General features: G+C 40.9%; 6 protein-coding genes, 1 long non-coding RNA gene and 4 other non-coding genes across 14 annotated transcripts; 2 read left to right on the top strand and 9 right to left on the bottom strand.

The window, feature by feature from the left end:
* Positions 1–3,658: 3,658 nt before the first annotated feature.
* Positions 3,659–16,134, bottom strand: LOC148052318 (uncharacterized). The gene is made up of 4 exons (XR_015699295.1): positions 15,478–16,134; positions 13,116–13,277; positions 12,228–12,361; positions 3,659–4,122 (listed from the first exon to the last, which is right to left on the bottom strand). It is a non-coding gene; the product is annotated as an uncharacterized LOC148052318 (long non-coding RNA).
* A 9,905-nt stretch (positions 16,135–26,039) lies between these two features.
* Positions 26,040–56,264, bottom strand: FAM117B (family with sequence similarity 117 member B). 2 transcript variants are annotated; one of them, XM_087733969.1, is made up of 8 exons: positions 55,540–56,264; positions 47,657–47,808; positions 43,330–43,422; positions 42,705–42,818; positions 36,513–36,656; positions 35,223–35,448; positions 34,256–34,376; positions 26,040–31,957 (listed from the first exon to the last, which is right to left on the bottom strand). In XM_087733969.1, exons 1-8 carry the CDS (start codon positions 56,135–56,137, stop codon positions 31,639–31,641), a joined length of 1,767 nt encoding a protein of 588 aa, XP_087590095.1. In that variant the 5' UTR covers positions 56,138–56,264; the 3' UTR covers positions 26,040–31,638. The 2 variants fall into 2 exon arrangements, with proteins under 2 accessions (XP_087590095.1, XP_087590096.1); XM_087733970.1 differs by having other exon boundaries at positions 47,657–47,805.
* Positions 56,265–67,986: 11,722 nt separating this feature from the next.
* On the bottom strand, positions 67,987–180,187 carry BMPR2 (bone morphogenetic protein receptor type 2). The gene is made up of 13 exons (XM_087731873.1): positions 179,731–180,187; positions 124,401–124,574; positions 122,972–123,151; positions 95,786–95,896; positions 95,194–95,285; positions 92,952–93,182; positions 88,804–88,918; positions 86,510–86,670; positions 84,581–84,728; positions 83,484–83,620; positions 79,616–79,788; positions 77,241–78,520; positions 67,987–75,499 (listed from the first exon to the last, which is right to left on the bottom strand). Exons 1-13 carry the CDS (start codon positions 179,804–179,806, stop codon positions 75,249–75,251), a joined length of 3,129 nt encoding a protein of 1,042 aa, XP_087587999.1. The 5' UTR covers positions 179,807–180,187; the 3' UTR covers positions 67,987–75,248.
* Positions 180,188–180,199: 12 nt separating this feature from the next.
* LOC148052317 (uncharacterized) lies at positions 180,200–186,103 on the top strand. Its single transcript, XM_087731874.1, has 2 exons — positions 180,200–181,160; positions 183,843–186,103. Exon 1 carries the CDS (start codon positions 180,205–180,207, stop codon positions 181,144–181,146), a length of 942 nt encoding a protein of 313 aa, XP_087588000.1. The 5' UTR covers positions 180,200–180,204; the 3' UTR covers positions 181,147–181,160; positions 183,843–186,103.
* A 20,582-nt stretch (positions 186,104–206,685) lies between these two features.
* NOP58 (NOP58 ribonucleoprotein) lies at positions 206,686–233,024 on the bottom strand. Of its 2 annotated transcripts, XM_087733625.1 has the most exons (16): positions 232,858–232,920; positions 229,359–229,435; positions 229,078–229,145; positions 227,555–227,607; positions 225,504–225,628; positions 224,301–224,437; positions 223,029–223,093; positions 221,601–221,735; positions 220,544–220,689; positions 219,457–219,583; positions 218,624–218,787; positions 217,774–217,908; positions 216,491–216,552; positions 213,233–213,366; positions 207,763–207,878; positions 206,686–207,025 (listed from the first exon to the last, which is right to left on the bottom strand). In XM_087733625.1, the coding sequence occupies exons 3-16, from the start codon at positions 229,116–229,118 to the stop codon at positions 206,969–206,971; spliced, it is 1,497 nt and encodes a 498-aa protein (XP_087589751.1). In that variant the 5' UTR covers positions 229,119–229,145; positions 229,359–229,435; positions 232,858–232,920; the 3' UTR covers positions 206,686–206,968. The 2 variants fall into 2 exon arrangements, with proteins under 2 accessions (XP_087589751.1, XP_087589750.1); XM_087733624.1 differs by lacking the exon at positions 229,078–229,145 and having other exon boundaries at positions 232,858–233,024.
* On the bottom strand, positions 219,205–219,290 carry LOC148052316 (small nucleolar RNA SNORD11). The gene has a single exon (XR_015699381.1). It is a non-coding gene; the product is annotated as a small nucleolar RNA SNORD11 (small nucleolar RNA).
* LOC148052315 (small nucleolar RNA SNORD11B) lies at positions 220,355–220,438 on the bottom strand. Its single transcript, XR_015699379.1, has one exon. It is a non-coding gene; the product is annotated as a small nucleolar RNA SNORD11B (small nucleolar RNA).
* On the bottom strand, positions 222,364–222,451 carry LOC148052314 (small nucleolar RNA SNORD70). The gene has a single exon (XR_015699376.1). It is a non-coding gene; the product is annotated as a small nucleolar RNA SNORD70 (small nucleolar RNA).
* Positions 227,196–227,284, bottom strand: LOC148052313 (small nucleolar RNA SNORD70). The gene has a single exon (XR_015699375.1). It is a non-coding gene; the product is annotated as a small nucleolar RNA SNORD70 (small nucleolar RNA).
* A 3,895-nt stretch (positions 233,025–236,919) lies between the features above and the next one.
* Positions 236,920–247,465, top strand: SUMO1 (small ubiquitin like modifier 1). Of its 2 annotated transcripts, none has more exons than XM_087733628.1 (5): positions 236,920–237,102; positions 242,254–242,328; positions 243,607–243,684; positions 245,594–245,665; positions 246,947–247,465. In XM_087733628.1, the coding sequence occupies exons 1-5, from the start codon at positions 237,091–237,093 to the stop codon at positions 246,974–246,976; spliced, it is 267 nt and encodes an 88-aa protein (XP_087589754.1). In that variant the 5' UTR covers positions 236,920–237,090; the 3' UTR covers positions 246,977–247,465. The 2 variants fall into 2 exon arrangements, with proteins under 2 accessions (XP_087589754.1, XP_087589753.1); XM_087733627.1 differs by having other exon boundaries at positions 236,935–237,102; positions 246,600–247,465.
* Positions 247,466–252,571: 5,106 nt separating this feature from the next.
* On the bottom strand, positions 252,572–258,692 carry KIAA2012 (KIAA2012 ortholog). Its single transcript, XM_087733626.1, has 3 exons — positions 258,254–258,692; positions 254,563–254,767; positions 252,572–252,700 (listed from the first exon to the last, which is right to left on the bottom strand). Exons 1-3 carry the CDS (start codon positions 258,309–258,311, stop codon positions 252,610–252,612), a joined length of 354 nt encoding a protein of 117 aa, XP_087589752.1. The 5' UTR covers positions 258,312–258,692; the 3' UTR covers positions 252,572–252,609.
* Between the last annotated feature and the right edge of the window lie 23,575 nt (positions 258,693–282,267).

The following is a 282,267-nucleotide window of genomic DNA, read 5'->3' as shown; positions in this document are numbered from 1 at the left end:
CTCATAAGTTAGGGCTGTAAATTATGAGAACGTGCCTGCCTTGTGCCACAGCACATGTTATGTTGCAGTACAACTAATGTGGTATCTTACTCCTAAAAAGCAGCAGATGTATAGAAACAAGTGGAGGATCACACAGAGAAGGCGGAAGAAAAATTAATTTGTTCCTAGAAAAAATGGATACAAAAAGTTGCAATAGCTTTTAGGTTGGTAAGTACTATCCAAACATGCTCATTTTCTCTGCTGATGGTCTTGCTTTTAATTCAGCATTGAAATGAAAAAGCTATTGCTGCAGTTTGTTAGATGCCATATATGTGATGTTAAAACAGCAGTTTAACAATGTGGAAACCAAGCTTGAATATCCTCACTAATGTCTTAGCATTCAATAAATGTAAGACCCGTACAGCACAGTCAAGTCAAATGCTTAAATTGCAAGGTTAATTTTTCTTTGAAGAGTGAAAACTCTGACCTCCAGGTTTACAATACAGACAAGTTCTGAGTAAGCAGCTTAGGAAATACCAGACCAGCAAAACTATGGAGAAAACAGCAAGAGTACAGGGGAAGGATTTGTGATCCCTTGGCTCTGCAAGTAATGTACTGCAACTAATAGACTAACCTTTATTTACAAGGGCTGCTTACAAGGAATTAGTTGTCTTGCCATCATCTTATTATCCACGTGCACGTTCTTAGTACATGCTTCATTCTTTCTAAAGCAATATACACTATTCATACCTTAATAGAGCAACTAAGTATATTTTTTTCTTATTTAAACTTTACTCCTTTAAAACATTGCCTTCTATTTACTCCACAAACTGGAACTTGCAAATGTGGTGTGAGTAACGATTTTGTTTTGTAAACCTACCAAAAATACAAAGCATTTTTTGAGTAGGGATTTAGTATGTCCTGGAACATGCAGTATCCCTTCATCCCCACTACTACAGATTTGTATAATTTCACCTGCACATTTGTGCATATGCCAGTCTATTCTAGCCATCATTGGCCTAATATTCATAAAAGTTTAAAAAAAACTAATAATTTTTTAGTATGAAAATGGAAGAGAGTAATATCCTCTTTAGGTAATCCTTAATCCAATATACCTGACTTCTGGAGGTCTTAACCAAGTAAAGTTTGGAGATATTTTTAGTGGAAAGCAAGACAGTGAAGGAAGTTTGGAAACTAGTTTGCTTCATTTCTCTTCAAGACTCCCAGTCACCACTTAAAGTCTTGAGCTATTTTGTGTATTATAAGAAACATCCATTTTATTACTCTCTTTTCAGTTTTCCTTTCGGATAAATTATGCTTGAGCATAGCTTTTAGAATTACTGTGGTATTTTACAGTCAGCTAGCTGTGGAGCTCCTCCAGCCAATTAAGTAGTTGATAAAAATAAGTGGGTTCTCTTATATGCATATGTCTAAAGACTCATGAATGCAAGACAGGTAACATTAATATGGTTTTCTTGCCTTCCCAGAAAGATTTAAAAAACACTTTTTAAAAAGGTCATGTCAGTTGGACTGTCAGCTTAGCTTAGAAAGGTTAATATTATTTAGACTTAAGAAATCCCAGCTGGCATTAATTGTTCCAGCTTCAAACACTGAATCCATTAGATCTACTACACTTGTCACCTGTAGTAAATATACAGAGTGTAACTAGAAGGGTAGGTTTTAGTAGACCACAGTTCAGAAGGAGGAGGGGTTTTACACCCTCCTCTCACTTTGGGTTCTCTTATTTGGAAAAGTACTGTGTCAGACACAGAAAGAAGCAACTAAGTAAACCATATTAACGTTATGAAGTGGTATCAGCATAAGTACAACACCTTTTTGGAATGCATCTGTATTACCACTGTCTATAAATTATCCTAGAACCTGCAAAAATACTTTTTAGATTTGGCTGACTGACAGTTCTTTGGATAATCTGTAATCTTAATTAAAACATTTTAATAAGAATATTTGTTTTCCTCCAAACATGCAGTTCTTTCATTTAAAAATAATGATGTGAATGGCCAGCATGAGTTGATTTTGCAAAATTGCAAAAGAACCGAGTCAAAAACAAACTTAGTCTTCCAGAATCAAGGTGCTGATGGTGATTCTACTCTCAAAAATACTTTCCCCCCCAAAAAAAAAAAAACCCCAACATTTCTGCATATTGGTAGTGGCCTGGTAGCATAATATAGAAGAGTAAAGAACTTGTATGCACTAACAGTTTTCCTGAAACATCAAAGTGATACTGCAAGTGAGGAGAATAAAGGCAATAGTCAACTACTGCAAGCTTTACTCATTTTTTGTATCCATGGGGATGGGGGGTGGGTTTGGTTTTGAAAGGTTGTGCAAGAAATTATCCTCTTTCATCTTTGCATTCTGCACTGCCACCTGACGTAAACTTAACTTCACAAGCACACATACGCTGCCTCTAAACACAGTTCAAACAACGTAATGCGTTAAGACACAAGCATTAGTTTAAGACAAGGGCTCACCTGCTTGGTCCTTGGTTTAGGACCACTTCCATTTTCTGTTGATGTATTTGCTTTTCCCCAGCTGGTTCTTTCAGCTTTCTTCTTGCTTTGAGACTTTCATCTTTGCTTCTGGATGATTGCCATCGCTTTCCGACAGCCAGCCCTGGCAGAGCACTGGTTTTTCCTCTCTTCTTGGCATCTTGTTTAGTTTTTTAATCTTTAATTTCTCAGCCTTCTCTCAACTAGGAGATCGAATTAATAACAAGGGGAGGGGGAAGGAAACTGTAAATGTTCCAGTGAAAGTGACACACCTAAATCACCATGGGTGGATAATGCCATTCACCGTGGTGCCACCCGCCAGGTCAGCACCTTTTCCATAAACCATGCAGACCCCCACCAGGGAAGGGCACGTCAGCTCACCCACAGCACTGGGGACGGCAGCCTCAACCCACACGCCCGTCATGGCTTTAAGACCCCCGAACTCACCTCAGATACCTGCTCCCCAGTCAAATGCTTTGCTGCTGGACCCCCTGCTCTGGGTGTGAGCTGCTGAGGGGGTGCACCATGTGCTCTGGAGGCACAGGCGAGAGCAGGAGAGGACAGGCTGATAGGAGACTGTGGGTTGCTTAGGCTGCATTTTTTATGAGTTTGGGGCAAGGACACAGATCTCCAGCCAGCGCTGCTCTGCCTGTTCCTTTCAACATACAGCCCATAGCCTGGTGGTGAGGTTTTTCCTTCATGAAAATTAACTTACATGAAGTTTAAATGAGTTCTGTATAGGCTGATAAATTTCCAGTATAAACTCAACATACTTCCCTAGATTTCAGCACACATAGATTAGGAAATAGATCTAACTACATAGGCTTAAAGTGACTTCTACAATTTAAACAAAAATATTTCACAGAGCTTGGAAGGAAAAGACTTACATAGGAAAAGCAATACCCTTTTAATGAAAACTCCTGAGATACAAGGTTTTTTCCCATATTTTCTGTGACATTTCTGCAACAGAAAGTGCTAGATAGGCATACACAGAAATTCCCCAAAGGAAAAATACACACTTTTCTTACACTCTTAAGTTGATCTGTCTTAATTATCAACTTAAACATGGATATAAGTTTAAGAGTTTCAGAATTTTTACCGTTTTTCTCACCACTGAATTAACAGACGCTAGAAAAAAAAAGTGGTGATCAGATTTGGGCAGATCTGTTCCATGACCTCACTGAAATTTCAGCACACGCTCTTTTCCCCTGCTGTGGGAAAGGCGAAAAGTTTTGTCAGATTGAATACTTAACCTGAACTAGGCCAAAGCATGTGGGGGAAAAGAAGGTTATCAGGAGTAGTCAACATGGATTCACCAAGGGGAAATCATGCTTTGACCAATCTGATAGCCTTCTATGATGGCAAGACTGACTGGGTAGATGAGGGGAGAGCAGTAGATGTTGTCTACCTTGACTTCAGCAAGGCTGTTGACACTGTCTCCCATAACATGCTCATAGGTAAGCTCAGGAAATGCGGGTTAGATGAGTGGACAGTGAGATGGCCTGCAAACTGGTGGAATGGCAGCGCTCAGAGGGTTGTGATCGGTGGCGCAGAGTCTAGTCGGAGGCCTGTAGCTAGTGGCGTTCCCCAGGGGTCAGTACTGGATCCAGTCTTGTTCAACTTATTCATCGCTGACCTAGATGAAGGGACAGCAAGTTTGCTGATGATACAAAACTGGGAGGAGTGGCTGATACACCAGAAGGCTGTGCTGCCATTTAGCGAGACCTGGACAGGACAGAGTTGGGCAGAGAGGAACCTAATGAAGTTCAACAAAGGCAAGGGTAGGGTCCTGCACCTAGGGAGGAATAACCCCAGGTACCACTACAGGTCAGGGGTTGCCCTGCTGGAAAGCAGCTCTGCAGAGAAGGACCTGGGAATCCTGGTGGACAAGTTAACCACAAACCAGCAATGTGCCTTTGTGGCCAAGAAGGCCAATGGCATCCTGGGGTGCATTAGGAAGAGTGTGGCCAGCAAGTCGAGGGAGGTTATCCTCCCCTTCTACTTGGCCCTGGTGAGGCCACATCTGGAGTATTGTGTCCAGTTCTGGGCTCCCCAGTTCAAGAAAGACAAGGAACTACTGGAGAGAGTCCAGCAGAGTGCCGCGAAGATGATTAGGAGACTGGAGCATCTCTCTTATGAGGAAAAGCTGAGAGAGCTGGGTCTGTTTAGCCTGGATAAGAGGAGACAGAGAGGGGATCTTATCAATGCTTACAGATATCTTAAGGGCAGGTGTCAGGAGGATGAGGCCAGACTCTTTTCAGTGGTGCCCAGCGACAGGATAAGGGGCAACGGGCACAAACTGAAACACAGGGAGTTCCAGCTGAATAGGAGGAAAAACAACTTTACTTTGAGGGTGACAGAGCACTAGAACAGGCTGCCCAGAGAGGCTGTAGAGTTTACTTCTCTGGAGATATTCAAAACCTGCCTGGGTGTGATCCTGTGCAACCTGCTCCAGGTAAACCTGCTTTAGAAGGGGGGTTGGACTAGGTGATCTCCAGAGGCCCCTTCCAACTCCAACCATTCTGTGATTCTGTGGCTTGGATTTCTACTCTCTGTCAGAATGGGGCTGCCAAGCTGGCCCTCACACGCCCCAGTCCAGGGGTGAATACAGTTTATGGATTATCAACCTGCTTAATTTAACACTATTATTCGTTTTATTGCATCTTTTTGTTTCCTCGTTTGTTAAAAAAAAAAAGTATTCAGATTTAAAAAAAAAAAGTTATTCACATTTGGTAGGATTAGTTATTGTTTACCTGTAAGTTTTACTAAACGTGCTTTGGGGATGTGTAATTGTGGCAGGTTGTCTGTCACACTATCCCCGTTGGACCTCTGTATGATAGTTAAATGGCTGAGGAAGACAGCTTTTCAGAGAGCAAGGCTGAAGATCCCGTTCTGATGGGCAGAACTATGACTTACCTTTGATTTCTAGTCCAACATCCCAGCAAACAGAATGGCTATTTGGCTGGTTTAGCACCAATGCCAGCGTAAGCTTCAACTTTCCCTACAGCTGACTCCTGCTTGGCCAACGCAGGTGAGAGAAGCACACAGACACAATGAGCTGCACAGACTACTTTGTTGGATAGCAGCAAGCTACGGTAGCTTATGTTGCAATTCATATGCCAAAAAAGCCCAATTGAGTTAGAATCGCCAATTTTGGCTGATGTAAGCACGTTGGCAGAGATCTCAAATTAGGGGCAAAACCGGGGTTAAAATTAATTGTCATGAAAAGCAATTTAAATTGTCCTGTAAGCTGCATGAAATGAGTGGCTTTTCAGCTGCCAGTGAGAAGCTGGCTGAGTCTGGTCTAGGAAATGAGTCTGGATGAGTCTACCAAGCCGTCCAAATCAAGACATGTACTGTATGGAATGCTGAAAACATAACTCAGACCACAAAAATGTAAATTTCTGTAGCAGTTACAATATTCATATTCAAAACTTCAAAATGTCAAATTTGCATATCTTTGCAATTTATTCCATTGGGCAACTAGTAGCCTGTGGCCAACAGGGGATCTTAGTACGAGTTTAAACGTCTGTGAAACTAAACAAACATAGAAATAAATGCTCTGTGATTGCTGCTGAGACTTTCAGCTTATAATTTAAGCAAAGACATTTCTTTAAGTGTTTGAAACCATCTCTGAATGCAAAACAGAATTCACAAAAAGCTGTATGGAGAAATATGATATGCCAATTATAGCAAAACATCCCAATCATCTAGATTGCTTGTCCAAAAGGGTCCCCCTCAGCACACTTTCTATTGCCTATGGTCTATAAATTTAGAGTAGGGAAGTTCTTCTGATCTTCAGTCAGACCACAGCTGCTATAAACTGCACGTGAAAGACTGTTGAGATCACTTGGAAGAGCGTTCAGGAAATGCTCACCGACTTAATTGCTCTCCTTTAACTCTATCCCAGTTGTTGAAAAACATTCACGTTTGTTATACGCACATGCACACCCAGAGCTAGCTCATGGATTTCTGCACACAAGGCAGGTCAAAAGAGCAGCCAGTGGTCGACAATGCAGAAGAAATACTGGAAACTGAAACAAGCTCAAAGAATGAAGATGACTATGCGGTAACATCCGATGCAGAGCTGGATGCCAAATTAGCAATAAACCTAAGGGTCGTAAGCAGTGTCAGTACGAAATGATATGTAGAATATGAATACATGAAAACGGCATCGCTTTTCCTGCCGCTAACAAGTACCAGTTACTTTCAACAGGGCAGTCTTAGTCATTTGTATCATTTGAGAAGACCAAAAAATGGTACCTAGTGTTAGAATTGCATTATTGCTTTCTGAATCTGTTCAGCATCAAAGAGGAGGACTTTCTTAAATTATTCTCCACTCTAAATGGTGTCATTACCATGTCTGTGCACACATCCCTGCATATACTTAACATTTGGTGGAATAGCTTAGCAGACTTCAGTTTCCCGCATTAACCAAAGTGTTACCATAGTCCGCCAGCCAGATCGAGAATTCTTTCTGTCCTATAGGGCTTGTTTGGGGTTCGGGAGGATGACAACAACAAATAAGCTACACTCTCCCTTTTTAAAATACTTGCAGCATTGAAGGCTACTGGGTGACAGAAATCGCTCATTTGCGTGATTCTAAGCCTGAAGGCATGTTGCTGATCGCACAGTGGATGCGGACACCCGGAGGCGTCTGCTGAAAGCGTGTACTTTGAACTGAAGTCTGGAAGGCGTGGCATGGGTGTGCATTAGCGGGAAGAGTTGTTCATGCTATGATGTGGTTTGGATTCACAACAAACATCCGTTTTCTAATGTCCCCTGTTAAAGTAAATACAGTAATTTGTTTTCTAATTTAAAAAGCACAAATTTCCATCTCTTTCCCATCCTTTCCCTCTCAGGTTTTGCATCAGCTTTAGCCTGAATCTTGGAAGGTTCATACAAATTTGGGAACACTTCTTGATCTTAAAAAAAAAAAAGTAAAAATCTGACCGAATTCCACTGAGTTCCATCAGGGACCAGAATCTGTTTCTGTGCTTGTAAGATCACAGTGATCTTTGACTCTTCCACTCTCAATTTCAGATGAGAGATCTTATCTTTCAGCAGATCTTGGCTTGGTATTTCATTATTTTGGTGGACTTTGTCCATAGGATGAGGTGTTGGAATTTGCTGGCAGTAGGTTTTTAATACTTGGAGCAGGGATCAAGTATAGTTCTTGCTGTTACACAAAAAAAATCTTTCTTCCATCTTGCATCAACATGCAAGTGGTCCTCTTAATATATCCGTAGCATCTAAAAGAATAATAAATTAAATAATAATAAGGTTTTGCCTTTAGGTTTAACAGCATACAGAGACCCTCAACGGATAGTCTCTGTTGCTTCTCAGAAAACTGCACTATGGCCAGTAGTTATCTCCTGCAGTTAAAACACTAAACAAAATGTTTCCCATATCTAAACAGCACAGATTTGCAGCAGTGTAACTGAAACCAGAATCTGCTTTACTCCAGAGCATGTCAGTTAAGACAGCGAAGCCTATCAAAATCAATGGACTTAATAGAGATTTACTGAGGAGCTTACATGCAGCCTATCTGAATGTAATTGACAATAATTAGATCTTGTATCTTGATATAGCTGAAAACTGAGTCAGAACCAGTTTCCAAAAAATCAAATACTGCATGTCAGCGAAGCCTTTTCTGGAAGCAAACAAATAAGATTTGTCTTCATAGTAACTAAGCTTTGGAACAGAATGGTGAGGGGGAGGAGAGGATGGTTTTTCTCCCCTTCTAATCCAATCTATTTAAACAGAGGAATCAAACCAACACGTTTAGTATGAAAAATGCTGCCCGAGATACTGGTGCCACAGAATCCAGCATGAACTCACCAAAGATGAGAAGATGAAGAGGCTACAGTTTCCTTATTTCAGTTTTACCAGTCTCTAGTCTGCTGCGATTTAAATGTACAAGTCCGGAGTGTCGTGTTGAAAAGAAACCACCATTTTCGCAAAGAGAGCAGTTTACAACCCGTGCACCATCTGAAATCTCTGTAGTATCTACAGTATTGCTTGCCAGATGTAAACAGAGGATTACGAGATACAAAATTTTACCTGACCAGATCATTCTCAAGAATAATAATGTTAGACTATGTACCAGAGAAGTCTGTTGTAATGAAAGAAATCTCTATTGCTAATCTTTTTCTCAGGATGCTGCAGTATAGTGCAGCAACTGAAAAATATTTTCAGTTTTGGGATGTCTGAATTGTGTCTCTCATATCTTGGCAGACACATATGAAGCTAATCATTTTGCTTAGCTGGCTTGAGCATTGCTTTCACCATTTCCTACTGGCCTTCTCTAATTACTTTTTATAATTTATGACACAGCAGTTTGTAGGGCTGCTACTGTAAAAAGTTAGGGAGAAATATAAGCTTTTTTATTTCCCTCCGCACTAGTACCTTCTTGCCGTTTACTCTCCTTATTTTGCCACCTACTCTGTGTTTTACAAGGAAAGTATCTAGTTTCTTATTCCTCACAGGAGTATCAAGATCAAGGAGGTAAAAGTCTCCTTCCTTTTAAATATATCAGGTTTTGACCTTTAGGCTAACATGTCCCGATACAGCAGACACTCCGGGTGCCTAATGCATTGCCGCCGTATTCCTCTTCCCACATACATTGCTGACTGCACTATGACACTAGGGCCACTACAACAGGCAGTATTTGCCTTTGACGCACCTTTTTGCCATTTACATTTACTCTGCAAATGTCTCTGCTATTAGTTTTTCCCCACCTTTAGAAGAGCAGGGGGTAAATGGAAAAGAAGCAGAGCCGATGCTCAAGTGATAAGCAGCAGCCCTGGTTGCTAGCATCGCTCCTACAGTATCAGCAGGGCTCCGCGAAGAACCATCATCCGTGGCCTACAAGCACAGTCAGGTGTCTGCACCCCTGTAGCTTAAGCCGCCACCCATTCTCCAGAAGCTAATCCTCCCTCCGTGTCTGTGGTGCTAATTACTTCCGATGAAAGGCACAAATAGCTTGAACCACCACTCTTTTTGTGTGTGTGACTTTTGTCTTGGTTATGTTTCATAAATTATCTACAAGTATACACTCAGCCCTTGTCAGTAGTTAAGTTCGACTCTTGTTTCAAACAGAAATGTCATCTGCTTATGTCAAGTTGAAATCTGGTTTAGACTTTGAATGCGATTCTGCCTATATTGCACTGCTGCCCAGTGAAACACCGTATTGAAAGAAGACCTCCTCAATAGAAATACCCCGATGACCTCTAGAAAAAAAGAATTGTGTTCAACTTGACTTGCAGTTTCTTTTCTTTTTGTTGCTGGGAAGCTTGATTGCTCTGAGACAAAACAATGCTCTTATATATTAAATTTTAAAATTTTAAATTCATATTGCTTATTGATATGCTTATATAATTTAATGTTACAGTTTAACTTATTTTGTCCACAAAATAATGAATCAACATTTCTTTCTGAAGGGTTTTTTTTCTTCCAGTCAGATGGCCTGCACAGATACCTACTCCTGAGTAGGGGTATACTGAGCAATACTGATAGGGGCTTTATGGTACCATACGCAGTGAGAAGTTTATTCTAGTTTGAGGGTCTTCTTCCTTTTGTCCTTCTTTTTAGCATTCTCATTATTTAAATAAATACTGAATCTGTAACATTAGGGATCTATAATCTCTCTCTCTATATTTGTATTTATATATACTTACATAGTCTATAACATCAGGATACATTAAAACATTTACGGTCTCCTGACGCAATCACTACTTCAGATTGACCACTGAGAGATTAGGTTTGAGATTACATGAAAAAATACATTAATGCTTTTCACAAATACAAGAGAACAAAGTCCTTTGTTAAATATTCAACCTACCTAGACTTTGCAGGGCCTATTGCTGAATGTACTGTAATGAAGGAAGAACTTTATAATCCTTGAAAAAAAAGATTTTACGGGTCAAAAAGGATTTTATGTCTTTCCAATTACAAATCTAAATGCTGGCATAATAGTATGTAACTGCAAGTATGCTATTCATTATAAATCACACAGTGTAACAAGACTACTAAGGTGGAAAGTTTATGGAAAAGAAGTTTCCCCTCCCTTCACTTTTACCCCTTGATCCTTAAAAAAAAAAAAAAAACCAAACCAAACCAAAAACAAACAAACAAAAAACACCTTGGGATAGTAAAATCAGTATTTTACAGATATGTTAAGAACATTTATGGGAAGTGGCTTAGAAATTAATATTGAGAATTACATTACAACTGTATAGCCTTTCAAAATGCTGTCTGCTGTTCGTAATAAGCATTTCAAAAGTATTAAACATTCAGGATTCTTTCAAAATGTTCGTGATTGTATACATGAAAATGTACATGCACACCCTCCCTCATGTATTTTCAACTTTTAAACTTTTTTGTTATTTAGGGAATTATTAATATATATATATATATCACAGATTATTTTTAAGCTTCCATAAGTCTCAAGAAAAAGAACAGAGAAGTTTCCCTTTATAAAATTCCTGGAAAAGTTACATTGCTAGGAATGCCTTCTTAAGCCCCAGAGTTCAATTAAAGACATTTAAGTAGAAAACCAGCAAAAAATACCAGATTTAATAATACAGTAAAATATTCTTCCTTTGTAGCATGCCTACATATCCCTTAGCCATTTTTTCCTCCCGACGCCCATCATTTCACCACTGTTCCACATGAAGACTGACATGGACATTAGTGACTCGTTTTTTAATTAATTCCTCCCCTAACCCCACGTACACCACATCTAACTGCAAATGTTGTCCAAACCTGAAGATCTTTTTATGCATCTTATCAGTTTGAACAATGTGCTTGTTCTGCCACCTCCAGAGTACTCATGATAAAAATAGTCAATAATTTGGAATTGCCACACATTTTATTTTTCGGTTACTTCTTTTTATAGCCATATCTAAGGAAGAAAATAAGCTAGGGCTCTTATTAATGTTTCAGGCAGAGCAGAATGCAAGTGAAGCTGGAAAAAGGACAAATGTCAAGGGAAGGATTCTCCTTTCTTCTGCCCAGCAAAGGTTTTCAACTTTTATTTTTTAATAGTCCCAATTCACTCAGTTCAATGCACCGCTGTTAATTCGATTGAAGGTATGATTCAGAGAACGTGCATGTATGTGATGCAGAGGTATTTGGAGGGACATGTGTCAAAAGCAAAAGCCATTTTATACCTGAAGAGAAAACCACTTTCCTAAACTCTGATGTATGCAAAGTACAAGCTAGCAGGTGCTGATGATCTGGTGATAAAAGGGATCTCTACACACCTCTCTTTTCCCCATCACTCAAGACAGTTCAAGCTGTGTGCCTGCTCTATTTCTTTCCCACACATCCTTCTCCTATTCAGATTGCACTACACAACCACCTCAGACCAAATGTTAATATAAGCCCATCCACAGAGATATACCAAATCCAAAATTTCAGCCCGACTCGCTAACACTTGGCAAAGCCCCATGCAATTCTGTAGGAGGGATTTTACTGCTAAAATGCGCGGGCAACAATAAGCAATAGCTGTTGTTAGACACTCAAGCTATTATTGGATATCTTCAGTCAACAGATTGAAGGTGAGTTCAGTGCTACTGCTGAGTAGCTAGACACACACCTTGCTATCAAAACCAGATCCTTCACCCACTTGTCTACTGAGAGTTGGCAAGAGTGTCATACAGTAATAATGACTCATACATTTTAATTCTATTTATATTCAGAATGCTGGGAATTCCAATAAATACTGCATGCACTTACCCCTCATGATCCCAGAGGTTTGCTCTGCTTCTTGACATAGAAGATAGAGAGAAAACGGGCATCGCCTAAGTTGGGCATTTGCAGTGTTCGGATGCACTGTTGGCCACGAGCATGCAAACAGGTGCCTGTTATTGCTAAAAATACAGGGTTGCATTTATGGAACACGCATCTCTGGTATTTTTATGCTTTGGGGCACAGAATGGAAGAAAATCAACTTCATGTACCATCTTTTAGCTCAGCATTTATTATTGTTCTTGCAACGTGGTAAGAAGGCAATGAGGGGCAGCCTGTGTGTGAATGCTGATAAACATGAAGGCTAAAGTCTTAATTTTAACTGTGCTGTAGTTACAGTCAGTCCACTTCTCCCATGTTTCCCCCAAACATTCTGCTCAGTTGGGCTTTTGTGTATTTCACCATTTTTTGTTCTTTTACCCTCAGATTGGCCCTTGTCTCACCTTGAGACAATATCTGATACTCTCTGGAGCAAGCATGCATGGAATACAGAGGAGCATCGCTGTGGATGAAAGAGCTGCATCCTATCCTGACAACTGCAAGCAAAATGGGGTATTCCAAAAAGCAAATGTTCACTCATCCATACAAGTACTGTCTACACTAGACGAAGTACTGGTTGCCAACAAGGTCACCATGATTTAAGTGGAGGCAAAGACACGTCATCTTAGTACATTTTTTAGCTACTGATATCTATTGTATCTCATGAGTGGGCTCAGCAAACAAAACAAAACCAAGAAGAATCCCCTCCACACCTGGAGAACAAAACCCTATTGTTCCCTACATTTGTTATTAAAACAGAAGAACATGCTTATCACCACAAACAAGTCACCATAAGAGGAACTGTGCAACAACTTTCCTCCTCATGTCGATACTTGCCTTCCAAAAGTCTCTCCATCTCCTGTCTCTCCAGCAGTTGCTCTTTCAAGTGCTTTTTCTGAGCAAGCAAAAGGGTGAAGGAAAACTTTACTCCGTTTTCTGCGTGAAACGCTCTCCTCCAGGGTGACACTGTAGTTACGTGCAAAGTGCAGAGTTAAAATTCTGCAAAATAAAATGAATGAAAGTCAAAACTGGATGTCTACTGCCAGGTTACTGTACAAGATTACCTGCATATCTTCAGTATGTCTTTACTTTTAGGAAGTGAAGAGGTTGTAATTACTACTCAGTATTTCTACACTTTTCTCCAATAGATGGTCAGTGTCCCTGGGATAGACACAATCACCTTATTATATAAGCACGTAAAAAACCTCACAACAATAGAATATGTCCCAGTCCTACAGCTTTCTATGTTGGTTTGAATTTATAGATTTTCTAATCAGAAACTGTTGCAGGTAGTATACTATATAATAAGAGTCAAAGACTGATCTCCTTTTGCTCTTGCATCTTCCAGTTTTCATTGGTTTAGATACAGAGGGAAGTAAGGGTTACCAAGTCTGAGTTTGAGAAGCTGAAGGGGCGCCTGTCAGAAGGTTAACCTGCTTTAAGGCAATCGCTGTAAGCTGTTGTCACGTTCCCTGGCAGTCTATCAGGTATCTGCCGTAGCACCAGGTCACTCCTGCTCACCTACCTTCCCCAGTCTCTCATGACTGCGCATGCAATTAAGCATGGTAGGTATGGACCTGCCGCCTTGATTTGTTTGTCTTCTGGAATGACCACTCCTGAACAGCAGTCTTGCACAGTTTACTCATCTTTTTCAAGGAAAGAGAGCAAATGTAACTAAGTATTTAAGAATTTCTTTTCAACTTGAAAAATAAAATCTGAAGAATTCTACAAAACCTGCTGGAAAGCACCATAAGGAAAGGCTAAGCCTTAATCCCTTGTCTTCCTCCAAGCAAGTAAATGATTCTGTGCTCATTCACCCCTGAATCTTCCAATTATCCTTCTATCCAAATATCACATGCACAAGTATCTGAACATGAGAACCGCATGCTCAGCATGGAGGTTTCCAATTTTAGAATATATGAAGCTTTATGAAGAAATGGCTGTAAGATTGGATTATGTTTTTCAAGCTTGAGATATCTCATCTACTTTTTTTTTTTTAAGTGAATCAAATAGGAAGCCAATTGTTCGAGATCCACATGTTGTAGAACCAGACAGTTAAACAACAACACAAATAGCAGCCACCTTTAAATTTGTTCAATGACTTCTTTGCCTCCCTTAGTAAACTTTCCGCATTTCTGCAAAATAGCTCAGCTTGTGTCCAAAGTCCTTGAACAGCTGTGGACTTCCATCCATACCATTTTGTTGCATAGGAGGTAAATTTCTTTTGTACTAAGACAATGGCTTTCTTACAGATGCAAAGTTTCAGAACAGGAGACTGAGCATTTAATCTAGAATTAAACAGCTGAAATGCCTTCAGCACATTCAAGGTCATTCCCTGTGCTCATTTGCCAACCTCTGCTGAAGTATGAAACATTTATCCTCCTCCTCCCTCACTTTTTCCCCTTTTAAATCTCTTTGGCCATATTGTATATTAAAATTCAATCTATAAAAGGGTATTTTTATAGAATTAAAAAAAAATAATCTAATGAAATTAGTAAATGGCTGTACAGCCTTGTAACTCGGAAATGGAATCTTCTTGTTAAGTGTGACCAAAACTTTGGCATATCCTCATCTTCCTGAGGAAATATAAACAGTCCCAGGGTTATGAAGTACAACCAGAATTTCCGTAACCGTTTCTAAACACATTATTGAAACTATTTTTACAAGTAGATACTTGAGAGAACATTATCATTACACATCTTGCACTGTACAAATCAATAAATTGGAGAGATGGAACAATAGGTCAATGTGTCCTTTCTTTTTTAAGAAACATTTTTTTTTTCCTAGCCATCACAGAATTCTTCCTTAAACAACCCCACTGAAGAATGCAGAGAGAAGAAAGATGACATTTCCAGAAATATCAATAAGTAAGCACAAAAAATAAGCTGGAGTCCAGAAGAATCATAAACATTCTGTACATGTTTTATTAGGAAGGGAATAGCTGCTTCCCAGAATTCTTAAAAAAAAAAAACAACCCAAACCTAAAAAAAGACTATTTGCTAATTTCTAATCTTTTCCTTCAACTTGCAATCTTTCATTTTTCTTCTTTTTCACCTTAGTTATAATAGTATAAGTATCGTCTTCTTTCACATTACAACAGGTTTAAATTTCAGCGTTCCTGGTAGTATTATGTCATGTGTGTAAATGATGACACGTTCATTAATTTATATCTACCAAATTTTAAAAAACAGTTACATACCTTCATAGTAGTAATCTCCTTTCCCCGACGTCAGTACAAAGTCAGAGGTATTTCCACCGAAGCAGCTGGGGTTGGCCAAATACAAAATCAGCACGAGGGAGATGTAGGCTCTCCTTGTCTGTACAGCAGGTAGATCACTGAGATTTCAACACAACCTGCATCACGAGCACTCTCTGATTAACTCGTTCTTATGCTGTTCAGGTTAACCTCATTAAAGAAGCTTCTGTCACAACATAAGCTGGAATCGGTAGGACACATGAATGCATAGCAATTTTCTTTCAAGAAACTTGACACAATATCTCAGCAATTAACATAGTCACCTTAGCAGACGAAGGCATGCCAGAAGTACACCGAGCAGTGTCCATTCGTCCCTATCATGCACATCACTAGGTACCCTACCCGAACCCTCGTAGTTCCCTCATGCCTGGACCCATCCAACCGCATAGGAAGGAACTTGCTTTCAGAGTGAATTTCATCCTCATATAGTATAGCAGATTAGCAAAGAAAGAAATGCTATCATGTGTGATCATCTACATATCCACACAGGTCAGAGTTACAACTTCTTGATGCAGAGCACAGAGTTCCTCCATGGAGCAAGCGGTTTTCACACTAGTAAGGCAGAAAAGAGAGAGCAGCATCAGGCCCTCTATACTACAAAAGTCCTTCAGGCTACTGCGGGCCAAGCTGCTGAAGCAGGCAGAGGACAAAGAAGCTACAGTCAAGTGAGGTCTTTGCAGAAGGTGTGCCCAGACTGTTGTATCTGTTACAACGCAGACCAAATGAATGGAAATACCCATACAGGCAAAAGAGCAGCAGCTTTATTATCATGTATTTTCTTTAAAATTTTTTTTAGAGAACACAAATTTTACAGGGTGCTTAATCTTTTACCTGGTTAACTTAATCACCAGGAACAGGAAAGTTAAAAGTTAACTTATTAAACACTTGAAAGGCACCCAAGAGAGTTTTTCTATAGGCCTGAATACTACAGGTTAAGGTCCAGCACCATGGTGATGTGGTGTGACGGATGTGCTCAACCCCTTGACCAGGCTGGCGGTGGTTTGGTGCAGGCTCCAGAAGACGTAAAGGCCTGAGCCGTAGCCGGGCTGTGAACTCCTTTAGTTTCAATCTCTTCTCTGAAAACCCACAAAGGAGCAGAGCGACACAGTGAGCATCGATGCATATGAGCTTGGAACACCGATCATGTCATTAACACCCGAGTAGCGGGTGGCTTTTCCAAGACTCATTTATCAAGGAACAAAGAAAGCTGTGAGTACAAGGAGTCTCCTGCGTACCTTTTCCATCACATGTGATTTGACTACAAGCCAACCACTTTATCCTATAAATATGGCAGCCTCAGTGAGCCTTCTCTGAGGTCTCCCTGCTAGGCAGCGTGGCTGCATGGCAGTGATCTCCCCTTGAGCTGGGACACCTCTCAAGGTTGCTCCTCAAGGCAGAGAGACCTTTTACCAGCGACAGATCTTTGGTAAGCGACCGATATCGCACATAACCTTGTAGTATGGTAACTTTGATTTTGTCTTGGTAACTTTGCATGCTGAATAGATGCTAATGAAACAGTGTATAAACTTTGCATGTACAATGCCTTAGACATAAACCGTTGCCCAAGTCTCAGACTAAGATTGGACCTAGCCGCACCTAAGCTCCATCAGGAGTTTAGAAAGCAAGGGGGTCTACTCTGAACCTCATGACTTAACGGGAGGGTCTTCCTTACTCTTTGCATCTCCGACCTCTCTGTGAATCATTCTAACTCGAGTGTAACTCAATTTTCCTTTGTATGATTCTTCCATGCAGTAATTAATAGAGTGAACCTTGCCATCGAACTTTGTTAAGTCACACTTTTACAACACCATATTAAAACCACTTTTGCTAATACCTTTGTCGGTGATTCCTTAAGCGTTCTAAATCACCCATTCATGACAAATTGGTGTAGTGAGCAGGATCCTAAATCAGGATTCGTGACATGTGGTAAAGAGCGACTGCTGTGTATCTTGGACCACCTCACCAGAAATGCCAAGCAGTTCCCTCTATACGCAGAGGCTCACCTCTCCAGGCCTTAGCACTGCAAAGCCCACGACTTATCGTTCCTCCCCTCTCGAAGTGCAATTCCAACTCTCAGTCTTTGGTTGTCTTCTTAAGGGGACAGCTGCACATCAGAGGAGACCACCCCAACACCAGCGATGAAGCAGTAGGGTAGAGTTGGCACACACGAGAAACCGGCTCTGTTTTCACCTGATCCACACTTGAGAGGATCGCAGAGAAAACAGTTTTGTTTTTATTCTGATTTCAATGGCAGCTGTCGGAAAGCTGCTCGGCAGTTTGGAATGTCAGAAGTATTCCCTTTGGAGCTGGATTAGGAGATGGAAACAGCCAAGAGCACTAAGCAGATAGCTGTGTAACCATGGAGTAAAACTTACTGCATATTCACAAAGAACTATATTCTCTGTCGCATATAGCTCACTCTCAAATCTTGCAAGCAAGTCCTAAACTAAACCTCTTCTGTAGGCTCATCTAATTTGTTTTCACTAAATAACTGTGTAAGATATATATTAGTACAACATCTCTAAAAATAAATCTGCCAGTCTTACTAGACGGGAAGCTACGATGTCTGCAAGCCAACAAAAATAATGATTTTTCATCCTACTTAAAGTTCAGGAAAAATACTCATGTTTGCCAAATAAAAAAAAAACCAACAAAACTGATGGGAACGGAAAATATTTTCAAGCTGAAAGAGGATATTACAAACAATGGAGACTCAGAGTCAAATCTCTCGTTATCCTTTTTAAAGGAACTTTCCAAAATATAATGTCCAATTTTTGCAAGAATGATGTAACCTTTAAACAATACTACTGCAAATATTTTGTCATCTAACTTTTATATAGTTATTTCTTTAACAAATAACGATGGGACTGCCCCACCCCATGCATACACATTTGTTTGGGAATTTCTTCTGGCCTGCTGGCTTTAATTTTCAGCTCTTCTGGCAGTGCTTTTTCAGTTTGGGCCTATTTTTATTTCTGGAGTTATTCCAGAAGTTCAGAAGATAGAAGTTCAATGAAGAAACAATGTGCAGATAAGGAAGCCTGATGATTCTCAGCTTTTAAGCCCAGAAAAAGGTAAGAAAAGTCAAGAAACAAAAAATGTCTTTAACACCTGTACTCAAAATTACTTTTTGAGTATTTTGAGTATTTTTTACTATTCTTCAGAAGAGAGGGTAGATGGAGCAACTTTTCCATGAGATCAGCCTTAATAAATACCCTAGAGTTAATGTAGACAGCAACAAGAAGTATCATATAAATAATTTTTCCTCACCTGTAACCCAGATGGTTCAAAAAAAACAACTGTTGTGTCCTGAAACATGTTAACATCATTAACGTTTTCCACACAAAGTGCTGCAAGAGGAGCAGGAGGAGGAGGGAGTGTTTCAACCTGCCAGACCATGAGTTGCACAACGTGAGATGCTAGCGTACATTTTCAAACGCTTCCCAGTCAGAGGCACATGCGTGATAATCTTCTGCAAAAGAGAGGAACAGCTGGCTAATGCCTTACAGCCACACCCAATGTTAGGATGAATCAAACCAACTATGGCTTAAAATGTCCCAGTACAGCTACAGAGAGCAAAAACTTTGCTCTGTCCTCTGTACAGTGGCCAACAAGCTAGTTCTACACCACTTGCAGAACTAGTTACTCCAAAGCATGGCAAAATTTCTAAAGACCCTGGACTTTCAAACGAGAACATGCACTCATTTAAGAAATGCCATCTGAAATCCAGTAACAACCAAATGAAAAGTTCATTACTTATAGAAATTAATTTTTCTTCCTGAAAGTAGGTTATACTACAGTTATCTGGATAAGTTTACACATAAAGACGTTACATCCCACTGTCCTACTTTACTCATTGTTAAGTTTTGCAGTAGTGAAGACAAATAGAGAACTGAAGGAAGAGAAGTAAAATCCTGTTACGTATTAGCAACTAGAAAATTGAAAGAATAGGACAAGTAGTCAATTCTCAATATATCCTAATAATACTCCAGGAATCCAGATCCCTTAGTAAGTCTTGATTCTTTCAGCATGGGAGAGATCATCCAGCAAAGTGAAGATACATTTTTAAGTCTTCAAGGTAGGCAGCCATCTCAGGAGTCAATTACACGATCAGAAAGCATAGCCAGTTCCTCTGGCTGCTTATCTTTACAGTGCTGAAAATATCGGGATTAAGTATCTGCAAAATATCATAGGTCCACAACTATTTTCTGTAAGAAAGACTGGGTCTTACTTCCACTGAAAACAACAGCAAGATTCTCACAGCAAAACGATTTGATCTAAAATTACTATTAGGGACAAATCTACATTACCAAGCAATCACGATAAGGCACAGCAATGTTTGCGCCATTCAGACCATAAGTGCGTGCTGAGAGGAAGGTGAACATATTTAGAGGTAAATTCAGTTGCTGCAGACGGGGAAGCTACTCAGTCACCACATAAGCTGAGACACGGGCGTCGCATGGGACAGAGGCACAGACATCTCTGCACCCTCGGCATGTTCAGTGCCACTACTGACTAATGCAAACAGGAGATAATTATGTGTGGACCACCCTCTTCTCCAGGAACAGGACTGCATCTTTTCAAACACTTTTCAAAACTTTGTTGGACTCAGAATTTTGTAATTTGAATGCACACTCTTCAAACATACATTTTAAAATACTCTTCCAGGTTGCTTTTTCTAGACTGTTATTGTAAAAAAAGGTAAGAGTCAGAAATAGGCTTAGATTGAATAGATTAAACAGAATTCTTGTAGACTTTCCAGTAAATCCACTAAAAAAAAAATAAAATTAAAATTTAGGTCAGATTGTCTTGCATGCAACAAATACAGACCTAGTATTCCTTAAATCTATATCTTCACCCAAAGCCAAAAATAAAAAGAACCATCTCTAATTCTTACAATAATTGTAGGTCTTGTAGAGCATGTTTTTAAATGTGAAATATGTAGTGTCCAGCACTACACAAAAATCTGAAAAGGATAATATCTGGTACAGTTAATACTGTCTACTTGGGCATTGTTTCCTTAAGCTGCTCAAAGGAAAGACAAAATCCAAACAACTGGAATAAGTGTTAATTTATAACAACTGAGTCACCACAGTGTAGCCTGTGTCTTGTACTGGATCTAAGAGCTCATATTTTGCAGCATTTTAAGCTTGTAGTCGATCTCCAATTCATTACTTCTCAAAAGCTCATTATTTCTTAAAAAGTTATCAGCAGGAGTGATAACAACATCTGAATTTCCAATGGAAAAATAAACCAACATGTGACCTCCAGTCCTACTGTCCTTTTAGGCTCCCCCACTATACTTGAGACATTACCACAAATTCATTCTTCTCTCTCTGAGAGGTCAACCACATTTTGCACGTCCAAGTGAAAGCACTAGACGCTACAACGTTAGACAGCAGTGGGACACTCTTGGCACAGGGAGAGAACTTCTATACTTTGCATACTCTAAGTTCCACTGGTGCCAGAGAATGTGCCAGCAAGAGAAGAGAAAAAAACCTAACATAAACACTCTTATGACACAGTATTTGACACTGGCTGTACTCAGTCTGACATTATGGAACTCATGCGGAGGGAGGGAGAAAAGGTTTAATCAGATTTTGTTCTATATTGGATTATGAAATATTTTTTGGTTAAGAAACACCAACAGTTTCTACTTCAGTAAGTCCTTAATTCTAGATGATCTGTAACATACTTTAAGTTGCATTCAACTTGTGAAGCAACTCAATGTCCCACTTCATTGCACGTACCAATCAATTCAAGTTAGGCCAGCATTTCTGGTTTGTTGAGAGACAAGAAAATACTTCAGTTATTATTAGTTTGCCTACAGAAATATCCTGAGGTCCATTTAAATATTTTATTCTTCAAAAAGGTCTTATTAGATTTAACAAAAACATTACTTCACCTTATCTTTTTTCTAGCTGTTCAGAATATGACTGAAGCTGTATCAACATGGTTCAGTCTTTTTGCAGATCTGGATCTCCTTTCGAATCCAGACACCACTGGATGAACTGCTTAATGTTTATAGCGTTATCCAACGGGCAAACATTTACAGTATTTTGTTACAGTGGTCTTCCAAACAGACTAACTTCATTTTACCACTATAAAGAATGCTTAAAATCCTGCTCCAAACATACATCATCATCTGGCATGATGGTGGACATTTAAGTTCCAAGGAGAACAGCATTAAAGGATCCTACTATGAGCTTTAAGAGAAAAGCAGTCTCTAACACCTCGGGTTTGCGACATTTTGGAGCTGTCTGAAAGCCTATTAAGCTGGTATGGTTCAATGCAGAAAAGATTTGTTTTCTGATGCATCACAGAGGAAAAAAAAAAGGGGGGGGAACTAGATCTAGCTAATTGCTTTTTATCCCGTGGTCTTCTAAAAATAAAACCCCTGGAGTTACCAGGCAAATACTAGTTCCAGGAAAATACTCCAGGGCATACAATGGACTCTCTTTAATTGTTTTATCTTCAAAGAAATCACATGCTCAGGACTCACACCTCTGAGACAGCAAAACTGTATTTGGGACATAAGAGAGGATAGGATGACGGTATAATTTCCCAACCCTGAGGAAGCCATGGCTTTTCATTTCTAACTGCACTTTGAAAGCTTTAGAATCGTTCTGGTGGCTATCTGCAGTTTCACAGGACCTTTTTTGGCAACAAAGGTGAGATTGAGCACAGGTTCTGCACTGTTTCTACTACAGTTAGAAATATAGATCCAGTGTGCCAAAAATGAGGGCACTTGGGAATCTCACGGTTAAAATCTTGATATCGCCAAAGAAACACACAAAAATATCCTGATTAGGCCAGGATGTAGCCCTTCTATGAATTTGCCTAGTACAAGATGACGTTGGTCAAGCTCTGCCTTAACTTGTAATTAACTTCTTGCAGCACGAAAAATAGCATCAACCCTCTGTGGGTTCCAGTAAGCCTTAGGCCATGGAGAATTACACTGCAGGACAGTTTGAACATTTCTTTCAGTTTATGCAGACTCTAGCTGCTCCTGCATTTCAGATCCTGTCAGTTCAGACTGCACAGCAGTGGGTTTTTAAAGGCTATTTTAACTGGGGCTGGAGCTCTAAAAAGAGACGTATGGCACAACGGAAGGTTCTGTGGAAGAAAAGAACAGGCAGGTAGGCAATACTGCTTTAAACAAGCAATGAAACTGAAGACGCATTTGTGAAACTACGGTCTTTGAACAGCTGCATTTGATGCTGCCCGGAGGTTGCAGTTTAAGATCAGAATCACCCCATATTGTGACTCCTGAACCATGCGACCTGCCGTTCTCCACGTGTTTGGCTTACAGTGTGGATGGATATTGGTGGTTTGGGATGGCAGCTGTTACACACCTCCAGGAGAATGCTGCCATCCATCCTACTCTTGGGGCAAGGACATCCCCTTACAGTTTTATTTGAAGAAATTTGTCAGAACTTAGCAAACAGCTCCCAGAAACCCAAAGGTCAACATTATGGGCTGAAGACATGGCTTAGCACTTGCATCAAAAGTCATTACAAAAAGATCATTTTCTGTGTGGGGAAAGCGAATTGTTCCATACATACTGCAGGAACATGCTGTTAAGCAACCTTTTAACAAGGGATTAAATATCTACAACTTAAAAAAGGTTGAGAACAGTCTATTTTTTTCTTTTCCTTTTTTTTTTTTTTTAAACAAACTGCTCAATTTAAGCAGAAAATGGAAACAAAAACTTCATCTCAAGAGAGAAGTAACTCGTAATTATCTGACTGCTCAGCCTAGTTTGTAGTTTCCCAGCTGATGTTAACTGTATTCACTGCAGCAATTGCAGGTAATTTTACCTGCAAATTGGAAACCAAATTATGCTGTAGCTCTTTGTCTACACTACACAGCACCTGAACATGTCTTGCAGCTGAGCAATGCTTCTGTGAATTCTGTATACAGAAGAATATTTTTTAAGACACGATTAAAATCTTGAATTTGCAAAACTCACGCAAAAGATTTGGGCTAGGCCAGGATGTAGCCTTTTTGTTAATTTGTCCAGTACAAGATGTTATAGCTTAAGTTCCGCCCTAACTTGTAATTAACTTCAGAGATTTGGAAAGATGAAGAAGTGCAAACAGAACAGGCTCTCACCTCCTGCCTGCCTGACACACGCAGCCAGATGAATTCTGGCAGTGCTCACTGTTCACAAACTTGTAGTGGAGCACCCGCTGCTAGGAAACAGGGAAACCTCCCTAAGAGCCATTTACATCAACAGTGCAATGAGTGTTTACAGTGAAACAGTGTTTACACTGGTCAGCTACACATCTATAGTTAGAAAAGGCATCCACAATGTACTGTGTAACAAACAGTTTCTTAATCAACAGCTTAAACACAGCAGTTACATACCCATGCTCATAAGTGTGGAAATTAATGAACAGTGTTCTACTTCGCTTGCAGTAATTAGTTTTTAATCTACTGCTGAATTTTTTCTTTCCTGCAAGCAATGTCACCACAATGTGAAAGTGTTATTCATTACAGACATGTTCCTACGTCAATACAAGCATCAGTTACAGGGCCGTGGCTTCAGGTATGTGAAACAGGGTTCTGTAAACAGACAGTGCAGGAGGAGGCAAATAGGGCTTGCTTGGCAGGAGTAAGACTTGGAAAAAGGGTGCCATGCAGTGGTGACGAATCCAGCCTGTTTCAAGTGTGGGAGAACTTCACCTGAATTACTTCCTCCACCCTATTCTAACTTTAAGTCTACCCTACACAGCACTTAACCAGTACATGTCTGGCAGCTGAACAGCACTTCTGCAAATGCTGTACACAGAAGGAATATTTTAAGACAGTAGCATCTGAAAAGTTTCAAAGTCTGGGTGGGATGACCATCTTACACAACTTCCAAATGCTGAGCAGAGAGCCAAGGGGAGGTAAGACGACAACAAGGGGATAGGATGAAACACATGCAGCCTTGGCTTAAAACTTCTACACCAATTTGCTATGCAGTCAGACCTAACTCTAAATAAAAACTGAGATACCTGAGAAATTCTCCCAGCCAGTCTCCTGCCTGGTGGTCTCTCTCACAATCTGAAGAAACCAAACGAGCAGCTATTTAACTGAGGAACATAAAACTGTTCACAATGAAAACAGTGAATCAAGAATTGGAGGACCGTCATTGCTCACCACACAGAGTTACTCTTTCAGTTCTCTTCGTCTTCATAGATTATCTTCATTGGCTTCTTAATGTGTCTTGCAGTTTACCTATATGTAATACACGGTGTGAAAAGAATTTAAACACCAGATGTATTTATGGTAAAGTCATCCTTACATGCATGAAACCATAAATACTAGATTTGTAATTAGTGGTGAAGAAATAGTTTAATGGAGAACGTGGTCACAGCCTATTTAATAAAGAATCAATAAATAATTAATAAAGTCCTGTTCACCTGGAGACAGGCAAACATCCACAGACAACTGAACAGGTGAAAAAGAATAAAACGTGAGAAAACATCAAACACAGAAGAGAGTCCTGTATTCTACTCCAGACTTCAACAGCTGTGAATTCTTCTTATGTATTTCAACCAAGTAGCTTCCGAGTTCGGCGTACATTTACCCATGGGCTCTGGCTGTGAAACGCACACTCTTGGGAACTTGATGCCACTGTCACCTGCATTGGCCCACCCCTTTCCACCGATGGAAAAGCACAAGCCAGCCCTGCTTTGAGGGGTACGCACCGGAAATCCTTCAATTCCTCAAGATTCAGGGAAATCTTCTACCTCTCTCTTCATTTGGGAACGAAATATAGCTGACAATGATTTTCCAGAAGGGGAATTTCTCCAAGCCTTTTAGACAAATTAAACTTAAATTTAATACGAGAGCTAGCAAGAAACTCCAAAATACACAATTTATCTAGCTCACTATTTCTAGTGTGAAGGAGCCCTGGCTCCAAATTCTGCTCATGAAAAAAGCAGCTTGTTTTGAGTGAAGAGAAACATGCAGAATATGAGACTATTTCAACAAACAGCCTAAGTACTTTCCCAGGTAGGCTTCAGCAGTTGCATTCTACCGAACAGCAGTACGAACCTACCAGCAGGAATCCAGGTCTTTTTTCTCAGTCCTGTTCCCATACCTTCACTCCCAGGAGAACACATCCTGAATCCTTCCGATCCCAAAGTCCAGGACTTGTGGCATCTTCCTCTAATAGTGGAATTGTAAAGTGCTCGGGAACCGACCAAACCTACTGCAGATGAAGGTTTCTGCAGAAAGGCAGGTTTCTCAGGACTATTCTGAAGATGCATTGGAGGAATAAGGGTATTGATTAATCAGAGATTTCCACCCTGATTAATTTCCTCTAAAAAGGGTTAAAAGTGCATATTTTATTGGAAGTAAATGCCTGCTATCCTGAGGTAAATCCTCAGGCAAATCTTCAGGCTGTCAGAGCACACAAAACCCCTTGCTACTAAAAATAAATCCAAGACTAGTCCATAGCTCAAAGTGATGACTTTTTATTTTAGGCAAAAAAAAAAAATATCCCAAAAACATTCCGCTATTGCAGTTTGTAAAATTTTCACTGTTTTCAGTAAAAACAGTTCACAAGTCAGAACTCAAGATTCAAAATAACATTGTGCAAAATAGTACTGGCATAACTACACACAGCAAAGAGACTAGTGTAAATCAAGAATTCCATTGAAATTAGTTGAGCTGCTCCAGTTTTACACCAGTGTACATCACCTCAGAATAGGCCCTTTTTGCAGAACATCCCTGGAATTCCTCTGGCTTACAAAAATCGCCTTACATGCAACAAGTAACCTATCAATACAACATACGCAAGAACACCTCCACGAGTTATCACAGTGTAACAGAGGAAAACATATCAGCCAATTTCATACAAAGGCAAATCTAATGGCAGTTTTGGACACCCCTTGACTGCTACCCTCAAAAATTGCACATATCAATAAATGAAATAATTTAGAATAAAGCCAAGCAATATTCTTCTTTAACTATCAGTACATTGACAATTAGGGTGGATGAGGTGTCCAGAAAGGTTTTTCATTTTTTTAGCTTACTAGATTTTCCAGGAGAGAGTTGTTTCAGAAGGAATTTGTGTAAGAAATGTTAACTTGCAGTGTTATCAGGCCAGGTCCTCTTCTGCAATTCAGATAGACCTGTCAACACTGCAGAAGTCTCTGTAGTCAAATCCAAATCCCAATGAAGAACTATTAAGCAAAGACCATACCTTAAGTATTTACTGATGACATGCAATGAAATCAAGCAAGCAGTGACAGGACTCCATTTACATTTGGAGCATTCAGAAAGAGACTGTTGCAGTTCAGTTGGGGTACAGGACTGGCATTTCACAAAACACTTGTGAATAGTTAACATTCTCTCCCCACTTGACGACGCACAAAGTAACAGTTTCAAAACAATGCATCTAGGTCATTCTTTGTATAAACAAAATGCTAAGAGCAGAACTGATTTTCAGAGTTGCTGAACACTCACAAACCCATGTCAAGAAAACATACAGGTACATCTTGCAATAAGTGGTCATTTTGTTTTCCTGAATACCCAGGTTTAGAAAAACAATTCCATAAGAACTCTTTGATCATCATGAAACCAATCCTTCCACAGAGCTTTTCACCTCCCTAGGTTAGGAAAGGCCTACCTTCTATTACCTTTTCTAAGAGCTAACATTTTTGGTTTAACACATGCCAACCTGGTTTGGGTCTAAGCCGTAAGGACATCTTTAGGCTATGACATTTGATGAAAGGCACACACGTAAACTACAGAATTATATGGAGAAAGTACAGTCCTGACATACCTCAAGCGTTTGGATGCTTTTATATCAAGGGTCTTTTTTGCAGGTTATATTCATTTCATGAGAACAAGTAAGAATGACACACAAGCTTTGCTTTGGACATACATGTAAGTGCGCATCAGCTCTGGATGAGAACAGGTCTGCAAGTCTGTCCATAAAAAAAAAAATATCTTACAAATACCAGTCCAACCGTAAAGATAAAGCAGCAGACCTATGGAGACTGTACGTGTGCGTGCACACGATGAGTCAAATGGAAATCAAGATACCTAAGAAGTCACCTGCAGCACTGATCTTTGTAACTGCAAGTCTCTGGTGACTTTCTATGCATTCTCCTTCGCCCTTTCAGTGTCACAGAGAAGCTGTCAGGTACTTGGCAAGGAAACATTCAGCAAGGAAACATGAACGTCACTGGCAGTAAGTTACTGTGAACACATCAGTTAGCATTTCGGAGATGGCAGGGAGAGAACAGATAATACTTCAGCAAGGAATTATTGCTGTACCGCTGAATTCTATTCAACTCGGTAAGCGACAGGCAGTTAGGCCTGAGGCAGAAGAAAGGTTAATGGATGTAACTTTGTTTTTTTCTTCCCAAAAGGCTCAGCTTCAGTGTTTTCCAACAGTCTCAGATTCTGAATTCCATTAAATTGTATTTTAGAGCAAACCAAAAAATAGCCCTGAGACTAAACATACTTTTTAAGAGCTGCTATTGCTTCATGTAGATCAAATACAGCAATCATTTACTTACACAGTATACAATATTTAATTTTAATTCCCTTTTTTCCGCACTTGGGATATGTATGTGCAACCAAGAATTTCTTTCCATGATATACGTACTCAAGCATTATCTGTTACTTTCCCAAGTACTTAAATTTGTTGCTACAGGATTATGGCACCAAGCAAGGAAAGAATAGCTGAAGCAGGTCAAACTTTAACAAAGAAGTCCTCTTCCCTTGTGCCTTGAGTTTTTAAAAAAAGGATTCCAATAGTCATAGCTGCCACCACGGACCTTCATTACAACAATGACCTCCTTCTTTGTGACTTACGTAGAATTTACAACTGGAGGAACACCATTTAGTATATCTCAAAATCAACTGTCAGTGTTACCGAACACTGCCACCAGCCCTTAAGTGTAAAATACCAAGAAAACAAGAGTATCAAGTGTGTCAAGTTGTGCATAAAAATAGACCTTTAATTTTTCTTCAGCTACAAAGTAAGCAATCAAGGAACTCACTAGGTCTATGCATAGTTAGGATTTAAAGTATGCCAAAAGAACTTGAACTCTTTCAGTAAAACTGTGCTTAAGTAATGCATGGATCAACCACCCAAAAAATGGAATATCCCACTCTATACATAAAAGAATTTTTAAAAAGCTCCATGCACTCTCAAAGCTATTTTGAAATTGATTTAAATACTTTTTCTAACAGCTCTGCTATGGCACAAGACAGCACATTAAAAGTTTAAGGCTAATTTTTGTATGCACACATGTAAAAGCTGGTCTCGGAACAAGAGCTGTCATATTTTCTTAATTCTGAGTCTTTAGAGTGGATTCAGAATAAAGTAGAGCTGCCACGGCAATAGTAGAGTTGTCCTGCATATAAAAAAGACTGAATGTTGTCCTGAATGCAGTTTGTTTTTATAAAAAGCAAAAACGTCACACATTTACATTTGGTTTTTATCAGAGCAGCTCACTAATTTGTACAGTACATTGTCCAATAACATACAATGTAAACTACCAAAGAGATGCTCAGGTACTACAACAACAGGTGCAAAAGAAAGTCCTAGGGTAAGAAAGCCCACTGCTATTTGGGAGAGTCACTTTGCGATGAAAACAAACACCAGAATGTGGTTTTGGTGAAGTCAGTTAAGTCTCAAGGCTGTAATAACGGCTATTTGTTAACTTTAGCCCTTTGGTTCTTAACCATTCAGTTAAGATCTCCTGATAAAGCACTAGGCAGTTTGGCATTGATGAAGAAGCTCTTTACATGCTACTCTTACAGAAATAGAAAACAGACTTACAAGCACTTCCTTCACCTGAAGGACCTGATCTTCCACAAATCCAGTCATACCAGGTTTAAACAAACCTATCTAAAGCAGTAAATTTTAGACTTTGAATTGCACTGTAACTGTTTCAGAAGAAACTAATTAAAATCCACAAAACCTAGAAAAGAATTATCAACTGGCCAAATTACACAAATTTGATGCACAAAACCGCTTATTTTAAAACTCTGTCCCTCAACAACTTCTTCAGTGTAAATCAGAGCTGTTACTACAAAACAGAGTTCTTCAGTCCCATCTGCATAATCCTATCTATTTTGATGGGAAGAAAGATAGTAAACCAAATTCTGCTTGTTTGCTAATTTAACAGGTCTAATATTTTAATACTTCCTGGTACATTTTTCATTTGCTGAATTTTTGCATAGTGTTTTAAGAAGGGGTTCACTACACTATGAACACAGGACTTGCGCATGCTAGTGTGATTTACACCTACTTGCTGAGTAAAGTACATTGCTATCATATTTATTTAGGTAGGATTTAAAGGAATAGTAAATGTGCATCAAAACTATGACTATTATCTGCACAGGTATGCAGGGCTGGTTTTCTTCTCCCAAGCGAAATGTTTGCAACCAAATTTAGCATATTAAGCACTGAACAAAATTGTTATATTTGCAGTATCATCTTTAAATAGATGCAGTTATGAGGGGACCTGAGTATGTAACTGATCCATGGAAGCTATGTATATGCAAGCCAGTGAGAACCGCTCATGTGTAACAGACCAATATTCAGACCCAGAGACTGTTCATGATGACACTTACTTTGAAATTACTAAATCTAACTCTGTAAAAGAGGTACAAGGTTAACTTGCTTTATAAGTTGATATGACACTGGTATTCAGGTCACTGCAGTTTTTTGCATATCTATATTGTATTTACTCAAACCCAAGTAATGCACTCCAGGAACACATAAGAAACCTCACTGAAGTTCCTGAACAGTTTCCGTTTGCAATTGCCTTCCCCCCCCATTTTTACCTTTTATTATAATTTCAAAGGAACCATAAACTGCTGCATCTCAGGACAGACCAGGTATCAAAAAATCCTCTGTTTTACATGCCAGCCTAAGTTGCTAGTCAAAAAGGGAGAACGTATCTGCTGCTGTAAACTTCTGTGTAACAGATACCATGCCTGACAAACCATCACCTTCAACAGACACACAAAACACCACTATGACAAAAGGGAGGAAATCATGCACAGATATTTCAGTATTATGTGGCCAGGGTCTATAATACAGTGATGAGTCACATCAGAGCAAATTTGTGCCAAGAGTGATTAATGATTCAGGCTGACTAACTCCATAAGTAGCCAAGCAAGCCAGTAAGAGGCAAGTAGCGTATTTTCTGGAAGAAAGAATACCAAGTAAGAGGATAACATGTTTTTTTTCCACCCCTGCACAAAAATCCTATGGACAAATAGAACAATACTGGGGCAAGTGCTTTAAAATGCAGTTTTCCAGCCAATAAACCAACACTGGTGGGAATTCTGTGAAGGAAGGAGTTTTAAGAATGTGACTTACCTGAAGCACAAACTTCTGATATCAAAAAATTGTACACTATATACTAACACTGCTTTTGGATACTCTTCTGTTTTAAAAGTTTCAAATGTATTAACTTGTCTTATTTTGTTTAGGGCTGAGGCTGTTCAGCAAGGTCACATAATTTGAGACTGCTGAAATACTTCAGCAATCATTTGGTCCCAGCAGCTGTAAAACAGCCGAGTAAAAAAGAATCTTCCCTAAAAAAAAAAAGGGGGGGGGGGGGGATCATCACCGGGAAAGTATCTTCTAAACACCATCTGCTATGCACCAGAAAAGGCAAATTTTTGTTACAAAATACACATTTTCATACAAAAGACATCTTGCAAAACCATCCAATTGCCCCTCCCTCTGCAGATTACAATGGTAAATGGGATCAGCTGGTTGGTCTTGAGATTTTTGTTTTAATGGGAAAAAAGTCAAAGGACACACAGCATTACAACAACTGGTCCTTTAAATGGCAAAGGATTATGACAGTCTTTGTTTTCACCAGTGTTTAAAAAAGCAGGAGAGGAACAGAACCGGAGTCTTCATAAGCAGAAAGTGCAACAGAGTATCAGCTGCTGCATCCTCCTGAACTTCTCAATGTGCTACCAAACTGTCATTTACACAAACAGTTCAATTATGACAGTGCCGTAACTTGTTAAAACAATGCAAATAGTGTGATCAGAAAAGTCCAGTCAACTGGTTCCAATTTTTTCCCAGTAGTTGCCCAGAAAAAATGTCAAGACAATCTAAATCTATCCTTCTGCTTCCTCAATATGTCCCGATTGCTGGAGTATAGAGGTCTGTGGTATTACTGTACTTGTTCCACGAGAGATCCTGTCTTGATCTGTGTTTGTAGACAAGGAGGCCATAGAAATGGGCTGTAACAAACTGGGTGTCATGCCAGAGGAGACAGTCAGGCTGTGTGTAGTGCCCTTAAGTGTGAGATCCTGTGTGGGAAGAAGTGGTTTGAGGATGCTGACAAGACAGAAAGCAGAGCCACTTTTAGGAATGAAATTCACTTTGTTCTTGTCAGGGCAGTAGAAGGGTGGAATTTCATGCAATGGCTTTGGCCTAGAAATAAAATACACGCAATAGTTTTAAAATTACATGGAACAATCAAATTCTATCAATGGCAGGTATATATTGCTGAACACACCACTAGAGATAAGTTGAGGTTTAAACTTGAACTATTTCAGCTACTCAATAATGCCTTAATGACACTCGCACCACACAGCAAATGGCAAGATGGTTTTAAGGGCTTGTTGGCATATACTACAAGATAAACAGCATGTTCTTAGGACAGGCTGTCTCCAAATCCAAGGAAGATATTAACTTCATGTTGCAGATCACAAACCCTGTCCATGAATTGGCATATCCAATACGAGAGAATGTATTCTCAGTCATGTTCTCCAGAAACTTTCACAACCCAACAAGTTCTGCCCCACACACAGACACTCTTTATACAGCAAATCTTGTGAAAGAAAGCTGGCATAGCAATGTTCCTAATATTGCATATCTTAGAGATGTTCATGATCATAGGGGGACCCCCTTTTCTAGACTTTTGCCTCCTTCACATGTTCACCTGAGTGTGACCTGAATCTCTTATTGTCTCTTATTATTATTGAATCTCATCTTAACTAAGATGAGCACATCTTAGTTAAAAACTCAATGCAGAGAGTAAAATGTAGTATTCCCAAAGTGGCATTCATGATCAAGTACCTAGAACCTGGGAAGGAAGTGAGGAACATGCATTTAGATCCTGACTTCCAGTTTTGCCATCTCAGCATATAATTCAACCAACTCAGAGACATGCTTTATGAAAGACAGAGCTGGAAGGGAAATTGTGGATAGCACAGGAATGCCTTCTGTGTCTATCTCTAACCCTGCAATGTAAATCTACTAAGCTAGTCTAACTCTACTTTAAGACAAAACTATGGGAATCTGTTCCAAAGCCTCTCTTCCCTGCTGGAAAATAACCATCAGAAATTTATACTCTTTTTTTCTTGTTGCTAGCATTGTCCTTTAGCCTGTAACCTCCCCCCCTCTTCCATGTGTTTGCAAGACAGCCATATGCACTTCTGTCTTCATTCTACTAGGCCAAGCAAGCCAAACTTTCAGTATACTCTTCTAGGAGATACTCTACTCTGAAAAGTAATTCTGTTAATGAAATACGATATGTTTCCATGTTAGCTGATTCTCCAAGTGTCCAGAAAATTCAGCCCCATTTATAAATTTTTTCCCCAAATGAAAATCCTGTAAACTTCAACTAGAAATAACGTTAAACAAAGATTGAGCTTTAAATAATTACACTCATGAATTCCATGTACGTGTGGAATGCAAGTACCAGATGTGAGAAAGATTTTTGCATGAGACTGCAGTATCTAAGAACTATCATAGCTAGGTAAAAACTTCTGTAGAAGCCTGTTTCACCCTACAGCAGAACAGTCCTACAGCTATGCAGCAAGTACATCTGAAAAGAAATGCAAATACAAATCAGATCACAATAGAATATGTTCTTGGAGCAAGTGAAGACTATCTAATCTGTTGGCAACATAGCTTACACACTCTAAAATAGAGACAGGTAACTTAAGTTACTGTAACCCTTTCCACATTGCTATGGAGAGGCCATAGAGACCTCTCAAAATCCATTTGCAGAGATCAGAGATGGAAAATACACAAAGGCAGCTATGATTTTTTTTAATTACTACTTATACTAGATGGCATTGTTGAGATAATATAGGCATAAGAGAATTATAACCAAATTATACTCCTTGTGTGATGAAACTTCTAACTATAGGTTCACCCAGGTGACATAAGGGTGTAAAAACTCCACTGAAAATAATAGTAAAACATAAAACCCCCAGAATATTCCCAAATGACAAAAGTTGGCTTTTTCAGAATAACCAAAGCATCAGATACTCAGGGTCAAATTCACTCCTCTGTCACTGGAAGTTTCACAACTACGTAGATGTAGCTGAAAAGAATATGGTCTTCAGAGTCTAGATTACTGGATGTGCCTTTCAAGCTGTGACATATATTAGCTGATGCACCTGCACTACAGCTTCTTATTACATCTCTCTACCTGATTATTTGAGTTGCTCCCCCACTATCTGCTAGGTAAGGGACAGTCCTCTCAAGTTATGCTGGTTTTAAAAAAAAAGTCTCTCAAGATTTTGATTTTAACACAAAATTCCAGCAATAAAATATATACATATATACCAGTATATAGTCACACAAAACAAGAGAGATCAGGCTGTTAGCATGGTTTTAGCAACTGGACTAATAATGTTGATCTGACACAAAATCAGTAAATCAATTGGTAACCCTGAATGTTGAATGTTATTTCTTATATAGTAAAGATCAACTTACAAGCTTTCCTCAAAGACTTTCACCTTTTCACAGCCCTCTGGAGGTTCACGCTTGAACATGTAGCTGTTGTTGGGTTTTGGTGAGGTAGCATATTTTGGCAAGGGAGAATTATTCCCATTCTCTGCAGGAACAGAGTATCTCGTTACTTAAATGTGTCACGCTATTAAAAAAAACCAATAACTATCTTTAAATGCCCCCCAAATTGAAACCCACTTCATTACCAATGTTATAAAATTAAGAAACATTTTCATTCACCTCCTAGTCTTTATCTGCAAATAAGCTTTCTTATCTCCATCTCTTTCCTCCTTTCTATTTCTCCTTATATCATTTTCAGGCTCCTCTACAATCTCTGTTCATTCCTGGACACTTTCAGTTTGTAACTGCAAACCTGAATCTATGGTCCTGTGCTGTCACCACCTAGCCAAAAGAAGCGGCCAGAAGCCATATTCCTTAAAAACCAGAACAGGTTTATGTTGAAGTATAAAATTCTCCTTGTATATCTTAGAAGATTTCTGGTAAAAAAAGAATAATTAAAAAATCCCAAACAGTTAAACTTTTTCGTGTGCATGTATGAAATGCTAGAAGGTTGCCCATTTTGTCCGAGATCATAAAAAACACCTCACACAAGCAACAGGACTAGCCTACTTTGCTGTTCCACTTGTCGCTGTACGCTCGTTTTTTCAACTTCCTTAAAGTACTTGACGAATATATTATTTAAAAACAAAAACTTGTTTGGGAAGCACATTCCTCAGTCACATCTATCCAGCTTCAATTACAGAGCACTAGATATGTGTGCGCACACAGTATTTGGAGCAATTTGGAAAAAAACAGATCACTTACAAAGAAAAAAAGGTTCTACCATTTCTCCATGGATGTGGGAAACAAACCCCTCTCTTTTACTGCATGTTCATACACACAGCAACGAGTTAAAGTTTAGCATTGTTGAACTTTTAAAGCTACACAGTACCTTTATCTCTGGAATCAGCAAGAAGATCATCTGCAGAACATGGACTTTCTTCACTGCCTTCATTAGAGATGGTAAGAAATGAGGTTGGAGATACTGACTGGGAGCGGCTGCTGTTGTTACTACCCCTGTCTGCTCCACCAGGTGTCTGGGTATCAATGCTGCGAGTACTACTACTACGCTGAACCAATGGAGGTGGTGCACGGTGCCCGTCTGGAATATCTTGAGGCTGTTAAAAATAAAAGGTATCGGATGGCTGCTCTTGTCTGGTTAGCAATTTCTTTAAATCTAGTAATGCTGAGGGGTTTTTCGGGTTTCATAAAACTGTTTGAAGTAGAAAATTTTATTTATTACGCAAGACTCCAACAGAGAATAAAATAAGTCAGGTTCGGAAACCAAGGACAACATTTTCCAAGATTTCACAGAATCACAGAATTGCTGAGGTTGGAAGGGACCTCTTGAGATCAATTAGTCCAACACCCCTGCTCAAGCAGAGTCTGCTAGAGCAGTCTGTCCAGGACTGTGTCCAGCCAAGTTTTGAGTATCTCCACAGACAGTGATTCCACAGCCTCTCTGGACAACTTGCTCCAGTTTTGAGCACCCTCACACATTTGACAAAAGAAAGGTGTTTTTCTTGTGTTCAGATTGAATTTAATGTTTTTTAATTTATGCCCACTGCCTCTTGCCCTGTCATTGGGCACTACTGAGAAGAATCCGGGTCCCTCTTCTTCATTCCTGCACATCAGATATTTATACACATTGATAAGATCCCCCTGAGCTTTCTCTTCTCAAGGCTGAACAGTCCCAGCTCTCTCAGCCTCTCCTCACATGAAAGATGTCCCAGTCCCTTAATCATCTTTGTGGCCTGTATTTCTGACACTTTATTACTAAATTTACCTCTAAAAATACCTAAAAATAAAATGAAAGTTAAAAATGGGCAAGTTATGCTTCACCTGGGGTGGGGACAGTTCAGCATGGGCAGAGAAGAAAAAGTTACTATAGAAACTCTCAAAACAGACCTTTTGTCTTTTCCTCTGTTTTATGGAGATTTCTTATTTTATTGGTAAACTAACTACCTCACAGTAATCACAGAGGAAAAGGTTCAGATTCAAGCTTTAACTCTTTCCTTCTTTTGGCTTTCCAAGAGACTTTTCAACTACCTTTAATAAAGAAAGCAAAATTAATTCCAGACAAATTTAATTCAAAAACTGTGCAAAATAAGACTTATGACTTAAAAACCTCAAAGCAAAACCAAAACAATTACAGAAAACAATCATGGTTGCAGATACATACAACAAGCTGTTCCTCTTTGTCTCCCGTCTCCTTAATTATTATCTCAATCTCCTGATTCAGTCCTTCTACACTGTTTCGGAATCGTGATCCTGTTGATTTGGTAATAGGTATCACAGGAACAAGAGCACTCTTCGGGATGGGAGCCTGAAGAACCAGAGACAGTGAGAAACCAATGTAGATTTACTTACAAAACACAGTTACTATTTCTACTCAAAAGTGAACCTTTAAACAAAACACATCTACAGCTCAATATCAAGGATTTGCATGAATGTGCCATAGTGGCTGTGTTAAAATGGATGCCTTAAATGAATACACAGACATCCTGAATTTTGTTTCAAATCTGATTTCTAGCAGAAAAAGCTTTCAATAATCTAGTCTCAAAATTTCCCTTGATATGGTCTGCCTCCAGCTCAACACTGCTTTACAAGCAAAAATTTAACAGTAAATATTTAAACGTCAGTAATTTTGAAGCCTTTAAAATACATTCACGTTCCTTCTGAAGTGAGCTGTACCACAATTTCACTTCCTTCACTGTTGGATTTACCACTTGTAATTTCATTAAAATTGTATTTTAACGGAAGTCTGTTGTCACCGACAATAACATGACACATGCAGAAGGAAAATTATTCCACACGTGCAAGATTGCACCATGCTAGAAATGAAGACCAACACAGTAACTATATTAAGCCAGAATAAAAGGTAGACAAGACAATTTAGGAAGACTTCCACAGAAAGAATAAAATCCCAAACCCAAATGTTAATACATAGTTGCTTCAGAATGAAGATTAACATTTTAAAAATCCAGTGTTTCAGAGTATGCATGAAAACTCCATTCTGAGAAAACATGTTACTGAAGTTTTCCAAAGCCCCTTTTGGTACACCACAACTTTGAGATTTCCCATCCTCTCCATTAGCATCCTCCCCCCTGTTAAAAAATCATGCTACCAGAACATCAGAAGATTCTGCCCTAAACTTCAACACAGACTCTTGGTGATTATGCAGGGGACTACTACAGATATTGGAATGCTTCCTGCAAACATTTATTTCAACTCAAACAACAGCATGACACTTAAAGTCACAGTAGCATTCCTATGTAAAATTCCTAGACTTTGTGGCCTAGTGTGCTGTGATTGAGAACATCTCCTCTACTGACTGAAGGATGGTAGCATTCTCACCTGGTGTTCAGAGCGGCTCATTTGTGTTGGTTTTTGGGTTTTTTCTTTGTTTTTTTGTTTTTTTTTCTTTTTCTTCCAAGTAACAAGACTGCGCATAGAGAGACACTAAAGCATTGTGACTTTGCATGTAAATTCTCAAAAACCACACAAAATTTGTCTGGCAGAAAAACTACCTTAGTAACATTAATGTAAATAAGAGAATTCTAAGTGCAGATCATAATGCAGACTTAGTCTAACAATCACAAATCTCTAAGGTGGCAAAACTTATGAATTATATTGGTTTTGCTTTACGGAATGACACATTGGGATAGCTATAAAAAAAAAAAAAAGAGACTTGCACAAGGACTACAAAAGCTTCTGTTCAGGAAATGCTTGTGACTGTTTATGTCAACAAAACCTAAACATTCTCATAAAGGCCAAACTTGGAAAGACTTTCAAAAGTCTTGCCTGAAAATGAAAAAGAGAAGACAGAAACCCCTGGAAAAGAGCACAAAGAAGTCTGAGAAAGCAACCCTGATAATTTCGTTCCAAACAAGGCCTTGGATCAACAATCCAGTAAACTAATCCAGGTCAATATCCAGTCATAATACAGGTATACCAGCACAAGTGTAGGCACTAACAAAGACTGTTTATGCACCCAGTTATTAAATATATACATTCCTAGGACAAACTGTACGTGTTAAAAAGTAGAAAGCAGAATGCAAGTATGCTTGTCTAAGATTTCAGCAGCCATTAGAAAAACATGGGAATTCTCTATCTTTTAAATATGATAGCCTACCACAGAAATTCTTAGAATCATAGTAGAAAAGCACGAGTTGCTTCAATAGAGTTCGTTATGGTTCAGTACAGCATGCTTCACTTCCAAGAGAAGTAATATTCTGTACATGACTGAGGATGACTTGTTAACCCGGAGTGCCAGAGAGTGGAAAGGGAAGCAGGTACCGTTACAGGGGTGGAACAACTACCCCGAAAACAAGAAACTTCATATTAGAAATACTGCCTTCACAGACATCTGCATGGAGCTGGCCCCTGACATACAGGAATAAGCTACCAACCTTTGACTGCTCATCTGCATATTTGGGAACTCACAAAACAAAGGAAGGTGCCAAACATAGGATAATAATTACAGTGCCCGCATAATAACACACTGTCAGAGAGCTTTAGTGCTTAGTTAGTATCCTGAAATTTACAGGTATGGCATGAGATATGAAATATGGGTGATGACAAATCTAAATTGTTCATAGGCATTTTAGAAAAATGCTCTAAGCTCTTCCAATCTTTCAACAAGCCACAGAACTTTAAATAGAATCCAAGGTCTTTTGATGCTTTTGGATATTAACAGCAAACCGTCTCAAGGTTGAATGCACCACTCTAAAAATGAAATGTTCTACCTATATAAGGTAAGAGTGACACAAACATATGCTTCCCAGGAAAGTGAAAGGAGGGAGCTCGATGGTTCATAGTGACAAGTAGCAGCATAACATCAGCCAAGCACACTGAGGAAAAAAAGATTATTTTGAAAGACCTAATCCATTTATTCTTCCATCTGGCTTCAGTTCTGGCCTCAATTCTAGTTTCTCCACTACATTAACACTGAGAATAAAGGAAGATCCCATTGGTTCAACTCCTGTTTACAGATTTAGTACCATGCAATTAATTAAAAAATCCAACATTCTCAGAACCATCCTGAGATCACCTGAGGAGGCTATGATCTTTCTGCAAAGCCCTTTTCCTGTAAAGAGAGGCAGACTGGAACAATTCTGGCATCATGAAAAAACAACCAAAACCCATTCAATTGCTCTGGAAAAAAAATATGTAGTCAGCAGCAAGGACTTGATCAAGTTCCTCACCAACTATTTCCTGATTCTGAGTAGAGGGACAGAAATAGCTAAGAAGTTTATTCCACAGAGACTGTGTGGATTTCTTTCTTCAAACAAAAATCATAGAAGAAGCAAGCACAACTAAACAAGCAGTTGAAGGCTAAGGTGGTAAGACCCAGTGTAAAAATTCTGGTAAAACTCAAGAATTGTGGCAAAGCTTAAGTGCTTATTAGTAGGGAAGAAACGAGGAAATAAATCCACTGGAATTGCTTCTTTTAGTTTTAACTAGAAGAGTAAGCCATTTCCAAAATGTTAAACAGAGTTTACCTTACCCCTGTGACGGGACTACCGAGGCAATTTCCTAACATTTTCTCAGCCTTGTCAGTAATCCAACTCCTTGAGCTCAGAATCTTTGTACAACCCTCCAGAGTCAACAGCTGCAAGTTTCCTTCAAGTCAGGAATGTAAGAAAAGTTCTAAACATTCTAATCACTAACTGCAAGTGTTTCTACACAGTCCTCCCCACAAATCCTGAAGGAACTGAGCTGCCGCCAGAAATTCTAGTTTAGTAGTTCCCTAGACAGGAATGAGAAAGCCTAGGAACTTTGCCCTTGATGCCTACAGTTACAGATTTTCACTCTGACTTCGAAAGCAGCCTCTAAATGCCATTAATCTAAACCCTTCACTTACTCTTTTTGAAGCCTTCTGTAACTTCCCCCCTTCGCAAGTAGCTTGACACAGCTGGCACAAAATTTACCAAGAAAAACAATGGTTTGCTTTGTAACACAATGCTGGAAAAGCTGCCTTGCCTCAGTTTATATTTTATAGTCTGCTTCACAAGCCCAAAAACTAATTATCTCTTGTGCAATATTTTATTCACGTACTCTAAAATTTGGCAGAATACAAGAGACCTCCATACAAGAAGCAAAATTGCATGAGCATAATAATAAAGCAATTTTGATGCAAAAAAATTTATATATGTAATTGGGAGGCGTATCTTTCAGAGTAGTAGCATCACTGTTCATTTTAAAAATTAAAACCCACTAAGATTATCTATGTTAAAGTGACAATAGCTTAGCATCCAGAAACCTACAGGTTTGTAGAATACCAAGCCAAACCTGTTAGACTGCATGTAATTCTCCAGAGTACTGAAGGGCCTACACCAATAGTTCCTCCGTACACTTTTTTTGTTGAAACACCTCAGTTGCCCACAAGTACAGAACAAATCTTCAAACAAGTTCTACAAATTCAGATAAAATACCCGCATCAAGTATTTTGACCTGCCTTTTTTTTTTTTTTTTTTTTTTTTTTAAACATGTCTCACCAGTTTTCATAAACTTTCTCAAAAACCCCTAGAAAGGGATCGGGTCATTTATTTATCTTTCTTCTTTCATCATTTTAGACTGTTCTCACTTGAGCTATAGCAATCACTAAGATTAGCAGCATGCTACACTGCACCTGTACGTTAGTAAAGCAGATCAAAATGTAGAAATTTGTACTAGACAGCCTGCTTCAAATTCAAACTGTTCTTCTGCTATACAAAAGAGGAGGAGGAAACAGTTTCTGTTTCAAGATTTAAAGAGTTTGAAGTAGTAATTCCTATGTAGTTATTTCAAAAAATGTAATTTAAAAAAAAAAATCCTAAATACAATACTTCTAGTAGCACAGAATTCAAACTAAGAACAAACTGAATTCAAGAGGCACTTACGTCCTGAAAATTCATGACTCCTAATTAAATGAACTACAACAGGAATAAGTTATGGTCTGAGACAAAAAGATGCTACTGATTTTTATATAAAGTTGGAGTTAAGAACAACAGTACAGGACAAATTCAAAACACTGTTCTACTTTTTTATTTCTAGTCTTGAAGTGTAACAGATTCACTCAGACACCTGACTTCTATCTAACCTGGCTGCTAAGGACTGTATGTATGGATCTCCCTTCTATTTTGCATTTCATCCTTTATCAGAATTGCTAAGTATCTGTAGAGCAGGACACATGCTGATGTCACAACAGCTTCCCTCCCTGTCCTAAATTATTTCCGGAAGTATAGAATGACAGAAAGGAAATGGTTTTCATTAACTGGTATCAAAGTATGATATTCATTAGAACAATGCTAACTGCATTTCAGGAGTAATTGGGAATATGATTAGATTTGCAGAGAAGCTTCACAGCTGAAGTACTTTCTCAATTCACAACACTGACAGTTCCATAGTTTCTTTCAACTACACTGACTTGCAAGGCAATTCATTCTTTTTGTAACTGTTAAAAAAATTTCTGTGTATATCATAAATATACATTCATGAAATGAAGGGGGGGAGTTTTCTTCTGAAAAAATGACCAAACTTTTCTATTGGTTTTCTTAAAGTTATGCAAGCAAAACAGACTTGAAAAGGGATCTGTGTGTCTAAAAGCCTGTAATTTTTTTCCACCTGCTATCAATTGAGCTAAAAATATTACCTCTCTGTGAACCTGACCTCATTAACAGTCTTGAGATAGAACTAAAACTGCACACAGAACACGTGGTGGCCTAACCATCACAATGTTTGAAGTGATTACTACTTAAAGACTCAAGGCATGATAAATGACAGAAAAAAAAAAAAAAATCTTACAAAGGCTGAATGAAGCCATCAAGAGTATAAACACTTTTAACAGAGTACATAAAAATCCCATTGAATAGCCTTTTGTCAGGTAAGCTCTCTAAATCAGTTCATCATAGGATTAGACAAGTGCTATTGTCAAGACACAAAACGTGATCAGCAAAACTGACAATTTTATTTGAGTGTATCATTTTACCACCAGTTTGCTCCATGCCATATTCTACACGCAAATTCATAATTGTTACAGCAATGCGTAATGAAAAAGATAATCTATGGTTTCAGATTAAACTTATCTATCATCCTTTTGTAGAGTCTGTAGAATGCACTTTAAGAGTCTTGCTTTAAGGAAGGATCTAACTACCTGAAACTCTTTGAAAGTGGGAGTTCAAAGCCAACCCCAGCCAAGTAACAAAAAGATCCAGGACCCCATTCACTCGAAGTCAAAGGAAACTGCTCTATTTCATAGAATTCACTTATAGCTACAACATATGTAGCAGTACGTGGTATTTCTAAGTTCCCTTTAAGACAAATCACAGCCTTGAAAGGAGTTAAATATAGTATTAGCTACCCAATATGTCCAGAAAGCATACAGTCTCACCTGACTGTGGTTAATGGCTGCATGGTTACCATGAAATGGAGACTGTCTGTCTTTATCGCGATGATGCCTACTGCTATGTTTGCTTCTCTGCAGTTGTTGACGCAATTTTGCGATCTAACAAAGGAAAAAATTCACATTAGATTTCACCAGATATATTCAGGTACACACATAGTTTCATCAATTTATTCCATCACTTAATTGAAATTCTTTGCTACCACAACATTCATAGTTACTGCCAGCACTAAATTAGACTCAAGTTCTTGCAAACCTAACATGTTGGCTACCAGTGCAGCTAAAGCCCAGAAGATACCTCTGGAGGCTCAATAAAAGAACTTGAAATATGTAAAGTTTGAAAGTAGTTTGGTCACTGCTGTATTTCCTCCTTTGATGAAGGATGTCACCTACATTTGATGCTTTCTTTCCCACATATTCAGATTAAAAATTTTAATAGTCCTGCATTATTATATGAAATCTATACAGGTATTTCTTATTTTTTTACCAACCCCGCAATCTGTATAATAAAACAAAGCAGCACAATATTCATGCCTTCCTGAAAACTCACAGTAACAGTTCATACCAGTAAAAAATTTAATCCAAAGGTATCTCAAACAATAACATTTCTGACCTCCTTGAGTTGATCATTGCTGCCCCATGATGCTGAACGTTTATGTGAGCTTCTCTTCTTTTCTAAATATTCTTCAGCCCAGGCACTTTCTGTCTGCAGCAAGAAGATTACAGGATTAATCAAAAAAAGGTAATTCCTACTTTCTGGTAGAATATTTTGAGACAAATTAGAAGATAGAACAGTGTTAAGCTTTGCTAGATTCAGAACTGCGAGTGAAAAGCAGTCACTGACTAGAAGCCTTTCTGACAAGTAAAGTATGAAAAAGCAGAGTGAAACTATGTAATTTAAAAAACAACAAAAAAACCCACAAGAAAACAATTTTCAGACCTACTCCAATACAGGAATGTGCTAGTTTCCCTTCCAAATTATTGAGCATAAGGCAGTATTAACAGCCAGATGTACCACAAGCTGCTATAGCGCTCTGAAGAACCAGTACGACAGTGCTGAATTTGGGGGAGATGGTGTATTTTATTTCCTGCACAGATGCTGACCTTGTTATTTCTAACGCATTAGCAAGGGTAGCTTGGTGTAAGCATTGTGAAAGCCTGCACCAGTACAGCCTCAAAATCATGTTCTTGCTCAGAAGAACGAGAAAAAGGAAGGCAAGGTATATAAGCACCACTAGAGCTATTTCAAAGCAAGGAATTTATTAATGCCTCAAAGGGCTTCAGGTTCATAGTTGTCTCAGGCCAAGCAGAAAGCAACACAGATAATACTAAGCTAGTTTCACTAAAGCAACAAAGTCATTAACCTTTAATAAAGAAACTTGCAAACATACTGCGGTGAAAAAGTTCTGAGAAATTCTAAGTATCATTAAGATGAACTGTACTTATTTAAGGTAACAAAATGCACAGGCAAGCCTGTGATAATACTGCATGCTTTATGGACAGTTTGTGTTCCCACCTAACCATGTCCAGAACGGCCTTCAAAAGCAGCCAACTGTAAAGGCTCTAAGAAGAGGGATAATAACATCTATCAGGAATCTCCATGCAGTCACAAGAAATATACCTAATGAAGCAGAGGGAAGGATTTCTGGAAGCAGCTTACACACTAAAAGAGACAGCAAATTCCTTTAAATACACTGTTGCCACAGTGCAGTTCTTAGCATACAGCTGCGATCTAGCTAACTCATCCTTAGGAGTCACCGATACCTCACTTTCTCCTACAGACAGGAACTTTGCTTGCCTCAAAGCCGTCACATCTACCGTGCGCAACAGTTGTTCTTATATTTGAGACTAACAGCTTGCAAACCACAAGCTGACCGACCTTACCCCATCTGTACTCAGAACACAGAAACTCACAAGGCCTTGATGATGTGGTATTAATCCCCATTTTGCAGGGAAAATGGACACGTAACTCTGAACATACAGGTTGCAACTCCCATCGGCTTCAGTTACAGATATAAGCTTCATATAAATGAAACCTCACCAGTAGTTTTTCATCTTCATCATTCCAAATCAAAAACTAACTAGGACAAATCTGAATAATAAAGTTAGCAGGGTTGCTTTGAAATTCCTATTTCATAGCAAAATTAGAATCCATTAGAATCTATTTTTCCAGAAGAGCACTCACTTATCTTCATCATAAAATAGAATAATTGATAACCCCTATTCCCAAGTACCAATCTTTGTCTAGTCAATTATCAAATGTTAACCTGGAGTCTCATCCTATCCTCTAGTTCCTGGAACAATAAGTTTTAGTCACTAATTCTAACTTCCCAACTCAGCACAACCATTACACTTGCCTACAGGAATCTAATTAACGCTCTAATCAGTCTTTGCATTTAATTTATATTCAAGACTTTGACTTAAGATTCAAGACTTATTTCATAAATTAATATATGATCCATTTTAAAGGATTAAAGGTTGCTTTGATGCTCATCCTCAAAACAAATAGAAATCTTTTTAGAACAAGAGTACGTATAAGACATTAAATTATAGGAAACCTTTACATCAAGACAGAAAGGTAATACTATTTTAGCAAGTCTCCTTCTACTTATTCCCTGTATTTTGTTTACAATACTTATTTTCAAGAAACACAGACCCAATATCCAATAGACAAAGAGGGATTTCTGTTTCTCTAGGTTCTTATAGTACTACTACTTGCTTATTAGTTGTTACCATTCACAACATCCTTCTGCCTGTTCTAGAATTACAAAGAGAAATGAGTTTAAGGCTAAATTTATCACAGACAGTAGAACACTTAAGAAAAAAAAGTCTTAGAGGCAAAAACTTTGCAGTTGAAATGGATTATTCTTTAAGAATTAAAAAAGTACAAATCAATTGTCTCATTTTAACTTGTATTTTGACATAGCTCTATTTCAAACAACCTCAGGCAAAACCAAACAGGTTTGATTCAAAGATTACAAACACCTGTTTTAGCAGCACTTAAAACAATTATCTGCATGTATGAATTCTAGCCAGACCCTAGGATGCTCAATAATATACTTATTCATCATCCAACAAACACTCTGCATGTACATAATTCAGTCTGGTTTTATAGACAGGTTTCATCAAAATAATCAGTCAAAGCAAGGAGTCTGATACACAGGCAGTCTCTGCGTGACCTGGGATCTCTTACACCGTTCTCAGCTATGACCTATGGGCATCTCTATCAAGGCCTGCAGGCCAAAGTGTGTCACTAATTGCTGTCTCTTCCCAGTCTGCTGCCTGAATGACTCCACCCCATATGCCATAAACCTGCAGAATCAACCTACCCTGCTTACTCAACTTAAAAATTTTTGTATCTTAATAGATTCAATTCCTGTTCCCTAAACTTTTGAAATCTTTTGGCATACTTCAGCAGTAGTATAGAAATATAATTAATTTGAAAAAAGGATTATCCTAAGAAATCAAATATGAAAATAAATAGCTAAGGCACCCACACTAGTTTAGTTCTGCCCTTTAATGATGCCTTTAGTAGCTAAGCATGAACAGCAATTCCTTGTATATCATACACCTTCCTTCATCCTCCTCCTCTTACTATGATTTGCTTACCTTTTTCACCCCATCTTCTAACCATTTTTCCTGTTCATTTTGCTGCACAGAAAACTTGCTCCTCAGCTCTCCTTTCTTCACCAGTTTCTAATTCCACCTTATACATAGGGGCATATTCCCCTACAAAACACCTTACTTTTCTACTGATCTGCTCTTTGAATTGTGGTCTTTTCTGCAAAATGTTGTGGGTCTTGAGAAGGCCATACACTAACAATCAACGCTGCAAACATCATCTGCTCAACATCCTACACATTTGAGTAGACAGCACACTTAAACCTACATGGGCACATTTTTGTTATTATTACCAAACCTAAGGCAGGCTCAAACTCAAGTATGTCCCACATGCTGTCAGTTTCTCTTCCAACTGCATTTTCCTTATGTTCTTTGGAACTGGTGGAGACCTGCTGTTGAAACGACGCTCTAGGAACAGGGATTTAAAGTCTGATACGTTTGGCTCTTTCTTTCACTCTACAAGTTAGAGAAATTCACTGCCAGACTGCATCCACAGAAGGAGAAATGAAACACTGGGATATTTTATGGAAAAATCCATCTTGAATCACTTCTGCATACAATAGGATGCCATGTAACAACAGGTCCCTTCAAGGGGAAAGACAAAACAACTGTCATGATAAGCATATAACTCTTGTAACACCAGTTTCATTCAATTGTTTGTTGGTTCTGTCTTTACAGCTGAACCATTAAAAGCTTGTGAAATTTTGTCAAGTTCTTGAGGTTTATTGGCAAATCATGTACTTTTTTAATACTTTCCAGTTGAGCTAAATTTGAACATCATTCACGGTTCAGTGAGGCAGCTCTTCAACATATATAATTCTATACTTGGCGCATAGATCCCGGGTGAACATTAAAGGCCTTTTATAATCAGAGGATGAACAGCCTACCATAGAAAAGGCTACAATAACTTTTATACAGGCACTACAGAAACTTTTTTATTCAGTTTTCAGACAGACATACATATAAGGAGTCACTAAGTTCTCTTGTATAAATTTAAACTAAATAGTACTTAACAGCAGTGCAACCTAATGTACTGCACACTGTAAGAACAATGAGAAAACAGATGTGCAATATACTAATGTTTTTCTGAGGCAAAAAGAAAGTGGAAATCTTAGCAGGTATTACAGTTCACAGCCTTTTCTTAGAGAAGAATGCAAATAATTCATGTACATAATAGCAAAGGTAGGATTCCTGCAATTTGAAAGTGAATAGGAACTTGCAAGCAAGAAAGCTAAAGCGAATGTTTTCAAGGGAAAAGCTTCTTACATTTAAATCCCATCTTCACATTTATATACTCCAAAGACAAATATCTGTCCTACCTGTGTGGCTTTGTCTCTCATACATGGAGCAGCTTGTCCATGATTATCACGAGGCCACTGTCCAGCAAGGTATGGAGCAGCAAGCGTATCCAACGAAGAAGTCCGGCGAATAATACTGGAAGGGCTTGATGAAGGTGGTCTTGATTTGTCTGCTAGAATAAGAACACTTAGATTAGAAAGCAAGCAAGACAGAGAGCTTAATTATTTTAAATTGCCTACAAGAAATTATATAAAATGAGAACTACTATGGCATTAAGTATACAACAAGATATTTCAAATACAGGAATTAAGTTTGCTTTTCCAGGTTTTATTCAATTTTAATAAGCAATGAAATGTGGTTTTATGGTTTCCTTAAAAACATCCTTACGTCACAAGTGTTGCATTGGTACTCGCACACCATCATTTATTCCCTCAAAGGTGCAACAGTCATTGGATTCTTAAATGATGAAGGCTTGGAAGAAATAAAAATAGCTAAGTTTCCTCACACATAAAGGCTAACAAAGAAAATCTGTGCTGAACTTTTTCAATTTAATGCCGAGTTTAGAGTTTATCCCACTAGCCCTTTACCCTTCACCTACTTGAATTCAAGGGACACTATAAACGGACATGTTTTACTAACCACCCACTATGCGATATATGGCAGATTCATAAAGAGTTATTGTCCGACTCTTAGATCCAGAAGTCAACTTCGATAAGGTAACGATTTACATTTCACAAGATAATCAAGATGTCTCCCTTTACATGCTACTTGGTAACTACATTCATATTTGCCTGACACTACACCTTCTGCAACACCTTATTTTTAGTGTTTACATTGATATCACTTTTCAGAACAATTTAGATACCAACAGGAACCCTTATTGAAAAAGGTTAAATATAACAAGCACAGGAAGTAACATGAAAAGGAAGAATATGGTTAAAAACAAAAATTTGCATCTATCCCATCTGTCAGTGCTAAAGTGGCAGTAAAAGACTACGCTGCACGCTAATAAGTGTAAACACTGTGAAGAAAGGTTCCTCAAAATAGTAATTGAGGTTTGTTACAGTAAAGATAACGACAAGCAGGAAAGACCCAGGGTTTAGATATACATATATGCTCACACATTATTTGTTACTAGCTATTCTAGATGTAAAATGCAAATCCAGAGATCACAATGATTTAAGCTTACTATCAATTCATCTACTCCTCACAGAATTATACCTGAAAGAATCATGTATTAATCTTACCTACAATGAATACAAAGGCCTAAACAAATGACTAGAACACAGCAGAGAAGATACAGAGATCAGATGGAAGCTTTACAAGGGCACTGGAAAAACTCAGTCATATGTCCTTCCTGACTATGCCTTTGGATGAATTTTTCACTAAAAGTATAAATAACCTCGCAATTTTTATTCGACATGAACTCATTTATGGCCAAAGGAAGTTGTGCCTGATTAGTGTCTGACTGCTAGTCAGAAAATAAAAACATTGCCATCAGTAGTCCAGAATTCAATTTCTAAGCCGTTTCAATCTGCTACAGACACATAGATATTAATAAAACCTGTTAGGTATAGATTTCAGTGGTGTGGACATCTTAGTCTCATAGCACACCAGTCTTTCAAATGTTAAGTCTAGTGACATTCTAAACTAAATATCCTCATGCATATTTTGCATTAGAAACGTACACATTAGAAGTGTGGAAAATACTTCAACTGTAAGGAAATAATTATTAGCACTATAATCATCCACATTCACATAAAGCAGTCCAGAAACCTCATCTGGTTTATTATTTCTACTAGTACCAACAATGATAAAATCTTACTACTGAGCTCACAGCAGATCTGCTCTCAGGGAGCAGCAGCAAAGCTCAATTTTGGAGTTACCATGCACCCCTGTATCAAAGAAATTCTCTGACTACTACTACCACCATACAGCACACTGAAGGGTCTGTTTATATCAGAAGATTTCAAAACGATTCCTTTTGTCTATACCATGGGAGAATGTGGCATGCTGATGCAACATGTCATTCCTTAAAAGTGACGCTTGCTTCCAAAGTTATATCAAACATGTTATGTGTCTCACAAATAGCAAGGGGAAACAGAAAGGATGTTAAAAAAAAATAAATTAAAAATCAGGAAGTATATGTAGTCAGTCACATCATCTGCAAAGCCACTGCAGCAGAGAGCTTCAAAACTGAAGCAGCAGAAACTATTACCCCCTCCGCTCCCCCACAAAAAAAAGTGGAAAGAATATTTTGCTGGGCAGAGAGAATGAAAACTGAAGAGCCTGTTTATTATTTAAGTTCAAGGGAAGCTGCTCATTTCAAAGCATAAAGTCTGTAAGTACTCTCTTTTCCTCTGATTTAAAAATTCCTTCAAAGAATTCTGTTTTCAAATTACTGTTATTTACATGGGGCAAGGATGTTTGGATACGTTTTCACTTACTTTTCCATCTTCACAACATGTCTTAATACAAATTGCCAAAGCCTACTACACAACTCTTGCTGTTTCAAAACATTTCTATGTGAACATATACAGTGTTTTCCTTGCATTTTCCTCTACAATACTTGAAGCAAGTGTTCAGCTGCTATTTTTCCCTTGATGTGACCTACATAGAGATAACAGTTACAACAGCTGTGGCTGATGAAAAACAATAGAACTGTTTCATCAAATAGACGCTTCTTAAATATTAGATCTGGTTTAATTGGCTTTATTATCTCTTTAAACCAATATTTGTGATAAATATCAACCTTCCTATCCATCCACCACTACTCTAAATCTATTTAGAAACAAAGTCTTTCTGCAATCTGGCTTCAAAGCAGAATAATAGAACAAAACATAAACAGAACATACACAATACATATCAACAAAGTCCATAATGTGGGAAAATAACATGCAAGTTACGATGTCTTCACAAGTCATTGCAGTACAACTGACTGACAGAAGTTGCTACAGGTAAACTGGCATCACACACATCTATTGCAATTGTGAAGTTGGGCACCTCCGAAGGCAATTTATAGAATCATAGAATCACAGAATCCTTAAGGTTGGAAAAGACCCTTAAGATCATTGAGTCCAACCGTTAACCTATCACTGTTTTTTTAAGCTAAGGCAGTCTAACAATGTGACTGAAGAGCAAAACTGAGCAAATATAGATAGATGCTTACCAACAACTAACGGAAAGGTAGGAAAGAGAGCACTGACTGGGGGGGGGGGTGGGTGTCTTAACATACAAGTCCTACAGCTACAATTACACCTGGAAAAGGAAATTACAGTGTGAGGAGAATACATACTTTTGAATTGGATACCTCATGGGAAAAAATTGCTATACATAAAAGAAAGGAAGGGAAAAAAGCGGGAAGGTCTTGCACATAAGAAAGTCCCAAGAGACAAAACACTCTGAAAATTCATCTTCCAATTTTTCAGGAAAAGTTAAGAACCGTTGTTAGAACTGCAAAATAAGGATTACTGCTGAAGTGTAACTTGAAGATTGATCTTACAGTCCTATTGATATCTTTCTATGTATTTGAAATTAAAGTTTTGAGAAACAAAAATAAAAACTCCAAAGAAACATCTTCTAACAGACACCAAAAGAAAACAAAACAAAACTAGGAAGCAGCAGCAAGAGCCACTGGAAAAGCATAGGACACCATTAACCTCACAAAATTCCCTCACAGAGTTCTAATTCAAGCTTTTTATACAGGTAGGATATCCAAAAAAGTGAGAAGCAGCGAGACCCAACTAGCTTCTCTGGCATCTAGGCATACAGCTGACCTTTTTGTTGTGGTTTGGTCAGCCTTTTCCTCAGAAAGGACATTCATAGGATCTCTCCCATGCATAGCTGTCTTTTCCCAAAAAGTCATACAAACAGAACTCATCTCAGGGGCTTCACCTACTTTTTATGTGTCATTGAAAGTATTCAACAGGCTCAGACAGTATTAAGAGACACAGCACAACTGTGTCTATTCCCTTTGGAAGACAGTCTAGGCTACTATCTTCACATAAATGTAAAAGAACTACTCATACTTTTGCTTCTAGTAATTCAAGATGACCCCTCGGTGGGAAAATGACTGAATTAATGTTGTTTTACAAAACCAGACCTCAGAAAGCCCATGATGTTCAAGTTACTTAATTCTAGTGAATGAAAACAGTTTTAATTCAAATAAACTCCTCTGCACTGTTGGCCACAAGAAACCTAAAGTACGATGCTGCAAAAATGAATTCACTTTCTTTACACCTACCATTTGTTAAACAGCTAAGGTAAGCAAAGGTGGCATGTAATGGCACACAAAGCCTTCCATATTCTCTTAAGCTACAGTAATGTCTTTTATAACTACTGCAAACCCTGGGTAATTAACGTTGACAAGTCTGCAGCTATTATTGTGTCACTCAAATTCTTAAAATAAATAAATTCTACAGTGTAACTTAAGAGCGTAATGGAGTTCCATTCCTTCTCCCTACCCCAAGGAGGGGTTCACATCGGAACTCTTTAAGACTTTCCAATATACTGTTATAACAATTTTCAGCATTTCCTTTCACACGAGTAGGCTTTAATATTACTCTTCCATATACTATTGTAAATAATTAAAGGGTAATTCCAGATAAAACTAACCAATTTTTCTCCTTAATCTTCAGAGTGAATGTAAATGTCCAATACAGTCAATTGGAACATACCAGAAAGCTCAGTATCCAGTACAGAAATCTCTCACAACCTCAAGGCACCTCAAAGAGTCAGTAAACAACTGCTATGGCTCTGTCTTGACCTTCTTGTTTACACAGCCTGATGCATTATAACTGTTTTGGAGTCAAACAGTTGAACTCTTCTGAGAAGATGTGTTTTATATAAGAACACAAATAACAAGGTCACATTTGATCCTTACTCAGTAGATAAACCAAGATAAAAATAACAATAAAGGCAGAGCATACACATTTCTCTATTTCATTTTGCAACAGCCTATGAGTAGGTCAAAACAACTTCCTCTAACAGGGGTGGTTTGCAGGCAGGTAAAGAGGCATATGTGAAAACCGAACCAAAACTGGAGATTGCAGGACAGACCTCACAGTGTAGAAATGAGGCCACACCAGTGATGGGAAGGACAGAGCACGTTAACATGGAAGTAGAAGCTGAAGTCTGTGAAGTAAGTGCTAGAGACTGCAGGGAGGGAAAGTAAAAGATGAAAAGTAGGTAGTAGGAAAATCGAGGCTCTTGGTGATATTTAGGACGGAAGTGGAAAGAAAAGCACAGAAATTCAGAAATTGTGCCACGGAATCTTCAGTTTGTAATTATCCCACCATGAATATTCAGTTAAGTATTTCCAACATTTAGCTGCAATTCAGTTCAGAAAACAAACAAAAAACCCCACAACAACAAAACCACACCCAAAAAAATCCACCACCAAAAAAACCCCAAAAGAAGCTATTAAGTCACATTTCTAAATTCACAAGTTAGGGTTCTCAAGTGTTAAGCAGGTCGATGAAAACAATGCTTAAAACTATTCAACTGCTTCCCAGAAAAGAAAATCTGAAAAACATGAAGTTGAGTCTAAAGTATACAACTTACAGAACAAGTATTGAAGTTCAGAAGAAGCTATCATTTGTCTAACCTCAAGGTTCATTTTAATCTAAAAAAAACATGGCTGCAGCTGTAGGCATGAACAAAAGCCATCATCAACTGAAAACAAGAAACAGGAAAACCCAAGTTATTCTGCATTAGATTCTGACTGATACCCTGGCTTGCATGGCTTCACAACCATAGCCTCATTAGCAAAAATGAAGTTCCACTTCCATGTTCTCAGCTACCACTAAGTTTTCTCATATAGATGAAGAAAAAAAAATGGAAGTTAACTCAGTCTCTATCAAGCACTGAACTACAAAACACAGGTTTAACTTGCGTTTTGGGCCAATACAAGTACTGTTCAGAAATTTAAACACATGGAAGCAATTAAATGGATGCTGCTCTTCTATTTTCACAGACCTTGTCAAAAGCTAGTGGAGCTATCTTAACACAGTAGAGTGATCAAATGACTTGTTTCTTTCTATATGCTAATTCTTAGATCCAGTAAAGAAGTTAGCATGGTTTCAACAGGCTTCTATGCAATGATCTGAAGACGGTGCAATTCTTTCCACCCTAAGTGGTCTTACACATGCCTTTACAAACAGCTTTTGAACCTGGATCTCAAGGCTAGCCATTCTCTTCCTCATTTTCCAGGCCAGAAGATTGCATCTTGGGCAAGAGTTTCTATAAAGTTCACAAGAAGAAGACGGGATTTTGTGATGTGTATAAAATCTTTCAGATTACTGAGTAACAAGAATCTCAAATGAAGAAAACACACGTTCCTCAATCCAAAGCTTCAGAATATAACCTTAAAAAAAACCCCACATTACTCTTATCTGGAAAGCTGAAAATCTATTTCAGAACCTAAACGCCTTTGTGGCACTGCTCTCTTACACTGCAGACAAGCAGGCATATGGTAATCTTGAAGAGGTATGTCTGAATTAAAAAAAAAAAAAAAAAAAGAAAAGAAAAATGAAGTCACACAGACATTAAGTACTGTACCAGTTGGCTATGACTGTCTAATTTGGCAGCATCATTCCTCAAGAGCCAAGATAGAAAAAAAAAAAAAGGAAGAAAAAAAAAGAAAAAACCCAATATGGTAGTCTGGTTATAATCATCATTTTAGAAACAGGGAAAACAACATTAGGAGAAGTAGAAGCGTTAAAGGGAATTGTGTTGGTCCTAGATTTCTGCATATACACTTCTGCATGTTAGTCAACTTTATCGTGTAGATTACTACATGCAATTTCATGAAAAAGAGTAGCTGTAAGCTTTGGTATATCAAAAGTCACAGAGTTTTCCAGATTCGAGGCCATTAACACAAAACCTCACTCATGCATTTCCTGAGTAAACTTTTATCCCAAGAAGAAAAAGGACTCACATATGTAAGCCTCTATTATCCTCAACCAGATGCCACATATTGCTTAAATTTCAGCGATCCCAGTAAGTATGTTTTAATTATTCAAAAACATTAAAAAGCAGTGTGCTACAAAATGTATGCCATTCCCACACTATTTTGTATCTTTGCTGTAGCGCAAGCTTGTCATCACTCTCGAGTTCAGACAACCTTCTGCAGGGTTCACGCTAAAAGTAACTACTGAGAGATACTGAATACTTCTTTCCTATATCTACGTGCAATGCCTACAGTGCTAGCTAGTTTTCTAATCACGAGCTTGCGGACGCTGCTTGGATCAAAAACACATACCATCTGGCACGAGACACACAGAAAGCGGAGAAATCACAACAGCCCGCAAATTCACCTCAGGCTTGTACCGAAGTACATCTCTGACACCGCCGACTCCCTCTCATCAGGAAACCTTTGGCAGTACTTGCAGAAGTGCTACAGGAGCGGCTACAATTCCCCACATGGCATGCTTGGCTTTCTCTCTTCCTTTTCTACAAGCCAGGAAGCAACAGAGCAGCAACAAAAGCTACAAGCCCTTCAACACACAGACGCTCTGCAAGTGCTGCCGCCAGCCAGAGAAGGATCATAACGGGCACAAGCCTGGGCACAGCCCCTGTCCCTACCTCTCCCCCCGCCAGCGCGGCGCGCTCGGAGGCGCACCACCGGGCGGAGGGCACCGCCGCTCCCAGCCCTCCCATCCCGTAAGGCGCTGGCTGAAACTCGGCCGCACCGAGCCGCCTCGCCCAGCCGCCCGGGAAGTGCCCTTGGCCGCTGGGCCCGGCCGCTGACCCCCCGGCCCCCACCCCGACCCGTAACGGTCTGGCCGCGCACCTCCCCGCTCCCCTCAGGTAACGGCCGCGCGCGCGCTCCCCCCCGCCCCCGCCAGCAAGGGCCGGGCGGGCAGCAGGTGCGCGGCGGGGGGCGGCCGACGGGAGCGCTCACCTTTGCAGACGGGGGAGCTGGGGCTCTTCCTCTCCGGGGAGCTCCTGCCTTGCTCCGGCGAATGCCGCCGGTGCCGGACCCTGCCCGCCGCTGTAGCGCTGCCCTCCGGCAGCGGAGGCACCGGAGATGAGCAAGGTGAGGGCCCGCAGCCCGGCGGCGGCGGCGGAGGCGGCGGCAGGTGGTGGGGCCGAGGGGGGCTCCCCCGCGCCCCGCCGGCACGCGTGGGGCTGCCCCGCGAGGAGGCGGCGGCCGCTGAGGCGGCGGCGCCGCTTCCCCCTCCCCCCGGCGTCTGCGTGGCCATGGCGGGGCCGCCGCGCCCGCCGTTGCCGGTGGGCGCCGCGCGCGTGGGGCTGATGCTGCGCGAGGCGGGCGCCGCGCGTGGGAGACCCCCGCCCGGGGCGCTCGCGCCGCCGCCGCTCCTCGTGGGGCTGCCATGTTGCTGCTGCTGCTGCTGCTTGAGCTGGAAGGGCACCGTGGCCCGCATGGGCTGCAGGCGGCTGCTCGCTCCTGCTCCGCCACCCGCCGCCGCCGCGCCGCCTCCCCCCAGGGAGGTGGCGGGGGTCGGGGAGCCGTTGCGCCTCACGCGCTGGTGGGACATTGTCCGTTGGGAGCCGGGGCTCGCGGAAGACCGTCGGCGGCGGGGAAGCAAGGGAAGGGCGCGAGGCGCGCGCAGGTCCTCCCGGAGGTCCGGCACCTCAGGCGGCCGCGGCCGCCACCGCGTCCGCGTCCCCGTCCCCGTCCCCTCCTCGCCGCCGTCCCCAGCCCGGGGCGACCCGCGCTGCCTCCGCTGCCTCCGTGCGCCTCATCAACAATAGTGCCCCGGCCGCCCGCCCCGCCCCCCGCGCCGCCCCCCGCGCCCTCCCATTGGGCGCGCCGCCGCTCGGCTCGCGCAGCTACGGCGCGCCCATTGGCTGCGGGGCGCGCTCCTGAGTGGCCGAGCCTGCGCGGGGAGGGGGAGGGGCAGCGCTTAAAGCGACACGCGGCCGCCGGCGGAGCCCCGCGCTGCCCGCCGCACGTGCTGCGGGGCTGCAGGGCCGGGCAGGCGGCGGGCGAGCCAGCCCCGGGCTGCAGCCCCGGCCCCGGGAACCCTTGGCCGAGGGCGACCCCCAGTCTCCCCGGGGCCAGACAGGGCCGCGATCCTGCCCCCGAGCGGCGAGGCGAGGCGGGGGCTGGAGGTGCTCGGGGGTCCGTGGGACCGCGCCGCGCCTCGCCGCGTCCCGCTGCAGCGCCGGGCCTGGGCGAGGTGTTCACGGTCACGTGGAAAGCGTGGAGCCCGGCAGGGATGGCGGCTGCAGCTCACCCTTGTCTCGGAGCCTGTCCCAAGGAAGCGGCTGTGCGTTAGAAGTAGGGCTGCTCAATTATTTTTAGCTCCAAATGCACTGTAGGAGAGGACGAGGGCTCAGCAGCGGTTTATCCAATCACTTTGCCACCAGCTTAGCATTACCAATGGTGGCACTGGATACGTGGGTAATATCCAGGCAGACTTGACCCCTTTTTCCCTTAATTGCTGTGTTTACTCTTCTCCCTTAGATTAGTTGCATCTTCGCTGCAGTCTTTTAAAAATACTTTTTAACTGCCGGCATCCTCTTAACCTGATTTGTACATTAGAGAAGTGAACACATGCATGAAATAGGCATTAGTTCATGCGTTTGGATTATTTAGATGCAAGGTAAACACGCTTCAGCGCCTGCAAGACATGAAGGAATCAATAAATCCTCTCTCTGTCTTTATTGCAAATGCCAGTTCTGGGCTACCAGAACTTACCCAAATCCTTTTCAGTACCACTCTGCAAGTTGCATGGTGCAACTGGACACCATTGCTATGATACAAATGGCGTCTGAACAAATTACATACCGTTCTCTCTTCAGCTTGGTTGTGCTCGGGTTTGTTTTTTTCCCTCCTCCTTTCTCCTTTGCTGTTTCTGATTGAAGCCTCCTTCACTTAAAAAGCCCTAGCTTCCTCTTTGAAGAGCTCAGTCCTTGTGGCTGACAATTTTAACAAACCTGAAAAGCAAGACTATGTGCACAGGCCCTTCTTAAGGATGCCTGGACACTGGTCTACCTAAAGCCTTGAAGGTTAAAGATCTTGTCAGAGTCAAGAGCTTTTTATGAGAAATCAGACTGGCAAAAGAGAACAGGATGGATGTGTTTCTGGTGATGAGGTTGTTATGAAGTTAGCTCTTCCATTCTGGATTAATTAAATTTCTTTGAAGGACATTATGCTTGCTCACAGGTACTGTAAAGACTAGTAATATGGCCTGCAGGATAGCAGGATGGGTCAACCAAAACTGGCTACAAGAGGCTGTGTCCAGTCTTGAGAATTATCCTGGGCTACCCTTGAAAGTGGCTATGTCGAGAGAAGGCACCAGAAGCCTGGCAGATCACCATCAGTCCTGTTGTATCCCTTTCTTAAAGAGTGCAATTTGCTTAAGTCACCTTATACACATAAGGCCACTTCCCAGTCCTTTTCTTGTGGCCACTACAGGCCATGCTGGTGTAATGTGGCAAAGCATCATAATCCCAGATAACCCACTTAATTAGTGAAATATCCAGGAGACAGTGCTCTTATCACCAGGAAGGGCTGGGAGGCAAAGTATGGGCTGCATGCCACTGGCATTGGAGGTGAAGGGATCTGTAATTCTCTTCAGTGATTCCACGTATATATTGAAAAAGAGAACCTGAGCTTCACAGTGCTCCACAGGTAAATGCCCAGGAGGCAGAAAAACAGCACCCTGGCATGTCTAGAGAAATAAATGGAACCAGTCTGCTGCTTTGGTGGCAGCCCAGGACAGCACACGGTTATCCTAAAGCAGGTTAGCCTACACAGCATGTATTTCGCTTCTTTGCTGCCATTTTCAGTCAAGAGCAGAAGATGCAATCCTCTTTGCAGTTCTTCCTGCTGTGACAGCACCCACTGCCAGTGCCAGTAGAGTTGCTCAGCAGGCTTTTATCCCTTGGACAGTTTATCCTCCCCAGAAATACTGGGGTTGTTTGGAAGCAGTGTGCCATACAGATAATTTTAAGGCATAAAATATTCTGAACACATTCTAATTCCTGTTAGTCAGAGGCCAAAAATGAAAGGTATTGATTTATATTTATTTGCGTGATGCATGTTATGGAGCCAAGTCACGACTTTGAATGCAGAAGATATCTGTGGCAATTATAGTACTTCCCACATTATTGTCACACTGCAAAAATGGCACTGCTCCACACAGTTGTTATGAGAATATAAAGCAAAGCCTTTATGTATACTGCTCATCAGCAGTTGTGTTGCTTTACATGCATTAGACGGGAAAGTTGAACATGTAAAGTCATGTACTCAGACCTAATCAAACACCATGTACTTCATACATTAATTTGTTTAAACTGTAACAAATGTGTTATGACAGGATCTTACTCCTACACCTTATGGAAATAATGGAAAGAACTATAGCAGGATTATGAATTACTTGAAAATAGTTTTGAAACTTTTTTTTTAATTACACAAAAAAACCCAGAACAAAACCTCAGCCCCCAGTAGCTTGGATCCAGATCCCTCCAGACTCTCCTTCTAATTCACACCTCCCAAGATCTGGGTTTTGTTTCAGCTGTCATGCTCCTTGGTGCCTTCAGACTTTGCCAAACACTGTCCAGGCCAGCTTGGAACAACACATTTCTATGGTTTCACGTGGAACCTTTAGGCTGGGGTTTCTTCACATCCACAACGCCCTTACTCTGGCCGTAACACCTAATGTAATGGTGCAGTGATCCAAAAAAATAGGAACGAAACTCACTGTCGGCACAGAGGCTGTGAGCTTTCTACCAGTATCACTTGAACCAGCCTTTTAGTGACGTCAGTCACGTTTGTGACTCCAAACTCACTGGAGTCACGTGTGATCCCACATACGCAGGAGCCATCTCTGCGTCTTCAGCTCCTCTCTACCTCGTATTTCAATCAACTCATTGGCCCGCACGGGCTGAGCAGATATTGGTATGCTCACATACCATGCTGAAGTGCCACCCTTGGGAGGTGATGAGCACTCCCACTGGCTTGGGGGCACTCAGCACCTAACCAGAGGCCTTCCAAAATGTACTGCTTTGTAGTCATTGTTGGGAGATTAAATCTAGGTATTGCAGACATCCCCTTACGTGCAAGGTGTTGGTTCTTAAAATACGGTGCGTAGTAAAAGCTGCAGATAGAAACAAATCAATCCAAACGTTGGAAGCATATCAGGAGTGCCCTCAAAGGCAGACTGATAAAACACACAGAGCTGCATGAACACATTTGCAACCTGCTGAAAACAGGGTTGTAAACAAGTCAGAGAAGTGGTCAAAATAGTCACACAGAATTAAAAGCAGTGAAAGGTCAAAGAAGTTTAACTAAGTTCACAGGCCCAAATCCCACTGTACGGCTATCAAAACAAATAATACTTAGGGAGTTTTGTTGTACTAAGGACTGAAAGTTTCTAAGTAGAACTGCTCACTGCTCATAGTAATATATATATATATATATATATGAAAAATATACTGTTAAAAGTAATAGTAATAGCAAACCTCATAGAAAATGACTGTGCTCCAAGTAGCTTCAAATATGTCCTTGTCTTATTCCAAAATTAAATGAATGCAAAGCAGCACACATAAAAGAGCAATATACTGCCTGAAATTGTTTTACCTACAGTTGTTGCAAGTAATATTGAAGGTTGAAAGATTAAAGATTCTGGGAGTCTAATCTAAACATTAGATTATGCCCCAGGATATTTCACTGCATTTCTCATCTCTCCCCTGCAGAGTGAGTTTGTTTTGCTTGTTTATGTGGGTGTTCAACAACAACAGGAGAAAAAGCCATTTAAAAAAATAGGACAAATATAATCGAATTTGCTTCACACAAAACCTGTAAGATCCTAGTTAATATTCCAGGATATCTGGGGGGATTTGAGGAGGCAAGCAGATTGAAATAAGGTATTAAGATTAAAACAATAAAAAACAACAGATGGGACCTTGGACATAAATCAAACTACATACGAAAAGCAAAAGCAAAATGCGCTCTTGCCATATTTTATGAAGTACAATCTTTAAGAAAAGTTATCATATTAATAACATCCTGGGGCTTCAATGCCTCACTGGCATTAAGATAACACATTTTTGACGAACCTACCCTGTTTCTCAATACAACTCTTAACTGCAGGCTTGAGAGCAGTTTCCACTGCGTGTTCATGGCACGCATAATTACCTGGGAGAAGTATGAGGTTAATTTCTTTAGAAACCAGTGCTAAGTTCACCTACATGCTACATGTTTTTCCACACATACAGATCAATTTTCTGAACACATGTTAAAAGACAGCAGCAACACCAAGCAATAACCTCGTTGTGAGTGTCCCGCTGCTGAAGGAAGGGGGCAGTTGGAGTCAAACTTGGTTCACCAACATGAGCTCCTGCCAGCTGAGAGGGACTGCAGCTGTTCTTGGGTTCTGCTGAGGGAAGCGACTGAGCAGCAGGAAGGGCATGTTGCCCACCACATTTCTGAATCTTTGGTTTTGGTAACATTGAGAGAAGTGGCCTAGTTCGTTTAAACAAGACACAATTTAATCTCCCTCCCTGCAAGAAAGATGCCGAATGATAATTTGCACATAATTCTCCCCTCCAACAATAAAACTTTCCTTCCTTTTAGGAAGCAAGTAATTTTTCTTTAAAATTATCTTCCAAAACCTTAATATTTTTAGCATGTATTTACAGAGCTTGCAAATATAATACAGAGATTTGTCTGTATTTGTGTTGTGTATAGAGATGTAACGTGTTTCTGTATTTCTAGTCTCAGGGCAAAAGAATGTGTATGAACTACAGAAGGAAACCCTTGATTTATGAACATTAAACACTGATTGTACCTACAAGCCACCAGCACAAGTTCTGTACTGTGAGTATAATGGAACTATATGCTGTAAAATATTTGTTTCAATTGTTGACATTATTAATTAATTTGATAAATGACAGTATTTCAATAATGTAGATTTTACGGCATATTGTAGGATGAGAAACATCCTGTATATGTGATGAATAGGCGTATAACTATAGACATTTTTCACTTAAGAGAGCAGAGAAGAGAGATTGCTCCTTCTGATTCAGGCCTACAATCTTGTTTTGCTTCTGTTTGTTTTTATAACATTTAGAAAAGCTGAAGAGATTGTGAAAAGCATGTTAGCATGGCTTATTCATGCACTGAGAGGCCGTGACAAAATGATTTTGCTTCTCCCTCCACATTCATATACTAGCCCTGTAGTTAAACTAATTAACTTTAGCAGTGTGTGTGATGGAGAGGGAGCATAGGATTCTCTGATTTGGAAGAACATCTACTTAAAAATAATGGATCAAGCCATGTTCTGAATCCTCCTTGCATTCAGCCATGGGGTGCAGGGGAGCTTTTAACTAGTTTGGTTACGTCTCAACCAGACATCAGTTTGTCTCAGTTGTGCCATCCTGTCCTCATGCCTTGCACCTCACATTCAGCCTGAGTTGCCTCCAGGAGAACCAGAGAGCCATCACCGAGAGAGAGGATGTGATCTTCGAGAAGATGAAAAAAGCAAAGCTGGGCAAAGCCCCAAGCCCCACTGCTGTTAGCAGCCAAGGCCTCACCCAGTGCTCAGCCAGGGTGTCAGGCTCACTCTGCTCAGCAGGAGCATGCAGACATCTCCAGCAGTCATGGTTGGCATGGCTAGGCTGATGCTTCACAGTGGAGAGCCTGCAGGTTGTCTCTTATCCTTGGAGCAGAGACCAGTAAATCCTTGGACTAGGTCTACTTGGGGTCTTTCCAAAGAAGCCTCAACAGCCTGCCCAAAGCAGCAGGTTTGTGCAGTGATGGTGGAAGGAAGGTGTTGCGGACACCTGACCCTCACATGTTGCCTGGCTTCCCTGAACACGCTTGCAACCTGCCTGGCAGCTCACAGAAACCCTTTTGCTGCAGGAGAAACCACAGCATGACAGCCACCCTGAACTGCATGCTGGGCTATGCCCTTCTCCCCCCACAAGAGGGGAAACTGCCTAAGCACGCTTGCCTCATGGCTCCATGCTGAGGAAAAACTCAATGCGCAAGAGCGGCTGCTCAGCTCTGCCATACACCAGCACGGAGCCAGAGGTTTCCCAGCTGGCATCCCACCAGGGGCAGATCATGAACGAACCTGCCCTTCCTCCTGCTTCCCTCCCTCCCCTAGCAGAGTTCATTTCCTCTGCCTGCCTCCTGCACCTCAACCCAGAACAGGGGAAGGCTTCCCAAGTCTGCAGCTTGTTGGCCGCTGCTGGTTTGCAACAGGAGAACCTGTGAGTTCCTCCTGTGGCTGGCTGCTATGCTAGGGTTAACACAGTGCCCAAATCAAGCCTTTTTGATACTGCTCCTTGCTTCTGTTTGGCTGCAAATACCTCACGTTTCACTTACAGTCTCAGTTCATGGCTTATGTGAGCAGATGGGAACTTCTGCTTGCCTGTGCCTTAAAAGGACATTTCTGTCCCTCATGATCACAGGGTAAAGCTCAAACACATGATTTACTTGCATTCTGGTTTTCCAGAAGCAAATGATAAATAAAATTAGCCTCCTTAATAGTGATTTTAAGCCAGCTGTTTCTGAGGCTTGATTCGGAATTTTTAATGGTCCTGCAAGAAAATTCTTGGCATGGCAACAGAAATGCAGGTTCCCAATAACTACTTTCCACCTCAGCAGAGATCCAGCAAGGCCTCCCTCCTGCAGCAGATTCTCTGGCCACCCATACACACCTTGGCTGCACCAGTAAAACTGACGTGTGCATCACCTACCTCATAGGCTAGAGTCAGACCTACAACTTGCTACCATGATTTGTGTCAGATCTGATTTTTTATCTAATCTGGAGACCTGGAGGTGCTAGAAGTTACTCTTTACAACACATCTGCAGGGCTCCATTATTACCTTTCCAATAAGAGGAAAGAGGGAGGGGGAGAAAGAAGGAGAACGGAAGAAAGAGAGAGAGAAAACAGGCATAATTTCAGTATTACGGCAGACTGGTAAAATACCAGTCACTGCAAAAAATACAGACTAACCATCAGTAAAAAAAAACAGAGACAGAGCACAAACTAACCTCACTTCTTACACACACAGTTCCATGCACATAAAGGTACCTTATGAAAACCATATTTCTGGTCATTCTGATTAGGAAATCCGATAGCCCGTGGCATGAACTTCTCGCAAACAAAGGCTGCACTAAATGAGAGAGGGAAGCAAAAAAGCCTGTATCATTCCTAGGAGCTGCTTGCAGGCCTGTTGCAAACAGTGACACTAATAAAACGAGGTGTACAACCTCTGTACCCTCTTTATTACAATGCCCTACACTATCCTTTGCTATTAGCACTTGGCAGGGACAACAAAGAAATAGGGCCAAAGACAAATGCTGAGTCCTACCGTGTTGCTGATGCCTGAAACAAATATCTCTACCCACCCTCCATGCTCTTTCCCCTTCCTCAAATCCACCTCATGCACTTGAGACGCTGCCCACTGGCTTTTGCCCATCATCTGCCCAGACCATGCCTGCTCTGTACTTGGTGTATGTCCTCATTCCCAAAAGGTGCTTGGACTGTGATAGAGGGTCTTGGGAAGCTCCTGTCCTTCCCATCAGGAATTGAAATGCACCTGGATCGGGTGTTTCCAACCTTTCTCAATATTTGCATCCTTAACATTTTTGCACTGCCTGTGCGAGCTCCATTGAGAAATGCCATTTGCTCAGACGCTGCATAGTAAATACGGACTTGCTTTCCTTAATCGTCTTCTGCAGACCACTCCCAACAGACAGGGCTGCCCCAGGGTCTACCAGCTGTCCTCAGGCAGCGTTATCTGTTGTCTTTGTAAAAGAGGCATGAGTGATCCCCAAAGCACGGCTTCGGCTCAGATCACCATTTGTGGATTTCTCACAGACTTTCCCTCTGGTAGTGAGAGCTGAAGAGAGGAAGATCCCCTGGCATAAAAGCAGAAGACCCAAGTGCGCCATTTAAATTCTAGGAATCAAACCATTTCAACTCCTTGTTGGATGGAGAATGACAACCTTTCAGGCTAATGTGAAAAGCTGAATTTATACAGATACAAACATTTTGGTATAGTCGAGATTTCCTGCCTGTTGAAAATTAACCTTCTTATCCAATAAAACGTGCTTTGGGTCATGGCAGTGAGCAGATGTCTATAATCTCCTGCACGTGGAGAATTTCCATAACATCAGAATTAGCAAGAAGTAAATGGGGGAAAAAACCCTGAATGGAAACAAATGGAAGACTGACGTGGCTGCGTTCCACAAAGTACGTTCTGCAGCTGCATCACTGCTCTGGAACAAAGGGGAATATAATTATTGTTGTTTTACTTTCATTTCCCAGTAGCAAAGCAAAAGCCGAATAAAAGTGGTTGTTATTTCTGCAGGAGAGAGCTGGCAGAGGTGAGTATATGAGGTCACGCAGGGAAATGTACGAGGGGACTGTTTCTCAAGCCTGAGTAGCTCACACACCCAGTAAAAAATAGATCAGTAAAATTCACCAGTAGCACTTTGTTATTGCAGAGCTGAGGCAAGGCTTCTGAGATGCCCTGAGGCTAAGACTCAGCCACACCTGCCGGGGTAGGGCAGGACTTGGCTGCTGTTGCTGTGGGCAAGGAGTGATAATTGCTGGGGGGAGGCTCTACTTCTTTTGTCACGGCTGCCCCCCACACAGGCTCCCAGCCTCCCTTGGCAGCAGCAGCCCCTCCGCCCAGGGCACTAGCGAAGGTGGAACGGGCACGCAGAAGCTTGTGATATTTCTGTCTTGATCAGGTCAGCAACCCTCCCCGACTTGCTGCAGCGCTGCCACCAGCTTCTCTCCCCTGCTCCAGAGGCAGAGCTGCCACGCAGGGCAGGGCAGGGCAGGGCAGGGCAGCAGGGAACGGGCCTGTTGTGCCCCAGGGGAACGAGAGCTTCACGTGGTTCCCAGCACTCCTGGCGTCCCTGGCCCCCACTGGCGCTCCCTGGCTACAACCTCATGGGAAATCTGACTTCCTTGGAGCTGTTCCTGGGAGGACTTCAGAGGCCTCGGGCTCCCACCAAAGTCATCGAGATCTCTGTATACAAAGGGCTTCGCAGGACACTTAAAGCCCCACGCGCAGATAATAAGGCCTGGCTAGCCAGCCTCTCTTTCCTGTGAGCTAGTATTGCTCAGCCATCTTGAGCCAACAGCAAGCCACTGCACATAAGCACAGTGCTCTCTTTCAGGGAGGGACCTTCTCCTTGTCAGTAACTGTCCTAATCTCCTAACCCTTTTCTGAGGCAGAAACCCCCAAGGTAGCTGCAGATCCAGCCTGGAACATGGAGTCTGCCTCCGGCTCACAGAGGAAGCGAGGTTTGTAATGGTCCCTCCCTGTAGCCGGGAGTTTCTAGGTTCATTTGTGGGGACAAGGTGATTTGCCATAGAGGTAGGTGCTCAACCCATACACTACTTGCCTCAGTTTGTTCCTTCCTCCTTATTTATGACAGCAAGAAATGAAGCTCCTCATTCTGTCTCCTGTCTTTGCATTTTGGAGGTAGTTCCTTGGCCACAGAGGTGTGGGCCTTGCACCACTTTCTTACTGGCTTGCAAAAATCATCACTGTAGATAGAGAAAAGTAAATTAACAAGAATTAAGTAAGGGGGAGAGATACAAACAACGAAGTAACTGAGGTGCAGGATGGGTCCCACCAATTGGTGTATAACAAAGTGCTGGAAACAGTGAGGTCCCACAGTACAGTGCTTGGTGCTTTAAGGTACAAGATGTGTGTTGCAGCACTGTAGGGGCTGGGATGCTCATGCTAGGGCATTGGTGCTAATGTGGAACCCCTTCCCAAGGCCAAGGCAAACCCAGGAACACTGGGAGTGGAACCAAAAAGAGGAGTTCACCACTGGTGACATGGCATTAAGTTGAGTTTAGTTGCGCTTTGTGTAAGACTTTGCCTCAAAGCTGCGGTGACCATTGCCCACGGGAGCTTGCAGTGCAGTGGTAGCATCACCCTAGCCGGCACAGCTCAATTTGTGCTCCAGAAAGGGAACTGAGGAGAGGAGAACAGAGTTCCCTCCACGTGCACAGGCAGAATGGCTGCCTCAGAGCTCAGCTAGCATTTGGATGGCTAGAAAGGGAAAGAAAGATAGGGCTTGTTGCTTCTTTAAAGGAAAGATTTAGTACTTTCCTTCTGGTCAGGAAGGGAAGGTGACTTAGTGGTGGTGACACCCAGTTCTCGGGACCATTTTGCATTAATTTCCCTCTGTTCTCCACATGGACAAGCATCCATGGTCCTCAAGCCTCAGCGTCCTGCTGCCTGCCTTAGCAGCCATCAGGCCACGGAGCACTAACTCCCTCACCCTTCCTCGAATGTCTCAAGTGACTCAACAGTCACACAGGAGATGAGAAAGATGAGATCAAATGAACAGTGTCACCTGTGTACAGGTATAGTGTAGCTACCATTTGTATGGTGGTGATGCCAGTTAATGGCTCAGCTTGAAGTTCCCAAGATGACTGGAAGAAGGGAAACTAGAGGAAGAGCTCTTCATTGCAAAGTAAAAAATCCCAGACAACTCCTCCAAAATGAAGTTCTTGCATCAGGAGTTGAAAAACGCCAGGAAGCAAAACAAAGGAGACTGCTGTGGAGAAAAGACCAGTCTCTTCCCAGCACCTTACCTTCAGGAGGCATAGCAGGCCAACGCCTGGGTCAGGCCAGCCAGCGGGGAAATTTGCAGGGTCCTTCTACTGACTTAATCCATCTCTTCTAGTTCTGTGGGACAGGACAGCAGCTCTGGGCTGGGAAAGCTCCTGCTTGTAAGAATGCCGTGACATTGTCTCCTCATGGGGAGGGGAAAGAGTCCAATGGTTTCTGTGGGAAGGAAAGGGGGTTGCTATTTTAATTTTTGGCCCACCCACAAAGGTTGTTGCTTGCTGTGTTCCTCCCACAGGCCTGGTTGCCATCAATCCTGCGCTCTACCCAAGCGCAGCCCAACCAAAAGTGAAAGAAAAAAGTATTTAAACGCCTCTTTCTCCTGTTTTCTTTCCCCTTTTTTCTGTCCTTTTGTTTTTCTGCATTGAAACACTTAGCAGACAGATAAGGTGTGACAAGAGGCCATGTAAGGCCTACTGCTTTGAAACACCTACAAAACTATATTTAGCTGCCAATACAAGCATCTTAACTGGCTGACCGGCAAGCATGGGCAAAAAAAGCAAGCAGAGGCACTGCATTAATGTAGCAACAACGAGTCCTAATCATTTCACACAATTATCTGATAACAGAGCAGCGTGCAATCTGTCACATGCCTAAGGTGTCTGAAAGTCCTCTTCAGCCCTCAGTAATGAAGCAGTTCCTTATCCTTCAACCAACAAAACACAGCTGCAACGGGGGTTTTCCCTTCATTTCTGGGAGCATGTCTTATTATACTCATGGCCAATAATACCATGAAAAACCCACAAAAGACCATGCTTTTTGTCATTAATATGATCTTTAATAAATGGAATAATGCACCATTTTACAGCAAGCCTTTTCTTGTAGACCTAAAGAATAGCCTTTTAAATGTTCTTATCCAATGTCTCTGTATCAATACAATCTCTTTATTTAGGTTTATATATAACAAAGCAATTCTTACAAGTATTCATAGAAAACTCTGTAGTGGCTTTAACAATGTCAGCTTTCATAGTGGCATCCACAGATGATTAAAAAACAAAAATTAGCTTTTTATTTCATACTCACACTGTTCCATGAAACACAACTTATACAGCATAGCAAGGGTATTGGGCAGCTTATACGAAAGAAATAACTGAAAGCAATTATTTATAAATTCATACATGATATTTCCTCAGTCATTTGAGAGAAAAACCAAAAATACCCGTTAACAAAAGGGTTCTGATGAGACTCCATATTCTAGGGTTTCTCCCCCTCTTCCCCAGAAAAGCTCGCTCAGAAAGTAATGCTCTCTTTACAGTCTTTCATAAGGAAAATGGCAGTTTCACATCTCCTTATTTCAGCTTCTACAGAAGACCGAACCCTAGAAATCAGTCTTTGCCATGTTCATTTTCCTCTTATACTGCATTTGGGGGGAAAATAATCAACAGCGATTGTAAAATATGATTATAGCTTATATAAATGTGAATAGAGCACACTTTCCTCTAGAGACAAAAAGCAGACAAGAAACATTACATACAAACCTTTTTAAATACTTTTCAACAGTGTGAAAGAGAGAAGAGTCACAAATCAGGAAATTCAAAAGTGACAAATGAAAGTCAGCTATAACTTGGACTTGCCTGTTTCTTTGTTCTTGTGACTTTTTACAAACGACAGAAACATTAACTATTTTCTTTCCTTTTGAATAAATGAGATTGAAGTGTGATACTTCATGATACAGTTCTGAAGCACAAAAAAAGTGAATCAAGTGCTCTAGAAATAAACCTCACACATTTTTGCTCTGTCTTAAAAACAAGTGAATGGGCTACAAAAATTGACTTTTGGGAGACCTTGAAACTAGGAAGTTACAAAGGCAAATTATTTCTGCTTTAAAATAGTTACCAGGCAAGATGCTATGCCCCTGACGGATGTATGCTCCTGTAATGTATCTGCAGAAGCCTGCGAGAACTTTGAAGAAATCGTTCCTTACTGTGACAGGTACTGCGTCTGTTGAAGCATGACCTATGCATTGAAGTTAACCAACTGAATGACTTGCAAATTTACACAACTGCTGATCAACAGGCTTTGAAAAATATCTGACAATTACAATATAAATTAACGTAACTTTGACTAGTTCCTGGTTATTATGCACAAATGCAGATTAAACCACAGTGAAATAAATAGAAATGGGCACAAAAAGTAATTCATATTTGTAACGCACCACAGCAGCCACTAAATCAGACCTGCATGAAGCCCAGATCAACATTAAAGGGCTTTGGTGTAAATAAGGATTTATCTCGAAGCCTTCCACTCCCACTGCTGCAGTTCCACTTCTTGACAATAACCACAGCTGCACTGGTACTGACCCAGCCTGACAGCCTGAACCGAGGCACCGGCTAACACCCCTCAAGGCATCGGCAGCCAGGGTTCACCCATGTGGTCCCACTTCCACCTTAGCTTTCAGAGGGCTAATCCTCCAAGGAAATTTTTCAGATCACTGCCAGCAGAACCCAACCCTCCTTTGCTCATAATCAATGGCAGATTCCTCTCTGATTTCAACAGCATTCAGCTCAAGCGCTAGCCGATTAAATGTTGATTTCCTCAGATATGCCAAACAACTCCATTTTGATTCACAGGAGTGCCTAAATCTGTTATCTGCAGAAGTGGAAGTTCTGCTACCAATTTTAGTCATACGGAAGAAACCTCAAAATGAGAAAGCTGATTTGTTACTATTTCACATCAAAACTGAACCTACCCGTGTGTGTGTGTGTGTGTGTGTGTGTGTGCAAAAAGGGATGTATTTCTACAGCTACAGTTTTATATGACGATATAGAAGCCTAAAATGTACTTGGATTTAATGGACTAAAATACTATGTTTAAATGGCAATCACATATGTAACTATAGCTACTAGATAAAAAAGCCTTGTAAAAATTACCATGTACTAAGTATTTTGGGTTGTTCGTTGATCTTTAAGAGAGGTACCTTAAATTACTCAGCTTCAGATAAAGTTTGTGCATTCCCAGGTTTCAGTCTGTCATGGGAGATCTTGCACGACTGGACTATATGTCACAGTCTGATCCCAATTTTACTGTGATGCACTAAGACAACTTAAAATGGCATATGAAAAAGAACATTATACTTGCTACCAGTACTACCATCTGATGCTGTAACTCGCAGAATTTAATCCTGGAATTTATGCACAACATAAATATGCATCTAAATACATACAGAGTTTACATAAAAAATATGTATTTGGCTTCATTGCAATATGTATAGCTTTTTCACTGAAGAAAGGCTTAAAGTTGAACAAAAAATAATAAGCACATTAAAAAAAGGAGGTGGTTATAATTACCTGTTAAAATGGATAGTGGGAGACCAGACAGAAGAATTCAAATAATCCAAATTTATGCAAAATGCTAAGTTGTCCAGTCTATAATCCAACTTTCATAGACTAATCAATCTTATTTCCATTTTCTTTGAGAAGCTGCTCCAAATTTTCCAACTGACATCAAGGTCATGTATATGCTACTGTGCTTGGCAATTATTATTTTTATGACTTAAAACCAGCCTGTTTCAGCAATGGGAACTGCCATCATTTTTATACAAGTAAAAATTACAGCACAATTAATTTCTCCTGTATTGCCTAAATATGTGAATGTTAAAAATCTCCATAATTAGGCTGGAACTTTCCATAATGACATTTCAATGGCAGAATGGCTATGATCTTTTGAATATTTTTCATAAAAGAAAATTATAATCTGAACATAGACTTGGTAATGTTATATTAGTGGACTTTTTTAACATTTAAAAGAGGAGTATCATTAGAGCAAAATGCACCGAACACTGAAACTATGGCATATACAACGTATACATAGATAACTTTTAAGTAACAATTCATTATTATTAAATTTTCCCCAATAATCTATTCCACACAAATACCGAACTTCCTTATTCTCCTTTCTGAGGCAGGTAGGATTAAAGATTTCTTTTAGAGGAAGTTGACAGGTGGGAAAATATGTACTTTCTAAACATGTTTATAAGGTGGGTTTTTTTGTTGTTTGTTTGTTTGATTCCTGAAACATGCCAGCATCCATCTTGCATTGTTTTTTGTCCCCAGTGCACTGAAAAAAATGAAACTGTGTTGCCTTTGAAAATGAGGTAACATTCTATATGGAAACAAGACACAAATGAAGGGCGGTGAAAAAGCAAAACACAAACAGAAATGTTCTTTGTTTCTGAGAATATTCTAATGATGACAATATCAATTGGTTTTCTTTTAAATTAGGAATTCCTTTACCTTTAGCTGTGCAATTTAAGTGCATCTTGGAGTTTCAAGAAAGGCATTTTTAATACTAATTACTTAGCACATGAAGCTATAGAGCATTATAAGCAAATTCAGGGGAAGTGTTGCAGATAATGTGACTTGTAAATACCAATTTTAGAAGAAAATAAATCTGACTGTGAGGCATGTCTGTTCAAATGGTTAGAATTCACATTCTAAAAACCATGTTATGTTGGTGAGTATCTCTATTATAGGAAACACAAAAAGAGACAATGCATTAACCTAAACAACTCTTCTGGCTTCTACTAGCACGTCATTTTCTAAAACCAGTAAGATTTTGGATTTTGGCTTATATATACAAACATCACAAATTTTTGCGCTAACATTTTACTTGAATTATACATTATAAATTACCATAGCAAATATTCTACTTTTGCCTATTTGACAGTGGCACAATTCATAGGTATTTACACTATCATTCTGGTTTCGTTTTGCTATATTTATCTTGTCTGCAATATACATGACAAATTGATAGAAAATTATCAACTTTCATCATTATCCTTTTTTCTTAAAAAAAAAAAAACCTCACAAAGAAAACAAACACATTTGTCTCCCCTGATTATAGTACATTTATCAACTATCCATGTGTCTGATGTGTAGAGTTCTCTCTCTTACATGTATTTCATTTGGTTAAGGATGATTCCTCATCGTATAAGATACAATTCAGTATAATTTAATTTACAGAGAAAGTATTCTGTGGAGATTGGATTATGTGCTGTGAGCAAAGAAAGGGCATTACTAAATTAAGCATTAAAACCAAACTGCTATTCTGAGATCATCTAGCTGTGCAGAATTATAATATTTTAGTACCTACTTAAGAGTTTGTTTTGACTGACCTTTAGAAGTAAATAGTTTTTCTCTATTTAATCTATAGGGCATTTTGTGATAAAGTACATATTTCTATCATGTTACAAATTATATTTATCCATGGTAGATTACAAAGCCAATACTTTCTACTAATTATAATTCATCCCAAAGGCCTTCCAGCAAGTGACAGAAATAGATAAAGGAAAAGAAACTATTATGTTTGCTTTAAGAATGTTTAAGGAAAACTGCAGAAGAACATTTTCATCTGGTATTAAAATTATTTTGATTGCATTAAGCATAAAAAAGTTGGATTTCTTACAAGGATTGGCCTGAAAAGAAAGGCTAGAAGACTGCTGCAAATCTGTCTTAGCAGAAAGAAGCAGAAGTCAGAGCAAATAACTTTTCTCTCCCCAGAGTGTTTCAAGTTAGATAAGAGTGTCCTAAATACGCTTTTCAGCCCACATTCTGAAATGCTGATGGATGATACATGCAAGGCAAAGCAAGAAGTCATTGGGAAAGGAGTGAAGAATCTTCAATATGCATGATACAGCGATCATCACAAAACAACATACTGTACTTCAAATGGAGACTCAAAGAAGGCCAAAAGAGAAGAAATCTACAGCCAGCCTTATGAACAGAATGCCAAAAACTCTGATTCAGGTCTTGAAACCCAGCTGAGCAACTGGCAGGTTTTCAACATCTGGGATGTGAGGTTGCAGCAGATGGGAAGCCGGAGAGTGAATGAAAAGTAAAACCAGAGAAAAGCTGTATTTTTTAAGAGGGGAGATATAACTGTGTATTTATACAGGCAGATAACAGAATTACGCCTCAGAGACGAAAGGTACTACTTGAACTGGTGCTTAAAGAACACAGGGAGCCCAAAATGTGTCTCATGGCTTGTATTTCTACAACTACACTTAATCAAAGTCTGGATTTATAGAGTTCTCTCTTGGAGATATCTAGGAGAATCTAAGAAACAATAAGAAGCGTTACAAGAGAAAATCATAGCAATCAAGCATAAACAAGGGAGTTTGGGAAACAGGGAGAATCAGATGCAGCAAGGCATATATTATGCTAGTTGTATCATCAGATATAGAAGAACGGGGTTGGCAAAGTTTACCTCAGGGGGAAAAAAAAAAATATAACAGCAAGGACACAAATGAGCTTGAAAGCACAGAGCATCTGTTTCAGTCAGCTGAAAGGAGACAGGCTAGGGGAGGCAATTGTTTGCTGCCAGTATCCTGCCACAGGAGTTTGGCAGGCTGACTGAATAGATTTTCGTTCTTTGAACATCACCGGTTTTCAGATACAGTGAGATAAAACTTCACTCAGTACCGAAGACTGACATGTGTCATATCTTTTTTATCTAAATAATTTTTACTGAAGTGTTTTCAATCAGAAAGAATATTTCTCAGATGGAAGGGTATTTCTTAGGCAGAAGGAGGTCCTGAACAATAAGGAAATTAATTTTCTTTCAGTAGACAATAAAAACAATTATTCTAAAAAAAGGTAAGGTTTACTTGAGATGGTGAAAAAACAATTTATCTCAATAGATATTACATCCATGTTCACCAACACCTAAAATCAACGTGCATACAAACTCAAAGAAGGGTCTAAGCAGAGGGGAAAAAAACCCCAACCCTCCCCCACAAACACTCATACCTATGAATTTTAAAAGCATGCAATACATTTTAACAAGATGAATGAGGGGCTCTAAAAACTCTGAAGGGAGGAAGAGTTTCAATTCAGCGACAACAGTCAATTAGGATGCACCTACCTGCATAAGTAAGCGGGCTGATTTTACCCCAGACTGTCTATAAGGAGGTAAATCAGGAAAGATTTGACTCATCACAAAACTGTTTTGTGCCAAATAAGATTAATGATTTTTCCGCTGTGTAAACAAAATACGTTTGCAACCTATCTTCACTAGAGCTTTTAAGTATGACACTTATTAAGATTTCTGAATAAAATGTATTTTTCAAGGTACATCATTAGTGATCTAAATAAGGTTTTACATAAATACAGGGGATGAAACTGCACACAAAATAAAATGGAAAAAATGGCTGACATTGCTTCCTTACATTTGTTCAACATTTTGTTATTCAGAACTTCGCAGGCTGGCATCTACTGCTATAAAGGAAACACATTTTAATTTGGAAGGATCAAAGGCAAGGTACTGAGCTCAGATTTTTTTTTTTTTTTGTTCCTTTTTAAAAGCCCTTTCAAGTTGGGGAAAATTCATGCATTGTCACCTCAGAGCACAATGTGATATAGGCAGCTGCTTCAAGCTGGCTACGGTGTGCAAAGTTCACTGTCATGACTGGCTGACTGCTCAACTGTCAGGGAAAAATTAACAAATACAAAAAGGGGAACATGTGGCAGTTTTAGAAACACACTTTTCAATAAAGCATACTGTGAACTATAGACTATTGCACATTTCAACATGACACAAGAAAAATAGGGGGTTCAAAAGAGAATACACTTTGTAACATAGAAATATACAGACTAGCTTGTGCACAGAAATCAAAACATGGTTACAAGACACCACTGCAGTCAAACCTGTCTTATAGTCTGCTTATGATCTTAGTGACCTTAAGAAACTGGTCCAAACTGATTATCAGCAATACTTTTTTTTGTTACTTTTTTTAAAAAAATATTTTGAGACCACATTTTTGATACACATATATATATTCCGTGGTCAAAACAGACAGACTTAACTTTAGCGATACTAAATAAAAGTGCAAAAACGTTCAAAAAATAAAACAAAATAAAAAAATATGGAAGCATAAGCTAAAAATTTTCTGCATAGCTGAAATCTATTTAAAGCGAGTCCTTGGTAGGGGTTGCTGACAGGAGGAGAAAGCAGTTTTTTAAAATGTCTTCTGCATGTTTGTTTCAAATAATGCAAAAAAAAGGTCATTCGTCGGCTTTTAAAGTATTTCACAGGCAGTTCACTCCTGCGTCCTTAGATACCATTGTGGTGGCAGTGCCTCCTTCCGCAAGGTAAACAGCAGTGCTGGATTTGGAGTGGACTGCCCGGTCACTGCCGTTATTGTTGACCTCGCAGTGCAGCGGCTCAGTCGAGATGACCCATGTTGAAGGACGCCACCGCTTAAGGGAGTACGGAGTTTTCACACGTTTCTTGATCTTTTCTCCTGAGCCTGATTTGCCATCTTGTGAGGAGTCACCTACTGAAGACACACACAAAAAAAACCAAACAAAAAACAAAAACAGAGTAGAAAATAGTATTACGAGGAAGATAAGACTGGAGAGTCCAGGGTGGTTACTCATGCAAAACAGAACAAAAGAACAAAATCTTATCACACAAAAGCCTCAAAGCAACTGTGTGGCAGAGGCATGACAGGTCTATCAACTACAGTAGCTGCCACTAAAACAAGGGGTCAGATTCTGTTGTCTGTCAGAAATTACTTCAGTGAAGTAATTTGTGTTACCTTGAATGCGCATTGGCATCAAACAGCAGAATCAGCATTTGACATTTGAGGGGCTTTTGCAATCATAGTATCTTATATTACCTGTAATGGGAGGTACAAAAAATGTCGCTACTACAGGACAGCAAAGGCTAAACTTTTAATAGCATAATTAAATCATAGGTCCCCTAATCTTTTTTCACCTGGCAAAGCATTTCACCTGGAGACAAAATAGTCCATTCTCTGTTAAGATCCTAAGTCAGGCTTTGGGATGGTGGGTTGCAAAACGAACTTTAATCATGGTAAAATTTCAGCAGTAGAAATCTGATTGTTAAAAAAACTTTAACTTTACATAACCTTCAAACTCTTTCTTTTAACGTAACCTTCAATTAAAGAAAGTTACTGCAATAATCTTTTTTATTTACCTCACTAATGATTTCAACTCAAGTCAACACGGTAAAACAAAAGTTAAGGTTTCCTACTTAAAAGGAAGGCTTAAACATTTCACTGCTGAATATTCAACTACACTTCTTGAAAGATCTGTTCTGGTTTGTTTCTAAACCTTTTCTTTCCAAACATGCCTGGCACCCCAGATTATTTCACTAGCGTCACAGCATCTGTCTAAACATAGTCAGAGGTTTGCAAGCATCATTCAAAGACTACAGTGCATTCTGGAAATATATTGTCTTAAAAACGCACGCTAGGAAGCCTTTCCAACAGCTCCAAAAGGCCCCAAGACAAACTCAGAGGATGTACCTCATTTAACAACATGATTACATTCTTACGGTAAAAAGGAGAGCCCCATTGTAACCTCTTAAATCTTTGGCCGTAAAACTCTTAAGGCAGTTATTCTGAAGGAGACTATTAAAATCGATTCCTTCTCTAACTACTTTGATTAATTTTTAATATGTACGTGGTAAACTGACAAAGAATTGCTATAATTGTTGGAGCTCAGACAGCAAAGTAGAGAGTGCCTGGCCGTCTGTCTAGGCTGGGCTAATACAGTAAAATCAGTTGCTTTAAAAGTAATGAAGTGTATAAGTAATTATTATAATAAATTATTTTAATCAATGCATTTTAGAGCCAGCTACTCTTAATAGAATGAGGAAAAGTACGGAAAAGAAGGTATAATGTGCCCCTGAAGGAAGAAATAGGAAGCTTTTTCAATATGCTTTGCAGCTGCCAAAGTAGGTGCCAAAGTAGGAATAACGAAAGTTCGAAATTACTCCCTTCCTGGAGTCAGAGTAGATAGGTTGTAAAGGGACAGATTTATTCCATGTATGTGGAAGGAAGACAGTGACCTAACATGTGCTGGAGTTTATGGAGACAGAACCTTATCAAGAAGACTGAAATTGTGTTGAAAGAAATTAAATTTATATGGGATTGAGTAAGTATGCTTTGAGGAGGGAGAGGAGACACAGAAGTATTTTCTATTCAAGCAGATATACATAGTTATTAAGTAAAAAAGTGTCAGGGAAACTGTTCAAGTTCTGCAGGCACTTACACTGCATACTACTGCTATCCAAACTATTTGTGGCTGATAGATCCAGCGAATTAGGCCTCTGTGCTCTTCTAGTCTGGGTCTGCCCAGGATTTCTTGCTACATTCTGGATACTGACTGTAGCTGTGTCTTGCATTGGACACGGATTACTGTTGTTGTTATTGGCATTTGTTCGGCCATTATCTAGTGGTCGCTCTCTCCTGTCTACTAGGCGGTCCAGAACACCTTCATCATGGCCAACCTGCTGCTCCCGCCTCAACAAGGGTTCATGCTCATCAGGGCTTGAATTAATATTCAGCCGACTATCCTCTCCACTGAACTGGTTCTGAAGCATTTCCTGGGCCCTCTGCGCTACCGAACTGGTTGTCTGGCCAGACGGCACTGTCCCGTTGGAATACTGGGTTGTGCCAGCATGAGAGTTTATGCTGTGGCTTCTCCCAGCCACTCCGTTCATGGTAACTGTCACGACATGAGGTTCTGCAGCATTGATAGTGTTCATCTTGGCAACGCCTGTTTCCACTTGCTTCAAGTTTGATTTGTGCTTGCCACCAAATTTTAACCGTGGCTCCTTTGTTGAATTTTTGGTGTTTAGGGGGAGGCTAGTAGGCCTCTTCGGAAGGTTCTGTTGCTTGGGTAGAGGATAGACCTGAGCAGATGGGACATCCGGAATCAAACATGCTTGACCATTGCCAGCCTGTGTGAAGTCCTGTTGTCCTGTCACCTCTACTGCAAGTTTTATCAGCGGATACAGCAAGCTGGAACTAGTGCTGCTGAGTGGATCTGGCCCGCTAAACTGCTTAAGTGAATGTTCCATCAGATTCTCATCAGAGCTTTCTTTCAGGTTCTTATCAACTTCTTTTGGATCCAATTTATTTGTCTCTAAGTCCTCCTCTGTTAGCTGCAGACAAACAGGGGTGGGCCCACCTGGCTGCATGACATTTGTAGTATGTAAGTTTGTTTCATCCGAATAAGGCATTTCGGATATGGTGGTCATGCCAGTGCTAGGAGTGAGGCCAGTTGTATTGGTGGTGGTAGTATTGGTGGACAAACTGGTGACACTTGTCTCAGGACTAGGGATGCGAGCTTGCGCTTGTTGCCGCTCATAGTTAATGGAGTTTCTGTTCTTTTCCCCTGAAGTCAATGGTGTAGTGGACATTGAATGTTCAGAAGAAATGTTTTTCACTATGCTGTCAGTGTGGTGGATTGAATCTTCAATGTAGGAAGAGGAAGAGTAATCTGGATATGGCCTTATCTTTGATACACGCCTATGATGCGACAGATTCCTTTAAGAAAAAATAAGTGATATTAAGATCATATATGTAACAATCACCTCATATTATAAAGCCTGTCATTTAAGAGAGCCGAATGTCTTTCTGTTTCTTTTCATGCATAAACTAAGGACAGACACAGTACAAACTGAGATCTTTCAGTAACTTCCTTGAAAAATCCGGGGTAGCAGAAAATTAGTTTTACTAGGACAGCAATTTTGCCGTGGATGTTATTTATACAACTAAGTCAGATAACAGTGATTTTCTTCTAGTTGTCCAATATGCTGTTTGTCCAGTGCACTGCTAAGGTACTGCTTTAGTTGCAGAGAAGTAATGCTGAAGGAGGTAACAAAAACTCAACGCACAAGATGGAGAAAGCGATGCTGGGAAGAAGTCACAAGGTCCTAAACCATGAAAAATCTATTATTTTAACAATTTAGGTATTCTACGATTTGACATAGTTTTTTTCATTACAATAAACACTGCCACATACAGCAACATTACTCTTCTCTCAAACCCACATCTCTAGTGTATACTATTAAGCAGTAACGTCAGTTCTGCAAATTCTCACTCCCTCTGGATTATATATAAGCAGAGAATGCGCAGCACCTCTCTCACTGGGGTCAGAATAACAATGACTTAAATGACGGCCCTGCGGTTCTTTAACTGAAAAGCTATAGGTTTGAGACTCGGTCATTTCCTGAACTCATATTGCCTGCAAATTCACAATTTTTAGAAGAACATTTTAAACAGAAGCTTTATGCATCATTTAGCAAGAGTCCTTAAAGACAATTCATAGTCACTTCCTATCTTTGCAAGCCTGTTTGGACAGTTTGCCTAAGTTCAGTTTAAAAGGGCCCTCTGTGAGAAGTACAGCTGTTTACATAAAAGGCGCCTGAATTCTGGGGGGACATAGGAGATCTTAAGAACACAAGCAATCAGGATCATGTCATACAATACCCATATGCAGACTAGCTCATGTAACACACACCCACTTCACGGGTGCAGAAACGTTAAGCTAGCAGCGTGCTCTAGCTTCCTTCCTGGCGTGACCTGAGCATTGCATTGGGCATTTGCTGCTGACTAAAACCAAATGTTTTCTCCTCTTACCGCTCATTTTGCATGACAGTTGACATAGGGTTGACTGTTGGACTAACTGATTTATTTCTCTCCCAAATCATCATGAGTTCTGCCATCCTCTCCTCAGCACACTGCGCTGTTAGTCGAGCTTCAGCATCTTGATCCCAACAGTCTTCAATTGTTTCTTTAAGTGACCTCACAGCCTGCCAGGAGACAAACAAACAAAACCACTTTCTCTTAAATTATTTTCCCTTTCTATTGTGCTTCTAATTTACTGCTTTATGACAGCATTCTGTATGCATGAAAGCAGTCACACGCTGGTGAGAAAGAGAAACGGAAGATACACAATTTCATTCAAAGCTAGTTTACCCTAATAGCAGCAATATGCAGGACTAATATTATCATACCTCACACACACCCCAACTATGAAGACAACGATTTAGGAAAAGGTACATTCACCACTGTCCATACAACCTTCAGCCATCCCTCTCTGATGTATGCATGCTCAGCTCGCTCTCCCAGCTGTATGAAAGCTGGGTACTAAGGACTGATGATATTCTGGAAATGCTGTCATTGTTATCCTCACAACTGAGCTAATGGTCCCTGCCTTGCTTCCCTGCACTGTATGCAAATAACACAGCCTTGCTCATTTCGTCATGCTTTTCCTCCTCTGTTCACTACTGTAACATCCAAATGCCTCATAAATATCAGTGAATTTGTCTGCACTATGGGAGGAGATTATTGCTGCCCTTGTTTTACAGATGGAGAAACGGAAACAGACACACTTTCCTGGGATCACACTGTGGGGTGAATGGTACAGTCAGGATTAGAGCTCAAGACCTCCAAAATGCGCTGCCATATGGTCAGAGACGTGGAGAGGAGACAACTGAAATTACGAGCACTGAACAGTTCTGCTTCCACTGCATCCAAAGTACAAAACCCAGGCAGACGTTTATTGGCCCCTGCTGCCAGTCTATGGCCCATGGATAGGGTATGGTTTGCCAGAACATCTCACATCCACAGCCCAGCTTTAACCTCTCCAGCACCAATGACTGTGCGTAGTCCCAGCTGGGCACTAAGGCATTCAGTGGGTCCTGCTGACTGCCGCTGTGCCAGAACTGCCTTGTTCGCTTCTGGCAGTGAAAGCCAGGACTAGCTCTGCATGCTAGCCAAGAGCTCCTCGCCCACAGAGCGGGCTCCTGGCATCGCTTGCATCTGGCAAGTCACTGCTGCTTAGTGATGCAGCTATGGCTGCACAGGTGGGGATGAGCTCCCACACAAGCAAACCTTTAATCTCTCCCTTCCCACAGGAGATCGAAGAGGCGTTAAGCAACTACACCCCTCTTAGCTGAGGGACATGAGTCTAAAAGCACCCTCAGGAATAATGACATGATCACGTACTGATCTGTTTTCTCTCCCAGAATAAAAAGCCTTCATTTGGCTTTTAGGACTTGATTTAGTCACAATTCAGATGTAACTAAGTCAGTAGTCACCCTAATCTGTCTTGCCCCTTTCTAAGACTCTCCCCTACAGGTTTCACCAGCAGTAAATTTAAACGTTGTTTAATTTAACATTGTCTCTCTCCTAGTAGATCCTTTCCTTTTGATGTTTTAACGATCATGAATGCAGCACAGTGATGACTGTATAGATAGTTAGCAAAACTGAAGTTCTAGACCTTCACATTTACCACAGTAATGTGTTTTCTATTAATTTCAGGTTCAAAGAGATCTATACTAAAATGCACTATTTAGAAGTTCTAGCACTCATAAAAAAGATAGAAGGGACAGGAAATCTGCATTATTCTATTAATATCCTTCAGTCCTGACCTTTGAAGTCAAGCTTAGGCCCTGCTTTGGCTTTGGCAAATGAGACAAGAATGCTGCTAACATCTCAACTCAGTTTATAGGCCTTGAATCATTTTATGCACATCATCTGCTCAGATTGTTGATTTATACTGTGAAAACCAATACTGCTAATCAAGGCCTGTATCATAACACGTACGTTCAAGAAGCAGACTGAGACTGCATAGGTAATCATAAATTTAGGATTCCACATCTTTTGAGTGCCTTAATTGTGTGACCTAAAAAAATAAACCATGGCTTTTTATTTGTATTTCTCAAATGAAAAGGGCAAATACATTTCTCTAATAGATGAATTTGCATGAAAGTGTTATAACCCAACCTGTCAGCATAGCTTTAAATACGGGACAAAAGTCTTTTATCCCATGCATTCGATACAGGAGGTTAGGACCTGGGTCCAGGGTGAGGGTATCTGGGGCTTAGCTTTCTACAATATCTCCCCTAGAGTGCTTATTCAGATATTACCCTGGACTGGCATAGGGTGGAGTAGGTTGGTTGATACCCATGAGAGAACTACAGATTGTTTATTTCTTCTTCTTTTCTTTTAAAGCGATGGTGTAGATCCATCCTTAGAGCTGGACTTATCATCATCATCGTTATTATTATTTTGAATTTTTGTAAAAAAATTAGTGACAACACAAAGAATGTGTTAGGCAGTTTAAATATGGAGATCATTACTAGCTCAGTGTCTAATAATGCTGGAGTCTATCAGATTGTTAGAACATAATTAATGTGTAAAACGGTAGTCTGCAAAACAAAACAAACCTTCTTGAACTGTTCTAGTTATAACTGTCTTCAGAAACAGCTGTCAAGCTTGGTTCTTCCAACACCACATTTGTCAGCATGGCTATAGTTAAAACGGTTGCTGCTTGATTTCCTGTACAGTTTGGGTGCAGATTCCCGCCCCGGCTGGCTGGCCAAAACTGTGCAATCAAAGAACCTCTCTATGAAGCTCTCAACTCAGTTACAACATGTTTTACAACAGTGTTAATACTGGAGGCTATGCTCCTCTCTGAAAACGGTTTTATACATATTTACAAGTACCAGCATAGATGAGGCCTTAGGCTCCCCATCATCTGCACAGTAGCTACATACTTATCAACTGGCAAAGTCTCTGAAGATTGAAGGGCGTAATTTCAGTAAGAGAATAACTAGAAGTATCTTCTTAAATAAGAGTCAAATACGTAATTTTCATACTCGCAATCAAGCTATTTTAGCTTAAACAAGTTACCATGTATCAGGTGGAACCCAGTAGCTGCATTTCACTTTGCTTGTAATAAAAGACAAACAACCCCCCTAAGCTAAGGAGATTCGCGTTCCCTCACCTTTACTGCACATGAAAGCAAGCACACAGACTCTTAGCAGAGTTCAGCTGACTTGCTGTAACTTGTTGGCCTGCAGCAGCAAGTAAGGCTCTAAGCCATAGCTATACTAATTCAAAACAACAAACACTGTTACTATGTTTATAGACTTGAAAATAAAAATTGCAGATCAAATGAAGCCATATAAAATTCCTAATGTAGTTATAATGAAATGATTGCTAGAAGCTGTAGCCTCTGCAAATTCTGGGGACTATACAACTTCAGAAAAAGTTTATTACAATATTTATAGATTTTAGTTTTGGAAGAGTATATTTACATTTTTGCCAACTATTTTAGGGTGTTACTAGTTTGTAAGATGTCAAAAGGCAGAAAATGCCTTTATGTTTCTCATCCAACATACAGAGAACATATGGGCATTTCATGCATAATACCCCAGATACTGTCTAACAATTAATATAACAAGTTATCTTCTGTGTATCACACTTCAGCATCCGATAATAATCATAGTATTTTTCCTTAAAAGAAATCTAGCTTTCATGTCAATGGCTTTTTAAAAACTGAATTCAATATTTAAGAAGTCCAGACAGAAGCCGCTCCCAATCCTTAAATACTAACAAAACAAAACAAAAAAAGAACATATTAAAAAATTGCTTTTAAGAAGTGAGTACACCCTATAGCTGGTTAAATGATGGTTTCTTTGAAAATATTCTATCTCACCAGGCTGTTCTCCTTCCATGCTTCTGGGAATTTTGGTCTTTGCTTCTCTCTAGACACCAAGACTTGCATATCTTCAAAAGTGGGATGGTTTCCGACTTCTGTCTGGAAAGCCATCTGGTACTCTGGCACAGATTCCCCTGTTAGCAAAAGAAAGAAAGAAAAAAAATACAGATTAAAAGGCAGAGCAAGGGCTTTCAGGTGATGAAAGGCAGTATCAAAGTTGCTGTCTATTGAGATGTTCTCCACTTTCCCCCAAAGTCTAACTTCACAAAAAAAAAGCTGAATTAACTGCAAATGAATTAAGTGTTGTTCAGCAACCTCTCAAAGGATAGCATCTTCAAACTTTGCTGGTTGACTGGCACATTCAGAATGTCTTACAGCCTGAGGACGACACCTAATTTCTGTGAAATGTTGCTAACTGAATATATTCACGTACTTCATCTGGGAGGAAACCCAGCGAGATTACAAGTCTCTGCACATAAAGTGCAGCTGTTGGTCCATACAGAGAATGCTGCATGTCAGATTAACTCTATATGCTGTATCTTGGGACGAAGATGGTGGTTGTGACACAATCTCACGTGTTAAATTTTAAAAGTCTGCTTCCTCTTGTTTTATGTTACAGGTATGGAGGATTTCTCTGAATTTTCCATGTCACTAGCATAAATAAGAGTATGAGTGACTAAAGGCTACATTAAATCACAGCACTTTCCCATCCATTCTTTCATGAGGAAAGTCTGAAAGACGCTTCAGGCACTTTATCAGTTCTAAGAACTGAAAGTACTGCCTTTGCCATCAGCCCAGCTCTCAATGTTTGTCAACTCTGGACAATAATAATAATGCTCAAATTGCACTTACCATGAGGCCTACAAACTGCTTTAACAGGTAATTTAAAGTCTTTCAGCATGAACCATGCTTCACACTCAAATACACTGTATTTGACAACAATCGTCTTGAACGCTAGATGGCACCGACTTAATGGCAAAAACAACCGAGAAAATAATTTCCCTTCTTCACTTTAAAAAGGTAGGGCTAGGGAGTAGCTTTGGCTGCTGGTACCACTTTCTACTACTTACAGTTTTTCCAGTTCTTTTAGTTACCTGGGAAGAGGTCTGTACATCTCATAAATATCTCCCAGTAGATAAGGCCTAGCGCATACATATCTACTTGTTTCAAAGCAGATTCACAGTCCCTCAAGTTCACTGCTCCTTCAAGCACTTCTGGGGCCATATAGCGGATTGTACCAACCTGGAAAAACAAAATCAAAGCTTCGAATCAGGAAGCAATTTCCAAATTCAATTTATTATGGAGATTTATTTTTTTTTTTAATACCCTACTTTGCTTGATATTTTCTACAGTTAAGGAAAATGCAGTTCTCTTCTAATCAATGTCCTCAGCTTCTAGACTCATATCAGGAGCCTAGTCATAATAAAACCCTTCCCCTACTCTGTCACTTTTTTGCGTGTACCAAAACAAAATAATTTTGTCCCTTACTCAATGTTCTCGTATGCAGTATGGTATAGCAGAAATGTTTCTTCTTCCTGAAATTACTCTGTTAAACACCGAGATATGTATCGTAATGGAAGAGGATGCTGCTGAACAAGGAACTTGTTCTCTTTATTCCTGAACTGTCAGCACAGCTCTCCCCTACATCTTCCATAGTCAATGGTTATTAACAGCCTTGGAAGATATCTATTAATTTCAACTAGGAAATATGTTAGATTAGAGCAATCACTCATCAGTACTTGTAGAACAGTATTTTGTCACAGGACTATTCCATATCCCTGCATTTTAAACAGTGGTTTCCCTGTTTCTTTGTTCAGTAAGGAGAGATCTAAAAAGAGGACCTGTGCACTAAGTATTATTAATGTAGCACTTGCTCTCTAAGGGAAGGTGACTAGCACTGCAAAACACATTCTTTGAATGAAATGTAAAGGTTTTCTGTAAAAGCACAAAGACAACAAATATACTGAACCATTATGGATTTTCACTCTTTGTTTAAAATAGTCTCACCGTATTTCAGCAGCCTATATTCAGGTGTCAGTGTATTTATGCTTATACAAAAAGAAAACAACAAAAAAACCCCACTCTCTGAATCACAGCATCATAAAAAAGAAAGCTTAAGAAATCAGTTTCTTCTTTCTGCCCAGAATCCATTCTAACCCACTCCTAGCAGATGTTTTCCCAATCTGTTCCTTAAATTCCTAAAATGATGCAAATTCGACATAGCCTTCCTCAGCAGTCCATTCCAGACCTTGGCTGCCTTCTATAGATTAGAAAGGTTTCTTCGTAACTAACCTAAGTTTTCCCTCCTACAATGTAATCCAATTACCCCTTGTCCTATCCACACTGATTGCAAAGAGTTTATTCCTTTCTCTTTGTAGCAGCTGTTTACATATTTGAAGACCTGTCTCTGCCTTCACTTCCCTGAACAACGCTAATTCTTTCATCTTTTCCTACAAGGTACTCTTTCAAGCATCCCCTGTTATTTTGTCCCTGTTCTTTCTCAGTTGGTCCATGTTTTTCTACATGCACTTACTCTCCCAGATGCATCCATTTAAAGTCAAGAAAATGCAGATGACACACAAGAGAAATGGTTGTAGGATGTAGAATGCAGTACGTCACCAATTCGGAAAAATTAACACCAAAGCCACCAAAGAATGTTTGGTCTTCAGTTAATACTTGCACTACAAGACTGAAGGGACCTGTACCACATCATCGCAAAACAACATGGCAACCAAACCTACCTTGCATCTTCTCATATCTCACACAGAAAACTTCAGTCTCCAAGGCTGCCAAACTATCACCTTTCAAAATGCTAGGTTTGTTTTTGAGTGTTTTGAGAATAAAACCAGTTTCTTCCTATCAAGGTTTCAGCCACTTCTCACCCATATTGCAGCAATTCCCCCTTAGAGGAATTGTACCACCTTAACATTCACCTTGCAACAACAGAAATAATTATTTCTCAGTGTTACTTCCATACTAATTTGTCTTCCTTTATACACTGGTTTATCTTCATTTCTACTTACCTCACTAATGGCTGCGTTATCTTCCTCACCTGGGCGTACCAGTCTGTTTCCAGTTAACTTCATGGAGAGTCCAAAATCACTAATTACGCATGTTCCATCATTCTTTACCAGCACATTGCGGCTGTTCAAGTCACGATGGGATATTGCAGGTTTGTAATGGTCTGTTTGGACATATGGAAGTGCTTGTTATTATTTGAGCAGTTCTACTGTTTGGCAAAACGAGAGAACCTCATTATGTCTGCTCAGCTATTATAAACAGAAAATCAACTTACCTTTTAGAAAGCTAACATTTTTGCTTCTTTATAATGAGCTCCACAGTATGGTATCTATAGAAAACTGACTAGCATTCAGAGTTTGACTGTATCTATACAATATATTATATTATATATACTGCTATATACAGTTTTAGTGTTTGCCAATAAGCTTCTTTCCAAGGGATATTTCAGCATGATTTTGGCAGGGGAGACACCATGTACTTAAGCACAGACCTGCTGCCACAGCCCTGACAGCCATTCCAAATGCTCTCTCTCATATCCGCACTCCTGTGTCAAATACAGCCCCAACTATTTATGTCATGATTGGGATTGGCACCTATTCAGAAGATATGTAGACAATATTATTCCAGAGAGTCTGAACGTGTTCCTCTTGCAAGGGATCTGATCTTTTCCAAAGAATAATCTCAGTTGTTCCTAGTTCATATGCAATTTATTTTGTTAGTAAAGCAGCCAGCACTATAGAACTGGTTTTACTGTGGAATTTATTCGACTCCATGAGTTCCTTCCTAGCATTCACAGACCAGCCTATGGCTGTCTTTTCTTTATGATGGAAGGTTTACACATTTTCTGGCTGCTAGTGGACACACCTGTCTGCACATTTCGAAATGACAAAGTTAAGATGATAGCTGCAGTTTCAATGGCACATAGGAATACTGATTTAACTATTTTCAGTCTTGCACTTTTAACAGTATCTTCAGTTGTCATTCTTTGCTAGAGTTGATGCTTAACATTTGAGATATACCATGCGGAATTTTAATCCAAACATTAGCACCTTAACATAGAATTAATGATACCATCCTTTTATTTACTGCCAAAAAGCTAACGCTTCAGTGCCAAGCCATATTCTGCAGCCTGATACGTCACACATCTCAGAATATCTGCTTTATAATCATGATACTTCAGCTGCTGAAATGCTGGCTGAAGCACATAAGCAGAGATATAAAGATATAAATCAATATGTTGTCACATCCGGTGCTCTAATAAAACACTAAAGATCCAGCAGTATCGTTTATACACAGTGAAGACTGGGCCCACACCCTTAGACAAAAATCAAGAGATATGATAAATAAAACTACAGGGGAGCCAGAAGATTTAGTTATTTTTCTTTGTCTATACAGTTCACACACAAACTAAAAATTGCTTTGGTGAGTTGTGTCTGAACTGCAAAAACAAACAGAACACCCCAGCTCTGGAGTCCTCAGTACAAGACAGACAGGGACCTGCTGGAGCGGGTCCAGAGGAGGCCACAAAAATGATCAGAGGGATGGAACACCTCTCCTGTGAAGAAAGGCTGAGAGAGTTGGGGTTGTTCAGCCTGGAGAAGAGAAGGCTGTGGGGAGACCTTATTGCGGCCTTTCAATACTTAAAGGGCGCTTATAAGAAAGATGGGGACAGACTTTTTAGTAGGGCCTGTTGCGATAGGACAAGGGGTAATGGTTTTAAACTAAAAGAGGGTACATTCAGACTAGATAAAAGGGAGAAATTTTTTACAATGAGGGTGGTGAAACATGAACAGGTTGCTCAGAGAGGTGGTAGACGCCCCATCCCTGGAAACATTCAAGGTCAGGTTGGACGGGGCTCTGAGCAACCTGATCTAGTTGTAGATGTTCCTGCCCATTGCAGGGGGGATGGACTAGATGACCTTTAAAAGTCCCTTCCAATCCAAACCATTCTATGATTCTATCTGCTCGCTGCTAGACAGACATCCAGTGCTTCAGGTCTTCAGTAATCTGTTGCCATGATACAGCAGCACTGCACAACTCTGCCGCCTCCTCCTCTTGCCTTTCTCTGGGGCTCTGCTGGCTCTTACTCCATGTTTTCATACAAGTGTCACAGACACAGCCCACAACATGGGATTGTTCAGAAGGAAAGAACATATCAGAAGTTCTGAGTAATCTCTAATTGCATTCATCATTTCCCACTCACCGTACTGTCACAGAGGAAAAAGAAAGGCAGTAATCTACTACCCGATAGAAATAAGAGCATCTTGAACATCTTGGCATCCCTTCCTGGCCTTACCTCCTCGAGGTAGCTCCGTGTGGAGGTACGCCAAGCCCCTAGTTATAGAGTGTGCCAAACGACAGGAGCTCACCCAGTCACTTGTGTGAAGACTCAAATATTTGCACAAAGAACCCTAAAAAAAAAAATAGATAAATACTGGATTAAAACCATTGTCCAGTTGAATAACTCAAAATCTTTAGGAGAGTCAGTTTTACCCATTGCTCCTGACAGGTGTAATCCTGCAACTGCTTCTGTGTTTACCCGCATGTTCTAAAACACAAGATTAAAGCAAAGTTTCATTCATTTCTAGTGCTGCCATTTGGTTTACTAAAGAAGCGGAACAGAAAATCTATCACAAAATAACAGGGATTGCCTTTAGGAATAATGATATTAAATTATAAAACAAAAGCAAAGCATGCACTTGATTAATTCTTCTAAAAAGCCTTATTGAACAACAGAAGAAAGGTAACTGCAGATTTAATAGCCTGGGTTACTAAATAGTGTCCTTAAACCATTAGCACTTACAGAAGAACACTCAACATCTCTCACTGGCATCTCCCCTGCTATAAGCTACTTATGTATCAAAACAAACAAACAAACAAAACCCAAAGGCAATTCAGAATAGGGGTGAGTCCATACGCACTGGAGAAGCGGGAAAAAAGAATGTCACGTTCCCTTTTTCTTGAAAGAGAAGTTAAACGTGAAAAATGGGGGATTTTTTAGTAATTGGTGGTGGAATCTCCAAGAAAACCAGAAGGAAGGGTGTCAGTTATGATACTGAGGTACTCTAGAAACTGAGACTGCTACATGCAAAAAGAACCAGATCCTGCAAACTATGACACCTTTGAGCAGTTTTTGTGCACATAGTCCCCAATGACAATATACTCAGTTTAAACAAACTAAATCCCCATACATGAAGAACAAGTCGTCCAGCTGTCTCTGCATACATATTATAATACAATGTTTATTTATGACTACAGACTACCGTGGTTTTGCCTATTTAAATCTGTAATCTTAAAGATGCACCAATGTGTAACATCTTATCATAGCTGCAACTAAAAACACTTTATTGCAAAATTAGTTATGTAGTATTTGGTTCAAAAAAATCAGGTATGTGCCATTTGAGTCCATTTGCAATCGACATTCAGGTGTGTAACACACACACAGGAGGCACACAGACACCTGAATTTAAAATGACCGAAGCATTAGACTTTCTTTTAATCCAATGCTAAAACTAAAACCAAGTTCTTGACACTCCTTAACAGAATTACAAAAGTCTTACAGCTTTTCAGACTTAGCCTGTGCAGAACAAGGAACCCATAAATAGATAACTTCCTCGGTGGAAACACAGACCAAATGTCACTCATACAGGTTTACACAAGCATTTTTACTCATGGTTTAAAATGCTGTTATATGAACTTCAAACAGATTTTGGTAAGGAAAAAAAAAAAGCTGAGAATCCACCTAGAAATGAGTTAAAGAATTTTACTTTTTTTTCTTATTGTTTAAAGCTTTTCAAGAAATACAAATGCTCTTATTATCCTCCAAATGCCAGCAACTCGGGTGCAGTAATGGATTTTCTTGGCTTAGTGGGTTGAGATTCCAGCCCATTCTAACGGAGGCCACAGGACTGTTGTCACGGTGTGACTAGGAAACACTCACTGTATAAAGATCTCAAACCGACTTCAAGATCTTTCTGCTGCAGAGCTTGCTAGCTACCAGATATTTGTTAAGCTAGCCGAGGGCTGTGATTTTACGCTTTTAGTGAAGTTCAATATAAATGACAACCAGGGAAAGTTTTAGTAAAGATTTAGAGAGAGATGTATTTGTAATTAAGATTATTCTTGTCAGAGTCATGAGTTACATGTTAAATTGGGGACATTTGTTCCAATTATCACTTTTGATAAAATGGATGTTTTTGTTTTAACAATCATAAGATTCTACTGTGTATTTTACAACAGTTTTTCTATTGTTTTAAAGAGACATGAATGTCTGACTGCCAGGGTATGATTCTGTGGCTATTACGTATTTCCCACTATGTCATGCCTTGCAACTTACTGCCTATTCACTCGCCACACCTCAGAGTACCATCAGAACAGCATGTTGATTGATAAATACATGTATCTTTCCTTTTATTACTTGCTCACCTACTTTCTTTGGTCAGAAGGCATGTTTGGATAACAACACAATTTCAGTCAAACCCACCTGCCTTGCTTTCACCAAGGCAACACCAAGAACAAGTTTCTGTGTGACAGTGTTTTGGGTTGTGTGCTCCTATTACCAAGAAGGAAAGTATTTCAAGGGAGAATGATGTTTTGGCTGGGGAGTATTTCACCTGCACATCTTGTATGGGTTACTCCTTATTGAAATAAGACTTATGGCTCCAGTTTGAACGGTGCAATTCCCTTTCAGTAGGGCTCCCACAGCAAGGTTCCTTCTCTGCTGTTAGCTCCATGTACAGCAGAACATCTGCTCACTGAATTAAGGATCACACTGTGCATTAATTACACCTGCTGTGCACTTTTCCCAGTGACTTCCAAACCACCAGTGGATTGATTTTAGACTAATCTTGCTGTTCTTAATGCCATATTGAGAAAGAATCTGGTAATATGATGTCATAAGCCTCATCTGTGCATTTAATCAGATCGTTAACAGATCCTGTTTCTATAAGCAACAAGACACAATTTTCAATCAAATTATATTTCAGCTGAAAAATCCTTTCATTCAAGAAAACAGCAAAACCAGATCACCTGTTAAGACAGTTATGCTATGCCCTCCCAGGAGCAGAATACTCGCTTGATTTCACTTAACTCAATTAGCTGAAAATAAGTGTACTCTGCCAGAGCAGGCTACAGCTGACGTGCTTCGCCACTGTCCATCTGGTACGGGCACGACTGAGCTTTTTCTATGGTCATTTCTAGTCTCTGCAATCTCTTCTTAGATGCCCGTCTCTTATAAGCTGACATGATCATGTGTGTTCTCACTTAAAAGTTCCAGTTAAGATGCTCTTTATATATTTGTGAAGTGCTATGTTGCCTTAAATTTGCATATATATTTAGATATTTATACAGATGTACGCATTTAACTTTCAACACAAGCATATACGTAAAGTCTAAAACACCCTAGAAAGGCCGTCATGGCTGCTATTTATTACCATTCCGTTTCTTTTTGCTACTTGAATAAGCAGCTTTTGTCCTACTGTCCCCATAACAAATCAGGCTTCAGCCATCACCTTTGCACACTGGAGGAAACACAATACGAGTTTGCTTACTTGAGACCAGAAAGTTCATTAAAAAAATTATTTAACTGAACAATTAAAGTTCTTTCCCATAGACAAGCAAAAAAACCCCTAAGATAAATTGTGAAATGTAATTTTTTGCATTGTCATATACATAACCCCCATATACATTACATTTTACGATTTTTCATTAAAGCAATTCACATTTATGCTTTGTATTTTTAAAACACCTGTTTCTATGCCTGTGTACACACGCACACACAGCGTTAGGAACTCAAATCAATGAATTTGAGGGATGTAAGCGCATTCAGTTAGCTAAGGAGATTTGAAGATATGGGTCTGGAAAGTAAGGCTGCCTTCTTAAGACTTGTCCTACATCAATATATGGTACAGCAAAATAAATACGCTATGCCACAGAAAGCTTTAAAGAAGATAACAGGATAAAAAGCCAACATGATTTACAGTAACACAAACTAGTTTGACACTGGTATTGGATCTATTATGTTTCATTGCAAAAAACCCCATCATTTACAGCTACTGAGTGAGGTCATAACTACCATAACAGAGATACAATGTCTTAATACTAAGAAGTTTTAAATTTATTAAATTATTTTTAAGTGAAAAGAACTCTTCAAATTCTGTTCTTGAATATTGCACAGCTGACTAAAAAAACCTGCACCATAACCAAGAGCAAATACTACAGCTAAGAATCTGTAAGACTACAATTTGGTAGCACTAACTGGGAACTCTTAATGAGTATTACAGTAAATCACACTAAGGTTCATTAAAATTGTAATTTATATGGATTATTTTTACATTACTGTGCAAGAAGCAATGAAAAACACTGGCAAATACTAAAGTACATCCTTTATATGTGGCTATTCTTAGGAATCTACACCAATCCCATTGATTTCTTTGAAGCACTTACATTGGGGTAATATTCCATCACCAATAAATATTCCATACGGCCATCTGCAGTGAATCTCTCATCCCCCACGATGAAGCGGGCGATGTTGTCATGTTCCATCAGTGGAATCCTGTATATGTTCCTCTCATTGACAAAGTTCTGACGATTAGCAAAAGAAAATACTTTCACGGCAACTGGACGTTCATCTAGGGAGCCTTTATACACTGCTCCATATCGTCCCCGGCCAATCAACTGCAAAAAACCATAAGTAATTAGTTCATTAAATAATAAATGAAGATAAAATCCAAGTTTTCACTGTACACCAACTTTTTTACTGACTTACACTATAAAAAATAGTGAATATTTTGTATTGAAAACTGGTATTAGAATGCTGTCATAAAAGCTATTTTGGAGCTGGAAACCTCAGCATAGGCCAACTTCGATCTTACTAAATTGATCTATGGTCTGAATACCCAGTAAATAAATCACAAATAATCTATTCAGCAGTTTTATATACAGAATCAATAAAATCCATGTGTTTTGTGCTGCTAATTCTCTTATTAAACTTTTGCCTACTAAACATTTATAGCTTTTATGTGATCAATTTTAATTAACTCCAGAGACCACAGACATTAAGCTAAACATTTTACAGTTAGGATAGCTTTATAAGCTGTACTTTTTAGGTCAGTAATAACAATATATGCATTTGTAGTGCAAAATAGATACCAAAAGAGGTAAAGAGGTTTTAACAGAAAGGAATAATTAATTCCTTACTACCTGTGAATCTTTGTTCTAGCCCCCACTATGTTAGACAGTCTTCACAGAACAGCCTTCCCCATCTCCATGGCAACCGAAGAAAGATGCGATCTCTGCTCTAAATCAAAACGTAGGACCACCTTCAGGAAGAGTCCTAGTTTCTAAAGCTCAAACAATTCTAACTACATAGTAATGTAAGCATCTATTTAATTCAAATAATTTTCAGGAAGACCTGGACATGAAACTGTAAGGATTTCATGGACCTGTATCTTTTTACTTTTTAAATACTTACAAATGGAGAAGAAATGGAAAGCAGAAGGGATTACAAAAGTAATGCTTCTAAAGATGATAAAATTATCTAACAGGAAAGTTTTCAACAATAAAGTATCCTTTAACAGACTTCCCGTTTCTCAGTCCTTCCATGTCAGTGGATTGCAAAGCAGCAGCGAGACACTTCGAGGTACAAACCCAGAATGTATTCTACCCACAGAGACATGAAAAGGCAAGCGCAGGTTAAAACAATTTGTTCTGCAATGCCCTATAACTGGGAGTGAGGAGCCAGCTCCTTAGGATTTAAGAAAGAGGACAGAAGACCCTGTAGCAGATCTCTCCACCAACAAAGTCGCTGCTTTTTCCAAGACTGCATTATCAATATGAGTAATTTCATCTGGGGCTTTACACACTTCTGCAATACACATCCTTATACACTTGTAAACTCTGCCTCAAGTGCTTTTTTGTGGGCAGAAAGCACCCGAGCTTCTTTGCTGATTAGTCTGCTATCACCATTAGCCCAGACCACACTGCATATCTGCAGTCTGCATCTCTAGGTGTGATTTCTAATGGGCAAAAAGAAGAAATGTAGCACTCTGAATCTCTCTCAGTCATTCTACTGATTTATTTCTGGCTAAAAGCTTTTAAAAATTCCATAAGTTCCATCAAGCATACCAACTGAAAGCATAACATTTTGCAGTTTTCTGATGATACATCTAATACCAAGCTGAGTAGAAAGTTCTGGTTGGCCTCTAGTTGCCATGGAGATAGAGAGTACCCCACTGTGAAGAATGACTACACATAAATGCACCACTACTGAAATATACTGCCCTATCTGCAGTAAATTCTATATTTCAATAACATTACTAAAGCATTTCAAACGACTACAGTAGGATACTGTACTTGAAGTGACCAATGTCAAGCAAAAAGATGGATCTTTTGATGCAATGCTGAAATACAGCACATTCCAATTTCCCCCATTACCTCCCAGTGTTTAGTATTTTCTTCTCAAGGCAGAACATGTTCTAGCTAATACCAACAATATTACTAACAAAACCAGGGCACAATGTAACTGCGGTAACCTTTTTTTTTCTTTTTTTTCTTTTCATTTCTCCTTTTAACTGTGATTTGGAAGAAAACATTACAGGAGCACTGATACATTTATTTCTGTAACGATATGACCACAAGTGTTACATTGAATAAAAATGAAGATTAAGAAACCGAGTTGAACATTTACCTCCAACAACTTTAGATTATCCAGATCCAATGAGGGCTCTGATGCTGCTGCCTCCATCATGTTCATACTGTGCAAACCTTGTTTACGGTCTCCTGTGGAAGGGGGTGGGGAGGGAATCAGACAGTTTCCTTTTTTTGCCATGCTACAAGTGAAAACAATACAACTTACCCGGGACTTGGCAGAAATACATATTGTAGGCAAGGACGTAACAAATAAAAAGGAATCCTGTAAAATCTCGGAGTCAGTAAAATCAGCAGTGAAGGTGCTGATAGCTACAAACTTAAGGCTATCTGCTACACAACTATTTTGATAATTGAATGTCACTGGCAATAACTGTAAAGCACGTTCACAACCTCACTTAAGCTGTGCTGAGCAGAGGATTTGTTGAAGAAAAATGGGTCCCAAAACACCAGCTTGGAGAAATCATAACTCCCTCTGGACTATTATGAAAGGGATGCCACCATAAAGTGTCAGAGGGGAGAAAGGGGAGCATTATGTACAAACATATAATAGGGACTGGGGAGAACAAGATGACATAACTTTGAGAAAGCCAAAAGAACAATAAAAAAAAAAAAGGATCATCTAGCCCAACCTGCAAGCATCCTGTATCCAAAGAACAGAGCAGCAATCAAAACAGCCAGTACAGACACAGATGCGAGGGCAATAACTATAGTCTCATCTCGATGAAAAGAATGAGAAGAATCTGAAAGAAAACAAGATGAAGACTCTTTAGTTGTAAAGTTGAAAGAATCAGCACTATAAAACATGTAATTGTTATTAAAACAATGAGGAAAAAAAATTGTATTCTGGATTGTAAGACACTGCACTAAACTCTTCTTCCTCTTAAAATCTAGGGATGGCAAAAGAGCTGATCAGCTCAATCACAGCTGAGCGCACATCCATCGGCAGCTTTTCCCAGTCTTCTCTTCCCACTGTAGAGCCACCAACAGCAGAAAGTGCATCTTCTTTCTAGCTGGCAAAGTTCAGCCCAGCCATACAAGGCCAAGTTGATGCAGTCCTGCTCTGTTGTCTGTGCTTTAATCCAGTTTCCTGATATCAATCAGGTTTGTAACCTTTACAAGTTTTTTAAATTATTTTTCCCAGAATGAAAATCTCAAAAAAGTTTGCTAATAATGCTGCAAATGTGATGAATACTGAATGTTTTGTATTCAAGTATCTACAACATATATTAGATACAAGTCCATTTGTGCAAATATTTCAAAACACTTCGGGGTTTTGATTTGTTTCGTGCCAGTGCTCAGGTAATTTTTAGCATAATTCTCACTCCTTAATTCACAAAGAGAGAGAGACATCTCCACAGACTGCAGCAGAATATCAAGAAACCTGAAACAACAATAAAACACTAACCAAAACTAAATAACTACTGTTATTGAGCCTTTTTTAAAATAACATTTGATTTTTGTCAAAATGCAAGTATCTTGCTTTCTCTCCCCCCCCCGCCAGAGGGGGAAAAAGCTTTCATGAAAAAATTTGTTAGTGTCTTGAATGGTTAGCTTAATGCTTCTCCACCTCAGACCCCAGTCTTGCTTCTTGCACGTATATAAAAATTCAGCCACTTTAATATAAAAATTTATTACTGCAGATATTCCTCTGATGTCAGAATCACTGGAATGTGGCACTACAAGACCTCATTTACTTTGGCTTCAAAACCAAGTTTGGGAACTATGTTTAAACTTGTCTTATATATTGCTAAAAGTACTCCTTAAAATACTGTAATGAGACCTAACTATGCTAAAACCACAAAATATAAAATGCACACAAGGCTTAAACATTGGGTACGTTTTTAGGTGAGACTGAAATACAGTTTACCCCAGTCTATACTAGCTGAATAAACTGACAAATTCAGTTTGCTTGAACTGCATTTAAAAGAAATTAAACATGATTCACTTATTCCAATTGCCAGTGTGGACAGACACAAGAGAACCAGATAAGAAGAGAAAGCAAATTTAAACGACAACAGCTTCCATTTTTACATAACCATAATGGTAAGAGGAAATAATAAGAAGCTAGTAAAACAAAATACCAGAGAGAGTTTCAGCTGGTATAGAAGTATGTGAAAAATCACCCACCAAAAATAACATGCAGCTCATATCTGATAAACCCTTTAAATAAGAGGGAGCTTGTGATAATCACACCACCATGAAATTTCAATGTGTTTCGTCAAAAGAAATACCATCACTACTGGTTTTGGTAAAATAAGTTTCACTAAGAAAATAAGCTATTGCCACAGAGCACTGTACGATGGAATACAAGTTGTGACTTTCATTGCAAGGAGATTAAAAGACACAAGTTACAATTCTCATATAAATTATGAATTCAAAACATATACATACATACATATATATTAAAAACACAACATCATAAAGGAAACTAATATCATACAAATCTATATGAAATATTACACAAGTGTAAGAAGCTGAATAATTGCTGGCAGGGAAATCATAATTTTGACTTTCATATTTTTGTGAATGGAATTTATGTTTTATTGGCTTATCTTTTAAAATACATATTAAATGTGGTGGGGTTTGCATCAGTTCAAGATAGTGTCTAGCGTGTACTAAGAAAACTCAGGTTTTGAGCGGCTGGGCTTTTTGCTATAATCTCAGCTGCATTTTCTTTGACCACGCAACTATAGTGCAGCCATTTACAACCTTCCCATTGCTAAATATACAGTAATCGTTTCCACTACTGTTTGCCAAATGCTATCTAATGCCTCAGTTCGATTGCTCTATTTTAGTTCTTCTTACAATCAAAGGGTTAACAACATGCCTCCATCGTGAGGGCCCTCCTCTACCCTGGAACAGGATTTTGCTGTTCCTCCACTCCTAGCATGGCCCAGGTCGAGGGCATCCTGAGCAACAGGGGCTATTTTAGCAGCTCTGGCTGCAATAGCACACTTGCTCTTTCTCCTGTTAGAAGCTTGTGAATGGTGGCATTATGCAGGCTGGAGAGCTACTAGAAAATCTCCAAATAACAGTTTTGTGGCAATCAGCAGTAGAAAAGCATGCAGAGAAAAAGGATCGTTGCTTTCTTGTTCCTTGATGGACCATCCCCTCTGGAGGCTTTTTATCTTTAGTGGGTAGCTGTGCAGCCACCTCCTAACCTCAAAGAACTTCCCTGGCCTTCAACAGGAAAGAACGTTCTACTTTTTTTTTAAGCAGGGTTGTTTCTTAACAAATCTTAGATGGGCTTATCTTGAACCAATTTCTAATTCTTATAAACATTTTAAAATAATGTTGTCAACATTCCAACAGCCAGGTCAGTCCTATAGTGTGAGTTACTACTGTCAGGTTGTTGAGCAACATTTATAAATTTAAGAATAAATACAAATTTCTTAATAAGGGTAACTGAACATCTCGATGGAGTGGTAATGTGCAGCTCAAAACAATATGAGTGGGTAAAATCCTGCATATGATGGCCAGTCATTTCCAAGCAAGGACATTTTTACTATCTTTTACCTGCAAATCTACATAAAAGGAAAAGCACAAAACAAACACAATAACAAAAAGCCCAGATGGCCCCAAAAACCCCACAAAAAGTATTATTTCTATCTGCCCTCTATCTGCTTTGTATGACTAATAACTTTTGATGGTGTCAGATTATCAATCTTTCTTAAACAGAACAAAAAGGATATGTCACCTATCGACCCAGTTTTAAACCCTTCCAAAGCTTAACAAGACTCTTACTAACTAATTCATTTCTTCAATCCATCTCTTTCTTTGGATATATTTCATCTTTAGCCTTTTACACCAGCTGCTGGCTTGCCTTTAAATGCCTAGATGAGAAATGCTAGCAAAGCCAAAACCAGATAGGACCTCTCAACGCATTTGCAGAAGTTCACATTTCCTCTTTTACCTACTCTTAAGTAAAATAATACATATTTTATATATACATATACATATGCACACAAGCCGTATTTCTTTTGGTATTATTTGGAGATGCATTTCAACTAACTCACCAAAAGGCACATCAGTGTGGGTCAATAAAAGTAATTACTGACCTTTAAGCAAGCCACTTTTTAAATAAGAATGAAAATACACATGTATACAAATTTCTTTTCAGGTTTTCTTCCATGAATTTATAGTCCTGTCTGGAACAACCACGACTCCTTTAGATTAGGAAATTCAACATGAAAGTTTATTTGATATTACACTTCCTATCAGTAGCTCCAGATGCATCACAGAGCACAGACAAAATTTTCTGAAGTAAGACTTTGTTGGTCTCAAACTGTTAACAACCCCATCCCCAAATCAGTGGACTCCGCTTTTAAAGTTTATTTACAATGACAAGACACCTGCCCTACAGCTTCAGTATTTTTTCATCATGTCATAGTATGGCTGAGCTTAAACATGCATGACCAGTATTCAACAATCTCATTTGAGTTTTTGGGATCATTACCAATATTTGGGTATTTCTTTAGTGACAAATACAAACTGAACGAAAAACAAACTGTCCAATGCTGGCTTCAAATTTCAGACTGGGAACACTGGTATCTCAATATTATTCCCAAACCAACGTATAGCATAAAAAAAACCCCAATAGCGTATGCTGGGCAGAATTTGCTGCAGACTCTTGAAAATCCAATGATTAAGGAGTTGACTGCTGAACCAAATTCTACGCACTCTTGTACACAGGAGATATCAGCAAAGCTTCCTCAAGTTTATGTTACTGTAACTGAAAGCAGAGGTTAGCATAGTTGCTTGTTTCACTGCTATTTATATGCGGGGCTTTTATTTCCAATTTCCACTTAGGCTCCCCGATCAAAAACAAAATCTGCCAAAAGAAAAAATTAAAACCAATAGAAACTGTTGTAAGGCCCAAAACACCTTAAAAGCCAACTTCTTATCCCATTTGGATGTGAAAGGGAGAGCACCACTCACAGGGCTACCGACTCTTCAAAGAGCAGTGTGAGGATGCCATTTAGAAGGCACCCAGCACGTAGATGCTTCTATGTTGAAACATTTCTGCCATTAATTCTGATACTAGTCAACATTTTTCTAAAGTCCACCAATCCCATCACAGAGAAATATCACAGCAAATAGTATAAATCATTGTCTTTTTTTTTTTTTTTTTTTTTTTTTTTAAATAAGAAAAAGAACGACTCATTAATACAGAGACGACCTCTTCTGGCTGGGGAGCAGCTGGTAACGAATAAGCCACAGTTCCCAGAAGCGTCCTGACCTCACCATCAATAAAGAGCTTGTTTTTGGGTTCCAAAACCCCGAGTACAACAGCTCCTGTGTACGGAGAGAATTTTGTCAAAGGTACACACAAATAACTGAGAATGCATTTCAGAGCAAACTGTGAAGGGGAATGCTCCTAGTACACACTTAGAAGTGAGTCATCTGGCTGAACCCAGCCCTGCACTTCGGATACTCCCTGCAGGCACTTCTACCACATTAGGGATTTCTCTGTCTTCTCTCAGGCATCACTGCCATAATAGTTTCCAAACACTTATACAATATCTTTAGTAAATTAATTTTTTAAAATTAGTTTCCATATTGCCACACATGGAGGTTGTCTACTGCTGCCTTCCTAACCTTCCCCAGGAATGACACCGAAGGAAGAATGCCGACAGTGCTAATGGCATCACGAGGAACAATATTTTTCCTTCAAATTAACTTTTCCACTGTAAACATAAGCTTGTAATATTGATTAATGCAAAAGTATTCCAATCTGTGCCTCTGCTTGAAAAAGCCGCTTCTTTTATTTCTCTGTAATTTAACCTTCAAAATGAAAGCCTCTTTTGTATGCTTCCTCTTTCTGTATTTAAAAATTAGCATTTACCCTATTACCACAGAACATTTTGAGAAATCAAAGAAAACTGAGACAAAACTAGGTAACAACGGCCAATAGCAAAACAGTCTGTAAACATTACAGAACTCTTCCCTGGGAGCCAGAAAGAGGACGCGCGATTCCTGTACCTTCCTTTCCCATCAGTAAATACTGCAAAACCTGCAGACAGCTACCCCCTTGTCCCCCCAGCCCAATATATCTTCCCTCTGTGGCCGCTCCAGATAGAGCATCAACTACCCACCACTACCAACGTTACTGCATCACTTCAAGCACCAAAGTCTGTGCTGTGAAGATAAAATATTCCAGCCCTGGAATATTTTACCCTGACGAACTGCGAGGAACCCATGCAGAGTTTTCACGTTTCCTACATCACCGTTCAGCAGACTGTTGCCCCTGATACTATTACTAAAATTACAAGGTATGAAGTGAATGGAGTGGGAAATGAGGAGAAGGAAGGATAGTCTCCTCCTTATAGCAGCTGAAAGCTGTCCTGAAAACTCCTCTCTACCTCTATACCAAAGGTGCTACACCATGATGGCCACAGAGCTCCCTGGGACACCGTAGAGATCACGGTTACGATGCAACGTCTTAAGACAGACATGAGGAAAGGCAGTGAGTGTTAGCCATGTTGAAAAACTAGGAATCCCATGGGAAAAAATTTGACTGTGTAATTAAAGGCTGTATCACAACACAAACACACACAAGGAGATGGCCTTAAAAATGGGAAAGCAATGACGTTGTTTCCTTTTAATCTTTAAATGTCTGAATGTGAAACCTTAGGCTTTGAAATGTTTCAATGCTACATACTTATATCGGGGTGATCATATAATAACGGACATTTGCACATAAATTTCCACCAGATCTCTATATTGCTATTAAAGCTTTTCATTCAATTTTTAGAAATCTGCCTACTCTTCATGTAAATGACTCACAGCTGTGTATCTGTCACACAGTAGTAAATAATTCCAGAAAATATATGTGTGTATTTAAGTTTAGATAAGCATTGTATAAAAACATTTTAGAGAAACACACAATTATTCTATATAACGAAAATCAGTGTTAAAAATAATTACCTATGTTCCCACAGAATTTCTGGTATCAATATATCAGAAGCCAAGTGGTCTTACAGCTGATAGGTACCAAAATATTAATATTTATTTAAATTGCCATATCACCAAGTAAGTAGCAATGTTAGTCTCCAATAAATAAGGAAAACACCATCCTTTAACCTGCACAGCACCACAGTAACATCTGATTCTTCAAAACAACTACAGCTGTATGGACTCCGATCAAACTCAGTAAAATTACACAGGGACTCAAAGATCTGCCCATACAGATCGCTTTAAAAGAAACAGTCTTCACGCCATCCTACAACTATTTCTTTGATGTGATTGATTCAATATGTTCATTGCCAATCTGTTGCAGAAGTTGCTTTTCCATTAAGGAATCTTAATGATACTGAGGATGAGATCAGAAGCATGAGAGAAACCTTACGGTTCAGTCACCAGCACAGCGCGAGATGGAAGGCTGAAGTGTGGGGACAATATGGCCTTCAGCTGCAGATGACTGCAAATATGCTCTGCAGATTGGAAAAGTGACTTTTCAAGTATAATTAATTCTACTTGCTTTTAAAGTCGCATTTCTTTTCACAGCGGCCCTGCACAACTTTCATGACAGCGATAAGATCTCGGTCCTTTGAAAAAACATACAATTAGCAATCTTTTCCAAGGGCTCACAGATCTCAATCACAAGCTGTTTATCTGTTCTGTCTACACATAGCTTACATCAAACATGTCCTAGGAATCCTCCATAAAGTGTAAAATAAGCCCTCATCCCTTACTGCTTCCTAGCAGCGCATTCCAACCAAACCAAAACACCTCATCAGGTCTTTTTTCTCCTCTTTTCTAGACAGTAATCAACATTTCTTTCCAACCAACTGACCGCTACCTCATTCCTGATCCACTGTCCTGCAGCAAGAAAGCTCAGTCTTCCTTACGGTAGAGCAAATGACAAGAAAGCCTCCAATATAAACACTATACCAAAATGACTCGAACTATTTAAAGGAAATCTTAAATTCATTCAGTGCAGGGAAGAAAACGTGAAAGAAAAAAAAATAAGCAGAGAACTTGCAACGATGAAATATGTTAGTAGCCTTTTAGATACCATGGACATAGGTCAGACTTTCATATATGCAAACAAGAATCCCAATCACAGAGCCTTAACACCAATTTAACTAAATGCACTTAAACCCACATTTTTAGTTAAGCTGGAACTACAAGGTCAGAATACCTTAAAGTTACATTCTACAGACCTCTACAATGAACTTCAACAGGAGCTATTGCCAGTTTTCCATTAAACCTATGCATAGCTGAGAACGATGAAAGGAAAAAAATAGCATTTCCTAAACAACTTTTGCTGTTCATCTAAGCTTTTATAGGTGCATGTTTTAAAACAACTATTATCTTAATTCTGATTTATGAGCCCATAAATTTGAAGTGAGGCTGCATCCTTCTGTAGGCGCTTGACAAATTATTAATCAAATTAAAACCCATGTCCAAATTTTGTCATAAGATAGTATAAATTGTAACTATCTGATACTTAAACCAAAGTTAAGGTAAGGAACACTATTTCACATACAATTTTTGAAGGCATCTGAATGCACAAGGAGGTTAGCAAGGAAACTTCTACGGAAAAGGACTGAGCACTCGGTGCTCACGCAGATGAAAAGCACAATGGGAACTGTATTTTTCGTGGGAGACGGTGCAACATTCTTTAACAAAATAATCCTGCCAACCAGTAACCCTAAGGCAATTTTCTTCCATAACTGCAAATAGATGTGTTTTCCCTGGACTTAAGAGCAAATCCCTGGTTTCTAGTCTACTGGCTTAGATGAAGCAGAAAATTTGCACTTAGTTCCAATCGTTCCATTATTTGAAGAAAAGATATAAACAGTCACCAATATGTTTCCACTTTGCACTTAGCATCACCATATTTGACTGATTTCAAATTTTTATAGAAAATCTTATATACTCATTGTCATGAAGCGTCCTTTGTGACGCACCTTCTCATGTTTTTTCCACATCAGGAGAGCTAAAATTTTAATTCATTTTTCACGTAATCACATCACTGTATGGAACCTGGGCTGCAAGAAAGTGCCAGGCTCTCATGAGATTTGCAGTAACATCACGACCTGGCAACGATGCATCACAGATCCTGTCTGCCTCCTCAGAGAACGCCTCAAAACGTCGTACAAATTTAAAATTTATTTTCCATAACATGCTCCAGAGGAATCCTGCTACAGCTAGAAGTCAGTCATTCGTGATGGCAGAGTTTCAGTGGGCAGATCTCTCTAAAAATTTGCTGTCAGAAAACACAGTCTGGATTTGAGCTTTCTGGGCTTTGTCTGAAAGAGGAGGGCTCCCTCGCTGCCCCTGCGGCCAGGTGGTCCGAATCCCTGCCGGCGCCTCCGTCCTCCTCTGGGGTAACCAAGCACCCGATCCGGAGCCAGGCTGTGGTTATTGGATTCACCTTTTTTGTTTGTTTTGAAAACTGAAGGCTGCACGGATACATGAAACTTAAAAATTAAGCATGCGTGGTAATTTCTTTGCCAGAGAAGTGGGTTATGCAATCCCTAATGGCTCTTTCTTTGATGACTAGATACAGAGAGGTGAATTAGCAGCTTGTCACGTTTGTACAGAAGTAACTCCTGAGCTGATAAAAACCCAACACAACTTCTCTTCCTGCCTTTTATTCTCTGAGTTCCGGCATCTTCAGTGTAATTTCTAAACCTACTGAATAGACCCTTATAATCATGATGTATGTAAAATGAATAGCAATTCAAAAACAAAACCAAATTTAGATTATCTTTCTGAAGTTCCCTATGTATCGATAAATACTTGGTTACTACAGAGATAAAAGAAATACCTTGCTTCTCTAGGCAAACTGCATTTGAGTACACCTCAACCTTGCCTTCAAGCTTAATGGAAAGCTAATTTGGGCACTTAACCGCATACTGGGGACATCTTCTATATTGAAATAAAATAGTCAGGAAAATGTTGGGGTTTTTTTTTAAAAAAAAAGGCTGAAAAAACCCATTTACATTATCCCCTTATATTGATCTTAGACCAATGGGACTTCCTCCTTATCAAACCCAATGGTAACACCAGCTTTAACATAACAGCCCTCTTCCAGCCTCTGTAAAAACACTGGATCAAAAAATGCATGTGCTGCAACGGAAAAAATAAGTACTTCAGAAAACCTCTTTAAAGCTATTTTGAGGTATTTTACATCCAACAGGCTCAATAGCTAAATATTTCAGTGTTTGTAATGTTCCCAGGCACTAAAAATAGAGCCCCAAAATGACATCAAACCACTAAACCACCTATTTTTATACGGGTGAGCAAACAAACAAAATCCCCCAACTCCCCAAATCTTTTAGAAAAGGTAGCTCTGATCCTGTGTTCCTGCATTTTTCATGTCTTCGAGAGCTCTGAAGCCCAGGAATGCTGTCTACCAATCAATCGGTCCTGCTCCCCTTGCTCCTACAAACCCATGTGCCCCCCTTGCCAGCAATCTCCTCAGTGGGAAGGCTGGGCCAAGCCCAAGCAGCGCGGGGAGGCAGGGCCTGCCCAAGCAGGCACTTGCTGCGCGCACCCTGGAGGAGCGCCGGAGCGGTGGGTGTCTCTGTTTATGGTCGGCGGAGTCAGCCATGGTGGAGAGGTGCGACGCTGCTTCCGCCCACCGCCAGCTCTGTGCTCCCCGCTCCTGTGCTTCTCTGCGGGCAGGTACAAGGAGGACCAATGTCCTGCCAATAAAGCTGCACATCTCTGACTGATGTTCAGGAATATTTGTTTCCTGTCAACCTTAGCAAGATGCAATGAAATACGAACTGATTTAACAGATGTGGGTGTACAGGGTCTTCGTTCCAAAAGAATTTCCCTAAACGTGCCACAAAATCTGAATTATAGCACAATTTTAGGCGACTAACCTGTTCAAGTAAAAACCCAAGATGAATACAAACAGATAGCGTGAGAACGAGTTCTGACAAAACCTTCCATTACACTTCTGGATTATGTCCTAGTACTTCAGGTTTAATGTCCTAAATCAGCTTAATACTGTAATCCTCAAGCATAGCACATATTTTAGTACTAAAACTTAGCTCTTCCTACTTGCTTTAATTCAGTAACATTTTTCTATACTTTCAGTACAACTCAGTATAGCATACATTCTTGTACATAAAAGGTTTTGTAATTTTAAATTTGAACACATGTGCCACAGAGCTGTGAGTTAAACCTGTCTGACATTTTAGAAACATTCATGGTTACTAAAGACTGTGTTTGGCTAATGCCAACTCAAACACCACCTGTGGTATTCCAAAAGGTATGCATCTGCTCCAGCTCTTCCTATCATGGTTTAGAAGGACAAAGTCTAACATGAAAGTACATGTCCCATTTTCCCATGAATCCTCCCTCATACTCCCCTGTTTTTCCCAGTCGTCTTCTCTACATGGCTATATAATTTCTAACTTTTACCAGATTCTCTTTTTAGGACTTCAAAAATATTTTTAAAGTCCTTTGTAACTTTAAGACAACAATAATCATTACATTTCCCCAGCCTCTAACATTGTACTGGTTGGTCTTACCAGGTATTTCCCAGATGAAATTATTGTTAGAAGGAATTGAGTGATGAAGCAGAAAGCGGGAAGTTGGGGCCAGCCAAAAATCCCCCTCCTCCAGGGTCCTCGAGGAACGCAGTGAACTGTATCTTCCCTTCTTTTCCTCAAGACCTTCGGCACTCTCAGTCAGTCAGCACCAGTGTCTCTCAGTCTCTCTCTCACTCCCGTTGCTCATTCAGCTCCCACCCAGCACAGCACCATCACTGAAGACACTGCTCTCCCTCTGCTGCGATCCCCCGTGTCCATCCCAGTGAGCAGAGGCCGCCAGCGGAGCAGCTGAACCTCTCCTGGTTCCTGCTGAAAGCTGTCTCTCCTCCCCAGCTGAGAGGCCTCAGCAAGGGCTATTTTCCTCCATCCCTATCCTTGCTTAAATGGAGATTCGGCTGGCTTCTGGGCCTCCTTCTCAAAGATACTTCACAGACATGAGATGCAGCTATTTGGGGACGTCCTGAAGCAGCAGGAAATTAAGGACAGAAAAGGCTGTAGAAGCCTGACAAGCCCAACAGAGCCGTCAGGAGGAGACAGAGGCATGGCCGGCACTCAGCAGGGCGGAAGCTGAAACAGCGAAACGGCCCGGTGAGGAGAAAGGCTTTAACCTCAGGAGGACCCCAGAGAGATCAATAGTCTCCACTGACACGCAGCTTCTGTTTCCAAGGCATCAGCTGGAGTGGCCTTCTTCAAACAGATAACTGCATCTTGTATGAGGGCACACCAGTGCATATGTTAAATATGCGTAAATGCATTTTTTTCCTTAAGGAAAGAAAAATTTTCCAGAACTTGAAATATAAAGCAAAGAGAAACTTGGGTTCTGTTTCTGGCTCTGATATAGAGCAGCTTGATCTCAGGTAGGTTACTTTGTTTCTTTGTGCTTTACGTTAGCCAGTTATTTAATGGGGAAAACAGTACCTTCCCTAACTTCAAAGCTTATTCTGATTATTTTAAAATAACATGAAGATGAAAAAGGCAATAATGATAAATAGTAATCCTTAGTTTGCACTTATGCAAAATCCTTCTACAGATCTAAGTACTTGACTTCAGATGAAATACAGACATCGTTTGATGTTCATTTCTCGCAGTGCGAGTGCCAGCTCAAGCACCCCTTGCCTCCTACTCCCCGGTGCCGGCTCCAGCCCAGCGGTGCCCTGACAGCTGTGCTGTACAACCGCGGTTACGCCGAGCAGGGAACTGGGTACGAAAGCCAGCGGGGGAGACCACGGGAGGGGAGGAAGGACGATATCTACGGCAACACCCCTGCCAAAACAAATACACATCAACCAAGTACAAAGGCTGGTATCAAAGCTATCAATTCGTGTTACACCGTGGGCATATGAGAAATACAGCTGACTTCACTTGTAGAACACGTTCTGTCTGCCCTACAGTAACAAATTTGTTTCAAACCAGGAATAAATATTTCAACACAAATCTGAATAGGTTACGGGGAGACATTTCATAATCCTATGGAACTGATTTGCTAACGATGTTGGAATCTGTGTGATTGCTAGACTAATTTCACAGATTGAAAAAAACTTTTACATATTGAATGATACAGCTTCTGTAACTGTTCTACTTCAAACATATTTTCAATGTAATCAAAAACTTTCTTAAATCAATCCCTGCAGTTGTCACAGCCCTGAGCATTGGTTTCAGCTGTTTTAATGATGCTGTACAATTAAACTTAAGGCTGAGATTAAGATCTTCACAAGACACTTATTTACACAAATACTGTAGAAATTAGAATGGGAAAAGCAGCCTTTAAAAAAATGAATACAAAGAAGGCTTCTGTCAAATCTGATTTACTCAAATCCTGAGCGTACCATGAAATCCTGTTAAATGAATGGCAAAAACCTCAGGCCCCATTAAACAAATAGAAATCTTTTTTGTGAAACAACGAAATAAAATGAAACTTGAGACTGACTCCTTCCTTACAGGTGTTTCTGCTTTAACACATCACAAAATACAAGCAGTCATAGCCAAGGTTTTCAAATGATTCTTCTGGTTCCCAAGTGGACACCATCAAAGCATTTCTAGATTTTAGCAGAGACACTGTGAAATTTGCCCACTTCTAATACATACTTGTTTGGTCACCCAAAATTTAAGACACCCCCAATCACTAGTCTTCTGAAATTTTTTGCCCATCGTTCTCACGCTACTCTTAAAAAACCCTCAGATTTAGGAATATGCAATTCTATAAGCTCCATTAGAGTGAAAATGCGTAACTAGGACAAAAAAGAGGATTTATGACTGCCAATTGAAAGGGAAGACTTCAATCAACTTTACACTTTCAGCCTGCACTATGGTTTGGTGGTTGGGTTTTTTGTTTGTTTTCCTGGCTTATTCCTTCTAATGATTTGCAGGCAATCACATCAGTTATGCCTCTGAGCAGGTACCATCCTATTATTGTTTCAGAGGAGTTCTGTTTCCCAATCTATCCTTTCAAAAAGGAAATCCCAGTCTTCAATGATTTCTATGATGCTTACAAAATACACTTTTCTATTTTTCTTCCTAAACTTCCCTTTGCTCTAAGATTTCAAATCCAGGAAAGGTCTGTCAGGAGCCAGACCAGGAGCCAATAATGTAGCAAGTTGCAAGTACTTTAGCAGTTTCTACCAAACAATTAAAATATAGCTACATTACAGCTGTAAGCCGATATCCAAACTTCGAAAGGTATTTAGAAGTACATATTTGCTTCTCCAGAAGAAAAAAATTGCAGCTAACAGCACCTACCTGGTAACTATTTCATTTTATAATAATCTAGAATGAATGGAAAAGCCTGCCTTCCAATCTCATTTCAAGGACTCCATCATAACACAGGCCAGCATCGTGCCAATAGCACTTCTGGGAATAAGACACTGCTACTGACACAACCCATTACAATGATTACAAATACATTAACGCAGCGAAGACATTCACGACATGCTTCTGGCATCACCGTGGCACTGAATGTGCTACGCTATTCGTCAGGTCCTGCTTAAGCAGAAACTGTAAACGACTAAAAGAGATCATTTCAATTCTTACACAGGCTGCTAGAAAAATCTCCAAATTTACCAGTTTATAAGTGAGTTGGTGGGTGACCATAAGTTAGCCTGTAAGTGTGCAGGTATAAAACGAACATGTCTTTGATGAACGTTTGGGTGACATACGATCTCAGCTAATTAAATATTTAGCGCTGCCCTCCCCCATACTATAGGAAACTTCTGTTGCACAGCAAACATAACATGGTGACCATACAGCCAGACTCTTACTAAATACAGGACTGTGCTCACGTCCACTCCCTGCTCTGCGTAGCCTACTGCAGGTTATAAAATACTACACACTAGCTCAGTGTAGGATCAAGTTCAGCAGAGTTGGGAGAAGCTGTTCAGACTGATATCTTTGGTACGCTATTTCACTTGGTCTATTCTGGACTATTCAGTGAAACTGAGGATTCACAATTTATAAGTTTTCCCCACTAGCAAAATTTAATTATTATTGTCTTCATAACAGATATCTAACACCCCAAGACCATTATAAAAACTTTCTCCCCACAGTAGAGCTTGATGTTTTCTGTTTTAATTAAAATAATAATAATAAAAAAATCCCATTTACCTGATCTGTATAAAACCAGGAAAAATCATGTTAGCATACCTGAGCGATACAGCTGAAATCTCAAATTAGTTTAAAACCTTTCCCTTGATGCACTTTCTCCCACTGCCATTAGACACTAACTATTCTCTTAGTGCTGGGCAGAAGTAGTCTCCTATTTAACCCTCCAAAGCTGAGCAGGGTTAGCCCACATCTTCCTCAGCCCTCCCGCATTGCAAGTGTGCCTGTACAAGTACTGTTTGCAGGAGCTGCGAGGCCCGTGGACAGCATCCCTCCCAGAGCTCCTGGCACAGCGCTCAGGAGATGTGTAATGCTTTTGGTTTACGGTCTATATTTATTTCACCCACACACATTTTTAGTTTGCTCCAAAGGTGCTATGAATGGCTCTGCAGCTGGGAGTGTCTAACGTAGCTGTGTACAGTGCCCTGCTCACCCAAACCTACGTGTGGTGGTGGACGCTTCCCAGCTTCATCTGCACAGCTAACAAGTGCACGATTGATCTGCTGACAGTGCTGATGAAGGCAGAGAAGCTCGAGTTACTCTTCAGGGTCATCAAAAAACTTTTTCAAAAACCAGTTTGAATATTTTCTATATGTTCATCTGTCACTAACTTCTGGTGGGTCTGCGTGCTTTATTTCGCAATAAGTTTTCACCAAGTTTTCTCTGCTTTCCCATAGCATTGCGGAGCAGCAGTGTCTGGACTTGCATTCAAAGGAAGAACATTGCTAAGTGTAATTCACTGAGGCTTAGCTAGCATCATCCGTTTGCCTTACTCACTGCAATTATATCCTCAGAGAATAGAAATGGAGGAAAACAGAACAGCAGTTAGAATATAACCAATTTGTATTTGCTGCAGTTTAGATGCCTACCTTTCAGGAGTTCATGTTGGTGTGAATGTGGGTGGGTATTTTCTCCACCCTTGGGGGTTATTTTGTCTTGTTTCTTTGTTGGGGGGGTGGTTTGGGGTTTTGTTTCTTTTTGGGGTTTTTTTTGTGTATGTTATTTTGGTTTTGTTTTTTTAAACAGTAACACTTCCCATGTCAAAGGGACATATATATAAAAACTGTACTTGTGTTTTATGACATTTGTACTAATTCATTGAGGTTTAAAGTTCTCCTTCTGCATCCCACATCACTACTTTTACAGTGAGTTAATGCTTTAATGGGAGAAACAGTACTACGACCAAGCAACAATTATCTTAGTGGCTCCGTATAGATGGTCCAGCTGTCTAGAGCACGTATCAGCCATGTATTCCTTCAGATGCACGCATCCAGTTTGTGAACAGATTGATAGACAGGGCTCTGAACCATCATTCAAAAATAAATGGAAATACTTTGATTTGGAGTAGGAAAAAAATCACTTTCACTGCTACAGCTCCAACACTCGTACTTCCTGCCCAAGGGTTACAAAAGTGAGAAGAGCTTTTATACAGGATGCAAGGATACCTTACCCTTCCTCAAATTATATATAGTTTTGAAGTCAATATGAATGTCTGGAACAAGGAATTTTTTGCTCGTCTAAGAACATATTTACAGGCCTGCAAGCAGTTTCTAAATGAGCCTCATGCCACCCGTCTAAAAGAAGGTGAAAATCCAGGCTAAAGTCAAAAGCTGTCTTAATGTCATCCACAGATACTTCAGAAACCTTTAGAAAATAATTGGCCTGATACCAAGAAACATATATGCAATATTTTGTAGGCTCAAACTTTAAAATAAACGCATAGAACTGTAGTGCTGAAACACTGAATCCACCTCACTGGAACCTTCAAAGGAATTTAAAAGAACTGGCTATTCAGTCTCAATGCAACTTGGTATTGGATGTCTTAGAAAAAGAAGTCCTTCCTCAGACCTCTCAGAAAACGTCAAATCTCTCTTTCTACTCTAAAACAAGAAAAAAAGCTAAGGCACAAGGAAAAAAGCTTAGAAAGTCTTCACACTTCCCTCTTTCAATATCTTTCCTTGCCATTAGAAGAGATTGAATTTCTAACTTCTCCCCTTTAGACATACCTGCATAGCAAATGTTCTTCCATGAATCAATTTTGTATGGAAGTACACTATACAAATTAACTGAAATAAAGTAAAACTCGTATAAGTTAGATTTTAAGACTAATGAATATATTGATTTCTTTCAAATTGTCAAACGTGTTACAGAATAAATATCTTAGTATCCCAAAATAAAACACTGATAACCAAAACAGACTTCCAAGGAAAAAAAATGTATGGACTGTCTTCATAAATCTGATGACATTCAGTATTTAGAAAGATCCATACCTATTCTAATATTGAAAGCACAGAAGTTTAAAAAAAAAATTCTGCAGATTTCTAACAGCTGGCATTAAAAGTCAGATTTCCTATCACAAATTCAGTCCTAGTGAGAACTCTAACAAGGGAAAGTCTCTGCCACACACAAAAATAGGCACAACACTCAGTCTCCCAACTCCAATGCTTAGGTATTAGTGTCCATAGCAACACAGCACTGTTCATTTTATTTATTAAATACAAAACAGCGAAAATAATAGTAACAAATAGTATATATCAGCAACAGCTATTTCAATACATAAGGAAGGAACAATCCCAAACCTATCATGGAAAGAGAACAAGACTGCAATGTGACTGGGAAGAGTAACACCACAAAAACTTCAAGCTAAAATGAAAAGACACAAAGACAGACTCAGTATGGGTATACAGAAGTAGTTATCAATTGCGGAACTCTTTATATTTCATATAAGTCTCCTTATAACATTTCCAGGAATCCCCCTCACCCTAATCTGCCCTATTAACAACAGTAAGGTCTCTTGGTTATATAACCCACACAAATGTAAATAGACTTCTGGTATCAACTTCAATCTCTGTTTGCTTGAAGGCCTTTCAATAGTACAATTACATTCATGGGAATCTTCATCAAGATTTTAGTGAGTATACTGTCATCACCTCCTGCTTGGACAGCAACAATAGGAGTTATTTGGTCCTGAAAGCAACAGCTTTGAAAAAAACCTGCAATTGGTGTATAATCAGGAGTAACATGACCAGAAGCACACTGACGTGATGCTTTCCTGTCTGCGTTGGTTCCCCTGGATGCTCTATGAACTCTTTGTTTTTCAAGCACATGGTTTCTGTTAGCCAGAAAGCCAAAAGATCACCTCGGATCTCTGCCGCTTCAAAACAGCCCCGACACCTCAGTTCTTCAGAGATAATGGAGACACCTATAGCCAGGATGACACACGTCAGGAGCTAGATGCCCAGTTATGAAACTTCACATTCAGAACTGCAGAGTTAGCCACAGGTTCACAATTCAAATACCTGAGGCACTTACCTGAATTTGCCATTCACTTTGTTAATAAAAAGAACATAAGCCTTTCTTTGTAAGGAAAACAAATTTAAAACCCTGATTCCCAATATCCATCCACACGCAAAGATTTTGTCTGATACGGTGGAGGGAGAGAGACAAACTAGCTAACACCAAGTACAGTTCCTAACCTTTTTTATACTCCCACTAGAAGATGCTCCAACAGCACAGTTATGAAAGCAATAAAAAGAAATCAAATCACATAAAGAACAACCATTTAGTACCTATATAGAAAGATAAGCCCAGACAGCCCCGAGTTCAGGCTGACTGCAGCGCCTGCAAGCCAGACCCAACCCAGCAGCCGGGCCGGCGCGGTGCTGCCCCGCAGCCTTTGCTCCCCGGCTCGGGGGAAGGCGGCTATCTCTGCCCACCGCCTGCTCCGCACCAGCCTCTGCAGGGGCCACCCGACATCTGACTGACATAATTCCAGCTGTTATAAATGCTTTGTCTGAAAGTAATTCAAGTGTTCTTAGAAACAATTTATCACATTGTTAAAAACCAAATGCTTTATTTACCTACAGCTCCTAAGATTGTGCCAGACTGAAATATCATTAGTGTTTTACCTCCAGATAGTGTCCTCTCTGAAGATGCGCTGTATGCTATATCATAAAGAAAGGAGCCAGAAATCAATGTTAAGTAATGTATTGGATTTTCAGGATCACAATATTTTTCAGATAAAGAAAAAAATTTTACTGAAAAAGGCTTAAAAAGGAACAGTGATTAATGACCAACTCTGAAGAGCCAACGTCTTTTAATCGTCTGTCTGGACTTTCAGTCTCCTCTGAGGAGGCCGAGTTCCATCGTGCTGAGCTGTGGATGCAACTCAGGTAAGGCTGCAAAGCAGCTGGGGTAACAGAGGACTATTTGAAGTGTATGTCAAATGCCAAGAACCTAAAGCTTTCTTTCTAAATTGTATCAGTTCAAAACCAAGGGGGTAACATGTATTGGAGAAAACCGTGACATAGGATCGTATTTTTGTCAGCAAGCTTAGCACATAGGACAGAAATAAGTGAGGCTTATTGAAAATGTCTCATTAAGGAGCAAGAAAAAGCCATGAAAGGTTTTCCATGATCTAAACACTATAATGCACAGATGGGCTTAATAGTACTGAACAGCCAATAACAGACCCAATATTTATAAGCCATCTTCTGTTTTGCACTTAACAGTTCCAGTCCCAAGTCTGCCTCTTACTGTGTCAGTAGTCTGCAAACAAAGACCCGTCTGACCATTACTGTACTGGGGACAGACATAACCGGTGATGGGGTGGGAATTTATTAGTAGTAGCTGGCAGCACCTAGCAGTGCTTTATAATGGAGCTTTGCAGCGTTCTTGTTCCTTTTAATCTTAATGAATGAACATTCATTTCAACATTGTTAAAGAAAACCAGAGTAGAGCCATGCTAAAAATCAAATACGAGGAGCGCTACTAGGGTAACACCTCAGGAGAAAGGGGATTATGAGGAGCAGTGTTCTCAGCACGGCTAGCAGCTCCAGCCTGCCCAGGGAGAAAGAGCTGTAGCACTTTGAAGCTGATGTCCTCTGTCAGGAGCTGCAGCAGCGGAGAAGCCTGCGCACAGCCATTTCTGCCACTCCTGCTCACTGCAAGAAGCCTTTAGCATGACAAGACATGGAGAGGGGGGTATCAACAAAGCCAATGTGAAAATAAACGTTGTCTGAAAAAGCACAGGGACATAGACAAGTAGAACATTCACAAAACACAAATAGTGTTTTAATTTTCCTTGGTAATGACCACAACGTACAGTATCTTGGCTAATTCAGTCAGTATACTTTGTTGAGGAGAGTTACCTAAACCACATTTGCAAGTCTTCAAAGGAGAAATGCTTCTATGGCGGTGTGTAGTCTTAACTCACTCTGAAGCGTTAAGATTTACAGCACCCAGACTTAAAACTTTTGGCATGGGTGGAATAGTTATTAGAAGCCTATTACTACTACTACATCAGAAAGCCTGTCGATCCAGAATGTCCCCAAAAAGCATACGCATATGTCAGTCTGCCTTCTAGAGAGCTCCTACCTATTTCTCAAATTATCTGGGTTGTTAAATAGCAATGTAGGATTTGTTTAGAATAATGATATTGTATACATTGTATACATGTATTACATTGCATATTGCAGCATCTGAATAAACACATACAAAGTATAGCATCCTTGCCTGTTCTCCATTTTGCCTTGCGATGAGGCAAAACAATTCCTTATCGACTACCTTTTTTACTTACAGTCCAATTTTCCACTAATGCGTTCTGAAGAGTCCCATTCTTACAAGCTTTATCTACTTTTGCCTTGCGTCTATAAGGCATTCAAAATAAAGCCCCAGTGTGCACTGTCACAACAGATATCTGCTAATTACGGCATTGAATTTATTACACAACAATATTAAAGTCAAACAATATTCTGCATTCCCAGTAAATGGAAAAAATATATTTACTCTATTTGTGTTACCCAAAGATATTTGTAGATCTTTAAACTCTTAGAAGTGCATAAAACATACTAACCATAAGCAACTAATTTCCAGCAGAGATGCAAATTAGTGCCTCAAGAACTGCACATGATACAAGAATCACCTATTTACAGATATTAGTCAGCATAAAATGTATGTTTTCACTATTACTGAAGGTGGAAAAAACCCACTGATTATATTTCAGAAAATGGATGTTTCCTTTCTTCATTCTAGACCTTAAACTCTAATAAAATATTTGCTGTGTAGAACTAGAAATATGCGGGACACTTCAAAGATGACAAAGATGCAGATCAGACAATTATATCAAACGAATAAGCTAAAAGCTCTGTTCCCATCTACTTGAAGAACTGCGATCTCTAAGGACTCTAAAGTAAAATATTTTTAGCCCTCTGAAACAAAGTGCAGTTATAGTTCTAGCACTTCACAAACACACTATTGCAATGACAAGATAAAGATAAAATCCCACCTTGCATCCAAAAAGCCCTTTTTTAGATTCCAACAGATTTTTGAAAGAACTTTGCAAAGGTCCTTGTTCTCGGACCTCCAGGTCATAACACAGTACCAATTCCTGCTGGCACAGCTCTGCAGTTACCTTGTACAGCTCTCCTATCAAGTGCACTCCAAACGGCAGTTTGACAAAGCAATAGGGAATGTACTCATAAAAAAAACAAGGTGGGTTTTTTTTTGGTAAAAATAATATTTGAAATGTTTCTCCTTTTTCAAATAAACATGTTTGTTCTTATTTTATTTAACACAGTTTTTAGCATTTTGTGGGTTTGGTGCATAAACAGAAATTTTAAAACATTTCCAAACGTTTCCAAAACATTTCAATCTCAGTGCAAGTAAAACACTTCCTGACTAAACGTTTCTGTAAGAGAAAAGATTTACATGTACAGTTTTCTGTTTAAGTAGGCTTTGCCTTCACAGCTAACATTTCATATTCAGACTCCAACTGCACATCAAAGCTTTACTTTTAAATTCAGTAAAGATGCAAGTTTAATCTCAGGAGACTACGATGTCTTAGAAGTTAAAACATTAAGTGCTGCTACAAACAATCTTGAAGAGATTCTGCTTTTGATATATCCATTTCTAATGAGAATCACTGAACTGAAGTTACTCAACAAGCATTACCAGTTATCTTGGGTGACTTGCAAAACCTTCCACTGGTTCTACAGAAGCTAAGGCTTTCACTTGAATTTCTGTACAACCTTCTATACTAATTGCTTTAATATTTTGTTTGCTCCCTGCAACAACTTTCACTTCTACTTTTTCTCCCCTACATTAATCTACAATACTATCACCTTTCCCTCAGTTGCAACGACACAAGAAATAGCCTTAATTAGCACACGTTTCCAAAACGTTATCACTAAGTATTTGTAGCAATGTGCACCCTGTGTCACAACCCCCTCCACAGTTAATTCATTTCCTGTAACCAAATAAACAGCAAAAAAGAAATAATACAAGAATTTCTTTTAAACATGCATCAAATTTCAGACAGAAAGGCAACTGAAGGTTCAAGAAAACACACATTTGTCAATACCTGGCCAAAAATCCAAAATATTTCATCATTATGTCAGTATCTTAAAGAATTATTCTCAATAAAAACCCACTTTTTGTTTTTCCCCTCTATTAGCTGTTCCACATATAATCTCTTTTAACAGAGATACATATTTAGAAATCTCCATGCGCATTCAGCTGGATCTCCTTCAGCAGTTCCAGCATCTTCATTTTCTACAGTGCCCTAAAATAGCTTCCTGGGAGGCAAAGTATCATCCTCTTGCACCAAATACTTAGCTGTCTCAAAGGGAACTTTTTTTTTTTTTTTTGAGATATTAATTACTGTCTTAATATTTCCTCCCCTGCCTTATAATATAGTGAAGGCATATTAATGACATATAATGCCTTATCTCTTCACTGAAGGGGAGATGTGCCTGACTGACTCCCTATCGTTTCAAGGGTACAAGTTTTAATCCTCGTGTGGATCAGTCCCGCCTCCATCTTTCAAGACAGAAGATCTGCCACCTTGCAAAGGTTTGTAATTTCCCCTTTGCTATACATCCAAATCACCTGAAAAAAAAAATACAGTGCAAGTAAGGGGAAATGCTTATTTACAGAGCGTTTTCTTAGATCAGGCAGAACAGAAATGAAAGACCAGCTCAAACACAGGCTACAAACTTAGCTGATCAGGTACTGCAAGCAGAACCCAGCTGAAGTAACTGCATTTCAATTATAAATTAATATCGGATGCTGCTCTCCAGAAAAAAGCAGTTCAAGATAACAACTGAGAGTGAGCAGGGCTACAACTTTCCAAAATTAGCCTGACATGATCTAATTCAACTTCAGTGGGAGTTAGATTGGGCCATGTGCCCACAGCAACATGAGTCTAACTGCTGCCTCTCAAAAGCAATAGGTAAATGAAAACTGTCTATTATTACCTTAATTAACCTGACCCAGCCACATACATTAATAATTACTTTTTTTTTTTTTAATGGTAGCTTTCCTCAAAGTTTCCATAGAATTCTGTGAGCACTTAAAGACAGACTTGTATATACATATTTTATATAGGTAGCAAGAAGGCTGGCAAAGAAAGGCCAGGATGATACACTGGAAAGATAAATGCGTCTATCAGTGTTCTAGTACAAAGAAATACCAACTTCCTTCACTGTGTGAGGCAGTTTCTTTATATCCAAATCTCAATGCTGCTCTTTAATATGTTTCTAAATCCTCTAAAAATTGCAGGCACCATTTGTTGCTCCAAGGAGAAAACTCTACATCATTTCAACAATAATATGTACCAGTAATGCTCAACTGTTGCTGCCAGGGATTTTTTCCATATATCATGCAAATACATCACCTGTCATACAAAAATATATTCTTAACACTCAGTTGCTGGAAGATTAATTTATTTGCAGTGCCAGGAATGCAGCCTTGAGGAAAAACAAATAATTAAAAATGGCTTTGTTGCTTTCATTTTGATGTTATTTTAACATGAATGTTTCATTACAGCAATATATCTATGACCAATGAGGGAGATCATTTACGTCTTTCGCTACTTAAATTCTATTTAAGTGGCCGTTATGAATGATTGTAGAACTAATGAATTTGTCTTCAAAACAGTCTCAGAATTTAGGCAGCACTTTGCAGACATAAGAGGCAGATATTTAACGAGTCTCAAAATAAATATTTGACAAAGCAAATAGAGTAAACACACCTCAAAACATTTACCCAGGAAGCCATAGTTGACCCTTTTTAGGTCAGGTTAAGGGGTATATACACATACTCGTTGAAGGTAAGATGGATTTTTTTTTGTCAATTTTTTTGTGAAAATAGAAGATGGAAGAATAATGAGTCTATCCATGAGTGATTTAGCAAAGCATAAGAAAGTATATTTTTTCCCCAAAAGTGCTTTGGTTGAGGATGAGAGGTTGCTTTTGAACTTCTGCATTTCGGTAGCTCCAAGCTCCACAGGCAAATCTTCAGCTCCAAAATAAACACAATTCTTCAACCTCTGCTTCTCCTGGCATCCGGAAAAGCTATCTGAATCTTTGCATTTTTAATACCTCCGGACTGTGGGCTCTAGACTACAACCCATCCTACAGCATTTGCAAAATTCTAGCTGGAGGGACTAGCAACGAACAACTACTCAAATCTGCCTGGATTATCTTTAAGATAGAAGAGAACAATATTATGACTACTCGGATGTATGATTGTTTTAAATTACCAGCTGCACATTAAGAAGCAGCAAGGATTAAATTTAAGGCTTCAAGAACCTGTTCGTCCTTAATCTTATTTTTCATTTTTATAAGAGTTTTTTTACAAGATAGGATGGATTTCTTAAAAAAAAGATATTCCATTCTACACAGATATGGTTGCAAGATAAACATGTTTTGACATCCTAAAAGACAGTAATGACATAAAAATTAAGTGTAATATTTAAGAGAAGAATTGCTATATTTAATGACAACTATAATTTGTTAGATTAACATATATTAAGATCTTAATTAACTTAGTCTTCTTGAATCATTTATAGTCTAGCTACATCTTTCAATACACCACTATTAATTGTCCTACAAAAAATTGCAACCAAAAGATCGTATAAAGTAATTTTTTTATTCCTCCATTATTTTTTCCGTATGGATTTAGCTCAAGAGCCTAAAAGTATTCTGTTGTCTCCACAGATCCTTCATATAGCTGCAAGGAAATATTTTTAAAAGAACACCTACAATTTTCCTTAATAATTAAGTTTTAAATTGTCTAGGTTCATCAGTACTGTTTTCAGGTTCAGTTAAGTTTTTAAACTATGGCTGACTTTCCACTTGTTACTCCAGGAACTTTTTATTCTGGGTGATTTTACTGGAACTCAGCAGAAAAACATTTTCAAATATTTAGTTAACTGTTGGCTAAGTTCATCAGGCTTCACGTAATTAACTATACACTAGTCACACCTGCTTTGAAATTTACAGGATCATAAATATAGTTCTAGGAGGCCACATACCTTAATTTCTGTCATTCAAGAACTATTCAACATACAACATTTTTAAAGCCTTATCAAAAATATAGATGAAATAGTGCTCTTAGAGTTCACGGGCTATACTGAAATAACCTTCTGCAGAAGATTTCCCATATGACTGTAACCTGTTCAATTTAATAATCTGAAAGGTATGGTAATATAGGTTGCCACAGCCTGTACAGCTAAGCTTACTAGAGTCCTTAAAGCATTCTAAAAACTTTAATAGGAAGGCTGGAAGAGTGCCCAAGTAAGGTATCTAGTAGGTAATTCAAAGCTTCCCAATAATTCCATAAAAATTGAACTTTGCCAAAGCAAGAATTCTGTCCTCAATGTTGAGGTGGCAAAACTAAATCTTACGGCACCAAAATGGGTTCTAGAAGGAGTCGAGAGGGCTGGGAAAGGGACCGTGCAGACTCCAGTGCCTGCAACGGGGGTCAGTACTGTTGCAGGGGTCTGTGTGCCACAGCCTCCCTCTTTTTTCACCCTTCCAGCTTCCTAGAACATCCTCTGCTTCCCCAGTGCTGCGAGTGTACAGGGTTTACACTGCCAGGAGCACATGCATCTCTGTCAGATGCGGCAGTAGCAGAGCTTTACAAATAAAACACCAGAGTGGCAAATGAGGCCATCCTTGCTGCTGGAAAGGCCAATCTCCATCTCTTAACCTAGTCAAAGCAGACAGACAACTGTGCTAGGCAGCAACCTACTTTGCTTATGCCTAAAGACAAATTTGCGTATTATGAAAATGGAAGGTGACACAATAACACAAAACAGTTTGAGTCAGTAGAAATGTACACTGCAGCGCTCAATTACAGCTGGGTGAATTAAGGACTGTGTTACAAATTTAACCCCCCCCCCCCTTGCAAGTCAAGCTAGATCTTTCAGTATTAAAAATTCCACTTAAAAATCATTTGAAGATCTTATCACCCAATAACCAAATTAACTCAGCTCGTAATTTCTACCCTCGGAGAAGCACAGGCACAAGTAATTTTGTAGGAACCTTGTCTTCCTATTTTGGGGGGATAGAAAGGGACAAGGAATTCTCTTTGCATCTTTTTTTGCTCCTGTCTAAATCCCCTGCACAGCACTAACTCCAGTCACATTTGGGGAGCCCAATGAGATGACCGTTACCGTGGCGTCTGTTCCGCATTGCACAGTGCTAAGCTCAGACACTGATTCCAAATGGTGATTGCTTTCTGGTTCTACAAATAGTATTATCAGCCAAAAGGCACCGTGTCTTATCAACTCTCTTTGCCCATTTATACCATACTCACTTTCCCAGTAAAAGGTTGGGTTTTTTTTTTTTTAGCATGCCAAGCCCTCATTCTGACCAAAACTGCTTACAAGGACTCCATCCTACAGCTACTTTTGAAAGCATCAGTATCTTCACTATCTTAGAGGTTAATTCAAATAATATCATTCCTAAACATAAACTATTCTTTTTGCATTCTATAGCTGTAAATACTGCCCAGTTAAAGACGTCTTCATTTCACAAAACACTTTTCTCATTGATAAGGAACTCCTGACATACAGACACAGTTGTACCTCCATTTACATACCTGCCTCTATTCAATTTCTCTTTCACAATTCTTATTTAGAAAAGGCTATCCAAATGCTTAGACTAGGCCACTAACCCAACTTCTTTGCAGGTTCTTAATTATGCTATACAGCATAACAGTGTGTCTGCTAGTCATGATCTTTCTTCTGTAATAGGAGGTTAAGGGGTCTGATCCCTTGATTTGGATCCATATGCTATGTTGATTTTATAATAAATAACAGATAATCTAATCTGGAAGAAAACTACATTGCTCAAACTAGTACTCTTTGAACGTCATGCCAAAGTTAAATCTCTACCAGAGATATGCAAAAGAAAGAAGTCAGATATCCAAGCACTGCAAGACTGTTGGAGAGAATCTCAACAGCCTGATATAAGACCGGTTCTACCGCTCAAAGCTATCTGTGAGTCATGACCGAATAGACAGGCCAGACTTTTCAAAGGTACCATAATGTTAATGAACTTACTGGCCTGTTTTTAACAGAAGTCTGAATCCTTCTGAATATCCCCACAGGCTTCTGAAGTTGGGTAGCCAAATACCAAAGCACCCGAGATTAGAGACCATTTTGGAAAAATGTAATCTGCATTCAGCAGTTGCCTATACAAACAATTCTCTTGTAAGCATTTAACTCGTTCTTTGCAGAGCACTGTGGAATATATAAATGTGATAAACTTCACATGGAAAAGCTCTGTTCTGTTTGCCATTTCTGCTGCACATAAATAGAAAGGTCAGAGGTTTCGCATTTTATGGTACCATGAAAGAAGGATCTTTCTCAAAATTATTTAAACCATGAAATACCAGAGATGGAAACATCTGACTTACTGTAAGGTGTTGTATCAGTAGGGTCAGGAGGTGGAAAATTTTCTGTGAAGTTGACATTACACAAGTCCGTACTACAGCAGCAGAAGCGGTATGTTCCATTCTGAATCAAGGAAGGGGTGGTTGTAACTATACACTCCTCAAAGTGACACTCTTGTGGGTCTCCTATATGAGACCAGCAACCTGTAAAAAGAGGCGAATTAAAGAATTCTTTTTAAAGGAGGCATAAAATTAATTCTAGTGCATGGACAATTAAACACACCTATAGAAATCCATACATTACCTAATTAAATGTTACAGAGTGGGGTGAAAACAGCTATAATTTGCTTGTCTGACTTCACTACCACCTTTTAAACCAAAAACTGAAGAATTTCTTTCAAAATTTACCAGAACCAAGGAGAGGAAATACAGGCAGCAATGAAGGCCAACATCAGAGGTGTCCAGCTGTCAACCTCAATATGATAAAACCTGAATTCTTGAGCCTTCTAAGCAGAAGTATGCTATTCCCCATTTCTCTGATACTACAGACAGTATTACCACCCTCTGGCCCACAGGCTAGATGAAATTGTGACCTAGTCCCCTTCCTTAGAGCTAGGCCACAAGACTGCACCTGTAGTTTGGTGCTTCTTGTATAATTTCTAAAAATTCTGTCCTTCGTCACTGTCAACATCACTGGCCGCTTCTACATGATCACAACTTATTTCTTGGTTAATGCAGGCCCTTTCTCCCTGCAGGAACTCTTCCTTCCCAAGTATGGTCAATGGCAGTTAAATGTCATTTATGCACAAATGCCTGGAAGGGAAAGAGGCAGCGTGGGGGCAGAGGTGAGCAGCCAGACTGCTTCTTTCAGCAGATTACCAGATCAAACATGAAACAACAACATTGAGTACAACTGCACAGGATGTTTGTAAAGACCAGTTTTCATTCAGTCTTATACTACATTAACTTGTATCCAAGTAACCAAAAGCAGAGGCCCCGAGAACGCTAATCAAAACATGTCTCCAGCAACTGCAAGACCCTCCACCCCTCCCTACCATCACTCTCCCTGCAGAACAGCAGCAAATTGACAGTGATATGTGACAGTTTTGTGCTATAGCTGCAATTTCCTTTGTAAACAAACATCCAATCAATATGAATATACATTTTTACTTAATGAGACACTTATTTTTAGATTTATCATTACATCAATACATATACTGAGACACATTCAAGAAAGCCATCTTCCTCTGGACATCCTAAGTAACAAGCAATTTGAGTGTTTTTTCCTTCAACTGTGCATTGATCTCTTTGGTCTCTTTTAGAAGTCACTTATTTCAAACAAACTTTCTGTTCAGATTTAAAATTGCTAAATGGGAAGTTTAAAACTATGCATTTGTACAATGCACAAACAAAATATCTAGCTTTGCAGCTGTTACACTGAAATGTTACATACCTTGTTTTACAAGATGTATGTCTCCTTCTCGTGTTTTTTCCCAAAGTCCATAGCAGGTACTACCTTTCATGCACAAAATTGTGCCATTCTCCTGCGAGATTCGGCTCTCACTGATTCCATGGTCCTGCTGATATGGGTCCTTAAATGCACACAGCCGCTCCTCACTCTGCGCAGCTTTAGACAAAGAAAGGAAAATATTTTTTGTCAGTGATTTTATGCATAAAATATTAACTGTAATAAAAGGATGATTAAGGTCTTCTGGAAACCTGCATTCAAAACCATCCTGAATTATACATATCCGGTCTTTAAACTGTACTCCAACAGTCAGAAATAAAAATGAGGTCTATCCCGAAGTTACTTTCATAAAAAGTACAAAAAAACCCAACTCAGCAGATGTTTCAAAATGAATGTGCAAATGTTTGAAGTTCACAGGTGCAGAATAAAAATTTCATTGCATAGTCTGCATCATCTGCATCATTTGTCCTCAAGCATAAGTTACGCAACTGTTAGCTGGTTTCTTCAGCAACCGCGTGCGTTACTTAATTGTTTCCAGATCCTAAACCAAGATGATCTTTTTCAGACTGCCATCCAACCCGGTGCCTACCCAATTCACAGGGTTTTTTCCACTCTCTTTCTATTGGCCTATCTCTTTTTTTCTACATGTTATCCAGCCGTTGCACTGACATTCACTTCTTTTTGCTCAGGAACCTATCGGTTTCAGCTCTTTCACACAACTTCATTAATGACCACCAACAGAAATACTAACGGCAAGGTAAAACACAACCGACTGACTAGCAGTTCTGGGAAACACTGCCTGTAAACAGGAGCAATGTTGCGTGTAAAGTCTCCTTGTGGAATGTCCAGCAGGAACATTGTAAAACATACAAAGAGAGCGCAAAAATAAACACCCGGGATCACCTGAAAAATCTTTGGGGTTTTTTATTAGAACAAAACCAAAACTACCCACAAAAAGCATACTGATTTTTACAAGAATATTTAATCAACAAACTTTAATATCTTAAGAACTCGTACGTTTTACTCATACGCTTACTGCTTTTTTGTTTATATCATCTCAATGAAAGGACTCAACCATGCTGATATGCCTCTGTCATCTTTTCTTTAGGAAGAGAAAACACATTCAAACAATAAATTCTTCAGAAAGGCATCAAGTCCAAGATAAATAAAACCTACATTTGTAGTGAATATGATATTTAGAATATTTTCATTCTTCCCTTGAATGACTTTATAAAATGCATGGAAAGTTAGGTGTGTAATTACAAGGCATTTAAGTATTATTCAGTAGTATAGCTTAGCAAACATCCAATCGCAGTAAGAATTTGTACTACGTATCTCAACAACTAGATTTCATCCCGTTCTTTAACTCCCATGAAAGCACTGGTAGCGAAAACATGCAAGGTGGAGTAGATGGGTCTTTTGGGAAAACAGATTTTTAACTTAAAATAAAATTATAGCACATGTAATTGTAAATTATTAAAGGTACTGTATATGTATAAAATGTCTCCTCACTGAGGATTTATTTAATTGATCATTCTGCAGCACTGGCCCCAAAGAAGCCCTGTTTCAGCGAGGCAGGCTTACTGCAAAAATGCTGCTTCATTGTGTCACCAGAGCAGATGATTGGGTATCAGAAAGACAAACCAAGAGACTCAGATACACCTCTCACTTCTAAGGCCATTACTATTCATTAAGGAGTCAAAATTCAAAATTCTGTGAGACAACCATAAATAGCTGCACCATCCAGAAAAGCAGTCTGTCAGTGACTCCCAGTTTATTCTGTGGCAGCAGTAATTAAAATAGCACAACTTAGCTTATTTTTTAGTGGTCTGGTAGGGCGTGTATGATCAGTTGAGCTGCATGTCAGCTCAGTGGCAGTAAAACTCTCAGCTGAGGAGACAGGAACTTCTTAAGCCACTGTAATTCAATCACTTGCAGCTCCACATACTCCAACAACCTGGCTGGCTGGTCATGCTACTCACCCACATCTCTGTACGCTGGTCAGTGTACAATTAATGCTTTACATCTGGAACTAGAGTTTTGAAGTGATAAATACATTTATTATAAAGCAGTGGCTTGATATTCAGAAACTTAGTTGCCTAAATTTCATATCTAAATTTTTTTCTTTCTAAATCAGTAGAGTTAGTCGAGTTACTGAGGACAAAAAGGTCACACATTAACAGCTAGCATATGCTGCCTCAAGCAGTACTTGCCAGTCGCACGTAGTAGTTTTATTCTCGGGAACAGCTGAGTATGCCAAGCGTGAAGCATCTGTCCTGCATTCTCTGCCCCATGACATGGGACTGGCCAAGAAACGATGTATGAAAGGACAGTACTCCACTGCCCTAAGAGAACTGGAGCTGACTAACTTTTTGAAAATCTAAAGGAGAAATAATTATCACGGAACTATAACTTTCAAGAGAGAATGGGACAGAATTATACGGCCTTGTGAAATATGGCATATCTGCTCCTAGGGACACTATGAAGGTTTTAAAATCAGTTGCATGTGATAGCTGAGTGGGACTAAGGTCACCCGAGATGTTGGTTGTTTACAGAATGCTCAAATTGCTGCAAGATAAGCCCTTTCATAATTTGCCTTTATTGTGAAAAATAAAAAGAACAGAATTTATAAAACAGCCACACAGATTTGGTTTCCTTATCAAAAACCTGTGGTTAAAAAAAGTAATTCCAGGAAAGTCCACTTTCATAATACCTCAATAGGTTAAAAAAAAAATAATAAAAAAAACCAAAACAATACCACAAAAATCTTTTAACCTCTGAACTAATGGAATAAAAAAGAACAAAAATCTTTTGTCTTTGCTTTCTACTCAGAAATATAGTTACATGTATCATGTCTGTGCTCCAGAGACACAGACAGTTTTAATTGCCTACTTTTCTGGTCTCTTCACCTTTCTATAAATCTCTTAGGATCAAGATTGAGAGGCAAGAACATGCAGAAGATACTTGAAAAAAGAGAAGTTGTTACCCATCGCGCTAGATGCTCTCCAAACATACACTACAGAAAATAACAGTTGCTACTAAAGGCTTTTCTGATTTTAAAAAAATGTATTGCGCTATAAGAATACCTGCAGAGGGGAGGAAGGGGCAAGCATGGGAAAAGTACAACACCCACTGCCAGCAATCCGAGTGTCTATCAGTTTTCTAGCAAACTAGTAAAAATGCAACTTAACTTGCCACAATTTAATGTCAGACGATCTCAGTGGGAAACTTTTCCAACAACAAATAAAGGCCACTCACCCAACAACTAGAGTTTTCATGCTGATCACTGCACATTCCTGCTTCGATTATAACTTAGAGTAGTACAACCCCTGTGGGAGCAGTACCCACTGCAATACTCTGCTGACCCCTGCCCCTTCCCTGATGGCATGGAACATCTGGAGAACAGGGGACACATAACAAAAGCTACTTTATTTTTCTCTTTGGCCCCTGTAGGTTCATTGTTGAAGCTGTAATGCCGAAGAAAATTGGGTAGGGCATTCAGATGTCCAGAAACCATCTTGAAGAACAACAGAATAGATAAGCCGTTTCAATTTCTTTGCATGATTTTGGCACATTCCTGCTGTGGGAATTTGGCAGTAAGGTTTCCTTCTTCCAGGCAGTGGAAACTAGTTAGCTCCAAAAACATTTAGTATTGGAATACTTCTAAGTCAGGCCTTGAAAGCAACCTCCAGCCTAGATGAGTATGCCTTAAACCTTCCCCAAAAGAAATGGAGATACTACTACAAAAACACACAGAAGTGCTGGGGTGCCTGTTCTAATCTTTACCTATTTCAACAGAAATCTTACCCTGCAAAGTAAAACACTGCTGCTCATTTGGATTTACATGTATTCCTCATGGATGACCTTTTATGTCAGTTTTCAGTCAGCATGGTGCATTCAGAGCTGAAACACATCTACCTGTCCCTTGGGAGCTCTGCACCTGCAACATGAAAGGGCAGCCACTACCACTAATGCTCTCTGTAGCACCTTAGCTGGAAACAATTCCAAAAGCTGCTTCTTCCAAAACTCCATCCTTGGAGATATCCAAAACCCATCTGGACATGGTCCTGGGTAACCGGCCCTAGGTGACCCTGCCTGAGCAGGGGGTTGGACAAGATGACCTCCAGAGGTCCCTTCCAACCTCAACTATTCTGTGACTCTTGGAGGACACAGGTCTCAAGGTACTCAATGTGCAGTAACCTGACAGAAAAATGATATTCCTCAGCTGAGCTACCTGCTTTTTTTTTTTTTTTTTATCTCCAAGGCAGGAGAAATGGTAGGGTAAGGACTAGAACTGCTGGATTCTCTTGCTTGTCTTCAGTTCAAATAGATCCAAACCCAGGGAAATACCTTAGTGTTAATACCTTTATTAAACAATAAGAGCAATTAAAATAAACAACTTATTTATTCTATGAAGACTGAGGCTTCTTGAACTGATCCATTTGATATATCCAGTTCATTTGCTACCCATGTCAGAAAAATGAAGGGCAAAGCCCCTGCAGCCAGATGTGCTCAGCAGACATTAAGGACCCATGAACAGTTCACTGTGCAGCACTCCTTTCCTTACAGATTTCACAGACCCAAGATGCACCAGCAGTGTACCCTCAAATCGGCAAAATACAGAAGCCATTTACAGATCAAGCTATACAGTGTATTTGCCCAGACATGAAATGTCCCGCATACAAACAAAACCCAAGTCCTAGCACCAAAATAAGTGGCAGCACAGGTTTCACAGGACATCTGCTGCATAGCTGAAGTCATCTTTCAGAGCCCTGCTCTTACTAAAAGAAATCATGTTGTTTCAACTCTTTCACAGGCCCTTTCAAGCTATCCATCTCATTACTCATGCACAAGTTAAGCATCACAAAAATAACTGCAGTAAAATCATTAAAATTAATTTGGATTGCAGTTTCTCTATAAATGTGTAAGTCTATAATAACTCTTTCATCATTGGGTCTAAAGCACAACAAACAGAAAAAACTGCCAAAGATGCCTGCATTCCCTCAAAGATTATAAATCTACTGAATCAAATGAGCAACTTCTTTTTTTAGTGTGGGCGTGGGGGTCGACAGTTCTGGAGAGTTCACTGTGCTTAAACACAACTATCTGATTAAATCAGTACGTGACAAAAGTGCCATTTTAGAAATACGGAAATTATGACTACGAAAAGGAGAAAGTCACATTAAAGGCCACCTCCAAAACTGGAAAACATCTATTTATTATTTCTTTTGCAATATATAAGAAGTAAGAGAAGGACTTCTGTTACTTTTATTATCTTTTTAAGGTAAATTTCATAGTAAACTGTATTTGTTCATCACATAGAACTCATGATACATTCAGGTCTTTTCTAATTCACCTTTAATGAAAGGCTATGAGAGAGATTTTGAAACAAAGAAATGGCAATTGAATGCTTACATATCATACGCCACTGAAAAATTTGCTACTAGACAACTGTAGTAGCAACAGATAGGCTGACATTGAAAAGGACAAAACGTAGAACCTGAACAACAAATCGTGAAGGATTTATAACAAAATGCCCATTTTCCGCTCCTCTCGAACTTGTGTATCAGACAAACTATGTTAATATAATTCAATAAAAATAATAAAATGAACTCAAACTTCCGTTCTCTCATCTAGCAGAGATTTCCAACAAAGACAAGAAGGGAAGGCACCATTCCCAGAAGTTCTACCAAAGGAAAAACCAGTGAGAGCAGGGCAAGCTCTTCACTTCCCTATCATAAACCAGAAAAAAACCAAAATAAGTTCTGTTGCTCTCCAGCCCATTTTACGCCCATATTTATATAAAAATACACTTTACTGTCCAGTTTCAAAAATATGCTTAAAACAGGAGCAGCACTACAATTGAGTATGGGTATTGAGTATGGGTGCTTCAAGAAGTAATCTAAGAAACATTAAATGTTCCTAGCTTTCCGCTTGGCTGCCATTACTGGTGCGTCCAATCACCACATGCACTTTAACAGACTTAACTTGAAGCAGATTGTGAAACCTTATTGTCATATTCCAAAAGGAGAATGGGGAAACAGGCTACGTTAAATTACTTTCCTGAAATCATAAAGGAACTGGGAATTGCCCGTAGTTTCCCCAGTCCATCCTGTGGCTCACTCTTACTGCCGCAGTGCTCTGAGGGGCATGGAGTTCATCCCCATGCCACTCCACAGCCTCAAAAAAAAAGCACAAGGGCTTCAGGAATTTCCTTTTGGCATATGGCTCAGGTTTTGATACGATTATAATCTTAGCATTTATCAGTTCTACGATCACCAAAAAAAAGCTGAAAAAACCAAGTTATTATAGGAAAAATACTACATTGATGTTTTCAATATTTTCTCCCTTTAACCGTACTGCTATTTCCAACTGCTCAGGAACAGAGAAGTGATTCACACAAATATGTGAATTCTGGATGTTTGTAGTGGTTCGCTACAAAAACACCCTGAGATATGTTTACTATTTGAATATTTGCCTTCATTCCCCACTAAAGATATTTCTGGACAGCAAAAATCAAAAGAAAATTAGAAGTGTATCTACTGTCTGTGTCAGAAATCTTGTGTGCTATGAATATAGGATTCAGCCGTACTAGGATGAGTTTAAACAAATGAATATGCTGTTATTGCTTTTAATATACTAGTTTTTTCGTGATCAGTTTGTGTTCTAGGAAAACATAATTACTGAAAACAATTACAACAGAAATACCAAAAGTTACAGGAATCCAACTGCAAATCCTTAGAACATGAGTCATGTTTTCATTAATAGCATAGGAAGTCAGTTCCATTAGTACTTAATCGACGCTTCCTGGCCTTACATCTATTCAATGCAGTATGTGGAATTTGCATCAAGTGCAAAGGGAGGGGGAAAGGAAGGAAAAAGGACTCAGATGTTACTCAAGTGGTACAAAGAATTATTCTACTCCATGTTCTAATTGTTGGGATTAAAAATAAATAAATAAATATTTGCCACTTTACGATTAATGCCAGGCAATACATTTCATGACACAACAGTCATGAATAAAAGAATCTGAGGTAACAGTCAGAAGACAAACTTGCGTGCAACCTACAAGAACAGAATTGGTAGCATCACAAACCACATACATGGGTACCATGTTGGTAATTATGTCCAACTGCCTTCATGACCACAGAAGTAAAGACGTGAAAGAAGACAAAAAACGAAAAAGGTTTCTGAGCACTTGTTTGCCTGTAATGGTATTTCTTCAAATACAGGCCACCATATATTCAACTGGGAACCTCATTAGACTGCGACAGATTTTTGGAAAAGATTTGAGTTAGTGAGATTTTCATCAGAACAGCCATAGACACAAAACCTGTCTTCTTTTGGCCCTGTCAGCTCTCTATGGAGTTCTTTTATTTACACAATACAGGGAAACATCATTGCCCTTGAGGCAGGGTTATGAGATAGCACGTGTCTTCGTAATGCAAACTATTAAAAGGAAGGCAATTAAAGTAATGTACATCAGGAGGCTTCTTGGAGTATATCCTTTCAAGTACTTATAGCTGAATTCTGGTGTGATGTACAGAGAAAGAGAATCTTGGAGAAATCCTCACTTCGCAAGCTCTCTGCTGCTGCTTTTTTCATCTTTTTCTCCTCAGACGTTTTAATTACAAATATTTCCAAATGTGTATATACTTATATAAAAATGTATCACAAGCAGATGTCTTTTGAAAGAAGTCCTTCTTCTACAGACAGACCATCCTTAATACTTAGAGTGGGAGAAAAAAAGCTAAACTGCTGGTAATCTTCCACGTATTTACACTTCCAGTACCCTGCCTCGTAGCGTGTTTGACCAACTGCACAGCAGAGATCTGCACTGAGTGGTCAGGAAGAGAAATACATTGTCTGCTTAAGGATTGGGCATGAGAGCATGAAGGTCTAAACCAACCAGAAATGGCCCAGGGAATTTTTGAGCAAGAGGTCAGGAGCAGCACGGTGCTGGAAGCGCTCGGTCGGGCAGGCAGACAGCACAGTCTATTGCTTTACAGCAAATTTCTATGCTAGAAGTCCTCCAGGTGGGCTCCACAAACACAACCGCTAGATGAATATTTTAAAGACATGAATAAGAAAGAATGGAAATTTGCACAAGAGAATACAGTAGAAACTTCCAGGAGGGAAGCAGGAAAGTAAAGAAAAATGCTTCAGGCATTTGCATCTGTGGTCACATGTACTCTTTCTAACAAAAAGAGAGGAAATAAACATCAGAATCATTAAAGCTCCTCCTATATTTTACAAGACATATTATGTACCTCAAGATATACTGCAAAATATATTTTGACAATAAACCCCTTACAATTTGTACTCAATGTTAAAATCTGGAATAATCTGTTCACAGTACTGCACGTCCTTAGCCTTCATTGATGAAAATTATTTTGGTTTTGTCTGCTTTTGCTGTGTAACATCGCAGTTTCAACTGCTGGCAATTACACAGAGCCAGGCTTTGATTGAGAACTAGTGCCAAAACTGAAATGATTGCTAGTACTGATATCCCTTTCAAAGTGATTAAGTGCCTGCACATGCAGATGACTAAATCATTTATGTTCGTTACAAGACGCTTTTCCATCAAAATAGCACGAGACTAGAAAAGTCAAGTGTTTTTTTTTTTCTGTACGTGGATATACTGTAGTCTTTCCTTCTCCTCAACCTAACCTTTAAGCAAGCAAGTGAATTTGAAATCTCTTTCCTCTCCTTACTCCCTTTTTACCACAGTGTTGCCTGCTGATAAACACTACCAGCAGCGACAGAGACGCCAGCCTTTTCCTGTTGTGTATTCTTCAGCAGTACTTGGGTATGTTGGTGTTTCAGCTTCACTCTGAAGTACCAGTGGTCTGTTAGCACCAAATGAATAAAATAGAACTAGATCATGCGGCAGCTGTGTTGTACCTTGCATGTTGTGCACAATGTTCACACTTTGCTTCCCACCCAGGCACTGCTGTATCACCCCACTGCGGTACAAGGTACCCGTACAGGGTACAAGGTACATCCATCCCCATCTGGGATGTGCTGACCCTCTTAGCACAGCCCCACTGCCACAGGGCCCCCGACACATGCCTCCCTTGCAGCCCACCAGCATTATATGCCTCAGCCCATCCACCATACCAGGAATTTCATGAATTGGAATTCGTGTAAATAGAGATTGGCACTCCATAGAGTGGCCAAAAAGTAAATAGTCAATTCAAATTCTTTAGTGAAGGCTTTCCCCCAAATTTACTCTCAAAGGAAGTGTTACCTTAGAAGAACCCAGCTTAAGTGAGAGGAGCCATGCAGGAGAGCAACAGGATGGCACAAATTCATTGCTAGCAGCTGACAAATTATGTAGTCCCCAAACACTGCCAGATTTTGTGCAAAAATACCTGAGCTTACTGCCCATAAACTGTGTCACTGCCTTATTTCCACAACCTTCTAGATGTTTCTGAGGACAACCAGACCACCTCGCTGTGTCAACCTCATCCAAACCAGGCGTTACTACAGAGTCAAAATTTTATCCATCTAGTAAGAGCACAAGATATAGTGGCGAGAAAGCCAGCAACACCTGTGGTCTGGCATAAAGTCTGCTGGGACAAAATTCAAGAATTTCAAGCAAATTTGAACCAACTGAGTTAATACTGGTTCATGATTTACATCAAGAGGCTGAGGCATTTTTCAGCTGATATGTGAAGAGATTCAAGCTGAATCTGTAATGAGGATCTCTCTCATTGACTCAGGTAGGTCAAAGAAGGACAAACTACAGAATTAAACCCAAGTGTCCTGAAGTCTCAACTAGAGCCCTAACAAGTTGACCTTTGACGACCTCTACTCTGGCCACTAACCAGAGCCTCCCCCACCTTACAAGATTTCCTCCAGAATGTATACATCTAAATCAGAAAAAGAATCTACCTCCCTCAATGATTCAGCGTTTTCCTTAACATTGTTTTATAGCTGTGTTCAGCTGGCACGCAGGTAGGACGTTTGTTTTTATTGTATAAGTCTGTCTAGTTCAGCAGATTTCTTCCTTCCATCCTTTTCCCCTACGCTAAATTACCATTGATTTTTAACAAGACAGAATTAAAACAAAAAGTATGTAACAAACAGGTAGTGGAGGAAGGTTATCAAACTGTCCAATATGAAATTTCTAAATATAACACCTGCTAGCAGTGAAAAACCCAGTCTGGCATGTTAAAAACCGGTAACATTATCATAGTTCAATGATTATGCATGACTGATGACATTTTATCACACAACTTTTCACTTAAGAAATGGTTAAAGGCTTTGCAACAAGAGATTACAGGAGGTTTGTTTCGTTTTTTTTTTTTTAATGTTGTAAAAATAGTAAAATGTCATGGCATTTTAGCATTCACTTTGTTAGCTTTGAAATACTCATCGTTGTCATCAGACTTCAAGTTACTGCCAGCATACAGCCATTTCCAAAAACTTCACATTCCATATTTAACACAAAAGCCAGTCAGCGCATCCTATGCGGAAATGCAAGGATCCAAGCACACTCAAAAAGCCTTCTGAAAAAGCTGTCAAGCTCAAATACTGGAAAGCTAAAGTAAATTAGCATAAAACTTATATGATTAAACCATTAAATACCGTAAAAGTGTCAAATCACGGAGTATGTTTAACACTCACTTAAGGGAGAATCTAATCTAAGCACAGTAGTGGAGTACAAAGCATAAAAACATGTACTCTTGACTCCGAATGCTTGGTTTTTGCATCACTCTTAGAGCTTCCACAATTTTAATAAAGATGATGATTTTCTGTGGGGGTTCAGATGGCAGAAAGCATCTCTGTGGCTTCAAATCACATTGTCCGGTTTGCACCATCTTCTTGTCTCGAGATTAAATGATTGCTTATTTTACACCATGAGCAAACTGGAATTCCAGTCTTTACGCACAGTTGAATCAGCTCAGAAAGAATCTACTCGCAGACTCATGATGTTGGGCAAAAGAAAATGATACATTTTCAACAAAAAGTATTTTGTAAGCCAGTTTTAGATGTACACCTTCCACTTTATTTCAGTATTACCTGAACTCAAGCTAAAGGTCATTTAAGCTCAGATTTCTCGAAAAACGTAGGGAAGGAAGTAGCTGGCCTTCACTGGCTCGATGGGATTTTGGACATCCAACTTCTCCAGGTCTCCTGGAAAAATCCCAGCCTACATTTAATCTTCTGAAAACATGAATATGTATATTACAGGATTTAAACAAGCCTAGCATTTTTTCAATTTATTTTTATTAAATATTATTCACTTCCTAAACGACTATGTCTCCAGTCAGAGAGAAAGAAGTATGTTCATGTTACTGTTTAGTAATTATGTCAGAACAGAAATCATCACAGCCTTAGTCACACATAATGTTTTCCAGTGGCCAGTGTCTATTCACAGAACTGAAAAAGCCTGAATTCTTTATCTTTGCCCTAGACTGGAGTTCAGGGATTTTTTTTTTTTTTTGGGGGTATGAGTGTCTGGCTTTTGTTTATCTGGGCTGTCAAAGTGAAGTATCTGCATGGAATAACACAGGAAACCCTGCAGCAAAAGCAACAGTAAAGCAAACTAATGATGTGGTATTTCTCCCCCAAACTCAGATGTTAAGAAACTTCCCAGAGCAAAATCAATTACTTCAGAGTCTACTTTAGATTCCCTTGAAAAAAGTCTGTTACTGGAAATTCCCCTAACACACATAATATACTCACTTTTCTAGCAAGCAGGGATGCCATTTCTACTGCGTATATTACTAGAGTATTTTCTTGAAAACTTTTCAATAGCTTAAATTTGGAGAAAGATAGTACCCATACAGCCTGTCTTTTACAGTATATTACAAAAATTCTTCCTATAAACATTTTTAGGAAGCTTACATTACTGGCAATACGCTGAAACATTTGAAAACTGGCAAATGTTCTATGATCTGAAGCTACAAGGAAACCGAGTTCCAAAATCGCAATCATGTTTTGCCCTCAGTAATATACGCTGTATTACCTTTTGACTGACTACAGAAACATAATCCGTTTGGCTCCGAAATCTTAAACTCTGAAAAAAACGACAAGAGGAGCAAAAGGCAGAAACTAGCTTCCACCCTGACATGCTTTATGAGGGTATCAAGCCTCTCACCTTTTCAAAATTCCTCAAAGGATGCATGTTTAAGTTCAAAAACATCTGAAGTCTTTACCTTCGAGACATTTTATGGTATGCCACAAAATACCCCACAAGCCATCATCATCCTGAGTCACGAGCACGGTCAGTATGACAGGTCCCTAAGCACCGTAATTTAGCCAACGCAAGGTGAAAGCCAATTCAAAGCAGAGGACAGAGTATTATCAAGGACTAGTGAGAGATTGCGGGCTGCTGCAGGAACTCGGGACCTACTTCAAACACTCCTACTTTGTGTTCCTTAACTGAGAGGTGGTATGGAAAGAATTGTGAGCTAAAGGTATTTGTGGGTGTTTGTCGAACTGAGTGACACCAGAAAATATTGACTTTCGCCTCTGCTAGACTTCAAGGTTATCAGCCCATTGAACAGAGGTCACTGTTCATATATTTCTTGGTGTTACAGTGCTTAACTTGTTAGAAATTTTTGGGCACAGCACTAAAGTATTTAAAATCAATGCATACATTTTCTTTATGCATTTATTTCTTTCCCGTTTAAATCTTTGTTGTACCAATAACAACTTCGTCAGCTAAGAAGGTGATAGAAGCCAACTTTTGCAAACTTTGTATAGTCAGAAAAATCAGTGTCTAGTCAAGACAAGCTCTTCATTAACTTCTGGTTTCTAAACTTATGCAGTTAAAAAGGGTATGGTCGGTACATGCAGACAAGCCCAGATTACCAAAGGCACTTTTGCTTCAAGGACTGGCTTTCACGTACTGAAGTACAGTACGTCACACCAAAGAAACAAACTTCTGGGGACAAGGAAACAACAAAAAAAATTTTTTTAAACAGTAGAAGACTGTTTTTAATGATCTTTGTTGATGCTAATGACAGGAAACATGGAAAAGGGCACTCCCAAAATATAGACACTCAAAGAAAAGGCTGTAATCAACTTGCTTAACATTTTGCATTACACACCTGAGGACGACTACAATTACGCTCAAAAAACCAACTCCTCACCCTATATACATACACCCCAGGTAGCACAGGTTAAAACATCTCACAAGACGCAACAGGTAGCGTGAGCAGAAAACATCAGGTTCTTCGGGTCACTCGCGAGCCTAACCCACCAACCAGCTGTTGCGGGGGTGAGCACAGAGGCAGGCTGCGTGGGGCCTTCCCCAGGCGCGCCGTAGCTCTCTACCACAGACATAGATACCACAAGCACTTCGGTCCGTGATTTTGAGAGTTCACACTTTTTCTGAATCAGACATGCTTTACGGGCAGGAAATAAGCACAAATAACATCTTGGCATTTGGGACTAATAAGGAAGGAACAAAGACAAATCCCATCTAACAAAGAAAAAAAAAAAAACGAGAGGCTTCAAAATGGCAGAATTTCCCAGTAAAGAGGTTTTTTCCTCTACATTTTCACCTTTTTTGAAAGACTTTAGATTTTCAAAAGCACAAAGTCGTGTAGATATATTTATAATAGGGACACTGAACAAATATTAGTTAGTTGGTTTAGATGTCTCTAGAAAAAAAACTATGATCAAGTACTATGTCAGCCACTGCCGAGAATGTTATCATTTATGAACTGAATAAGGTAAGTTTTTCTCTTTAATTTGAACTAGAAACATTAGAAAGCAATATAACTTGCAGTAAACATTTAAATAGGAGCTTTAAAAGAAATTCAGATCGGGTTTATTAATGCACGTACTTATTTTCTAGCAAACTGGCTCTAATTTATGAAAATTAAATTACAACATGGAAAAACACTCATATTTGCACATACATTATTAAAGTTATGATTCTCTATCAAAAATACAGTGTTGTACAGAATACTGGATATTTTAAATAAGCCATACATACAAAGTAGGTTTCCTATTTGTTTTTTTAATAGATTTGTATAATGGAAATCCTATTTGCAATCTCTCTCTAAATAAGAGATCCTGATCCGAGCCTGAACTACTTGACATGGTGATAAGCCAGATAAGAACAATTTCTGGTGATTAAAATACAAATCCTTCCAATGTTAAATGAATTTAAGTCGAATTTTTTTGCTAAACAGTTTTAGAACAGACATGTCTTTTTTTTTTTTCTTTTAACATAAACACAGCTATGAAAAAAGGGAAAACCCCACAAGCACAGTGAAAATACAAAACTCATAACCTGAATATGTGTTTGAGAGTCTTCAGGCAAGATATAATTTATTCTACAATATTCACTGAACACGTTTACAGGATCAGACAGGTTTTCAGAATCTCTGACACAAACTAATACTGCAATCAACGGATTAGCAAACCAGCTGCCTATGTGCCATTACAGCTGATTATCATAGACTGTAGACAGCTAGCTTACTTGGAACATGCTTTCAGGAATACTCCATTGTTGCCAGAGAAAAGGGTATAGCAGGATAATGTGACATTAACTCATTATTTTCTTTATTATACATAAAAAATTGAACTTATAGACTATAAATTGCATGCGGTTTTAGAAAATCTTAAGTTATAAACTACATTTACAGTAAAACCTGACAAAATGAAGAAGTGAAGAGAATTACAGAACGCTGCCATTCAGAGCTAAGGGTGCTGGGCAGCGAAGGTTTGACTTTTCAATCTTCTCCCCAAATCTTACTAAAAACCAAACCGATGCCAAAATTCGTGTCTTATCAGATGCTAGGATAAAATCATGGAAAGAGAAAAATGGAATTATTTGGAAGTTATAGGTGTATCTTCAAAATGTTTTCAAATAGCTTTTCAGTTCATGTGTAGAAAAATTTGCAAAATATAAACTTCCAATAGCCCTCAATAAAAGAAGTGCCTTTTCTATTAGAGAGTGTTCAAATTGTTATGCCCAAACACTTTCCTCCTTAAGGCTATGAGAAAGAATTGTTGTTCTGACTGGAGACTGAGCTACTACCAAACAGGAAAGCAGCAGAACCCAGCATTTAACAAGATACTGAAGTGTTTACAGCATTGCTTACCAAAAAACAGGAAACGTCTTTAGTTTTCTACTAACATCTTACTAACACTTCAGCATCGTGTTCTTTCAACATCTTTATGAGTTGTGCTACTGGTAACGGGAGAATGTTTGCATCACTCCAACTTGATACAACTATAAAGGAAATTCAAGCTTTATTAACTATGAAGAAAATTCAGATGTGGAAGGAAATTACAGCAGTGATTCATTCATCTGGAAAAACCACTCCTTTCAGATGACACTGAAGCAAACCCAAGACTAGTAACCAGTTGAGCTCATTCCTCTGGTAGCTGGTAAAAGAAGTAATTTCAGCAGACAGACTAGAGCTGTATGTCATTATCAGAAGTATGGATGAGGCATTTTTTGCTGCATATGGTTCCCTTTGACTAACACTGCCTTGGTCTATGTCATTGGAATGATATATTGAATCCTAGGATTCCTGTACAGGGAGAAAAACAGGATTATCTTGATCGCAGTTTCTAGCTATTGATATGGCCTCTGTATCTCAGCAGAGGAAGCCAAAGTCAGAATTTCACAGCCAGTCAAGAGAGGACCGACTGCCTAGGGGTAACTACAGAAGTATAAATATGCACCAGTTATTCAAAGCATGGCTTTCCAGAAAGCTTTTAGACTGGAAAGATTTTTCCTCCCCTACTTGCTGCATCTCTAGTTTGTCTTCTTTGCCTCACCTTCTGGGGATTTAAAGGTCTTTGAACATCCTCTGTAGGAGATGAAACAACAGCCATTCACAGTTTTCAAATGCTCTGTCTGAATGAGGCAGAGTAGTTAAAGAAAAGAAGCTTACCATAGTTTTATCCTCAGCTTCTTTGTTTACAATGTGGTTACTCTCCAAATCTTGCTTGCTGTCTCTACCCCATAATACTGAGAGGTAAACCTCTCAGGTTTGCAAGCTTTTTTCACCCTTATATAAAAGCTCTTGAAATCCTCCTCCCTATCCATCCACCCAAGTAAAGATTGCTAGGAGGGTCTACACACAAGTTCATTCACACGTTCTTTGGCTCCTTTAAGAGCCATATTTTCCATTACATCTTGTTTTTTCTAAATCATAGTTGCACGTCACCAAGGACAATGAGGATGAGGAAACAGGAAATACTTTGATTGATGTGGGTTTTAATGTTACCCAGTCACTGCATTATTCAGGGACCAGAAAACACTAACAGAAATCAAAATGAAGTAGCTCCCAACAAGAGTCAGTTGGATTTCACAGAGGAGAAAAAAAGCAGCTCATGCTCAGCTTCATTAATCCTTTCCCTCTCCCCAGCCCCTCTAATTAGTATGACGGAAGGGCTCTGAGAACACTGGACCGTAAGGATGTACGACATGGGTATCAGTGCAACATCGGAAGTAAAATAATGAAAATGTTGGCAGAGACATAAGTCTCTTCTCTGTAAAGAGGAGAAGAGAACACAAAACAAAAAAACAAAAATGCAGGCCAGGTTATCTTTGTAGGGTAATAGCAAAGGAAAATGAAGAAAGTCCAACAGAGGAAATGTGCAACTGTTCCCATCAGTGACAGCAAGCCAGTGACCACCAGTTATGGAGGGAAAGGAGCATTCCATGGATGAAAAATGAGGAATTCAATTCAGTCACGACTAAGCTTTCTCTACCCAATGATTAAGTACATAAACTACAGAAGTCAGTCTTTCAGCAGAAAGCTACCATTCCCTTCAGCTGAAGTTCTTTCGATTCAATACAAAGCCAAATAAGGAAGCAAAGGAAAAACATAAATAAAGTCCTAAACAAAAAGAATAGGGTTTTCTATATGAAAATCAAATTTGAGGGTATTTTCAACATTACAGAAGAATGTTAACAAGACATTACAGTTCACAGGCTTTGCAAAATTACTAACTTATAACTGAAAAATACAGCCAATATAAGTATGATGAAATTCAGCAATCTCTGAATACACTGAGTAGAGTTTACTCATAAGATACCATCCTTGTAATAGCAGTACTTGGACTTTAAAAGCTACTGAAACAGTGAGCGCAGAATCTGTCCCACAACATTCAAAGTCACAGGTAGGTTTTCCTCAGCGCAGAGTTCATTATTATGCTCCCTTCGACGTCCCTTTCGCACCCCTCAAGCAGTAAGCTTCTGTCTTGCTGTTGTTCCCCTTAATGCTTAACTTCATTATACTTCCCATCTTTCCTTTCAAAGTTCTATGGCATTCAGTCTTTCACTGATTTTTTTTTTCCAATCTGCTTATTTCCTTGTCTGCTCCCCCCATGATGCATTTGATACCAGATGCCAGTTTCTCCCATAAGCACCAATACACCTTTTGTAGGTCACTCTCTATACGTACAGCACGGTTCCTATGAGCAGCTGCCAAGCCACAAAGTCACTCTCTTCTCTTCATCCAACCTTGTCCTGAAATTCATTTCTACCACAATATATGCCCACAATGAAGAAAAGAGCTCCCCTTTTTTTAAACCATTAAAAAAGTATCAACAACCCCCCCCATACAAATGCATGTGTTAAGCTGACGCGCTACATGGCTCCATTGCGACTATCTTTGGCGTTCTTCAGACTGTGACCTGACCTCCACACTTGGGCATTTTTTACCCTGAGTCATTATACTGTGTCTTTATTCTGACTATAAATAAACGGGGACAGGAACCAACTCATGCTTTCATCCAAGGATATATAAAAAATATTAAAATAGGAAAGATCAAAACTGTCCCTGTTATTGTCGTGTTGCCTACTACTACAGAGCACTTATCAAAGTCCCTGTACAGGGAGAGTAATTTGCTCTCTCATTTTATGGGATAACACTTGTGTAACTCCAGAATTAGGGGGAAAGAAGGTGAGGACATTCCAGGGACCCCTCAGGGCTACAGTAACGCGACTGGCAGAAGCACCCACAGTGGAAGACCCTGTTGGTGACCCCTGGTGAGCCTGCTGGCCAAACCCACAAACAAAACAGTAAGAGCTCGGGCCTGCATGCGTTCACCAACAGACGGGCACGGCGCTGCAGTAAGAATGGACGGCAGTGGAGATTTCTCCCCTATTGGTTTGTTCCTACCCGCACAAAAATTTGACAGTCCCCTCCTTAACCAGGTCTGCTCTATAACCCAGAGACACCAGATGAGAGCACAAAAGTTTTGGTTTTTTTTTTTTTTTTTTTTTAGGCTCTGTCCTCCTTTACCCCCACAATAAACCACTGCTCACTTGCTATTTTCAACCAAATTTGACAGAAAAGTAAAGACCTCATGGATACTAATTTCTTAAGAGTTCAAGAAAAGCATGCTGGGTAGAGGTGAGAGACACCAGAACTGCTCCAACGGAAAGAAAAGGTGCTTATTAGACGCAAGAGATTTTACAGGGGAAAGAAAGATTACTTAAAAGTGCCTCCTGCTTAATACCAACACAGCAGCGTTCAGAAGAGCTCTGGCAAGCAGGAGGAAATGGAAGAAGTGTAACATGCAATGTCTTGCTGTGTTTTAATCTGAAATCAGACATAAGCTCCTCACAGCAGTGTCCGTTCATAAAGCATTACAAACAATTGAATCCTATGGGATCTACGCATGCACATCCCCATCACCTTCTGCTGAAGCATACACTAACACTAATCCTATGCTGGCACAAGCAGCATCTTGATCAAGAATTTTGCCTATTAAAAACCAAAACTTACTCTTGGCAGTAGGATGAAGAGAACAGACATTCTTTTCATTTTATGCAGTTTTCTTGATATGCATAAATTGATTTAAAAGATTCCACACAAGCCACCATTTAAAGCTAAATGAGTCTGAGGCTGTCAATTTTTATTTTCTTAAGCTTTACTTTTTATATGTGTTCAAAGAAAATAAGTACTGAAAAACATCACTGCAAGCATCACTATAGCAACTGCAGCTCTTGAAGCTTCCTTGATGCAACACACTCAGATTCCAGATGGAACGAAATGCCATGTCTATCTTGCTTTTTATAAGGTGCCTCTCTCTCTCTCCTACAAAGCCTCCAAAGACTAGCAGGGACATCTGCCACAGAATTTGCTCTTGCAAAGGCCACACAGACTCGGATAAATTCACCTATTTTCGCAGTTCTGAAAACAAATAAAACAATCAATATCATGACATCTGCACCCAAATGCCTGTGTGAAATGTCACTAGAACAAGAAAAGAATTATACAAGGTATTTATTCAAGTCCCTTTACAACCCAAGGGCTGACCCCGTTAAAGTCAGCGGCAGTTTTGCCACATATTTCAGCAGAGCAAGAATTCCACCCTTCGCAGGAGATTTCTCGGGTAGCCCAGCTCTTTGACACACTACACTGCATCCAGAGTATTTCTTAACATTTCACTATACCTGCCACCCATCAACTCTGCCTAACTACCTGGATGCAATTTGTAGAAATGGCTGCGTAGCCTTGAATCAAAATCTTAGAAAATAATAACAACAGTAATATTTTTTTTAAAAAGTACTATGGAGAATGTAAACTGATCCAGGGTTGTTTTACCTCTAGGAAAAGAGAGAAGACTGGTGCAAAGACACCATTGGCTTATAGTTTTTTATACAGCCATCCAGGGATGAATGACAGATCATTGTGAATTTTGTTCATTGGTTCCACTGTTCTGCATGAAATTCAGCATTATGGAAGGAAAAACAACCAAAAGATTGTTTCAGGTGCCACTATGAACTATAACTGCTATTATAACATTCAAGTAAAAATTAACACTCCATCAAAATGCATCCGTTCTCCATTGTATTCCCATTGCCAAAAACACATGGAAGAAAAAACAATGAAAATTCCTGATAGATTCTCTGGCTTGGCCCCTACTCTGAAAAATAATTAAGAAAATATTCATCTGGCTCTTGTCTAATCCCTTTTTGAGTTTGTAGAAGGCATCCCTCAGTTCCAAGGTGAACTTCTGATATTTATTGCATCCGTCTTTTTGTACCTTCCTGGCCTGAATGAGGTGGCAGAAGCATGGTGCAAGGGAAGTCGAGCAATTTACCACTGCTTACGGTAGGCACAATACCAGCATTTACAGGATTCTTGCAAGCCTTGATTCCCAGATAGCAATATGGTTATGTACTAGTAACATCGTTATGCCCTGGAGATTCAGCTCTTTGTCCTCCAGTTCACATAAATGAAAACAAGTACCAATACATCAAAGAATACTGTCTCTAGTTCTTATCACCAGTTTCTACTGTAGTTGACAGATGGCTCGGTTCTTAGGAGTGGCAGAAAAACTATTTCCTAGCTGACCTCAAATACTTGGGCTTCCTTGGCACACCTCTCAAAGAATTCAAGAATAGGAAAATGGGGACAGCATGAATTCTCTGGCTGAAAAGAAAATACATAATGGAGGGAAACATACAGGTCAAGTAATTAATTAGCATTGTCCAGGCCATACTTGAAAAATACTAGATAGAACGCACATCTGTATTTCCCTTCTAGAGCCCTGGGCCTTAACATTCAAAATAACCTCAGCTGCCAATTAACTGGAGTCCCTATGAAGTCCATCTATTGCAGTGAGGAATTTGACAGTCACTAGTGGGGGAAGTGCAATGAAAAGGTTTAAGTTGCCATTGTCATTTGACAGATGTGTAAGAAGTAACTTTAATTCTTTTTCTTGAATAATAATTTTTTTTATTTTTAAACATCATAAGTGAGGGAGTGTCTGCCATTTCTGATAGATGTCCTATGATATAAAGTTCAGGTCTGCGAAAAGTTCAAGCAGTATCAGTATCTAACCTGCAAGCAATTAAGAAAGACTAGCATCAACAGCAACAACAACCGGAAATATTTCTTAAATTGTTGTCTAAATTCTTAAATCAAATATCTAAACAAAAATTATTTTCTAAATTATATACACGGAGCTTTAGTTACTAAATGCAAATCCAGATGTGCAAATTCGATTACACATTTCTGGCATGCCATCAAGGCATAGAAAAATGCCACATATACTTGTCTGCCTAACTTCAACTAGAGATGATTCAGATCATGATTATTCAGAATCTTTAAATCTTTTTTTTTGGTGATATAAACAAGTTCAAGGAAATAATTTCTCACTTGTGGATATTTGGTGAAAAAAGCAAAACTTTAATGAAATTACTTCCTTCTAACTCTCTCAGCTACTTTTAGGTATAAAGATGGCATGCAGGACCTATGGCAGTAGAGTTCCCAGGTCACAAAAAATGCGTCTACGGACCTGCAGCATGATTTAGATTATGTCAAGAAAAGCTACAACCTTCTAAACTATCAAACAGATATTTTGAGATAAATGTGGAAGATATATGTCACTTTCAAGCTTAGGGGAAAAAAAAGTCACCACAAAAAGCTTCTGTGATAATTTCTAATTTTATTTTGTACTTCACCCAGTCTACCATTACTAAACATATAAGCTGCAGTGGTCAGCGATACTTTTCCTACATACTGTTATCAATTACTGTTGAATATCTGTAGCATTAACATAGTAAATATTCAAAGCAACATACCTTTTTAGACCGGAGGGAAAAAATCTGAGGTTTTCGGCTTGGTCAGCAATACTTCCAATTTTTAGCTTTTGACTATGCTGGTTTAAATACTTGCAGAACAACCATTTCTTGTAAAAGAAATCTACAGAGAGCAATAGCCATTAGTACGTGCTCCCTTCTCTGAGGATAGCACCCCCTAAAAATTAAACCTTAAAATATTCTACAGGAAATTGTAATCAACTCCCTTGAGCTCAAGTATCAGCTATGTGTTGATGTGCCAGCTCATCAGTGTTCATCCCTCTACTTACGATGTTTAAAAATGAAAAAACTATTATTCAAGAAAAAGAATTAAAGTTACTTCTTACACATCTGTCAAATGACAATGGCAACTTAAACCTTTTCATTGCACTTCCCCGACTAGTGACTGTCAGATTCCTCATTGCAATAGATGGACTTCATAGGGACTCAGTGTTCATCCCTCTACTCTTCTTTCACCCCATATTCCTGAGACTTAGTAGCAAAAGACAGCACCATTGCACTGACTCAACATCAGTTTGTGCAATCCTTACAGTAATTCTAAATCCCTTTGAAAAAGCAAACAAGAAGCACATTTTCTTTCAGACAACACAGACAATTTATCTGCATTGTAAAACAAATGTTGGTTTAAAAGCTAACTGTAACCACTCAGCAGTACTGCCGCTTGCATTGCCCCGCTCCCAGAAAATGATTAACAGCATCGTATGGGACAGGCTGCTTGCCTCCTTCACAGTCAACGCGGCTAACTAAGGATGTGTACGGTTTTCAGACAATATAGGACTATTCAGATCCCCATTCTGGCCTGCTTCTTCATGTCTCTATTAACTGATCTGCACCTGTACAAACAGCAGTGTTTCCCCAGCATACAGTCTCCTTCACTACAATTCCTCTCATTCAATAGCACTCCCATAAGCTTAAATAAGCCCAGCATCTGAAAAACAGTAACAAATACCTTCAAGACATACTCCCTGCTATACAAAAAGATAACTACAGGTCTCAAAGAGTCAATTGCACGACAGTCTGTCTGCTGCATCTCCACAAAGGGGTTTTGCTGAAATCACAAGTCCTGGGGAGTCTGAGGGGCCATGTGTTAGTTTTATGAATATTCTGACTCATTATCAGGTTCTGTTCTCAAAACAGAAAACAGCACTGTATAAATTTTGCCATATACCCGGTACAACCATCAACAAAAGCCACCATTTATTTCTTCAGGTAGAAGAGGTTTCCCAGCTGTGCCAAGAATGCCATCATTTTCCTAAATAAACTATTAAACTGATGAGGAGACTGCAATTTCTAAAGAAAAGTCTGGAAAAGAGTTGTTTTTGCAAATTTGCAAAACAAGTCAGCTAACATGGGCAAATAGTACCTCTCACAGCTGACAGCAGGTTGTAACTCATTTTCGTGCTTCCCCCTGCCCCCCCTTCAATCTTTTGGGGCACTTTTGGGTAAAAATACAAGAGAAAAACAGAAGAGACCGATTCAGACATATCCAAGTAACACACTCACCCAATCCATTGCCACAACCAATTAACGTTAGAACGGCTCAACGGTACTAAATTACTTCGGGTTGTCTTTGCACAGATATCTCAGGGCACAGTTTTACATCTTAGTTGTTCAAAACATTCAGCAGGGTAACACTCAAATGAAAATCTTTTTATAGTGGTGCTGCTCAGAGCCACCGTTTTTTTTAGAAAGCCTTAAATCTTATCCAGATCAAAATCATAGGTTACATACAGAAGAAAAAATGCGGCATCGGAGTTGAAAATCCTTCTTTCTAGCAGAACTTCATTTCAGAAAGCGTTCTTCCATAACCATATTGCTATCTGGAAGAAAAGGAATGGGTTGAAGAAGAAAAGGAATTTCTTCTATGGAAGAAAAGGAATGGGTTGAAATATTTATTTCATTAGGAAATAATTTACAGTTCCCAAAGAATGGGAAATGCGAAAACTAGACCGTATTTTTCCAAGGTGGTGATGTTTACATCTTTAACCTATGTCATTTCTCCTTTGATTTAGATTGTAGCACAAGAGAAGTCAATTTTACTAAGAGTACGGGAAGACCTTTGAACGTCCTGTTACAGTTATTGTGTCTCACTAACGCAAAGGAAAAAGGCGAGGGACAGGAGGGAACACATTCAACTTTTACAACAGCTAAGAGAAGTTACGGCCTAAGTTCATTTCCAAGAACTTAGCTAACCCCTTTAGCACAATGAAACACGGCAGTTGATGGGTGAAGCAGCCTTTTCTTTCTTCCCCTCCCTTTTTGAACTGCTTCTCTTTGCTGGGAGAGAAAATGCTGAGGCTCCCCTGCCCTGAATGCCTGGCTCTGGTCCAAGCTCCACTTAATGAGGTCCTGGCAACTCCCCGGCACTGCAGACGCCTCTCCAGCACCGCAAACAGCCTTCATCAAATAGACAAGAACCGCGGGCAAAGCTGCGCCTGACAGCAGGGCTTTTACTTCCAAAATAAAGAGACAAACAGACATTCTAGAATATCGTATACCCCGGACTTTATCGGAGCTAATCCAACGTCACTTCGACTCTTCTCCAAGAAAAGCAAGCGCTAATACATTATAACAATTAACGAAGTTTACATATAGTACTATTCAAGTCAGCTAACATTTGATGCAAAAGACACCCTTCTAATTTAAATTGTTAGAAATTTAAATTCTTAATTTCAGCTACCTATTTAATATTTGAAAAAAAAATTAAATGAGTAGTAGTCAAGCTCTGATTTCTTTTCTAAGCGTCACTGGGCAAATCACTATGACGGGAGCCAAGTTCTACAGGACAGGAGATTCTTTCTTTAAACAAGTATCAAAGTTCTCAACTAAAGAAACACCACAAAGAATACATTAGTGACACTACTCAATATAATTTGCTCAAGAATGTAATGTCCACGCATATTTCCACATTTTTAAAATTACAATAATTTTCATGCTTCATATCCATATTTTAGATTATTTCCTTTTCTGACTATAAGCTTATTTAAAAAAAAAAAAATTACAGTACAACCTAACTATATAATAGACAGCAGTTTCTCTGCTTCCTAGCTGCTCTACATTTGGTTTCAAGTAAAAAAAAAAAAAAAAAAATTAGCCAGAATATGAGTTGTGCACAGAAAGTGCTCTCTCTTATTTAGTTACGGAGCAGCATTTTCCTGTTTGGGTCAGGGGCTTATTTATTTGGAAAGAAATATCACTTTTCTCTACAATAATTTGCAAACTTTATTAAAATTATAATTTAATTGAGTTTGACCTACTATCATATTACAGGCTATAACCCAAATCCTTGCTAACAAGGCCCAAAACATTTCCTTTCAAAAAGATCACTCGCGCACAGGAAGACACCCTGCATGAACCCCTACGTCCAGATCCCACTGGCAGCCAAATTCTGTCTGAAAAGTGTAAATCCAGTAAATTATCAGCAATGAACCAAAGAAGAATCCCATCTCCTCAGGCTCTGTGCCAGCACTGTCCAAGCTCAAAACTAACATGTAGGAAGTTTACTCCCTTTACCGCTGATACTTCCCTTTACCATCTCACGTTGAAAGCAGTTCTCAGCCCAAGTCTTTTGTTTTACACACATAAATTATATAGACCCAGTAAGTATACAGTATTTAGCAAAGGCACTTACTCTTCAAAGCTTACATTAAAAGACATAGCTACGTTCTGTTTGTAACATCTAATGAACACACCAAGTAAATCCTAGGTTAGGACTGGCACTTGCTCTGTCCACCCAGGCAAGCCTTGTCCAAATGGAGCAAGCTTTTCCCAAAGGTAACTGAGAAGGTTACTGCTTGATTATGTATGACTGAACAGGGGAACCAGATTCGTGTTTCACACTGTTATCACATAAATACAGCAAGAGACTGTACCAAATAAAAGATGTGGATGAGCTTTAACAAAGTGGAGTTGTAATAAATGCTATAGGTAACACCCAACATCTCCCCACTGCTGGGAGACGGAAGGGGGGGTGCCGGTTTCTGCAGCTGACATTTGGCAAGAAGACTTTGCTTCCTATGAAAGGCATTTCATAGCATGTTGTTCAACAAAGTGCTGCATTTGGATAATTTTGCAAAGGCAAAACATTTAATTAAATACAGTAGTAACAGCACAAACAGGGTGTGGGAAATCTGAACAGCAAACACAGGAGCGTGGACAAGAGTACAGGAAGGGAGGGTAAAGGGTTCAAGAGAAAAGATGTCAGAAGGCAGCAGATAAGAAGTCCATCCGCCCAAAAGTGGTAAAGTCTAGGTTACCATTGCTGTGAAAATTCATTCCTACATTAGTCACGAATTATATTTCAATTTGTGCGTAACACCGCTATCAGCTGAAATGTAAAGCAACATTTATACGTAAGTAATTGTGTATTAGCTATCACTAATTTTAATTAGCAACCCACCGTACAGTATTGAAGAAAAGGTTTGCACTAACATGATCATCTCACTTTGTTAGTTTCAGACTATGAAATATATACAAATTAGCACCTGTGAAATGCAAAAATAAGGATTTATATGTAAGGATATTTGAGAAGAGACACTGATTCTGCATAATTAACAGCATGGAGGAGACGGAAATGTTTGCTCTTCTTCACAATATCTAGCAACCTGTAATTTAGCAAGCTGCCATCATGAAAAACCTGTTATTCCATTTATCATTTTCTCACCGAACTGGACTAAAATTTTAGTCTGGATTTCATTTAAATCTGCCTTTGTAACGGTGCAGCTGAACATAGTTCCATAATCACACCACTGAATATTTGCAATGCAGGCTATATTTTGAGAGAGAAGGAGGTGAAAGACCTTTTCCTTTAGATACATTAAAGTAGCCTTTGAATCAGACTGAGGGACAGAGTGAAAAGGCATCAACAATGCCCACATCAGGGTAATGAAGCAGAAAAGCAGCAGGATCAGCAGCAGCAGAGGGAAGGAGCTGTGAGCAAGCTGGACCTCCCCCACTGCAGGCAGGATGGCACCCAGTGCCTACGTGACAACACGGCGAAAAACCACACCGTACGGGTGAGGCTTCAGGTTAAGGCCATTCACCTTCCACGTCTTCCTTCTTCAGGGGGCAACTCTGTGCTTTTGAAAATTGCGCTTCTTATTTGTACCACCACTCTGTTGTAGCATAAATCCATTGTGTAATGTTTAACATGAAGTAGAGAGGGAAAACGCACAACACTGAACTCTCGGCATTCTTAATGTATGGGCAAAATGATCAGAAGACCTTTATTTTCAGTAGGAGACAAAAGGTTTTTCCCAATGACCCAATGCACATCATTTACAAGGATTATCCCGCTGGTTAAAAGGCATTTCAGCTAGCTCACTGCTCAGGGTATGAAAAGGTTTCAGGCTGTTACATTAGTTTCCCTTCAGCTATTCACTTGGTGCCAGTAACAGAGCAGAGTATTTTTGAAATCCTACACTTACGTTGCATATGGGGTTTGGATGATTTCCAATACTGACCGGTTTCAAATGTTAGACACACAAACATATAATATTTTCCAGCACAGTCTTCTGGCTTCTAAGCACCAGAAGCTTAGGACTCTCCAAATCAGAGATTATAGCATTTTATGTAAAAAAAAAAAAAAACAACGCTCTAGAAATTTTTCTTCCACAGATATGTACTGAGTATTTCTCCTTTTCATCATCCTATTCTATCCTGCACATGTGTATCAACCATCTTTAAAAAGAAACCAGCTGTATCAAATCACAGCTTTCATAGAAGAGCAACAATGCAAATACGGATGTCAAGCAATTTGGAATTTTAAATGCGATTCAATACCCTTTAATGTCATTAATCAATATTCTTTTCAGGAAGGTAATGGCATTAAATAGCTTGCATTAAGAACAACAACAACAAAACATTTTGCTAGCAATGACCTCCTTCAATCTTCAAAAGATTGACATCTTTCTCTAGGGTTGCAATAGACAATTATAGCCTTAGTACATGTAAGCTCCTCTAAAAATGTCTATAATTCACTACCAAAAACATTTCTTTACCAGGTCACATAAAAAAAAATAATTATCCAACTGTATAAAGTCCATTATAAAGCATTACTTTATACAAAAGCAATTAAGCACCAAGAAAAATCTGACTTTATGCAAATCTAAGCCATTTATTATGAACACAAGAGAAATGTCTTGGTTTGGCTTAACATTCAAGACCAGTATTCATTAGAACATAAGCATATCCTTAACTTTGTGTTTAACATTAAGGATTCATTGATTTTCCATTCTATGTGCCCCAAGGAATTATGATTTTGAACCTGATATTTAGCAAGTTTGCAGTAGATCATAAATACAGTGATAAAGTTAACAGTCTTTATTTCCTTCACTTTTTTTCTCTCTCACACTAATGTCTAAAAATCAGAGAGATGTCTAGCATCAAGTAAGTTTGTATCAGTCCCTTATTTTCTTCATAAATGCAAATTACTTGCTTAAAATCTCAAGTTTTTAAGATATTACTTGCACATTCTTCTGTATGTAATGCTTACAGCTTATCCAAACATGATGCAAAACCACACAGTAACAGCTTGTGCCCATAAGGCAGCTATCACTTTACCAAATAATCCAAAAAGGAGCAACAGATGAAATGGGAGGAAAAAAAAAGTCATCACAATCGACTCTTCGGTAGGAAATCTTTAAATTATAAATAGGTTAAGTATAAGCTTATATAAAATTGTACTGACCATTTGATTTAAACAAGTGGTTTTTTACAACAGCAACAATATTACCTTTTTTTCATCACCTATCACTTTAAAAGACATCAAATATGATGCAGTAGTAGAGCTAGAAACAGTTCGTCAGAGCTCTGCAAGTTTGCTGTTTAAATGTCTCCTACTATCTTACTATCTCTCCCACTTTATTCTAGAAGTCTTTCAGAAGCAATCTATGCCTGCAGTATACTTCCTAGCAAATAATTATGCACATCATTTACGTGTCTTTATTATTTACATTGTCTTATTATCTTAGGTAACCAAAGGCTCACAAAACCAAAAAGTTTAAAAAGCCTTTACCCTTCTGCTGCCAGGGATTAGCATATTTAAGCATTCTAGGGAGGCCCACATGAAACAAAAGAGAAGGGCTGGGAAGCACCACAAAGCAATGCTTCTCAAGTAGAAATGGGTCCTTTAAAATAAAACAAAAAAAAAGAAAAAAACAACACTTATGCATTCCCACCACTTTCTATTTACCCAGTGACAGAAACAGAGTTTAAAAAAAAAAAAAAAATCACTGCAGAAATTCAAAAGATGATAAGGAAAGTCAGTGTATCACACACAACCAGCTCAAACCTATTCAGTTCCTTTTTCCTTGCAGAAAAGGTTTGCCCCAAAGCTCACTAAAAAGCACAATATTGTCAAGCCCTAAACGAGCCTCCTTCTCCTATAAATCAAGGAAACTACCAACGGGACTAGAGGATGAAAGAAAGAAATTTCTCTCCCTTTAGACAAGAAGTTCCCAAAACATCAACCCTTAAGCCAAGCTTTTAATTGAGGCAACGCAGTTTTAAATTGTTTTATATGGCTTTTACACATCAGTTGTGAACTACTGACTCTCTCGTGCTCCATGGACCACTTGTGGTTAGACAAAGATTTTTACTAATCAGCTGCTCAATAACTCTAGACAGCCCTGTTATTCAGTAATCCATGAATAATTCTCTCTTTCTCTCCTGGGGCCATTACACTGCCTCTTAAACCAAAGTGAAGCAGGATTAGCACCATTTTGCCTTTTCCCCTCCCCGACTTACTGCTGTTTCTCTTGAGCCAGTTCTGACACTCATGAAACTGTGCAGTAAACCAATTCAGAGAGCCAATCTGGGGAAAAAACAAACTGGGAGAGCAGGGGGAGGTTAGTTTTGAAAAGTCAGCTCTCCAAAGGGTCTCATGGCATAGTGAAGCACTGGTGCTGGCAGGGGAGAGCCAGCAAGGCCAACTGGCTAGCAGGGCAGATGGGAGGTAGGTGGAAGTCAAGAAAGGTGGTACCTGGCAGCTCAAGGTTTAGATCAACTTCAGCTGTCACAGAACTGCACCCTAGGCTTCACTGTTTCCTTCAAAAGCAAATCAAACACATAAGAAATCTACAAACGCAAAGAAACCAATACTTTGGAGCCAATGGTCAGATCACTGAAGCAGAAATTTGTGCTCACCAAATGCTGACCGGAGGAGTATTGGAGTGAATCGTTGTTGTCAGCTGATTGTTTCAGTATCCCACTCTGTGATACCATCCACACTTCCAAGAATTAAAACAAAGAACTTTTTCATGGGGAAATTATTCTTAAAATCATTGACTTGATTGTCACAGTGGTTTTATGGGAATTTTATAGAAGTTTAAGCTGTAACCTTGTCCTGTATTGAGTAATTACAGTATAGAATTGTACGAAGACGAGTAAACTACTAAACCCTCGCAGAGTAAATTCCACAGCCCTTCATTCTTCGACCTCTGTGGAGCTGAAAGGCAACACCACCTATTTCACAGCAACCCATTACCAAGTATGTCCACCGATAGATGAAGAAATTCAAAATTTCCTCGTAAAGAAATGAGAAACGGAAGAATCTGCTATGTTCCTGATATCACTTCAGGACACACAAATCTTCACTTGGCTCAATTCTTTTGAAGTGCTTTAATATGTTTTTGATAGCTCAGTGAATGGACTTGTGGGTAGTCAATTTGCATATATTTTGATAGAATATGCAAAGAGGTTCTGTGAAGATCCCTTTAAATGAACTACAGAGAAAACATTCATTATTTCAGTAACTATGAACGATAGAAGCTGTCCCAGAGAAATTAGACATCCATACACTCTCTGCATTAAAATGTAATTGGATTATTTACTAGCAATGTGATTTCCTTCCTGAAAACCATTTTACGCTCATCTCAGACAAGCCTCTAGAAAACCCTAGAAGCCAAGCAAAAAGTAGAGAAATTTACCATAATTACGTGTTTGAAAACAAAAATTTATTTGTGGGAAAAAAAAAAAACCACAACCAAAAAAAACCCCACACCAAAATACCAAAACCCAGACCTGGATTGTTGGGCAACCATCACTCAAGTTGAAGAGAAAAATCAGCGATGGGCCTGCTAGTCACAGGTGCCTGGATTCTCCTCAAATCTTATAACTCGCCAGTTTTGGCCTTTTCGGACTTCCTATTCCCATCCAGCTTCCTGTGTGTAATTACTTCACACAGCCATTTCCGAGCCATTTCTTAGCAGTAAATCTGTTACTTCCTTCTTTGTGCTGACCCTGAGTAACTTCACTCCTAATGACCTGGACAAATACCAGTGGACTTTGGAATTTCAAGTGTTGCCAATAATCAGATTTGCCTTTCCTTATACACAAGCATCCATGAAATTCAAGATTACTTGTGCTGTAGTCCAATGCAAACATCTCAGGTCTTCCTCTAAGATAAGGTAAAGGCACTGTGAAGAGGGAGAGTTTCAAACAGAGCTGACGTACAAAGACAGATTACGAAGCAGGACAACTGTACTGTATCACAACAAAATGACCTTAAATTAGTTTTATGAGAATGAACTTTGACAATAACGAAAGATAAAAAGGTGTTTGATCACTCAGAACATCTTTTCAATCTACTGAATGTAAATGGTTACTAAATTACGAAAGAATAAGCAAGCAAATATCTCAGCTTGGAAGGCAGATGAATATATCTATAGATGAAGGAAATTCAGATTTGAAGGTTAGCCATTACTGGAAAAATACACAGCAACTGATGCACTTCTTTCTGCAAGTGTTAAAAATTTGTATCTTACGAACTTAACTAGTTAATCACACAAAACTTGCATTACTAAACATTTCTTTTATCTGCTTACACCTTGTAAGCCATTTTGCACAACACAAATACTAAATTATTCTACAAAATTCTACAATAAGTTTCACATTTGAAATGTTCAGTTACAACATTATACTATTCTATATTGTTACAATCACTCATCTCATATTCAGAAGAATCACACTTTACAAACAGACAGAAATTATGTCCATCAGTCTGATGCATGTTTTAAGGGGTGAGTTTAGATGGCCAGCTATGAAATTTTGGTCCAAGAACATGAAAGAAGAAATATAGCCCATTCTGCAGCAGAGAGAAGTGTGACAGGCTCTTTAAATTTAAAAATAGGATATAGATGTGTGTTATTAAGGAACCTAGCCACTCTCAGGATCTAAGTACATACACAGATGCTGTTTCAACATCTAACAGCCTTGAAGTTCCTGAACAAATACAGCGAGTGGGCAGAGCTAAATTTCCTTCTCAGAATAACCGCCAGTAACATCGAACATTTCAAAGCATGGTACAAAAGCGCCGCACACTCCCACTATTTAACAAGTGTTGGAGCTGACCCACAGCAGGAACCCCCGTGAGCTGCTGTTACTCATCAGTCTGGCAGAAAACTAGGTCAGTAGCCCCACAAACACACTGCTTAAATTTCTGCCGGGTTAGTGACTTAAAGCTGCTTAATGAGGGGTTCTGGATGAGTACAAGGGAGAGGAAGGAATACATAGCTAGGAGCAGGAGAGAAGCTGGAAGAGAGTACTATCCTAATGGATTGCTGCTGTAGAAGGATGACTGAATCATCACCTCCAGGAACTGCAGTCTCCCTGCCTGGTTCCTGAAGACCCTTGCCAGAATGCGACAAATAACTGGGGACAAGTAAGAAAAGAACTGTAAGTACTCCTCTGCCTCTTCCTACCTCAAAGGGCACCTCCTGACCAAACCTCAGCTATCATTACTTGCAGACATTTCCTAAAAAGCAATCCTGTGCAAAAAACAAATCCTGTATTCACAGTTATGTATTTATATGGCATCCTTAAAACCACATTAAATACCAAATCCACAGAGAAATTATTTCTATTTGCCCTGAAATGAGGGGGGGGGGGGGGGGGGGGGAAATGTATTTCTGGATAAAACTGATCTCTGATCTACCTAAAAGAAGTGCAGCTAGAATTGTATATTAAACCTTTTGGAATAGAATAACAGACTATCTCAAGGGCTACTTCATTTTTAAGGTAACAATGAACCCGTTCTACCAACACAAACTGCTCACTAAACAAATGGTACGAATGGTGAAGGTGTAACACCATTTGCAAATCAGTGTGTTAGCACTGACCCTGGCAAGGACCATTCTCCATCAAATTAAAGACAAGTGAAAATTAACCTTTGCTTCCAGTTAGCTGCCTAGCTTACATACCAGTCCTGAAGTTTTCACTTTGCCCTACCTGCTACAAGAGCAACAGAAATAGAGATTACATTTCTCAACCACTGAAATGCAGAGACTCTGTCACACCAGATGACTATCTGTAGCTGAAAGGATTTAAAATATTTTCTAGCTATGATCCACTGCTTTGGTGTATATTCAATGAACGCCGCTCAGCTGCAGCTGTTAAGAATGACAAAGATCGGTAACTCATTCATGAAAGGGTGAGTTACACAGAACTGTTCAAAAATTGACTATCTAGTCTTATCTAAAACATGAGCCATGACAAGTCAGAAAAAAATTAACATTATTTCTTTCAGTGGTATATATTAGCTCTGAAACCAACTGTTTTCTGGGGGATAATGGCTTGCTTTTAATGAAATCATAAAGAAATCACAGTAAATAGTTAAGGATTAGGAAAACAAGGCAAGATATCTATTATTGTTTATGAAGAATATTTAGAGAGGTCCAGAAGAGTTTGTCTGCATGCTTCAGTAGCCATTTTGGGGGGTGGGGTGGGTGGGTAGAATCTACCTTCAAAAGTAATTTCTCTCAGCTTCACAAAACTTTTGAAACTGTATCATACCCATAATCACTGTAAACCCTGTAAAAATAGGCAAGTAAGTTATAGTAATAAATACTGTTAAATATTTGATCTTGAAGTTAACTTCAATTGCACACCTAAAAACTTCCAGAGACTGTTTGTAAAGATGCACTGACATAACCTAAAGCCAGTAAGGAAAATACTAGACAATAAATTGAAGTTTGTGATAACTGAATATTTGAAAGCAACAAGAATACACGAGATACTGAAATTTAAGTTCTTCTGAAATTTCCCTTAAAATACAGTTGTTTCTTTCTGTTGTGTTTCTCCCTTATACCTATCCAAGACAGCTACCTACCTGTGCCTCCTGTTCTTTTCAGACGATGATATGGACTGAACAGGGACCTGGGAGGCCTACATAATCCATGCATGAGAGTCACAACAGAACTTTTTGATCTGCTAACAAGTCTGTTCTCAGTCAGGTTTTTGCCTAGGGTGTGGAGGGTGGGAGCAGATTTGGAGGTGGAGAGAGAGGACTGTAGTCCTGTTGTTGTTTTAAATATAGTATTTCAGCCATACCAAGAGTGGTCAACATACCCAGTTTCTAAACGAGCTTGACTTGACTGAAGTGACCTTGCCTCCCCAGCCTTGCTAGTAATACTTGAGAGGAGGATCTGTGAATCTCTTCCAAGTTCTTGATAAGCAAAACCAGAGTAGCAATTATTAGAAGATGCTATGACAATCACACATTTTAGTCACCTTATAGGCAAAACCAGAAAGCTCTACAAGCTTCCAGGGCTGCAGTATTGGATTATGAAGACAAACCCAGCCAGTACTTCAGAAAACCCGATCTGGCCTTCTGGCTGGCTGCCACAAAATCTTTACTTCATTTAAATCCTGCTCCAATTCTACTCTCTATTGTTTCATTGCTTTAGGGAGCTTTCACTTCACAATGAGGGCACCTCTGCCAATCTAGCCCTGCCTCTGTAAATAATTTACTGGTTACATGATTTCATCATAAGCAGTGACTGGAACTGCAGCATCAGGAAGTTTAAAACATGAGTGTCAAAACGTTCACTTACCAGAATCGCCCCCAAACAGCCAGAGCCCTATCAGTGGCCCTTAGGCAACGTCTGGCAGACCTGGAGCAGGTCTCTGCTTGCTGCAGGAACCACCAAATATGTTTCATCAAGATGGGGATGAAACTCCCCTCCAAGAAGGGTAACTACTTCAACACAGCCACTGTAAGCTTGAAATGGAGTACACTAATAAAGCAAGAAGAGAGAGCAATCTAGATCGATTCCCCCGTGTCTTTGAGCCAGTCTCTCATATCCCGTTTTAGATTCATCACGTCCCATGCTCAGAGAAAACAGCCTCAAGTCAATTAAGAAACATCAAACCTCTTGCTGGCTCCCTTGGAAAACCAAACTACCTCATGCACGCTCTTAAAAATATGGAGGGGGCAAGGAGGTACCTCATCCACACCAGCCAGCTGCACCCCTTCACCTGCATAAGCCATTAAAAACCGTACCATTGTCTTCACAAGAGGAATGATGACAAGAAAAGTTGTAATCCTCCTGTAAAGGCCTTTAGAGCAATCTTTCGTATGCAAAACTAGTTGTCAGACACAGTTTGTGTCACAGGGGCAGTCCCAGAGAGAGAACGCAAGAATCTCTCTCCACAGGGCTGTAAGGTTTTGTCATTTGAAAGCATGACTGTAAAACTCGGAGCACGTGCAGCTCTGAAGAAGTTTATGCTCTGCATGAAGATGTGTAACATGTGAATGGATCCATTAAAAAACACTCATCTGGATACAAGTCCTTCTGCGTACAGAGCAGAAAGCAAGACGGAGCAGTCACTAGAATACCGTCCTCCACAGCCGGCAACTTCCTTGAGAAGCATCAGGAGTGGGCACAAGCTGCAGAATAGCAGCGATGTGAATTCCCCATCACTGGGTAATGGAGTGCTTGCTGATCTTCTTCATAAAAGTTTTGCTAGGAGTTACAGATTTCTCCCTGCAAACTCCATGAAATTATTTTACTGAGTATTGTATTTATTTTTAATTTATTAATAATGTGACAAAACAAATTCAAGCAGAAGGAAAGTTTTCATCAAAATTGCAAAACAATGGAAGACATGATGGCAATTCAGGTCAAATAGGTTATAAATATTTGCATTAACACACTAGGTCTGATTTGTCATTGGCTTTTTATCATGATTTGGTTTTGTTAAACCGGCCACCACCACAAGTATTCCTGTCTACTTTATCTTCACATTATTTCAGCTCAGGATGTTCATCTACATAACCTGAAATTCAAGTTTTAGGACCTCTTCTAAACTAATTGCATTGTTAACCATCTTTTCAATGTTAGTCAATTAAGAACAGCATTGAGGGACAGTTGGGTTGACATTATTTATATTTACTTACTTTTAATTTAAATTGAGAGGGGAGGGAATAATTACATTTATTATAACCGAGCCTGGAACTCTGCCTGTAATTAAGGATCTGACACATCTTAGAAGAACTCTATTTTCGGTTGCTTAAGACATTTGCCAAACTATCAGTGCGGTCACAGATTTCATACAGCAAGTGTTTTTCTACTATTTTACTTAGAAGTGAAAAACAGAATCTGTTAAAATGATGCTGTCATACCTGAGAGGAAGACTAGAAAAAATAACTTGTGAAGTCCACATTAAAATACTTTCTGAAAGTATTCTGTTGACAAATTCTAAAACTGGAAGAAGCTGAATTTAAGATGTGGCAGACAGGCTGCCTCATACCAAGGGTGTGGCTTTTGGTCGGTTTGCGGCTAGCTCTTTTTTTCTTTTGGGGAAGTGGAAGGGGAATAGAGGGAGGATTGCTCATTTTCTTGACAAAGTACCAAAATTACAGGCCTCTGAAAAACTTCAGAAGAGGTTGTTAGTTTGGAAACTCAATTTTTCACAGACCAGCAGCACTGGACGTGCTCTACAGTCTCTCTAGGACATTGGATTGTTGCACATGCTGCTTCCATAGGCAGGTAAAAATGTGCTCAGCTGCTTTACAAGCGAGCTGAGGTGAACTTGCCTTCAGTTCCTCCTCCAGCAGCCAAGCACCTACTCTGGTAAAACTGGAACTAAAAGCACGACTCTCTCCTAAGCTCCTTGCTCTTGCCAGGAAAGCACACAAAATAGGAAGAAACCAAAATACTAAGAATGCTAGCATGTGAAAAGCAGAGAGAAGACACAACACAGGCCAGTGGAGAAAGCAGCAGTGGTGCCACTGCTCAGAGAAGCAGACAAAAGCAAAGGAGGTCAAAACCAAATGAAAAGATCAAAAGCCAGGGAGAAGATACAACTGAAACAGAGAAAAGAGAGACTGGAAATGCTTGTAGTCTCCAATAAAGAGCAACTCTGCTTTGCAGAAGCAGCTTTTTTTCTTTTCTCTCTCTGTTTTTTTTTTTTTTTTTTGCTTACCCTCTAGGTACCTGGCATTTATTCTATGATTCTGGTCACAATGTTGTGCTGCGGAAAAAAAGATTATTGTAGTAAGAAACAGTAGGAAATAAACTGCCAGGTTCAAAGCATAGAGCAAGAGATTTTTTCTCTTTTTAATGACATCTTGTTTTCAATATATAAGTTTTGGATTTGGGCTTGGTTTTTTTTTTTCTTTTTTTTTCTTTTTTTTTTTTTTTAATTAATTGCTTCCATATCCTTATTGCAGGAGGCTCTCACCAGGGTATCTGGATGCAACACAGTTTGTAAGACTGATTTTTCAGTATTTTCTCTCTTCTTCCTTAGGACTCTCTGTAGTCTTTTTCCTGGTAATTAGTGGAGTCAAATGTCAAAATTTTAAGAACATCACTAAATGCTCCTCTAATTCAGCTGAAGATACTGATAAGATATGAAATGTGGCATAAGGAGAGTCAGCATTACAGAAGAAGGTGCAACATTTCTAGGGAGAAAGTCTTCACAAATGTATACAGACTCTAAAGTTTCTAGCAATGCACATTTATGGAACCAAAGACAACGAGCAACAATTTCCAAGTTAAAACTAAAAATCACTTCTTATCCTACAGGATTAAATCATTTGGGCAGAACTGGGGATACAAAAATTATCCAGTGGGTACAGGACGAGCCTACAAGTGCAGAACTCAACCAGTATTCCACCAAAGAAAACCAAAGACGACCTAAGGCAAGCCACTCTCTTTTGTGTCTCAATTTCCCATCACAAAAATGAATAGATAACACAGCCCTATCTCACCAGGATATATTCCCTGCCTGTTTTCTGGCACTCAGAATAATACAGACTAAGAATTCTATTATTCTTTAGCATTTGTGAGGATAGCAGTAGCAGGGAATATTTGTTTTAAAGAAAACAAAAGCTTACAGATGTTTCCTTAAAGAAAGTGCCCATCCCTGGCAAGGCTTAATCTTTCACATGAGAAAGGACTACGTGAAGTTCTCATATTTAACGGAACAGAGAGATTCCAATGCTTCAGATGTCTGGTGTTAAGAGACAATTCAGCTACTTCAATGGCTACCTTATATTTGTATTCAGAGAATTACATCAAACAACAAAAACGGTAAGATATAATGTATTTTTAATTAATATATTGGTCCTCTGTAGATTGTTCTGTGTTTGGTATCAAACAAAGCTACATACACGGGAAGCAGAGCTAAGAGAAGGAACGTGTTCATACCACGGCAGAAATACGTGATTACGCACAAACTGTGTGCATGTGTCAGGCTAACAGCAGAAGTCAACTACTAAGAAATCTAGAAAGACTTTAAGCGGAAAACAATTCCTCTCTGTCCAACCTTTTCCAGCGACTAACTCAAATTTGATTTTTTTTTTCCCCATATGTTTAAAGAGGTCTTTATTATATAGCTCTTGTGAGGAGGATTCATTCTTCACACCAGTCTAGTACCTAGAGCTTCAGCCATTCAGCCACAGAGGAAAATTCGGAAGGAAAAAAGTTTATCTCCAATTATGTTATCAGCATTCTTGCACCTCAGTAGCATTTCTTGTGCTTCCAAGCAGTAAATTATTGAAATAACCTTTTCTGTTACAAATCTCTTTTCATGTATAAACTAATACTATAGCATACATTCTACTTTCATCCACTATTCCTCTGTATGCCACAACAGATTTGGATACTTTTAATTCTGCTGTACTTTTTCATTAATACAATTTGAAATCTGCACCTAGTTAGCATGTTTCTCCCACAGAAAAGAAACTATACAGTTCAGCGTCCGTGGTCCATCCGTAATGGTTTTAATATGACAATAGTGTAAGGTCTGGGAACTAGCGTATTTTAATTCAGGAATTTAATAACACTGCATCTTCCTTTTTGGAACTTGGATGCTGAAAGTTCCAACTGTCCAAAGAGGACTTAAAATGTTGTCTCCTAATTCCAAAGTCACTAATTTTAAGACCATAATCATCCTGCCCTCTCTCACACACACAATAAGCCTTAAGAAAACTTACAAAGCTCACTATTAGCAAAAATAATGGCTGTTACAAATAGGAAGAGAATGGAAATCAGTTGATTACAAGAAAAAAAAAACAACCAAACACAACTACCTTAAAGTTTCGTCACAGTATATGTAACTTAAAATTCAGCAAACTGCACTGAGAAACTGGCAATATCTGAGTAAACCCATTTAATCCATTTTTATTGATTCTCAGATAGTAGCCCACTGGATTCCCTCACACTAAACTCACTACTTGAGATGTGAAAAATGAATAGCTTCAGAAAAGAAGAAAACAGAAAACGCTCTTAGGGTTTCATATGCTTGTTTAAGTGTCCTTGGTGTCTAGGAGTTTCCTAAAATCTACAGGGAAGGCAGGGCTCAGAGTAATTTTACGTATACTAGTATTAGACACCAAAACATTCCAGCAACATAATTGGATAATGCTAAGGCTCAAATTACCTCTGCTCTCTCCTACACAGGCAGAGCAGGCACTTGGAGAACATTTGACAGAAGAGAGGAAAAGAAGTTAAAAAAACATAAAGGAAACACACAAAGATGAAAAAAGGAAATAAGAGTAATGAAATTTCAGCAATGTGTTCGCGTCCCTACACTTTGTTTTTCCTTGCAATAAAAGACCAAGGATACTCACTGTCGAAAGAAAAGGAAAAATGAAAAGGTTACATAGGGAATGTTCTAGTTCACTGCTACTTCTAAGAAATGCAGTGAAAGCATGTCAGAGTACAGACACTTGGATTTGCTCATTTAGACATAGATACAGTTTAAGATTAGAAATGTACTTTCATCTAAAATAAGGAACATCCACCATGTGCCTACCAAATAAGCACTACATTTTTGTTGAATTATTAAAACATATTCACATAGTTGGGCAATTGTACACACTACCAAAAAAACCTATTTAGTCATTTGTTCAGCTGTCTTAGCTGTTTATTAAACTTCACAGGGGCAGCCCAACCAAGCAGACAAAGAGGATGAGTGGATGATACAAAACAACAGATATTTGGAATCTGTGGCCTGGCTGGGGTAACAAGTCGAAGAAACTGAGAGGTCAGGAATGACTATAAAAAATTCAGTTTAGCTAAGGAGAATTCAAACAGCAGTTAGATAAAACTCAAGGTAAAACACTCCAAAATATATTTCAGATGAAAATCTTTTTTCTTTTGAACTACTTGTATAGAATTGAAACAGCAGTTAACAGCGGTAAGAAGTTAATAAACGCACTTCTAAACCTTCTGAAAACAAAATTTCATTTAAAAATGGGTATCTCTAATAGTTGTATGTTTTGCAATAAAATCACCACTTTTCACAACCTTTCTCCATAAGCGTAGTTTTAATAAGTACAATGCTTTCACAACCAGCTTTCAATTATGAGATGCCTCAAAAAACCATCCGTTTGGGATCGCAATGAAAGAAACCCAAAATAGTGAAGTGGACGACAAGGGACCGGGAGCCAGCAAACCAGAGGTCTGTTCCTCTTTGCGGGTGGCATGCTAAGCAACAGCGAGATACTTCATCTCACTGTGGTCCTCCTTCCATCCATTGTCTATACAGTTTGTAAGCACTCTGATGCTTTTCCTCATTACAATCACAGTTAGGCCTCAATGCTTTTTTTCTTTTTTGTTTTAAACACCCGTACGGCAATAATCAGTGGCGTGCGCAGCACAAGTTCTCAAAACACAACTGGTGTCTCAGAACAGAAAATCCAGGGAATGAGAGCTGTCTCCAGCTCCCAAGAAACAGCAACATTTATGGCAACTTAGACAATCGCTTAGAGGGGAAAAGCAGCTATTTTTAAGTATTTTGCTTAGTGGCTGCACTTGAGGGAGGCTCCCGTTTCCTTTCGTCGTCTTATGTAGCAGCCGTAACTACTATTTCCTTTTCCCTCAGCTGCTTTTACAAAATATCTGGGCTTGCAGCTCGCAACAACGCACTGTCTTCAATACTGTCACAGGTTCAAAGCAAAAGCCGAATACTGCTTCCAAACCAACTTCTGCCCTGGAGGGCAGCAGGCAACTTTACCTTAGAATGCATCTATTTCTGTTCCGCACAGAAATAGCAAGCCTGAATTAGGTAAGGCCCTGAACATGAACCAGCAGGCCAGGCAGAGGATCCAGATTTAAGGTGCTGGTGTTTAATGCTGCTAGTGCTCCCACTAGTAAGTGCAAAGGGAACGCAGCTCTCGCACAACCATATTTTGATTGTGCTGCTTAAGCACTGCTACTTGGTGTGATCATTTGCACTTGAAACAATTTAACTCAAGCACAGGAATCTGTGGAGACAGACAGCACTGTATGATTTGTCAGCTCCAGATAACCAAAAGCAAATATTTGGTGGATCATTAAAGAGGAATTTAAGACCTTCTCTCTAAGAGTATCATTGCTAAAGACCTAGTTAACTCTGACTCTAGTTTAATTCTGTTTATTTTAAAGTTATGAGAGGTTTATTATCGTATACTAAGTTTTCTGCACTCCTTTACAGAACTGGATAAATGCTACCACGTGCCAGGTATCGGACATGAGAGAGGAACTCTTATCTTTTTTCCTCAAACGGAGACATTTGAGATGAGGATGGTCTTTGTATTCACATTTGTATACATTTTGTGAATAAAAACCGGAAGGATAGGAAGGGCAGAGCAAGCAAAGGCTACAGCAGTTCTAAGCTAACTTCCAAAGCCTGATCTCATCAGTCTTGCACAATACAACTCTAATCCTAAAGATGAGAATTCAAAATAATTCTGTCAGCACTACAAGGAAAGGTATCCGCTATCACACTAATGACTAGATACACATCTCCAAGAGAGCATGATGACTTTCTTTTTGAACTGTCACACCCTCCCTCCCCCCTCATACAGTAGCTGACAACACCGAGAATAATTTTGGTTTTCTTCTACACGTAGTGAAAAAATATATTACCAGCTTGCCTTTCGAAAGTTGTCAAACCCTCTAACAAAATGCACTATAGGAGAAATAGTTTGGAAATCTGTAGCATGGAATCTATATATTCCCCAAGGACTGGAATAGCCCTTCACACAATTTTACCCTAACTGCCTCCCTCCCCAAATCCTAAACAAAGCTTCATATGATTCTTCCGAAAGCATTATTTAAATATATATCTGAAATCGCTTCCTTAATTACTCACTCAAGCTCATGCATGTTTAAAAGCAGTTTAGCAGATGAGCCACCTCTCAGGGGCTATACTGGGCCAAGTTGATGTAGGCAATGGCTGTCCTATACGGCCTCTAATCTCACCCCACTGCATTTCCCCCAGAACGAATTATACATTCACAGAGGATCTGTCATCTGTCAGTCAAAATTCTCAGAGTTTGTGTTCTGCAAGGCAATAAAAGTAGAAATATAAAAGAGCCCCACTTTTAGAAAGCATACCAGAAGAGCTGGGGAAGCTAAGCATTCCTTTAGGGAAGAATAAACTTCAGGATTTTGCACTTCCTTTATGCATCCCAGTTGATCTGAGCACTTATCAAAGATCTCTTTTTAGTAACATAATACAACTTGTTTCTTTTCATTAAAGCAAAGAAATGCATAAACCAGCAATGTTCAAGTTTAAATAAAAATGACTTTTTACAATAACTGAAATAAGGGATTAAGTGAAAATGAAGAGCCACCTCCAAATTGGGGGATATAGCATCCAAGAGCATCCAAGGGGAAGAAAGAAGCGGGAAAGTCGGCAACTGCGAAAGTCTATTCTCTGCAAGAACTTGAAACTACCCCTTTTACCACCAAATGAGGCAGAGATCCTGCAGAGAAAAATACTTTAGAAAAACTGTCACAATTATACACAAAGCAGCTGAATTAAGGTCAGACAGATAGTTACAATAATGACTTTTTTTGTTTTGTATGATTGATTTCATGTTTGTTTTTAATGCTCTGCTTTTAGGTAATTCTGGTTTTGCTAGTGAAAAGAGAACTACAGAATTATGCTCATCCTCTACTAAATACAACATTTGAAGCTCCCCTTCCGTAAGTGCTCCACTTGGATCTTAAACTGCAGAGGGATTATCATCTCCTGCTCAAGCAGAACAATTGACAAGGGAGAAGGAATGATGTCCACAAAGCCAGATAAGATAAATTATGAAATTACAGTGGGAATGTACTATACATCAAATATTCTGCAGCAGCTTTGCACGTGCACGCTCACAACTTCTTTCCAAGAGCTATCTTACACTTACTGCAGCTAAGGAGCGTGCACACAGGCAACCAAAGCAAAGCAGTTGGCAAACTATTTAGTTTCCATCTGAACTGATCCTGTTCCTTTAAATCTCTTTGTTCATGAGTTCTTAACATTTATCCTCAAGCTGTCAAAGTGCATCTCACTGCTTGTGCCTCCTGTGCTATCTGCTACTCACTGTTTGTCTTAACATCACCAAGAAAACTTGAAAATACCTTTCCACGCTTTCCTCCATAGCTCCACCATTTTTCCCCTCAGCAGTCCTCCCCAGCTGTTTCTGGTAGTGTCTACATAGAAATCAACTTAACAAATCCAACAGAACTAATTAAACCGGGCTCATCTTGTGCTACATCACACTTTACCTTTGCGTTTTGATATGCCTTAGAAGTAGGCACATCCCCCTTTAAAAAAAAAAAAAAAAAAAGCCCTTTCCTTGGAAACCTTGTTTGAAAAAGTCAAAACTCACTCTAACTACTCTTCAATTACAGGAGAGAGAGGAGTCTCTAATAGTGTTTCCTAATACTTTTTGCTATAAAAGTGTACTTCAAACTTCCTCCCACCTCAACTAGATAACAAGCTTTTCCTTCAATCAAATATAATTAACTGTACAGCACTTCATTAAACCACTTTCAAAAACCACCACCCCTACGAAATGAGAAGAAACGAACATTCTGCAATCCAGATAGCATCCTTTCCAGTCAAGACCCTTAACTCTAGAAGGGTATTGCTGGTGATTGCAGTGAGCTCTCGAGTTGCCTCTCCTGTGCCCACCACAGCACATTCTTTAGCTGCAAGGTCACTTTTAAGAAGGTGATTAGCCTTCCTTGTTTGGTACAGGATGAATGATGCTCTCCTGCCTGTCTAGACTGAAACTTGATGGAATGCAGTTACCTCTGCACCTTGGATTCCCACACCTCACGGAAGTGAAGCAAGCCCCGGTGTTATCAATTAAGCACTGAAACTAACCGCTTGCTTTAATTGCCACAAAGGAATTTACTATCAGATTCCATTGCATACGTCATCCTCATTTGTTATTATACATTTCAGCTAAAAGTAATAACTGTTTGTATGAGGCATTCCTAGATTATTTTAAACTATTTAGTTGCAATTATATGTTGAAAGCATATGTCAGTAACATAAAGGTAAATTCATGACATGCTTATTCTAACCATCCTAAAAAAGGATAAGAAAACCAAGGGCGAAGAAGGATGGGCAAATCTAGGAAAAGAATCAAGACGCAAATACCTTGTCCTGTAATAACAATGGTGAACATCCAGCCAGGATGTCTAGTTTTATCTGGAGAAGCAAGGACACTGCAATAGGCTTACTTCTCAGTGTTTCCTGGTAGTCTCACTAAAATGCCTGATCTCCAAAATCTGCGTCAAGTTCAAAGAACTAACTGTAAATTTGTATAAATGAATAAAGTATTCAGAACACTGGAATACTAAAAAGGCTGGTGGGATTACAGCAGCATCTTGTATAATAAGCATTTGAAAAGAGAATATAACTGTACTGAACTTCATTGTCCCAAAGTGATTCTGGTTTTAAGCTTATAGCATGAACACAAAAATACATGAAAAAAACAACGTTGAAAGGCTCGTAACTGGCATCACTTCAGCACAGAAAGGGAAAAGTAACATTTAAGTTTCCATTTAAATACAGAACATTCACATAAATTTTCCTTTTCCCCTCAGTAATCAGATACAGAAGATGAGGTAGCTGACGCAGTAAGAAGTTTAGTATTTAGAATTATCTTGATTAACTTCAATTAGAATCCTGGCTAAAGGCTGTTGACGTCTTTTGTTTGGTTTTTATTTTGCGTTATATGCATAATCATACTGCAGGAAGATTGAAAGTGATATATATAACAGCATCATTAAACATACATCCTATCTTGGTGTCTGAAAACTACGGATTTAACTACATTTTAAGATTTCAAGTTGGCAGAAAAGATACCATACGCACGACAAATACATGAAACCTGCCACCAAAGAGGAGCCGTATCTCTTCTTGTAGTAGTAAAGCAACATTAAAACATAGGTACTATTTGTAAAAATCCACAGCCATTCAGTCACTTAAATTAAGCATTACCTAAGACACTGCACCGATTTTCACAAATATTTAACAACAATTTTATGGAAGATTAACCCTAACCAAATGCAAGGAGGTAAAGTCATAAAAAGGATTGAGATTCTATGCAAATTCTTATTTCAGTTAGTGCAACTGTGGATTATTCAGGTTCTTTGTATAAAAATATGCTCAGAAAAGTTTTGCATTATTTGCCACATAAAAACATTTTTAAAAGTTAAAATTTTAGTTTTCATCTGTTTCTTTACACTCCCAGCAGTTCAAACAAAAACTTGTTGCTGCTATTTTGATGGGTACTAGCTACGCAACAGTGTAGTTCGGACACAATTCTGGGGGACACATTCCGGATTTACTGACAATTCCAGATGCTTTCCCACTCAGCTAGTCCAAGCTTCTTTCTGTAACAGGACATACATAGAAGGAGTAAGAGTGTAACACACATCGCCCTGTGTGCTACGCACAGTTCACCATTCTTCCCAATTGGTCCCCCAATTTTTAATGAGAATCTTCATTAACTGTGGAGCTTTTTGACTTTTCCGCCCATCTTCTTCCCTTGCTACTGGATCACCAATTCCGTTCACAGTTTTGTTTACACCACGTTAAAAGCCCATTCTTTATTCCTCTGCATGCCTTGTTATGTTCTCAGCTCAGCTCTTTTGTTACTAACCCTTCTCCCACCTTCCAAAACCAGTCGAGAAAATCAAGTTGTTGTCCATGATACTACTTTGACAATATCTGTCTCCTTTTGCAGACCTTCACTTGCTTCAAGATGAAGGACTTTGTTTTGATGACTGCTTCAAAGTACACCACATCTGAATGGTTGCTTTCACATTTAACTCTTCCATTCCTCAGCAGGACCCAATTCAACATCCCTTTTACTGCATTCCCTCTTGAATACCTCTAGATTTCCTCAGTGAAGTGACTTCTGCTCAGAATATGCTTGCCAGTCTCATGTATTATGGCATTACTTATTATTCAAGTGTCTTAGGACCTCACTGCTTTTTTTTTTCCCCTGCACACAGAAAAGGGAGAAGAAAATATTCTTGCATTCTCTGAGTGAAACCATGAAGCTGTTTGAGTTATTACATTATTATTGTATCACTAGTCTTTCTTATTTTACACACCTTCTCCCTATTTTTTAAGTTCATTTACTACGCTGTGTCATGTTTGGACTGCATATTCCTGTGCCCCAAGGCCACATCTTCAATTTTAAGTAGCGTTATATAGTCTGCATACAGATTAGTAAAATAACAATTAGGGGTTTATTTGTTTTGCACACAAACATTCTATTCCACTACCTCTTAAAATAAGGAAAGCTAAATTTGCTGACAGCTTCATTAATGGTACTAACTTCTCTGACAGGAAACAATAGAAGCAAAGAAAGTCTCTCTATTTGCCATTTAAGATATTTCTAAGTTCGTACTGAAAAATTCAGGAAAAAATATTTATTGGATTTTAAATTCTTAGCTAAAACAATGTTAAACAACTGTGGCCAAATAATTGTGTTCTGCTGCAACAGCATTAACTACTACAGACTAAATTTAACTAAAATTTAATTAGGCCAGATTCATCTTAGTATAACTAAAAGAGAAATTATTTAACAGATCCTGGTAGAGTCTGGATGTAATTAATAAGTGTAAAGTTTACCAGTCACACAAAATAAGCTGTTTATAAGGACTTTTTGGAAATTAGGAACACCAAGCAGACAGCTAATTTGCTAATATTAAAATATCGGGTTTTAGCAGTGAGGCAGATTAGTATGCTCGAATTTTGGTAACATAGTGAGTCCATAAGGATATATACACATACAGACACACACACACACATATATATGTATTAAAAGTTATCTTCACTGTATCTATGCAATACACACTAGAATCAAGGATTTGCATATGTTCCATATAAAAAAGTTTACAGAGAGATCCCAATACTGCTGCAGTGGGCATGAGAAATGATTTACCCTAATTTAAGTGGAAATAAACTGTTTCCACATCTTTTTTTTTTTTTTCCACTCATTTAGATTCATGGAGTCATTCATCCCAGCCTGCAAAGCAGAGTAAGAATAGCACAGAGGGCTGGAACAAGTTCTTCCACTTCTCAGCGGAGTCCTACTCAAATACCAGCAGCAAGCCCTGCAAGACAGGAGTGTGCGCCCTGACCCAGCGCTTGTCTCCTGTTACAGCTGGCAGAGCCCAGGCTTGTGTGGCTATTTCAATCATGGCAGCTGCTCCGGCTACAGCTCCCTGGCCTGGGCCATTACAGCTAGAAATAAAGGAAAAGAACTTTAAACATGCAAACAGAAAAAACCGACACCGTGGTGGCATCCAGACAAACTTCATTACAGGGTTCCTTTTATCCTTCTCTGATTGCAACTGGAATTATTTTAATACAGAAAGATTGTTCTTGGGCTCAGTGCCTGCTTTGCATATATATGGCGGTGCCACAGTGTAACTAAAAAGATAGGTACTACAATTTTCGTACTACAATCTTCCTACTACAGTCTTGGTTTTTCTCGGCTTACTATATTGGCTCTACTTATCATTCGTATCTCAGGCAGCTGAATATAATGAAAATTTGTATTTAAGAACGAGTAATCATAAAAAAACCCTAATCTTCAGCTAATAAGGTCCCTTGTCTGCAAATAAATATAGAAAAATAATTTCTAGGGTTTAGCTTTTAAACAAATAAAAGGATTGGCAAAGTTCACAGCATATAGCATGTATCTACAGTGTACAGTATACCTGCACCAAGATTTTTGCAACTTAGAAGGTATAGGGACACAAAGCCCCCCAACTAAATCAGCCTTACCGAGTTCTCTCTGAAGGATAGCATCAGAAGGAAGGGTTAATTTTCAAGTAGGTTCAGCAACAAACTAACTACAACAGAACCACACGCCATCACTAACAAAAGCAAACATTTTTTAGCAGTGGACAACTAAACATACCCCTGTAAGATCATTTATTTAGTACAATCATTACTACAGAAAATAGCTTGAACAGTAACACCACCCATTATCCTTCCCGATACATGTTTGTCAAGTCTAACAAATTTCAGAATAGCGAGGGATTGTGGATTAGCTTAAACCTAAAAAAAGGTTAGTTAGGAAAACCTGATTAAGGTTCTCTAATATGGATAGTCGAGGAGTTTTGTTCCAAGTATCTGTACCCATGCTGCTTTGGTTGCAGAAATAAAACATTTTATTTTTAACAGAAACCAAGCCAAACTGAGTAAGTCAGATAAGGCAAAAGCAAGAGCAGTAAAGCATGTTTAGTCAGTCGTTCTTGTCACTGAACTACGTTAAAGCTTCTCACACCAGGTGAACCTGACCTTTGTGACTTATGCAGAGGGAAACGTACTTCACACCAAGAATGACAAGTTTGGCAGATGACACTGCCAACGCCCGATACTTTTATATTAATTAAGCGCTGCATTCTCTAATGTATAAATTAAGGAGCCCAATTAACGTACATGGCCTATGATTATACTTTCAGTCATCTCACTCTGAGAGAAAAAAAGCACCTCTTACCCATATTTTCTTACAACCATCCTGCTTACAACTCAAAATAGAAAAAGTACTTTTGGCTAAACGTAATAGTAATAGCTGCTGTGCACTGCTGCTAGCATTACCTAGCCCACTTGCCAGTAACAGTCAGTACCGCAGCTCAGAGGTTCACTATACCACCAGCTGTGTCATTGTCTGCCATTTACTCCATTGAGGTGACAGTACGTGCCTTTCAATTGCTCCTGCTTAACACAAATAATAAAACTATTTTTCATGCACTTCACAGGTTCAAGCAAGTATAATACATAAGAAAAACATTCAAAGGGACGACAGGAAAAGCGTAAGTTACAGTACCGTTGAAAAAAAGATCATAACGAAGTTTAATGTGTGGGGATATCTGAACTAAAGCTAAGCGTATACACAGGATAATCAATTAAATCCACTTTTGAAAGTGTGAAAAACAATGCATACCATAAACTGCAAGTTACTCATACACACTGTGAAGTCCTAAATGAATGATAGTCATTCAGTAAAGTGATTTGGGCATTGTTTTGGAAGTTTAGTTAAAAAAATTGCCTACTATATTGTCTCAGAAACACAAGTTGTTCCACAAGTTGCAGTCTCATTGCCTATGAACATGCCCTTTCTCCCACACTACTTACCCAGCTCCCACCCCTCCCACAAAAGGGATCCCCAGTTCTCCCCTAGATCTCCTAAGGCATGCCGAGTGAACAGAAGACAAAATATACTGTGCTTAGTCCAGAACAGTGTATGCACCAACACGCTCGCCAGCATCCCTGCACTGACTGGGCAGCCAGTTTTAAGCAAAAAGAATTACCTGGGCTGAGTTCTGCTCCCCTTCCGCCTTGGGAAACTTCTACCTTGGAACTGTCTCCTCTATTCAGTTCCTAATTTTCATGAAAACAGTAGCAAATTAATCTCTTGAGACTTGTACCATCTTTCACATATGATTGAAATTGGCCAGCAGATTCAGAAGTTAATGGTGAAGATGGAAGGGTTTGGAGACAGTCTTCTGTGTCCACAGTGCCTATTTTTCCCTCCCTCTCTCACAGAAATATGAAACAAAAGAGAAAATACAAAGTACTGAGAGATGCAGGTAGACACCTTCAGAGTTCAAAACAAAAAATGTGATTTGATGCAAACCCAAGAAAGCAATTGACAGAACTGACACACCCCAATGACCTGGAATAAAATACCATCACCACCCAAACACCTTGTGGTTTCCAAACTTACGAGACTGAGGGAAAGGGAAGAGGGTAAAGGCATTATCTAAATGACTAGGTCTCTCACTCATTCTCACAAGAGAGAACAGAAATCTTCAAAACTGCTACCTACAACTACGCTTTCTTTCTCTCCCCCAGCACAAAAACTCCATTCCACCACAAAACTGCAGGCACTCATTCTCCAAACAAGTCTGACAAATATAAGACACCCTCTCTGTCTGGCTGTCTAACGCACCTCGGTTCTCATCCCACTGCAAACCAGATTGAATCCTTCATGCTTTCAAATCTCTCCTGTCCTGCTAGCCTTTCCTCCTCCTGCTCACACACCCAGACTGACCTCTCCTATCAGATTCCGCTCCTGCTGCTCAGCCCAGCTCCCAGCTCTGCAATTAACAGACCCCTCCAGGCAGGAAGGCACCATCAGAAATCAAAATTTTAGGGAGAGCATAAGTTTTCAAAAACAGTTTTTTAAAACGGCAAAAATTTCATTTTAAAACATTGATAGTCAATTCAAGCTTCCCATCTTCATTACTGTAGCCAAGTTTGAGACACCAGGCTTCAACATACGAACTCATCAAGACTGATGTTCCCTGGCAATTCTCTGTGTGTGTACTCCACGCTATATGTTCAGATGGATTGCAACATATAACTTAAGGCATATCTTAAACAACTTGCATTAGAATAGAAGGGGGAAAAAAACCTACTACTGTTGCATTATGAAAAACATGATAATTAAGCACTGTAACAGGACAGACTACCTAGACAGGCTGTGAAATCCCTCTTCACTGGAGATTTTAGAGATGTTGGACAAACATTGTTATCTGTACTTAATGCAACCAGACCATGGAGGAAACAGAAGAGAAGTCACTTCCAGCCTTACACTTATGTGAACTTGGGGGGGGGGGCACAAAACACCCCAACACACCAAAACCAAACAAACCCCAGAGAAAATCAGTTTGAGTACTGAAACGTTGATGTTTTGGAGAACAGTTCTTCTAGTTCACTTATTTTTAAATTCAAATTCAAGCAGTGAGCAGTTCCACTGAGTCTACAAGCTTAATAAAATGAGTACTTAAAACTGCCTGTAAGCTATGCACAGATTCCTGTCCTACCCAACATAAAGCATCACCAAGCCTGTTTTGTTCAGGGCATAAACATTTTGTTCCAAACAAAACTTTACACACCACTTACACACAGCCCTGGCTGGGAAAGTTAGGTTCTGTTCAGAAAACGACAGCACACATTCATGGCACAGCCAGACTGAGTCCAAACACAATATAGCTCCAGTGACAGTAAGCCATGCACTCTATTGTTAGGAATAAAACATTTCTGAAGAACCTAGCATACCAACTTTCTCAAACCTCTGGTGAGAAGGGCAGAGGAAGGTGCCAAGGAAACAATGCCACTGACTATGCAGACTACTGAGAAATACTTAATGGAATATAAAAAGGCAGGGGGGACAACAATGTAAAAGTCAACAAATTATTTTCATAGAGAAGTTTGTAATACATGCTAGAGAGGTGTCATCAAAACCACCACCTTATACAAAGTTCACCATAAGAATAATTATAAGAAATACAGTTACGCTTCCCTCTTTTTGTCCAGGGTGAAGTGAGGTTTGCCTTCCTTCATCAGAGAAGGACAGGCAGACAATTTAGCCAACCTTTTACACGTGGTTCCTCTGAGGGTAAAACCATTCATACTGAAGTGAGGTATCTGTGTAATATCTCAGGGCTTGAAATCTGGGCTCCTCGGCCATCAGAGGAGTGCAGCTTCCATTTATTTCCTCGCAGGCTATGCCGACACCGCACAGTGCAGTACAGAAATACTGAAGTTTGTTTGGAAACTGGAAGCAGCTTAGCTGAAATATCACAGAGGTTCATACCGGCTGATTTATCTAATGGAAAAAAGGCTCTTCTCAGCAGAGCGAATGGCTCTGTGCAGAATCCTGTGCTTTCACAGCTACACTGTTTCTCTACACAACTGGACAGCTAATGAAGCCCTAGTCTGGCGTACAGGCTGCACTTGTACGTGTGGTTATCCATCAAGCATACCAGTCGTGCCCCTCAAGCAAACAGTCTGTTTCCATCTGCTAGGCTGATATTTCTGAGACAGCTCCCAAGTCAAACAGAAAAATAAAATTTAGTTTTTAGATTACATCTGAATGAGTCATAAACAATGGGTATAGCTCTAGTAAAGAAGTAGAAATTGGGGTGCAGATAGGTTTAAAAAAATTTTTTTAATACGCGAGATACATAGAGTCAGTTACTAATTCAAAACACTGAATTAGAACTGAGTTGAGCAGCTAAAGGAGGCTTTTCCTCATGTCACACAATTCATATTTCAAACAAATTATGTTGAGACACTAAAGTAACTTTAACTGGCAAGACAGAATTGGATAAAGATGCTTCAGTTCATTCATTTTACTTAATAATTAAAATGATCATTAAAAAAAAATACTTCAATCTCTATCCAATTCCATTCACACTAAAAAACTGCATCCCTGTTGAACCTCATAGATACAGTCTTATGGAAAGATTCCCAAAGACAAAAGGATATTCTGTTTGCTTTAATATTCGCTTTCTACTTTCCGCAAATAATTTACACATTAGACAATGGAATGCTGTCTACCCTGGATATGTATAAAGAAGGAAAAGTGGTTTAGTATTGCATATCACAGAAGGCAAGCAAGTGAAATGAGGAGAGATTATATCTTTAATATCAGGTCCATATGAACACCCAAACAAAACTCTTCAGCAATATTGCAGAACAGCTCAAAGGTTCACCAACCACCTCTTCAGGTACAACCCTCACGATTAACACATCCAAATCCTCTAAAACATAAGGGTGTATACATATCTATAAAGATTTAGAAAGAGGTATTTCAAATCATCTGAGAAACAAAGTGGCACAAACCATTTTTTTCCAATATAACATTTTAAACCCCTCAAATTTTTTACCTAAGACTAGTATCGGCAAAATGTCCTTACTGTAGCATTTCTCTTTACAAGGACTAATATATGATTTAAATACAGAGTTACCAGATACCTGTTAAGATCTGGATTTTATGGAGGAGGCCAGTAATATTTTCCCCTTAACAGTCAGCAAATAATTCTGAATCTAGAGCTAGTTCTCTATTATATCTCCAGTTACAAAGGTAAAGGAAGAATTACCTTCTTTCTTCATTCATATTCCAGATTATGAGTGAAACTGTCATCTACAGCCCCACTGTAAGATTTTTTTTTTTGTCATTGTCTTTATCATCTTTACATCTTTCCTTTCCTGCCCATACTACGCCCAGGTCTTTGTGGAGCTCCCCCCAAGGAGGTCCAGATATTCTCCTCCACACGGAAACTTACAGACCTGTTATGAAAATACTTTCCCTCTGATATCATGATTTTGCATTTATAAACACTCAATTCTATACACTGCTGAGATATAGTATCCATTCACTAATCAGAAGTAAGAATTAATAAGGGTTTTCAAAGCTACAAAGGCAGCATTTTCACTCTGATGGGAGCATACAGTTCATACTTTGGGGGAGGGGAAGAGAAGAAAGAGTGTTGGCTCCTTCATGAACATAAAAGGGCAGAATTACACATTAGTGTAGCTTCCCCATGTATAGACATTTTTTTCTGAAATGCAGTGTAAACTTAAAATCAACCGTTAGTTACTTTAACTAAAGCTCAAATCAGCCGCGTAATTACTTTCACAGAGGATTATGGCCAAGGTTTTTTAAAATGTGGATTGCTAAAATTTCACAATTAAGAAATAAATCACAATGGGAAAATAGGTTCCTATTCACAAAACAACCAAACAAGCTGGCATTGTTAATGCCCTTTCAACAAGGCAAAACCAGAACTAAAATACTGGGAATGCTGTTCCCAGGTCAGCACCGAGGTGAATTGGCAAAACCGTGCAAATGAGCTCGTACCACACCTGCCCAGGCCTTGGCCTGGTTCAAATCCGTACTTGCTCCTTCAGTAACCCTTCTCCCTCATCACGACAGAGAAATTACCAACCCACTGAAGTTTTCACAAAGGGGAAAAAAAAAGCCTACACTTTTTAAAAATTATATTTGAAAGAAAAGTTGAGACGCTGGGCATTCTTGGTTCATACGTGCTTTAATATCAAGACTTTTGACCTTCAGAAGTCCCTGCTTCCACAAAAAAAAAAGAAGAAAAAAAAAAAAAAGAAAAACACTCCTCAGAAACTACCACAGAGAGACGCTGCACACATCAATCTAAAATAATGGCAGCCAAAGGTCAGGATGATATAGGCAACATCAATCTTTTCATTTCAATACCTTCCTGAAAGAGACCGCTTAAAAAGCAGCAGTGAGAAAATCAGGGACTATCCCATCAGAGCAGTGAAGAAACTGCCTGAACATATATAATTTACAGGACTTTCCTAATAATGACACAAAGTATCTTCAACTTTGACAAATAATTCAATTTTAAGACCTCACTGAAATGTAATATGGAAACTACCATCAGCTTGTTGAATCATCTCAGCAAGATACAGCAATTTTCTTACAAGGATTCATTTATGAATTATACATGTCAGATTACAAAATAACACTAAAAAAAGCAAGCACTGCAAATTGGATCCCAATTAGTAAAAAGACACCAAAGTCCTAGGAGTCTTCCAATCCTGCTGGAAAAGGCATACAGCAAGAAGAATTGCTATTAGTGCCTAACAATGCTGGGTAACACTCAGAAGGCTCCAACATGCTAATCTGTCACCATGACAGAAAACCAAAGGATGCCAGACCAATACACATCTCTCTTCCAGTATCACGGCCAAACATCCTAAATATCTGACACTGAGCTTCCGAGCAAAATTAAAAATAGGTCTAGAGTGTCCAAAAATATGAATAAGGATGCTCTTAGCATATATGCTTCCAACTTCTTGTTAAGAAAAAAAAAAAAAAGTACTCTTCAAGATCTTTCAACATTCCTCAACAGTGTTTTGCGTTACTGTTCTATAACCACAAGCACCAACAGAAATGGCTAAATTTTTGCTTCAGATCTCTCCTCCAACAAAAAAAAAAATATACATTACGGTAAGTCTGTTATAAACCTGCAGCACATGTTTAAGGCCCCTAAAAGCACCGATGCTGATAAAATTAAAAATGGCTGTGCCCAAAGATCCCACAGCAAAACAGGCACAGCTCTGCTGACGATTAAAATATATATTAAAAATTCCTGCATTACCTTACAAAGGGCGAGGTATGCAAAACAAAAAGATTATATATTTTTCCAAAATTGAAATAAGTTATTAGACAAGAGAAGCAGATCTAGGCAAAGCATACATCTTGAATGCAGGTCGAGTTCATTTACACAATAAAGCAGATTTTATTCTCCGAGACGCTTAACGCATCGCGATTTCAAAACTTTATCAGGCTTCGCCGCTGAAATAGATGCACACCACTTTTTAAGGAGACACAGATGTGCCCAAATACCAGCGGACCCCACCCCCCTTCCCTCTGCCAAAATGGCTAGTTCGTTACACCCACTGGCTACTTACCAGCCGCAGTGCTGAGCAGCAGGGTGGCACTGGAGAGCAAGAGCACCAGCACAAGGTGCTGCAGTGAGGCAGTCATACCTGGGGAGGCCGAGGATCGAGGCAGGAGGAGGAAAAAAAAAAAAAAAAAAAAGAAAAAAAAAGAAAAAAAAAAAAGGGAAAAACCCCGACGAGAGGAATTTCCTCCTTCTTTCGCACAGCCTTCCTCAACTCTCTCGGTTTACAATCCCGTCTGGCAGGGCAAATGGCAGATGAGAGGAGCCGTCTTCGCTCTTACTCCATTACACCCGCCTGCCTTCATGTCTCGGGAGCCGGCCCCGCTCCGCGGCCGCTGGGGAAGCGCCTGCTTCTGCCTCCCAGCCCCGAGGCATCTCCCCCCGCCGAGGCAGGGCGGCACGCTCCCGGCGGCGCTGGGACCAAGCTTATTTCCTACGCGGCTCCACCAGAGCGAGGGGACAGCGCGGCGGCGAAGGAAACATGTCCAGCCTACAGCAATGTCAGTCAGCGCAGCCCCGCGGGCCGGCCGGGGCGCGGGGAAGGGGCGCTACGGGCTCACGGCGGAGCCGCGTCCCATCCCGCTCAAGGTCTCTCCCGTCTCGCCGCCCCTCCGCGCTGCCTCACGCTCCCGGGAAGGCGGCGGCGATCCCCTCAGTCCCTCCGCGGCGAGGCGCGGCCCCCGCTGCTCTCACGGCGAGGGCTGCGGCCGCCTCTCGGCCCATCTGTCTCCCCCGCCGGGCGGGCTCCACCGCGCACCCCCGGCCCCCCCGCCCTCCCTCCACAGCCGCGACGCCACCCCCGGCCACCCCGACAAAGGTGGGGCCCGGAGCGCGGGGCGGCGGGAGGCGAGGCCCCTCCTCGGCGGCCCCAGCCGCGAAGGCACCCGGCTCCCCTCCGCGGGCGAGAGCGCGGCGGAGGCCCGTCCCCGCGCCGGGGGAAGGCGCTCCCCCTCCTCCGCCTCCCTCCCCGAGTTTCCACAGCGCCGGGCAGCCCCCGGCCCGGCCCGGCCTCCTCCCTCAGCTCTCCGCTCGCCGCCGGGGGCCGAGCGAGGCGCACCTCGCCCGGCGAACGGCTCAGCCCCGCCGCGCCGCCAGCGACGTCCCCCCGCGCCGGGCTCGCCGGCGAGGGGCAGCGCCGCTCCGCCTCCTTCCCGTGACCGCCGCCGGCTGCGGGCGGGAGCCGAGGGCCGGAGGTCCTCCGCCGCCCCGCCGCGGCTCGCGCCCCCTCCCGCCCGCCCGCCCCAACGGCACCAACGGCTCGGCCGGCTCCAGACACAAAGGGGAGCCGCTCCGGCTGCCAGCCCCGGCGCCCGGCCCGCCGCGCCGCGCCGCGCCCCCGCCGCCCAGGCCACGCCCCGCGCCCGCCGTCGGTGGCGGGGCCGGGCGCCGCCCCGCCCCCTCCCCGCCGCGCCCCGGACCATAGAGGTGGGCCTCCAGGTAGGTAGAGAGGGGCCCTCTCGGGCAGGAGGCGGGGCGAGCGGTGGGGCGTCCCGCCCCGCCATGTTGCGGGAGGGGGCGGCGGCCCGCTGGGCAGCCCCGGTGCCGGCTGGGCCTGCGGGGGCGGCGGCGGGGCACGGGGCACCGTCAGGAGGGGCAGCGCTGGGCGCAAGGGGTGGCTGTGTGCGCTAGGCCCGGGCCTCGCCCCGCCCGGCACGGGTGAAGGCTCCCGCCAGACTTTCCAGGAGAGGCCGCGGGCGGCAAGGGGCCACCCCCGGGCAGCACGTCTGCGGGCCCGTCAGCGGGGAGGCGTGAGCTCCAGCATCGCAAAACCGCGCTGAATGAAAAAAATCTTCTCCAGGCTCTGAGATTGCATCAGCTTTGAACTCCGTGGCCTTCCTTTCAAAAACCCCGAAGCTTCTGCCTCCTCCTCTGCTTCAAGCCCGTGTTGTCACGGTCCCTGTTGAGCCTCGCTGCAAGCAGTGGCCGTGCTACCTACTCCTCTCTCCCTTAGTCCAGCACCCCTGCGTTACGGGAGCTTCCCAGGCAGGTCCACCCAGCTCGTTCGGCTTCAGCCACCTGACTCTCCCAAGCAAAACCCTTATCTGCCTCTTTAATTTAAGAGATTTTCTGATTTCAAAACAAAGTCAGCCCACTGAGCTGTTTGTATGCTTTAACCTTTGTTATATTGCACAGCACCAAGGAGATAATTGAGGCCAGCAGCTGATGGGAGAACTGTGACTGGAATGTAGTGTCTGATGTTCTGGCCTAGCAAGGCTCTTTCAAACAAGTTTTACTGGGTGTAGCATAGAAAAAGGTTTTTAAAAACATCCTGCACACAGAAAGCACCTTCATATCCGGGCTTCTGCAAAGGGTCGATTATGGGAAATGCTTCCCTGTGCTTAAATTCCTACACTGGTTTCAAGAATGGGGTACAAGGAATACAGATTCAAAAATCCAGTTCCGCGCCTCAAACTATTAAATGCTACTACCTAAAGTGGTGTAGTTGCAAATCAGAGTTACGATTATAATGATAATAAAAGGCTTCTGCGTAACTCCATTCCTCTTCACAAGCTATAGCAGGTGAAATAGATGTAATCCAATTTTTGCATCATCAAGAGAATTATTAAGTAAATTCTAATAGGATTTTTATCATTGTGATGCTTCAGCCAGAGACATCGCTTGACATTCTTAGGGTCAAGCTGAGTTTATATGGCTCATAGTTATAAAAGTGTTTTAAAAGTTTGTTACAATAGCTTTACTTCCAATCTATGCAGATCTAACATGGATATTGGTGAGAGACAATAAAATATAGAATCCCAGATTGTAATTTGTATTGCCACTTTCCAGAACTGCAACCACACGTTAACCACAGTATCCTTCCTGTTATTTGTGGAATGCGAACTGTCAAGAAATAACCTTTAGAAGCAAAAAAAAACTCCACCAAAAAAAACCCCAACAACAAACAGAATAGTTTTACTTCCAAGAGAGTGAAAAAAAAAAAAAATCCAACACTGAGTATTTTTTGTGGGCCCAAAATCCTGTGTTCTTTTCTGGTTCAGCAAGGACACCGAACTGTGCAACATACCTTCCACCCAGCTGTACCTACCAATAAAAGAAGTGAAATCTACTTTGTTCACTGAAAACAAGAAGCTAAGTGTGTGGGTTGCACAGCACTTTCACTGTTTAGATGGTAAAAGAAAATTACTGTAATTGTTTATGACGTGTATCAAAACCTGCTCAGCCTGAAGTAAATGACAGAAGTCCCGCTTGTTTTAATGGTTCAAGTTTTAGCTCATTAATTAATACTGGGAGTTCTTCTCCACAAGAAATTGTACAAAACAGATATTCTGCCTTAAAATACTTACTTTTCTTTTTTTCTCTGCACAAAACGGATTGGATTTTTGTTCTGTGTTTTCCTAGAAAGAAGGAACAAGACATACCATATTTAATACAAGCATTTCCTCTCAGTTTCACAGAAACCCAGAGCCTGATCAAGAAAATACCCTCGTGAAGGCCATGGGGCTGTGGATCTGCTTTGCCTGAGCTTATATCAGGTCCTTGGACTAATCTCCCAGACCTGCAATCCCAGCAGTTTGCAAGACTTTCTCCTCCTTCCCTACGCTAGTTCAAATTTTGCAAAAGACCTTCTGCTCAAGGGCCAGGTCCTTCCTAGCCCGGTGCGACTGCGGAGGCTGCGAAGGGCCCCTGGCCGTGCACCGATGCCGGGCTGCAGAGCTGGAGCCGCTGCACCCCTGTTTCTCTGGAGCTGGCAGGGCCGAGGAGAGGCTGACCCCCACTTCACCACACAGATGTAGGAAGTAATCGCTGCTGTCTAAGCACAGAAGCAGCTTCCTTTTCCCACGGTGGTGGGAGGAAACCAGAGATCTAAACTGTCACACTCAGACTCACTCATTGTTATATGCTTGGACAAGAACATATTTATAACTCTTTCTGTGATATTGTTTTATCTGTAAGCTAGGATTTCACTAGCCTAATATTCGGCAATGCGAAGTAAGACCCATAGAAAAATACTCGGGGTAATGAAAACTTGCAGAGCCGCAGCACAGTAAATGCATGGTGCGAGTTCAGGTAAGGGTAAGGGGGAGACAAGAGAAAACCTGTAACATTTACCAAGGTCTGAAAGAAAATATCCTGACTGAAGCACTGTGTTTCCACCAGGGAGAACTTCACCCAGTGAAACAACAACATTGAACTTAACGGAGACAAGACTGTTAAAAACTAGACTGAGGAGAAAAGACCTTTTGCAACTGTGTTCGCTCTTCTCACGGTCAGGCAGGGGCAAGGCTGTGCCTGGAGGGCACTCATGGGGCAGGGGCCAGGGAGGACAGCCGCAGAGGAGCCAGGGTATCGTGGCTGCAAGCTCCCCGAGATGTCAGTCTGATGTGCACCAAGTCCGCGGCAGGACACGAGTGTCTTGCCCTTGGGCAAGGGAGCTCTGAACGACACAGCTGCAGGCAGCACGCTGGGGCTGCCCCTTTGCTCAAGTGAGATGAGAAATAAGGCTGATGCGCATCTCAGATGTTTCCCGCTGTCGGTCATACTGATGCAGATGCAAACATGTTGGTATCACTTGCAAATTTAACGCTGTACATGAGTGAAATGAAACATGTCCTTGTTAGCAGCATCTCCTTTAAACAACACGTGTTTATTTTTAATTACCTCGAATACGGAAAATGGAATACTTTCTTGGAAACATGAAAAATCAGTGGAAAATAAAATGAACAAAGCAAGAGGAAAACCAAAATAAACTACCAAACAATAGCTTGAGCCCTATTTCTTTTTAGAAAGTACAATTTTCAGGCACTTTAAAAAGATTTCTCAGGATAGGTTCACTGTTACCCAAGAGTTTTTCAGTGCTGACGCAATGTAACTGTTATCATTGTTAGGACTCAGGGGACTGTTCTTTTTGACAGGGCCTTTCATGAAGTCAACAAATCAGTTTAAAACAAGCCATAAATTATATTTGGCTGCCCATCGGCTTGGCCAGTGTTCTCTCAGTGCTGTCATAAGAGTTGGGGAAAGAGGATGATAACATGGCCCAATGTTTAGCTTTTAGGGGATATTTTGTTCCTAACGTAAAAACAAAGCATCCCCATAGCATTGACTCTGATGCATAGGTATATGTTAAAACAGCAGTCGAGATGTTCACAGACTTTCCTACAAATAAACACCCCCATTCTGGATCCTAAGTAATAGCTTAATAAATAATGGATTTGGTACGGGTCTCCACCACGAATGCCTGCCACTCATTGCTAAATTAGGGACCTGTTAGGAAGATCATCTCCCCAATCTCGCCTCCTGTAACAGTACGTGGAGAGAGCGGTGGTTTCTGATAGCTAGGATCCAAGCCTTATATAGCTCTCTAGATTATTATTAACATCCTGAATTGCAGCCAGAATGAACTGAAAAGACAATACTGTCTACTTACAGTCTGCTGAGTTAGCAGCTAAAGCTTCAGCCAGTGCAGCCAAACAAGTAATCACACGCAGACGTCATTACCCTCGGAAGTATTCAGTTACTTATTTGATACAGATTTTCCCATCAGCGTCAAATCTGGGGTATCACACAGAGGCATGAACGCACCCCGTAAGTCCGCTTGGAGTTAGAGGTCAGGATAGCGAGGGTGGCTGTGGGAAGACCATAGTTACAGGGAAGCAGGCACATGATATGCAGAAAGAAAAACGGCGACTCCTCCGGGCACTTTATAAAGCAACCTGGACCCAGAAGTACCTTTCTTCAGCATGGACACGTTTCCTTGGGAACAGGGAAAGGCACCCTGCCCTTCAGAGCCTGCCCGCAACCTACCAGCATCACTTTCCCCTTTTCTGATTTATCGTCAGTTTCTGCTCCTTTTCCAGGGCTCGGCTTCATCTTGAGAAAACAGATTCCACGAAAGAGGGACAGAGAGACATCAAGCTGTGACTGAAGCCCTGGAAAAGTCCTTGGTGGGGGAAAGTCAATTCCTTTCTATTCTTTCTGACAGGCAGGAAAAGCGCTATCCGCAACAATCGGCCTGCCCTGCCAAGACGTGAGACTGGCAAAACCTCCTGTGGCATCACATACCAGAGCAGGCTCTCACGCTGGCAGTTCTACCAACAGCCTCAAGGAAACCGTAAATTGAAATCCCTGCTTCAGAGGGAATTCGTTTCCCCTTTAGTCCAGTTAAATAATCTGTGCCAGACATTACTTTTGGCCTTTAGACTCATAAAAGTCCGTCTGAAGGCTGTTATGACTTCATTTTTCTTTGTCTCTGAAGCACAGAAAAGAGCACCAACTTTCGAGCCTTTGAAAAAAAAAAAATAAACATTTGCGAGTATGAACTAGTAAGTGTTTTCAGACCTGGGTTTTTCTAACTCTACCGTGTTGCTATGGAATCCACTGCAAGATGAGCCGTACTCTGCAACAAAGTCACGACAGTCTTTGACATCATCATCCTATATTGGAAGAGAATTTTTGTGGCAGCTTTGTTTACCGTTTGACAGGGGACTTTTAATGACTTTAATGCAAAAAATCATTGGACTACTTTTGTGGCAGTCCCTGGAAAGATTTATTTTGATATTAAACTTCTTTTATGCTGGTCCCACATTCCCTGGTTTTGGTATAGCGAGTGGTTTCCTATGGGGAGCCCATAATTGCATGATCAAAGATGCAAGGGTCAAGCCTGGAAAAGAAAGGAGGTGGGTGTGGGACAGGTAAGCCTTCGGTACTCAAGGAGAAGGAAGAGGAAGGTGCACATTGTGGGATAAACACACAAAGGGAATATTTTGTATCTAAAAGGCTTAGCAGTGAAATAGTTAATAGACATCTTTACGTTTCATAATACACGGTATTTCCCTGTGATAATGAACTACCAACAACGTTCGTAGCAGTTGCTGTCTTGTTTTAGAGATAACACTGCTTAGTCTGTGGAAACTTTATCTCTATTTTGGGGGTGGAGGTGAGAGAAACTTTCAAGCTAGCTCTGAGAAGCGCCTCCGACTTTGAATTAAGCCTGAAATCGTATGTTAAAGGCCCTTGACAGCTTGCCTGAATCTCTTGGCTTGTTCATCACAACATAAAATGGGAAATTTGCTGCAGGGTGTTTATCGGTTCAAAACATGACTTATTCATTAAATCCAACAACGGGCTTTTAGTCAGAAATAGAGATGTAATGAGTTGTGTCGGCATCATCTTCTGGTCCATAGCAGAGGAGTACGTCATCGCCACAGACCTGCAGGGTTTCATTCCTGAGAGCTACCTGAGCCTTCTCACACTCAAGACAGGCAGCTGGGAACAGAATTGTGGCATTTCCAACACACTCTCCTCCTACTCTTACCTTCCTTTTTCCTTCTGGTTTTGGGTTTTTTTAATCACTCACTACATGAGCTATTTGGCAGTGCAAGCCAGGTTGGTTTTCATAAGCCACCTTTTCCCTTTTGTTCTTTAATTTCTCACAGACGATTAGACCTAAAAATATTTCTCTAATCAGCACAATACTTCTAGCAGAAATCCAATAAAAATGCCCTTTGAGAACAAAATGAAACCCTCTGATAAAGCCGTGGTGGACCTGCACTCAATTTGCCATGGCAGATGTCTGGAGGAAGCAGCCTGTGTGAGAGCTCGTGGCTGGCCGTCCTTGAACTCCACGCCAGCTTGACAAGTGTCAGATGTTCATCTAAAGGCGAGAAGCAGTGTCTACAAAGCGCAGTTGTTACTTGTTATTTTAAATGACATATTTTAATGGCAAACCAGCCATGCACGTAACCACTCCCCAAACGTCCTGAGGGGTGGCAGTGGTGGCACCATTTGCCCCCGGATGATTCCAGGCATTGGAGGTGTGAAGCCTTGGTGTTACTCCGCTCCCCGGAGGACACACCGTACCCCTTGAATGGCTCTGATGTATTTCTTGCTGCCTGCCAAGCCTGGATGGCTGGTGGGAACAGCGGCACGGTCAGGGTTGCATTTGTCCCCTACCTTTTTTCATCCTTTCTTTGGCAGCTCCTTTGTAGCTGTGGTTCTCCTCTGAGGCTGCCGTTTAGGGCAGTCATTTGGTGTAACAGGGCACGCGTCCCCTTCTCTCCGTGTCTGTCAGCAGCTGCAGTGCAGCCCTCGGCCTCTGCTGTTACCTGGCTTCTTGGTCTCTTCCCATTTCCTTTTCAAGGAGTCGGAAGCAGTGTCAAGGGACAGCTTTTGCCCAGGCTTCTTACAACAGTTCCCCTTTGCAATGAGAAAGGATACATCAAATATGAACTCAACATATTGGGTTCTTCAGGTTCAGTCTTCTCTTGCAAAGGCAAAAACCAGGGGAAACAGAGTTAGAACCGAAGCATTTTTTAACTTGGGGCTTCCTGCCACCACAAGCACGATGGGAGAGGGCTGACCTCTCTCGGAGCCATGGCTTCCAGGGGAAGGTGCTGCTCTGAGCGTGCCTGCTCAGTGTTCCTCTCCTGCATGCAGCCAGCTCCAGGAACGTCACCTGAAGGATAAAAATAAAATTATTACCTTTTACTACACCAAAGAGGAGATTTCCATCCCTTATGCTTCTGCCTGTAACATGACATCTGTTGCCTGACAACTTTGAAACTTATTTTTATCTGTGAAGAATGTTCCTTCAGATCCAGAAATGAGTCAGTATCTCTGTCCGGCCTGCTTGCTTCTCACGGATTGATTTGGAAAAATAAACCCAACTAACTGCTTCCCCAAAACATCCATCAGGAATCCCCTTGTTGAAATGATACAGGCCAGGCCACAAACTCCAGTCCGGAGTTGCTCGGGCACGCAGTCACCATTGAGGGCACAGTCTCTCCCTTCACCCCATGCTATCTTCTGTCATTTGAAATTGCAGAGGTCTAAAAAACTTTGACTCACAATTAAGAACCAGGCCTCCAGAGGCCATTTTCAGACTTGCCCTCAGCTCGCTCTCAGCTTCCCACCCAGGCTGGCATCCACACGCATGCTCCCTGGGTGAGGTGTGGGCATGCAGGACACACGCTCCCCTTGGCCACCCCGGCATACAGAAGACATGAGCACCTGCAAGCCCTCCCAGCCGTTTGGTTGCACCCCTGAACAGCGCTGCGCTGGGCCAGAGCTCCCCGCCTGCCAGGCGGGACCCGGGCAGAGCTGAGCAAAGGGCTGCCGATCACAAAGCCCCACTTCAAATGTCCCCAAATTTGGATAACCAAGTGCAGGCACCTGCAGTGTTGCAGAGCCAGAACCGGGCTTCGTTCCTCTCCATCCCACAGCTGCCTGGCTCCTTTGGCCCGGCCCCAACAGATATAGACACAGTGATGGGACAGGGGGGTGGCAGCGACATTTTGTGGGGGACAAAAGCCTGCTGCGGCCAGCTGTGCTGACACCGCTGCACTCAGATGCAACTGGAAAAGGCTCAGAAGTTTCTCTGCGCTCGCCCAGAGGAGCAGGTCCCTGGGGCAGGCCGGCAGATAATCCTCTGCTCTGAAGGAAGCGGCAAGGCCCATGTTTTGCTCAGCTTAGCCAAAAGCTGTAAAGCAGATTTCCCCTGCCCTCCGCTCGCATTCAGACCTCCCCTGCGTGTTTTGTTGATGAAATCTCTCACCCCAATTCGGGAGATAGCGGTGTTTGCTAAACACGCTCTGCCTTGCTACCAGAAGAGCTTCTGACCTTGTCCTGTCTTCTTCTTGGCGTTTGGCAAATACTTATCAGCGCTCGCAGTGACCTCCAGCCAGCTGGGCAGAAAGCTTTGGAGCCAAACATGTGCACAAATAATTCCAGGGGCAGCTGTTACTACTGTATTATCTCCTCCTGTGCTTTCTACAGATACAAATAGTTAATACATGTTGCTGTTCACAGCCCCTTTCCCTTTAGCACACCAAAGAACATCTTCCTTCAACTCGGGGTCATTAAACCCATCTCAACAATGGGGGCCTTCAACCTGGTATTATCCTGCGTTGCCAAATGTATCCTACCCTCGGATGAAACGGAGCCCAAAACAGCTGAAGCCACAGATCACAGACCTACCGTCTTCAGCTGAGAAGGTCACCATTTAATCACCCTTCCCAAATTAAATGAAACAGAGGCCGCTCTGTGCGTATCCAAACATAGCACCCCCTCTCTTCAACTCCTCCAGCCTCCCGCAGCTCAGATGCGAGGTGTTTTTTCACCCTGACACATAGAGGTCCAAGCCTGATCAGAGTTCATTCAACCCGAAGAGCAGCAATGACTCGCTTCCAGAAAATGAGACTATTATGGCTAGAGACTATTATGAAAGCCTGCGTGAAGCTGAGACCAGATGTGTGCTCTGCTCACTCCAACTGTTGCTTAGAGCAAAGCCCTGGTTTGTTTTGGTTTTGTTTTTTAAATAAATCAAAACAGAGGATTGACAGGAATTAGGCCTCGTCTGTAACAAGCAAGATTTTTCTGATGTTTTTCTGCACTGCCATTACAGATGTGTAGCTGGGCTGGGAGCACACATCCACCAACATTGCTGCAGCGGCCAGCGACCTCCTGCCAGGGCACAGCAGCTGTCAGAGGGTGGACGCAAATATGGAAGGAGCCCTTACATGATAGAATGGAAGTGAATGGGGATGCCGTCCCATTTAAGTTCGGCTCCAAGAATCAGCTTCTTGTCGTTGGGACTTTCTGTTATTGTTTCACTAGGATGCTCTGTACTGTCCCCTGGAAATCAGAGCGACCACATGGCTATGATAATTCTTTGCATTTACAGCAAAGCATTCATCAGAGGATCTCAAAGCAACTCGCCAGCAAGAACGGGCACAACCTCACACTGTGCCTGTGAGATAAGCGAAGGATGGAATAGATTAACTGCTTAAAAGCACACAGCAGCTCTGTGGGATGAAGGAAAACTAAGAAAAATATATATCTGTTTGAAACCGTACAGGGTTTTATAGAGAGGCAGCCTGGAAGGCTGCCAGGACGCTGAAATTGCCACCCCTACACAACCACGAATACCATGGAAACCAGCGGGGCACCGGCAGGCAGGAAAGGAGATCAGCTGAGAAATGGCTTTCCACGAAACATAGCCAGGCTGGGACGCTCCTGCTCTCCTGACTGAGGGAGGAGTACGTGCCCAACCACTGGTGCCGCTGCCGGTGGGAGCAGGGCTCCAGGAGGGAGTAATTCCCAGTAATTTCCCAGACTGGGGTAATTTGCCATCCTGGTGGTGGCCGGTGGGTGACAGCAGAAAGTGGGATGGCCAAAGACTGCTACATCATGTCAGCTGTGGTACGGAGGTAATGGCAACCCTGAGTGCCAGGTAAAGAAAGCTTGAACATGTGCTGGGAGGTGTAGGAAGATGAAAGGAAGTTGACACCTGAATGAGGACAGGGAAGGAACATGCACGCACAAGCTCCTGCATGCCCTGTCTGGCGAGGCACGATAAAGAGGCATGAAACACTCCACAGTCATCGTAGTTTTCCCCCTGAATACCAAGAAAGCTCAAAAAAAGGATTCCTTTAAGTTGAACAAAAGTAAGGAAAGGAAAGAGGCCTGGAAAACAAAACCAAAATAACAAACGAAACTGAATATAACAGGAATAACAAAAATAAACATACCCAGACAAGTGGGGGGGGAGGAATGAACGTACTGTTAATCTGTCAAGTACACAGTGCACACGTTAAACCATGGAGTAAGCTTGGAGAAAAATCCAGCCTCCCAACTGAGCAAGGACACCTGCTTGTTACCAAACAGCACGCATCCCTTAAAAAGTCACACTCTCGGTAAGCCAAGTCAGGAGGAATCCAAGCATAAAACAGCTGTTCTCATTCAAAATGCTGCTATGAGGAACATCGGCATCTCGTGAGTAAGTTGGATATGGAGCGACCTTGGAGATACGCACATCCCAGCACCAGGCTTGGGAAGAAACAGCCCGGTCAGTGGAGGTGAGAGGCAGGTAGAGAGACAGACACAAAGCTCTCCCTCCACCTTTAAGCAGCTGAAGGGTACAGAGGTGACCTACTACAGATCCTAGCTGGAACAGAGGCTGGGGGGAGAGGGGAGTACTTTATGGAAAAGCAAAGAGGACTGAAAAACCAGAGAAGCAGCAGAGCGCCGTTTCTGCCACGCTAAAATGCACAAAGCTAATGGGCCTTCCAGTAACCACAGGGGAGGGCTGGAAGGGGATGGGAGTGCTGCCATGGCCAGCACCGATAAGGCTCTATCTAGGAACAGGCAAGGGCCGCACAGCCGGCGCAGGACCGCGCTCACGGCTCAGCCCGAGAAATGCGTTCGGAGGAGTGCGAGAACAACAGGATAACATCAGGCACTTCTCACGCAGCTGAAGGACCGCCGCTGGTCATCAGGAGACAAGTGCAGATGGGAGACTTTAAAGCAGTGCCAGAAAAAACAAGCTACAGCCAGGGTCGAGGAACATGGGATCCGACTCCTAGTTGTCAGCAGTTGTGGTGTATACATTGCTGAAAACAGATGCAGTGCCAGGAAAATCCAGCTCCCAGCATGAAAAAAATAACTTAAGAATGATAATGAGAGAAGCCAAAGTAACTGCGACTGTGAATTAGAGATTACGTAAAAGCTTTTATCTTAAAGTTATGTTAGGCCAAATTCTGAAATAATTTTTTCAGCCAGAACGCTCCCTCGAGACCCTGTGATTCGGCCACAAATTGCTACATCTTAAAAAAAGAAGAAAAAAAACAAAACAGGGATTTTCTTTTTAATCTAGCTGATTACTACACAGCAGGCAACAGCCTCAACTTTGCATCAGACGCTTCTCCAGGAGGTAGCTGAAGTTCTCCGCTTTATGCCTCTGTCCGTCCATCCGTCCAGTGTAACTGTGAGGCACAGGACCATTTTCAGGATTTTCTCCCTTATGTGGCTGCTACTCAGGGAAGTGGGAACATCAGGCTGTTAGGTATGAAAGGAAGCACAGATTAGTCAAAGCTCCCTGAAACAAGTAAGATACGATCTGTATCACAGTTCCTTCCACTAAGACATATCAAAGCTAATCCTGAAAAACTGAATACACAGCAGTTGGATATTACCATAAAGAAAGGTAGTAATCATCACTGCCAACTCCTTTCCTCTTTTTTTTGCAGAGCTGCAGTGTTCTTTGGTATGTCTGGGCTGAACAGAAACAAAAACGTCTTTTCAAAATAACTGATCTGAATGAAAAAACAACCAGCGTCCCAGTGGCAGGCACACAAGAACAGCATAAGCATCCTCTCTCCCACAGCAGGAGCTTCATCCCATTCCCCAGGCGTCACTAAGCCCGGCAGCAGCTCTAGGCTTCTCACCTGGAGGCCTCTGTGCAGTTGCAAATGGAGCATCTGCAAATCCCAGGTCCCAGTGAGACGCGGCCGCTGCTGGCAGAGCAGCTGCCCCACAGCTTCACCGAGACGCTGCGCGCTTCCCCGCACCTTTCCCCATTCTGGTCCGAGACCTATTGAGCACATGAACCTTCCCTGCCTGTGCTTTGGGCTTGGCTTGCCATAAGTAATGCACTGCCAATCTGCAATTTCTAAAGAGGTATCGAAAATAACATGAGAAAATGATTAATATTTTGAGCAGGAAACATACCCTTCCTATAAAAGATGACCTGCTGTAATAGCCCTTCCAAAAGCAAGGAAACGTGCTCAAATACCTGTCGTAAAATCTGAAGCTAGAATGCTCCCCAGCCAAAAACGCTGGAAATAGCTCTTACAAGTCATGCAAACACTTCGGAGTTTCTGAAAGGAGAAATAGCTGGAAATAGTTTCAGATAAAAGAACCTTTCATGCCAGCTGGCAAAAGGCAAACAGATGGATCTGATAGATGGATAGACGGGGCTTAAAGCCACTTTTGTCTCAACAGTGGGCTGGGCTTGTGTATGCAACGTCTGAAGGCAGCATATCACATCATCTGACCCTTAAATGTTAGCTTTATGAAATCATATCAGATGAAACCGCAGTGTTCAAAAGCATCTCTCAGCCTGGCAGGACTCTCGCCCTCCTCCCCCTCTGCCCAGCAGCACCTTCAACAGTGCCTGGGCTGGCTTGGTGCTCGCACAAACCTTTGCCCCTCAGGTTTTCCCCCCACTCAGTTCAGCAGTCCAGCCTCTGTCAAAGCTCAAGAGGGTTTGTTATGGCACAGGGAGTTTCACAAATATTTAGGCAAAACACTTTTTCCCGATAGTGCAACAGCAGCAAGGTGACTGCAGATGGTGAGAAATGAAGGATGCTGTGAAGGCTGAAGGGAAATCCTCCCAAAACCGTGTTTGATATGCAGAATATCCATATATATACACACAGAATATCAGTATATATAATATACAGAAACTTACTGAAAGCAGGATGCGATGCAAACAAAACAAACCAGGGCAAGCACGCTGTATTTTTGGTAGCCTGCGCAGCATGAGAAAGGTGATGTTTTGCTTCAGCTGTGATTTTGGTGATTGAATCAAAAGAGGCCAAACCAAGCCGCCTCAGGACAAGAATTACGCTTTGATTGACGGGGATGGGTCTGAGCCACAGGTTTGCGTGAACTCTCGCAGTCTGCTTACAGCCAGACACCCGCTCCTCACCCCTTCCTTGCTTTTCGTATAAGATGACTATGGTGGGGGGTTGGGATGGCCCCAGTGCTGGCAGCTCATTTCGCGTGATGTTTGTCGCAAATCGCAAGGGCCACGGTCCCCGCAGGCTCCCTCCGGCGGCTCGTCCCCTGGGACTGCAGTGGGCCGCTGCCAGTGTGACACCCCGGCTCTGCTGGATCACCAGCCAAAGCAAAGCCGGGGTCTCTGCAGCATCTCAACTAGTGCAAAGCAATTATGGAAGCCTGGAAATATTAAAATAAGTACATTGAACAGGACCAGGAGTAGTTTAACTTTCTTTTAGAAATGTGGAGGGTTTTTTGCTGTATTAGGACTATGTGTCCCTGGAGATTTCGTGTCAAAATAGAATTGCGTAATGAATATTAAATATTTATCAAGAAATTCACAGCTGAAGGTGGTCTGCAATGACAGATGAAAAAAGAAAACCACCTCTGCACCACTTCTGTTCTTGCTTCTTCGTGACACATGAATTCATCCGGAAGGACTTTAATACTCACCTTTGCAGATGTTTCTGCTTTTCACATCATACATTAAACTCTTTCCTGTCTGTTCTGGGAAGACTCAGAGTTACCAAAGACACGGCAGGATTACGCCATCAAAGTTACAACATCCAAGCCCTGGCGTGACTAATCCCCACGTAAATGGGAAAGACCAAGATGTGCAGTCTGCGTGGTGGGTAGGCGCAGAGCCAGACGGCCTCCTTCAGCCCATGGGCATGCGGGAAGCACGTCCCCTCCACGCAGGGACGGCCTGGGGTGGACAAGGGTCTCTGGCACCTTCTTCCTTGGGCCCCTTCATCGGGACAGTGGTGCAGGTCCTGCGGGCACACCGGGGCTTGCCTCACCGTGGTCGCCCTCTCACGTCAGGGCAGCGTGGCTCACAGTAGGAGAATTACTCCCAGCAGGAATACTGGATTCTTTGTTTATTTGCTTTCATAAGCATGTTCATGGGGAAAAATCCTCCTTTGCATAAGGCATATCATCACTTTCTACCTGTGGCCTTTGAAAGACAAGCAAAGCTGTCTTCTCTATGTAAACCACAGCCAAAAATACCTTAGGGAGCACCCAGACTTCTTCGTCCATCTTAGAGAAGTAGTTGTCAGAAGAAGACATCATCAAGCGTACTTCTCCCTCCTGTAGGCATCATCTTGTGATGATTCACGCAGCTCGGCTGAAGGGCATTTCTAAAGCGTGTCTGTATGATGCAACGATGGAGCTGTGTCAAATCTGACACCCAAGTGCTCATTTTCAGAGTAAGAACATTCAGTTTTGCTTCGCAGAACCGGTCCAGCCATATATCAAGTTGGCCCAAACCCTTCCCCAGCACAGAGCATAGGTGGCCGATGCAGGCTCCCATGAGGGTCAGCGTGGGCCCCTGCCTGCTCTGCAGCTGCAGAAACCCACGGGACTGCTGGTGGCTGGCGGGGAGAAAGGCCGTGCTCAGGTCCACGCTTGCTCCCTATGCCATTCTCGGTGGGGAAACCGCGCTGATTTTGGTGGCTCAGAGTGGCTCTGCGTTTAAAAGCCAACTGGCAGGATCTCATCCGCCCTCTGTAAAGAGGCAGAGGCACCGCTCTTCACCCGACTTCATTAATTTAGGGGAAGGTGGTGGCGGCGGGGAATTGCTGTTTCGAGGGACTTGCCCCAGCAGGGCAGTGTTTCCTACGCTTTCTGCCATTGAGCTAACAGCACAGAGACCAGAAACGAGAGACAGGCATTAAAAAATGGAGCAAAACCTGCATCTTTTGTAGGCATGAAACACAACTACGGGCAGGCAAAACAGCTCATTGCCGCGATTTCTAGAGGTCAGGGTTTCACAAGGGGATAGCGATGAGTAGCTGACAGCCAAAGGAAACCCAGGTGTTTAAGTTGCATACTGAGCAAATTCGATTGAGCAATCAGAGAAACATAATAAACACAGATTCTGTTATTCTACATTCAGTCTTTTTTTTTTTAGGTAAAAAATGCACTCAGAGCTCTTTTTTGTAGTTTTGACCTCAGCAAGTGGGAGTTGTTCAACTGTCAGTATCAGAGTTGCGAGCTCCGATGATTTATTGCAAACTTCATGCTAGCTGATAGTTTTGACAGCCCGTAGACTCACGCGATTAATCAATGTTTCAGCTTTTATCAGCATAAGTTTCTAAGCTTTATGCTAAAATAAAAGAAAATAAACCCTAAAAATGTATATACCAGGAGCCAGCCAAACCCCAGAAGCTGCTACTTGTAAAACCTCTGTCATTTTTTCGGTTGATCATATGGTGCGGGACATAACACTTGATTTTTCCTTAATGCCTGGAGCTACTTTTAGATTGTGACCTAGATTGTACTTTAAGATTGCACAGGTATATTTGGACTGTGCTGTCATATTGTCACAGGCTTCGGTGCCCGTGGTGCCTGCGCGTGTGACTCAGCGCAACACTACGAGGCGCTGGAGGAGCCACCTCCGCCGGCATCCTGCGCCCATCGGCCTTGGCTTCCAGCAAAGCCTTGTGCAAACCCCCGCGAACGGCGCAGCTTTCCCCGGCGAAGGGACGCGCCTGCTCTCACCGCCTGTTGTGGGAAGCCAGCAGGACGCTCCAGGAGACACCGGTTAGAAAGGGCTGGAGGCAGAAGCAAAGTAAAAATAAATCCAAACCTAGCGCATCAGAGGATATTTAGTAAAAAGGAATATTTGTGGTCCTGCTCCGTGCTTTAAGTACAGCGTTTGACAGAAACGGTCTCCTATAGCAGTTCCTTAGCCCCTTACGTTGGTAAAATGATGCACATCAGTTGGACTTTGGAAACGAAAGGTAAACAATCTGATAAAACAGATGGCTGGTTGCTGAACAAGGCTCTAACCTTCCCTACAAAACAAGTCATCTTGAGCATTTGCCTATCAACACAGTCTCAGTGAGGCCCTTCATGAGTGCCTTTAAAAGTGAATAGAAACATCGCCACTGCTCCTAATGAGAGTTGGATCCCTCTGAAATGCTGCACCCAATAACTCTAAATTTCCTACAGACTTTTCAAGAGACTTGAAACTTTTACAGGCCTTTGGAGAATGAAGACTTTCACTCGCAGCTCCATTAAGTTCACCGTCCTGCCCCAGCAACGTAAACGAAGCAAATATTGTGAGACTTGCAGACTGCCGTGGTCGGGATAGCACATCACTTTCCACTTTTTGCATAAGATGAAGTATTTCCTGGTGTGCAGGGTGTGGCCAGGCAAAAGGAATGGTTCATTTTCTTTAATTAATTTTGGTGCTATTTGTATCTACACTTTCTTTAATAGTTTCAGGTGCATTAGTTATCAGGAATATCTGCTTCAAGGCATAAGCAATGAAAGTTCTTGATCTGTCTTCCCCTGCGGGGTTTTAAAACCTCTTCTCCCGAAATAGGTGCGAGGCCCTTTCCCACAGATGCTCTGGAGCACAACTATTTTGATCACCAAAATACTAAAACCACAAACTTCGGAGGGAAAAAAAAAAAAAAAAAAAGATAAAAGGCCTTTCAAATCGAGTGAATAAGCCAAGGGGGAAAAAATAGACTCAGTCATCTCTCCTACCCATTTAATTAATAGCATTCCTCTCCAGAAACGGCAAGCACAGCGCAAACCTCTCTGAGTGCTTTTTTTTACAGCCGAGACCCTGCAGCTGCCCCTCTCCTGCCCTCCCTGCCAGGACGTGGCTCTGCCCGTGCCCCTGCCAGAGGGCACGGCCGCCGGCATCAGCGGGCAGGGCTGCCTGCAGCGCGGCCGTGCTCCCCAACAGGGGCCTTGCTCCAGCCAAGTGTTTGAGCAGGCGAGGTCTTGTAGTGAAAGGAGTGGGACTGGTTGTGCTTCAAGATAAGATTGTCTGCCAGGGCTTTGTTGGAGGCAGCCTTGCAGATGCAGGAAGGAAAACAAGCTGTAAAGATGGTAAAAGGAGAAGGAAAAAAATGCCCCAAGGGAAGCAGCGCTGGCGCAGGAGACCAAGATCTCCTCGTCAACGAAGGGCCCAGTAACACAGAAACAAAGAGAAATGTGAACAGCACAAGTCAAACAGCATCACATTAGGAAGCCCCCTTGCCCCACTCGCTTGCACTGTTCTGCACCTGCCGCAGACCCGGCGCTGGGACGGGGTGCCAAGGACCTTGGCACGAGGTGGGACAGCCCACCCACACCTGAGCTGCTCTAGCCCACCTCGCCTGCAAACTGTCCCGAGCAAGCAGCTGGGACGCTGGCTGCGAGGCCGCTTGCACCAGGAGCTGCTTTGCTCACAGTGACAAAGCCTACCTTTGAAACAAATTGTGGGGGCTGGCGCTTCCCAGGCAGGTACGAGCTGCTGACCTGGCGGGTATTTCACGGTGGCAGCAGGAGGAAAAGCATCTGGTGACACAATTTGGAGGAGGACGATTAAACGCTGCTCCTGCAGGCGAGGCAGCAGGTGAAGGACGGCATGGCCTGCCCAGCAGCCACGCGGGCCCTGCTGCTCAAAAACCGAGCGCAACACGGACACATCTCCACTCATGTCCTGTTAGCTTGTTTTGGTTGCTTGGTTATTTTTCCAGATTTAGCCTCCTATTGCATCTGGTCAGGCCCTGCATTCATTCTGTCCCATAGCCGTAGAGAGAGAACAAGGACCTTCACAGAGGGTCCATGGAGGCCCACCGCTTCCTTCTCAATGGAGATTTTGCTGCTTGGATGCCTTGCTTCAGGCAAGTCAAGGATTCAGGGGGAAATGCTGGTTTCAGTTTAGCTTAAGCTAGTCCTGCACAGCCCAGCATCGTGCATCCCCCTGTCCTGAGGGTATTTTACGCAGCATAGTTTCCTGGTTTGCGTGTCTCCACCTGCTTCTCATCCTTTCCCCATTGCCCCAAGCCACCGCAAAGGGAGGATGGAGTCCCCAGCTGGACAGCGAGGACAGCGTGAGGTGGGGAGCCCAGGGGCAGCTGGATTTTCCATGTGGAGGTGGGAGACAGCAGCACACGATGTGTTGTTCTGGTTCTCCGCGGTCTGGAGGCTAAAACCAGCCCCTGCAGCCCCTCAGGAGCCCCGCTGAGAGCGCAGAGAGGAGCTGCGGGGTTGGGACCGGCACAGTCCTGTTTGCATTCAGCCGGCTGGTGATAAACTCAAATGAGCCAGACAAGATCATCCACGCAGCTTCCTGCTGCGCTTTGTTTGCTGGATGCATCTCGCAAGTAAAACCAACGCCTCGTCCCCGCGTGGGTGAGCCGCGGTCCCTGGCACGCACCTGACCTGGAGCGCGGGAGCAGCGGGGCCCGGCCGGAGGGTCCCCTCCTGCACCAGAGCCACACGCCAGTGGCTGCGCAGCCCCGGGGACACAAGGAAGGCAGGGTACTTACAGAGAAAGCCATGGCTGCTGCTTTGTGCCCTGAGGCTTGAGGTCTTTTTTTTCCAGGACGAGGAAGAGAGACTTGTGCTAAATACCTCAGTTTGTTTAATCCACCGTACAGAAACAAAATCCTGAGAGGTTCAAAGCTCCAGTGTTTATCATCAGGCTTATTTCTGGGCTAAATAAACCGTCAAAATCTAAGTCTCTGCTGAAAACAACAAAACATGCTAGTTGAAGCTGATGAATAGTTAGCATTTGGCAAAGACAAAGCATGAATCCATAATTATTGTAAGATGAATCACCTGGAGAAACCAGAGGAGTAGCCAACAAAAAAACCCCTTTGAATAACTTAATGAAAACGAGGATGCCTAGAAACGCGCACGTCAACGACAAGACAACATCAGCCCTGGCGAAGACAGGAGAGGGGACAGGCAGCACTACCCCAGCTCTGTGGAGGATGTCTCAGACCCCCGTGGTCACCTCTGACCGAGGACCCCATGCCCACCTCACCAGAAGCCCATCCCTGGATACCAGGGCGGTCCAACATCCATATTCCCTCCATGACTCATAGGATCGGAACAAGCCAGACTTTTGCAGACAACAAAAAAGATAAAAATCATATTGCTTGGGGGAGTGCCAAGCTATTATTTCACCCAATTAGAGTCTCGAACTGCTGAAAGTTAAAAGGATTTCCTCTGGAAAGAGAACATTCCCCAGCCAGAAAGTCTCCAGAAAGGTACAGGAGCAATAACTCCTGGCGTTCGGCATTAGGAAACAAGTGTCTAGACAAAGGCTTCTTTTTTTGGTTTGTTGTTGATGATGTTTTTAAAAGATGCTACAGTACAGATCCTGGAACTTGGATTTCTATTTTTGCACTCCTCTTACCTGTGACAGATTCACATGGCCAGGACATGCTGGGGATGGTTTACACATCTTTGGTTATTTTATTTAACTACTACGGCCTAAAGGTACTGTACCCCCTGGGGTTAAAATGGATGGATATCACTATTTGCATAGATGCGCTGTTGTGCAGCAACAGGAAAAGGGAGCTGGCTGCAGCGATCCCCGCAGCTGGAACTGCCTCCTGGGGAGACCACGCGTGGTTTAAGCCCCACGTCGGTCCTGCTTCAGAAACCTCAGTTGGATTTGAGGAGCGCAAGAGGCTCCTGCACAGGGGTTGCCCAGGAAAGTGCCCAACAGCCTGGTGCAAAGCTTCCAAGCAGCCCCCTCGTGCTGCACATAGCACGGCTGGGTCCGAGCACGGGAGCAGAAGAGATCTGTTGGTGTTCCTCACCCTGCTTGGCACCTCCTTTCCCATGCCTGCCTGCTGTCAACCTAGAAAAACCATGGAGAACTGTACTAAAGGGCAAGGACAGTTTTCACCTTGCCCTGCTGTTCCCAGGCGGGTGCGGGCAGGCTAGCTGCGGGGAGGAAGCATGCTGCCTTGCCACAGCGCTGCCCATTATTGCTTCAGCGTGTCGCAAGACGCTGATTGAGTAATTGGCAATTATATTGCATTTATCTTTATCTCCAGTGTTATGGTGTCATGTTCACAGCTGTATAAATAACAGCCCGTCTCCCGTCCACGGTAGCTTCCATTTTGCATGGCCTTGCTGATCCTGCAGCAGAGATCAGCAAGAAAGGCTGAGCTCAGGTTTTGGTGCCCAGTACCACACCAGTTTTAAAAAGATCATTTTTAAATGTGCTTCTACACCGCTACAAAAGCAAACCTCTTTTTTGCCACCCTACAAAAGGAAGTGTTTTGTGTTTTGGCACAGCTGGTTTTAATTCCTTCTTTGAGAAGAAAGAATTTAATGTGGCTGCCCTGAGACTGGCTGCAGCTTTATCAAGAGATATTTCATCATGGACTTAGACAACCTTGCTTGCAGCCATTGTACTGTCAAACAGGCTTCCTTCCTCTTCTTCACAACACTTCTACATCACATCCTATTTAGAGCTCTTACAGTGCTTCATAAATAATGCGATAATGAGCGCCCTGTACACTTATGGGATTTGAGAGGCATTATCTCAGTTTTTACGAGGTGGAATATGAAGATCAGAGATTAAAGGTGGCAAACCCAATGGGCTGCGATCCAAACAACAGAAGTTTCTCTACCTCATTTCCCTTGGATCTGGAGCCCTTCTTGGCTTCCCTGCCACCAGCCCAGCTCTCCCACTCCTCCGTCCCAGCACTTCAGGCCTACCCTGTCCTTTCTCTCCAGGGCAGCTTACAAATTTTGCACCAGTGCATCACCATCAGTCCCTCATTGTATTTTGCTTGAGGTCTGTAGAGACAAAATTGCTGTTTCCATTAGCCGGTAACTGAGATGAGAAATTGAACATCAGAAAAATCTTTCTATCGTAGACAAATACCACTGAAAACACAGAGTCATTGAACAGGGAGGTGCTCACTGCTATGAGAGGAATAACCTTTTGCTTAAGAAATAAGGCAGAGTGCAAAGGATGTGAAAAGAAAATGAAAGCTCAGAGCTAGGGCTGACCCGTGGAGGATGGGTGCTCGGTGCAGAAGCCCCTGGATTTCTAACAGGGGCTAATTAAGCATAAGCAAGTGCAAGCATGGACAGAGCATTTGGCAGTACTCCGTGCGAGCCTGAGGCTGCAGCCTCCGGCTCAGGGCATCACCAGCTCTGCGGGGGCAAGGCTGGCTGATGCCGAGGGCTGCACATCACACCCTGTGGCTGGAGAGGCACAGGGTCCGAGCCTAGCGATTAAGAAAGCAAGATTTCTATTCAAAATTTTAAGCTACTCCAGAAGACAACATGCTGCTGTGCTTCTCCCTGGGGAAAACAGGAAGCTACTGCTGAGCTGTCTATCATTTATAATAAAATTATTGGTTTTTCCAGAGAAAGTGAAGCCTCGCTGCAGGGGCACACAGGCACCAGGATGCGGCACAGACGACAGGAAGCCGGCTCACAGGATTTTGCATGTGCAGAAACGGCTCTAGAGGGATGGGCGAGCTGGAGGTTTTACCTGAAAAACAGCAGCGATTCTGTCCCTCCCCAGCAGGCAGGCTTCGTTAACCCCTGAGCAGTTACCTCCCATGTCTCCACCTCAGTCTCAGCAGGCACCTCTCACTTCAGGGGCACACAAAATCCCAGGATGGCTCTGGGGAGCTCCTTGTCTCTGGAGCAGAAGGGCCAGTGCCCGGAGCGGTGCAGCGTGCCTGCCCATCCTATTCCCTGTGGTGGGGGAAAACAGGGTCCCTCCGCTTGGCTTCTGAAGCTCAACAAGAGCTGCTGCACATCGGCATGGACACAGGGAAGACATGCGCAGGGTGTGTGTCTGCGGGTGGGAGGAACAATTTGTGGATGGCTGGAGTAAGCAGGATGCCCGTGGGTAGCGGGAGACGCCTAGAAGGAAGCACACAAGCATGGCCAGTAGGCACTGGGGTGAGGGCCTGCTGCAGGTCAGGGCAGGGCTGCGGCCACGTCCCTGCAATGGTCCCAGGCAAACAAATCCTCATGCACAGGGAACACCACCAGGCGAATTCCCAAGTGGCCAAAAAAAAAAAAAAAAAATCCAGCTCAAACATCTGTTTTTCCAAAAGACTAGAGTCTTAGCCTGAAGAAAAAGCTTATTTTCCTGACAACAACTTTCACAGTGCAAAGTAGCTACTAAAAAAGCCAGACGTCTCTCTGGTGAGAAGGTGCCCCAGCAGGAGCAGACAGCGAGCAGCTCCTGTGCTTGCTGACGCCCCCCCTGCAGAGCAGGGAAAGGGGCACAGTGCACAGCTCCCCAGCTCCAAAGAGGAAAAAAAATAGCAGAAAACTCCTCCACCAAAAAAAAAAAACCAAATCAAAACCAACCAAAAAAAAAAACAAACCCAAAAAACCCCACCCCCACAAAACCACTTTAACCTTGCCGGGCACTCTGCCACTTGGATTCTGCAGCTGAAAGCCCGAAGCCAGTGCAGCTTTCCTTTGGGGTCAGTGTGAACAACGGGGAGAGAAGCAGGTAGGCGACCCCCAGGACCTCAGCCCAGAAGCCAGTCAGGCCCATGGACTTCACAAAGTGAAGTCCCTCTCAGAGGGAAGATGAAGGGTTGTCACCAGCCCGGACAGAAGAGCCGCACTGTCACTAGATGAGCACCTGGCAGCTCCCAGGAGGCTGGGCTGGTGGTTGTGTCCCCAGCAGCGTGGAGGCTGTGTGTAACCCCTTCCCTGCGAGGGAGGGCCTTCACCTCGTTGGGTCTGTAACCGCACAGTCGAGGGGACTGTTGGGTACTGATTAGGAGTTCATTTTTGCTGCGAAGGAAGGCTGCCCCTCCAGCTCTCAGTCAACATGGGACTAGATTTTCAAAAGCAGAGCCAGCACAGCCCATGTTATATCCCGGGATGGCAGGACCTGGGGACAGAGGGTTTAAGCGCCCCAGGAACCTGTGCGAGATGCTTTCAAACTGTCAGCCGTCCCTTTGAAACACCTTCCTTCACCCTGTCCTAGGCTTAGCCCTAGTTCATCAGCCATTTTTCACTGTTAGCTTTGTTTTAGAGTAACCCATACTGATGAAATGCTCTAAGCATCATATTAAAACACTTTCAATTCTTCTGTTCCACAGATCTCACTGTTTTGCTGGAAGGGCCATCATCAGCCTGGCTAGCTGTTCTTTCTGCATTCAAGCAACTCAAAGCATCTATCCTTAGTCTAACATTAGTTCGGCGGTTTTGTTGGTTTGTTTTTGCTTTATCAATAGACAAAAGAAAAGATCCATTTTCGGATGGATCGACTCCCTCAGAAAGATTAGTGACCAATAGTACAGGCTCTCCATAAATGCCCTGTTGCACAATTATTTCTCACAAGAGAGGCTGTACAAGCCTCAGGATTTAAACTTCTACTGTAAAAAGATCAAAAGGCTTGAGCCCCAGTTAAGGGCCTATCCTACTTTTTGAGTAAGAACCACCACCTCTCTGTGCAAAGAGGTTATAGTATTTCCCAATTATACCTGTATGTTTTATTATTATTATTTTAAGGTGCAAGAATGTACGCAAATGCCCAAACCTTTGTGGAAAACCATGCGCGAGCGAACCAGTCTTATCCGCTTGAACTGATAAGCAGCTTGCAATGCGGTGACCCTGGCTTACGGTGACTGCTGTCTACCACCACTGTTTATTTTCACTGATCATATTTAGCACCCGAGTTGCATACACTTATCAATGTTTCAGCAGCAGCCCTTTGGGATATGCGGCTTATTGTTTTGAAGATGAGTTTTACAGTTCAAACCAGAACCCAGGGTACTTATTTCCTTACCTGCTTAAAAGAGGTGGTGGCAGATAAGTGTGTGGTCTGTCCAGGACTGGAAAGCTTAAAACTTGCTTCCTTTTCTGCACCCAGTATTTCTGGGGCACACACATGGAGTTTCATTCAGCAAAACCAAAAAACCTACAGTGTTTCAGAAATTTTGAAAGAGAATAAAGTAGAAGCTCTAGTTAATTTGATATTGAAATCAACACTCCCCACACCGGAGCAGGAGGAGAGGCGAAGACATGCTGCCTCATGACTAAGCTCCCAACGGGCTGCCTTAGGAGACGGAAGCTGGCCTGCACTGGACATTGGCTTGCAATCATAAACCACTAAAATGTGCTATGGAAGAGAAGAGGTGAATCTCATTCCCTTGTTATCAAAGGAATAAGCAAAAGGGAGGAAAAGTGGCCGAGAAAAAATAACTTCTCTCCATTTCGATCCCGCTGATTAGACTTACTAAGCAACTGATGTTCATACAAATTTTCTGATTAGGGTAAATTATATAGGACAGTTTCTGAGCAGCACATACATAATTTATCTGATACTTTTGAGGAAGCGACTACATTAATAGTTCAGAGGAAACTGAACTCTCATGTCTGTAAGGATTTCTGTTTGAAAATGCATTTACAATAAAAATCTAAAGGCACTAATAGCCAAGTCTTCCATCTTATTATGAATAATTTTTAATACCTTTGTTGCCTGCTCAAACATTTCAGCTTAAATTCATCTTACTTGTCTAACAAAAAGCAGATGAACTGGAAAGGTCTCAGTATTCCCAGGCACTCCGGAGCTCTGCATAGTAAAACACCAGTGACTCCAGACAGTGCAACAGGATTCATACATAACACCCAGGATGAGAGATGGCTGCAATACAGTAGCAGAGCCCCAATATGCTGTTTCAGGATACTCCTTGACCAGCCTCTCAATTATAGCAGTTAAACTCACTGCAACCTTCCCGAGGGAAAAAAAAAGTGCAGTTCATGTTCTTGATACTGGTAGAACTGCATTAATAAACATGTTACCAATTTTGTTAGGGATTCAGTATATCCACTTACACTACCAGATAAGTAAGCCACTGGCAGTTAAATGCCAAGAGCTGGTCAATAAGCTGTATTCTACAGAAAAGCACCAGCTACACTGGCTGCAGGGTTAACCAAATGTTATCCAGCTAGAGAAATGGCTATTTTCTTTAGGTAATAGTCCACCACTACACCTAGGGGAAAAAAAAAACAAAAAAAAAAAAAAACTTTTTCATATTAATCAAATAAACTGAATGATAAGCATAGTCAAATAAAAATTGTTTCGTTTTCCACCATAAAGCTTCAAGAGCTTTAGCGTCTTGATCATATGATGCTAATTCAGTGCCTCTGTACCCCTACAGAGAATGACAGAATTGGCAAATGGCTGATCTCTGCTGCTAATAAAAAACACTTGTCTTTTCAGCTTTAGTATCAGATAGCTGAAGAAGTAATTTTGCCCCGGGCTTTTTTTTTTTTTTTTTCCTTTTTTTTTTTTTTTTTTTAAATCAAGTGAAGAAAGTTGCCACAATCATCACAGAAGCAATTTGGAAGCTAACTCACATTAGTTCAAACCATGTGTCTGAATCTTGTCAGTCAGTGCAGCAAAACCAAAATGCTTGAAAAATTATTAAAAAAGCCTTTCTCAGGAGAACTACAGCGCAGCCTCAATAGCGCACCTCAGCTGTTCAACACATCTTTGATATTATGCAGAGATATTTTTATCAATTTTATGGAGAACTTAAGAGTATTACAACCTTTGAATTCTTTATAGAATAAACTGCAACAGAGCACATTTAGAAAATTTTTTTGCTGATCATTTATAACAGTAAATCTTCGAAATAGTCCTGATAATGGTTAGAAAACCAGCAAACAAGTTAAAAGACACAGGCATAAAATCTCCATAAAAATGTTTTTATTCCTTATTAGTGGAAACTGCATATGAAAAGAGGATCTACTGTGAGCTTTTCAACAAAGGAAACTGCAAGAAAACAGCAATCCTCCTAAGTAGCAGGGACACTGGGGTATCCTGTTCCAGGGCAGAAGACAGCTGTCAAATCCATCTCCTTGCCCTCTTGCAACACAGGGAAGTTACAGTTTTCAGCAAGAGGCTAAAGAAATTATGTCAAGAAATGCTACTCTGAAGCAGCTGTCCACGAGCCAGCGTTTCCCCCTGCTCCTCATCAGTCTTCATCCTCGTTTTTAATTTTCTTCTTTTTCTTCTTCTTTTTCTCTGTATTCTGCAAACAAACAAATGTTGCTATGAACAAACCATAATGGAGAAGCAAAGCAACACATGTAGCTAGGCAACCAAGCTCACACTCAAAGCATCACAGGAACTTCCATACTCAGCAAAGCACAACCCAGGAGATGTCCCTTTCCTCTATTGCTAAATGCACCCCATGTTTACAGCATGGTGGGGCCAGTGGGCAAGGGAAGCTGTGCTACCTGCCACGCTGCTACCAGCTCAGCACTGCGATCAGACTGCTTCAGGCAGCATAGCTGCCCTAAACAGAGGGGAGAAAATGAAACCCCATGTTAAGAACAGCATTTCAAAACTGAACAACTAGTTTGGTTTGGTCTCATCCACTCTACTGTTGCTTGGAGACACCAAATGATGCTTCCTCGATTCAGCAAGTACAGCCTCTGCTCCCGACAAGTCCTAAACACTAGACAGATGCCTGTGGATTGGCACCAAGGGACACCCTCCCCACTAGAAGAGATGTAGAAAGAGAGAAGACTAAAGCTGGGGGTGGGCAGAGGAAAGAAAGGGAAACACTTCTAGTACAAGGGAGGCATTACAGTCACAAATTTCCCAGACTTTTTGTAGCGCAAATCTTCTTGGACATTACAGTGATGGAGTAAAACCGTCCTTGCATACTATGGGTTGTACAGATAAGAATATTCCGCACCCCCATATGTTTTGGAGAGAATCCATTCCCATAAAGGATCAGGTAGCTGTGCAATTCTGCCTCACCTCAACTGTGGGGCTGATGGGGGGTTCCTCACTCAGCACCTCCTCTTCAGCTTGCTTTTCCTTATCCTTTTTCTTTTTCTTCTTTTTGACAGGTTCATGTTCTACAGTTGTCTCTTCTGTACCACAGAAGGAAGAAAAATGAAAGGCAGGTGATCAGTTATTAAGAGTGTAAAAGACAAAAGGAAAAGCCTTCTATAAGATGTGAGGATGCAATGATGACAGTAAGAATGCAAAATACCGAATACCATACTGTACCTTCGTTAGACCTCTACAACTATTTTTTCTCCACTATGCCCTTACCTACACGACTACTCCCTGCTATAATCAAAATATACATAAGACACAAGTGACAATGTTCAGACAGCACTATTCACATCTCTTGGTACAAACACCACTCCTATAGGCTGCTCCCAAAGTTTAAAACAAGCTTGCATGTTTTCATTTGTCTACCAAATTATCTTCAAGTACTCTCTGAAAGCAGGCTGTCCACAGTTTGGCAAATATTTTCACCAGCATCACAAGAGCTGTGGAAGGACTCTAAAACCCCCATTATAAATGCATTCAGCCAGCAGTAGCTTGTTTGTAGCTGGTTTCCCTATCTTGATGTTGGAAATTTGCTAAGCAGCAGACCAGTTTTTTTAACCATTTAGACTGGCAAACACAAAGATCTCTTAATGCTGAGCTAACATAAAGCATTTAATGCAAAAGCAGAAATTCCTTCCTGTCCTGGAAGACAGGAATTTAATTATTTATATAAGCTGAGAGGAATGTTAACCCAAGGCAAGATTTACTAATGCCCTCTTACATTTCTTTTTCAGAACTATTCGTTAACAGCTGGCCTATCTAATCACAGTGGTAAAGGCACTACGATTTACCACTCATTTTCTAGAATACATACCACAGTCTTAGAAATCTCTACGTAAAGAAACCAAGCAGAAATCTTTACCAAGCTGACAGCCTATGCAGAAGCCAGGCTGTTACTGGAGCACACCCAAGTTAAATTTATTTGCACAACTGAGTCAGTACTGGATACCAAGTTTGTCAGTATGCAGTACTCATGAGCAAGTTCATGACATAGCAACCACTGTCCTTCAGTTGGTACAAAACTGAAATGCTGAAACCAGCAGTGTTTGTGGTGTGTATAGTTGCTACTGGAAGTGTGACTCAAGAAGTAATTTTCTCACTGTACTCCGCCAAGAAAACGAATCAATTTTATTTTGAAGCACACTCACTCACCACTTAGAAAAATAACAGAAACAAAACCAGGGCAATTATAAAAACCTGAAAACACACAACCTCCTAACATCTTGATTGTACTTTGTCACAAGTTTAGTTCCTCGAGTCAGCAGAAGGAGTATATGAGTCAAAAATACACTTCAATCTTTGCCTCTAACATAAGCTTCAGACAAAAAATTTGGCTTCGGGGTAAAAAATTTCTAGACATGTCTACAGGAAAATACAGCCAGCTAACACATGCAGTTTTCTGACATTAAAAAATGCCAGAAGCAAAACAGCAAAGGATTCCAGATAAAGGAACTGGTAAATATAATTGTAAGTGGATTCTGCCATGCACATCATTCACAGTGAACAGTGTGCGAGCATAAGGCATTCAAAACACATGTGAAAATAAGTATCCTCACCTCCCTATATATGACATAGGGAAATAAAAAGTAGCTGAAAAGTAAGCATAAACTACATTAAAGCCATACAGTACAACAGGAGCGTACGCATCTCATTTTGCTATGCGACACATTTTCACTCAGCTGGATTGGTAAGCTATGCATTCTCAAGCAAAATGTTGGGTGGTAACATTGGAAAGATAACTTCTTGTTATTACCCTACATGTCATCAAGTCTGACACACCAGGCAGTGGAACCTGTCACAATTTACAACCGCAGAGGATGCACTGTGCACTCATAGGCACTGTCACTTCTCACAGCTAGCAGCAGACGCCTTCATGAAGATTTCAGTTGCTGCTTTCTAGCAAACCTCCTAACATCTTGCTTGTACTTTGTCACAAGTTTAGTTCCTCAAGGCAGCAGAAGGATTATATGAGTCAAAATACACTTCAATCTTTGCCTCTAACATAAGCTTCAGACAAAAAAAGTGGCTTCAGGGTAAAAAATTTCTAGACATGTCTACAGGAAAACTCACTTTCCTGAAGATTTCAGTTGCTGCTTTCTAGCAAAGCTCATCACAAGACTTCATGTATTTGTACCTAGGCAGAATGAGGCTAAAGGCTCCAGGGGTGCTGGTCTTTTCCGTTTGGGTGCAACATTTCTAAGTCACTCACGCCCAGCGGGGTTTCTTTGTGATACACAGCAGCTGACAAGAAAGCCAACAGCTCTTGCTATCAGGCACCGAGGCACAGAAAGCAGCACCCGGAAGAGCAGTTTGATTGATGGCCCTGTGCAGTGCTGGAGATCACCAGCAGTAGTTCCACTCACCCATTTTCCACCAGTTTTCTCTAAGCTTTTACAAACTAGCCTGATGTACCCTCCCTCCTCCACATGACGCTCCGCATGTACAGAATCAAGTTACATGGCCTATCAATAAAGACACCACGTCACGATGTTGCTGTCATTTAAGGCTTTGTGTCTTGCAGGGTTCACTCTGTTAATTTAAGACGACATTTCTCTTTTCAAGACAGATCTCTCCAAGTGACTAGCTGCTACTATATCCTGACACTTAAATGCAATCTGAGCACTTCACTGAGGGCACTGGCTAGCCCTGTTGGTGGTATGCATTCTGTCTAGCCACATTCAGCTTTGAAGACTGTAGTCACAAAAATACCTGTCCTATTTCCCTTCCCCCACCATTAAAACAGGTTTTAATAGACAACTCCTTAAGTGTATTATAACTTGTTTCAAGCACTATCCTTCTGCTTGGTTTCTTTTTAGGTGTAAATGGTGAAAGTGGTTTGAAGTCATGCCTCACCCCCAATCCCCCTGCCAGTTCCTATCCAAAGTACTGCCATACATGCACCCCAAACAGGGAAAGAGAACACGCCACACATCTCATCTTGCAGTAACATTTACACTTCAGGCTAGCACAACTCAAAATACTACCCCCGGTTTACAACAAATATTAAAGCAATAGTTTGACAAATCGTTTTTTCAGTGGCAGCTTCCCAGCTTATTCCTGTCCCTTACCTTCCTCTTGTAATACAAACTGGATCAAAATTGATCTGGCTGAAGGATTCCTTTTTCCCCCCCCCGGACTGCTTTTCCACCACCATTTATCATGCAGCTGCACAAACAGCATGGGGAAGGAGGGGGCAGAGACTTCTTTCACAACACTATGTCTGGATGTGTAATCTCTGACCAGTGAAAAGCTTAATAGAGCACTACATCAAAAAGAATAGAGCCAAGAACAGCAGAAATTAAGGACTCATGCATATTCAAGTGGACATGCAATATAAATCTTAATGCTGGGACCTCGTCTGCACTCTTCTGTGTATCATGGAACTTACTGAACTACTCAAACTTCTTGGACCACCACCACCCCTCCTCTAGCACACTGTGCCGTCATACCAACTGTACTGGAAAAGAGCAAGGTCATGGTCCGACTAGCCTGTGTCGGGGCAATCCATGTACTTTGCTGGGTGGTCAAATACAAGAATTTGCAAATGTAGGGGCAGTGCTATTTTAAAGGGTAGAAGAGAACAGGCTGAAGGGATTAGTTCTGCATACAGGTGATATGAGATAAACAAGCTCTCTGAAAACACTTCTTCCATAGTCTGAAGCAACCGGCACAGTTAGTTCTAATGCCCAAGTATCCAAATAAAACAACCCAGTTGATACGAGGAACTGGGAAAAAGCAGGAGCTACGAACCACACATCTGAAGGATGCCCTGTCTTTTCAGGAAGAAAAGCAACATATGCACTTCAGGTTCTGGGAAGTTTAAAACAAACAAAACAGAAAAGAGAGGACAGATTTCAGTAGTCCACAAATACTCTGAACACCATCTACTGCTCAAATAATTTTTGGTAGCTCAAGGATACTGCTAAGCTGTGCCCAACCCTTAAACCAGGAGGTATCAATGCTCAATAAAGCAAAGGAAGCAAACGCAAGCAGGTTTTGTGTATAAAAGCATGAACCATTGAATAGTATATTTATGAACAGAAACATCCTCCTCATACTGGAAGAGACCAGGCTGGAAATGAATGTAATATTTCACCTGTGAGCAGCTCACGCCTGTGAGATGTCAACACTTGCTTTGATAATGCTAGGGAAGCCCAAGGGAACAATTCTGAGACTATAGTAAGGGCAGTTAGTTAAAAAAATTATCAAAAGAAGTAGCTGTGAGAACACCCACATTCTTGAAAAAGCAAACGGGCAAAGTTCAAGCCTCCAAAGTACTCATGTGTCCTTGTCTTATTATGATAAGTACAAGAGAACAAGCTGGGGCATAGATCTCAGCTTTATAGCACAAAGGATTCTCCCTCCAGCGTAACTTTAATTCTCAGCTAAGTTTAGGTTCCTACAAGTTGCTCCATCCATGTACACCGACACCACGAACCAACCAGCCTGTGGAAAGATCACACCTCAGCGTGAGCTGAGCATGAAGAGGTACAGAACCAGCATAACTACACTCTGATACTCTAGAACACAGCAGCACAGAAAAGGGCAGAAAGGGAAGGCTCTGACAGCCCTCACCTGCTGCAGACACGGGCAGTTGACAAAACTTGGGAGTAGCTCATGCCCAGGCCTGGCTCAGGGTCTCACAGAACTGACTTAAAGTCAACTTCCTTTTCCTTTTCTTCCCTGTCTCAAGTTACACATCGGGTGCTCCACTATCATAGCAAGTATTAGGCCAGCCATTTAGAGGTACTGAAGTGCACACTGGAGAGAAGAGAGAGGGTGTTTCTTAAAATGAACCGTAATATAAAACCAGATTATTTTGAAGTCTCAGTCCAAAAATCTTCCTTCACACAGTAACTCAGAGAAGGAAAGAACTGTGGCTATAGTTCAGTTTTAGCTCTCCAGAGAATAACAATTGTTCATGTACTATGTAAAATCAGGCTGAAATTTCCAAGTGTCATTTCACCTCAAATTCTGACCTTCAATGTTTATATGTTGAAACATGCCAGAAAACATTTCTATACAGAATAAAACAGTAGTCTTTAAAGAAAATTGGGCAAGTTCTGGTTTTACAGAGAAGAGCTTTTTTGCCTTCAGGATACTGAGGCCCACTAAATACAAATCTGCTGAGCAAGAAATTCTGCAAGAAGAATATGAGTAGAGTTTTGTTTTTAAATGTTCTTATATGCTTACAACTGTTTAAAAGCAGATATTTAAAATAAATTGACTGCAGTCTGGTGTCAGTTCATAAAGAAAGGATTATCATTTTCTTTTTAAGTACACTATCATACCCAAGGAGAATAACCAGGTATTGTGGCTGGCTGTGTTAAGCCCCACTGCACGATGCACACGGTGACATGCCAGCACCACAGATGCAGTAACTAACCTTTCATCTCTGCTTTGAACTTCTTTGCTTTCACAGCAACTTCTGTGTCTTGTTCTTCCACCTCCTGAATTTTGCGTTTCTTTGAAACAGCAGGAAGCGTAGAGTCACCAGATGGGTCAAATATTTTTACTTCGCTGTAATGAAGAAAAGTCAGTTTGAGTAACAAAAAGAAGAGCTAGCCCCCAGGTAAGATCCTGCAGTTCAACACAAACTTTCCAACACAACCTCCTGAGAATATTCTCAAATCAATCTTGCTTAGCTAACAAAGCATCTACAGGTAGTGACGCCCTTTCTCAAATACATGAATGGTTCATCAGTAATCATAACTACAGGAGATAGCCCACAAAGTACAACTGCCTGATCTGAACAGAAAATACCAGTTAAGTAAGAGCTTGGTTCTGGTTCATATCTGTTCAAGGCTCTACAGAGCACTTGAATCACCCATTGGATTGATCTGTCTGCCACTGAAAGCCTTTCTATCATAACTGTGTATAGTCACAAGCACATAGTTCCCCACAATTTGTTAAGTCCATATAAGCGTACCCTAAGGGTATATATATACAGGATGAGACGTAGCTCCACTTTTGCTTTTTCCGCACTGCCTCTCCCCCACTGCATTCACAGGGCACAGCTCACAAGGCAGGGTAATGCTATGGCTCATCTCTGTATCACTTGTACCACCAACTTTATGGAACATGCAAATACCTAATCTGTGTTTGAAACTGCCTCTTCTGCAATAATGAATATTGCATGCTCCTTTGGGTCAGTCCCAAACTCCTCTACAGGCTGCAGAGAACCAGCCACACTGAAACCCAGTACTCTTTAGTTGGACCTTTTCAGGGGCAGTTGAATCATCTAATAGCAATGAAGCAATATTTTTCTTATTCATTCAGAATGGAATTCCTACTGAAGGAGAAAGGTGTTTTAAAACAGTAAGCCTAAACTATTCCCTGTGCTCCAGTCACATATTGAGCATCCAAACTTCCCTAAAATAAGAATCTAAAGTAGCTACCTTGCACAGGTTACAAAAGCAACTGAGACTAGTGACTAGACTGGGAAGCATGTCGTAACGCTAGCAGACAGTACCATCAATTCATCCTCTAAGCATCAGAAATTATTCTTATGGGTATGAACACTGCGTATTGCTTTACAGAAATTGATTACGCAGCCTTTTGCAAACACTGGACTCTGCTTCAGTTAAACCCAGGCAAGAGCTCACTGGCTTCCTTGTCAGTCAAAATGCTACCAATAAATAAAAAAATAATTTAAAAAAATTTCTGTAAATAAACAGCTGAATAACCAGCGAAAGATAGGTAATACACTCTCACATCTTTTTTGGAAAGCATACTGAAATGGTTCACTTGAACCTCATGTCTAACAACTACCTCACAATTAACTTCTGAAACATTACTTTGATGTAGCTAATTCATACATGTGCTGGTTTTGGCTGGGGTAGAGTTAATTTTCTTCCTAGTAGCTGGTATAGTGCTATGTTTTGGATCTAGTATGAGAATAAGGTTGATAGCACACTGTTTTAGTTGTTGCTAAGTAGTGCTCACACCAGTCAAGGACTTTTCAGCTTCCCATGCTCTGCTAGGTGCACAAGAAGCTGGGAGAGAGCGCAGCCAGGACAGCTGACCCAGACTGACCACAGGACTATTCCATACCATACGACATCATGCTCAGTATATAAAGTTGGGGAAGAAATAGGAAGGGTGGACATTCGGAGTGATGGCATTTGTCTGCCCAAGTAACTGCTATGCGCGATGCAGCCCCACTTTCCAACGCCTGCCTGCTGATGGGAAGTAGCGAATGAATTCCTTTGTTTTGCTTTGCTTGCGTGCGCTGCTTTTGCTTTACTTATTAAACGGTCTTTATCTCAACCCACAAGTTTTCTCACTTTTCTGCTTCTCTCCCCCATCCCACCAGGGGGGAGTGAGCAAGCAGCTGTGTGGTGCTCAGTTGCCGGCTAGGGTTAAACCATGATGATATAAAACCCATAGTTCCATACAAGACTTTCTTGCTAATCTCCTTAAAACACTAGATTAGCTCTTCAAACAGTCTCTATAAAGCAGCGATACTGCCATTTTTGTACTACAAGGACGGTTTGACAGGGACTGAGTCAGTTTCCCTTTTAGGCAGCCAGACTAAGCCAAACAGCCAGGAATTATCTTCAGTCTCTCCCCCAAGCCTAGACACATTTGCAGAGCATGTCTAACAGCCAAAACATGTCCTGGCAGGAATTCATGACTCCTCATCAAGAGGTCAAAAACCTGCATGCATGTTGTCTCCTCAACACCCTCTTCCCTAAGCTACTGCCTCCTTACACACCCTGATGCTTCATTTACTGACACGGTCTTTTCAAAAGCTGCTCCAGAAATCACAGCCATTGCTACAGTTTGAAATGCCTAGCATATGGAAACAAAAGTTACAGCTAGCCTTGAGAAAGATGTTTGGGGACTGCAGATGGGTGCAACAGTTCTATTTTTTTCCTCACAGAACTAGCACCCAGCCCTGGTTTTGCTGAGCACTTGCTCTCTCTACACCAAAGGTTCAGCAAAATAAGCAGGCCAAACTAAGCAAGAAGCCTGCAATCAAATTAAGTGAAAAACCCAGATGTCACAGCTCAGACTAATAATAACCTGTTCCAATCCTTAGATGTTCAGCTGTCCCAGTTGCAATTTACAGTGTCACTTTGGGCACCAGAAACTGCTCTAACAGTGTCCAGAAAACAGACCCTATTTATTGCTTAAGGTACATATTGTTACATATGGGACCAAAAAAAGGAGATGAAGCTTTGCTCAAAACAAGTGCTGCTTTTTTTCTTTTCTAAGAATAAGACTAAGTAGGTCTCTAGGACAGCTTCCATGTCAGAGAAATTAATTCAAACTCTGATTTTCTCAAATTTAATGTATTCAAACTTGCATTAAATAAAGCTGCTACATATTAGCTTCCTAAACTATTCAGCTTTTTGGGCTGATACTGATAGCATCTAAATATACTTGTTATCTGATGATGTTAGTAATTTGCTACTAGACAATCAGGACTGTTTCTCCAGTTCACTGGCTTTACCACCACTGTAAAATGCGGGGAAAATGTAAATTCCCATTAGCAATGGGACTTGTCATCAGTGTTTAAGAGCACAGAAAATGTTTTCCAGACCTTAAGCTAACTCAGCCCACAACCAAAAAGCTTCTTAGAAATAAAAACATGGAGAGTTAGTTATACTCAGCCAAGCTGAAAGGAAAGACTCTTCACCTCTTGTTTTGATACTTGTCTGCCCTGGCCAAGGCTTTTCCAGTGCCACTTATTCTTCTTATCTACAAGAAAAAGTTTAGAAGAAAGAACAAATTACTCATAATGAAAACAATTCACAATACAAGTTCTACAGCTCTTGAAAGGAATTAAAAATAGAAAGATAGACATATATTATTGGTCAGGCTCTTGTGTACCTCTACGAGTCTTACACTTGGGAGTAGAATAGTGACAGGGAGGTAACCGGGGAGAGCAAGGCATCTGCCTTTCTAATATTGCTCTTCAAGAGCCCAATTCAATTAAAGGACATCTAGTACTGGATCAAACATACCACAGCCACATGATATACAACATCGTACCTCTAAATTCCCAAGACCAGCTCAAAATTGTGCACACTTTCTTTTTTTGCAAGGATAACTGCATGTCAGGGCAGGTATCACCCTATGCCTGGCATAAAGCCAACCTTAAAACCACAATACAGGCCCCAAACTGGATTTGAATTAAGTTTGTATTGGTCAGGTGATCAGTTTGTGTTTTGGTATTAACATGTCTCCTTGCCTTTGTTTCGATGGGAAGCATCACCTCCCATTAAATGCTCAAGGAAAACCAGGCAGGTTTTCCTGGATTATTTTTTTTTTTGTTCTAGCGATGCCAATACTACAGCATTAGTATCAGATCTCCTAGCTTGGAAGGCTGAACCTAGTCATCATTTACACGATCATGTGCAGCAGGCATGCCACCTAAAAGAGGAAAGTGAACCCTGTGTTCTCCCAGCATGCTGGGCCGATGACAACAGAGGGCAATGCAGCAATTTGCAGAACAACATCTTGTTTTAGCTACAAAGAAAGCTCCTTAAGACTAAGCATCACCAGTGCTGAGATTTTAAGGAACCATGGTGGAAAATGTCAGGGGTGAGAAAACCCAACTGTGGTTTCTTCTAAGGTGAAGAGAAAGAAGCTATGACGTAATAAGCATTATCTTTGCAATTAATACAGATATGTAATAGCATATAAAGGTAGGATCTTATTCATCTTGTTCAGAATCAAGATTTTTCAATATAGTGTAAATGAAGACATACATGTAAGCAAGAAAAACTGACATACAAACAAATGGATGCAGCCAGCTTACAAACCCTATTGCTCCAGCCAAGGCTGGGAGAAACTACAGAGTAAGAGTGTCACTAGATCACACAACTGAGTGAAGGGAAAAGACTCAGAAAGCGGTGCATCAGAAAATGATACCATAAACAAGAATGTCAGGTTCATGCAGCCCTCTGCTAGACTTACCCCTCTCTCTTCCAAAAGCCGCAGTCTCGTCTCTACTTTTAGTCTGTTCTCAGCTCCCATTTCAGCACTGGTATTCTCTCCAAGGGCATCATAACGAATAGTCAAAGCAGTCTTAGCTGCCAGCATTCGAGAAATCTGGGAAAGCCAAAAAGAATATTAAATGTTAAGACTTAACATAAGGCAATGATTCACTCTTATCTGGAAACCATACCCACAAAAAAAAGAACAAAGTAACCATTTACTAGTAGTGTTTAGTGTAAAAAACGATCAGTACATCATTCTTTTAACACTGAAATTTCTTGATAAATAGAGGGAAACATCCGAGACAGCAAGTTAGTTACACATATCCCACTCTAACCCAACCTTTACATCAGGTTAGTTTGAGGTGTAATTTCCAGCTGGATAGCTTTCTCCACAATTCAAACACATATTCATCCACCTACATTATAAAAGCCTAAGCTCTTTAAGAGCAAGCCACAAAAGTTACTACCTTTAGCATAACAACAAGAGTCCGATTTTCAAGCAAGACTAAAGCCTTTAGCAGCTTAGTTTACTATCATGTAGAAGAAAGTAGTAACATACCCCTTGAGAAAGCCAGCATTACATCATAACTCAGCAGGAATGCATCTGTTATTACTCAGATGTGTTGAATGGACAATCCCGTTTGTTTTTTCGAACAGGAATGGATGACATCCAAAGATTTGTGGGACAGTGGCATTTCCCACGTAACCATGAAGCAATACAGTAAAGGAAGCCATGGAAAGAGCCTCACTGTGAACCTCAAGCCATCTCATCGACAGATATTCACGCTCTGGAAAAAGCCAAGATGGTAAGCAATTCTGCAACTCACCTTTCCTTTGTTTTTGGCATTGGTTTGTCCCACTAGGGAAGCATGATAGATAAGGCCAAATTTAGGTGTGTCCCGTTTAGTCTTCAGTGCTCTGAAGAGTGCCTTCTCAGCACCCAGTAACTGAACTGTTGAAGCCGGATGTTTTGCCAGATTCAAGAGGGAACCTAGAAGGAGGTGACACAGCAATAGGAATTTGTCAGAGGAGCAGCTAGGGAAGCAGGAGGCTAGATTCCTACACTACTCAAAAGTAGGAAGGTCAGAGCCATCTATTTCTATGAGTGCAGCTTCATGTTAATTTCCTGAAGGACAGGCAAGCCGTTTCAGTCTTTCATGCCTCAACTAACTCTGTCTTGGTTTGATTTCAGCAACAGGAAAGGCAGCTGACTCAATAAAACATATTCCACTGCAGTAATGCCTACTCCTGACAAAGTCTGGCAGCAAGAATGTGTCATCACAGAACTGCAACACGGGTAACTGAAATAAGACTGCTACCTTGAAGCAGTCTGACTGTAAAAGCCTAATTCCACTTTGTCAAAACTTTACCTCAGAAGTGACTGGACTATCAGCAGGAGGCTCAGCAAGTGTCTCAGAAGAGGTAGTGACTTAAGTTGCCCTCATATTCCAAGAAGAATTCAGGCCAACTGAGAACTCTGTCATCACAGACTACTACCAAGCTCATGCTGGTATTCTCAGATTCCTCAAGAGCCACCTTCCCCCCTTTACCACGAGATGTTCATCAGGGCCTTGCATAATGCTTTTATCTGACCAGGTCCTCAGAGAAAACCACTGATGAGGTCATCTAAGCTTTATTTACACTGATCAGTGTAACCCACCTGCATGAGCAATGAGCCTTGCTCCAACCAGTTCACCCACCATGACAGTGAGATTAGGAGCAATGGCCATCATTCTGTTCTTCAGGTAGTCATACAGCTGTGTCCGATACTCAGAGATTTCAATCACCTGGCACAGACAGACTTTGGTTACAGGAATCGGTACTAGCTGACTGACAAATATTAAGAGCTAAATTTATAGAAATGAGGAAGCGCTGAGAATTCCAGTGAAGGAGACCAACAAAACGCACAGACAACCATGAGCCAGAGTTATAGAAAACTTTATACAGGGCATATTCCCAGAGCAGAGTTACATCCACAAAGTATATTGGAACTGTATTGCTCATTCCCTTATGCAACTTATTTTCTCAGCAAAGCTCCTGATAAAGGAGCTGACAACATGCCAAAGACAGTGAAGCAGAACAAAAATACTTAGTAAGGACATTTTCTTTAGGACAAAACCCTGGGACATTCAGTTTTCACATAAATCTTTGCCACCATTCTCTTGAAATGGGATAAATGCTCTTTATTTGTTCCATACAAATACACACAATTAGAATGCACATAAAAAAGCAGCCTGGTCTAGACCAAGAACAGGATCTCACTACTCCTAAACCTGCCACTCCCTGGTAAAGTCACAAAGGGATCCAGCTGGCACCACCGAAATCAGAGGGAGTTCACATACAATCTAGATGAAAGCAGGATAGGGCTCCTAACTCTTCTGGGGCCCCAGTGCTCCACTTTTAACCCAGGGTTTATCACCTAGCTTCAAAAGTGACAGATTAAAAAGAAGCTATACAGCAGCATTATCTCAAGGACTTAAAAGCACAATGATGCCAAAATTCCAACCAGAAGTAAGACCGCCACTTTCAGAAGACTTTGTACAGACATCAACAGTCTGGGATGGCTCAGATGAGGTAGTGACTGTGCACCGTCATGTCTGTACATCAGGAGAGCAACAATATAGGAATCATCACTGCCATCACAAGTGTGTTACCAACACCCTGGGAAAACATCTCCTTGCTAGAAGAGGCTCTGATATGGCTAACTAAATTGGAGTTCCTATTGCTATTCATCCACATGTACATACCTGATCACAGAGATGGATTATGTTGTTTATATCTTCTTCTGATACTTCTGTGCCCATGGAAATCTCGGCGGCAGCCTTCACATCCTCTTCGATCTCCTCTGGTAGGATGTCAGAAACATCAGAGGAGGCAAAATTGCTTCTGTCTCCTGTGGGGGAGAGAGATGAAAGCATGTTTGTGCTGGGGGTGAGATGAACTATTAAAAAAAGCACAGAAACAGACAAAGATAAAAGGCCAAAATAACAACAGCGAGTCAAGTCTGCTGTCATCCTATTCCAAACTCCCAAAATATATGTCAATGTTCTGACTTTATACTAGCTGAGAATGGTTGGAAATATTAAATTTGAAACTAGAAAAAAAGCCCTTATTCTGTAACACTGCATACTTCACCTTTTCAGTAGCTGCTTGCTGCCAAATTTTCAGTCAAGATTACAAAGGAAGAATTCCAGGAAGCGAGCAGTCATTTACCACTAGCCAAACCTATGTAATTCTTCCTACAATTGGGAAAAAAGCTCCCTTAAAACCACAAGTCTCTCTCTGGATTGCAACCTTCATTATTTAAAAACAAAACAAAAAACACCAAACAAAAAAAACCCCACTCATCAATACAAAGCACATGCCTAAGAGGTGCAGCAAGTGTCCAAAATATTACAGTGGTCATTCCTTCTGCTCCTATGAATAATTATAGCAGTTATAGTCTCCAAGAACACCCACGAACAGGCAGCAATTCTCTTTACATCAGTTTTTGGCAACTAATTTCCAGAGTGTTCTGCAGACTAATTGTGATTCTAAGAAGATATGCTGTTGGTCTATGAAGAACTGACTGGTGATATGGTATTAGATTTCTCTTGAGCTTCAAAATGGTAAATTGCATCAACATACAGATGCAAGCATACACTACTTTTCTACTGGCCCTGTTTACACTGCTGCTGAAGGCAGGATTGTATACAGGGTCACAACTAGCTGGATGAGTGAGTCGCTGGTTTACAAATAAGTGCCATTAATGCATTGCACACTAACATGCAACATTCTCCAGGCTCATGCCTCCTTATTACTCACCAACTTTCCGCACACATTTACAATACATTAGGTTATCTGTGATGATTTTGCCAAGTTCAGGGAAGTGCCAACCATACCATTCCCTACAGCGCATGATGTAGTTATTCAGTTCTTTGTCCAAGTCATCAAGAAGTGCTATGAGAAAGAAGAATGGACTTTTTTTTCTAAAAAGGTAATCTAAAAATGGAAAACTCTCAAATCAACAAATTTAAATAGTGTAAAGGGAGATAAGCTGAAGTATTTTATCCCATAAAGACTGGACTGAAACATAAGCTGCAGTACCTCAGAAGTCTTTACTTTTTAGAGAACTGCTAAGTCGCAGGCACGATATTATAGAAATATTAGAATTCCCATGAGTGTGGCCTGAAAGTTTAATCACTGGGACTGTCTTGGACAAACTCCTTTAACAGCTGCAAAGCACATTCTCCTGGAAGGGGAGCAGCAGCCAGTTATTCTTCCTCTCAGTCAGCCAAAGTGCTACACACAAGACTGATGTAAAACCTAGCCATCTAATAAACTTTAAAGAAAGATGTTTTAATAGTGAGAAACTGATCTTGTATTTAATTACTCAATTTAAAAGATTGCATTAAGTCCTTTAGTTGCCTTTATAATATAAATATACCCAACACAAATCCAACAGGCTCACCATTTACCAGATATGACCAATAACTGGATGTACAACAGAAGAGTATAACACCGACAGCATATATTGCCACAGAGCCCTGAGGCTAAAATATTTCCTGGTAATGCAATATCAACATTCCCATCTGTTGTCTCAGTGGTAGTGACGAAGGAACTGAATTAAATCATTAATTTCAGCTTAACTATGTTTCATCATTGACAACAGTCTGGGAATTAATATTCCAAACAGGACTCCTCACCACTGCTTCACAGCAAGCACACCAATTACAACGTGGATGTCTTCAAGGAAAAAGGAGGAATGGGCTTTCCTAGCTGTGTTTACAATTTTAGTCTGTTTTCCATTAAGAAAGCAAGGAGATGGAATGCAGCATTACACACTGCAGTGGGTTTTACATGCCTAACGCAAGAGTCTGTTTCTACATTGCCCTCTATGCAAGATACCACCAAAATGAAGGGTCAGAAAATCCTGTCCTGTGGGGCTCATTCTCCCAACACTACTCAGAAGGGAGGCATGTTGCAAAATAAAGTCTTCAGAGGACTGAACTAACATTTCTTGTATTTCAACTGATCTCTATGCAAAGAAAAAGTGGACACCAGTTTACTGTACCACCCCAAAAATGTTCCTGCTTGTGGAAAACCCACCTTATGCCTAGCTGAACATCAATGCCCAATTTGCTGAAATATGCTAGGAGGAAACTGACAGCAATACTTTTCTGTAACCAAATGTAAAGAAGTCAGCTATCCTAAGCCGAATCCATTAATAATTTAAGCTCTAAATATACTTACAAATTGCTTGGATAATCATGGTATCTACTTTGTCTGGGCTGAATTTCAGCTTGTATCGGGAAAGGCTGAGGAGACAGAAATACAGTTTCATCAGCATCCTGACATCCTGCTGCAGAGTATGTCCCAGGTGTTCCTATTTTACATTAGTATAGCTGTCCATACATTCACTCATACCAGCTCAGTTTTATGCCACCGACTGCTCTCAGCTGTGGCCAGAAGCCACACTGACAGAACTTTCACAAAAGCTACGACACATGTGCATGCACACACCCCTTGACCAGGGTGAAAGGGAAAGTTAAGGCTATCTGTACCATACGCAGCAGACTGAACATGAGTGCTGTGGCAGGAAATTGGCTGTTGGTTTCTTTCTGCATGGTTCCCCACAAAAAATATTTGTCAACAGCCCTTCCAGTTCTGCAGCATCTGGAGACAATCCACAAAACTGTACCTACCCAGCAGCAAATATCAGCAACGCTAATGTGAAGCAACAGAAGAAACTTCCTGGAACAGATTCTCACTGTCTGAGAAAGCCCATTACCATCTGGCTTTAATGTATATTTAAAATTTCTCAGTATGCTACAGTAAAAGACACTTGATATCAATGAGGACTTGCATCTTCAAAGTCCTTTTTCAACATTAATGCCCATTTTCTAAGCAAACACACATTTATTTTTAAGGAATTAGCTACAGCAAAGCAGTTCTCTAACTTGCCAATGGCTCATGGACAGGACAAGCTCATGTCAGAATATGGATTAAAAGTTACTCATGACTGAATGCTTGACCCCATGCTGATCCAACAACTTTGTATTTAACTACTGCTCCACTAAACCTAAAAGGCAGTAATAGCAAGGTAGGAAGACAACCCTGCCTTTAACATTCACAGTATGTATTATATGGGTATTTATTCTGGCAAAAATCAGCAAATCATCATCTTCACCTCATCATCTTCACCTTGTCTCTCGGTAGCAATGGAGTTTTAAATGACCCATTTGACTGCTACAGAGACATTTCAAATCAAATCCTGAAGTACATAACATGCAAAGGAAAGCTATCAACTTCAACTTCAGCTGACGATGAAGCCTTTCCCTAAATGGTGGGTGCAAACTGGAAAGCCCTTCCTTTATAAAAAAAGATTTCAGATACAAATGTGTCTTGACTTACAGAGTATGAGACCATGTCACATACTGAGAGACACTTCAAGCAACACAGCATAGCCAAGGACACAGCAGTGGGGCAGACATGGGATGAAATAGAGCTGTTCTAGGAACTCACCTGTGCGCCAGACCCAGACACATAGCTGCCATCTCTCGAGCAGGGAGGCCTGTAATAAGCCCTTCAATCTGTGAGCGAATTCCTCTCATCAGCTCTGTAACCATTGGGCTGTGTATACAACTCAAATTCAGCTTGTCCTGCAGGACAGAAATCGATGGCCCAAAGTCAGGCACAACAATGACATTCCTCTAAAGCCCTTCTTCCAGTAGCCTTATCTCATTATACCTGATTTTCCCACTGCAATCTTGCGATCACACAAGAGTTGCAGTCATCTTTGATGATCAAGGTAACAACACCCCCAGTTCCCCACACAGTAACGATTCCAGTTTGAAGATGAGATTTATAATTAATGCTCTACCTGCTATGTAGACACTGGACCCAAAGAGTCAAGATTTTGCAGTTTACTAGAAACAGTTTGGCCACAGAGACAAAATTCAGAGGTAGAGGGTTGGGGGCTTTGCGTCTTTTTCAGAGACCAAAACCGAATAATCAGTTCAGAGTCCTTGGTATTATTCACTTTAACACTAAATCCTCCTCATTCTGCAGCCTACACCAGTCTCCTAAGACAGCATGAGGAGGTGGTCAGAATAAAAAGCACTGGACAGGGAGCAATCAGACACAAGATGGGAACGTGGTATTTGACACCTAGGAGACATTGGAGAAAGCAGTGCATCTCTGCTGTACTTCTTCCTTCCTCTGGTAAGCAAGGACTGAAGGATGTGCACAACTGCTTGTAGACTGAGGAAGGCAGAATGATGTGCACTCCCAACAAGACAATATTGCTGCATCTGTTAGCGAGGAATAAGTGTGTCTGTCTCCCTGGCTGTTTTTTTGTTTGGGTGTCCCTTCCACCTCCCCCGTCCCCGTCCCCCCCCACCTTCTTCTGCAGGGGATCATTAGGAAAATTATTTTTTTAATCTGCTGGGTTTCTAACCAATATTTAAGAGAGAAATCAAGCAAACCAGAACATCTCAGTGCACTTTTACCATACCATTCCCTTGTGTACTCAAGATGACATCTTCCCAGTATACATGCAATACACATTTGATTACAAATATTAGATATCTTCCACTATCCATTAGATATTATCAAATACAACATTGGCAGCATAATCCATTGCTAATAACTGCAAAATCTCTGGAACCTGACCGTAAGATTTCAGTAGCATGAGACAAAAGGAAGAATGGCAAAATCAGTTATCACCTTTATGACACCTCCAAGTTTGGCATCTGCTACAGCCAGCTGTTCATGGGCATCTTTTGCTACTATCTTCTTGAGAATTTTCTTCAAGTTCTTGCTGAGCTTGCCTTCTACAAGAGCTGTGGATGCTGTATAAAACAAAAAGACCAAAGATGCAGTTTCTTTCCCCTCCGAAAACTTGTAAAAATAGTATTCCTAATGGTATTTTTTATTCTAACTGCCCACAGTAGCTCTAGTCTGACCTGCAATACTACTTCACCGTGCAGTGGCTAAAATCAAAATAGAAGAAAATTATATACTTGCTCCTTTGGAGGCCTAAATCAAAAACCCTTCTCCCAGTTGCCTCTTCTTTCTCCATGTGATTTCAGTTCTATTTCTGTCAACTTTGATTAAGGATCTCTACAAACAGTATGCCATATGCTTTAGATATATGTTTAACATTTCCAAAGGCAAGGTTATATGGGAATATTTTGCGTATCATTTAATTAACCAACCATTTTCCAGGTCCCTTAGTCAGCAATCATATCCTAAATTGAGTAATGGCTTATTTGCATCCTCTGATGATGATGATGTACTATCTAAAGCCCAACAAAGAATGATGCCAAACACACTGACTGGGCAGACACAGACCCTTTTAATATAGCATGTAGACTGAAGAATTTTAAAAGGATGTTCTTCATTCTCAAGTATTAATAGATCTGTAAAAGCTTTACAATCCCACACAATATATTTTAAGTAGGCACTTATACAACTCTCTTTGTGGGTCAGCTCTGTGCTCCACTGAACTTCTGTGATTGATGCAACATCTCCATCACAGTACAAAAGCCAGCGATTTTTGATTTCCAGAACCTTAATGAAATGCAAAGGTAAAATCTAAGTGATGTGCTGAGTTTCCTCGTAACCTTTCTACAATGGAGATAAGTTTCCACCTTTCAAGCTGGCCAATAGGTCCTAACCCACTTAAACCAGCCAGATATATAGTCTTCCCTTCAAAAGAAATGTGGCATAGGTAGTCTGAATAATCCCTCCCATTTCACAGATGAAGCAAACCTGAAGCAAAGTAGAAGTTTTTATTTCGGTGGGGGGGGGAAGGCATGTTGTTTTCTTCAGTGAGGTTTTGAGTTTGTTGGTTTTTTGTTTGAGTTTTTTTGCAGGTTTTTTTTTTTTGTTTGTTTTTTTTTTTTTTAAATCAGCCTAACTATACATGACCTGAATCCAAGCCTATGCAAAAGCAACATAATCCAAAAAATAGGCCAGGAAGAGGAATATAGAGCAGCTTCAACCTCAGTTCTTTCACTTGTATCTTACATATGATGGTAGGGTCTCCATTCTTGTCTCCTTAGCTTCCTTTATAAACTATCCCTACCACATCAGAATATGAAGATCCGTTCTTTACTCATAAACGTGACCTGGAACATCCACCTACTGATGTTATGCAGCACATTCAGCAGCAATAGTCACACCATTTCTGAATGATTAGCCAGAACTTTTATCATTTCTGTTCAAACTAGTCCACAGTATCGAGCATTTAAGTGTTGAATTAGTAAAAATTATTGAATATAAGGCTTTCCATTTTGTTTAAACTCCTGAATTTCTTTTAAGTGGAATACAGGCATTTTTTTTAGGCTGAAAAACACAGGAACAATATGTGTCCATAAAACAAAGGCAGTTGTAATCATATATGTACTCTGATATCTGTCTGTTGTCTCAGTGGTAGTGACGAAATGTTGACTCAGATCAGTTATATTCAGCTTCAACAAGAATCCATCATTGACAACAGGCGACATATATCAGTCAAAACCTTCTACATGGTGCTCATTAGTGAGCTGCCTGGGAAATAAGCACGGTAGGAAAAAACTAGACTTTATTACATCTCTACTGCACTATAGACTGGATGGATGACCTCATGAAACAACAAAAACAGTTGACTTTGAAAATTTTGTACTTTAAAAACTAACCAAAGAAACAAAGCAGGGACAGAGGTAAGTAATGAGTGAACTACTGCATGACAAGGATTTTTTTTTTTTTTGTAAGAATGGTGTTAACTCACTTACCAGCAAGTGCTTCTGTTGTGTCCTGAAATTTTTCAAAGTGTTTCAGCTTTACTCTACAGAAGAAAAATACAAGTGTGTAAACGAATGTACATAAACCAGATGCTACAACCATTTTACTTTTTTTTCTCCCTCCGCTATTACAGTTCCCCTCTTCTCCTTAAGACTGCAAGAAAGCAGAGATCAATATCCAGATCCTCAAAAAGAAGGAAGAGCACTAAACCTGCTGATTAAGTTTGAGCCTGATGTGACTTTTAGCTGGGTCTCACAAACTATTTAAAAAAAGAAAAAAAAAAAAGGGATTTTGATTTAGTATTTCTAGGACCAACATAATCAGAAAACCTAAGCCCCCTTTTTGTTTTGTAGTTTATATTTAAAGACAGACATCCATTTAGATTTTAATATTGCACCCTGATTAACTATGTGTCACTGCCGATTGACAGATGATAGCATCTTCCCACTCATCTTCAAAAAGAAACCTTCTGCCTCCGTGGAATGCATAGCCTGCACAGCTCAGATCTAACATGCTTTTTAACTAAATGCATCTTCAAAGACTTTAAAACTGAACTGATTCATTGCCCATGAATCCTCAAGCCCTCCCTTGTAACTAGATGTTAGAATACAAGTTTTGAACTGAGCTTAAAACAAACAACTGAAAATTCTTCCATGCCCTAACTGCTGACCAGAGCCAAAAATCATATGGACAGTGTTTAACCACACTGTGTCAGATCCTTATGCCCAGCTTTCCTCTCCTCCCCACACGGTCTGTGGTGTTGATATCTAGAGTTACAGTTAAGAAGCTATCTCAATCCAGTAAATTCCTTGTCAGGGACAGGCATTTGACTAATCCAGTTCTGATTAACCACTGCTCTTTGTGAGTCAAGTATCTGCAAAGGAAGCAAGGTCACAGATAAAGCTGAATGCTTGAGTTAAGCATTTGCAGAGCCCCACAGAAGCTCCAGGCTTATACTGATGCCTTTTCAGAAAGGCAGGAGAGACAGGAATTACTTTGATCAGAGGAGAGATCCATTAAGAGCCACATCCTGTCTAACAAGTGTCCAAGATGATGTTTCCAAGACAAGATCAACAACACTACAACAGGCAGATGTGGGATATTCCAGCCTCTCCTCTAAATACTGTTACAGAGCAGGATAAATCCAAATCACAAGGCATAGCTTGTTCAGAGGTATCCATTACAACCAAAGCTGGTTAGAAATCTTCCAATAAAAACACTCCAGCCAGACTTGGAAGGAATCCACTGTTGTCTCCAGCTTTAGGGCAATTTGCTAGAAAGGCCAGCTTGGTCAGTAGACACTGCAATCCCTGTACAGCTACACAGTGGTGCTAACACTCACTGATGGCATGGGCAACAACATTAACTCAGTTTATAGTGATTCACATGCTATTATTTTCAGCTGGATTAAACTTTTTTTTTTTTTTAAAGAGTTTCCCGTGAGCACAAAAACCTGTCATTTCAGCCAGTTCCAGCATAACAAGCTTGGATGTTCTTGTCAAAGCATCCAGACCTCCTTAAAATATTGTTCAATTTTTTGCTCCAGTGACACATGGTAATGACTTCTGTAGCTTAATTACACTGCAAGGAAAAAAAAGTTATTCTTTCACTTTGATGTTCCATTTTACATTTCTCTGAGTATCTAACTTCATATCATCATTGTTCACAGCTTTTAGGTTTTACAATACTGAAAAATAAAAATCAATACTTCTTTCTGAACCTCAGATGCGCATAACTACAGGCAGCCATATCCTTCCAAAAGCCAGGCTGCTATCCCCACAGAAAGCTGCTTACATTTTGTTTGCTTTTTCAGGAGTTTCGAATTCTTTCCATAAACTGTCAACTTCTTGGAGTTTTTTCTCATTCAGAACCTGTAGAAGAAAAATAAAACAAAACAACAAAAAATAGACAACAAAGAACCACACAACTATATTTAAAGCGCTTCCGAACAATCTTCAACCCTGCATTCAGCAGAGAAGACCTGAAGCACATTTACAGCATATCCAACCACTGGAAGTTAATACTGAACGAGTCAAACTCAATTTTGGTGATCTCCAGTTTCATCGTTCTCTCTCAGCAGCTTTATCCTATTACCATACACACAATATTACAGTGTTTTTACTTTCAACTGAATTACAGAAGTTGCTCAATAATGGCTGGGTCCTTCTGAACTTGCACATTAAAGCAAAACCCTGTCCTTGTTTATCAAAACTGGGCTTGCTCCACCTCCTCTACAGGACTCATTCACAACCCCAGTGACCCAAAACCAAACCCGCCACTACTTTGGGAAACTACAAACATGTCTGGGACACCTAACAGGAAGGAGGGATCCCACAAGTTATTTTCATTAATCTGAGCTAGCCCAAGGAAGAAAGAGAACTTCTCCATAAAGAAGACTTTTCACTACAGCTTGGTAATCAACTGAGCCAAGAATTACCTAAGAGGCAGCAATGGCTTAATCTCATCTCTGTACAAAGGGGATCCCCCTCAGTTTTTAAACAGCAGAAGATTAACAATTACACCCCTAGAGCCTACACACATTTCACAAAATGCAGAGTGTACTGCAAATTCCTAGAAAAGTGCTCAGGGGAACAGTACGGTCAAGATCTTTACAACATTATGTTCTTTACACCTCACTCAAAAATCTTGTGGTTTTGTCCCCACAACGCAAATGCAACACAATCGTAATTTGACTCAGTGCAGAAATCGTTCTTGGGATTACGAGATTTTGCTCCCTTGCAGATTTTTAAACCCCGGTCAAAGGAGGTTTGTTTTTGTTTTTTTTTTTTAAACTCATTTACTATCTGAGCAAATAAACATAGTAACTCCTTTCCCACAGGACTCCAAGACACAGAAAAATCTTGGGGCAACTCTTCCTTTCCTCAGCCTGCTGATTCTTTCCTCCAATTTACCTTTCCTACCCCAAGGCCTACAGAATTTTCAGCCTCTATAAACAGACATGGGTACATAGAGAAAAATAGACACAGAAGTTGCTAAACCAAGGTTGTTAGTAATAGAAATTACATGCCTATGGATATTTCGTGTCCTGTAAGACTCATTGGAAAAAGTCTTCCAAGATCTAGAACATGGCTATGCCCCATTTGCCCTTACTATGTAGACTGTTTGCTCCTCTGATGGGAGCAACACCTACAAGGCAACACCTGAGAGCTACACAGCTTGCAGAGGACAACAGTTCTTGATCACCAAGGCATAAAGACAGAGCACAGTTATGCTGGCAATGGACATCTGTGGGCACTGCTGAAAAGGGAAGCAGGTGACCATGACTGTCTCCCAAAATTCGGAAGCACAAATTCTGTCCAACCCTCAAGTAACTCTAAACCAAAAAAACCCCAAACAACCCCCCCCCAAAAGCCTAGCAGTGACATCTTTAGGAACTGCTTTAAAAAGAAAAACAGCTAAACTCTGCAGAGAATATTTTGATACAGAATGAACATACAAGTGTAACAATGACACAAGTTTGCAGCTGAATAGCTACCCTGTCTAGGTATGTGATTGAGAGGCTTGCCCTGCAGATGTGCACTGTGGCTGGGGCTCGCTGTATCTGGCCTTAGCAGCTGCAAACAGAATCAACATGGAAAACCAAAGCTTGCCTCAAAACATATATTTTAATAAATTACTACTTCTGCTCAGTTCCAGCAGACAGCTTTCACCTCTCACCCAATCCAGCCCAGACACCATTTGCAGTCCGCTGTCTTTCCCACGGTGTAGGTGTTTAACAGCCTGCCTTTGAACACTGCTCCTTGATGCCTGGTGCCCTCTAGCCGCTTTGCACACACATCACAGCCAGACCCCAAGCCCCAGCTGGTGACACCTGCAGCGCAGCAGCACTTCTGCAGAGAGACGTTTTTCTTTATGCCCCTCTTCCTACCTTTGCTTTATGCCTACTCTGCTTTCAGAAGTGAAAACATGAGTTATTTTCAGCCCATCCTGGCACCTGTGAAAGGTTAAAAGGCCTTGGCTGACTGCATAAGAGGTAACTTTTTTTTTCTAGTAACTTGGAAGATGCAGGATACTAGCCAGTGTAAACATCCAGTGAGCAAAACCTTCAGTGAGACTGCTGTATGTGTTACCGCACCAGGTAATAAGTTTTGGGAGAAGGGGGAGGGGGGCACAGAACAGAAGCTATCTGCTTTTAGAAGTATTTCTGTCCTCTCCCTGAGGCTCACATCTTGAAATCCTCCTTGCCTGAACTGCACAGCTGCACTCCAATGAGGAGAAAAGGTTTCAGGGCAGATGAAGTAAACACAGTGCTCGTAGAGCACCAAGGGTATAGTTCTGCAGCAGGCTAGGGCAAAAGAAACCAGCACATTGCTGTCTTTGCACCTGCATTCACACAAGCTAAAGCCAGAAAAAAAAGACAAAACTGGGAGGAAAAAATACAAGCATTATGATCAAACTCTACGAACAAGCTGGTGGAACTGTACAAGTATCGACACTCGAGCAAGAGAACAAGCCAGAGGGGAGCACGGCACTATACCAGCTCTAGTTTAGACTTGTTCAAACCACCATGAAACTGCAGCCTTTGAGCCACCTCATCAGGAAGCTAGCAGAGCCCCGTGAAGCGGTCCGTTCCTCCCAGCCGAGGGAGGGAAGTCAGACCACACGCTATACCTGCGGGCAGGCTCACCCTGCCCGTGCGCTCAGCCTGCCGACCAGCCCCGCTTTTGGAAACGCGCTCAGGCCCAGGCGCCCCGCACACCCGTAGGGGAAGGCGCTGCCTGCCCCCCAGCGCCCCTGCCTGCATCCTCAGGCTCTGCTGGAACATCGGCCGCGCCGGCCCAGCCAGGAAGAGAAAGCGGCCAACGTGCCCAAGCCCGGATGCCTCCGGAGACTCCGGAAGGGGCACGGCCGCGGGTGCAGGCCCTCCGACCGAGCCCACCACTACGGCTGGGAGAAAGCGAGCGCCACGGGCGAGGAATCCCCCCTTCATCCCCGCCAAGGGCCTTCGTACCCCAGCTGCAGCTCCCTCCCCGCGCCCCTGGCCCGAGGCCTCCCTCACAACACGGCCTCTCTGCCTCTGCACCCCCGCCCCCGGCTCCTGTCCGGCCCCAGGGGCACCGCACGGGGCCGCCGCACGGAGTAACTCCCTGAGGAGCCGCCGTGTTTCTCCCCCCGTAGGCCCAGGGCACGCCCGGAGCGCTCCCCCCAGCCCAGCCCTCAGTGCTGCGTCACCGCAGGGCGGCAGCCGCCCCCCGCGCCGAGACCCACCCGGGCGGCGACGGGCCGCGGCCGGGCGAGAGGCACCGCACCCGACCGGCCCTCCACACCCCACCTTGAAGATGGCGTAGCCAGCGGCGGTCTCGAACAGCACCAACATGGCGGCGGCGGCGGCAGGGACGGCGGCGGGCCCGGGGGGGGCGCGGCCACGTGCGCCAGCGGACGGGACCCCCGGTCAAGCACACGCGCGCGCCGGAAGGGGAAGCGGCGGCGGCAGCGGAAGTGAGCGCAGCGGAGGGGGAAGCGGTGGGGCCGCCTTCCCCGCGCGCTCTCGCGAGCCACGTGGCGGGCGGTGGGACCACGCAGCCGCGCGCGGGGGGCGGGGGCGGAGTCTGTGCCACGGCCGGTAACGGCAGTTACCGGCCGCTACCGGTGGTCTCCGCCCCTTTGTGGCCTTCCCGCTGCGGGCGGCGCTGTCCGCCCCAGGGCCGGCCGGTGGCTTGGCGTCAGCCGTACCACTGCGTCGTGTTCATGAAGGCTCGAGCCTCTTGACGTAAAAAACCTCCCTGTAAGGGTTCAGACGGCTGCCCTGTGGGCGGGGGGGCCTTTGTGGGAGCCTGCCCGTGTTATGTGCCAGCCTGGCCCCTGGGTACCGCACCCGCCGCAGCCGTTCACCAATTTCTGCTTCCTCGGGAGGAGCAGGTGCCTGCCCAGCGCCTCCTGGGCCCTGCAGGTGCAGTGGTTGGCGGTGGGGACAGCTGCTGTGAGGAGAAACAGGCCTGTGCTCGAGGACTCGGGTGCCCATGTTGGTAGTTTTTGTTGCCTGAGCAAATCCTGATGCAGGTTTGAGCTGGTGGCCCCTTGGGTGACCCTGAGCTGCATTGGGGTGCTGCCTCCAGCCCACTGCGTTGTCGGGGTTCAGCCAGCGGTCTCAGTCTTCTCTGCACGCCGGCGTGGATCCCCTTCCGCCCACTCCGCTCTTGCTCCTCAGGCTTGTTCCCAAGGCCTTGTCTGCAGGTCTTCATACAGATACAATGCTTTTTGGTAAAGAATCTGTTGCGACTTAAGTGCAGTTGCGTGCATTTAAATGGTTTGCTTTTCTGACAGAGAAGTGCCAACTTATGTGTATTTAAGACACAAATGTTAAAGGCTGCTTATTTCCCCATGCTGCTGCAGTGTCCCCAGGATACGGGCATTTCTGTTTGGGGGAAGGCGGAGGCCGGAGGCGGCTAAAGCCGTCCATTTGTGCCACCTGCTGGTTTCTGTCTTGGTAAAGAGCGTCTTTGTGCGCACTGCTGCGTCTGGCCTCCTTCTACGCCTGGGTCCAGGCCGTACTGAATAATTTAAAAGCTGCACGCCAGTGGAGTATGGGCAAAAAGCGGCAGTCCTCGCCCTCATAAATTCCCACTGATTTCACATTGAGGGTTACCTGCTCTGAAAACAGAGGCAGAGTTTTTCCTGCCTGCAGGAAGAGAGGCTCCAAGCAATGCTCGGGCTTGATTAATATCAGACATTTGTTGCTGCATTTTATGCAGCCATCCGTATGAGTCAGCACGCCTTCATTTCCTCTCCTGCTTCTCATGCAAGGAACACACTGGAAAGCCAACAGTCAGAGAAATCTGCGGATTCACATCATTCTTAAAATTTTTTTTTCATATGGAAAGACTTTGGTGCTTTAGATATTGTAACCAATTTTTTTGAAGTCCCGCAACTGGTAATATTGCCCAAGAAATGATGTTCAACTAGAATGAGAATTTCCAGGTTCCCCCTAATTTTAAACTTCTGGTGCTGCTGGCTCAGGGGGAGCACTACTATTGTGAAGAATAAATTTAAGAGTAAATATTATTTAGTTGTCTGACTTAGAACACTGTATTCATTCTGTTTGCCAGCACTAACCACTCTCAAGCAAATATGTTAGCGTTATGATATTACAGATTGTTCTTAGGTTAAAGCCCAGTTTTATAAGAAATTTATTTTAACAAACTGAAGAAGCTTTGTACAGACTAGGTGGACAAGTACTTTTGAGAGCAACGCTAACAGTTCTTGGCTCCTAAAGCATACACGCAGCTTTGAAGAAGTTAGTTAGCAGCAATTTGAAGGAACGGATGTGAATTTTATTGACTTCAGTTGATTGAGATTAGTTGCAGATGGGGGAATTAGAGAAGTTATAAAACACCTGAGAATTAAGTGAGGTTATTAGGGCAAGTAGGCTTGATGGTGGCTGCAGCAGCAAGGATGACTTTGGGCTTTGTGGGAAGAAGCTCGTGTAGGTATATTTAGTCTTTTTAAAAGTGCAGTCTTTTTGTTGCGTTTTAAGTATGTTGTGTGTTGAGCTTGGGCTGTCAAAGAAGACAAGTGTGAGTTTTGTTGATGTACATCTATGGTTCTTATGGGCTGAACGGAGACTAGTTTTGCGGATGCTGTACAAATGTAGCTTGTATCTTGACGAGGTAATGCGTCCACAACCCATTGAGTAAGAAGGGAGTAAAGAGAGGTGGTGTTACTGTTGTTTAGTGTGTATACAGATGCGTACATTTCAACATTGTGCCTTTATTGCTATGTACAGGTAACTGCGTTCTGACTCATGTGAGTGTTACCTTTTATTATGAGATTGCATAGAAAAGCTGGTAAAATGAAGAATTACACTCAGGGTTCGTGCCAGAGTCTGAGACTTTAGCCTTACTGCTGTAAGGCTACTCTCCCTGCTCTTAAAACTGCTTTCATTTGTGAATAGCAGTGATGTTTAGGACAGAGTAAGTATTTGCCATTTTCTACTCTGTGGGTACCATGTGTTGCTGTGAAGCCCTTGAATGGCTTGTTTTTGTGCTTTGTGTAGTGTTATTCGGCTCATAATGAGCTCTTGCTGTGAGCTTGCCATAGTATGAACCTATTTGGCTTTCCTGACTACTAGGCCTTGCCTAAGAAAGATCATCTTAGTTCTGTAGCTCTGTATAGCGTCTGTTTTGGCTCTTTAGTGTTTTGTTTGTGTTGTTTTGGTTTTTTTTTCTTCCCTTGTTAATTCTGAATTGTTTTAACAGTTGTGATTAAAATTAATTCCCACGAGTCTAGATACTGCATAGTTTTACTGGCTAGTGAAAGTGTATCCCTTGGTGTGGCTATGTTTGTAACGCGCCTTTCAGTTAGTGAAGAGCAGCAGTGCAGGCGCAGAGTGCAGCTGCTTTGGTGTTTGGCGTTGTTACAAAGGAACGCGGCACGCAGAGCGTTAGAGACGCTGGGTTGATGGATGTGCTCTGCCCGGAGAGATTTCTTACCCTTCCCCAAAGGTAGCTGGTACAGTTTAAAAACCTATCTAGTTGCATCCAGGTAAGAATCTCCTGTTTCAGTGGGGCTGACTCCTGTTGATCCATTTATTTGACAGTAATGTTGTTATTTTATGATTCTCACATGTGTTTTTTCTACTTACTGGCCACTTAGAGCCAAACGTGCTTATTCCAGCAGTGATGCTGGGCAGGAGTTGCCTTAGTTGTTGTGGAGGGATGTTAGTACTATGTACTGCGGTCCCAACAGCTTGCGGTCTAAATGGAATCTTTTTAAGGTGTAGGGGTTGCTGCTTGTGCAAACCCATAAACAGGTTCTGTGCTAGTACAGCCTGTCACCAGAAGTTTGTGCAAATGCAACTGCCTCAGTGCAAATTTGCTTAACATGTGGATCCTATTACTTGCATGGATGCAATAATTAAAAAAATGCAAACTGTGCATAAGTAGAAAAAATAGTTTTGTTGTTAAATATATCTCTTAGTAAAAATCTTAGCAAGTCATTACAAGTAGGCGTAATGAGAGTGACTTTGCCTGTAAAATCTGCTTTTGTTAGAAGGGTTATGTGACTTGGCCTAGCTCCTCTGGGGCAGGACAAAACGGCCGTGCAGACCCATACTTGCAGCCGTTAGGCTGCCTGTCACTAGCGGAGTTTACAAAAACACCAGTTTTTTCTCTCTGGGGCAGGCCATCCGGTGCCTTTCCGCACCTGGGCCTTGGGAGGCCGCCTGCGCTCGCAGACGCCAGGCCTGGCCCTGGGGCCCGGGGAGAGGCGCCGTCCCTGCCGCGGCCTGGCCGCCCGGGGACGGGGCGGTGCGGGGGAGCCCGGGGCAGCGGCCGCTCCGGGTTTGTGTGGCGGGGGGCCCGGCGGGCCGCAGGCGGTGCCTCCCGCGGGGTGGCGGTGCGGGCTGGGAGGAGCCGGCGGGCGGGCCGGCCGCGCCGGGCGGGAAGTGAGCTCAGGCGCACAGGAAATCCCGCCCGCGCCGCGGCCTGTGTTTGCGCTGCGGGCAGAGAAAGGAGCGGAGCGCCTGCAGCGGCCCAGCCGAGCCTGCCGCACGCAACGGGGCCGAGCCATGTCTGACCAGGTACGGGCGCCGCCGGCCCCGGGGGCAGCTGCCGCCGGGCGCGGGGGGACGGCGCGGCGGGCGGCGGCGGCAGGCCCCGCAGCCCCGGGGGCGCGGGAGGAGCTGCCTGCGCCCCCCCCCCCCGCCCCGCTGCCGCGGGGCAGCCCCGGCCCGGCCCCGCGCTCTGTGAGGGGCGGCCCGGGGCGAGCGGAGCCGCGGCCGCCCAGGAGGCACGGGGGGGGGGATGCTCTGCTCGGGGAGTGGAGTGGGGGGGATGCCAGTCTCCGACCTCGGCCAAACTCTGCCCCCCCGCCCTTGTATTTTAACCCCCCCTTCGCTCAGGGTATTTCGCGAGGAATACGGAGGCGGAGGATACTCGGGGGCTGGGGGCGGCTCCGCGGGGCCCCGGGCCGGGATCGCCGCCGGGGCAGCCGCGGCCCTGGAAACCCGTGAGCACGGCGAGGGGTGAGCCGTGTTGCACAACAGTGGTTTCCTTTCATTTTCCATTTCCCAGATGTGTGGTAGGATGCTCTTCCTCCGGAGCAGGCTTTGTGCGGGTTAGGCTAGACTTGCCAGGTCCTCTGTTTGCCCTAGAAATGCAAAAGGAGGGGGGGGAACCCAGGCTTTCTTAGCTGAGCGTTGCTTGCCAGTATTAAACATGCCATCCTTCACCAAGACTGTCCTGCCTTCTCTGCCTGTACATCGTTATGTTCCTGTCAATTCTGACTTCTCAGCCGGGGACTTGAATGTTTACTTGTACCACAAGTTCCTGGCTTGCTTGGTGTGGCATGTATACAGTCCTTTGCTTACAACTGTTGCTTTAGGCTATGTGACCTGCTGGTGGAAAGTTAAAACAGCATTCCAGTTTTCAACTGTGTTGTGTTTTGCTTTATTTTTTTATATTGCCTTCATATGGCAGTGTTTTCTAACTTTGTCATGATGCTTCGACTTTGGAAAAATCAATGTCAGTATCTACAAATGTTTCCTGCGGTACTGTGAAGTCAAGAATAGTACTAGTGCCAGCCAGGAAATTAAAAGTGTTCAGAGACAAGGCTAAGCTTAGTCTATACTGTGTCTGCTTTGAGGAATAGCCTTGATACATTATGACCCGTGAATAGAAACCACTGGTGTATGCGCTGGTGGTCTTCCTCCCCGCCCCTGACTTTCGAGCGCAATGCAACTCTACTGGTGAGGATGGTGCTGCTGCCTATCTCTGCCTGTGAGAGTGCAGCTAGGAGCACAGCTATTGCTGGCACCCATTAGGATACGTTTCCAGTGTAGTAAAATACGTGAAAGCGGCTGCATTAAAAAAAAGCAAATTCTGAACTAGATTTGGTAGACTGATCTTCACGTGATGTGCTCTGTAGCGCTCTGCATTTGTGAACTAAGGCATGTTTTAACACATAGCAGCTTTCGTTAGGTAATTCCTTCTTCAGGCAAGTTCTGCTAAAACACATACGTGTTTGTTCTTTGGGACTGCTTGAAGTATGTAAAACTCATTGTATGTGATAACCTTTTTTGGACACATATCTTAAAGGTCTTTGAATAAGGACCCTGATTTTTTTTTAAATAGATAAGCTAAACATTGTTATATGTTGTGTCATTCACTTCTGGAGGGAGTGTGCAACAAGAGCTAAACAGATGTTTAGCTAACAGTATAATGTATGGTAATGTAGCACTGTAAATCTCATTCCTCTGTTTATCAATCCTACAGGAATAATTGGATTACCCGAAATTGTGGCTTGCTTAGTGGCTTTCTTTTTGGTGCTGGAATTAAGTTAAGAGGACATAATTTGTCACCAGTTATGATAATTTTGCCTTGTGTTTTTAGTAGAAATAAAGAAGCATACTTTAGTTAGTTTATTTCCAATAGGAAATTAACTTTTATGATAAATAAAAATACTTGCAAGAAGGGCAGACTTCAAAAAACACACGGCTACTTGGTGGGATCTAAGCAGAAATAAAAAGAATAATTTTTATCCTCCCTTCAAGGGTCTCAGGCTGTTTTTGCTTCTAGATGCTGGCATTTTTATCTGTTCTTGTACTACTAATAAAGAATGCTATAGTTTGTATGCTTTTTTCCACTCCTGTGACAAATGTAAGAGTTTATTTGCTGTGTTAGGAAGTGTTGTAGTGCTATTCCTCCAGTAATTTTGGTTTTGTTAATTTTTTTAAGATTATCTAAAGTGTGCTGAGTATAGGGTGGTTTTTTTAGGCTTGGATATTGGGGTTTGAACACTTCAGAAAATTGGAGGAGGAAGCTTGCAATATACTGCCTTATAATGTTTGTTTTGTGGTTTCATTAGTTGCAATGGCAATGCCAGTATGTTTCATCCAAGACACTTCGGGTGCTTTTTAAGGTCATGAATTTAGTGTTGATACATAAATGTGAGACAGTACTAGAAGCCTCATTTTGTGCTATTTAGGAAAAGTGTGGAATGAAGCCTTTAAAACTTTAGGCATCTAATGAAAAGTTAGAACTTGGAGTGTTGTGGTATTTCTGTTCTGTGTGTATGGTAGTCTTTTTTTTTATGTGCTGTTTCATGAGATACCCTAAACACCAGTTCTTTTCACGGTGCAAGTAAAAGTCTGGAGGCTTGCTTGCAGATTGCTGATCCAGGATTTTGTTAGTGAATGCTCGTAGTTTAGTAACTTTGCAATCTGCTTGCTTTCTTTGTTCTCAAGTGTTTTTGTGTTGGCTTTACCATTTGGCATTGAATGGCAGTATAGTTCACTGACAAAATGCAGGGAGCTGTTTCAGACTTGCTGGGTCTTGTTGTGTTCTGATTTCAAATATTTTGCTCTTTTTCTAAGCTTCAGTTATTGGTGTTGTCAACATTGATTTGATGTTATTTCTCTTTTCTGAAATTACAGCACTATTTGCTCTTATTTTGTGGGTGAGAGGTTGCTGGGGCTTTAAATGAGCAACTTTATGGTATTTCAAGATTCCAATTCCCTTTGCTTTTTCTACTGTTTGCTGCTTTCCCTATTCATTTTTCGTACTACAGCCCTCTTTCCCTGAGGGTAGGAATCAAACATCTTAGGAATCATTGCTTTCCACTCATGTTGGCCAGAGGCACTGTCATAGTAGTGATGATGATTTGTCATACCTTGTACAGGATGATTTGTTTTGGAAAGCTAAGTAGGTAGATCTGTTACAATGCACAGAACTGTATAAACTACTACAAATGTCTCTGCTGCTGGGGTAATATGCTGCTGTGCAATTTGGTTCTTGTGCAAAGTAAACTAAGACAGTGACTGACCTGAAATGTCATGTAAAGCGACAGGATGTTCTTACAAATTCTTTCAGGGATAGCAAAGCAGGAGATAGTTTTGAAGTTACAGACTTCAGATCTGTAGAGATCTCAATCTCTTTCTGATTCCTAGAGGTTAGTAATCCTGCATGCAGACAATAAACATGCTGTTTGTGCAAGTTACCGGAAAAAGTCACAGGTTCTTATTTTTCTTGGAAACCAGTGTATTTTTATTCCTGCAAATAGTCCCATGAGGTTAGAGTTCAGATATGTTAGAAAGGGAAAACTTCGGTGGGCAGCACAGTTGCTGTGACTGTATTACCAGTGAAGACTCCTTTCACACTTCAAAAGTGACTTGCTTGGAGACCTGATGGTAGGTGTCTAGTTTCTTGAAAGCTTGGTGTCAGTTTTTGGGTTTGAGCTTGAAGGGTGATGAATCAGTCCCAGCAGTTCACGTTGTGCCCAGATGGGTATTTAAAAATGAAAAAAGGTAACCAGGTGGAGTCTCTGGCTCATGCTTTTTTTCTCATCACTAAAACTGAATGGATCTGGCTTGAGGCAGTGAGTCAAACTGGTACAAAGAGCACTTCCTCTCTTTCTTTCCTCCAGACTGAGACTGGTACAAATAGGGAAGGTGTTTGCAGACTTTTCCCCTGCCCTTCCCTGAACTTTTAACATTTGAAGAAGTTGTGCATGTTTAACTTCTTTAAGGGAAAAAAAAAATGCTTGAAAAGGCTTGTCTGCCATTTTAATCTGGAGATAGAGACCTATCTGGATGGACTTAACACAGAAGGTTAGTATGTGTTTTTGGCACTTGATCCTAAAGTTCAAGTCCAACCGTACAAAGGATATTTCTGTATACTCAGCAAAAAGTCCCTTTAGGGCTGGGAGAATGTATGTGTTAGGCACCTGTACATATTTTGCTTATTTTGTCTACTGTGTTAAGCAATAAAATATAAAAGGAAGATTGGAAACATGAGCAGCAGGGTATCCTTGTTTCTGACTACTTGAGAAGATTTCTTTGTCGAGCACCATCTGGACCTGAGGCCGTGTCTGTGTAAAATCCCTTTGTGCTGCAGTGGAACATAACCGAAGGCCCGATCCAGAATATGTAGTGACAGGCAAGGGATGGGGTTAATAGTACCTGATCTCTCCCTTGTCTTATCTATCAGCAGCTAACATGACAACTTTGATGTCCTCAATTCATGTCGTATAGAACATAACACTTAAACCCTTTTGATGAGCTTTAGTGCTCAAGTTGTTGAATCAGACTTGTCTGTACAATTAATTCTTACCCTGTAAAGATATCAAAACAATATGGTTCTTAGAACTGGAACTTGTAAGAATTGTGCTCTTAAAACAAACATGCTAGAAGAAAGCTGTTACTTGATGTTGTTTTCTTGTCATAGAAAAGAAGGTGGCTGACCATCCTTTTGAAAGTAGTGACTACTATTGATGCAATAGGGTGAAAAATGTTTGTGTGGTTCGCTCTCTTTACCCTGATAGGGTGTCACAAGTGCTTTCTGTTTACTCTCCTCACGATGTTATTTTTTCTGTCAAATATCTGAGCCTCTTAGTATGCTTCCTGTATTTCTTTTTTGCAGTCTGTTTGTTGACTAGGAGTTAGTGGTATAAAACTGTACTTCTCAGTTTTGCATCTGTCATCTATTTCCAAATGATCCTTCTCTCATCTCATGTTCCTCACAGTGTTTCTCTTCCATCATTAATTAAACTTTCCGCAGGCAGACAGAGCGCCTTTCGTAGTACTATGTTGCTATTATTTTCACACACAGAAAGGAAGAAATAAGGTGCCTTGGATAGTCTGATTTCATGTAATAAGGAGGATGACAGCTGTCATACTGTCCAGTGAAAATAACAAAGTTTTGAACTGATCAGATTTTAAATGTTTTTCTTGCAGGAAGCAAAACCTTCAGCTGAGGACTTAGGAGATAAGAAAGAAGGGGAATACATTAAACTCAAAGTCATTGGGCAGGTGAGTTTTTACAGAATTACTTGTTGACATTTGGTGGAGGTGTGAGTTTTTGTATTGTAGAAACGAACAAATGAAAGCTGATACTTTTGGTTCTTCAATGTGGATCCTCCCCTGCCATAACTACTTACCAATTGCCAGTAATGTGTGTTAGTATACCCTCTGGTGTGTTTGGTTTTTTTTAAAGCTTGAGTAATTTATCCTTCTGACTCAGGATTTGGTCAGTGTGATCCTCATCTTACAACTAGGGGACCTGATGCGTTGAAGGATGATTAATTTATCCAAAGGTATGAATGAACTATGCGGCAAAATCAATAAATTCAGGTCTTCAGAGTTCATGTAGTACACCAAGCGTGAGGTCAACTTTCTTGAACAGGGCTAGGAAGAGGATTATGTTGGCTGGCATGTTGGTAGATATGTATGGTGGATTATAAGCCTGAATTCAAGTTGTGTTGGAATGTGAATGTCGAGATCCTTCTTGAACAGAAGTCCTTCTGTGCAAAGAACCCCTAGCCCATATGACTTAAGTCCGTATTGTTTGTTGGAGTATTAGCACGATTGCTGCGCTGTTGACTGGAGATGGATGACTTAAAGTAGAACTAACACAAACTAGCTTACCTCTTGCTGGTTTAGTTGGCAATGATGAGAACACATCCAAAAGCTAAACATGACCCACATGCTTTTTGAACGGAACCTTTTGCAGTCTGTTTTATCTGTAGCCATTTTGACAGTTGTAGTTACTTGTATCTTATGGCTGGTAGGAAGGAGTGTAGAATAATGAGACCTAAGACTTCTTAGGTTAGTGTTGTGTTGCCAACTCTGCCTGTATCCTAACTTCTAGATAATTACTCTAATTGGACGAGGTTTCGTATATATTTTGAAGTGCAAGCTTTAACTTGTCTCTTGGAATCTTGGAGCAGAAGTTCCCTGCATATATGTTTGTATTTCATAAGTACATCAGCTGGGTAAAGATGGAAGCACAGACTGAACCATGTATGGTTTTTAGTACTTTTAAATCCAAAACCTCCATAGTGAGCCTAAGGCTATACTATGCCATCTGTTTTAAAATAGAGCTTCCTGTGGAAGTGCATGATGAATTTAGCAACTGATGAATTACCCTGGAGGTTCGTGTTATGATGCACCAAGGTATGCATGGTGATAGTTAAACTGCATTCCATGTTAGTTTTATGTAAGTTTTTCTTAATGAAAGTCTTAAAATCAGCATAGATAAAGTAAGCAGTTACTACAAAGAGAGTAACTTTTTTTCTTTTCTGTTCTTAGGACAGCAGTGAAATTCACTTCAAGGTGAAAATGACAACACACCTCAAGAAACTCAAAGAATCATACTGTCAAAGACAGGTTTGTAAAACAGTGGCACTCTCTTTAAAAAGAAAATAAAAATGCCAAATGCTTTAGCTTTACTTTTCTCACTGTTCTTTCAAATAAAGACATTTGTTGAGACAGTCAACCTTTTGTCTAGTTACCAGCAGGACAGGTATCTGACAGTACAAATATAATGGATCTCCTCGTTTCTTTTGACAAGCAAAGGTATTTCTATTTAAGACAGTTGTGAATTTTGTAGTAAGTTAAATTTACTGTTTTAAAATACATAGTGGCTGCTCAGAAGACATAAAAGTTAGCTTTTAAAATGCCCAGGCATGCATTTATAGTTACTGTAAAATCTCCCGTCTCCAAGAGAAATTCCCTTAAAGCTGTAGACTGCTGCAGCTTAGGATGAGAGTCTTAGGCATTGTTACAGTCATTAATATGGTAACTGATTAACACTAGCTATGATGCCCAAAGTTAAAGAAATCTACAACATTAATTGTGGATGTAGGTAAATAGTGACTACTGTTATAGAACAAAAATATATCTTCACTTCCAGATTCTGTGGCAGATATTGTGGATTCACTGCTGCTATTTCCAGAAGCCCTGGCCTAGTTTACCCCCAGCTTTGGGGATAGATGCCTTGTTTGGCCTTTTCTTGAGTAACTGTGTTGGAGTTCGCTTCAGGAGATATAATCATAAGAAATAATACTTCGGGTTTTTTCTTAATACCTTGAGACAAGTTGAACTTGTCAATTGAAGTGTTCTTTTGTAGAATGCGTTCTTTTTTGCTATCCTGGAGTAGGAGGAAAGAAAAGATCAAACACCAGGTATGTTTGTAGCCAAATCCAAATGATTAAAATTGTGATTCATTTGAAAAAGTTGAAATTTTAAAATAAGATCTTGGAAATAATTCATGCAGCAGTCTTATTGACTGATGAAAATGCATGTGTGGGGAATTTTTTTTTACAGACATAATTGTTTGAATGAACACAGCTATATCGATCTCCTGGGCTGAATCTGGAGAGTCTGTGATTTCATTTATCAGCAGTCAATATGGTTTTTGGTGTCAAGTAAAGGAACTGTGAACATTTCTTCCAAGTTGGCCAGAGGGATTGTTGGAAGAATGTGAAGAGCTGTTCTTTCCTTTGTGTTTTTCTGCCTGGTTATTTACAGGCAATATTTCTGAGATCTAATTGATGCACAAAACAGGTCATATTTCACTTACGTTTGTTGTGCTCATAACTTGAAAGAGAAGAAAGATTAGATGTTTGCCTCATCTATTGAGGTGAAGTATGGTACTCTGCCGTAATCCAGGCACACTGTATAATAGTCGTACTGTGACTTAACTTTATTTACCATTGGGATGCTCCTTTCTCCCTGTTTGAATGGTATTCCTTTTTCTCCCTCTCAGCTCTGCTCTTTCTTGTCCCCAGTGTAGAGCTTTTGCAGAAGTGATAATGATAAAGGTTGCTATTCCTTCCTGTGATGATATAAGATTGGGAAAGCAAGGGTAGGAGTTCATGAAGTAAACACCATGTTCCTCCTCTTGTCTTAGGATCTTGAATAAGGCTGATATGCAGTTCAGAAAAAGACAGAACCTTCATGTGTAATGTTGTCTTGGAAGGGAGGGTGTAGTCAGAGCTTTATTTATAAATAAAAAAAGACAAGGGAAAAAAAATAAGGAAACCTCAAAGTTGTTGAACTAGGAACTCCAGTAAGACTTCGGAATAAACACGAATTTCAGCACTATTCATGCTCCTTGAGTCACTTCTTTGTAGTCTACGTTGTTGTAACAGAATAGCTGAGCTCCCTGTGTAACAGGAACTAACACTTTGGTTTTTTACTTTCATGTGTGTTGTTTTTATTAAAAATGTTTTTCTTGTAAATCCATACAAGTTTCAGTAAGTTTCTTTTCCTGTATATCTGTTTCTTTTTTTAGGGTGTTCCAATGAATTCACTCAGGTTCCTCTTCGAGGGTCAGAGAATTACTGATAATCATACCCCCAAGGAGGTGAGTTTCCTTCTAGAAAAAGTGTTAGTTCACTGGGGAAACTAAATACCAAATTAGTTTTTCTGTTCTGCTAGACTGTTAACTGGAATGAAGGTGTTTCTTTAAGTATAGCCAACTTTTTGGACTATATTTAGTCAAATATAGTCTGACTGTATTTGTCTAACTAGAATCTTTAATAAGGCCAGTATACAGTTTAGAAAGAGACCGATAGGACCTTCATGTGTAATATTGTCTCAGAAGGGAGGGTGTAGTCACTGCTTACCACAGAGAAAAAAAAACAAGGAAACTTCCCAGTTGAGCTAGAACTTCAGTGTGACTAGTTCACATTTATTAGATGAAAGTGTAAATAAACAGAAAACAGGTTACTTCTGCTGTCCAGTGACTTCCACCAATTGTTATGACAAAGCAGGAAGAAACACTGTTATAATAATGACCTTCTGAAAAATCAAACTTGTGTACTGTGAAATTGAACAAGTTACCCTCTTTGAGAGAACAGTTGTAAATAGGCTTTGAGTTGCAAGCTGTAGGTCTTGGCTGTATTGTGAGGTAGTACTGTGCTATATGTAATTCATGTGGCTGTACAGCTGGTGCATTCACTAGGATGCTGGTTATGTTCCTGTGCATCTGTTGCCCGAGAAGGGATTTAGAGAAAGGTGAAGCTAGCAACTTCCAGGCTGATGTGTACTGCTCCACAAGTGGATTTAGACTTCACTGATAAGGCTTTTGCTTTGACTGAGATGTATAAGACTGAAGGAAGAAGCCTAAAAATCATGAGTGTTGGCTAGTGAGATGGTGACTGAAATTTCTTTTCACGCCTTTGATGAATTACGATGGGACAGAGGAACAAACCATTGTATAACTTGTCTAGGACCTTCTCTGAAATCAGTACACCAGATTTATAACAATTATATGCTGTTTTTCTCTGTTCTCACAGCTGGGGATGGAGGAGGAAGATGTGATTGAAGTTTATCAGGAACAGACGGGGGGTCACTCAACAGTTTAGATCCTTCTGTTTGTTTTCTTCCCCCTTAATCCTTTTTTATTTTTAAATAATAGTTCTTTTGTAATGTGGTGTTCAACACTGAATTGAAACTGGCACCCCATCTCTGGGAGTTTATTTTCAAGCGTCTGGTATTTTGAATTCTCGTGCTCATTATACACTATTGTTTCTGTTTTCATTGTGCTGAACTTTTGTGATCCAGCTGCAGCCTTGCTCCCCTCTTCCCTTCTGCCCTCCCCTTTAGAAATACACATACACACATGCATTTGTATGTTCACTAGGTTCGTGCATTTCAGGCACGAAGGCTGTAAGATCTGCCAGGTGGGCGAGTGTTCTTAATGACTTCCATATCTGCCCTGAAGTTTTGATGTGTGACTGTTTCACTCCTGGACTATAACTTTCAGTGCGAGATGAAGTTTTTCAGAGAACTAGACTGTGGAGAAATTGTGTATCCATAACTCAGAGCTATTTTGCTTAAATTGTGCTGATGGCCCAACGAAGAAGATTACCAAGTTGGAAACGGAAAAGCTAGAACTGTTGTCATCTGTACCTTGCTCCAGAGATGGCTTTGCTGAAGACATAAAATTGAAAACCCTAATGATTCTTAAGTCTTGCCAGAAGAGCCCAGAAGCATTTTAACTTCATATAGCAATTAGTACACGCAGGTATTCATGCAAGAATGTTCACAGCAGACAACTGGTGTTACTTTGACACTCTTGTTTGTACCTTTTGGCCTGGGACGTGGGTTTTGAATGGACACTGTCTGTACCAGCTTCATTTAAAATAAACAAGAAAAACAATTTTATAAACAACTTGCATTTTCTTTTCAAATGTTTGGAAATGAGCAAAACCATGAAGTTATAATTAGGGCATGCTTTTCCGGTAACTATATGTTGAAGCCAGAAAAAAAAAATGTGCTCTGTAAATATACCTCATTTAAAAAAAAAAAATTACTTTTTTCTACTTGCCCTAGTAAAATACTTGATCTGCTTCGTTTACAGGTGACTGAGACTACTAGCTATTTCTTTTCTTGTTAGAGAATATTCGCATACGGTTACGTACAGCTTCACTTCATGCACAAAAGGTAAACAGAAAATGCAACTTGGAAGGAAATACAAAGATGGTTTTTAATGTCTATATTTCATATGATCGTGGTACCATTAAATAATCTCTCTGATGGATGACATAGAAGTGTTGTAGTTCATCAGGCATCATTAGTTCTAGGTAGCTGCAGGTTCTAAATGGTCAGTTTGAGAACATGTTACTGGATATGAAAGCTCAGATGGGAGGTTATGGGCAGGGCAGTGTGGAGAGAAGGTTTCTGCACTGCACCTGCTTCAGCCTTTCTGCAGATAAATAGGACTTGTTTCTGATTTGGTTTGGTAAATCAAGTTCACTGTCAATGCCAACTTCATTTAAAGACACACGATGCTGGCATACTTGGAAGAAATTACAGATTCTGAATGATTAGTTTTTATGGCATTTGCTATAAAGCTAGGAATGCATTTCCTTTCATGCCTGTGGTTTGTGTCCTGTTTCTGATTTAGTAATACTTTTGTACACATAGTTGCACTAAGCAATTTTTTAAAGATTAAAATTTTTGTTTACAAAATGTCAGAATATGGGATTTTCTTGAAGTATTCTATGTAATTCAGTTCTTAGGGGGAAGAGGGATTGCTACTCTGATGTATAACAACATGGCTTTTTTGCACTTATCTCCTATTGCTTTTTTAGAATACTAAATATATCTGCTTGAGAATACCAGAAATAAAACAGCCTTGTGATTATTATCAGATTATCTTCTGATTTAAATTTGTATAATGCTCTTGTTAGTAGACAAATTCCCATTATCCCTCTTCTGCAAATTAGGAACTGAGGCACAGGGGACAGTAGTTCACTCGGGTCACTCTGGAAGCTGAAAGTGGAGCTGAGAACAGAATCCAGATCCCCTGGGTTTGATGCTAGTACTCCAGCTGCTGCACCAACTTTCTTTGCTTCTTACTGTTCACTCTCCTCTTCCACATCTGTTTTATATGCTCATTTTTTCAGCTTTCTAGTTGAAGCACTGCATTTAGTTCTCTTGAGACTATGGAGGAGGGTTTCCTGCAGAATGCAGCTTCAGTAGGATGAAGCTCAAGGCAAAGATTTATTTCTGTTGTGTAACCTTGTCCTAAAATATGTCTCTTTATGGAGTGGCTATGGTGACAAACTGATTTGACCTCTTTCTCAGACTTGTGCAGCCTCAGAGAGCTAGTGCCTCAACGGAGCTGCTGGTCTAAAGCAATGTCTGTACTGTTATAACTTGATGGAACAGTAATAACGAGATAACTGTACTCTGCCTCAAAGATTAGTATTGAGAGCTTCATGTAAAATGAGAAGATACACATGCTACACAGATGCAATAGTAGCATTTTTAAGGAAGTTCATTCTTGGAAGTTGTACATTGAAATAAAATGTGAATTTTGAAGTCAAGGAGTAGACACACTTGAATTTTCTTCATTTCTCTGGAAGAACTAATACTTTTCAAAGAATTTCTTTCTGAAAAGATGGTTTGGAATGGAATTTCTAAGCCACTCATAGCTTTAAAGCACATGACTGGAAGTCAGAGTGGCCTTCATATGTTTGAGAAACACAGAGAAAAGAATCTTTTTTCCTTCTGCAATTTTTCTTTGTTTACATGCTTACCTGTATATTAGAACCGAGTTCAGCTCTTGATGGCTGGTTTTAAGTGTTTTTAAAAAAAAAAAAAGTGGTGGTGGGAGAATGAAACCATCTTCACTGAGTCAGTTATGCAGTGGAAGCTAATCCTTTATTTCTATTGTGAAATTAATACATTTAATATTCGCTATGGTGGCATATAAAAGGTATATTGATAAGCGCTTTACAGAATTATCAGTCTCAACGGATTTTCTTAAAGCTGGTGTGTTTAAAGGACTTGTGTGTTCTCTTAAGTATAAATATCCCTACATAATCATCAATTTGACAAAATTAGATTTTTTTGAAGTCAAATGTGTAAATGTTGGCAGGATTTGGACTTCAGTTAGGATGTCAGACAATGCTAAAACTTGAAGTCTACCACAAATTTTGACTAACCATGTATTGTTTTAGAAGCACTACAATTGTGTACTAGTTTTTAACTTTTTCTGCTTTAAATGGAAATTATTTTTAAGAATACAATACTAAAATATCTGTGCTGACCTGCGCATCTTCTGTATGCACTTTTGAATTGTTGTTCTTCACGTAAATGTTCCTTAAATGAGAAGATCAGCTTCTGAGGCACCGTACAGAGAACTGTAGGAACTGTGCATGTTGGAAGGTAGTTTAAACTGGTTTTGTTTTGCTCTTAGAACTGGTTTATTTAATTCATATTTAACTTAATGAAGTTCAGCTTCAATTTAGACGCTACAAAAGTTGATTACTCTTCTCCACAGGAGACTCTCTGCAGGAACTGCAATACGAATTGAATCTACATGTTACACTTTCTTATCTTAGATAATATTAGAGAAGCAGAAAATAAGATAAACCTGATTTACAAGGAAGAAAAGTTCTTATCTTGCTACAGTTTCTCTGTTGTCTTATTGGTGATACCAAAATCTACCTTTTAATAAACAGTAGCATGTTTATTGCAATTTATTGGTTTGAGGATTCCTCCAGAAGTCAGCACTGAGGTCTTCATACCTTTTGTAAACTGACAGTTCTGTTGTTTTCTGTCTTATAATGGACCAAAGAAACTGGGATGAAGCACAAAGGATAAACTAAATGTGTTCTGGCACCTCAAGAGGTCTGTCTGGATTAATTTCTACTGGCTGATAAAAGATGAATGCTTTTACTTGCTATCAATAGAATGTATACACAGACTTCTGTTGCAGTCTGGGAAAATAATTTGTGAATGAGAGTAGCACCTATCCTGACAAGGAATGTTGTTCTTCTTTTGAATAAGGTTGGAACCTTGAATTAGACTGGAACTGAAAGCTCACTACAATGACCCATTCCTGGTACCAAGTATTTATTTATTCTTTTGTATGGTTTTCAGGCCTAGTTTTTCAAGCAGCTGAAAATAAGAAAACACCCATGAACAAGGAACATCTTGAGTGCGTTCTAGTCCAGTAGCTTCTATTAGTAGTGCTCGTTGGAACTGCAGATGTTGTTCCAGATCTGCTCTTTGCCTGCAAACAGTGTTAATAAAGTGGATTGCAGACACAGGACAGAACTCCTCCTTGGGTTAGAAAGCTGGTGCTTTGACTTGAAACCTACAGACTCGGCTAGCTTGTTGCTGGTTCACTGGCAGTTTCTTTGACTTTGCCACAGTGCATACAGTGCCTTCTGAGGCACTGGAGCTTGGATAGGAGACTGGACTTCCCACAGGAGTTGGCTTTGAGCAAGGTTTGGAATGGGCTGGGGAAGAAAAAATGTTGGCTTAAGCTAATACCTTCCTGTGGGCCAGTATGTTCTCGTGTCACAACAGTATGAATAGAGCAAGCAGGAGATAGTTGCCTATCCTGCTCAGCTGTAGTTGCCATGTATCCTCTTATCCCTGGTACTGCTTTGTGCCTGACAAATTGATCTAGGCTTCCCTTAAGAAGGCCTGTTACACTATTTGCAGTGGCTTAATATGTGGTATGCAGACTCCCAGTTCCATGTTCTGAGGTGCTGGTAGGAATGAGTTCTGGAAGCATGCTGGAGTCTGCTCTGATGGGCTGCGTAAAGGTAATCATAGTTTCAGATGTGCAGGGAAATCTAGTTGGCCTCCTTTCTGTAGTGTAAATGAATGCTATAAGCTCTACAACAGTTAAAGAATACAGATAAGATGTACGTGAATTGCTGATGGAATTTGGGGAAACATTGGAAAACTGGTTAAATAGCAAAAGAACTGCATTGTGTCTTGGAGTTTGAATTGAAGGCAGCTTAATTAACTCCTGAGGTACTGATGCTGCTCTTCAATATTAACTACACCAATAGAACTCCTGACTACAGAAGTATTTTTGTATAGTCTGGAATCAGGTGTAAAGATGTGTTATTACTGAGGAAAAAAATAACTTTACCTGTTGATTAATAGCTACATACCTGATTAAAAGCTGTGCTTGTGGTTTGGCTTCTTCTAGAGCTAGTCTAGCACCTTCCTCTTTCTTCATCTGTTCCTCAGCCTCATATCTTATCTTGTCCCAGTTTCTTCTTTCATACTCCAGGCGTTCTTCTGCTATCTCCACCAGCTGCTGGTGTTCCTTCTCTAACCACATTGCTCCTTCTTTCTGTCTGTGTTTTTTTCTGCCTCTTAGAAACAGATCATCAACAACTATTAGTTGCTCACATACTTCCTATTTAGGAAATGTTTTTTATCAATTACAAATAGAAAGAAAATACTGTTATAATTCTGACATTACAAGTATTTAATGTTGTCTCAAACACATGAATTTGTCTTACATTGGAATTGGATATTTTTTAAAAAACTGCTTGGCATTTAGGTTTTCAAGCCTTCCTCTGCAACTATTTGTTAGAAGTAGAATCTTTTTTTTTTTTAAACTGCATAGCTACTGGGACTCGGGCTTTCAGAGAAGATTATAATGAACAATTTCTTTATATCAAGAAATTAACAGATGTAGCATGAATGTTGTTATTGCTAGCATCTTGCACAGTTGCATTGTAGCTAGGTTGTGGAATTTCTCTTCTTCAGGCTGCAGGGACTGTGGAGAAAAGGACTATTGTTACCATATCTATTTAATAGAGGAGGAGCAGCTGAGGTACTGCAAGTTTGGGACTTAGTGTCACAGGAATTCCATGGCAGATGCACAGGCTAAGTCTATGTCTTTACCAGAAATCATCCATTCAGATGAATTGTCTGCAGTTAAAGTAAGCATTAGGCTTTTTGTAGACCACCTGCTCCTTCTTGTTCCTCTAGCTGTCTCTTCTGGAACTGCAGAAGCTTTCTGCGATAATCCTCCTGCTGCTAAATACATTCTTGCACTGCTTTCTCTAATTGTGACTTCTTTGCTGCCTCCTCCTCCTGGCGCCTCCACTCTTCTTCTAGTTTCTGTAAACTAAAACGTAAATGATTATTAATTGCTATAGCAACCTTGGGTTTGCTGAACATTCTTGCCAGAAGAACAGGTTCTAGCCCAAAGAGCTAAGCAGATTGCCAAAGCAAAGGGGAGAGCAATTAGAATAAAAAGAGAACAGGTGTTGGTTAGTGATACTTAGCATATGTCTGGTTGGTTCTGCAAATTAGTATTAAAAAAAAATCTACTTTCCTTCATACTGTCTGTACGGGGGCAAAAAGCTGAATTACAACTTTTACACGTGTGCTTTTGAGGAGGACATGAGGATTATGGGATACAGGTATGTGGTTTACATGAAACAGAGATGGAGACAAGGGATGGAGGAGAGCACAGGGACAGCTAGGAAAGTTCAGAGAACAGGAGCTGGAGTTAAAAATTGGAATGCATCTTTGTAGAACAAGAACACAAACCCAGAAGAAAAACCCAGGCTAGGCAACAAGCAAGGAGGCAATGGAAAGCCTTGGCTGATGAGATTTAGATGTAAACAGAATGGTGGTCAAAATGGGCTATTTTTGCAGGAGGATTCACACTTTGAGTAAAGAGCATGAAAGAAAGTCAAGGAGGTTCATGAAGCGAAGGAATATTCTCCTTATTTTGGGAACAGGAAGTTAAGGACAATCAAACTAAAGGTCTTCTGCTTCACTGGGTGCTCTTTAAGATAATTTCCAAACTAACTCAGGGTTCTCAGTCCAGCAGTTTGACTTGAATGCCTACTTGCTTTTCCTGAAATAAAATTAAGCAGGGCATGGCACTAATATCGAAAAATGCTTTACAAGTCAGATTTGTCCTTTCTTTTCAACTATCTAATTAAAAGATGCTACTTCTACAAATCTGGTTCTTACAAATGCCTGTGACCAGGGGATACCCCCCGAAGTGTTCAGTCATTTCTAGGTAGGCTGCAGCTCTTCAAAATCACCCAAGGAGGTCGCTGTTCTCCCCAGTAAATACCACTCAATGAAAAAGTCAGTATTACATAGAAGCAAAGCAGTAAGATGGTGTCAGAATGTGTTTTGTGTAAGCAGAACATTTCAAAAGGTGAATAGAAATAATATGATTATATTACACCAGAGCATGCTTCTGATACTGATGGGTTTCCCAGAGCTTTAAGTATTTGTTGGTTGTTGTTTGGTTTGGTTTTTTTTTTCCTAAAGCTATGTCAGCAGAGGTAAAGAGCAAAAGTGCTCTTACTGCATTTTTTAATATAAAATTCTTGTATCGTTAAGGAATAACCTAGATTGCTATGAAATGTCTTTATAATCATGTAGTTGTAACCCCGCTGAGGTTTTTGTCAGGGGAAAATGCTCAGTAGTGGTTTTGGTGCTGTATGGAAAGTGTGGAATATCATCATTGGTTGAAAAACTGAATTTGTTTAATGACTTTGATTCACTGTTGATACCAATTTTTCATTAATGAGTTGGAAAATTGTCATTTTAGGACAGACTCAATTCAGAGTAATGATAAATGAATGAAAGTATTTTAAAATGAAATTAAATTAGTAGACATACACACAATACTAAACTTAGGAAAAATCTAATGTGCTGCTAAAAGGTAGAACTTTATGTATGCACATGTTTCAGATGAAAAGGTCTGATGTTATCCTCTGGTTTGGAATTTGCCCAGGGCTACTGGATCAGTTTGCTGGCTCCTTTACACTCCTATGTGTTATTAGTCTTGTATTATATTAGAAGATGCTTTGTTATATATCTGTTTCTTCATGCTGGAACATTGATGGGTTTGGATGCGTATGCCTGGCTGGCAAAAAGCAAAGCAAAGACCACAGTAGTTCTGTGTCATCATTCCATTCAAATGTTCCCTTCTCAAACGAGAACGTTATCCTCACTAACCGCATCTCCTCCATGCTCCTCTGTTGTTCCTTTTCCAGATCTGCCTTCACTTTTTCCATTTCTTCCTGCTGCTCTTTCTTTTTCCATTTCTGTTCTTTGTGTTTCTTTCTCTTCTTCTCCACTTGTCGCTGCTGCCTTTCTGCCTTTTTTCTGCTCCTACTTTTTCCTGTGCATATTTCTCTTCTTGCCATTTTCCAGGAGGAATCTGAACAGAAATATAATGAATAATGCACTTAAAGTTGACATTCTGTGAATGATGATTTATCTGTTATTAATCGAGATCTAAAATTCTTGAAAGAGATATGCTTTATGTACTTATGAAAGTAGATTTGACTTATGTGGGACTTTTCCTGTCACTGTGGCCAACAGTGCCCGTTTTCTCTATGGTAAATGTTTTACTATTTTTTCTTCCAGTAGGTACTCACCTTTGTGGCAACTGATTACTTTTAGGTTAATTTCCTAGTATTCAGTGTCCCAATAAGTTGCTACTTAAGCTATGTTCTCTGAACCTCTGCCAACTTCATATTTTCCCCTACATTTTTCCTAAATGTTTTGAAGTTGTAATACATGAGGCACAGGGCTTTCATCTAGTCCCAGAAAAGGGGACACTTTGAGGAAACAGGTAAAGTCTAAAAAAGCCTAAAAGTCTGGTAGCTGATCTATCAGCTAGAGGATCACTGTGGTGAAATGTGAAGGCTACAAACAGCCCGTATTTCTCCAGTTCCAAACTAGGACTGAGGAAAACTTTTTTTCCAGGAGCTGCAGGGATGTAAGACACAGCTCTGGAGCGCATCGGGCCAGCCTTTTTACCTTGGTCTGTGCTGTCGCTTTAAAAGAAGGCATCGGAGAGTGCTTCTGTGCTTCAGGTTTTCTTTGAGACCGGTCTGAAAGATGTACGGCCTGGGAACGGCGGTTTGCTGGCGCTGCCGCGGCGGGAGCGGGCCCCGGCCGCGCGCTGCCCGCTGCCTCCGCCGGCAAGAGGCGCGCTCTGCCTCCCCTCAGCGCCCCGTTCCCGCGCCTCCTCGCCGGCCCTGCGGTGTGCTCCTGCCTCTCTGGGCTGGCGGGGGAGCAAACAACTACGGACGTGCCGCGTCAGCGAAGGACGAAGTAGCGAGAGTGTGAACGGGAGCCCGCCTGGGCGGGGGGCTCCATGCCTGCTAGGGTTTCCTGAGAGGAAGCTCCAGTTAATGGCAGGAAGGACAGCTTTGCGCCCGCCTGGCTGGAGGAGGTCGGCTGGGTTAGGTGAGGAACCAGTATGTTTTACCTGCCCTTGGGGAGCATCTGAGGGAGTGGGCTGGCTGTGTGTTGGAGTGGGGACCTGCTTGCCTCACCCACTGCTCCTGTCACCCTCAGCCAGGCTGTCCTGGGGTACTCACTGCCCTGGCCTGCTGTGACATGGCAGGAGGGACCTGCTCCTGTCCTTTCTCTTATCAAGTTAACCTGCCAGAAAGCTGCCAAGAGTGATGGCTTCATCCCATACCTGCCTGTGTGGATGATGCTCAGGAAAATAAAAACCCAAACAAAACAAAGCCTCTTGCTAATGAGGATAAATGAGTGTGGGGGTGACCTGAGCTTGGCTACACCTGTGCTTGGGGTCAAAAATGAGCCGGGGCTGCTGGCAAGCTCTGTCTGGTGTGGGGCAGCCCGAGGGGCCAGGCCTTGTGTGGGGACGTGCTGCCCTGTGAGAGCTGGGGATAGGAGCCCCTGTGCCATGCCCTGGGAGGGAGCCTCTTGTGCTGCTGCTCTGAGGGGAAGCCTCTGGCCAGGGTGGTGGCAAGGTGTGCTGAGGGGGTTGTGGGGCTGGGAAAGCGCCTGTGAGGAGAGGGGGCCTGGCTCTCCCTCAGTGCTGGGGCATGGACACCCTATGGAGGCAGCCATCTTGTGGTGGCAGAGGTTGGCAGCAGAGCTGCCCTCCTGCAGTAGCAGGTAAGGACATGCTGGGTAAGTCTTTGTTCTCGTTTTTGTATCCCTGTTGCATGGGAGTTGCTTCAGCACATGTCCCTGCCCGCACCCACAAGCATTATTTCTTGCCTCCAGAGCCCCACTGCTCCTGCCTGCTGCTCTGTGGGTGCTGCTGGCTGGTGTGACTGTTGGAGGCAAGTGGCCCAAGCCAAGGGGAAGGCCACAGCCATCTGCATGGGGCTGGTTGTCAGGGAGGGCTTCATCCTCTCTGGGAGGAGAGCAGGTGGGCTGGCTGCTGCCACATGCCTTGCCAGCTCTCCTCTTGCCATCAGCCTCTGGTTGCCTTGCTCTGCCTTGCGCTTTTTCCACATGGGTCCTTTTCTTCTCTGTGGCTCTCTTCTGTTTTGGTTTTTCTGGAAAAAAGAAAAGCTTTCCAAACCTAATATGGCCAAATCACTGTTGAAGTAGTACATTGTTGATCTGGGTGATACGCTTTTGGATGCTGTGGATATGATACTGTGGTGATTGTTCATTCAGAGTACAAATGTTTCAGTTTAGAGGTAAATCTGTTTTTTCTGTTAATGTGTTTATTTTTCTGTTTATGTAGTATGTTTGTGGTGGGGGAAAGTGTCAGAACAAATCAAAAATAGGATGAAAGTATTGTGTTTTCTTCTAAATCTCATTCTAAGTAAGAGAATTTCCTCTATGGTGTAACTTGGGGTGACTCTAAAACTTTTATTCTTGGTCTTTCTGCCTCTATTATGTTTCCTGTTCCACCTGAGTTAATCAAATACACCAAGAATCTTATTTTGTATCTTCATTGTTATGGTCAAAAAGGTGCAACAAATGCATCATCAGGACTGTAGTGAACTTCAGACAGAAAAACTGGGGGAAAATGTTAAGACTTTGATGCAGACAACTATTAACCTATAATAGATCATCTTTTCCTAATCAATGGTACTGCTGCTCTGACTGCTCTCCTAAAGGCTGAGGCTCTAGGAGAGCCTGTCTGTCTGTCTAGATTAAATGCTTGCACTTACTCTTCTGTGGACAAATGGTAAAGGCCATGATATCCAGCAGAGGGAAGCTGCGATATGAGACAGGTGAGTTGAGCTTTGTGCTGCTTCTGGCCTGCTGGTTAACTTTGCACAAGTTTTCTCTGTCTCTGAAAGTCTGCTGCCTACAGTATAAAGCCCAACAAAATCCACCTTGCTGTTTTGAGGTACCACCTTAATGCAAACAGGCATGCCTAAATAACCTCAAACCATCTTTATTGCAAGTGCATGCTCTAGTAGACATACTTGGGGATTTTCTGCTTTACAGGCACAGTCTAGAGAGAAAAAAATCTAGCTACTATGTCTGCTTGTTAATACAACTTGTAATCCTTGACTTTTGATACAAAATAAAAAGGAAAAAAAAACGCTTACACTTACTCTAAGTGTAGTTAAAATATTTCTGACTTAGTGATGCTTGATATATCTTGTTTGAGGCTTAATAATAATGAAATTAGTTTTAATAACAGTTGATTATTACTACTCACAGAAACTACAAAATAATCCCTAAATATAAGAATTTTCCCTGGTCTTTGATCTTGCAAGCAACTACCAAGCAAAAGTGCAAAAATAAAGTTGGCTGAACTCTCTCTTTCATTCTGTTTTGAAGAAATTGACCGTAACATGCTAATCCTTTATATACCCTTGCTATATCTCCCACTGAAATAACTAGAAAGGTGCCTACAATGATGTTCAGCAAAATGCTAAAAGATCTGCTTTTTGTTCATTAACCTTACCTATAACAAATTCTGCCTTGTGGTGTTGCCAGTCTTTATTACCGTTCTTTTCCTGCATTTTGGATTCTGGATCCACCTTTGTCAACTTCTGTCAGATGTTCTTCATGACTTTAGTCTCTGCAGCTCCCACATCCTAGAAAAAAAACCATTGAAGTGTATGTGTTTTTATGATATATGGTGATAAGGGGTGTCAATAAATCTCCTGGCAAACAGCAAATGCTGAAATTGTACCAATTTGTTAGTTACCTCAGAGGAGTTGCTGATAAAAGAATATTTGTATCTCTTCAGGATTTGCACACAAGGACTTCACCACAACTGCTACAGTCCACTGTTGTATGAGCACCCCAAATGAAATGTATTCTTGTGCTACCAGGTCTAAAAGTTCTGTGTGAAAATGTATCTTTGACATGAAGACAACTTCAGGTTGCTCTGTGTACTCACTGATGGTGAATAGCTGAGGAAAAGATAAAGGAAACTATTTTCCTCTATAAATTACAGTTTAGGATTTGTGCTAAAAGCTAATCAGTGTCTATTGATTGCGTAAAGAATTGCTGCTTGCTCTATGTGGGTTGTTGGGTTTTGGTTTTGTCTATTATCTGCTGTTGATATAACTGCTCCTACAGTTTCTTCTAATACCAGATTGGCTGTTTACTGTGCACTGGGACCCTCCTGTTTCACTTTACCCCAAGACCAGTTGTTGGACCAGTGAGGGAAAATAGATGGGATCTCGGAACACACTTTGAGCCAGAACTTGTCCTCTACTGCTCCAGCTGTACTTTTTCAGTGCTGCTGGCCTATGGAGGGGTTATAAGGAAGAATGGTGTTCTACCATTAATCAGTAGTGTCTGTACTTATATGTACATATATGTCTCTTAACAGTTGGCTATATACGATTTCATCTGCAAATGAATGATTGTTTTGCCACCTTTTATCCTGATGGTATAAAGCAGACAGAATCTGTACCACAAGCCAGACAGCGCTTACTGCATTGCATTTGGTGTCTGAACCATGATTGAAACCAGTTTCTAACATAAATATATAGTCAAAGACATTGCAGGAGAAGGGGCAGGAAGTTTTGCTGCCATAGGACTTACAGTACCAAAGCTGCTGCCAACTGTTTTGTTTTTTTTTTTTTTTTTTTCCCCCCCTGCTCTCTGTTTGTTGGGAAGTCTTTTTCTCTTGCCTACTGCTTTTCAGAGATACTTGTTTTTACTCCAGATGTCTCCTTCTGCATTTCCTGATGACTGCGCGATCTCAAAACTCTTGATGCATATTCAGGCTCTATATACTGTCTTTAAAAAATTGGGAGAGGGCAACAATAAAATTAACCATCAAAATTTAGACTTGATTCCAGTTAAAAAAACTAACAATAGAAAAACAACCACTTAGGAAGAAAAATCTTGAGGTTTGGTTTCACTCCTGCCTTAACCTGTCACCATGTTTTGCACATCTGTAAGCCCTGAAACTCTTCAGAATAGTTTGTCAGTACTATATAATGAACAACTCGTGTAATTGTAATGGCCCTAGCAGGTAGCTGCTACTCTCCTTGGAGATCACTTGTCTCCTCATTACTGAAGAAAGTGAGTCCCATTCTCTCTTATGCTGCAATGAAGATCCAAAGACTCATTTGCAGGTGCCTTGCATATTTAATAATGGTGAATACTTTAATAATTACAGTTTCATTTCTGTAACACTTATCCAAAGATCTTGAAGTATTTTAGAAACTCATGATCTGATTTTTATTTTTATATTAGGAGAGATGTGAATCCATAGCTTCCAGTGACTTTAGTAGCAGGAGTAAGTGCTCAGTTTCTCTGAAGATCAAGATACAAAGAATGACATTTCACATTTTAATTAAGTTCTGTATGAATGTTCTGTAAAGTCCTGTTTGGAATGTATTTCCTGAATATGGCTCTAAGAGTTGCATTTGTAAATCAATAGCGTAATTAAAAGAAAAATGAGAAGCTTTATTTTGCTTCTTGTCTTAGGGTAAGTTGGTCTAGAGCAGGCAGTTGATTAAGAGGTGTGACCTGAATGTAAAGATTTTGTATAAAAGAGTTAACACTATCATGGTGCATTGCTTTTCTTGCCACAATTTCAGAGTTGTGGGGGGAAAAAAAAAGACAAATGTTCATTCTGAGCATGGAATGTAATAACTATTACATTCAGCTTAACACAAGTTCTGTATAAAACATTTTACTTACTAGGGTGAGAGAGAAGGCAAAAAAATCTTTCTTAATCCTAGTTGGATATTGTGGTTTTATTTTTATCGTCGTTTAAAAACTGATTCTGCTTTGAGGTCATTTGGTATAAATTCCACTGAAGACCCTCTCCTTGGGCACCTACTGTAAATAAATGCTGAGAGACTTGTCCAGGCCTATACAGAGAGTTGTAGAAAACAGTCTGTGTTAAGTATATGTCTTCTCCCCATGTTTCCAGAGTCCCTGGTACTTAGCATCACATCACTACACAGAAGAGTCATAAACCTGGCTTAACTGGCTATTTAAGACTAATTTATAATTGTCTTGTATCATCCAAGTAGCACAAAGCCCATGGAACTTAACTATCTGATTAAGTTTTCTGCAGTATCACCATGCAGCTTGTTTCTGGTGTACGTTTTCTGTGTAACTTGTTAATTTTCCTCTGGAGTCTGTCTAGACTGGAGTGTGTGGATTATGTGTTTAACTTGAATGAAGTGATTTACACCTGAGCAGTAACCTTCATGTAGCCTTTTTTTTCTCAGTCCTAGTTTTAAGAGGTCTCATCAAAGCACCCTAAAAGCACTTAGATGCAGTAGCAGTCAAACGTTTTAATCTGAGGGCTCTGACAGACGATCTGTCTCTGACTGTATAAATAGAAGGCAATCACTGTCCTTTCTCACTATGAATATGGGCCTTAGAGGCATCTATTGTTGAGGTAGGATTGTTGAGAAATTCCATTCTGATGCTTCAGTGTGTTAGACAAGGTGATAAACATTAATGTAATTAAGATGCCTGACTAAAATAGAAACAAAGGAAGTGGAAACCTAGTTGGAGTCTTGTTTTCAGAAATGACAGTTAAAATTTTAAAACCTGCCATCTCTGTGTAAACTTACATCTCTTTACTAAAAAGTTTGTTCTATGGTCAAAGCAGGTTTCCATTTGTGTAATAATGCATTCTGGTTTTCTGTCCATTTGCTTGTCTGGATCTGTAAAAGTGCAGATCAACTCTTGGTCAGGTTAGGCCAGGCTCAGATCTGAGCAGAATAGTTTCCCTCGCTGAACATCTGTGCTGCAGCTGTGGTTCAGTGCCACTGGTCTCAGTAAATAAGTAGCCAAACCATAGGATGAGAGAATAGCTTTAGTTCTAAATTTGACATTGGGGAAAAAAAAAAAAAAATTGGTGATTATGTTTAACTCTCTCACCCCAAGAGAAATGTGGAACTTGATGTTGCAGTCTCTTCTGGCTTGAGTTACAGATTTCTGATAGTCCTATCAAATGTATTTTTTCCTCAATGTATAGGGTGGTAAAAAGAATGATTTAATATGTGTTAATAAGGATTAAATAAGAAGAACTAGTGGTTACATGCTCAAATTAGTTGGGAATTGAAGGACAAAACAAAAACCAAAAATAACTCTCCAAACTTAGGTTTAAGGTTAAAGACTTTCTAGAGGCAAAAGTGACACTAGTACAGCTTGGGGGGGGGGATTCCCCCCCTCTTTGGGTGCTTTTAGGTAGTATTTTAGAATTGAAGGTTTGAGGTTCAGACGTACTTCCAAATCTTTGAACCAGTATTGAGCCTTCAGATGATAAGATAGATAAAAGGTCTTCTGAAACCTTATGTCAGGCAGCAGTAATAAAGGGATTGTTTTTTAAATTAAAATAAAAGTTTGCAGGTGATCTATAAGCCAGACTGAAGCTGCTAGATCAACACTGTGGTGCTGTCAATTATCAGATAACAACTGTTAGGTAAATTAATAATAAAAAAAGGCAAGGGTATCTGTAAACAGCAATCTATCTCTTTCTGACAAAGCCCCAGGAGACAGTTTTCTTGCTAGCATCAGCTGAAAGTGCAAGAGATTAAACTGTAGAAGTAAGCAATTCTTCAGCAGCAGAAGATAGTCTTTCCAATATATATTTAAGGACAGTACTTGGGAAACACCTACTAAAAGAATGAACCTCAGGCCTGGAGAGGAAGGAGCAGGATTTTCCCTGAAAAAAGTAAGCCATTCTGCTGTGGGTATTCAGTGCTTTTCTCTGCAGAGCTGGCTTGTGGCATAGGATGTTAAGGCACCAGTAGAGAGAGCCATTGTTTCAAGGATGTGTGAAAAGCCATATAGATGGCACAATTTGCTGTCAGGGCACAACACTGAACTGTGCTACTGTAAAAGTTCACATAAATTTTTAAGCAAGTAAAAACTCTTGTAGAGAAGGATCTTCCCCTCCTAAAGAAGTCTGTCGTGTCCCCCCCCCCCCCAATATCTGGACAAAGTTGCACAAGGATCACCTAACAGTTAAAGGCTTAAATCCATGCTTCTGCTTTTTAATGCTATGTAGAGCCTTTAATGACTTACCTAGGATACATGGAGAGCTTGTCTCAATAGAGCTTATAGAGTGGGGGTAATCTCATGTGCCATGGGATGTTGGTCAGGAAAGGGCTGAGGGAGATGTGAATTTCAACTAAATATGTAGTTATGAGTCTCGGAATTTATGTCAAATGTGGTGGGGATCAAATTCAATGTAATGGCATGAACCGTTCTTCCTGAAGTCATCAGTTGCTGTTGAGACTTACCACATTGTCAGCACTGTTGAAAATGGTGCATCCTTAGTGTGGGGGAGTTGCTATCATCCTGTTCTGAGCTTCCTTCTGAGAGTGTATGCCAGTCTCATTTTGACTGTAAGACTGATATTGCAAGCCCAAGAAGGAACGCAGCATTCCCAGCTGTTCTGTTACCCATTTGCAAAGCTGAAATGGGTCTATTTACTTTTGTTGGGGCATGTGTAGTTGCTTGGCAGCTTCTTGGCCCATGAGCAAAACCCTGTAGGACTTCGGAGCTTGAACAAATCTCAACAGAAGACTTGACTGAAGCTGCAACGTCTCACCTTGCTGCCTGCTGGAAACTTCCTGAGTTCTTGATGTTATGTGTCCTTAATTGGCAGAGGATCTCTTACCTTGCCAAACCTTTCTAGTGTGGGGGTAATGAAATCTGAAACCAGGCAAGTTTTGCATGGTTCTGAATTTCATCACAAATCATGTCTCACAATTCTCATTTCTTGCCCTGGGGGGGAAAAACTCCAGTATCTTTCTGTCTCCAGAAAGGAGGCAACGCCTGCATAGTTCCCCCATGCTGGCTGATTATATTGACTTAATCATAATTGAGGAAGGAGTCAGATATCAGCTTGTATGTGATACTGGCATGTAGAGCCCTGTACAACCTAAGGCCAGCCCTGATGAGACAGCAAGAAGGAAACAGTGATGGCAGCATGAAAAATAGAGTTTAGCTGACATATCTTGCAATTGTCACTAGAAGTTGAAATGCAGATGGAAGAGCAAGGAAGCTACCTTTTGCCTAACGGAGTTCCTTCTTTAATAGGAAATACTGACTTCAGCAGATCTACTTCAGGTATCCAGAATCAGCAGTATATGTTAAGAAAAGCCAAACCTATATGATGCAGGCTATGTAATAAAAACATCAAATTGGAGAGAAGTCTTTAAATATGAATCTTTTTTCCAAATGGCAACGAAAACACAAAAAAGGAAACTTCCTGAGACTGTTCTCTTTTTTTTTTTCCTTATTTCTGATCTTTCAGAAGCTCTTAAGCCTTGTGTGAATTCTCACTACTATTTTTGCAGGCTTATTTCTTATTATTTCATATTGTAGTAAGTTTAAATTACTTTGTCACAGAGCTGACCAGCTGCAGAAAGAATCAGAAACACAAAGCTTGTGTGCTTGCTGCTCTGGATGTTTAACTCTTACTGGTCTTAGTGGCTATGTTATTTCTGCTGTCTTGCTGCCCCCTTCTCCCTCACGAGAAAAATGCAGTTAAAAAAAGGTTTTTCTGTTGTGGTGGTTTTGCGTGGGTTTTTTGTTTGTTTTTTGTTTTTTTACCATAAAGCAATCACTTGCTAGTTTGTACTGTCAGTTCCACCAGCCCATGCTGCAACTTCTGTGGTCTCATGCTATTGTCCACTGTGTCTTCACATGGTGCTGAGTAGATTGTGGTAATGCTAGGCATGATTCCAACACCAGCCCTAAATTTGCTTTAAGGTAGTGGGGGGTATATACTATAGATTTAACTAAAGTCATCTTTTTTCTCCTCCCTGGCAGCTTGCACTAATGTCAAGAGTGCTAGTACTGAGAAAGTTACCAGTGCTCAGCTGGGAAAAGCATAGTTGGGAGGGAAAAAGACTCTACAGTTGTCTTGCACTGTTTCTGCAACAGTGAATGATAGTGGGAAGCACTCATGGAATTACAATAATGGGAGACTTCTCTCAAGTTATCTCAGATCAGTGGGTTTCTGAAGCATCCCACAAAAACGGTATGGCCTATAATGAAAACTATTTACGTTACTGGAATCCTGCAATATTTTTGGTATGTTGCATCTTATCTTTCTCACCTCTCTTTCAGTCCTTTAAATGCTTTTCACCTTTGTATGATCTTAATGATTTGAGATTTCAAACCTTCAGCAACTTCAGCTCCTTACCACGCTATCTGTGCTGCAGGAAGTAGTACTTTGCCTTGAAAGATCTAGGGACTTTTTGGAAGGTTGTAAGGAGAAGAAAAAGGAAAAGAAACTAACAAAAATGAGTTCTGCGGAAACAGCTCTAGAGGGAGTTTTCAGAGCTGGGATGTACAGTCGTTATGGGCTTACTAACAAGAAATTCCGTATGTGTGGAGTTCAGAAAAGAGAAATCAACTATGAGATGAAACCCATGCTGTGTGAAAAGGTGTGCTTTAGGAACTTCCCTGGTGTGAGCAATGGGTAGCTGGGAGAGTTAAGAGGTTTAGCTAACAAATGCTGGAGAATAACAGATAAGAGAATAAAACTCCCTCACTGATGCACTGCACTGTTTTCTTTAGTGTTAAAAACAGCAGGAAAGAACTGATATTGCTCAGTGTTAGCAGTTCTGGCCTGATACACACATGAAGGTTTTGTACATGTAAAGTACAAAAGGGAACATGTGGCTCTTTTCCATCAGTTTCCTTTGTTGAGCTTCGCTATCATCTGTTCCTTTCCTCTTCTCTTGGACTTCCATATGCCTGAAGCTCAGTGTAAGTTACTGAACGCTGCATCCGTGGCTTTCTGTGCATAATCTGGGGTGATGGAATGTAGAAAGTGACCCTGCAGTGACCAAGCATCAGTAACTGGCCAGCAAGGATGTTTTGTTTTACCACCTATCTTCCCTTAAATGAATTGTGTGACAAGGCTGATGGGAACCTCAGTGTGACATGAAGGTCACTGTTGCAGAAGTTTAAGCATCTGAGCTGCATTTCCTTGTGATCCATGTGATGCTGAGCTTCTTCTAAATCAGTTGCTTGGAATAGTAAGCACAGCAGTATAAGCTGCTTAATAGAAAGTGCTTAAATCTAGCAACAAAAGCTCTGAAAAACAGATAATTGATCCTCTGCAGAAGGATACCTGGCAAGAACAAAGGCAGGTGAACTTGGTTAAGATTTTAGTCAGAAACACCAAAATTAAGTGGAGCGCAGGAGAGTAGATAAAGAGTTAATAAAGCTTTTCTTGTAATGTAGTTCTTGGCAAGAAGCGACTTTCTGGATTCATTGTTAATGTTGCATGACAGACCCTTGATACTTAAGAGTCAGTTAAAGGTGGTGTCTGTGCCTTGCTCCTATTTAAACAATGGGGAATTAACATCCATGTGACACTTAAACCCAACAACAAAGCTGTTGTAAGACTCTAGTCCAGGAAAACATGCAACATGATAATATGGTGACTAGCTTTGTAGACTGTTTTATAAGAGCAGGAGGACAAAATTTTATTTGGGTTGACTGGTTGTCTGTTCAGAAAAGTCAAGGTACATCTAGCTCTTTAAAAAAAAAAAATCTGAATTTCAGCTTTTGAGCTGCATCTGTAAAAAAAATTAATGTAGTGTTTTTCCTCAGAAATTGCTGAACTGAAAAAGTTATGGGGGGAAAAAAAAGGAGGGGTAAACTTGCTCTGACTCAAGTGTTGGGGAACTAAATTGAGCATTAAAATAGATTTGTACCATCAGTCTCCTTAGACATGAACATTGCTAGGCTTAATGAGAAAGTACTGAAGCAGAATGACAGTTTCTTATTAACTCAACAAGACTTGTCTAGCTATTTCCATGCTGCTTTCGCTTGCTCATTAATGACCTTCTGCACTATAAAAAGAACAACCCAAACACTCTAAGCCCCTGGGAAGACCTTTTTATATGGTCTATCAGATGTTAAATGGCCTGCTAGCAGCAAAGAAACAACCCTGTGAAATGCTGATCAGCATTTTTGTCTTGTTCTTGTGCCTAGACAAAAAAAGTATAATTGATTAAATTGTCTACTGCAAGATAACAAATGCAGATGACACACTAAGCCTGAGTCACTAATGTCTGCACTTCATTCCAGCCAAATTCAAGTTGACTTCAAAGTAATGGAGTCACAGCTGTAAGTAGCTCAGAAAGAAGATAAAGCTGTCAAACTTTCCAGGAACACCATTATAAGTGAGTGAACTGCCTAGAAGGAAAATGTTTGTCATTGACCCATCATTCTAAAAAAGCAGAAAGTGTAGCAGGAAGGAAGTTAAAATAGCATGGATGTGAGTGCTTCCTTCATGTGCTGGCTGGGTACCTCAAGGAGGGAAATGGGTTCTTGCGTCAGAATCTGAGCAGCTTCTTGCAGGTGCAGGTCTGCTGGCCAGGTCTGCTTTGCTAGCCTAGGTGAACCCTAGTTACTTCCTTGCAGCTCCACAGAATTGCAAATTCCACAGAATTGCAAATAATTCCTAGTAGTGCCTGGCTACGAGTAGCCAGGTTACCTGAAGCAGGACTGCTCACTGTGATTGGGGAATTGATAAATTGGGTTGTGAACTCTTGGCAGGGAGTTAACTTTGTCTCCAGTGGTGTTTCACCGAGTTCAGTGGACTCTACTCAAGCCTCGTCTGTCAGTATGGGAGGTCGCTGCAGTGGTTGGGAGGAGCAGCTCAAAATAATTTGAGGATCAGAGTTATATGAACTCAGTGCAGTGGAGCCTTCAAATATATACCGTTTTCTGTTCTGAGGGCCCATAATGCTTTCAAAGCTTGGGAAACTAGAACTGAAAGCTGAATTAATGATTTTCAAATTCCTTAGTGGTCCTCAGCGTTGTCCCAAACAAATCTGAATCTGGAACAGTTTTTAAAATGAGATTAAATTTGAATTTTTAGTTTTGTTTTGAGTTTATCTGAGTTGAGCATGGGTAGACATGAGGGGAGTTACTTCACTAGGCATCAATGCAAGTCTATTGAATCAAGCAGTATCTAGGTACCTATATAAAATAAAAAATAAATGCCTGCACAATCCCCTTTGGACTGAGATTAGCGATTTGGCTTGATATGAAATCCCTATCCTCTAACCTGGAAAGCTTGCAGCTGTAAAAGAAATGGTATTTAATAATAGACCAAGACTTGATTTCAATGGAAGCATTGTCTGAGTAGGGACATCAGAGCTCGGTTCCAGAGCACCAATAAAAAAAAAAAAATAACCTTTTTATTTATTGGGCACTCAGACTTGAAGACTCCCAGGTGCCTATTAGTCTAAGGGCTTGTCTGTACAGGAAAGTTAGTGTGCAATATGTTGGAATATGAATTTACAGTGCACCAACTCCTCTGTGCTCCCCCTGTGTTTGGATATTTTTAGCACACAGTAACGGTGCCTTTCTCTGTGGCAGTTCATTCAGCTTTGAAAGTAAAGTAAATCACGTTCTGCTTAATGCCTGTGTGGTGAATGAATGCCAAATAGCCAATGCCCTCTAAACTTGTACCCAAACTTCCTCCTCTCAACTAGTGCTAAAGGTGATGTTTAGTAGGATTCTGCCTTTGTCTGTGAAAATGACAAGTATGATTCTGCTTACTTTTTCAGAAGGGAGAAAAATAGTATGTTTTCAAAAGTCCCTGTATTTCAGTTCTCAATACTGCTTTGGGTATGTAGGGGTTTAGATCAGGGAGTTTCAGTATAACTCTGCTTTGAGAGTTACTTTCATTAATATTTTACAATTGACGCTTACTAAAATACTACATACTTGAGCCTGGCCAAAAGGTTTGTATGGCTTTTTAGTGAATTACCAACCTTCTCTTTTTTCACTTGGTTAGTTTTAAGCTCAAATCCATTCAAACAAATGCTTTTGCTGGCATGTATGGAAGAGGCAATGTAGCATCTGAGTGAGAACATGAAGGAATAAAGGAGGGAGGGCATGTAGGTATTGCTTTGTGGTTTTGTTTGGGGTTTTTGTGGTAGCGCTGGTGTCTGCCACGTTTTGCAACTGTGAACTGAAGGTGTAAGGTACCTGGACAACCCTCAGTTTGCTCAGAATTCTTGTCGTGAAAATTTGGACAAAGAAACCTGACTGTTGGAGAAGCTATGAATGATGAGTTGTTTGTATTTTCTCTAAACCTGGAAGGAAAAGTGCAGCAATGACTCTCAAGCTAATACCTGTTTTGGGGGCAAGGGGGGAAGAGGGAACAGGGAACAAAAGTCTTGCTAATTCAGTCTAATGCATACTTGATCTATTCACCTTACTAAGAAAATTCCTTCACCCTTACTGCTCTGAAAATGTACCAGCATGCATATAAACGATAGGAACTGATTGTGAATCTTGCACCTTTCACAGAATTGATGTTACCTTGCTGTTCTGCTTCAGGTATCCATGGTATGTCATTGGAATGCAGCAGAGAACCAAAGTCTGACTTAATCTGTTTATCCTGCATTAATCTGAAGCTTCCAGAGAGACAATCCTGACTTTGTGGCTCTCTGAATTCAGCAACAGTGCTCCTGCTTCCTAGAGGAAAAATGAGGGAGGAATTAGCTATAGGTCCATGCACCCAGCAAATGATGCCACAGGAACTGGACTAAATTTCACATAACTTACTTTTAACTAACTCATTTCCTGAGAAGCATCTACTTTGTCTGGTTCTGCTCTTCTGTGTGGTAAAAAGAAACACAAACACATTAATGCTAAAGTGAATTATTGTATTTTTCCCAACTCTGTTGTTAAGCAAGTGAGAATTATTCTATCCAGTTGGAGAACTAAAGCAGGCTGAAAGAAGCATTGCTGCTCTGTCTGTCGTGTGTGTGCAGAGAAGATACAGCAACCTGATGGGAAGGCTGGGATGAGCATGGGGGACTGCACCTGGAGTCCACACACACTGTCCGTTGCAGAGCCCCATTCTGTGGGAATTCCTCCTTAATCCCAATGCCATGAGACTGAAGGAGACGAAAGGTGACTGGATATCAACCACAGTGAGTCGTCTTCATGGGATGACTGTGGTGAACCAGTCAGCACTAGTTATTGCTGGGGACTGGTTTGTGTGATGTTTGCAGCTAGAGCAGATCAGAAGAAAACATGTTCTTTATTTCAGTCATGCTGGGAGAAGGCTCTCATCCAAGTCAAATTTGCCTTGACCAGCTGATGTAGTGTACACAGCTTGTCCCTGCCTGTGGTGTTTGTAAAGCCGTGCTATGCACTGATGTGATCACGAAGTATTTGAGCTCATGATCTCCTGTGTTGTAACTGTGGTGAGGATAAGCCTAAAGGAGGTGTCTGCCCTTCACACAAGGACAGCATAGCTACAATACAAGTTGGAGCATCAATGTTAGTGGGGTAACCCTTTCTTCTGCCCAGAGGAATTGATCCCCTACTGAACTTTTGGCTGTGGGAAGGGAAAAGTATTTGACCTTAAACGACTTGCACGAAGACCAAGAGGGAGGCTCTTGGGCTAGGTCTTACAAGCAGCCTGGCTCCTGATCCTCTGCTTAAGTCACTAGACCATATGTCTCTCTCCATTCATGCTGAACGAATTCTTAGACTGTGCTACATTTCCTCCCTTGAATAATAATCTTTAATGAAAAGGAAAATGAGAAAACAAGGTAATGACAGATAGTGCAGAGAAAACATTGGAAAGTGAAGAAAGAAATGTCTGGGAGTAATAGCAATGCTGATATTCCCATGTTAATGATTCAAGAGCTTTCTGACTGCCATAGAAGCAAAAACGATAGTTGCTGCAGTCTACAGAGATTTAGGCAGTGCGGGGAAAAAATCTGAAATTGAACAATAATGTTTCCCGTGTTTGTTCTCAAAGATACCTCCAGCTGCCTCCTGCAAGGTGTGAGGTGGTCTCTGAGATGCAAAATGCCCCTTTGCAGGTTTAAACCTGTAGTTAATTAATCTGAAATCCTTCCTATCTGGACTGACTGGTTAAGAGAACTTAAATTACTGAGACACTGATCTCAAAATAGGCAAAACTCCCAATTATATCATCAGTTTTATCTGTGCCAGGATTGCATGAATGTGCCCTTAGTATTTCCTTTAGCTCCATGTCTGCTGTTCTTTTCACCCAAACAAAAATACCAGTGATTCTAGTAGCTCTTAAATCACTTTTTCCTTCAGTCTGTGTTTTGTTGTAACTATGTTCACCTCCCCTGCTCCCTCCTCTGTTTTGAGGTCAGTTGCCTGTGACAGATACTATGTTCTATCTGGTAGGTGCAACTAACACTTGTGATTTTAGAGAACATGGTTTTAATTAGCTCTCTTCCTTTCCTCTGGTTGCTGAACAGAGCTGGCCTCAGGTGGAATTTTTTAATTGTGCTATTGCTGTCTCTGTTACACAAGCTGGAGTTCTGTTTCATAGAGTAAATTTGAGACAAAAATGAGACTTTTTGTAGCAGAATTCACAGGACTGGTTAAAACTTTTTAAAGTCATGTGAACAGTTGTTTTTCACATGTGTTTAGTAATGTGCACAGAAAGTCAGGGAGATACTGCCCTTCCTCTCTAGGTTTGTCTGATTTCACTGCTTTTTAATTATTTTATTATTTAGCAAGTTAATTGCTGACATGTTGGCATGTGGCTGTGTAGTGGTGGTGCTGGAGTTGCCTATTTCTGCTACCTCTTTAGGAACTGGTTTCCTGAGATGTTCAGGGGGAGCCACAGGCTTTCCCTTCTCCCGTTTCTCACTGGCATCAGTTCTTGTGTTTGACTGACCTTTGACTAAGTGATCCAGTTTGCTACTTCATCAGAAGATTTCTCCTCCCCCCCCACCCCCCCCAGCTAGTTTGCAGCTGGGTGAGCAAGGTGATGGACTCAGGGAGAAGTTAGGCAAATGCCAGGTCTGGCATGAGGAAAGCGGGGGGTGGGGGTGGGGGGGTGTGGTGTGGTGGGTGGGGGGAAGATGGCAGTGTGAGATACCTGTTTTGGCCTGGCCAGCTGTTTAGCCTGGCTCACTGAACTGCACTTGGGGTTTGTGAAGGGGTAAGCTGTCCTTACTGTGACAGGCTTGGGAAAACACCAGCCTCTCGGCTGGTGCAGGAGGGAGCAACTCTCCACAACTTCATGGGCATTTTCCTGAGTATATCACATTGGTGGTGGGGGGTTTCTGTTTGTTTGTTTTTACCTCAGGCCTTGCTCTAAGCTATTTAAATACACTCTGGAAAAAGCTATCTCTAGTTTGAATATACCAGCCTCTTATCTATACAACCCCCAGAATCTCCTATCTCCAAGGCAGTGGTTTCCAAGATTTGGGTGGGTTCCTGTGAAGATAAATCACATCAGAGGCATGACCTTTATCCTTGGTGCTATTTAAATAGCTTAAATATCTATTGACTTCATACCTTGTGATTTCAGTTGCTGAAAAGTGAACACAAAAGAAAGGAAGAGTTGACCTACAGTGTATCAGATTGGCGATATCTTCGTTTATAGAGCTCCGCAAATACAGATGGCATTTTTCCAACAAATTCTCCCCCCAGCGCTACTGTATTGTGGCTGGATACTTTTGAGAAAGAATCTGTGCATCCATATGGAACCTAGCAAAAGAAAAGAGACTAGTGTCTATTGTAAATGCTAAAGTTGTTCAGGGAAAGATGAAGATATAAGTGGAATAACTGGGAACCTTCTTTGTCTGCAAATAAATATTCCCTAGCGGTTCTTAAGAACATTCTTTAAATCATCTGCCTATGTAATTCTGCATCTTTGTGGGGGATTTTCTGTTGGAAGAGAGGATGGAGCCATAACTGATCAAGTCAGGAAGGTGTAATCCAGAGCACCATAGTCAGTACATTTAATAAAGGAACGAATTTGCCTTTGCCCCTTAAAGGGCAGTAGATTCAACATATTACCAAAAACTACAGCAAAGTGTATGGAACTCCATGTCTTCTATATTTACAAAATGAATCCACTCCCATGGAACTCTGCTCTGGAATAATCTAATCAAAGCAAAGCCCTGTTTTTATACTTTAAATAGACAGTGTGAAACTATAACAGAAGAACTGATTAACTCACCAACACTGATGTGTTAACTCTAGCCTATTTACTAGACTGTTCAAAGATCAGAAATACCAAAACAGCACTAAACTGGGGCCTGTGGGTCAATGCAAGGAATTTGAAAGGTGTATTCATTTCTTTGGACTTTGTTTCCCCATAGGAATATTAACCATGTGTTTAGGCTACATAAACTGGGGTTTGTATTGCTCTTTGCATTCTGAAAGTGCTAAATATTATTGTTCTGGTGGCAGAAGCAACTCTGCAGCTACATGATAGTGTTATGTGATTGTGGGAGGATACACAGCACAGAAAGATGACTTAGTCTTCTTTCCCATTCCTCTAAATTTATATCAAACTGTGTCTTTGAAGATTTCTGACTGTCATCTTGGACACTGCTTCTGCAATAAGATCTATGAAAGCAGACTTGTGTTTATGGAAGTTTTGGCGTGTCCTCAGACTGTAAGATCCCTTGCATAAGGTCTTTAGTTATGTTCCTCTCAGCATAGGGTAGACTGATATTAAACAAACAAAAGGTAAAGTATAATCTGGCCTTTCTAACATGCCTCAAGTTAGCAAAAGTTTAGTTTGGAAATGAAGTACTGGGATATTACCTCTTCCCAATTTGTCTGTCATCATTCTACATCTTTATCTGAGCATTCAGATAAAGCTGGTAAAGAACAGCTGTCTGTGAAGGAACTGATTTCTGCCCGGCTCCAAACATCACTGTGTGGTCAGGACATGGGCAGTGAACAGATGATTTGCCCAGTTTCTTAAATATAGTATCTTTTGTTATGAGAGCTGTTTTATGCTAGTTGCTCTGCTATTTGGAATGTGTTACCCAGCCCGCTAGCTACTGAAAAACTCAGTCATCTGCGGTGTGTGTGTTGGTTTTGCTCTTTTGTTTTTTACAACTGAAAGCTTCCCTTTTCTTGAGCTGGCAAGTTAAGTTTGTCATACAGGTATATGACAACATACTAGACAACACACTTAAATGGTACATGCAAAAACCAAACATACTGGCTCTGTGTTTCTAAAGTTCTGAGGCTCTCCTTTCTTCTGGACAGCTGCCTCCAAAAACTGTAGAGTTTTCTGTGAAGATGGCCAGAAGAATTCCAGAGCCATGACCTACAATGAATGATATTTAATATCTGAAATATTTTCAGAAATAGTTCTCGTAACTGCAAATATTAAAAGTTAACTCCTGAATGTGGCTTGATAGCCAGTCCTTTTCCTGGCTTTGGATGGTTGTGTAATGTTGCTGTGAACCATTAGCTGCAATTTTGCAGGGCAGAGGCAGCTACATTTCACTAGTGAGGTGATCCCATCTATAATTTGCTTTTATATCTCAGGGTTTGTTTTTGTTAACGTTTATAAAGTGCTTTGAATTAAATGGCACAGAAGTTTGTATTATTTTGACATCTCTTCCTCCCTGAGAGTTTGTGTAACCTGGAGGATCTGCACAACTGTAAACCAACAACATAGCCTGTGTCCTCATGAAACAGTAAAGAACTAGAAGTAGGCTGGTTGTGTTTCTGTGGTTCCACACTACTGTTTGCATTATGGCTCCACTTTTACATCAGCAGGGAAGGTCTCCGCAAATTCTGGCAGTCTCTGGAAGCAGTAGGTTTTGGACGGTGTTGAAAGGTCTAGTGGGTGACCATGGAGATACAGTTGCAGGTGAAAGAAAGCATTCAGCTGGCACGCTAAGCCCCTCTGATGCTGACAAGGACATGAAAAAAGTTTCAGGCTTTCTGCCATATCTTACCCTATGCATAGCCTATCCTTTTGATATTTATCCATCGTACTGCTTCTTGGTCCTGCTTTACCTTATGAAACTTTTCCAAGATGTTTTTTTCTTACCACAGTTATTTCTATAAATTTCCTTTCCAAAGTTGTTATCTTGGGTTAATGTAAACTCTTCCAACTTGAAAAGATAATGTCTCTTTTTTGTATTTTAAAAAGTGCTGTGTACATTTGTGGTACTATAAAGTAATTAGCATGAATAGCATAGGAACTCATTTGGGTCATAGATTTTGTGTTATGATCAGATTGCGATGGGATGGGTAGCAGCTTGCAGACTGCAGTGAAGTACCTATCTTGCTAGCTGTTGCTTACGTATAACAATCCTCACTATTTATCACGATGGTTTGAAAGAAGCTTAATTGTAAATCACTACACAGTTTGGATGTACAGTTTGTTCAGATTGACTGGCAGCCTTTGTGTAAAACAGGCCCAGGGCTGGAACAGCAAAATTGTTGCAGATCAGGACTGAGCTGGATTGGCACCGAGGTGTGGGAAGCTCATTTAATGCAAGTTGTAGCTGGTGGTATCAGTGCTTCACTTTCACAAGCGTAGAGCTTAACTTTGCTGCCAGCCTGGCAACTTCCCACTGGGATAATGTAATGCAGCTGCAAGATTGTTTTGGCTCTGTGCTCTTTCTCATACTATCTCCTGCCTTTCCCCGTCCAGTCATAAAACCCTTCCTAACATTTGTTCTACTTTTAAGAGCTAGTAAGGGCATGGCAGTTGATAACGGAGCCAACACCCTTCCATAAAAATGCACTTTTCAGTAGTGAAATATGTTTCCTTTTGGGGAATTTCAAGAGTTGATTCTGGGGGTTTGAGGTTTGGTTTGTTCTCTTTCTCAGCTAGCTATCTCTCATATCACAAGGCTGGCTAAGGTGCGGTTTGTGTATTTCTGTGACTATTTAAAAACAAGTCCAAGACTTTTGGAATGGAATAACAATCTAGCTTGCTTGAGTCTTGACCCATTTAAAGGGATATGAAAAGGCCTGAGACCCACTGTTGGAAGACAAGACTTCTTCAGGTTCTTGGTCCTGCCTTCTTCATAAAATCAGGGTGAAGTTTGGCTCTCTAGAGACTAGATGCATAGTCATGGGTGCTCAGTTTGACCTGGTTGTCACAACTGTTTTGTAACAAAAGTAATTATTGATGTTGTAATTCATGTATCAGTTATGGTAGAATGAGATTTGTTGTTTTAATCTTAACTGAGAGAGGCTTAATTTCTATTTATTGCCCAGCTTTCCAGTTCTTGACTATCAATAATGCAAAGAATTTGAGAATATTATAGTGAGCTGCTTCCTTCTTTCATAGCTTCAAACCTAGAAGGCCTAATACAGCTTTTAAAATCAGGATAAAGCCTTCTTTCAAGGCAACGAAGAAACCATCAGAATAAGGGTAAGGCAAAGGTAGCTAACTACCCTCTGCCTTTGGCTGCAACCTTCTCGCTTGGAACCTGCAACAAAGCCTCCCAACCCATCCGTCCTCGTGTGATTATTTTCTTCTGGAATTTGACCTTCAAATGAAAATTTAAATAGTTTTCATTTCTTGTGGGAATGCCACAAATATGGAGGAGTGTAAACTGTAGCAGTGACAAATGCCAGTGTCTGCAGAGGCTGAAACAATAGACCAGGGTGGTGAAAACTGCACTTTCTTTCTGCTTAATTAATTCCTTACTTTTGTATGGCACATGGACTAAGGTGCAAATTTCTAAGAACCCAAACTGACCTCAGAGGGAAAGGAGAGAGACTGCTTCTGTGTGTCTAATCACCTCTTTCTTAGTAAGTCAGTGACAATTTCAGCTGCAGTCACTAAGATCCATTCCCCTCTACAGCCGACTTGTTCCGATTCCTCTTCTAATGTTCTTTCTCTGTCCTTGCCCTGACAAACCATTCTTGTTAAGGGAGACCTCTTTCTGCCACTTTTGTTGGTGTCATTGTGTTACAGATTGGCTGGGGAGCCCGTTCAAGACCTGTGATTAAGACCTGCAAAAGATCTGGGAGAATTTCTTTGACTAGTTTTTTTCCTAAGTCATCCCCGGGGCTTGCAGGCAGGCCCTGTTCTTTGCCTTGTGCCTTCCTGCTCTAGCCAGTGGGAGGGTCGGCAGGAGGCAGGGGGCAGACGTGGTAAGGGTTAAATAAACCCTTAGGAGACAGAAATTACATTTCTAAACCATTGTTCTGGTTTTCAAAAAATGCTGGGTGACCTGTTGTTATGAGCAAGCTCGGTGTCTTGGTGTCCTTAGGACTGACTGAATATTGGGAATTCAGATTTCAGTTTGGTTTTTGGTTTTTGCTTTGTTGTTGGTTTGTTTGTTTTGTTTTGTTTTTTTAAATTTACCCCTATTGGCTTGACAGCTTGGAGTAGGAAAGCAGCAAGAGGTTACCAAATAATGTGTATTGGAAATAACCGGTCAGTGTCTGGAGGGTGCCAGGGTGCAGTCATCAGCATGTAAAGGCAGGCATCTGTAGGATGCTTTGGGTTCCTGAGATATTTTTATGAATGAAAGGTGCTTATGACAGGAATGCATGCTGAAATAGGCAGTGCTAGTGGAGAGTCTCGACAATCTCCTTATCGTCTCCAGTAAATCTGCCCCTGAAGATAAATGTTTAATAACATTCCTATTTGGTTGCACTTGTTAAAAGTGGTTGAACTAATGACCCATAATCCAATAGATCCATTTGTAGTGAATAGCACTAAGGGTTGAATCCTGTGTTGCTGATTTAGCAAGATGCCTGCTTAATTTACTGCGTTTCACTGTTGCAGTTCTTGCTCACTGCTCAAAGCAAATGATTTACCTGGCATTGAATATAGCTCACTTTTCAGTTGCAAAAGGGCAACGATTCTTTTTATGTATAAAAATTAACAAAAATCTCGCATGCCCTTGGGAATCAGTAAATGTGTATGTGAAAGACAGAAATTTGAGTTGTTGCTTCATTATGATTTGGTCAGATAACTAATATGTGTAATAGTAGCTGCGTACACAAACTTCTGGTGCAAATACCTGTGAATATGCGTCTGAAATTTGCTTTGGTCAGTAATACTTGTGCACTCAAATAGCTTTTTCCTGCAAACATTAAAGAAAGGTGGAAATGTGGCCAAAGTAAATTTTTATCACACTTCAAACAAATACCTGTGGAATTCTTTCTATTTGGCAAATGAAGCGCTCCTAATCACTTCAATGGGAATCTGTCTGGTTTAAGGAATGCAGTATCCTGACCTAAGACCCCTGCTAACACTTATGTAATGAGACCCACTGAACCATGTGGGACTACTTATGCACTTGAGTAATTTTATGGACAACTTTGTACAATATGCAGGTCCAGGACAGTGGTTATGACTGCAGTCACTGATTTTTGATTGCAAAGTAACAGGCTTATGCCTTAGGCCGGAGTGACAGTGACCCCAGTCATGTTTTCCTGCTGCTGCATTGGGGATGGTTTCCTCTTCCTTGTAATCTAACTCTTGTTGAGGACAGTTGCTTTCATAAATCCTGAAAAATCTTTCAGTAGCTATTTACTCACCATTTTTTTGTTAGGTTGAAGGGACTCTGGCCTGCATTCCAGAAACTTCCTGTAATAAAAAATAAATGCATAAATAAATAAGCCCCTCACCCTTCTGCTGTCACTCAATTATTTGCTTTGTTTAAGTTCTGCAGTTCAGAGTAATGATAATTGAAGTGGGTGGAACTGGGGGGGAGAGAAATAACTACTTTTATGAGATACTTATCTTAAAACTTTTTCTTTTTCAAGCATTGCTCCCAAGTTTGAGGTGTTTTATTGCCAACTCAGATATGAGGCTTTTTTGTTTGCATCTATTTATACAAGAATTGTGTTGAAGCAGCTGGAGCCTGATACCCCAGCTTATGTTCTAAGGTTTTGCAGCCTTGACAGTAACACTTTATTGAGGACCTGGACTGAACAGTAACTGGTAGGAATAATCTTCCCACTGTTACTAAATAGCCTTTAATTTAGTAAATTGAGAGACCAAGTGAGGCCCCAGGGAAGGACACAGCAAAACAGTATGAGCAAAAAGATTCCCTTCACAGCCTGAGAATTCTGTCCTATGCTTCATATGATAATGGCTGATGTATCAGAAGGTTTGCAGCAAAACTGAGGCATTTCATATACTGGATTTCAAAAGATTACTTTTTTTTTAATTGAAAGTGTTTAAAGCAAGCCCAAGGCAAGGAAGTGAAGTAGCCTAAGTAGGGACTACTGATGCTCTGTCCCCTTTTTTATTCTCCACAGTAAATTAGACTAGTTTCCATCTTCTAACCCTTGTGTAAGATCACGCACAGCTTTCAATGTAAGCATTCCTGTTTAAACCTCTACTTTAACCTCTGTTTTCCTGTCTGGTATCCTTCACTTCTCCCTCTGTTTAATCTGGCTAGATGCTGATCCACAAGTTTATTAGAAAAAACCTGCTTCCTCAGATGAGACTCAGTGGTCATTGCATCCTGTGTCTTCAGGACTGCCTATTATTGCAAGTTCACTGAAAGTTTCATTTTCTCCTGAATGTGACAGGGTAGGGCTTAATCTGGATATCTGTATAAACCACAAAGGGGCGTATGTGGGGGGAATGACCAGAGCATTCTAGAAAAAAAAATAGGTCCAAGTTTCTGCAAGGGAAAATTTGTAGGGAGAAGCAGTTTCTCTTATTAGACTGATGGACATAACTGGGAGGAAGGAGAATAGATAAGCTTTTGGGCCTGCAAGCCCTTCTCCGGGTCTGCTAATTACCTACCCACTTAATGCAATATGTGCTTATGTTTTCCCATAATTGTTTCTTGTATTACTTCATACTGAATTTTATAAGAAGATATGGCTTTTGTACCTTATTACTCATTTCTTCAGTCAAAGAGGTTTCATGTGAATGTCTGTGAAGATTGGCTCCAGTTTCAAAAGGTAATTCAGAATCTTCTGCAATGAAATTGAGAGCATCTTGATCAAGGTCTACATCGTTTTCTTTGTCTCTGCTTACAGAGTGACTTTTAATAGCATTATTGTTTAAAACAAACAAACAAAAAACCACACACACAAACAGAACAAGCAAGCAAGCTAAACTTACAGCCCCAGAAACAGAAATTTCATCTGTTTTCTCTCTTCTAGAAAGGGTACATCATAAGCAGTGCTGGTTCCCAGGTACACAAACCTACTAATATGCAAATAATATGCAAAGACAGGATAAGGTCCATGTAGATCTTAAACTGCTTCAATGAAGCAGTGGCGGCGGCAGTTGTGTGGTGGTAGGCTCAAGGATGAGACTGGCCAGGGTCTGGCTAACTTCACACTGGCAAAATAAAAATCGCATATCAGAACTCTGTGGAGGGTCTGCCCCCTCTCTCCTGTGTATGCAGGCAATGCGGAGGGTAGGATGCATCTTCTGTGTTTCTCCCTGGGGGGACTGAGCTGGGAGATTTGGTTATCAGCTGAGGGAAAGCAGCTGTCTCCAGCTGACCCCTGTTAGTGGCTGCCTGAGTGTACTTAAACAGGTACACTCCATAGTTAAAATACTGACTGCAGCAAGAGCAGGGTCACAGTCACAAACTCCTGTAGAAATTACTCAAAACTCTAGATGGCCAATTTTAACGTGATATTCCATGGACCAGTGCTTGCCCTTACCCCTTTCATCTGAGACCTCCTCACTTTTCAAATTCTTGCATAACCTCATTTGCTGCATCTTATGTGATAATATTCAAGTGCTGCTGTGAAACTCAGGAGTAACTTGTGAACTTTGTGTGTGGTTTTACCTACTTGCTAATGAATAGCTCCCCATAGCTGCTCAGACTTTCAAGAAGGCGTCAGTGTAGCTTTTTAGTTCTAAACAGGATGATGTAGGTTGTTTCTTTATAATACAGAATTAAAATAACATCAATTATAGTTTTGTATCTTTTCAAGTATCTATACTTTTTCTGCAATCTGCTAACATGAATAAGAAATGCATAATGATCGTATAAGAAGTCTGTTCTAATTATAAGCATATTTTTATCCATATAAAGGACTGTTCTAGTCACCTTGAAATTTCCCTCCAGAGAACGGCTGTTAAAAATTTCATGTGCTTTTGCTCTAAAATACTAGATGGCCCTGTAGCTGATTGTCCTAGAACAATAAATATAAAGACTTTACCTTATATGTCGTACAGTGAGGAAATTCTTTATATTCTTGTAGACCGGTAGCATTTACATTTTTGCAATAAGAGGGCAACTTCGTATCTGTGACCTGATGACTCTTACTTGTTTTTAAAAAAACCTTCATAAATCCCTTGTGAATCTCTTGGCTGGAATTGAAAAAACCTCCACTGTTCTTCAGTAGAGCCTGTTTCTGAATACTTAAAAACTGTAAATAAAATTGGTAAGGCTTTCTTATTCCAACCTGGAAGAAAATCTTTGCTCAGACTGTGACTAAGCTGCAAGCCAGTTGTTTTAAACTGCTGACTCTAGCTTAGTCTGTTACTCCTTGACAAATGTATTAGGATTTTTTTTCCTCAGTTGAAATATTGATGTGAATGTTAATAGTCAACATCACTGGTTTTTATGTAGTTTGACATAAAGATCAGATTCCTTTCTGCCTTCACTTCTATAAAATTACTGAACTACAAGAACATCATTACAAGCATGAAATCATTGTCTCGGGGTGGGTGTCATCCTAAAAAGTTAACAGATGTAGTATCTGAAGGCAGAAAGTACTATCTGTCCACTCTCCTTAACTTCTAAGATGTGGCATTGAAGACCCTTCAATGTTGGGACCATCGCAGGAAAGGCCCTTTCATTTTTAAGGAGCTTTTCACTAACGGAAACATTCTTGCTTTTGCAGGTGTCTTTGCTGCAAGAACTTAGTGGCTTCTTGCTGCAGAATAGAGTATGGAAAGCCCCCAACGGAGGACTCGCCTTCCATGCAGTACTGAACAGCTGACCATGGTCCGATGTGGCTGAGATCTGCAGACGAACATACAAGAAGGTAAACTGAGATGACAGGAATGTCTCACCTCAGGGGATTGGGGAAAGCATGATGATATATGGACGGTGAGAGAACCTGCTTCAGTTGGACTTTCCTCTGAAGCGCAGGTGAAAGAGGAGATAGACCGCACAAGAGTGGGCACTTGTTTGCAAGGAAAATCTGCTTATTTGCACAAGAACTCTGAATGGCAGGTGTGTGTCACTGAGGTGTGCAGTGTCATCCCGGGGTGTCTGGGTGCTAGACACTAATATGGCTATCAGTGTAGTCTGAAGGGAATATGTGCAAATGGATTGTTAACACATGCATTGTTAAGAGGACTAACTCGCCAGAGAAAACTGTAACATCCAAACTGTTCCAGCCCCACAAAGAGGTGAGTGTTGGCTGGAGCAAATTTTGCTTAAGAAAATCGCATTTCAAAGAGGAGCTGGTGCAGAGGTTACTGGCTTCAAAAGGTCTCCCACGGGCTACCGGAGAGAACTCCTTGCCTTCCTGCACTAGTGGCAGTTTTGCCATTGAGTTCCCTGAGGCCAGGATTTTGCCCTGGGAGTTAAGATTAGAGAAATCTACATTCTGGTGAATGATCTCAAAGTGGAGCTTGGAGATTTTTTTATGGTCTTTGGTTGCAGTGCCTATGGTAACTTGGAATGAAAGACATGTGTTGAGTTAGTGATAACTGCTGCAAGGAAATCCATTTTCAGCCTTTTCTTGCTCTCCAAAAATAATCACCATCACTTAGATTTAAAGAATAAATTGCTTGATGAGAAAATAAGTATTTAAATGTTGCCTTAT

This window comes from Nipponia nippon, unplaced genomic scaffold, assembly GCF_047370975.1.
Source record: "Nipponia nippon isolate SJK-2023a ecotype South Korea unplaced genomic scaffold, ASM4737097v1 scaffold_5, whole genome shotgun sequence".
Taxonomy (NCBI): domain Eukaryota; kingdom Metazoa; phylum Chordata; class Aves; order Pelecaniformes; family Threskiornithidae; genus Nipponia; species Nipponia nippon.
This window is presented reverse-complemented; position numbering and strand designations above follow the sequence as displayed.

Coding starts and splice junctions, on each gene's coding strand:
- SUMO1 (XM_087733627.1), top strand. Junction 242,329..243,606: donor AACTCAAAGTCATTGGGCAG/GTGAGTTTTTAC, acceptor TTCTGTTCTTAG/GACAGCAGTGAAATTCACTT. Junction 243,685..245,593: donor AATCATACTGTCAAAGACAG/GTTTGTAAAACA, acceptor TTCTTTTTTTAG/GGTGTTCCAATGAATTCACT.
- BMPR2 (XM_087731873.1), bottom strand. CDS start 179,806: ATGACTGCCTCACTGCAGCACCTTGTGCTGGTGCTCTTGCTCTCCAGT. Junction 123,152..124,400: donor CATACATCTTGTAAAACAAG/GTATGTAACATT, acceptor CTCTTTTTACAG/GTTGCTGGTCTCATATAGGA. Junction 93,183..95,193: donor ATAATCTAAAGTTGTTGGAG/GTAAATGTTCAA, acceptor GGTTTTTTGCAG/TTGATTGGCCGGGGACGATA.
- NOP58 (XM_087733624.1), bottom strand. CDS start 232,902: ATGTTGGTGCTGTTCGAGACCGCCGCTGGCTACGCCATCTTCAAG. Junction 224,438..225,503: donor AACTTGGAGGTGTCATAAAG/GTGATAACTGAT, acceptor TCTGTCCTGCAG/GACAAGCTGAATTTGAGTTG. Junction 219,584..220,543: donor TAATCCATCTCTGTGATCAG/GTATGTACATGT, acceptor TGTCTGTGCCAG/GTGATTGAAATCTCTGAGTA.
- FAM117B (XM_087733969.1), bottom strand. CDS start 56,137: ATGTCCCACCAGCGCGTGAGGCGCAACGGCTCCCCGACCCCCGCCACC. Junction 42,819..43,329: donor GCAATGATCAACTCAAGGAG/GTCAGAAATGTT, acceptor TTCCTTTGTTAG/ATCGCAAAATTGCGTCAACA. Junction 31,958..34,255: donor AAAGTCTTTGAGGAAAGCTT/GTAAGTTGATCT, acceptor TTTTATTTCTAG/GCCAAAGCCATTGCATGAAA.
- LOC148052317 (XM_087731874.1), top strand. CDS start 180,205: ATGTCCAGCCTACAGCAATGTCAGTCAGCGCAGCCCCGCGGGCCGGCC.
- KIAA2012 (XM_087733626.1), bottom strand. CDS start 258,311: ATGCAGGAAAAGAACGGTAATAAAGACTGGCAACACCACAAGGCAGAA. Junction 254,768..258,253: donor CAAGGCAGAATTTGTTATAG/GTAAGGTTAATG, acceptor ATTTCTGTTCAG/ATTCCTCCTGGAAAATGGCA. Junction 252,701..254,562: donor AGGAGCATGGAGGAGATGCG/GTTAGTGAGGAT, acceptor TTTACGTTTTAG/TTTACAGAAACTAGAAGAAG.